Below are 288,358 nucleotides of genomic sequence, written 5' to 3'. Positions count from 1 at the left end.
GACTCTGTTTTCACTCAATAGAAGCAGTCATTAGGAAAATAAATTTCCACTAAACCACTTCATGGTATTGTGCCCTTTTATAATAGACACATCAGACTGACACTCCAAGACAAAACAGGGAAACTACACTGGCTCAGTGGTCAAGAAATCTGCCTGCAATACAGGAGACTCAAGTTCAGCCCCTGAGTTGGGAAGACCCCATGGAGAAGGGAATGGCTACCCACTCTAGTATTCTTGCTTGGAGAAATACATAGAGGAGCCTGTTGATTACATGTTAATGGATGGTTCTGGGCATGTAAGAAGGAATTCAATTCCATAAATACATACATGATTGAATTATAAAGTACCTCCTAAGCCTTTCTCTTATATATGCTAAATCCATTGTCCATAAGTTGATTATACTATTTGTATAACCTGTGAAGATAATCTCCAAGGCACTTTTTCACAATTGTAATGCAAATTAAAATATTATTGCTTTAAAAGGAAGTAAGTATGTTGTGTGAATCTGTAACACAGTATGAAATCTTACTATCATGTAGAAATGAACCATCTAAGTAAAATGAATCCAGAATTAAGGAGTAATTCTAGATGAATATTTACTAAAACACTTTCCTTATAATTATAGAATTTTGAAATGCATGTTTCATTATTTTGACTTTTACAGGTAGAAAAAGACATGTTAACGCATTACTATTAGACTTGGGTAAATACCATTTCTTTTGCAATTCTTAATATTCCACTTCAATTAAAATTCCAAGATAAATTAGATTGCATTAAATGGGGCACAAAGGTATTTAGCAACATATTGACAGTGGAGGTGCCTTTCCCCCTCCCAGATCTTTTGCCATAAAAAATATTGATATTAAATGTAATACATCTTTAATTACTTCCATCTCTAGAGTCTCACATACCTGAAAGTGAAGGATGATATAATTAAGTACACAATTCTCTTTATCTTGCTACTGCAAATGGAAGTAAAAATAAGATTTCAGAGCTTATCTGAAATTATTTTTCAGGAAATTATTTTTCAAGTGTATCAGTTTCTCCTAACATGTAGTATGAATTTAACCAAAAAAGGCCTTTATATTAACAAATATAATCTTTAAAGTACCTAGAAATTGCCCAACAAAATGCTTGTTAATAACTATGGCCTTCCCTGGGGGCTCAGTGGCAGAGAACCTGCCTGCCAGTGCAGGAGACTCGGGTTCAATCCCTGGGTCGGGAAGATCCTCTGGAGAAGGAAATGGCAACTCACTCCAGTATTCTTGCCTGGGAAATCCCATGGATAGAGGAGTCTGGTGGGGCTACCATCCATGGGGTTGCAAAGAATCAGACACAACTAAAAATGTTTCCTGATTTTTTCTTTTACTTTCCTATATAGAATATATGTGAATAAAACACTAAACTTTGAATGTTTAGCAACACTTCTCTTGACTATAAAGCTCTAACCCCAACTTTACGGTAAGATTAAGCCTGGGGTCATCAACTAAAGCAACATCGCATGGAAACAGAAGGGAATGGTATAAGCTCAGCCTCCCATGAGCGAGCTGTGGGATCCTGCGCAAGTCATCAAACCATGGCCAGACCTGTTCTGTAGCAATAGAATAAGGGACTTCAGGGAAGCTCTCCTCTTGTAATATTTATTTCTTGAAACAAGCCACCCCATGAATATGACAGTTAAACACTAATGAGACTCACATTGGGGGTGGCAAGTGCACTATGGGGGTAAGGAATTTTAATAAGATGCACTTCAAAGGAGAAACACCCTAGAGGCCAGGCTCCTTCTGTTAGTAGGAGAAGGAGACAGTTCTACAGCACCAGCAATTAGGCTTCATTTTACCATATGGCAGCAGACAAGGTAGCCATCAGGGAACAATTTCTTGCCCTGCTAAAGCCTCCCACATGAGAGCCCAATTCCACCCCCAGTGGGATTTGATCCCAAAGCAGTGCTCACAGTCTGTGCCCAAGACCAGAGAAGGGAGAGGATGGAGGCTGCACAGAACTGGGGCACTGGCAAAATGGGCCACAGATGGATGCTCTGAGGCTAAGCTGAGTGGTAAGATCTCCCCATTCCCTCTAATTTCTCCCTTCTCCATCAGCACTCATCTCCCCTACCCAGGCTTGGGGAGCAAAGGTTGATGTCATCTGAGACAACAAAATCAGAAAAGCGGAGGAGGAAAAGATGGAACTTAGGTTTTTAAAAAATGTTTTGGTTCTCTGTAAATTACATCATAATGTGTGAAGTGTGCTGAACTCAAAAGACTGGAAAAAGCAAATAAAACAGATTCTGGAAAGACTCAAAGTAAAGAATATAATAGAGATGGATTTGAAAGTCACTGAACAAGATATAAATTTTTTTCAATAAAGGGTCCATTCATTCAACCAAACTCAGTGAGTGCCTACTACGCGCCATGGCAGCGTTGAAAGCACTGGAGATACAGCAGTTAAAATGGACAAGATTTTCTTCCATCAGGATGTTTGCATTCTGTCTTGTGCAGACCATAATATAATAAATATATTCATGATATGTCACTAAGTAATAAGATTATTTCTAAAACAATGTAAGTGTGATACTATACCCATAAACAAAAAATTTATAAGTCTGAAGAAACTTGAAGGGCATCTATTAAAAATTAAGAATGCCTATTTATTGCTTGTCTATATTTTCTGATTTTCCTAATAATTAAATTTTGCTGTTTGATTTTTGGTTTTTAGTGTAAAATGTATTTATGGTGCTTTAGCGTTTTAAAAGCACTTACATATTATTCTATTTTTATTTTTATAAGGTGATAATTGCAATAAGGATCATTAAATTAGGGCAAGGACAATGGAGGGAGGTACAGTTTTGATGCTGAGATAATGAAGTACTCACTTGGGAGAAAAACAGATTCTTACATTTTATACTTTAATAGAAAAGAAATTCTGGGCAGATGTTTTACTTTAATGTAGAAAATAAATTCAAAACAAATGAAATTTTGGAGACTATATTAGAATCATAGGTAGAGAAAGACTTTCTGATGCTTAAAGCATAAATAATAAAGAAAGGTATAGATATATTTGACTGTGTGATTATAAACTTCTATAGAGTGAAAATCTAGACAAAATGGGAAAAGCTACTTGCCCTTTTTGTGATATAAAAATGATATATTTAACTTTTCTATCCAATGGCAGTGATAAACACCCCAATTTTAATTGGGCAAAGGCAGATTGAAGACAATGAAATAAAAGTTCTATGAAAATAAATATAAACAAAAACAATGTCAAATGAGCATTAGAACAAACATTCCCTGACACTGAAGAGATCACTGGGCTAGTGTGGGAAGGGAGAAAAAGGGTACACTGCATCTTCGTGTGGAAAGGCACGTTGAAATCAATAGCCTCACAAACATTTCCCTTGACATAGAATTTCCATTGAGGAGGATTTTTATTTTAAAGAAATAAAATATACAGAGATTTGGTCTCAAAATTAGTCATTTTTTGTAATAGTAAATGTCCTAAACAGCTTAAATGTCCAGAAATATCTGACAATTTAAATAACAATTTAAACGTTTACCATGAATTATTACACAGCTGTCAAAAGGAAGGTTGCAAGTTCAGAAATCAATAAATATATAATGGTGTAAACGCAAATGCATGGAAATATACTCATGATATATCACTAAGTAACAAGGTTATTTTTAAACAATGTATATCCATAAATAAATGATTCGTAAGCCTAAAGAATCTTGAAGAGCGTCTATTAAAAAATAAGAATGCCTATTTATGGAGGATTTATTGCTTGTCTGTATTTTCTGATTTTCCTAAAAATTGACCTTTGTTGCTTTTTTAGTTTTTAGTATAAAATTTATTTATGGTGCTTCAGAGTTTTAAGAGCATTTACATTTTATTCTACTTTTATTTTTAGTTTTATTGTATAACACTCAGTAGATATTGTAGATAACATTACTAGTTTACAGATAAATGATCTAAAATTTAAAGTGGCTTAATATTTCACCAAGTGTCCAGTGTATATGAAATGCCAAAGTGTGTGTGTGTTAGTTGCTCAGTCGTGTCTGACTCTTTGCAACCCCATTGACTGTAGCCCACCAGGTTCCTCTGTCCATGGGATTCTCCAAGCAAGAACACTGGAGTGGGTTGTCTGTCTCTTCTCCAGGAGATCTTTCCAACTCAGATATCGAACCTGGGTTCGATATACAGACAGATTCTTTACCAACTGAGCCACCAGGGAAGCCCACTTAGATACCATAGCCAAGCACCAATTCCAAGTCTTACTCCAAAATCTAGTACCATCCCCCTAGTCTGAAACACCAGTGTCTCTCACACAGGGACTATTGCAAATGCCACACAAATCTATAAAGAAACATTTGTCACTTAAAAACCAAACTAACACTTTCTGTTTGTAAGAAGAAGGAAATGCTTGTCTTACTCAATCTTCTCAAATTTTGCCCCAGTCCTAGGCAGCCTCATTGCAGAAAATATAGTTAATATGCAGACACATCATTTAATTAAGTAGCAGAGTGAACTCTTCATTGATGGCCCATGATGAAAAGACACAGAAAAAGGAAATTCATGGGTAAGTTGAAGAACTATTTGTATTCATGAGTCACCCCTATATTTTTCATTTTATCTTTGTCTAGACACCAACTGATTGCACCAGTAACCAGTTAATTTCTTCCTTAGCGCTACACACTTCCCACCATAAATTCAAGTTGGTGAGTGGTTAAATAACTGGCCAAGAGAGAAGAAAAATCTCAATGAATAATTCTGAAGTCCAGACATATAGGATTTTTTAATTGAAGTATAATTGATTTACAACATTATATTACTTTCAGGTGTATAGCACAGTGATTAATAATTTTATAGACTGTATTCTATTTAAAGTCCCTGCAAAATACTGGCTATATTTCCTTGTGCTATACAATATACCCTTGTTGCTTATTTTATACATAGTAGCTTGGGGGAAAGGTCGAGTCAGACACATGAGATTTTAAAAACATGTCCTTGCAGTTGAGTACAGATGAAAAAGTGCCTTCAGATGAGTGCAACAAGAAGTACTCTCATGAGATTACTCAGACACAAGACAAAATTAATAAAATCCCAGTGGACATTAAGAGGGCCTTAATCAGCAAACACATTTGCTTTTGCTGTTAGTCCTATTTACTCTTAGACAAAAGTCAATAAAACTAGGAATTAGAACATAGCCAACAAAAAAGAGAAAGGAACACAACTGAAGAGTAAGTAGCATTCTGCAATCCTTGATTAAGAAATTTTGTAGGACAATTCAAATCTACTAAGAATACGTTCACATTTTAAAACTAGAAGAATATTCCACTTATGAATATGTAGAAATATTTTTTCAAGCATGGTACTTATATGCAACTTCAAATACTCTATACCCTTCCTCCCAAACATCTTGCTATCTTTCCACAGTTTTCCTTTTCACCTCAGCATAAGCCCCATCTTCCAAAAGGTAAGAAATGCATCAACAGCTCCCTCCCTCCGAACTTCAAACGGACTTACTATTGTGGGTTGAGAAAGTCAATGTCTTCATCGACATCACTAATCTTGGACAGCTGTTCTATTATACTTCAACCACCAACAAATGCAAAAATACATCATTAGAGACTTGCTGCATGGAACAGTGATGTGAAAAATTTACTTGAACAAAAAGAATTCCTTAAATCTAAAGGGTAGTCAACATGACTTAGCTCTCTGGAAGACCCAGTCTTACAGAAAGAAATGTCGAAGTATTGTCTAGAAAATTCTGTATTACTACGAATCCTTCCAAGACTGAATTTTGCAAATCTGTATTTCTCCCTCTGTCACTATAAGTCTGTATAAATCTCTGCCTTTCTCACTTTTTCTATATAGACTGAGAGATTAATACTCTCTAGATAGCACTGACCCAGGTAAATGATCTGAACAGTCTTGGATGGCAGTGTCATTGAAAGAGAAGCTATATCAAACTAGTCAAAGACCTTTGATGTCAATTTATTCAGGTCAATATAAAAGGTTAAAAATGAACCTAGCATCAAATGATTTAACTTTTTTGTCTGAAATTGGATACACTTGCTCTAGAACTTAAAAACTGGTTAAGCTCTAATATATATATATATATATATATGTTAATTAGTTATTTGGAACCTGGGTCCCTGCACCACCTACTTTTCACATATTATGGATATCTTGTTTTCTCCTGGAATCAGGAGGCTGCCTGAGATGGGGACTCTGACTAATTGGATTTCATGCATTCCAACGTCCTCCTTCCCCTTTCCCCCATTTGTATCTCACCTTTCATCGATGCTTCTCATGTTACACAAGTCAGAGCTGAAGGATTAAAATGTACAAAGTAAGACTCCATACGTTTTATAGATTTTTAAATACAACTTAGCTATAATTACTCTGCAATTGATAGTCTAATTATCTGAAAAATAGCATTTTAATCAGTTATTTAAAACCTGGTATTTCGTTTTTCTGTAGAAATGAACATTATATATCAGTAATGAAAAATCCTAGTCATGTGGAAAAACTTAATACATCAAATGTTATGTACTTTACTCCTGAACCCAGTCCCCAGGTGTAACACCATTTTGTGATGAAATTTGCTTCAAAATTCACCTTCAGTTTGTAGGTACTCATCTCACTGGTTCTGTAATTTTCTGCCTTCTCAAGTCCCTACACCGTCCAGTAACCTCTCATGAATCACAGATGTCTTTCCTGCCCTTGAGAGATACGGTCAAGACAAGGCAGGGGTCCCTCCAATGTAATGGTGGGTTTGGGTTACCAGCCTCACATAGAGGCAGAGCTGTGGAAGGTGAGCGACATATTCAGGACCTATGAGATACATATTTTTCCTGCTAAGGGCTCCCCTCTGCTCTCTGTCCACCAAGACCTTCTCCTGTCCTCTTCTGGCCCATGCATGGGCAATCTGATACTTTCCTCAGGGCTGTGGCTGCTCCTAACTAAGGGTAATAAAACAGACTAGCAGTAAGCAGACTCCTTTTATGACCTGTTTATTTTCCCCCAAATAGATCCAAAAAAGAAAGTAGCATGTTGAGGCTGGAAAAACAAAAATCTTAGCTAAAGTGTCCTGTTAACTCTGTATTGCCAGTAGCCACTTCTCAGAATAAATTTCACAAATCTCAATACCCCCCCACCCCCACTTACTCTTATCTATATATATCTCACCTTTCATTGCAGGATTCAGCATAAGTTACTTTTTTCACCTTGCTCTGGTCACAGCTAAAAGATCATAAATGCACACAGTAAGACTTTACATGTCTCCCTAGACTTATTTTTAAATGCAAATTAACTACAGAAATAATAGTAGACTTAGTCACTCAGTTTTGTCTGACTCTTTGCACCAATCCCATGGACTATAGACCACCAGGCTCCTCCGCCCATGGCATTCTCCAGATAAGAATACTGGAGTGGATTGCCATTTCTTTCTCCAGGGGATCTTCCCAACCCAGGGATCTGCAGATTACCTACAATTACTCTAAAATTTGGGCTTCCCAGGTGGCCCAGTGGTAAAGAATCTGCCTGCCAACGCAGAAGACATGGGTTCAATCCCTGGGTCAGAAAAATCCCCTGGAGAAGGAAATGGCAACCCACTCTAGTATTCTTGTCTGGAGAACCCCAGGGACAGTGTAGCCTGACGGGCTATACTCCATGTGGTTGCAAAGAGTCATACACATCTGAGCTCACACACACACACACACACATGTACTCTACAATTTAAAACCTAGTTGTCCCCCAAATAACATTCTAATCAGTCATTTGAAACCTGTAAACCAGGCTTTATATGATTATAATGAAAATCTTGGTCCTATGGGGCGAATAGATCAAGTTTATGGACATTTCTTGACACCTGAGCCCCTTCAGGAGTACAACCTTCTCCTTGCTTCAAAATAAGTTTCTCTCCTTTCTTAGCCCACTTTAGTAAAGCTTCAAACACAGGCATTTGGATAGCTGCCTAGGGGGTTTGACTGCTCCTAAGAGAGAGAAGGGGCTTCCCTGGTGGCTCAGTGGTAAAGAATCCACCCTCCAAAGCAGGAGATAAAGCTTCAATCTCCAATCCTTGGAGAAGGGAGAGGCTACCCACTCCAGTATTCTTGGCTGGAAAATCCCATGGACAGAGGAGCCTGGCAGGCGATAGTCCATGGGGTCGCAAAAGAGGCACAACTTAGCGACAAAACAATGAGAGAGAAACAGATGATTAAGAAGCATCTCTGTTATGACCTGTTTCTCTTTTATCCAACAAGATTTAAAAAAAAAAGATAAGATACTTACACAGGCTACAGCAAAAAGATTTAGAAATAATGTCAAAGACGCTGTTATATCATGAATACTCCTACAAATGAACCTCTCAAATAGCAACCTCTCTCCCCTTTCCTCTGCTTCCCTCTCTCCTGGGTGCTCGCTCTCTGCATTTATGCGTTTTTTAAAACACTTTTGTTTAAGTCTATCTTTGTTTCTATCTCACATTTCAGTGGTAGGTTCATCAGCGGTAGGTTTTCCTGCTGCCAGTTCAGTCAAGGTAGTGCTGAAGGATTAAAAAGGCACATAGTCAGATACCAAATAATTTTCCAGATTAAACTTTTTGGTTCAAATGTTTAAATTATGCTTTAATTTATAAGCTAGATAACCCTTTAAAAACCAGTGTGTAAATCTATTATTTGAGACCTGGTATGTCATTTTCCCCAGAAATGAGGCTTTATGAAAAGTCATATATATTTAACAGGGCTTCCCTGATGGCTCAGCCGTAAAGAATCTGTGTGCAACTCAATCCCTGAGTCGGGAAGATCCCCTAGGGAAGGAATTGGCAACCAACTCCAGTACTCTTGCCTGGGAAATTCCATGGGCAGAGGAGTCGGGCAGATTAAGTCCACGGGGTTGCAAAAGAGCTGGACTCAGCAACTATACAACAACGAATATCTTAAACCTCTTAAAAAGGTAACGACTCAAGATTTAACTTCAGTTCTTTACTACTGAACCTAACCCAATGTATAACAGCCTTTGGGGGTGGAATTTATTTCAAATTCCTTTTGTAAGTACCCATCTTTCTTGACCAACCTAACTTCCTGACTATGTCTGTGTTCTGTAGGAAACATACTGGTTTTTCCTGCCCCGAGATACGGTCAAGCAACCACAGGTCTGAGTCAGAGCCTCCATCCAAAGTGATCATCTCATGGGCTTGGATTTGCATTATCAGCCTCACCTGTGGCTGAATCTGGAGGCTAAGGGACAGATCTGGGTCTATTAGCTCCATTCTTTTCTGTTGAGGCCACCTCTGCTTCCTGTCCACGCTATTACGCTCTTACTTACTATTTATAATTTACTATTATTTTCCTTGCTCCAGACAAGGTTTTCTCTTCCCCTGACCCACTCCAGCAGAGTTTCAGACATTGGCAATCTGATAGTTTCCCAAAACTTTGGCTGCTAGTAACTGAGATGTTAAGATTGGAAGTACGAAGACTCCATGTCTTGTATCTCTTTTTCTACTTAATTTCAAAAGAGAAAGAATAGGGATTTCCCCAGTGGTGCAGTGGATAAGAGTCTGCCTGCCAGCGCAGGGGACATGGGTTCTACCCCTGGTCCAGGAACATCGCACATGTCTTGGAGCAGCTAAGCCCGTGCGTCACAACTACTGAGCCCAAGTGCTGCAACCCCTGAAGCCCGCATGCCCTGGAATCTGTGCTCTGCAATAAAAGAAGCCACTGCAGTGAGAAGCCTGCAACCACAAGGAGTAGCAGCTCCTGCTGGCAGCAATGAGAGAAAGCCCGCAAGCAGCAAAGAAGACCCAGCACAGTCAAAAAATAAATACTTTTTTTTATAAAAGACAAAGAATATTCCACATAGAATCTCATCATGAGAGCACGTTAGAAACAGTATCAAGGGAACTCTGTACCCCCATGGGCGCTTCTAAGGGTGAGCATCGCAAATCTTAATCTCTCTGTGTTAAGAGAGATATATTATAATTAAGATATATTATGCATGTATGTACACACATGTGTACATATTATATATGTATTATTGTATCTCACTTTGCCATTTGGAATCTTGCAGATGATGCTGCTGTCAATTCAGTCAGGGCAGTGCTAGAGGATGAAAAACAGGGATAGCAAGATATCATATGACTTCCACACTTTTACTTTTTTAGCTCAAATCTGCCACAGTTACTCCTGAACTTATAAACTAGCTGGCTCATAGGAAATATGCATATAAATCAGTTCTTTGGAATCTGATATCTCATTTTCCCTAGAAATGATTCTGTATAGTTGGTAATAAATATTTTTGACCTATCAAAACAGTTAATGACTCAAGAATAAGTGCATTTCTTTACTACTGAATCTAATCCAGCATACAGCAACCTTTTGGGGTGGCACTTATTTCAAGTTCAACTTCAATTTGCAAGTACACATCCCTCGTCCTCCACATCATTTCCTGTTTCTCAAGTCCCTTCGTCACCCTCTAACCCCCCTATCACGGTTGTCTTTCCTGGCCCTCAGACACTGTAGATTAACTGCAGGCCTAAATCAGGGCCCCTTCCATGTGATGTGGGTTTGGCTTTGGGGTACCAGCTTCACATGGTGAAAAGCTCTGGAGGGTCATGGACAATCTGGGTTCTATTAGCTCCATTCTTTTGCTGGAGATTCCTCTGCTCCCTGTCCACAACTAATTCCTCCTTACTTGAAAATGTTTCTCTCCTCCCTTAACCCAGTCTCATAAGAGTGTCACTCATGGTAATCAAAGGTGACAAATATTAGAATTAAAAAGACCCCCTCTGGGACTTGCCTGGTGGTCCAATGGTTAAGAATACGCCTGCCAATGCAGGGGACACGGGTTCAATCCCTGATCTGGGACAATTCCACACACTGCCGGGCAACTAAAGCCGTGCACCACAAGTACTGAACCCATGCACGCTAGAGCCTGTGCTCACAATGAGAGAAGCCACTGCAGTGAGAAGCCTGCTCGCTGAAGTGAAGAGCAGCCCCTGCTCACCACAACTAGAGAGAAACCCTTGCACAGCAACGAAGACCCAGTGCAGCCAAAAATAAAAATAAAAATTTTTAAAAGACCCCCTTTATGACCTGTCCATCTTTTTTCTACTTCAATTCAAAAGACAGGTGGGAGGGAGGTTTAAGAGCGAGGGGACATTTGTATATCTATGGCTGATTCATGTTGATGTATGGCAGAAACCAACACAATATTGTAAAGTAATTATTCTCCAATTAAAATTAAAAAACAAATTTTTTTTAAAGACAAAGAATGTTAGATATAGAATCTTACATGAGAGAACTTCAGAAACAGTATCAAGGGAACTCTGCGTTCCCGTGCATGTTCCTAAAGGTGAACATCAAATCTCAACCTCTCTGTATATGTGTATTATGAATGTATGTATGTGTGCATATTACATACACATTTATTCATCATGGCTCACTTTGCATTGGAGAGGACTTCAGAGGATGCTGTTGTCCATGTACTCGGGGAAATGCTAAAGGATTAAAAACAGACAAAATAAGATGCCACAAGACTTGTAGACTGCAACTTCTTTAGTTCAGTTTGGCTATAATTGCCCTTGAACTTATACACTGGATAACTCTTAGAAATTTAGAAAATTCACATGTAAATAAGTTATTTGGAATCTGACATCTCATTTTTCCTAGACATGATTTCATATACATTTGTAATAAATATATTTGACCTGTCAAAAAAGTTAATGACTCAAGAATTGGCTGGTAGTTACTAGGAAGAAGGATTCCTTTTATGACCTGCTCCTCTCTTATTCAACTAGATTCAAGAAAGAAAGTTACCAATAGGTGTTACAGTGAGAAGATTTAATAACAATGTCAAAAATACCTTGTCATAGATACTCCTAAGAATGAATTTGAAAATTTCACCTCTTTTTCTTCCATATTTGTGTTTATATATTTGTGTTTGTATTGGTATGAGTATATAAATATGTGTATACATGTACATACAAAATGTATTGATCTTTCAAATTCATTTATATTTCATGTTTCATTGGTGGCATCCTCCTAGGTTTCTGATGTCCATTCATTCAGGGCATGCTAAAGGATTAAAGAGATGCATGGTTCATAGTATTTGCAGGGCAGCAATGGAGATGCAGACATACAGAACAGACTTGTGACACAAGAGGGAAGGAGAGGATGGGACGAGTGGAGAGAATGGCATGGAAACATATGCACAACCATATGTAAAATAGATAGCCAGCGGGAACTTGCTGTATGACTCAGGAGCTCAAACCCGGTGCTGTGTGACAGCCTAGAGGGTTGGAATGGGGTGGTTCAAGAGGGAGGGGAAATATATATACGTATGACTGATTCATGTTGATGTATGACAGAAACCAACACAATATTGTAAAGCAATCTTCAGTTAAAAAATAAATTTAAAAAAACTAAAAAAAAAAAAAAAATACATGATTCACATACCACATGTAATTCTGGACTTCCTTTAACCATCATCATACTGTCTTGATTATCATAGCTTTATACTAAGTTAAGTTGGTATTGTCAGTCCTCTGACTTTACTCTTCAATGTGTGGGTGCTATTCTGGGTCTTTTGCCTTCCCATATAAACTTTAGAATCAGTTTACCAATACCCCAAAAATAACTTTCTGGGATTTTGATTCAGATTGCATTGAATCTACAATTTGGAAGAATCAACATCTTTACAATATTGAGACTTCCTTTATTGAAGATAAAGTCTCTGCCATTTATTTAGTTCTTTAATTTCATTCATAAGAACTTAGTTTCCTCATATACATCTTGTACATTTTACTGGGTAAATATATATTTAGGTATAAATCTATGGGGGGGGGGTCCTAATTTAAATGGTTCTCTGCTTTTAATTGCAAATTCCACTTGTTACTTGTATATGGGAAAGTAATCAGTTTTTGTATCAATATATTAAAGCAATTAGACAAGATTACAGGACACAAGCTTATTAGACCCAGTTTTTTTTTTAATCTATTCTTTTGGATTTTTCTTCATAGACAATCATGTCATCTGTGAACAAAGACATTTGTTTCCATTCCGTCGTGCATACTTTGATTTCCTTCTTATTGCTCATTACTATAATCCTCCTTGGAATTTTGAGTATGATGTTAAAAAGGAGTAATGGGGCAGAGAGCATCCTTGCCTTGTAACTCTCTGCAGAAAAGTTTCAAGTTTCTCACCATCACATATGATGCTACCTGTAGGGGTTTCGGAGGAGGCAATGGCACCCCACTCCAGTACTCTTGCCTGGAACATCCCATGGATGGAGGAGCCTGGTAGGCTGCAGTCCATGAGGTCGCTGTGGGTTGGACATGACTGAGCGACTTCATTTTCACTTTTCACTTTCATGCATTGGAGAAGGAAATGGCAACCCACTCCAGTGTTCTTGCCTGGAGAATCCCAGGGACGGGGGAGCCTGGTGGGCTGCCATCTATGGGGTCGCACAGAGTCGGACACGACTGAAGTGACTTAGCAGCAGCAGCAGGGGTTTTATGGCTGTGTTTTTTGTTTTTTTTTTTTAAATCAAGTTGAGAACATTCCTCTCTATTCCTAGTTTGCTGAGTTTTTTTTTTTTTTTTAATCATGAGTGTTAGATTTTGTCAAATGATTTTTCTGCATCAATCATTTTTTTCTTTTTAGCCTGTTGATGTGATGGATTACATTGATTGACTTTCAAATGTTGAACCAGCCTTGTCCATCCAAGTCCCACTTGGTCTAGGTATAAAATTTTTTATTTACATTGTAGGATTCAACTTGGCAACATTTTGTTTAGGATTTTTGCCTCTTATGTCCTATGCTTTTATTTTTTTGTAATGTTCTTATCTGGTTTTGGTAATGCTGACTTTAGACAATGAGTTAAATTTTTTCTCTGTGCTTTCTCTTCCTGGAACAGTTTAGAAAACTGACATCATTTTTTCCTTGAATGTTTGGTGGAATTGACCAGTGAAGCCATCTAGGCCTAGGGTCTGTTATGGAAGGTTTAGTCACTGATTCAATTTCTTTAACAGATTCAGGCCTGTTCAGGATGATCTTTGTATGAGCTTTGGTAGTATCTTTTAAAGCATTACTCCATTTCATGTAAGTTATCAACTTCGTGGGCTTGGAGTTGTTCATAATATTCCTTTATTATCCTTTCAATGTCCTGTGATCAGACATGATGATCTTCATTTCTGACAACAGCAATTTGTGTCTTCTGTCTCTTGTTTCTGTTAGTCTGGCCAAAGAGATACAAACTTTATTGCTTTTCAAAGAACCGGCTTTTGGCTTTGTCGATATTCTCTATTGATTTTTTGATTCCAGTTTCATTGATTTCTGCTCTTTTATTATCTCCAGCTTTTTTTAGGTTTATACTGGTCTTGTTTCCTATGCTGGAAGCTTATTGATTTTAGATCTTTCTTCTTTTTTAATATATGAATTCAGACTATAAATTTCCCCCTAATTACTGGCTTTGCTGCATTTCACAAATTTTGATAGCTCATGTTTTCATTTAGTTCAAAATATTTTAAAATTTCTCATGAGACTTCTGCTTTGACCCATGTGTTACTGAGAAGTATGCTGTTTAACCTCCAAGAATTTGGGGACTTGCAAACTATCTTTGTTACGGACTTCTAACTTCACTGTGGTCTGACAGCAAATTTTGTGTGATTCCTCTTCTTTTAAATTTGCTAAGGTGGGTTTCATGTCCCAGAATGTGATCTATATTGGTGAATGTTTCATGTGAGCTTAAGAAGAATATATTGAGTTGGCAAAAAAAATTGTTCAGGCTTTTCCATAGGCTGTTATGGAAAAATCTGAATGAACTTCTGGGCCAACCCAACATTCTCTGCTCTTGTTAAATGACCTATTCTATAAATGTCAATTAGATGCAGTTGACTGAAGGTGCTGTTCAGTGCCACTATCTTTATTGTCCGTAGTTATCCCTTTTCTTCTTGCCTCAGCATAAACCCTATCTCCCCAGTGATGATATCCACCAACAGTTCCCACCCTTCAAAACGTCACACTGACTTATTCCTATGGATTACCAAAGTTATGGGCTTCCCTGATGGCTCAGATGGGAAGGACTCTGCCCACAATGTGGGAGACCAAGGTTTGATGGTTGAGTTGAGAAGATCCCTTGGAGAAGGGAATGGCGAGCCACACCAGTATTCTTGCCTGGAGAGTTCCATGGACAGGGGAGACTGGCAAGTCCACAGGGTCACAAAGGGTTGGACACAAGTGACTAACACTTTCACGGAAGTTAACATCTTCATTCCCACCATCAAGAAGAACTGTTCTATTTTACTTTAAATACCAATAGATAGAGAAACATCTCATTAATGATAGTCTATATGGAATAGTGATATAATGAATTTACCTGAATAAAGATTCCTCGAATCTAAAATACATAGTAAACATAACTTACTGAAATTCCTATCTTTATAGAAAGAATTCTAGATCATTGTCCAGAAAATTCTTCATTGCCATGGATAATCCCAAGACTAAATGTCTCCACCCCATCCTCCTGGACCCCTCACCCCTCAATAAATACCTCACCTTTCATAGATGGTATCATCATAGGCTCCTGATGTCAGTTCAACTGAGTTATCTCTAAGGAATTAAAAGCATACCATCAAACTCAAAATGACTTCATAGAGTTAACTAGTTACAAATAGTCTTCAATTTGTAAACTGATTTTTAACTCTAAAGATCTGTTTGAAATTTAGTTATCTGGCAATCAGTATTTCAATTTTCACTACAAACAGGGCTTTATTATAGTTGTAATGAGACCTTAGGGCTGTCTAAGCAGCCTGGCAAAGTACAATTCTTTACCTCTAAACCTAACTCTATGTCTAACTGCATCAAGGTTGCGTTTACTTAAAATTCAACTTCAGTGTGCAGGTCTACTATCTTCCAGCCCCTTCTAAGTTCCTGATTATCAAGTCCCTCCCCTGCATCCTTACTTTTCTCGTATCCTGTAGTCCTTTCCTCAGTTTGGTTTAAAGAGCTACAAGCCTGGGGTAGGGACTCTCCAACATGACGGTGGGTTTACAGTTGGGACACCAGCTTTAGATGGGAGCAGAGCCCTGGAGGGTAAGGGCTAGAGACGAGATCTATTAGGGTTTGCTCCTTTCTGCCTCTTTCTTCCTCCTCTCCTGGCACTCTGTAGCAGAGTCTCTCACACACATTCTTATAGTTTCCCAAGAGTTTTGGCTACTAGTTAATCAGGGTCACAAACAGGCTATTAGTAAGGATTCTCCCACGTATGATCTCTTTTTTCCCATCTAGACCCCTAAATAAAGTTACTTATAAGAACATCCAGTCTTTTATGAAAAGAAACCTTCCTTGGCCATCAACACTCCCAATACCTTTTCACCACCCACATCACGCACCTCTTGTCAGCGTTGTCAGAGGAGCCTAAAGAGGCATCCATAACTCTGCCAAAGAGTGAAAAAAACAAACAAAAATATAAAGTCAGACAGTACGGAAGGCAATTAGTTGCTTCTTTCCAATAGAATTTCAGGACATGAAATGTAAACTCATGAATATGGAAAAAATTGAAGAAAGAGTTTCAGGGTATAACACTGGACTTCTTGAGACCACATCTGGGCTATGTGTGTTTGTGAATATGCTAGAGAGAGAAGGAAAGAAGGGATGTGTAGCATTAATTATTAAACCTTTCTTTCACATTTCACAAACCATGCACACACTTGGAATCAATCTGGGAAACCAGAAAGAGCTGAGAGTGTACGAATGGGGAGATGGATCCAGTTGATAACTAGTAAAGGGATACAGGAAAAAAGAAAAGAAAATGCCAGAATGACAAATATTCCAATTCCAAGGACTTGTCCCTGGTCACCATTTGGTAGAGAAGAAACAGGTAAGTAGGTCAAGGATGGCCTATATAAAACTTTAATTTTTTTTTTTTTTCTGACCTGGAAGTAGAGCATATTTATAATGATTCCTTTTTATTCTTCTCTGAATTATTCCAAAAAGATACCTGGTTATATTATCCAAAATCAAGACTTCCCACCACCGAATCACTGGCTTTATTAATTTAACCTCTCTACAACTCAGTTTCCTCATGTGTAAAATAAGACACATGAAAATGCACTTTGCATCCGTCAACTTCAGAAAATCATACTGAATAGCCACTATTTCACAAACATTGGTTTTTAGGCAGCTTACCTTCTTCAAATGTCATGTCCCCAAAACTCAGTATATATTTTAAATTTCAAAAACACCTCAAGATTCTAAAGTAATAACACTTCCATAATCCCCTGGGAAATGGTGGGTTTCTATCCAAGATGAGAAACAGCCGAAAACTACTGATACCAAAGTCAAATGAAAGTATGGATTCCAAGAAATAACAAACCCTGGAAGGCTAAGGAGTACCTTAGCTGGTGGACAGACAGGGGCAGACTGGAGTAGCCCAGTGGGAGGGGAAATTTTAAGTTCAGTTCATACGTTTCCCTTGAGTTGCTTGGAGACAATAAATGAGTTCTTAGAAACCAGTAGCAATTACCCAGATGTTGTTAATATAAAACGAGGGTAGCAGGGGTTTCCTGGTGGTCTAGTGGTTAAGAATCCATCTGCCAATGCAGGGGACACAGGAAGATCCTACATGCCTCGGGGCAACTAAGCCTGTGCACCACAACCACTGATCCTGCACTCTGCAGCGTAAGAAGCCACTGCAGTGAGATACCTGCACTCAACTATGGAAAAACTACCCCCCCCCCACTCACTCCAACTACAGAAAGCTGGAGTGCAGCAACGAGACCCAGCGCAGCCATAGATAAATAGGCAAAAGTGTTGGAAAGAAAAATCAAAAGAGGGTAACATTAGGTTAGCTGATGAAAACAGAGAGGGACCGAAGAGCAATACTTCATCCTCCCCCTCCCCCCCATCTCCAAAGCTCCAAATGACAACCTAGGGTGACTGCCTTCTCCAAAGTTTCCTTGCCCAGAGCTTAAAGGTGACGGTATGAATTGATGCTTTCGAATTGTGGTGCTGGAGAAGACTCTTGAGAATTTCTTGGACAGCAAGGAGATCCAACCAGTCAATCCTAAAGGAAATCAACCCTGAATATTCATTGGAAGGACTGAGGCTGAAGCTGAAGCCCCAATACTTGGGCTACATGGTGCGAAGAGCTGACTCATTGGAGAAGACCCTGAGGCTGGGAAAGATTGAAGGCAAAAGGAGAAGGGGAAGCAGAGGATGAGATGGTTAGATAGCATCCTTGACTCGATGGACATGAATCTGAGCAAACTCCAGGAAGATTCCACATGCCACGGAGCAAGTAAGCCCACGTGCCACAACTACTGAGCCTGCGCCTTAGAGCCTGCGCTCTGCAACAAGAGAAGCCACCGCAATGAGAAGCCCACGCACTGCAAGTAGAGGGTAGCCCCTGCTCACAATAACTAGAGAAAGCCCGAGAAGCAACAAAGACCCAGTGCAGTCACACATAAATAAAATTATTAAATAAAAGAAAGAAAAAACCCCAGAGGAAACGTTACGTGTCAAAGTAGAATTGTTGGATATAAAGAATCCATTCACGGGATATTAACTAGTTTGGGTACGTGTGAAAAGCAAAATAGAGTTGGAAAGTGAGATTGAGAAACTCCCAGAAAATAGTAGAAAAGAATAAAGTCAATGGATATGTTCTTATCCTCCATTTCTAACATCTGGAATACAGACATCTGAGAATGAGAAAACATGGAACAGAAAAGGCTGAGAAAAAATAAAGATAAATTTCCCCAAATTATGCCAAGAAATTGTCTTTCACCTTACATTTTTTTTTTCAAATGTACAATCCCGGGATTTAATCAATTATAGAACATTTTCATCCCCACAATGAGATCCCTTCTGTTCATTTATAATTAATCCTGTTCCCACCCCTAGCCAACTGTGAATCTACTTTGTCTCCATAGATTTGTCTTTCCTAGACATTTCATATAAGTGGAATCACACAATTTACTGTCTCTTGTATCTGACTTCATTTCACATCACAAAATGTTTGAGGCTCACCCATGACATAACATGGATGCAGTCTACTCCTTGTAATTGCTGAATTGTAATTCCAATGTTCACTTTACAAATATTTAAATGGTATTTACTAAAAAGTGCCAGGCATTATGCTGATACTTTCCAAATACTATTGCAATTGGTCCTCAACACATCTCTTGAGATAGTTACTATTTTTCATGGATAGTTACAATTCATGGATCTCAAAAATGTGTATATTTCCAACATCCATTAAGCTGATTTGAAAATCTCACTAATAAAAATGCATTTGCAGGAATTAGCAATGTTTCAGGTTTTAATGGAGATGGAACAACTGAAGCCCTTGTGGCCGTCCCTGGAAATGTTCACCACCTTAGACAGAACTTCCTCCAGTAAAGCAACCAGTCACCCCTAGAGGAGAAGTTTACAGGGACTATGACTGTCACGTGTATATTATTACTGGTACACTGCTTCAGCTGTGGTATTTTTTAAGGAAAACACAGGCATACAACAAGGTCTTTAAATTTTGAATTTGCCAATTCATTTGCATACAGTTTACATTTATTATAAAAGAAGGTACAGGTATATTCCCTATTCTATTAAGGGCTGAGAATTATGCTTAAAATTCAGCAAATTTGAACCTTATCACTTACTTATTTTTTGGATGCATGAGCCAGGCACTTAAAGAATTCTTCTTTAATCCCTGCATGGTTTGTTTCGTGGTTGAATTTAATCTACAGTTAATCTAAGAAAAGCAAAAGCACACATCCATTATATATTTGATATGTTTAAAACACATATGATATCCCCCCAACTGGGAAGAAAGTCACACATATGGACTTACTAGGTAAGGATCAGCATTTCTGAAGTCTTGAATCCACAAATACAAAATCTGCAATACTGTGCAATTTTATATATCCTGTGAAACACGCATTGTGCATTTGCCCTTAGAATTTTAGCTCAAAAAATAGGGGAAAACATTTTGTGTGTGTGTTCAATAAAATTTAAGTTTAGCTCAAGCACAGTTCAGTTCAGTTGCTCAGTCATGTTCGAATTTTTGCGACACCATGGACTGCAGCATGTCAGGCTTCCCTGTCTATCACAAACTGCCAGAGCTTTCTCGAATTCATGTCCATCCAGTCAGTTATGCCATCCAACCATCTCATCCTCTGTCGTCCCCTTCTTCTCCTGCCTTCAATCATTCCCAGCATCAGGATTTTTTCCAATGAGTCAGTTCTTTGCATCAGGTGGCCAAAGGACTGGAGCTCAAGCACAGGACTCTTTAAAAAAATTACCCACTTGCTACCAGAAAGTGAAACAAAACCATTTCAAACCAATTTTACATCAGAGTGACTTATATTTCCATCCTAGAATATTCTCTGTAGAATAAATCACAGGAATGAGAAAGCAAAAAAATGTGAACCTCAGCATTTCACAGGGCAGATTTCATGCACAAAAACTGTAAGTCACAGAATAAAAGCCACTGCCAAGTATTAATACATCGCCAAGTTAACAAGTAGTAATATTATGTCCACCTGAGGCAAGCAGAAATGTGCCACAAGCCCCTCAATTCTGGGCAAGGAGAGAAAAATAAACAAATAGAACAAAATCTTTCCCCTACAACAGACCAGTTTGTGCATCAATGTTGATTTTGAGGCTTGGGGTCCAGCCATCTGTGAACTCCAAACCTTTAAGGGACACTAGCTCATGCGCAGTGGGAGTATGAAGCCCAAAGTTTGGACGCTGTGGCCCCAAGAGCCCGGATGGCCATGGGAGAGCCAGCCTGGTTCTGGGGGGCCGCCCCCTCCTTGCTGGTGCGGCATCCGCTTACCTGCAGGCAAGGCTGCTGTAGTGGAGGTGCTGCGTCCTGGACGGAGCTGGGGCTGTGGGGCGGTGGGGCGCATTTTGTGACTTGGGTACTTTTCCTAAGCAGGAGCGAACTTTACTCAAGATCCTGGTAGCAATTTCTCTCCTACTGCCTTTCAGGATAATGCCTCCCCCTGCCACATCCTTCTTCCCATGCTTTCTTATTTTTTAATGTCCCCAGATCAAGTGCGGTAAATCCAATCTCAGCCCAATTCCTGCCAGCCTACAGAAGCCTAGTGCCCCCACTCCCTCCACCCTCATGACCCCTGAGGGTGAGATAGGGGGCTCCGCAAATGCCCTGGGAGGGGAGAGGAATGTTAATTAGGGTTCCTCACAGCTAAGCACAAGGCAAGCCTTCCTGTCAGCGGGCCCAAAGACCCCTAACCTGACCCTTCTCCTGATCCTTCCTCCTCCCCGCACCCTCCATCTGTCCCTGTAAATGTTCTGCTCCTCTTACTCTGTGAGGGTGGAAGGGCAACATTAGCTACATAAAGGGCAGAGGGTGTGATGGGACGTCCTCAGACAGAGGCCCCCACCCTAGGTCTTTACCTGCTGCTGCTAACAAGGCAGTACTAGAATAAGAACCCTGTGTCCATGGCAACCCTAGACAACAGATTCCAGGTGGTCCTGAGATGTAGTAGAGTGAGGAATACAATGAACTTGGTTCCAGGCAGCAGGGACTTAAAAAGAGACTTTCCCTTAAAGACGGGTGTAGGGGTACCAAGATCAAAGATCCCAGGATAAGCATCTCAGAGCAGATCTTCTCTGCTGTTACTTTCCCTTTTGCATCTAACGAAGGGGCTCTTCTTCCATATTCTGATTCTGAAGATTAGATTGAGGTTTTGGCTTCCCCATAGGTTGGCAAGAATGACCAGCAAGCTGAATATTTTCTGGCTAATATTAACTTTAAGTAAAATAGATTGATATAGGAATGAGGAGCACAAAAATTCATTTTACTCAAGCTATCAATTCGTAAGATTGAAAAGAAGCAGTCAAATATTAGTTGTAAATTAAAACTATACCCATTTTCCTGGTAGAGTAAATCTGAAAGGTGTAAACAAATACCAAACGAATGAAAACAAATATGGAAAAAAAGCTTTTACACTTCAGGGTTTTTTTTTTTTTTTTTTGGTGGGATCTTAGTTCCCTGACCAGGGATTGAACCCAGGCCATGGAAGAGAAAGCACCAAGTCCTAACTGGTGGATTCCCAGCGAATTTCTGGAAAAAAAAAAAAAAAAGTTTTTAAAACCTTAGTGAAACATTAGCAATTTTATATGAAACTACAATATAAAATTTACCCCCAAAAGAAGAATAAAGATCAGTTTGACAGTCTGTATTGGTACATGTTATGAAGCTGTAAGTGGTCAGTTGAAGAGATAGAAAAGAGATTAAAGTCATATTAATTTAGTAGTATATCTATAAAGCACTTTGCAAGTTACAAAAATTAATAAAACATGGTCACTGACTTCAGTGTCAGATTGACGACCTTAAGGCCAGACCATTTTGAAATATGCCAAGCATCCTACTTTCTGTGAGAAAGACCTGCCCTTGACCAGAGCCTCATCTGACCTTGAAGAAGGACAGTAACACAACCTCAGCCCCTCCAGCTTTTCTGTCTCACACGAGAATTAAAAAAGACTAAGAAACTCTTCCGAAGATCACAGCCCTTGTTTATGTTTTAATTTTTTGTTGCTGAAAACTAGACTTTTAAAGTAAATGTAATAACTAAAAATCAGATTTTCCCTTTTCTCTAGGGTTTATTGCTGTTGTTTGTTGTTAAGTGATTTTTCTGAACTCTGTTCTTCGTACAGTATGACCACTAAAGTCAGCTTGGTCAGCTAGTAATTAGAGATTACCTCAGGTGCCCAGAACCGGTAAGTCTCTCAGTGGTTACCATTCCAGAAAGAGAAAATGGCTCCAGGCACCATCTTGTCTCTGTCTCAGCTCCTTGTGCTTAGATCTCTGGGGCAGTCTTCTCCCTTCTGTGCTGCCTGCTCCTCCTCTCTACCCTCACTTCCCCACACTAATTCTTGCTTAACTTTGCTTTTTCTCTTAAACTCTTCCCCCCCTCTCCCTTTTCCTCTGAACTTTTCAGAACCCATCCCTTTAAAATTAGGCCTACTGAGGATCCAGAGACCAAACCCTTAATTTCTTCTACTCTCTGAACGAAAGCTGAACTTTGAGCTATAGTCGTAGATTTTTTTCCCCCCACAGTAATCCAAAGAACCTCACAGACTTGCAGAGGAATTTTATGTTACTCAAATTTAGCAACCTGGTATCTCTGACTTTTACCAGCCAGTTCATAGGCTTCTTGGCTAAGGATAGGCCCAGCATTGAATTAAAACTGCTAACTGGGAAAATGCTGAAAGGTACCTAGAAATACAACTGGTAAAGCGTTACTGAACCAAGGTTGTTTGCCCAGCATGCAGCAAGCCAAATGCTGAGACACCGAAGTTTGCAGCAAAGAAAGGGTTTACTTACAAGGTGGCCGAGCGAGAAGATGAAGTCTCAAATCCACTTCCTCAAAGGCGAGGGGCTGGAGGTATTCTTTGGGATAAAACTGAAGCTAATTGGAGACAATAAAATATGAGGTGACCTTCATTCTGGCCTAGACAGAACTAAGCTACAGGCTTCTTCACAATAGGTATACTCAGAACATGCTCTGCGGATGGAGTGTTCAGCCCTCTGAAGTCAAAAGGTCACGGAGCATGCCCAGTTGAAGGGTCAGGGGGTCTTAACTAGTTAGAGCTCAAATTGGGCTCAGCTGATTTCAAGTTTTGGAAAACAACTCAGGCAAACCTCTTATTGTTTAGGCTACTTGACTCTTGGAGGATCTGCACATTTTTATAAAAACAATTAAAAGGAACTTAATCAGTGGAAGCAGGTTTCAGGTGTAACAGATCTGATGACTACCTTCTGTTTCAAAACTAGCCTGCTAAGTCATACGCTCAGGCTCAAAAATCACTAGATGGCTTCCTGGAGCAATTCCTAGCATTTTCCCAAAGTCTGTTGAACAAATTTCAGGCTTGCAGACAAAAATCTGATGAGCCTGTTCATGACTATTACGATCGATTTCAGATAGTTTTAAATGATAATTCTGACCTTCCTTCAGATGCTAATTCTAATCAGGTAGATTTTCACTCTATTTATTTACAGGCTAAACCAGGACATTTCCCTGCTAGTAAAAAGGACCAAGAGAAATCGGAAACTATGTCCACTCCAAATTTAATTAATCTGGCAAACCAGCTCTCTTGAGCACTACAGGAGTCACCTAAGTGGAAGGCCACCAAAAGTCTTAATCTTCAACTCCAGCAAATGAAAAGCAAGACCCTCCTAATTTCTGCTAGGATTGCAGAGAGCCGGGACTTTGGGAAAGAGACACTTAAACTCTTCGGGCACTTGTAACCCTCTCAGGGGCCTTTCCAGCTAGCTCTCAGTTCTCAATGATGGAGCCCTGAGGAGTAACACAGGCTCTTCCCAATCTTCCCTCCAAGTGGTTTACAGACACATTTCTCTAAATTGGGGCTGAATCTCCTCCAGTCCTAACTGACATCCGAGTTAAGCTCGTGGTGTACAAGCCCACTACTATAAAGCAGCCCCTGCCCTGGAGTAGTAGAACAGTTCAAACAGTGGAGACCTCCAGTGAACCTCAAGATGCCTTTGTCTCTGAGCCTACTTGCTTCTGTTTAGGACCTTTGAGAGACACAGACCCTTTTCTCCTTAGTTCTTCCACTGCTATCCATGTATAAGCCTGAGACTTCTTAAAGAAGTATCATGCCAGAATTTCCTTCTCTCAAAAGGAGGGGGTGGGGAGATAATTCTATAATTTGACAGTACTTATCAAAGCAGCCAATCAGATGAGTTAAATGATGCTGTGACATCTTTTATTTGCTCTATCTAGAGCTGATCCTGGGAACACTGATTATTTGTCCCTATTGAATCAGCCATCACCCTCCTTACAGACAAAATCTCCACTGGTATTGGCAAAATTCACAGTGTACCTCCCATCAAGATTCAGAGAGATCCCTGAAAAACTCCCCAGAATTAATCAATAGCCTATGAGAAAAGAAGCCCTGGGAGAAGGCAATGGCACCCCACTCCAGTACTCTTGCCTGGAAAATCCCATGGACGGACGGGCCTGGTGCACTGCAGTCCACGGGGTCGCAAAGAGTCGGACAGGACTGAGTGACTTCACTTTCACTTTTCACTTTCATGCATTGGAGAAGGAAATGGCAACCCACTCCAGTGTTCTTGCCTGGAGAATCCCAGGGACAGGGGAGCCTGGTGGGCTGCCGTCTATGGGGTCGCACGGAGTCGGACACGACTGAAGTGACTTAGCAGCAGCAGCAGCAAAGCCCTTCAAGGCACAAAACCCATAATAGAAGATTACAGATTTCAGAGTCTCTCTCTCTCTTTTACTAATCCCTGTAATATTCTTATTTCACCTGTGGGGAAACCTAAGGGTGAGGGTAGAAGTTTGTCTAGGACTTCTGAACAAGAAATAACATTGTTCTACCTAGACACCATATTGTTCTTAACTCTCATATATCACTATCATCCATTTCCACTGGAAGCAAATTCTTTACATAACAGTTTTTTTTAAGGTTTTATATATCTTTATTTTTATTGACATTTAGTTGATTTACAACATTTTGAGTTTGGGGTGTACAACATAGTGATTGAATTTTTAAAGGTTATACTCCATTTATAGCTACTCTAAAATATTGGCTATATTTCCTATTTTGCCATTTTTACTGAAACTACTTCCAGAAGTACTTTTAAATACATTACTAAATTCACAAGAAAGTAAGCAAAGTACTAAATAATCACACGGACATATTCACACTTACTTATACTTGAAAGTCGCTCAGTCGTGTCAGAATTCTCTAGGCCAGAATACTGGAGTGGGTAGCCTTCCCCTTCTCCAGGGGATCTTCCCCACCCAGGTCTCCTACATTGCGGGCAGATTCTTTACCAGCTGAGCCACAAGGAAAGCCCAAGAATACTGGAGTGGGTAGCCTATCCCTTCTCCAGCAGCTCTTCCCGACCCAGGAATCGAACCAGGGTCTCCTGCATTGCAGGTGAATGCTTTACCAATTGAACTATCAGGGAAGCTCTACTTATACTTACTCAAGTGGTAAATCAACACAGAAACCAGGAATGTCCTGGAAGTGTTCTAAAACCCCAAATCTAGAGCTCTGTGGTTTAATATTGTGGTTGCCTGAATGCCTGTAAACATAATGCTTACAAAAAACAAAAGATGTGAAATGAGATGTAAAGAGAGGACTTTGACATATTCCTGGAAATATAGAGTTCTGTTGGTTAACCAAGTAACAGGATTTGAACCTGACAAAGTGGGCAGCTGAATCCAACACCTTCACATAGATCCAGGCACCCAAATTGGCTACATATGTTAATTTCTTCAGTATATTTTCTTGGAGCCTGGAAGCCCAAGGTCAAAGTGTCAGCAAGGGTGGTTTCTCCAACACCTCTCTCCTTGGCTTGCAGACACCTTCTTTCTGGTTCTCAAAGTGCATGGCTTTTCCTCTGTGCATACTTTTCTAATGGCGTGTTTTATTGTTGTTTGATTGGGCTAAATGGCTATATTAGAGAAAGCCAGGATTACAAAGGATTTGGGAGTTGACATCTGGGCCTTTCTTTTTCCCAAAGGTGGGCACAATATTGACAAAGCTCCGGTTGTACTGCATATGCCTCTTGGCCCGGCCCATCTTTTTCTCCTGTTTGGCCACCTTGGGAGTCTGATGTCTTACTTACCCAGCACCAGCCAGGTGCCACCAGGATATGGTGGCAAAGTGAACCAACAAACAAATCAGTTTCTCTCTGCTGACAGTGGATTTAAAAGTATTAATAAATTTATAATCTTCCCCAATGTTTTGTAACTAGCTTTACTCTCATGCTGGGATTTGAGTGTACTCCACCTTCAAAAATAGAACTACCATATGATCCAGAAATTCCACTCCTGGGTGTATATTCAAAGAAGAAAAAAAACACTAATTTAAAAAAAATTCATCGCAGTGTTCACAGCAGCATTATTTACAATAGTCATGGAAGCAATCTAAGTGTCCATTGACAGATGAATGGATAAAGAAGATGTGGTGTGTGTGTATATATATATATATATATATATATATATAAGATTGAATACTACTCAGCCATAAAATAAAAAAAAATGGAATTTTGCCTTTTGCACAACACAGATGGACTTGGAGGATGTGCTTAGTGAAACGAGTCAGAGCAAGACAAATACTGTATGACACTGCTTATATGTAGAATCCAAAACATAAAGCAAACTAGTGAATATAACATAAAAGAAACAAGACACAGATATAGAGAATGATGTAGGGACTTAAAGAAATGAAAGTGTTAGTTGCTTAGTCGTGTTTGACTCCTTGCTACCCCCATGGACTGTAGCCAACCAGGCTCTTCTGTCCATGGAATTCTCCAGGCAAGAATGCTGGAGTGGGTAGCCATTCCCTTCTCCAGGAGATCTTCCTGACCCTGGGATCAAACCCAGATCTCCTGCATTGCAAACCTGGGTCTCCTGCATGGGCAGGCAGATTCTTTACCATCTGAGCCACTAGGGAAAATCACATAGTGATTACTAGCAGGATCATGCATTGGAAAAGGAAATGGCGACCCACTCCAGTGTTCTTGCCTGGAGAATCCCAGGGACGGGAAGCCTGGTGGGCTGCCAACTATGGGGTCGCACAGAGTCGGACACGACTGAAGCGACTTAGCAGCAGCAGCAGCAGCAGCTGGGCAGGGGGAGGGGGATGTGGGGTTTAATGGGGTTAGAAAATTAAGAGCTACAAATTACTATGTACAGAATGAATACGTTACAAGGACGTATGGTACAGTACACCAGCAGAGTGGCGCAGCGGAAGCGTGCTGGGCCCATAACCCAGAGGTCGATGGATCGAAACCATCCTCTGCTAAGGTGGGGTTCTTTTCCTCCTGAAGAGATCTTTAGGAGTAGAGAAGAGAGTTTATTAGGAAATTTGCCAGTATATATCTTCTTTAGTCAAGTGTTTAGGTCACTTTTTTGGGGTTCCCCTGGTGGCTCAGATGGTAAAGAATCTGCCTGCAATGCAGGAGACCAGGGTTTGATCCCTGGGTTGGGAAGATCTCCCGGAGAAGGGAATGGCTACCCACTCCAATATTCTTGCCTGGAGAATCCCATGGACAGAGGAGCCTGGCAGGCTACAGTCCATGGGATCGCAAAGAGTCAGACACAACTGAGTGACTAACACTTTCACTTCACTTTTCACAGGGAATATAGCCAATATTTTGTAATAACTATAAATGAAGTATGTAACTTTACAATTGAACCACTATGTTGAAACTCATATAATATTGCAAATCAACTACACATCAATAATGATAAATAAAAATATATAAAAACCTTAAAAACATTTAAAAAGAAATAAAATATTGTTGATGGAACAACTACCAAAATATACTAAAATTTTGGACTGAAGAAAATCCTATGGAACATTCTGTTCTTAACATTCTTAAAGTGCGGTATGAAAGAACTGTATTTGCCTCTTTTTTCTCTAGTAGCATAAAAAAAGAGGCAAATACAATTCTCGGACATGACTGAGCGACTTCACTTTCACTTTTCACTTTCACGCATTGGAGAAGGAAATGGCAACCCACTCCAGTGTTCTTGCCTGGAGAATCCCAGGGACGGGGAGCCTGATGGGCTGCCGTCTATGGGGTCGCACAGAGTCGGACACGACTGAAGTGACTTAGCAGCAGCAGACTTTCTCCACTTTGTCATATTCAGTGTTCTTTTATTAGCATAATATACCTTATTATAAGTATGCGTATGTATCTTTTTATACCAAACAATGTTTGTTAAAATATCACTTAAAGTTTTTTTTTGTTTTAAAACATAGTTTTTATTGAAGCATAGCATAGGGTAATGCTCATAATATTTATCATCAAGTTTTGCATTTATGAAAAACCAATATGTATCACACTTAGCTGAGTCCCAAAGTAGAATATATATGGAGCTTACATAGTAACTATTTATTTCTTTTGCTTAATTTTTCTTTCTTTCTTTTTTGTGCATATCCTTGTATATTGGTCTTTCATTTCTGCAAGAAGATTTCTCAAAAGTGGAATTACTGGATCAAAAAATATGTACATTGACGTTTTGAAGCATAACAATAAAATAAAAATCCACATGCCCATGACCTCACACAGAATGAAAACTTTCTAATCCTGTGGAAGCCGCTGGAGGTTTTACTCTGATCCATTCCTCTTGTCTCTCCACAGAGGAGACCATTCTTCCGAAGGTTTGTTTTTTGGTTGTTTCTAATTTTTTGGCAACGCTATGTACCATAAAGGATCTTAGTTCCCTGACCAAGGATCGAACCTGAGTCCCCTGCAGTGGAAGCGTGGAGTCCTAACCAGTGGACCACGAGGTAAGTCACTCTTCTGAAGTATTCTATGTTCATGACTCCCTTGCTTTGCTTTATAATCTAAGTAGACAGGTATTTAAACAATACACCATTTTGCTATAATATTTATTCTGAAGTTTTACAATAATGGGTATCATGATGCGATGATATTTATCCTGAAGCACATTTTGATCACTAAAAACCACTTGATAAATATTAATTAAATTGGGGACTTCCCTGGTGGTCCGGTGGTTAAGACTTTGCCTTCCAATGCAGGAGGTGTGGGTTTGATCCCTGGTTGGGGAGCTAAGATCCCACATGCCTTGTGGCCAAAAAAAACAAAATATAAAACAGAAATGATATTATAACAAATTCAATAAAGACTTTAAAAATGGTCCACATTAAAAAAAAAAAACTCTTAAATTGCTGGGGTTGTTTGCATTGTTTACAAAAATGTTATTCCATAAAATATCTAAATAGTATTTTGTGTTAATAAATATCAGTGGCTCTTTGATTTAAAGGTAGTAAAATATAAGCTAATTGTAAAAGTTTTCCATATATTCACATTATTTTCCAGTGACATGATACTGCCCATATATTTAGAAATAGATTCTTTTGGCAAGAAAAAGATTGGTGAATTCTAGAAAGTACAAAGTAGACACAAATGAAGGTTTTTGAACCTAGAAAGGGAAGGGTCATTTTCTGTAAATGATTTTTTCACTGTTTCTCATATTCATGCAGTAATCTTAATTACTGTATTACCAGTTGGCTTCACTAGATGGAGCTATGGCTGTGCTGTGCGTAGTAGCTCAGTCATGTCCGACTCTTGGCTACCCTATGGACTGCATGTAGCCAGCCAGGCTGCTTGGTTCATGGGCTTCTCCAGGCAAAAATACTGGAGTGGGTTGCTGTGCCTTCCTTCAGGGGATCTTCCCAACCCAGGAATCAAACCCAGGTCTCCCGCATTGCAGGCAGATTCTCTACCATCTGAGCCACCAGGGAAGCCCAGATGGAACCACGAGGTATAATAATTACAAATGCCTTCAGAAAGTAAAAATAACTCAATATCCTGAGAAGATAATTATTTGTAGAAGAGAAACTATCACTTGTAGATATCATTTTAAAGGATATAATCTTCTATCACATGGTTTGTCATGAATTGTCCGCTCCAGGGAGAAACATCTGCTTTGGGGTTGACAATGAGGAGTTTACCAGCTAGTAACAGTTCATTAATGAACTGAGCGGACTCCTTCATTTATTCACCTGGGCATTTATTTTTTCATTCACTGACCAAGCATTTATCAAGCACCGAGTGTGCCCAGCCCTGCTAGGCACTGGGGATATAGAAATAAACCCTACTGGGATTGTAGACACAATCCCAGTCTTCAGGAACCTCACAGCCTAAGTCAAGTAGGGGAGGTGAGTACACAAAGCCATCAATTACAGTACATTTGGGAGAGAATGAGAGAATCAGTTAACACAAGATTCAGTGGTGGCATCAAGAAAGAAATGGCTAGCTCTGACCAAGTAGGAAGACATGCCTAGAACAGTCAAAGATGGAAAGAAAACTTGGTGAATGCTGAACCAACTGAGTACTCATGGGGACAGAAAGGAGATGATGAGAAGGAGATAGGTTATGTTGGACATAATGGCTAAATGATTGTGGGGATCAGAGGGGAGGAAGAAACTTCGTAAATCCTTCCTAAATCCTTTAAGACAAGTGCTGAGGGTGTCAGGATAAAAATTCAACATGACTCTGAGAAATTGAAAATGAGTTTAAGAAAGCACCTCTTTCATATCTTAAATTGTAGACAGCCTCCCCACCCTTCCCCTATTCTTGAGATCTCACCCCATTCTCTGTTTACTGTGGCGTGTGAATTTGTTCTTTCTGCCAAATGAGTCAGTGTCAGATTTGTGCTGACATGTATTAAATTTCCTGTAAGAAACTAGTGTGTCATATCTCTTTCACTGCTCTCTCTCTCTGTCCTCTCTCTCTTTGAATCTCTTTCTCTCTCACACACACACAGGGGCAAGTATGTAGAAAAAAGTGCAGAGTCATTTGTAGACAGTTAAAAAGATATAGAAGCACTGTTCCTATAACAGCAAAATAATCCCTCACTAAACCCCCAGAAGTACTGTATTTGATATCCTTAAGTGTTTCTGAATCTTGGAATGGAATGTGGGCTTTACTGCATATATTCACATTATGATATATATTTATCTATTTGAAGTTTTCTAAGTTGTTTTTAAGTTACATTATTTATGAAAAAGATTAGAAAACTAGAAGTTTCATTTCTGTTTCCAGTCTTCCTTTTAATTTCCACTGTGAACGTAGCTCTGTTTTCAATTAACATCGCTATGTATAACTTTATCCATCCCCTAACACAGGGAGTGTAATAACACATCCTCAATGAGCATGTGAGACTTAGCCCGAAACCAACTCGCCACGACCCCATAAATCAGTCCGAACAGCTGCTGGAGGCAAGAGAGAGAATGGGAGATAAGGAAAAGAAGCCAAACTCACAACGAGCAACTTCCCTTCAGGCAGAGTGGATTAAGTGCCAGAAAAATTAAGGACTTCGCTGGTGGTCCAGCGGTTGGGATTCCATGCGTCCACTACAGGGGCACAGGTTCGATCCCTGATCAGGGAAGATCCTTCATGCCACTCAGCGTGGCCCTCCCCTCGCCACCCCAAGAAAAACCAAACCAATAGAATGGCATGATCAAGTTTGTTAATTATAGCCACGGAGTCAAGAATACATTGAAAATCACTGAGGAAAGTACATCAACTATACTTCAATTTAAACAAACAAAAACCTTGGACTGAAAAACAAAACAAAACAAAAACTTAAAACTTCAAAAATTCTAACTTCCTTTTGAAATGTTTGTAGGTTTTCGGATTTGCCTAGTCGTGTAGCAGAAAGAACTCAGATGTGCCTATTTGAGTCCCGTCCAGCGTCTCCCAGCCTCCCTCTCCATTCTTCATCAATATCCACTCCATCCCCTTTTCTGCCCTCCAGTCCACTTCTCTGTCTTCCCACCCTCCTGCTACCTCCTGCCTGGATCATCCCTGTGGGACAATTAACGTGGACAGAGGAGCATCAGGAGTAACCACAAGCCGATGCTGAATGACAAGTATAAACTCCACCTATCTGTACAGTGTGTTTCTGAGAAAAGTGTACTAAACAGTCAAGTCAAATGTGTTTAAGACATAACATGAGCTGATGGAAGGGGCATGAGACGCTTATGACAAAGTCTTGGCTCAGAGGGTTCTTCAGAGAAGCAGTTGATTCTAGGGCTGGGGTAGGCAGAATGTAATTGAGCCTGGAAAATTGTGTGTCAGAAAATAAAGAAGTACTCGGGCTTCCCTGGTGTTCCAGTGACTAAGACTCTGTCCTCCCAATGCAGGGGGCTGGATTCAATCCCTGGTCGGGGAACTAGGTCCCCCATGCTGCAACTGAGACCCAGCACAGCCAAATAAAGAAATTAAAATTTTAAAAACATAGTCTTTAAAAAAAATGAAGAAAAGAATGAAGTACTCAAACCAGCAACATAGTCCCACAAGCAACATAACCCCACAATGATGAGGTACGACAAAAGGATATGTGAGCCAACCTAAAGGAGTCCCCAGTGGCCAAAGTTGGAACAATTTGAGCAACAAAGTATATAATGATAACATTGGGTTATGATCCACAGAACAAAATAAATATCCATCCAGCTATTAGTACAAAGATATCTCTATTTCCATCTATCTATAACAAAATCACTATTAGGTAAACATTATCATAATAATTGTTGCAGGTAAAATCCACTGCTGCCGCTGCTGCTAAGTCGCTTCAGTCGTGTCCGACTCTGTGCGACCCCATAGACAGCAGCCCACCAGGCTCCCCCATCCCTGGGATTCTCCAGGCAAGAACACTGGAGTGGGTTGCCATTTCCTTCTCCAATGCATGCATGCATGCTAAGTCACTTCAGTCATGTCCAACTCTGTGCGACCCTATGTACAGCAGCCCTTGAGACTCCTCTGTCCACAGGATTCTCTAGGCAAGAATACTGGAGTGGGTTTCCATTTCCTTCTCCAACTGATAAATACTAAAATCTACAGGTGAAAGTTTGAGGAAAATTAGGATATTAGCATCATCTCAATGTAGCTCCGCTAAGATATCCATCAATTACAAAGGGGAAAATAATAAGAGTAGAGAAACCTGACAGATACCACCTTAACCAAGTGACCAAGGATAATATCACCAGTAACAGGACATACCAACGTTGTGTATTTTCTAATATAATGCACTGAGAAGGACACTTTGCCTCAAACATAAACTCAGTCTAATGGTGAAGAAACATTAGACGAACCCCAAATGAATGACATTCTACAAGATATCTGGCCAGTACTCTTCAAGAGTGTCAAGGTCATGGAAGACAAAGATTGAGGAGTTCTCCCAAACTGGAAGAAACTAAGAAGGCATAATAATTCAATGCACTGTGAGATTCTGAATTGGATCCCAGAATGACAGACAAAGAGATGCTAGAAGGAAAAATGATGAAATGTGAAGGTCTGTAGTTTAATTAATAGTACTATAACAATGTTTTCTGATTTTGATCATTGAACTATGGTTGTCTGTTAACATTAAGAGGGGGCTAGAGGAAGGTAGCAGAGAAGGCAATGGCACCCCACTCCAGTACTCTTGCCTGGAAAATCCCATGGACGGAGGAGCCTGGTGGGCTGCAGTCTATGGGGTCGATAGGAGTCGGACACGACTGAGCGACTTCACTTTCACTCCTCACTTTCATGCACTGGAGAAGGAAATGGCAACCCACTCCAGTGTTCTTGCCTGGAGAATCCCAGGGACAGGGGAGCCTAGTGGGCTGCCGTCTATGGGGTCACACAGAGTCGGACACGACTGAAGTGACTTAGCAGCAGCAGCAAAGGAAGGTAGATTTGAACTTTTTTCTAAAAATCTAAAATTATTTAAAATTAAAATATTTTAACACTTTGTGTCAAATCTCAACTACAGAATTTATTAGTTCTGACCTTTCTGGACCTCATTTTTCTTATAAACAGGGAGTTAGGAAGGATGATCCCTAAGCCCATTCTGGAAAGTGAAGTGAAAATGAAAGTCATGTCAGGCTCTTTGTGACCCTGTGGACTATACAGTCCATGGAATTTTCTAGGCCAGAATACTGGAGTGGGTAGCTATTCTCTTCTCCAGGGGATATTATCAACCCAGGGATTGAACCCAGGTCTCCCACATTGCAGGCAGATTCTTTACCAGCTGAGCCACAAGGAAAGCCCAAGAATACTAGAGTGGGTAGCCTATCCCTTCTCCAATGGATCTTCCCAGCCCAGGAATCAAACTGGGGTATCCGGCATTGCAGGTGGATCTTTACCAACTGAGCTATCAGGGAAGCTCATTCTGAAGAACAACAGAATTGCCTTCTTGCCCACGGGGTTTGACTTGCTTTACTTCCACAGACCACATGCTGATGTTGAAAGTGGAGAATCTTGAAAATAGTCGTGAAATGATAATTGCAGATAATTTCTCTCTGCAGTTCAAATGTCCAATTTAAGGCAGAATGATACAGGACTGGAGAATTGTTCCCAGCTCATTAGGGTTTAGAAGCTGCTTCAATAGAGTTCATGCCAAGAGGAAACTTACTCGCCCAAAAGTACTGCTAAAGAAAGAGTTTTAGTTTTAGTCCAGAAGAAAACATAGAAAAATAGAATATTAGCTGTAGAAGAGTAAAGGAATATTATTGAATATAAGGAATATAAGGATACACTTATATACTGAATATTCCTTATATACTGAATATAAGGAATATTACTGAAGAGTAAAGGAATATTAGCTGTTGAAGAGTAAAGAGAAGTCACTTTGTTTCAAAGTTTCCTTAATGTCACCATTGTCTTTTTAGAATTATAGATACATCTGCCAAAATTTTTTTCTTAGTGCTTGTACTTGTAATGGATAAACACACTGTTGAAACTTGCCATTGCTCTAATCCCAGCATCTTGGAAGAATGTCCTAGGAATGCCTTGGTAGTTAAAATACAAATCAACTTGGCAGTGTTCATTTCCCCTGATACCCTCCCACACACCCACACATGCATTTCTCCTGACCACTAGGACATTCCAAGCTCTCTCCTTCCAACGGCCTCTGCCTCCCCACTCTCATTCTCCTGTGGGCCCTTCATCCCTGAGAACACACGGCATTCTATCCAAGTGTGAAGCTGAACTCAAGATGTTGTTTAGTTGCTCAGTTCAGTCACTCAGTTGTGTCCAACTCTTTGCGACCCCATAGACTGCAACACGCCAGGCTCCTCGGTCCATGGGATTTCCCACCCAAGAATAGTTCTTCTCCAGGGATCTTCCTGAAACAGGGATTGAATCCACATCTCCTGCATTGCCAGGCAAATTCTTTACCACTGAGCCACCAGGGAAGCCCAAGGATACGTACGACACCTCAAACTAGGCAAGATCCCTCTTTTCTTACACTTTCCAAATTCAGCAAGGTTTTCTTTAGTCACTGACAGTCAGAAATTTCCGTTTTATTTATCTACCTGTTTCTTTCAAAATTTCAAAGTTCTACTCCTCCGGGGTCTTCCTCAATCAAACAAAAGCCAATTGTTTTTGTACACTTTCTAAGTGTTATAGGAAGTTGAGTTTTAAGTTTACTGGAAATTTTCTGCAATCAAATCTCTGTAGAGTATGAATTACCCAGAAAACTCTCCAGGAGCCCATTTAGAATTATTTACTTTCAGAAAAACTAGCAAGACCTTCTCATGAGTCTTACCCTATGGGGTTTTCATAACCAGATGGCCCAGAAAGTGGATGTTTGCAGCATTACTCAGCATCCTTATAGGGTAAGAAATCTCCATGTTGGTGATAAGGGTGTTAAATCAGAGCTTATTGGGATTACGTGACCCTTTCAGTTGCCTGGGACTCCGCCTGGTTGTGTAATAATAGCCATCTACCCAAAGGCAGCTCCTTTGCCACCAGTCCTGGTTCTACCGGGGACTGGCTTTCATCCCAGACTGGATTAATCTGGCTATTTGAAGATTTATCCCTTCATGCACCAAAACAAAAATATGATTTAAATTGTTCTCTATGAAATGTTCATGTATTTACCCTTCTTTGCTTTTAAAATAGAAGATCAGTTCAGTTCACTTCAGTTGCTCAGTCGTGTCTGACTCTTTGCCACCCCATGGACTGCAGCACACCAGGCCTCCCTGTCCATCACCAATTCCTGGAGTTTACTCAAACTCATGTCCATTGAGTCGGTGATGCCATCCAACCATCTCATCCTCTGTTGTCCCCTTCTCCTCCTGCCTTCAATCTTTCCCAGCATCAGGGTCTTTTCCAATGAGTCAGTTCTTTGCATCAGGTGGCCAAAGTATTGGAGTTTCAGCTTCAACATCAGTCCTTCCAATGAACACCCAGGACTGATCTCCTTTAGGATGGACTAGTTGGATCCCCTTGCTGTCCAAGAGACTCTCAAGAGTCTTCTCCAACACCACAGTTCAATTCTTTGGCGCTCAACTTTCTTTATAGTCCAACTCTCACATCCATACATGACCACTGGAAAAACCATAGCTTTGAATATACTGCATATGATTTAACTAGGTTTAAATAGAATATAAATCATATATACTGCATATGATTTAACATTTCTGGATGAACCCTACTACAAAACATGATGCCCTGTGACTACGGAAATGTATAACATGGTCTGATTTTGTTTCAGCTTTTCCAGGCTCACACTCTTTTGGATTCTTAGGTCACACTTTTAGTTTTCCTCCTTCACTGCCAAGGTGTCACTGTGACCAGGGTGCCTTCCAGTGTACACTACAGCTACTTCTTATCCCCTGTGGGTGAGGGATGAGACGTCTGTTATCACAACGCCACATGTATTAATAAAATAAGTCTATAGATCCAGAGGGAGGCCTGGTAACCACTCACATTATTAACATACATGAGATTTGAGTATGATTCAAAAGGAGTGACGGAAGCTAGAAAGGAAATAAAATGATGCGTTGGACTTGATTATGGAAAAATCCCTTTGAGTAGCCAAATTACAAAAACATAAGACTGCATTGTTCTTTAATTAAGGTGTATTTCATACACAATACAATGCATACATCTTCAGTATATAGTTTAATGTTTTGACAAATGTATACACCTGTGCGTGCCTGCTAAGTCACTTCAGTCGTGTGCGACTCTTTGCAACCCCATGGACCATAGCCCACCAGGCTCCTCTGTCCATGAGATTCTCGAGCAAGAATACTGGAGTGGGTTGCCATGCCCTCCTCCAGGGGATCTTCCTGACGCAGGGGTCGAACCCCCATCTCTTATGTCTCCTGCACGAGCAGGTGGGTTCTTTACCACTAGTGCCGCCTGGGAAGTCCAGTATATACTTATGTAACCCCATTATTCAAAGCAAGGTTCAGACCATTTCCAACACGCAGAAGTTCCTTTGTGCCCTTTCAAGCCAATGCCCTTCCCCCTGCCATCACACATCCCCAAAGACAACAGTTGTTCTGATTTCTGGTGCTATAGTATTTATTTCCCTGTCCTTGGACTTCACATAAATGGAATCATGCAATATACTCTCTTCTATGTCTGGCTTCTTTTGTTTAATATAATGTTTTGGAGGTTCAAGCTGCTGCATGTATTGGTGGCTTATTCTTTTTTCTTGTTGAGTAGTAGTGAATTACGGGGCTTCCCAGGTGACACAGTGGTAAAGAATCTGCCTGCAATACAGGAAACATGTGTTAGGTCCCTAGGTCGGGAAGATCTCCTGGGGAAGGAAATGGCAACCCACCCCAGTATTCCTGCCTGAGAAATCCCATGGACAGAGCAGACTGGTTGGCTACAGTCCATGGGATTGCAAAGAACTGGACATGACTGAGTGACTGAGCATACACAGTAGGGCATTATACATACACAGCTCAATCTGTTTATCCATCCTTCTGTTGATGGAATTCGGTTTATTTCTAGTTTGGTGCTATTATGACGAGAGCCCTATAAATATTTAAATATAGGTCATTTGTGGACATATGTTTTTATCTCTCTTGGGTAAATACCTAGGAGTGGCATTTTTTTAAATAGGCCAATCTTACTACTTGTATTTATAATGCCTTCATATACATACTCATTTCTTAAATGTTATTGATTGGCTTTTAATTTTTAGTTCATCGATAACAAAGCCAGTGAAATGTAACTAGAGTTACAGGAGACAGAAAACAGCAGAGAAAAGAGTATAGTAAGTAGAAGGAACAACACTTGCAAAGGCCCCAAGGAAGAAAATACTTGATGTATTTAAGGAGTTGCGTGAAAGCTTTGTGGCTGGAGCAAATAACGTCTGAAGGAAATGGCAGTAGGAATCGAAGCTGATGGGATGGTAGGGGTCAGACTACATAGGGTTTAGTAGGTTGCATTAAGCATGCTAGATTTGGGAATTCTCTGACGGTCCAGGGGTTAAGACTGCATTTTCACTGCCAAAGGCTCAGGGAACTAAGCTGCAAGGCCAAAAAAAAAAAAAGCTAGATTTTTATCTTAAGATAAGTGCATGCAACCAGTGATTTCAGGAGGTCAAATAATATTTCAGGGGAGGAGATGGAAGTATATAAAGGAAGAAGCAGACAAAGCTCCTTAGTAAAGCTTTGGAGAGACGGGCAGGGCCATAGTTGGGCTAGAGATGAAGAAATATGGGCTTATTGGAGACATTTTGGAAAAAGAACTTGGGTCCATGGCATCTACCAAGTAAATTTCGATGTTAAAAAAAAATAGAGCAAAATTTCAAGAAAATTTCCAAGCACTATTTTTAAAATCTTAAATTCACCATCATTTTTGGTGTGGGCTGATTTTCTGTGAGACATTAAAGGTATTGCCAGGACAGCTAAAACAAATGAGACTAAGGAGAAAAAGTAAATAAAAGAGCAAAGAGTGAGAGAGAGCAAGAGATTACTCATTTAATTTCAAGTATTAGGAAGCTAGTACTAAAACAGAGAAGTGGGATGACAATGAATGATACCCTATTGTAGCCCAGGCTCATTAGGTTTTCTAAATGGACAGGCTCAGAGACCTATTTCTTCTTTTGGTTTCACATCTGCATCTTCAGTGAGATAGGGAAACATCCAAGCCCTTTACCACACAGTGGTGCAGAAGTGATGATGTTCCCAAAATACATTTATAGCATGTGCATCTGAAATCACTCTAAAACACTTTTTTTTTTTTACAGTGAAATAGGTCAGACAAAGAAAAACAAATACTATATTGTATCACTTGTATGTCAAATCTAAAAAAGCTGCACTCACAGAAACAGACTAGAATGGTGATCACCAGGAGCTGAGTGGTGGGGGAAAAGGAGGCGTTGGTCAAATAGCATTAATAACCTCCCAGTTACAGGATGAGTAAGTTCTGGGGATGTAAGGTACAGCTTGGTGATTATAGTTAATAATAATGTAGTATATACTTGGTAGTTGATAAAAAGTAGATCATAAATGTTCTCACCGCAAAACAAAAAAGAAAATGGCATCACATAAAAGAAATGATAATTATGTGACAGGATGCAAGTATTAACTAATGCTATGGTGGCAATCGCTTTGCAATAAGTGTTTCCAATCAAAATCCATGGGATTTTCCAGGCAAGAGTACTGGAGTGGGGTGCCATTGCCTTCTCCAAGGAAGCTTTCGTCTCCCCCATAATCTTCATTACCCCTATCAAAGCTCCCCCCAAAATATACAATCTAAAGAATCACAAACATGCTCTACAAATGAACTTCCTCTGTCCAGCAGTGACCATAAAAACACTTAACCCCTGGGAGGGCATGAGCACTGCATGGACACTGCCTATAGATAACCAATGGGGTCATACAGAGAAGGCAATGGCACCCCACTCCAGTACTTTTGCCTAGAAAATCCCATGGATGGAGGAGCCTGGTAGGCTGCAGTCCATGGGGTCACTAAAGTCGGACACGACTGAGCAACTTCACTTTCATTTTTCACTTTCATGCATTGGAGAAGGAAATGGCAACCCACTCCAGTGTTCTTGCCTGGAGAATCCCAGGGACGGGGAGCCTGGTGGGCTGCCGTCTCTGGGGTCGCACAGAGTCGGACACGACTGAAGCGGCTTAGCAGCAGTAGCAGCAGCAGCATGGACTGTGGGTACCACTATACATCTGCCCTCCTCCATCCACTTATTTTCCTCTGAACTCTGATAACATTTCTTGTTTACCACTGTCCCCTTTCCATTCTCCTTGACCCTGATGCTGGGAAAGATAGAAGGCAGAAGGAGAAGGGGACGACAGGGGATGAGATGATTGGATGTCATCACTGTCTCAATCGACATGAGTGTGAGTAAACTCTGGGAGTTGGTGATGGACAGAAGGCCTGGAGTGCTGCAGTCCATGAGGTCACAAAGAGTCGGACACGACTGAGTGACTGAACTGAACTGAACATAAGGAAACCAAGGTACAAGCATGGTTACAATTCCTACTCAAGGTGGGATAGATATTAATAATTATATTGGAACAATATTCAAATTAGTCAATCTGGTGACAAAGTCTATGCTCTCTCCTCCCAAAGAAGAAGCATCTCCCAACGTGTGTGGATGTAATTGCTATACTTCTCTCTATATATTAATATGCTTTCCCCAACCTTCTGCTAGTATCATGTTTTTCAAAAGTGGATCAACTGCCCACTTGTATCAGAAGCATTTGGATGTGATTATTTTAAATATGAATTCTGAGTTCCACCCTAGGGCTAATGAACCTCGGCCTCAAGGAGGCTGGGGGTGGGGATTTGCATTTTAAGCTATTCTCCAGAAGATGATAATTCCCAGACAATGTTGAGAAGCGTTGCTCTAATTAATGCACGCCTCTGCAAAGCAGTAACACCCACCATTCCTTTCTGGCCTGAATTCCTTTTGCTGTTGGGGTAATGTATTTATATCTTGATGAATCCAAGCTGTTTCACAGCAATATTAGAGAAGAGCATGTCAGATAATTGAGGGGAAATATCGAGGAATAAACATTCAGTCACTTTTTCCAGTATAGAGTATCTAAAAATGCTGCTACCAAAAACTGTAAATATGCTACAACAGAAAACATAATTTTAAAAGCTAGATGGCTAGATGGGCTCCAAAATCACCGCAGATGGTGACTGCAGCCATGAAATTAAGACACTTGTTCCTTGGAAGAAAAGCTATGACCAACCTAGACAGCATATTAAAAAGCAGAGACATTACTTTGCCAACAAAGGTCCGTCTAGTCAAAGCTATGGTTTTTCCAGTGGTCATGTATGGATGTGAGATTTGGACTATAAAGAAAGTTGAGCGCTGAAGAATTGATGCTTTTGAATTGAGAAGACTCTTGAGAGTCCCTTGAACTGCAAGGAGATCCAACCAGTCCATCCTAAAGTCCATCCAATCAGTCTTGATATATTCATTGGAAGGACTGATGCTAAAACTGAAATTCCAATACTGTGGCCACCTGATGTGAAGAACCAACTCATTGGAAAAGACCCTGATGCCAGGAAAGATTGAAGGCAGGAGGAGAAGGGGACGACAGAGGATGAGATGGTTGGATGGCATCACTAACTCCATGGACACAAGTCTGAGCAAACTCCGGGAGTTGGTGATAGACAGTGAGGCCTGGTGAGCTGAAGTCCATGGGGTCGAAAAGAGTTGGACATGACCAAATGACTGAACTAAATTGAGACTGGTATAAAATTAGTAAGAGGACCAGAAAGGACTAGAAAACAAATCCAATGGATATGCTAATGTTCACACTAATCCTGCTGGCTGGAACATCCCAGGGAGCCAGCAGACACAGTCGAGGATTGAGCGGGTGGGAATCAGACTGTACTCCACACAGTCAGGCTGAAGAAGGCATCTCAGTGAACGAACCAGGTCACGCACCACGCTAATGTTGGTCGTAAATCTGTTAGGAGAGAATGTGTGTGTGTGCTAAGTCACTTCAGTTGTGTCCAACTCCGCCAGGCTCCTCTGTGCATGGGATTCTCCAGGCAAGAACTGAAGTGGGTTGCCATGCCCTCCTCCAGGGGATCGTCCCAACCCAGGGATCAAACCCGCGTCTCTTATGTCTCCTGCAGTCAGGCAGGTTCTTTATGACTAGTGCCACCGGGGAAGCCCCTAGGAAGGGATATTGTGAATAAATTTGCTGCGAATCCTTTTAGGGGTAAGCATCCCTGATTCACCACTCTAAAAGCCATGTATCAGAGAGGCAGCTCTAACCCTGGTTAATAGTGAGAGCTCTGGAGGAAATGGCTGGAGTACTAGCTTGCTTCCATCATTTTCCCAGCGTGAACGTGGATGAGCTCTTGACCCTCCCTGAGTCTCAGTGTCCTTGTCTGAAAACATGTACCTCACAAGGTTGATGTAAAGATTAAATTATTTAACACATGTAAGAGCCTTTACCAATGTCTCATAAGTAGCAAGCTCCCAACAGATATCAACTGTGTTAGATTCAAACACTGGTCCCTGCAACAAACCCCAAGCAGACAAGCCTCTTTGGACTTAACCTTTAAATGTCCAAGTTACACCCATTGAGCTCTAACATTTAGATATAAAAACAGTGGTATTGATCTCTGGTACAAACACTGGCAGGTTATTTCTTTAACATTCTGGAAATCCAAGTATTATAGTATATCGCCTTGCAGCTACTTTTTCATAGAACTGTAACTCTACGTTCTAATTTCAAAGCCCCATTTATTCCAACTTGGCCTAGAGCCTCCTTCCTGTCCTCCATTCTTATCTCTAGCCACTGGCCCATCCCTGCCAGACACTACCTCCGGAAGGTTTCCAGCCCCTTCCAAACTCAAACGTTGCCTAGTACTGCTGCTGCTACTGGGTTTTTTTTTCTTCCCAGCTTTGTTGTTGGTCAGTTGCTCAGTCATGTCTGACTCTTTGCCACCCCATGAACTGCAGCATGCCAAGCTTCCCTGTCCATCACCATCTCCTGGAATTTGGTCAAACTCATGTCCATTGAGTCAGTATTGCCATCCAGCCATCTCATCCTCTAGTGCCCTCTTCTCCTCCTGCCCTCAGTCTTTCCCAGCATCAGGGTCTTTTCCAGTGAGCTGGCTCTTCACATCAGGTGGCCAAAGTACTGGAGCTTCAGCTTCAGCATCAGTCCTTCCAGTGAATATTCAGGGTTGATTTCCTTTAGAATTAACTGCTTTGGTCTCCTTGCAGTCCAACGGACTCTCAAGAGTCTTCTCCAGCACCACAATTCAAAACCGACAATTCTTCGGTGTTCACGTTCTTTATGGTCCAGCTCTCACATCTGTACATGACTACTTGCTTAGCTTTTTAAAAAATACTCTCAGAATTTCTGCTTTTGCCAAGCTTGTATAACTTCTGCCTACAGTTAATAAGCAGCTGTTTTTATAGTCACCACACCCTTTTAAACTCCAGAAAACAGTCAAATTCCATGATAGTAAATTTTGTGCTTTAAAATTGTTTTTAAATGGGGGAAAGCCTCCTCTTTCACTTAAGTTGTTTCTTATGGGATGGGTCATAAAACTTAAACTAGATAATAGAGCTCTGGATAGGTCACCCTAGCACCAAAAGTATATCCTGTATTCCATCCACTAATCACTTCCTGATGTTATTAGAGGCTGGAAAGGAACACCCCAAAATGAAAAGCAGTTAGGGGTCTGGGATATCTTTTCTCTTCTTCAAAAGCTTCTTTGAGTCTTAAACCAGATTTTAAATATATGGAAATTAAGTTAAAATTACTCATAATGACTTTTCTCTTTTGATCCATGTAAATTTCAAACATTCATTATTCATGACTCTCACCTCTTTAAACATCAGAATCAACTGGTTTTTTTTAAAGGTAGGTCAAACAAACATCCTTGTCATAACATTTTTTTTTTTTTTTACGACAGTGAGCAAGGAACCCATAGTAAGTTCCTGCTACCCCTTCTGTTTTAGAAGATGTCTTTCCTGCAATAGCTCAGACTAGAAATTTAAATTTTTTTCCTGGGACTTCCCTGGTGGTCCAGTGTTTGGGACTTCGCCTTCCAACGCAGGGGGTGCAGATTCCATCCCTTGTCGGGGAGCTAAGATTCCATACGCCTCTCAGCCAAAACAACAAAACAGGAACAATATTGTAACACGTTGAATAAAGACTTCAAAAACGATCCACATCAAAAAAAAGAAAATCTTTAAAAAATAATAATAATAAAATAATATTTTTTTCTGTCATGCTAAAACCCAAAGTTTAATATAATGAATGAAGGGTCACATGACTGATTGAGAACACAGCACAAATGCCTCAGATGAATTGTGTTTTAATAAAGCATGGCTCAAAATAGCCAAAGTCCAACCTCCATAAAATACTGCTCTGCCTGGATGTTCTTGAACAAAGAAATTTCAATTGGAAAACATTCACTGCAGGGCTTGTGCTCGGAGGTTTGGAGCATCTGGACTCAGCGATGGTTGGACAGAAACAGCTGGTCACCTTCTGGGAGCAGCGCTGGGGCTCTTGCACTGCTGACCACATATAGATTATAAAATTACTATTCTGCTCTTCAGTCAGTTCAGCCACTCAGTGGTGTCTTTGTGACCCCATGGACTGCAGCACGCCAGGCTCCCCTGTCCATCACCAACTTCTACTTTTCAGTGTCCCCCAGAATGATGGGAAATCATGTGCTGCCTTAGGGACCTGTGGAAAGGACACGGTATTTGGTCCAGGAGATAGTTCCTGGCCTGGATGATGGTTGTGTACCCTTGAGCAAGTTCTTGTTCTCTGAGCCTTCCACGGTCACAAAATTCAATAAGACAGCATACACCTGTGCAGCTAATAAGTGCTTCTTCATTACTGGAAAAAAAAAAACACGTCTCTGTAGGGTCTTCTGGGAAATCACTCATAACAAGCCCTTCTTTTGTTGTAGCAGTCAACAAAGCTCTTAAGAGAAATCAGATAAAGACACAACGCCCATAAGTTCTGAAATCTCGGCTAAACCAATGTTGAAGACTAAATTCTAACTTTAGGCCAGTTAAATGCCCAGGGGTCCCTCTCTGGTTTCTGCTTGCTGTAAGCTTGGGTTTCCTGCCTTCAGGGGTCTCGTGCAAATCTGTAAACGAGTGAAGCAAGATCACAGGGAGTGTTAGGAACTGTGGAAATCTGGACTGTATTGGCCCCATCAAAAAAACCAAAAGATTCTAATTCAAATATTTTGTCCAAAACTCACCTGTAGGCTAAAGCCAAATCTCAGGCAAGCAGACATTAGCTTTTCAAAAAATTTTTTATTTACTTACGGCTGTACTGGGTCATTGTTGCTGCACTCAGGCTTTCTCTAGTTGTGGCGAGCAGGGGCTACTCTAGTTGCGATTCACAGGCTTCTCACTGCGGTGGCTCCTCTTGTCGAGGAGCACGGGCCTCTAGGGCACATGGGCTCGGTAGTTGTGGCACACAGACTGAGTTGTCTTGTGACACATGGGATGTTCTCGGGCCAGGGACTGAACCCGCATGCAATGCGTTGGCAGAATTCTTAGCCGCTGGACCAGCAGGGAAGGCCCGCTTTTGTTCTTTACTGGGTACATCTTAACAGAACAAAGTGGGCAGTAGCTGACATTCAGTCTTGCAGTCATACGCAGTGCTTTGCTAAACTTTGAGTGCTACATTCCTAGATGCTTACTCAGGTTTGGCCTTTCTCCTCCTCCATCATCTAGCCAGTATGCTAACACATCTTGCAGCTGTCAGCAGGAAGACATTATTAAAGGATGTGTGGCCAGCTGCTCCTGGGAGCTCATTCAAGCCGTATCCGGCAGAGTAACTGGACTCATTCAACAGGAATTTGTAGAGCACCTACCCTGAGAAGAACCACACACCACACATGCAGGTTTTCCTACTTTTCAGCCCCTATTTTACTCCAAGGGTTTGGATTTAGCAAGATTTAGCAAGTCATGTCATCAGTTTCTTATTCCTTTAAATAAACAGGCACCTTCCAGTTATCAGCAGCAAAATGTTTTACTGTTGTTATTTGTAAGTAGAATCATAGCAAATCTGCTTTTAATCTTGTCATTCTTTTGTTTTTTAAATATTTCTTTTATTTATCTAGCTGCATCAGGTCTTAGCTGCGGTAGATGAACTTCAGCTGCGGCAGAAGAATGCTTAGTTGGGGCATGTAGGATCTGGCTCCCTGGCCAGGGATCGAACCCTGGCCCCCTGCATTGGCAGCGCAGTCTTAGCCACTGTACCACCAGAGAAATTCCTAATCTTGCCCTTTCTGAGCTTGCTTGAAAGTTGTTCTGAACTCTGCTTAAGTCACCCCAGCCAGTAGAAACGATGCACCCGGCACTCTGCTCAAGCATTGCAAGGCTTTATGCCCTTCTGGAGTTTGTGATCTAACATGACCACCTGTGACTCTGGTGAACACAAAATGGATAAAAGGAATTATAAATGCCCTACAAAAGCCTACAAAATACAGAGATTTTAGAATGGTAAAATGTATACACTGGTTGTCACAATAGACTTCTTGGGATGCAATGTAAAATAATGATTATAAAGTTCCAGTGAGCAAGGGCAAAGATCTTGAAATTAGAGTGATTTTTTACTGGAGTCAGTTTCAGTCTACTGGAGGCAAGAGCTAGATGCAATAAACGGAAGAGGGAGTGGGGTGGAGAGAGAAGAAAAGAGCTGGTAAAAGGGAAGAAAATAGCAGAGATAACTCCTCCAAGAAGCCCAGTGGGATCAGAGAAGGCATGCGCTCCTTAGCACAGGTGGAAGGCACAGCAGAAATGTAGACTGAGAAGGGTTTGGAAGCAGATAGATTGTAGTTGGAGACCAGGAAGCAGGGCTTCAATGTTGCACAGCTCCTGAGGACTTGGTTCACGGTGTAGACAGTGGGCATGTTGCGCCCTGGCGTTGTGAAATTGGGTGTTTCCATCTCACTCTCTCCATTAAATCCATTTTAGTTCTGAATTATGGAGAAGGCAATGGCACCCCACTCCAGTACTCTTGCCTGGAAAATCCCATGGATGGAGGAGCCTGGTGGGCTGCAGTCCATGGGGTCGAGAAGAGTCAGACACAACTGAATGACTTCACTTTCACTTTTCACTTTCCTGCATTGGAGAAGGAAATGGCAACTCACTCCAGTATTCTTGCCTGGAGAATCCCAGGGACAGAGGAGCCTGTTGGGCTGCCGTCTATGGGGTCGCACAGAGTCGGACACGACTGACGTGACTTAGCAACAGCAGCGGCAGCTCTGAATTAAGAAGCAAGAACACCTATTTCCAACAGAGAGAACACAGGGACAATCATGATGGGAGTTGCCTGGTTGGGACAAGGTAATAACGAAATATGATCTCTTCCATGCTTCCCTGGTGGCTCATATGATAAAGAATCCTCCTGCCAATGTAGGAGACCTGAGTTTTGATCCCTGGGTCAGGAAGATCCCCTGGAGAAGGGAATGCCTACCCACTCCAGTATTCTTGCTTGGAGAATTCTACAGACAGAGGAACCTGGTGGGCTATAGTCCATGGGGTCGCAAAGAGTCAGACACAACTAAGCAATTAAAACTACACTTTCAAATATGTCAAATCTATCAAAAGAGTTGATGTCATGGGAGGACATGGGGAGTTGAATCTTGGGACAAGTCAAATGGTGGCCAAGGAACACCAGGAGCTTCGAAAATGGCTGGACCACATGCCGGGGTCCTTCACTCATAACATCTCACTCAATACCATCAACAGTCTAGCAAGAAGAGATGATTCTTCCTTTATGGATAAGAAACCTGTAAGAAACCTGAAGTCCATAATGGTGAAGTCCACACACAAGCTCACACAGTGCGGAACGTGGAAGAGCCCAGACTCCAGAGACAATGAACCTTCCCCTTTTGAGTGCTTCAAGTGCTGCTTGAGACACAGAGGAATAGTGTATCTGATCCCTGCTCCCAGCTCTCACATGCTGTTGGGAACAACAGCATATGAATAAGCATAAAGCAATGAGATGAATGCAAAACTGGTTTATGAGCAAAGTACTGTGGGAACACAGGTTTGGAAATTCTCCCAGGCAGCTGTATATTTATGGTTGGCAGGGAGGGAGAGTGAGAAAGGGATAAATGATTATAAAATATTGAATTTTTAAAACTCCATGAGTTTATGGAGAGGGAAGGTGGCCATCACCACTTTCATCAAGTGTTTAAGCATTGCTAATTATGGGACACCTGTGCCTCTTGCTGTGATGTGACAGAGAATACCCAAACTCCCTGCTGCTGCTGCTGCTGCTGCTAAGTCGCTTCAGTCGTATCCGACTCTGTGCGACCCCATAGACGGCAGCCCACCAAGCTCCCCGTCCCTGGGATTCTCCAGGCAAGAACACTGGAGTGGGTTGCCATTTCCTTCTCCAGTGCAGAAAAGTGAAAAGTGAAAGTGAAGTCGCTCAGTCGTGTCCGACTCTTAGCGACCCCACGGACTGCGGCCTACCAGGCTCCTCAGTCCATGGGATTTTCCAGGCAAGAGTACTGGAGTGGCATGCCATTGCCTTCTCTGACCCAAACTCCTTAGGAGTCTTCAAATGAATCCAAGCAGGGCTTTAGATACGACTTTCTGGTTACAAGAAATATACAGAAAGAGGAACACATTACCACTGTCAGCAGGCAATCGGATAAATCTACATTTGACAAGACAATTGGCAAAGTCAGTGTCATTTTTTACGTATGTGGAGGAACAATCCAGGCCACAAGAAAATATAATCAAATGCAAAGCAAGAATCTCAACTAGATTCTGAGTCAGAAAAAGACATTTAGGGGACAACTGGGGAAAATCTGACACGGACTGGATATTATTTGGGGGAATTGTTTTGTTGTTCAGTTGCTCAGTGTCCAACTCTTAGCAACCCCATGGACTGCAGCACACCAGGCTTCTCTGTCCTTCACCATCTCCCAGAATTTGCTCAAACCCATGTCCATTGAGTCAGTGATGCCATCCAACCATCTCATCCTCTGTTGTCCCCTTCTCCTCCTGCCTTCAATCTTTCCCAGCATCAGGGTCTTGTTTTCTTAGGTGTGATAATAATATGGGTTTTGTAGAAGAATGTCTTTATTGTTAGAAGATACATTTTAAAGGGTCATGTGTATCTGCAACATATTATTTTTCCTTTTCTTTTTCTTTCTTGGTCACACCTTAGAGTTTGTGGGAACTTAGTTTCCCAAGATCAGGGATCGAACCCCTGTCCCCTGCAGTGGAAGTGTGGAGTCCTAACCACTGGACTTTCAGGGAATTCCCTGTAACGTATTTTTAAATTGTTCAGCAACACACACACACACACGATTGAACTATAGGAAATTATTTATATTCAACCATTTTCTATTACAATTTCATATGGTCCAACCTAATAAATAGAAGAAATTTCCCAATTGGAGCAAAAATATGTACAATATGAAAGTATGAAATAGACATATACACAAGATCACTCCAGAGGGGGTCCAATAAGAGAAATAACAATTCCAGGAAGAATAGAGAAGACTGAGGGGAGAAAGACACCAAAGATACACCACAAAGAAAATTTTCAGAACTAAAGAGACATGCTTTCCATTAACAAGGGCCTCCTGAGTTTTAATTAGGGGAATGGAAAAAGCCACATTTCATTTGGAAGATATTAAGGAGGTTATACAGGAGAGGTCTTAAGAGTTTTCCTGGGAATGGGAAAAATCAACTTCTACAAGAAAGAAGGGGCTTCCCCAGTGGTTCAGTGGTAAATAATCTGCCTGCCAATGCAGAAGACTCAAATTCAATCCATGGGTCAGGAAGATTCCCTGGAGTAGGAAATGACAACCCACTCCAGTATTCTTGCCTGGGAAATCCCATGGACAGAGGAGCCTGGCAAGTTACAGTCCAGGGAGTTGCAAGAATTGGACAGAATTTAACGACTGGACAACAAGAGACAAGGTTAATAGTGGCATTTGATTTCTCACTAGCTCCACTAGAAGCACAGGGGTAATAGCTTCAGAATTCAGGGGCAAAACTGGTTTTCAATCTGGAAAACCCATACCTAGTCAAATTACTTGCGAAAGCAAAATGAAGATTTTTTTTAGTCGTGCAAATACTCAGAAAGCTTCCTTGCCACAAACCTTTTCTTAAGAAGTTATTTGAGCACGTACGCCATCAGCAAAACAATGTGACCAAGATCGTCTGCTGTTTGAATGGATGAGCCACCAGTTTATATCTGAGCCAAGAGAAGGGCTCCAGGAAAGAAAGGGATTTCATAAGACAAAGAATCAAAAGAACTTACAGATGCACTACAAGCAGAGGATGCCTGGAAAGAAGAAAAGCAACTAGAAATTTTTTTTAAAGACTCTAGACAAAAGTTCCAGTACAAATATGAATCAAGTTAGAAGAAATCAATGGACTTCAAAAAGGAAAAAAAAATTATTCCAAGCAATAGATAGAATGGGGAGAAGGCACAGATGTCCTCTTTCAACAAGAAAATACTAGGAAAAGAAAAAAAAATTTAACCTTGATTTTGAGCAATTGAGAAGCATAGGTTTGTGATACGTTACAGAGCAGGAAACATACTTCTTGTCTCTGTGATGAATTTATATCATAAACAAATTAGCCTTCATGCTGTTTATTGGTTACTGTCAGACTAGACCTCTGACAGTAGAGGTTACTAGACTCTCACCTGAGGACAAATTTTATAAGACTTAACTATGCTTACAGACTAGAATGCAAATATCCTCAGCCACAGAAATCTAAGAGTTGGAGAACATCTTGATGAAAAGTTTGGAAGTGGAAGCACAGGTGGAGAGCCTAGGAGAAGTCAGGAGCTCAAATACCCTCTTCTCATGAAATGGAAAGCCAAGACATGTTGTTTATATTTAGGAGAACTAAAAACAAAAGTTTAAGGAAATTAAAGTTGCAAAAGTGAACAACAGAGCTAAAAATAGTGATGTAACAATCACGTGTACAGGGGTGATATGAAGTTAAGATGAATCTTTAGCAACAAGAGTCAGTAAGCAATGTCATGAAATAGCAGCTCCATCATTTTAACACAGTTGGAAAGCTTCAGCAGTGGTTGCCCTTGCAAAGTGGAACCGAGGCTATGGAATTAAAAGGAACCATTGCTTCCTGTTGTAAATCTTCCTGTACTATTTGTCTTTTTAAAAGCTCTGACCAGACCAAACCAAACATAACAATCATATCCTACAGGGTTACGGTGACAGTCAGGGGTAACCTATTATGAAAGCCTGGAAATTTAATCAGTGAGCCCTCTTGTAACTGTTACGAGTGGGATTTTCTCCTAGTGTTATTATTAGACGTCCCACCTCCCTCTTCCTAGATCTGTTCCTTCCCTGGGGATCCCAGGTGGCTCCACTGCCCAGCTGCCCTGTCAAGCCTACTGTTTCTGCAGCACTCCAGCTTCAAGAATGGTTTCTCACTGCCCACCTCTACTCCGGATGCCACCTCCGCTGCTGGGGCGAGTTCCCATCCTGTGCTTACAGCTCCTGTCACTTTTCTCCCTCCTAACACACATCAAGCTGTGTCTTATTATTACACATCGACTGATATAAATTTATCATTTCAAATGCAGGCACTTGAAAATTTAACTTTAGCGCACAAACATTTTGTTTAGTTGCTAAGTCATGTCCGACTCTTTGCGATCCTATGTATGGTAGCCCTCCAGTCTCCTCCGTCCATGGGATCTTCCCAGCCAGAATACTGGAATGGACTGCCATTTCCTCCTCCACACCATCATATAAATATTCAATTAAAAATATAGCTCATAATATACAACACTTCATAGCAGTTTTTGCTGTTTCTGAACTTTACCCCAAAGGACTGCTTTAAAAGAATCTCTCTTTACAAATAAAGCAATATAAGCTCACTATCAAACATTTGAAAAAGAAACATAATTGCTTCATTCCTCTCCATCAGCTTGGGATACAAGCAGAAATCCTGTTTTGTTAAAATTAGATGACTTGGAGTCCCTACACCACTTTTACAGAAGAGGTCATTCTTTCCTCTTTGAGCCCTGTGTCCTGAAATAATTCCCAGCCCGCTTTGGATGCTTACACCTTCTCTTCCTGAGATGTCATGCTGGCCAGAAATCTAGAAGCCATCCTTTCCTCTTCACTCTTCAGATTTGCTCAACACTAGGTCCATGGATTGGAGGAGCCTGGTGGGCTGCAGTCCATGGGGTCGCTGAGGGTCTGACACGACTGAGCGACTTCACTTTCACTTTTCACTTCCATGCATTGGAGAAGGAAATGGCAACCCACTCCACTGTTCTTGCCTGGAGAATCCCAGGGATCGGGGAGCCTGGTGGGCTGCGGTCTCTGGGGTCACATAGAGTCAGACACGACTGAAGCGACTTAGCAGCAGCAGCAGCAGCAGGTCCATGGATACATTAAGTACTTCACCCAGGTGACACAGATTTTGGTGGGTGGGCTTTAGGAGCCAAAATCTAGTGTTTAGGAGGTTTATTCCAAAACATGCTGTCCTTATGCTTCTGGGGAGGCATCATGGGGGCTCCATGGAGGATCTGGGTAGAATCAAGCGTCCCCCAGTTCCCCTTCCCTCCCCAAGAATCTTCTTCCCTTGGCATCACTGCTGTCATATAGCTGTGTGTGTGTATGCTCAGTTGTGTCCACTCTTTGCTACCCACCAAACTCTTGTCCGTGGAAATTTTCCAAGCAAGAATACTGGAGCGACTTACCATTTCCTCCTCCAGGGGATTTTCCTGACCTAGGGAATTGAACCTGTGTCTCCTGTATTGGTAGGCATACTGTTTACCACTGAGCCACCTGGGAAGTCCTGTCATACAGCTGCTAAGTGTCAAAAGCAAGAGAGTGCATTTTTATGTGAAACTATTACTTTTTAAATTTTGCTACTTCAAAATGTTATAAGTGAAATTGCCACGTATCCAGAAAAGCTGGAAAAAAATAATACAGTAACACATATATCCACGAGACTTCAACAACTGTTAACAAGTATTTGCTATACTTGTTTCATTCATCTACTGATCTAGCTGTTGAGCTAGATTTCCTTTTCCAAGGGTTCCTTCTCATTTTCTGACTCTTCCTTTTCGTAACATGATGTTTTTGTTTAACAGATGCAATATCATTTCACATCTCGGGCAGTTCAGTCGCTCAGTCATGTCCGACTCTTTGCGACCCCATGAATCGCAGCATGCCAGGCCTCCCTGTCCATCATTAACTCCCAAAGTTCACTGAAACTCACGTCCATCGAGTTGGTGATGCCATCCAGCCATCTCATCCTCTGTCATCCCCTTCTCCTCCTGCCCCCAATCCCTCCCAGCATCAGTCTTTTCTAATGAGTCCACTCTTCGCATGAGGTGGCCAAAGTATTGGAGTTTCAGCTTTAGCATCAGTCCTTCCAAAGAACACCCAGGACTGATCTCCTTCAGAATGGACTGGTTGGATCTCCTTGCAGTCCAAGGGACTCTCAAGAGTCTTCTCCAATACCACAGTTCAGAAGCATCAATTCTTCGGCGCTCAGCTTTCTTCACAGTCCAACTCTCACATCCATACATGACCACTGGAAAAACCATAGCCTTGACTAGACGGACCTTTGTTGGCAAAGTAATGCCTCTGCTTTTGAATATGCTATCTAGGTTGGTCATAACTTTCCTTCCAAGGAGTAAGTGTCTTTTAATTTCATGGCTGCAATCACCATCTGCAGTGATTTTGGAGCCCAAAAAATAAAGTCTGGCACTGTTTCCACTGTTTCTCCATCTATTTCCCATGAAGTGATGGGACCAGATGCCATGATCTTCGTTTTCTGAATGTTGAGTCAGTTTAAGTCAACTTTTTCACTCTCCTCTTTCACTTTCATCAAGAGGCTTTTGAGTTCCTCTTCACTTTCTACCATAAGGGTGGTGTCATCTGCATATCTGAGGTTATTGATATTTCTACTGGCAATCTTGATTCCAACTTGTGCTTCTTCCAGCCCAGCGTTTCTCATGATGTACTCTGCATATAAGTTAAATAAGCAGGGTGACAATATACTGCCTTGACATACTCCTTTTCCTATTTGGAACCAGTCTGTTCCATGTCCAGTTCTAACAGTTGCTTCCTGATCTGCATACAGATTTCTCAAGAGGCAGGTCAGGTGGTCTGGTATGCCCATCTCTTTCAGAATTTTCCACAGTTTATTGTGATCCATACAGTCAAAGGCTTTGGTATAGTCAAGAAAGCAGAAATAGATGTTTTTCTGGAACTGTCTTGCTTTTCTGATGTTGGCAATTAGATCTCTGGTTCCTCTGCCTTTTCTAAAACCAGCTTGAACATCTGGAAGCTCATGGTTCATGTATTGCTAAAGCCTGGCTTGGAGAATTTTGAGCATTACTTTACTAGCGTGTGAGATGAGTGCAATTGTGTGGTACTTGGAGCATTCTTTGGCATTGTCGTTCTTTGGGATTGGAATGAAAACTGACCTTTTCCAGTCCTGTGGCCACTGCTGAGTTTTCCATATTTGCTGGCATATTGAGTGCAGCACTTTCACAGCATCATCTTTCAGGATTTGAAATAGCTCAACTGGAATTCCATCACCTCCACTAGCTTTGTTCATAGTGATGCTTTCTAAGGCCCACTTGACTTCACATTCCAGGATGTCTGGCTCTAGGTCAGTGATCACACCATCGTGATTATCTGGGTCGTGAAGCTCTTTTTTGTACAGTTCTGTGTATTCTTGCCACCTCTTCTTAATATCTTCTGCTTCTGTTAGGTCCATACCATTTCTGTCCTTTATCGAGCCCATCTTTGCATGAAATGTTCCCTTGGTATCTCTCATTTTCTTGAAGAGATCTCTGGTCTATCCCATTCTGTTGTTTTCCTCTATTTCTTTGCATTGATCGCTGAAGAAGGCTTTCTTATCTCTTCTTGCTATTCTTTGGAACTCTGCATTCAGATGCTTATATCTTTCCTTTCCTCCTTTGCTTTTTGCTTCTCTTCTTTTCACAGCTATTTGTAAGGCCTCCTCAGACAGCCATTTTGCTTTTTTGCATTTCTTTTCCATGGGGATGGTCTTGATCCCTGTCTCCTGTACAATGTCACAAACCTCTGTCCATAGTTCAGTAGGAACTCTATCAGATCTAGTCCCTTAAATCTATTTCTCACTTCCACTGTATAATCATAAGGGATTTGATTTAGGTCATCCCTGAATGGTCTAGTGGTTTCCCCTACTTTCTTCAATTTAAGTCTGAATTTGGCAATAAGGAGTTCATGATCTGAGCCACAATCAGCTCCCAGTCTTGTTTTTGCTGACTGTATAGAGCTTCTCCATCTTTGGCTGCAAAGAATATAATCAATCTGATTTCGGTGTTGAGCATCTGGTGATGTCCATGTGTAGAGTCTTCTCTTGTGTTGTTGGAAGAGGGTGTTTGCTATGACCAGTGCGTTGTCTTGGCAAAACTCTATTAGCCTTTGCCCTGCTTCATTCTGTATTCCAAGGCCAAATTTGCCTGTTACTCCAGATGTTTCTTGACTTCCTACTTTTGCATTCCAGTCCCCTATAATGAAAAGGACATCTTTTTTGGGTGTTCTAAAAGGTCTTGTAGGTCTTCATAGAACCGTTCAACTTCAGTTTCTTCAGCGTTACTGGTTGGGGCATAGACTTGGATTACTGTGATACTGAATGGTTTGCCTTGGAAACAAACAGAGATCATTCTGTCGTTTTTGAGATTGCATCCAAGTACTGCATTTTGGACTCTTTTTGTTGACCATGATGGTTACTCCATTTCTTCTGAGGGATTCCTGCCCACAGTAGTAGATATAATGGTGATCTGAGTTAAATTCACCCATTCCAGTACATTTTAGTTCACTGATTCCTAGAATGTCGACATTCACTCTTGCCATCTCTTGTTTGACGACTTCCAATTTGCCTTGATTCATGGACCTGACATTCCAGGTTCCTATGCAATATTGCTCTTTACAGCATCAGCCCTTGCTTCTATCACCAGTCACATCCACAACTGGGTATTGTTTTTGCTTTGGCTCCATCCCTTCACTCTTTCTGGAGTTATTTCTCCACTGATCTCCAGTAGCATATTGGGCACCTACCGACCTGGGGAGTTTCTCTTTCAGTATCCTATCATTTTGCCTTTTCATACTGTTCATGGGGTTCTCAAGGCAAGAATTCTGAAGTGGTTTGTCATTCCCTTCTCCAGTGGACCACATTCTGTCAGACCTCTCCACCATGACCCTCCCGTCTTGGGTGGCCCCACATGACATGGCTTAGTTTCACTGAGTTAGACAAGGCTGTGGTCCGTGCGATTAGATTGACTAGTTTTCTGTGATTATGGTTTCTGTGTGTCTGCCCTCTGATGCCCTCTCGCAATACTACTGTACTTTAGTGATAAGTAATTCATTTTGTAGGGTTTTTATTTGATTTTTCTCATATTCCCTGAATTATACATTTCTTCTGGGGTCAGTTTTTCTCTTTTTACTTTTGTCATACTGTTCTCAAATGTTTCATGAATCCAGTTGTCAGGCTCTTCTTATGACTGAGAGAGGAGAAAGGACACAGTGCATGCGCAGGACGTGCTGAGCGGCAGGCTTCAGTTGAGGGTGAATAGTCCAAGATCTGAGTGCTGAGACTTCTCAAGTGCTGGAATGAGATGGCTTTGTGCCAGGTTACCAACGACAACTACTGCTGTTCAAGTTTCCTTGGAAACAGGCTTCGCTGTCTTTATAAAAGTCCCCTCTGGTCATTGGTTGGTTGGTTGGTTTTGGTTTGGTCTGTGGTTGAACATCCAGTTGCTGGGAGTTCTTGGCACCAGCGCTGAAGAGTAGGAATGGAGGATGACCGTTTCATATAGAGATCTTCACTATTCTTCTGTCTTCTCTTCACTCCAGTGACTTTTCTGAGTCCCCAACCTCAGTGAGGGGCTGGCACAGAGGCAGGGCCCCCATGTTCTGCAAGGCCCTCTAAACATATCCTGGGCTAAAGCTTCTTCCATTCCATGTTCTTCCATGTACTTTGTCCTCTAGAAATCCATGTAAATCACTTCATCTCTTATTCTCTCAACTGCTTTTGGTATTGTATGTTTTATATTCGAATCCTAGGAGGGCGAGGAAATAAATATATATACTCAAGTCCCCATCTTGAACCAGGGATGAACATTTCCATTTTACACTGGGAAAAAAAAGAGGTTCGTGTGATTAAGTGACTTACCTAAGATCACACAGCTAGAAAGGGAAGGGCCAGAATTAAACCTGTGTGCTTTTGATTGTGCCAAATACTTCTTTTTGTACAAATCATGACTCAGCTGGTATGACCTGGAGAAACAAGCCCTTACATAATACAATATGTTTAAAATACACTGTCATCTGTGTATAAAAATGACTCATAAACTTCCCGGACTAAAAATTGTACAATTTTTACAAGTTATGTATCTAGAGTAAAATGAAAAAAAATCATAAAAGTAGTAAAACAGCAGTTTGATATTTTGTGGGTCAGTCTGGAGTGGAACAGACCTCGAGGAGAGAAAATTGGGAGGAAGCCTAGTCATCGTTTGGGCGGTAGTGGCAAGGGCTTGGCACACTGAGTGCTCTCAGGTCTATGAAATAAATCCACTTTAGAAGTCACATCTGGGCAGCAATTGACCAAATGAGATGGTGCGGACTCCAGGCAGTGGGGTGAAAAGAAGACTTGCTAGGAAGACAGGGCACCCTGTCCATGTGGAAGCCACTCTCTCCTATACACTCAATACTTACTTACTTGCACAGACACTGCAAAAGGCTCTACAGATGCCTTCATCTTTTGCCAAAGCATTATCCTGAAAAGTTAAGGATTTCTTCATTTTGGAATGCTTCCAGAAATTAAAAACCCCACAGTATCTCACAGGAACCCATCCCATTCGTAATGGTTTAAGATTTAAAGTGTCATAAGAATTGTCCCAATTCAACCACAAATATAGTTTGAGGGCTTTTGAATTGCTGTCATTTATTCAACAAATCTTTATGGAGCTTCTACTCTATGGTAGCCACTGGGGCTAGGACCTAGGGACATTGTGGTGAGGAATAGGAGATTATTTCTAAGGAAGTTAAACACTTCTCCATCAAAGACAGTGCTGAAACATCCACTTTTCTCTTTCTCAGAGACAGAGGCCAAATTAGCTTAATTCTGAAATGTAGAGACTGACCCACAGAAAACTGGGCTAGGTGGTTGGTGAACATATTACATGTGGTTATTAATTCACTGTGACATTAATTTAGATGCGTGATATACAAGGGAAAGATATAAGTTAACAGAAAATCTTTCCATTCACAGTGTTTTCCTCTAATTTTCACCTTCCCCATAGCTGTTTTTATCTCATTCAGATGAAAACAATTTTTTGGAAATCCATCATGAAGTCCAGAACAAGCAAGCACACCCTCTGTTAAAGGCTGGCACATAATCCTGTGAACTCGGAAAGAGAACAGAGCTTTCCAGTAGGACAAACAAAGAAAAGGGAGATTAAGAAGTCTGATTTCCTCTTCTTCCCATCAGTTGTCAGACACCATTGAATAATCAATTTCTCCTGTTCCTGAAAAGTAGATAGCTATTATTAAAGCATTTCCAAAAGGAAATATATTTTGGTTTTCATTAATAATGGAACAAATGAAGTGGTACTGCGACAAAATAAACTTTTTAAGGTACAGTAATTGCATTTGTGATTTTTACTTTTCCCCATCTAATTGCACTCTCTCCAGTGGTCCCTGAAACCTCGCCAGCAGGCTGACAGCCTGATAAACTCTAAAAGGAAGAAGGAAAACAGAGTCTAAGAGGCAGGGTAGGTGCGGCAGCTAACAAAGGTCAAGATGAACAAAGAAGAAAGTGCAATTACTCAAGTGTATGCAGATAAGGCGTCAAGTTCAAGGTCTGAGAGGAAGTACACCAGATTGCAGTGTCCACATGGTACCTGATGACAGTCCAGTGACGGAGCCCAACCTCTAGGTTCTTCTCAAACAGGAGGGAAGGGGGCAAAGCACAACATTTAAAAGAATGACATACTCCGAGGACTGGACACAAACTGATTAGAACCAAATAGGTCCAAGATGGCAGATGAGTCCAGTTCCACTAGACTTTGAGCCTCAGTGTATGCTCACTGTAACACATCAGCATGCTAATGACACACTCACAGGCATGACAGTTCCAAGGCTGATCATAAAGATCAAAATGTGGGTGGTGGCCCAATTTCTGGAAATCCCCGCCTCTTTCCCAAAATAGCTGGAAAACTCCTTCCACTTCTTAGCTTATGAAATGACCCACCCCTATAAAAACTGAGTATCTTTCCAGGTGGCATTAGTGGTAAAGAACCTGTCTGCCAGTGCAAGAGACACAAGAGACATGGGTTCGATCCCTGGGTTGGGAAGATCCCCTGGAGTAGGAGAAGGCAACCCACTCCAGCCTTTTTGCCTGCTAATTTCTATGGACAGAGGAGCCTGGCGGCTACAGTCTATGGGGTGACAAAGAGTCAGACGTGACTGAGTGACAACATGTGTGTTAAGTTGCTTGGTTGTGTCAAACTCTGCAACCCTATGGACTGTAGCCTGCCAGGCTCCGCTGTCCATGGGATTCTCCAGGCAAGAATACTGGAGTGGGTAGTCATTTCCTTCTCCAGGGGATCTTCCCAATGCAGGGATTGAACCCAGGTCTCCTGAATTGCAGGCAGATTCTTTACCGTCTGAGCCACCAGGGAGGCTCAGACATCACCCAATTCTCGCCTGAAAACTATTCTGGAATATCTATGGTATCATTATTTCTAGGTAGCCTAGAAATAGCCATCATTGACAATCAGCCACATATGAAACCTATTTAATTCCGCCTGTGCAGGAATCAAATTCTGAATTATCTATAACTTAATAAATTACAATTCACAGTTGTGTTAGTGAGCTTACTTTGTTCCAGCACTTCTTACATTGAAACACTCAGATGTGTTTCCAGTTCGAAGCTGCCAATGAAGTGTTCATACCATTTCACACTCACATGCTATATCTTGTCATTTTTGATACTCACATGAGAGACCAAGCCCTGTTTTGCTCTTGTTTAAATTTTATTATCATAGTTAGTAGTGATAAGCTGACATAAACAGGCTAAGGAAGGGGAAACGTTTGAGATAAATAACTTCTTATGAACTGAAACACACGTGCACACTTGTGAGTTACCACCTCGCCCACATCCTGCCCTGCTGTACTGAAGAGTCCACAGAACACTGTAAGCAGCCGATCCCTGGATCTGGGCCCAGGACCCCGCTGTGGGAAGTCTCCGGGGTGATGTCAGGCTAGATAACCAGCTTCTCCACACTCAGCGTACTTGTGGTTTCATCCTCTTCATTTGACCCAAAGTATCCCGGGAGATCCAGCATCCGCTGCTCTGCCTCGGTGAGGCCGAAGGACGTATTGTCGTAGAAGGCGAACTCCGGGTGGGCGGGGAAGCTCTGACACTTGTCTTTTCTGCCCTGAGAAGGACTCAGAGGGCTGACCCTCTGGTAACCATCTTTGGGCGCCGGCGGGGAAGGCTGCTTCCTTGAGACACTCCTGTGACTGGGGGACGGCCCCCTCCGAGCCCGGGGAGGCTCCGGTCTCTCACCTGCCCCCACGAATCCGGCCTGGCGATCCCCCAGGTCCGGTTTTCTTGGGGGCGGTCCCAGGGAGTGGGGTTTGGGGAGAGGGCTTAAGGGACCACTGGCCCCCGCTGCCCCTGGGCCATGGTCCCGTTTCTCCGGGAACAGGGCAGTGCCTCGACTCGGAGGCCGGCCTCGTTCTCCGGCCTGGTCCCAGGTCCGGGCCCTGGGGCCATGGGCGGGGGTCGGCCGAGGGGTCAGTGTGGACAGGCTCCTCTCCCGGAACGGCCGGGCCTGCCTGGCCTCATGGAAGCTCGCCGTCCTGCGGAAGTGGGATCCCCGGGAGTGGCTCCTCACCTGCGACTTGCGGAGGAGGGTCTGGCTGGGGCTGACGGCGCAGCTGGCCGCCGAGAATGGATGGTCCAGCCGGGAGGGGGGCCTGTCTCCAGCACCCACGGTGGGGGGGTGCTCCAGGAACGGGGATTTGATCCGAAACTTGCCAGCCGCAGCTTCCTCGGGGCTCTCGGACCCTCCGGGGGATGCTGTTGCTGCTGCTGCGGCGGTGGCGGCGGCATCGATGGCCGTGTCCGTCAGGGGGCTCTGGGACACGTGGTACACCTTGGTGGTCTCCGTCAGGCCTTTCTTCTTCATCTCCTTCAGCTGCTGCTGGGCCAGGCGGTAGCTGAACAGGGGTGGGATGATCTTCTGGGCGTTGGCCTGGAAGCTCTCGCTCCCCGAGGCCTCGTCATCGGGGGGTGCTGGCACGCTCCGCCGGTAGGTCAGCGGGATGCCTGGGTCCCCGGGGCTCCCCGCCGGCCCATCACCCGCATCCGAGAAGCTGCCGCGCGGCTCGCTCAGCTCACAGATGTTCTCCTCGTCGGAGTTCTTCCGGCAGCCCGGCCCGTGCAGCGAGTTGTGGCGGGCGGGCGTGCTGCACTTGGGGGCGCGGCCCAGCTTCCGCCAGAGCGTGATGAGCACGGTGGCCACGATGATGAACAGGCACAGGGATATGCCAGTGACCGTCACGACGTTGTTGGACTTCACGGGAGCCTGGGGCTGGAGAGGAGATGGGCTGGATGGTTGGAAAGCTACCAAAAAAAAAAAAAAAAGAACAAATGCATCCTCTGGTATGGTTCTCTCTGCATGGGTCTAAGGTCTCTGGGTGGCTTGCTCTAATTATCTAGCAGTTAAAGTGAAATAAACAAGGACTAGGACTTCTGGTCGTGCATATTTCTACAGACAACTTAAGTCAAACGGAAAAAGAGAGACTGGTAGAAAGAAGTGCGGTGACCAGATGGGCCACATCAGGGTGACTCCTGGGCACATTCAGTGTCTGCTGACACTTGAACCCAAATTTCTACATAGAAGCCTCAGGAGGAGCGTTTCAAGGTAAAAAAATCAAGGTTTTTCACTTAAGGTAAGGTAAATAAGGGCTTCCCCGATGGCTCAGTGGTAAAGAATCTGTGTGCAGTGCAAGAGACTTAGGAGATGTGGGTTCAATCCCTAAGTGAGGAAGATCCCCTGGAGGAGGAAACGGCAACCCACTCCAGTATTCTTGCCTGAAAAACTCCTTGGACAGAGGAGCCTGGTGGGCTATAGTCCAAAGGGTTGCAGAGAGTTGGACACAACTGAGCACTGGGCTGCGGCTGCGGCTGTTAAGTTGCTTCAGTTGTGTCCGACTCTGTGCAACCCCATAGATGGCAGCCCACTAGGCTCCCCCATCCCTGGGATTCTCCAGGCAAGACCACTGGAGTGGGTTGCCATTTCCTTCTCCAATGCATGAAAGTAAAAAGTGAAAGTGAAGTCGCTCAGTCGTGTCTGACTCTTTGCGACCCCATGGACTGCAGCCTACCAGGCTCCTCCGTCCATGGGATTTTCCAGGCAAGAGTACTGGAGTGGGGTGCCATCGCCTTCTCCGCAACTGAGCACTAGAGAGAGGTGAACATGGGATATCGACAGTTAAATGTACCTTTGAGATGAATGTTGGAAAATTTTCAGTAACACTTGAAGTGCAAAGTAATTTAGGCAGGTTGCAGCTACATGTGCACATCTCAAGAGAAATTAGTAGGTGAAAATAGGTCTTTTGGCAATATATTACAACTCAATTTTTCTCTCCCGTGTCCGGGAACTGCCTTTCCTAGGTACTGGAGCCTCTGTTTTCCCACTTCTGCTTTCTTAGCTCTCTTATCTCCTCCCTCCCTTCCATGTGGTGCTGATTTTCCTCCTTCTTCCCTGGTCTCTCAGTCTGGTGTGTCCCACGGTCATCAGAATGTTTCACCAAGACTCAGACGCCACTTGGGACCTCAGCCTGTACTGCCGCTAAAGTACCCAGGAACCTGAGACCACCCAGTTCCACCCGGCAGGACCTCTCTTTCAACTCTTAGGCCACTGTCCATCATTTAAGCCCTTCCAGTCACCTGTTCCCTCTTTTTTTTTAAACTAATTAATGTGGCGTGCTGTGATTCATGGGGTCGCAAAGAGTCGGATACGACTGAGCGACTGAACTGAACTGGACTGAGTTAATGTATGTATCAGGAGCAATCAGGGTCTTGCAAGTCGTGATCATGCAGAGCCATTAATCATGAATCATGCGAGCTCCAATCACCACATTCTATTCTGCCCTCCAAAAGGGGGAACAGGTAAGGATTAGCCTACCAGATGATTTTTTAAATTTATTTTTAATTGGAGGGTAATTGCTTCACCACAACGCTGTGCTGGTTTTGTCCGGTGTCTCTCTTCCCCAGTCTTACCCCCAGCTCCGTGAGTCATCTCCTGGACCCATCCCCAATGCTCCCCTCCCCTTTCCACTGCACCCTATGAGACACCTATAGCCAAAGACCTCACCATCCAGAAACTTTCCACAAAACACTGTTTGTCTCCTTGTCTGACCTGAGGATGGGCCCTCCCGCAGGGCACAGCCTCCTCCACCCACTCTTGGGTGGGAGCTTTGTTAGCAGAGCCAGCAGCAGGGCGTGTCCCTCAGCCTCCTCATCCCTGGCTGACATCTCAACCAACTCTTTCACCTCCGTGTACAAGTTCTACTCTTCTGATGCCCATGTCCATCCACCCAGACACCCCGCTACCTCTCCTCAACTCTTGTCATCTCCCCACTTCCAGGCAGTCATCAGTCAGCGGTACCCAGGTCCAGTCTCCCTCACCATCCCAGAGCTGGGACCCATCCATGCAGTTGGCAGCAACAGAATCCTAAGTTTCATCGGGATGCTCCCCTCTCCACGCTTGCCACATCCAGACTTGGTAAATCCTCTCCTCTGCATCCCACTGCCTTGGGTCACTGACAAACTCTTTTAACAGGCCTCCCTGCAGCCATTCCTGCCCCTTCTGATTTCTACTCCACACTGCAGCAGAAAGAGCCCTCTACAGCACAGGTCCAATCTTTCAAGGGCCCTCAGGATCTGGCTTGTCCAGCCTCAGTGTGTATGTGTGTGTGTGTGTGTGTGTTTTGCAACACTATGCGGCTTACAACATCTTAGTTCCCTGACCAGGGATTGAACCCAGGCCCTTGGCAGTGAAAGCACTGAGTCCTAACCACTGGACTGCCAGGGAATCCCCCTGTCCAGCCTCATTTTTATCCCTCCTTCCTGACACTGTCCTCCAGCCACATCAAACTGTTGTCAGTTCTCTGGGTTTCTTAAGGTGCCCATCATTTGCCGAGCTTTCATCATTGCTCCCTTTGCTAAAACTCCCCTTCTCACCTAGTTCACCAGGTGACACTTATTCAGCTTTCAAACTTCAGCTCCCGTATCACTTCTTCCATGAACAGAGGTGTTCCTAGCCTGGATTGTCGCCAAGTATCCATAGCAAGCTGTGGATATCTTCTATTGTACTGGACGCTACACCTGCTTAGCACACCCGTGTCTGCTAAGTTACTATATCATACGCCCCTTCCAGACAGAGAGACATGGCTTACCTATATATTTCCAACTCCAGTCAATAACTGGCACAGAGCTGGTACTCAATCAATGTTATATTCAGTAATTGATTCATTATTTTAAAGGTAGTAACAAAATGTTCAACATCCCATCTGATGGAATGTGGGTACATGGCAACTGGATCCACCCACTGCTGCGGCGAACAAGAAGGGCCAAATTAATGTAGAACCTCACTTAGACCTTGGCATAAAAACATCCTTTCAAAACCAAACAGAACTCTAGACTTTCAAACAAGTGAAAACAGTTGCATGATGAAAGACGTGTTTCCTGGATGATCAGGTCTTCGTCTGCAGACATGATCGGCTGCCCCGTCAGTGGCAAACGTACATGACAGACCTCTTAGCTGTCACCTTGGACTCTGGTTGGAATCCTTTAAAACCACAGCTGGAGAAAAGCCCCAGAGGTGCTGACCTCACCCATCTCTGCCTCATCTCGTCTTTCCCTGAAGTGAAGGAGAGCTTCCTGATGCTAAGCAGCCTGCAAACAGGTCTTTACACTTTGAAGGAGTGGAAAACAGCCTAAACCGCAAACAGAAACACTTGGGAGAAATGATCATTTTTATCCACATGAGCATTTATCTGAGGACCACTGACAGTAGAAGCAGGGGTGTCTGTAACACTTACCCTTTTTGCTAATTTATAATGCACAAATTTCTAGTTCCCACCCAGGATTAAAGAGATTAAGATGCCAAAACATGAAATAATACCACAGCCGCAAAAACGGACTGCTAATTCCAGGATGCTTTTAGAAAGCTAGACTGACCTGTAATATATAGACGCAAAGTATTCAAGTTAGGGAGCTTAGGGTGAGGCCAGATCTAGTCCCTTGCTTTCTAGCTCTATGGTCTTGGGCAGGTGGCTTATCCTTTCTCTGCTACAAAGTTCATACCGGTATATGGAGATAACGATGGACCGACTTTATACATGCAAGGCACTTTAAAAAAATGCCTGGCAGCACCAAGCTCTCAAAATCTGAGCCCAGCATAAGAATCCTTGTCTTGTAGAATTTTTATGAGTTTTGAGTGAGACATGTAGTAAATGGTTGATATTGCTGTCATTGCTAAAGGTGCAGTAGAAGTCAGGGGCAGTTGATTTTTACTTCATTTGAGTATCATGGAACTCTAGATGGAATAGCTTAACACAGCATGCCCTCCCAGAATGAAAAGCAAGAAGTTACACACAAGGAAGGAGCTATGGAGAGTAAGGGGACTTATAAAGCAAAGGATAGATGCAGAAGAAAGCCTTAGAAGACAGTATGAAACACAACTGGAGAAACAGATTTGGGGTGGGGCCCAGAGCTGATGAAAGAGGAGGGGAAAGCTGGGGCCTGGGAGGAGAGCCTGTGTCTGAAGCTGTAATAGGAAAATCACAGAAGAGAGAATGGCCTTAGGATGCTGGAATAAAGGGAACAAGGCCTACAGCACGGGCTGCAAAGACCAGACAGCAGGATTTTGGAAGGTCACAGGTGGGGACACTGGTCAAGGTACTGCCAGATGCTGGTGGTTTGCTCAACAAGGTGCTCTGAGATCAAACACAGAAAACATCGAACTCCTCCAGGTCCCAAAGGGACAGGAACCGGGGGATGGTTTTCAACCTGGAGTTGGAGAATGGAAGAAGTCAGGACTGGAGAGGGGCCTCACCTAAGGGTCAGGACCAGAGCAAAGGCTGGTCAACTAAATGGAGAGCTGGCTGTGTCTCAGATGGGGGATAGTGTGTGCAAAGAGCAAAGATTCCCTTTTACTGTAACCTGTGGGAAATGAATGGGATTCAGCTCCATAAGCTGCGGCAAACCCAGCTGAGTGACCTGAGCACCCCACCACAGACCATCTACATCAAGTCCTCACTGAGCACCTGCTGGTGTGGGCCTTCGAGATGCTCAGGAGGATGAAGGACGGGCTAGTCTCCAGGTGATGGTAACGTGAAATGCCCCACCTTCTCTTCCTGGGCAGGGGAGTAAAGAATAAATATAGGGCCCTTCAGGGGATAAGGCAGGGCGTCTTGCCCCATTTTGGACAATTGATCTATATGGTTCCCTGGGACTTCTTGGAGATGAGGAGGAGAAAAACAATTTTTTAATGTTTCCCCACAGTTTTGATGGAGAGAAGTTAAAGGAGAGAGAAACAGCAAGAAATCTTGGAAAGAAATGATCATCCCTCCCATTTTTTGCATTTTTAAAAATGATTTTGTATGTCTGAACCTTTCATTTAGACCAATGTCCTTGTCATGTTCCCATTTTTGACAGTGTTAAGTCCCCGGTCATCTTGCTGGCAAGCCAGCCCCAGTGTAGACACACTGAGGGGCACAGAGTCCGTACAGTCAGCAGCAGCAACAATGCAGTTAAGTCCACTCCTGAACTCAGACTGGCGACTGCCAGGCAGGCCTGAGTGCAGCAGCCCCTCCAGGAGAGGCTCGGGCGGGAGGATGGATACCTACCAGCACAGTCCTCCAGGGAACACGGGGAGGTCTCCGAGGACATTCCGGGGCAGCCAGGTCGGGAGGGGGAGGAGGTCAGGCACACGCGGCGACGCTCTCTGACACCGTCCCCGCACGAGGCGCTACACTGACTCCACGGCTGCCACAGCCCCCAAGTTTCTGCAAGGACACCGGCCAGGCTTTTAATACTAACTCACTTGGAGAATCAGAATGTCAGCACACCCAAAGGAAGCGGCAAAACTCAAATCTCAGGCCACGAAAAGTCAGTAACGTGGAACATTCCTAAAGATGGGCAAAGCTGGAATACTGCTGCTACCCTTACGAAAAGGAAAGTGACAATGTGAGTAGCTCACTTGTGTCTGACTCTGTGCGACCCCATGTGCCCACCAGGCTCCTCTGTCCCTGGGATCCTCCAGGCAAGAACACTGGAGTGGGTGGCCATTCCCTTCTCCAGAGGATCTTCCCGACCCAGAGATCAAACCCAAGTTCTCCTGCATTGCAGGCGGATTCTTTACCATCTGAGTCACCAAGGAAGCCTGTATAATTTATAAAATAGCAACCATTCTAGAACCCATCAGACAGCAAAGGTCACAGGACAACCAAATGGCCTGAATTACAAGTAAAGACAGACTCCTCCAAGGAAAGTCAGGATGCAAACATTATTTCCTGGGGCAGACGCCAGGCCTCACACAAGCTGGTGAAAAGAAGTCATCTAAAAATGTAATGAAGGGGCTTCCCAGTTGGCTCAGTGGTGAAGAATCCACCTGCCAATGCAGGGTACATGGGTTTGATCCCTGGTCTGGGAAGATCCCACACTAGGCCTGTGAGCCACGACTACTGAGCCCACGTGCTGTAACTACTGAAGCCCGCACGCCCGAGAACCCGTGCTCCACAAGAGAAACCACTACAGTGAGAAGCCCAAGCAGAGCTTACCGCCATTGGAGAAGGTCCACACGCAGCAACGAAGACCCAGCAGGGCCGTAAATTAATTAATTAAATTAAAAAAAAAAAAGTAACAAACTATCAGAGGCCTGGTGAAGGCTAATACGGAACCCCTGGGAGCCACACTACCCACGGGAGATTTATACCCACTGGCAGGCTCTTTGCCACCGAGCTCATCAGACGTTCACAAGGAGGTCTGAGGGTAGGTTCAAGACCTGAGAGAGCCTCCCTGAGGTGGAGGCCAAGGAGGGGAGGAGCAGCTTGTGGGAAAGACACAGACAGACCTCATCCAGATCCTCCTCTCCATCTGTCATCAAGAGCCCCAACCAGTAGGGACAGGCCGGGAAACCCCGTCACTCTAAGAGCACCAGCTGAGACCTAGTGCTGCCAAGGAATGGAAGAAGAAGAGAAAGCTTCACCCTTAGAGAGGAGACCCAGGGCCGAGACTAATACGGAGCATCTACCACTGGTGAGGGGCGGCATCATCACAAAGACCCCACGTGGTGATAACATTAAACACAAATAATCTAAAGACCAACTAAAAGACAAAGACTGTGAGGTTGGATAAAAAAGCATAACCCAGGGACTTCCTGGTGGTCCAGTGGTTAAGATTCCACGCTTTCACTGCAGGGGGCACGAGTTCAATCCCTGATCAGAGAACTAAGACACCTGCATGCTGCCCAGCGTGGCCAAAAAAAAAATGACACAACTATATGCTGTTTAAAAGAAACACACTTGAAGTATAAATACAGAAACAGGTTCAAAGTAAGAGGATAGAAGTTATACTTCATAAACATTAATGAAAAGAAAACTCAGTGGCTACATTAATATCAGACAAAGTAGACTGCAGAACAAGGAGTATTAGAAAGAAAGTGAAGTTGCTCAGTCGTGTCCAACTCTTTGCAACCCCATGGACTGTAGCCTACCAGGCTTCTCCGTCCATGGGATTTTCCAGGCAAGAGTACCGGAGTGGGATGCCATTTCCTTCTCCAGGGGCTCTTCCCAACCCAGGGATCAAACCTGGGTGTTCCGCATTGGAGGCAGATGCTTTTTACCCTCTGAGCCACCAGGGAAGCCTAGACTGCAGAACAAGGAGTATTACCAGGGACGAAGAGAGATGTTTACATAATGATAAAAGGGTCAATTCAGCAAGGAGACCTAACAACCCTAAATAGGGATACACCGAACACCAGAGGGCTTGCAAAAAGTCAAGATATCTGAGTGATTGAGCACGCATGCACTAACTTCAGAGCTTCAAAATACATACAGAACACATCCAATGCAGTCATTATTGATTGGCAAATGCAACCTTCTTCCCCAAGCATATATGTAATCACTGCCAGATAGAATAATTGAATAACCCCCTATAAATAATTATCCTACGTCCCTTCTCTATCAACACCCATCCAATCCCAAGATCTATCAGGTCATGCCCACACTAGGCACCAAAACATCCTGTGCATAAAAGTCTCTCTTCATCATTACAGACAAAAACTCATCATGCAGTCAAGGGTCTACAAAGCACTACAAAAACATAAGGAGAACATGCAGGGCAGATACATTCTCAGGAGAGCCAAGTGGTGCAATCCTTGGATGAGTCATGGAATATGAGTTCTTTACGGCAATTAAAAGTCTTGGATTTTCACAAGAGTGGGAGCATTACAAACCAGTATCCTGGACCAATGTCAAGTGAGGTGTGGTAATTATGTTCCATCCAGAGTTCCAACTGAACACAATATTGGTTCTGTGTCTCCCAGATTCACACTGCAGCTCCTCAAATGGCTGAACAACAAGCCAGCTTTGTCCTCGAGCTTCAGAGCTGTTCAGACACTAAGCTTCCAGTGCTTATAAAGCTTTGGGAAGCTCCTAGTAAGTCTCTCTGAGCTAAAGTACTGTGATTTATTTCTGAAAAATCTGGGAATTCCACTATTGTGACCTCTAAATGGCAAATTAAGTCAATGTATAGTTTATCCTTCTCTTGTGCTTGTATTTAAGACTACAAAAGGTAGACTACAAAAGCCAAGAATCCTTTTGTTATTCTTTCTTAACTCTTCTACTTTATATGCGCTGTTTTCATTTTTAATCTCTAAGTCCCCTCCGACTCTTTTGGGACGCTATGGACTTGTAGCCTGCCAGGATCCTCTGTCCACGGGATTTCCAGTCAAGGACACTGGAGTAGGTTGCCATTCCCTTCTCCAGGGTATCTTCCCAAACCAGGAATCAAACCCAAATCTCTTGTACTGGCAGGCAGATTCTTTACCATTAAGCCACCAGGGAAGCCAACCCTTTATATTACATAGATATTATTTAAATATATAGTCATATGTCAAACCAAAAACAAAAATTCCATTAGTAGGAACCAGAAAAAAAAAATCAAAGTTCTGGTAAAAGCATGAATCTTAATGTCAAAAATCTCATTATGAAATGTGCTTTTTTCCTTTGAAAGTAAAATCATGACCGGTAGGATCATTAGCCATTAGAAAAAAATAAACATTTAAACTAAGTTTTAGTTCTTAAACTTCTAAACCAAATTAATCGAACAGAAAATAAGAGAAATCACTCAAAGCAATAAACAAATTTAATCAGGCAAAATTTTTAATGCCTTAAATAACTCTATCTGTTCCCTAAAGATTTCTGTTAACACTGAAGAAAATACTTAGCAAAATGGGGACTGACTGGATAGCTATAATAAACGTGGTAGAAATGAAGAGTAAGATGACCAATTTTCTAAATAGTCTTCCTTCATGAATGACAGGCTGTTTGTTTTGTCCTGTTTAGATGTCCGTACATCATACTACATAGCAAACCTGTTTGGCCAGGATAAATGCTTTACAGGCCACTCTATAGGATATTAAATCTGAATGAGCAAAATGTGTTCAGAATAGGAAAAGGGAGATTTGTTTCCACTTCAAGCATATTTGAAGAGTAGGAAATCTTCACATTTGCAAGACATTTTGTCGAGTCTAATGTAACGAAACAAAACATGCTTATAAGAAAATTCAAGAGACTTTAGTGAGTAGCTAAGAGCAGCCGTGGGAGAAAAGACTCTTGGGTCAGCAGTTCAGATTTTCTGAGCCTGACACAGGCTCATTCACATGAGACCACGCATGCTCATACCTGGGCCAGTGGGTTCCCAAGTGGGTAAGATGTCTTCAAGAGGGGGAGGGCAGCACAAGATGAACCAATGAAGTGAGGAGGAAAATACTGGAACTTTTTTTCAAAGAGTTTCCTATTACTTAATATCCAGATTGATAGATGACTGTATGGTAGGCAGCATGTAATATCGGTAATATAGCAAATGCTGGACTGCCCTGGTGGTCCAGTGGTTAAGAATCTACCTGCCAATACAGGGGTCATGGGTTCGATCCTTGGTCCAGGAAGATTCCACATGCCACAGGGCAACTAAGCCTGTGTCACACAATTACTGAGGCTGCACCCTAGAGCCTGTGCTCCGCAAGAGGGAAGCCGCTGCAGTGAGAAGCCTGTGCACTGCAACTAGAGAGCAGCCCCTACGTGCCACAACTAGAGAAAGTCTGCACGTAGCAATGAAGACCCAGCACAGCCAAAAAGAAAGTGCTCAAGCCAGTCTAATCACCAGCAGTTTTTAAGCCATCAACCTAACCTTTCTATGCCTCCCTTTCTTTACCTATACAGTTGACAATAAAATAAACCTAACTCATACAATTATTGTAAGGATTAAATGGGCTAATATTCATAAAGCACCCAAAACAGCTCTTGGTGCCAAGTAATCACTGTATAAATGTGATTATGCCAAATGGTCAAATAGGGCATGTCAGCTATTCTTAAAAAATCCCAAAGGAAGAGCAGGAGTTCCGCCAAGTGGAAGGGTTTACTGGTTCCTTCATTGTCAGAGAACTGCAGAGTATTTAAGCATCTAAGGGCCTGCTTATATTAAATCATATTTTCCAGTTTTAGGTAAACTAACTGGATGAGTAGTTTAAAAAGATTCTGGCAAAGAATTAAAGATGAAACAGTAATTAAGCACCTGCAAATAAACAACAATAACAGGAGGACAGTACTCCTGTTCTTGACAAAAGCTCTTGTCCAGTCACCCTGGGAATGAAAAATAAGACCAACTAACCAATCAGAGAAAGAAGAAGATAGGCAACAGACTTAAATTATCAAGAAAACTATGTGCTGAATATTTACAATTTTTACTTGTCAAAAACACTGTGTGACTCTGAATTTATACCCTCTATCAGTAATTCTCAATTTAGCCCTAAATATATGTATTACATATATATTTGCCTTGAGAAACAGGATCCATTATCCCTTATCTGACACCATTGGGGCAGATGAGCACAGAATTCAGAATTTCTCAATTTAGATTTTTGCATATTACTGCAGCACCTGTGCCTGATATTACTAACACTCCTCTCACAGCATCTCATAACCACACATATAACATTTCTACAGAGAAACTCATAAACGTTCACACTAAGTAGGATAAATGAAGATCGCAAATAATCATTTTTGACATTATCCTGTTCCTGTAAATTAGTATGTACATGTTTAAGGTCCTAAGACATATTTGGAAAAACAGACAAACATATCAAACACATTTTCCCTTTTCAAAAGGAACTAATGGGAAATTCATTGTGCATCAGTGAGTCACAGCTCACGGTGGGTTCAGTGAGGGGCGGGGAGGGTTCCTGAATGATGCCATTTGGCAACAAGGACAGTCTTTACTTGTCAGAGCCAGCAATTTAAAAGGAAAGGGAAAAGAACTTGATTTATTCATTAACTTTTATACTAGAAACACAAAGGCACCGAGTTTCCGTCACTAGCATAAATTTCATCGACCAGCCAAGCAAAGCCCTGCTGGGTGGCCACACACAAGAGAGAGAATCTGAGGTTTCCAGGATCGTTTAGCCCCTCAAGGTTCTCCTTCCAGCCCTAATGCCTGATTGTGTCTAGTGGCTGCAGCCCCAGAGGGAACCCTGAGCACCCTCAGCCTGGACACAGAGCTCTACTCCCTGTTCTGCCCACCCCCGACCCCAGGGTCTTCCCTCTGCTGCTGGGAGGGACTCAGTCTTTAGACACCAGTGGAGGAGTCAGCGGGAAGCCCCACAGCTGGGAGAACGAACCAACACGGAGACCTCCTGCTCCCAAGGTCTTTCATCAAGTGGCCTGAACTCCTCTGCCTGGCCATGGTTTGTTTCCATTGTGTGTGTGCTCAGTCGCTCAGTCGTGTCCAACTCTTTGCAACCCCATGGACTGCAGCCCAGCCTCCTCTGTCTGTGGGATTTCCCAAGCAAGAATACTGGAATGGGTTGCCGTTTCCTTCTCCCCTGACCCAGGGATTGAACCCGAGTCTCTTATGTTTCCTGCAATGGCAGGCAGGTTCTTTACCACTAGGGCCACCTGGGAAGCCCTTGCTTCCATTAAATTCAGTCAATTAAAATTTTTTTTCCTCTCTTAGCAACTTCTTTTGAAATGGCAACCACATCTTGAATGATTAAATTAATGTAATTGTTTTTCCACTGACACCTAGCTGAGACCTGTCATATCAGAGTACAACTTTCCCTTTACTAAATATGTACTGAGCACCTGTTAATGTGCCAGGTATATGAAGTGGGCCAAACAAAGATCATAAATAGCTTCATGGCAGCACAAGTCGGCTTTTGTCGCCAAATGAGCTTATGTAATCTGGAGTTCAGGGAGGTGTAGAAATGTGGGATAAAGACTGAACAAGCAGTGACCGAGGGATAAATGCCATGAAGGAGGGTCTAAGAATGCTGCGCCAGTTTATACCAGGGAGTTTACCGAGCCTGGGATCGAGGAAGAGTAACCAGGAGGAGACTTGGGGGATGGGTTAATGTAACCAAGTGAAGGTGGGCAGAGAGGTACCCAGTCTCCAGCCCATGGATGGGGACTGTAGGGGGTGGGGGGCAGCTGGCCACGGAGGGAGCATGGATGCTCATCCTCATAGGCGAGGTGTTAAGTGAGGTGACTGACAAGTTTTAAGCAAGAGAATAGCCCTCAGTCGACCTGAATTTTCAATAATCCCTGGCTGCCTTGAGAGAATGAAGGGGACGAGGGAAAAACAATTAGGGATCTATTAAAAGAGCCCAAGTGGGGGGCTTCCCAGATGGTGCTAGTGGTAAAGAACCCGCCTCCCAGTGCAGGAGATGAGATGTGGGTTCGATCCCGGGGTGGGGAAAATCCCCTGGAGGAGGGCATGGCAACCCACTCCAGCATTCTTGCCTGGAGAATCCCATGGACAGAGGAGCCTGGCGGGCTACAGCCCATGGGGTCACAGGGTTGGACAGGATGGAAGCACCTGAGCACACACACACTGGGAACTAAGATCCCACAAGCCGCACAGCACAGCCAAAAACAGAGTCCAGCGGGGAGATGATGGAGGCTTAAAGCAAGGGGTGTCGGTGGAAATGAAGAGACACGGAGAGATTCAGGGATTCTTTGAAGAGACAAAATCCATAGGACCTAGTGATTAGTTCATAGGAGGTGAAGAAGAGGAAGGCTCCTGAGTTTGGGGTTCAAATAATGAAATGGTGGAGTCTCGTACTGAGGAGCAGTGTTGGGGGGTAAGCTGATGAGTCCAATTCCTCGCTGCTTTTGAGGGGCCTGGAAGACATCTGGGGACAACAGCTGTTCAGCTCTTGGATGCAGGTGAGAGACGCTAGCCTGGAGCCATCAGCAACAGGACAGCAATCACCTAGCAACTGTGAGAAGAATGAAAAAACGCAGAGGTTCCAATAGAAGATGCAGAAGGCCAAACAGAAGACTCAGAAGTCCAAGGCTTAAGGGATGCGATGGGTGTAGAACAGGCTGGCAAAGGAAGGAAAGCCAGGGAGGTAGGAGGCAAACAAGGCGAGTGTGATGTCACAGAATCAAGGTCAACGAAGACACCGACGAGAAGCATCCCAGGTTTGGGAACCTAGAAGTCATTCACTGGCTGCTTTAATGAGAGCATTTGCAGGGCAGGCGTGAGAGACAGGAGTGGGCTGCAAAGTGAACGGGGGTGAGGAAGTAAACCCCAAAGTACAGGTGCCTTTTTCAAGACCCAGGGCTACACAAGGAAGACGAGAGAAAGACGGTGTGTTCTGGGGAGAATGCAGAGGCGAGGGGCAAGTTTGTTTTGTTCTCAGATGAGACGACTAAGGACATCTCAAAGTGGATGCGGATGAGCCAGTAAAGAAGGGACAGTTAGAGACAGAGGAGAGGAGGGTAATCATGATTAACAGAAGGTTCCGGAGACAGCAGAGGGGCTGGGATCCCCAGGGCAGGGGAGGGCTGACCTCGCACTGGAGGAATGACGCTGCTTCTCTGGGGACAGCAAAGGAGAGGACAGGACGGCTGCCTGCAGGCTTATGGGGATCTCGGTAGGTGAGTGAGAAGGCACACCCCTGATGGCTTCCAGCTGCTCTGTGTGTCTGCGTGAGCTCCGGGTGTGAGGCAGGGGTGGGCGTGAGGACAGGGGAGGGCCAACAGAGCAGAGCAGAACAGCAGGGGCGTGAGCAGGAGGGGCTGGTACGCTGGGTCCAGCAGGAGAGGAGGCACGTGCACCCCTAGTGGCCCTGCTCCGCCTGGGTGCAGAGGGCAGCGGCAGGGGCATCAGGACAACGAGGCAGGGGCGTTTGGGGTATTGGTAGAGGAGTTGTCAAAGGAACAGGCTGCAGAACGTAAGCTAGAGAGGTAACCACAAGCAGGGACGCGCCAGTGGTAGGGACGGAGTCACAAGCATCCCTCAGGAGAAGTAAGCACAACTGGAGCAAGAAACACGTGGGGCACCGAAGATCCTCAGAGGCCTGGGCCATCAGGGGGCACAGGGCCTAGTGGGAAAGTAGATAAGGGAATGTGTATGTATCAGGAACATTTCTGCTGGATTAACCTCTTGCCAAGACCAGGCCTGCACCCAGGAAAAGGGAAAGAAATGCAAAGAGGAGCCTGGGGCCTGGGTGGAACCATAATAACCCTACTTCTTTGTGCAAAGAATTAAGAATCTGAAGACGTTTCTAGAAATCTGGCTGTGAACTCTCACTAAAGAAGCATCATTCTTATAACAAGGGACTCATGACAGCAAAGAGACAACCTTGAAGACACTTTCTAGAAGAAACACATTACTCACTACAATTTGGGATTTAGCTGTGAATCCTGACTTGCCATATGATGTAGTAACATAATATTTAAATACATACAAAAGGATGAAACTAGAACATTCTCTAAAACCATACACAAAAACAAACTCAAAATGGATTAAAGACCTAAATGTAAGACAGGCTACTGTAAAATGCTTAGAGGAAAATACAGGCAGAACACTCTTTGATATAAATTTCAGTAATATCTTTTTGGATCCAGCTCCTAGTGTAGTGAAAATATAAACAAAAATAAACAAATGGGACCCAATTAAGCTTAAAAGCTTTTTCACAGCAAAGGAAACCATAAACAAAATGAAAAACAACCCACAGAATGGGAGAAAATATTTGCAAATGAAGCAACTGACTCCAAAATATACAAATCACTCATGTAGCTCAATATTAAACAAACAACCCAATCAAAAAAGTGGGCAGAAGATCAAAATAGACATTTCTCCGAGGAAGACATAGAGATAACCAATAAACACATGAAAAGATGCTCAATATCACTAATTATTAGAGAAACGCATACCTAAACTTCAATGAGGTTATCACTTCACACCTGTCAGAATGGTTATCATCAAAAAATCTACAAATAATAAATGCTGGAGAGGGTGCAGGGAAATCCTCCTACACTGTTGGTGGAAACATAAATTAGTACAACCACTAGGGAGAACTGTATGGAGATTCCTTAAAAAACTAAAACTAGAACTACCATGTGACCCAGCAATCACACCCCAGGGCATGTATCTGGAGCAAACTATAATTCAAAAGATATATGCACCCCTAAGTTCATGCAGTACTATTCACAACAGCCAAGACATGAAAGCAACCTAAATGTCCATCAACAGAGAGATGAATAAAAAGATGTGCTCATGTAAACCAGCCAGTTCTAAAGAAAATAAACCCTGAATACTCATTGGAAGGACTGATGCTGAAGTTGAAGCTCGGATACTTTGGCCACCTGATGCAAAGAGCCAACTCACTAGAAAAGACCCTGATTCTGGGAATGACTGAAGGTAAAAGGAGAAGGCAGCAGAGGTTGAGATGGTTGGATAGCATCACCAATTCAACGGACATGAACTCGGGCAATCTCTGGGAAATAAGTGAGAGACAGAGAGCCCTGGTGTGCTGCAGTCCATGGGGTCACAAAGAGTTGGACATGACTTAGTGACTGAACAACAGCAACAGTATATATACAATGGAATACTACTCAGCCGCAAAAAAAGAATGACATAATGCCATTTGCAGCAACATGGACGGACCTAGAAATTATCATCCTAAGCAAACTAAATCCAGAGAAAGACAAGCATCATATAATCTCACTTATATGTGGAATCTAAAAAAAATGATACAAATAAACTTACTTACAAAGCAGAAAACAGACCTACCAACTTTTAAAACAAACTTATGGTTACTAAAGTGGAAAGGTGGCAGGAGGATAAATTAGAAGGTTGGGATTAACATGTACACACTATATATAAAAAAGATGATCAATAAGAACCTACTGCATAGCACAGGGAACTCAGTATTCTTTAATAACCTGTATGGGAAAAGAATCTGAAAAAGAATAGAGATAAACATACATACATAGCTGATTTATTTTGCTGTACACCTGAACCTAACACAATATTGTAAATCAGCTATCCAATATAAAATAAAAGGACAAACATACCTAAAAAATAAAATACAGTGTAGTAATAGCTGAAGTTTATCAGTGCTTCCTACATGCCAGGCACCATGCTAAGAAATGTACACACTGATTTTCCTTAATTCTCACAACTCTCCGAGGCAGATACTCTTATTATCCCCATTTTATTGATGGGGAAGCTGAGACCTACAGCAGTTAGCAGTGAGCTGGGTATGCTTTCCAATATTTTTCATTTTTCAGATAAGGATGTTAACATCATTTGGAACATTACGAGGAGTGAACCATAAAAATGATGGCAGTTGATAGAACATTCAGGTATGACCTAAATTAAATCCCTTATGACTATACAGTGGAAGTGAGAAATAGATTTAAGGGACTAGATCTGATAGATAAAGTGCCTGATGAACTATGGACGGAGGTTTGTGACACTGTACAGGAGACAGGGATCAAGACCATCCCCAAGAAAAAGAAATGAAAAAAAGCAAAATGGCTGTCTGAGGAGGCCTTACAAATAGAGAAGAAAAGCAAAAAAAGCAAAAAAAAAAAAAAAGAAGCAAAAAGCAAAGGAGAAAAGGAAAGATATACCCATTTGAATGCAGAGTTCCAAAGAACAGCATGGAGAGATAAGAAAGCCTTCCTCAGCGATCAATACAAAGAAATAGAGGAAAACAACAGAATGGGAAAGACTAGAGATCTCTTCAAGAAAATTAGAGATACTAAGGGAACATTTCATGAAAAGATGGGCGCAATAAAGGACAGAAATGGTATGGACCTAACAGAAGCAGAAGATATTAAGAGGTGGCAAGAATACACAGAAGAACTGTACAAAAAAGATCTTCAAGACGTAGATAATCACGAAGGTGTGATCACTTGCACTCACCTAGAGCCAGACATCCTGGAATGTGAAGTCAAGTGGGCCTTAGGAAGCATCACTATGAACAAAGCTAGTGGAGGTGATGGAATTCCAGTTGACTTATTTCAAATCTTAAAAGATGATGCCGTGAAACTACTGCACTCAATATGTATGTCAGCAAATTTGGAAAACTCAGCAGTGATCACAGGACTGGAAAAGGTCAGTTTTCATTCCAACCCCAAAGAAAGGCAATGCCAAAGAATGCTCAAACTACCACACAATTGCACTCATCTCACACACTAGTAAAGTAATGCTCAAAATTCTCTAAGCCAGGCTTCAGCAATACTCGTGAACCGTGAACTTCCAGATGTTCAAGCTGGTTTTAGAAAAGGCAGAGGAACCAGAGATCAAATTGCCAACATCCGTTGGATCATCGAAAAAGCAAGAGTTCCAGAAAAACATCTATTTTTGTTTTATTGACTATGCCAAAGCCTTTGGCTGTGTGGATTACAATAAACTGTGGAAAATTCTGATAGAGATGGGAATACCAGACCACCTGACCTGCATCTTGAGAAACCTGTATGTAGGTCAGGAAGCAACAGTTAGACCTCGACATGGAACAAGAGACTGGTTCCAAATCAGAAAAGGAGCACGTCAAGCCTGTATATTGTCACCCTGCTTATTTAACTTCTATGCAGAGTACATCATGAGAAACGCTGGACTGGAAGAAGCACAAGCTGGAATCAAGATTGCCGGGAGAAATATCAATAACCTCAGATATGCAGATGACACCATCCTTATGGCAGAAAGTGAAGAAGAACTAAAGAGCCTCTTGATGAAAGTGAAAGAGGAGAGTGAAAGAGCTAGCTTAAAGCTCAGCATTCAGAAAACGAAGATCATGGCATCCGGTCCCATCACTTCACGGCAAATAGATGGGGAAACAGTGGAAACAGTGGCTGACTTTATTTTTCTGGGCTCCAAAATCACTGCAGATGGTGACTGCAGCCATGAAATTAGAAGACACTTACTCCTTGGAAGGAAAGTTATGACCAACCTAGATAGCATATTAAAAAGCAGAGACATTACTTTGCCAACAAAGGTCCGTCTAGTCAAGGCTATGGTTTTTCCAGTAGTCATGTATGGATGTGAGAGTTGGACTATAAAGAAAGCTGAGTGCAGAAGAATTGATGCTTTTGAACTGTGGTGTTGGAGAAGACTCTTGTAAGTCCCTTGGACTGCAAGGAGATCCAACTAGTCCATCCTAAAGGAGATCAGTCCTGAGTGTTCATTGGAAGCACTGATGTTGAAGCTGAAACTCCAATACTTTGGCCACCTGATGTGAAGAGCTGACTCATTTGAAAAGACCATGATGCTAGGAAAGATTGAGGGCAGGAGGAGAAGGGGATGACGGAGGATGAGATGGTTGGATGCCATCACTGACACAATGGACATGGGTTTGCGTGGACTCTGGGAATTGGTGGTGATGGACAGAGAGGCCTGGAGTGCTATGGTTCATGGGGTTGCAGAGTCGGACATGACTGAGCACCTGTACTGAAGTTCATAGAAAATCAAGTTCATCTAATTTCAAAAGAATAATTTTGATTGCATGAAGATACCAATTTCATTAAAAGAAAAAAACGGTTTTAAAATCGCAATACCAACCTATACTTCTCCGAATTAGCATGCACTCCTTCTCCTTTGCAGAAAACTGGCTTTGGCTTGAAACGCCGAAGTCAAAGCAGTATTTATTCCTCCCCATGTCAAACAAAGTGCAGTTGAATACTGTTCTCCTCTCTCCCAAGGCCAGGCTGTTTTCAGCCAGCCGATTGGTCCTCTCCCCGGGGAGTCTGGGGGCTTCCTTGAAGACGGCGATCACCCCTTGGACGAAGATGCAAGGTGGAGGCAGCACCGTGACCTCCACCCCGGCCTCGCAGGTGAGCTCCGGCTCCATCACCAGTTTGTACCCAAATTTCTGGGCCAGGTCAATGGGGCCTGTGGACATAATGACGGAGTCTCGGCCCAGCAGCTTCAGCACCACGGTGACCGTGACATAGGCTTCCGGCCCCACAGGGGGGCAATCGAACTCAACCCACTGGCCTTGAGCGAGCTCCACCCTCTTGCTGGCCCTAATCTCCAGCGGCAGGGCCTGACCCGCCCTCGCCTCCGGGAGGCTGTTGGTGAAGGTGACCTCCAACAAGATGTCGGGCTTGTCCCCGGGGAACGGGCACAGTGGTTGACTGGTGAAAAGGCCCACCTGGAAGGTGCCTTCGGCCGCCATGGACGTCCTGCTCAGGTCAACGTGGAAGACGGGCCATTCCACCTTGAGAAAGGCGCTCCTCTCCCTCGGGGGGACCGGGAGGCTGCTGTTTGTCGCTTCCCGGGTCATCACGAACCAGTAGTCGCCTGCCTCCTTGAAGTAGAAGCACTCAAACTCGAGGGTCCCCTGGGACTGGTTGGTCAGGAGGTATTTGGTGGTAAGAGTCTGGTTGGAGCTGGCCTCCACCAGCAGGACAGAGACATTCCTCAGCGTCCCGTTGGCACCATGGAAATCCACCGTCACTGTGCTGTTGCTTAGTGCTACATGGCCCGGCTCCCCCAGCACGAGATGCTCAGCCTCTCCAAGAACTGAAAGGAAATGGTCATAGTGAGTTTTAAAAAGGGACATCTGAGCGGCAGTACTGATGACATCGATGAAAACAGCATTTTAGACACAGGAGAAGTTTGAACTGAGCAAAGGATGACATAAAATGATGTTGAGTGCTAACCCTGGGAGCTGAGCCCTGAGCCTCTTCCATTCTAAAATGGCTCAGGTCCTTCATCTCCATCTTTCATGATTCTCATTCAAAATAACGAATGGATACTCTGAATTCTCAGCAGTCAACAATGGAATCTATCCGTGAAGAAAACCTAATAAGGCAAGAGTAACAGTTGACAATTCTCATGATAAAAATCCAACACTTCACTTTGCTCACTTTAGTCATACTGTAGTATTTAGGTATTTGCAGGAAATAGGTTTACAGTGAGGGCTTCCCCAGTGGTAAAGAATCCATCTGCAATGCTGGAGACACAGGAGGTGCAGGTTTGATTCCTGGGTCAGGAAGATCCCCTGGAGGAGGGCATGGCTACCCACTCCAGCACTCTTGACTGGAGAATCACATGGACAGAGGAGCCTGGCGGGCTACAGTCCATAGGGTTGCCAAGAGTCGGACATGACTGAAGTGACTTAGCATGTGCATGCACACACACACACACACATCCACAAATTTACGGTGAAGTGAAAGAAAGCCTGATTTAAATGGCAGAATATGAAGTACTCTAGATTACTTAACATGGACGATTCTAAATATACAGTTGATGCTTGAACAACACGGGTTTGAACTGCAAGGGTCCACTTACGCCCAGATTTGTTCCAACAATAAATAGTAACTAGATGATCTGCGGTTGGCTGAATCTGCAAATGCAAACAGCAGTTATGGAGGGCCAACTATTAGTTATATCAGGATTTTCCACTGTGCAGAGGATCAGACTCCTTAAACCCCACGTTGTCCAATGATCAGCTGTACCTGTAAGTTACTGCTTTCTGACATTCAAGACAAGTGTGTGAGTATTTTTACCAATAAAGAAACTGCCTTTCATTTGTATAAGGCAGAAATTTTTAGATGAATAAGAAATGTTGACATTCTATCCTACATGGATTAATCCAGGGGACAGAGTGAATATTCATGGAATAGCTAAGCATGTCCTTGGTGATTTTAATGACATTATAGTAACAGGCCTAGACAAGATAGATGACTACTAGCCCAAAAGTATCACTTAGTTTAGGATAATCATATCTTTTTTTAAAAAAGAGACCCACTGGAGCAGCTGAAGTAAAAAGCAGAAAGAACACAGACACACAAGAATCCTTGTTTCTATTTTGAACCCTATCCAAATACATACCAAAAGAGACGGAATTTGGCAATACAACAATCAACTGGCCTGTGGCTAGGGTAAGAAGCATTCTAGATTTAAGAAAGTGCAGTGCCCTTTGGTTTGAAAAACAACATGTGTAAGTAGGAATTTGTAAGTCTTCTTATATATACATGATAATAAAATATATTAATATAATAACAATAATTACATATGTCATATATGCCCAAAGGACCTCACTGTGTTGTCTGGGCTGGTAGTCCTTAAATACATTCAATCTATAGCAGAGACTGACATAGTATTGTAAATCAACTATACATCAATACAAAATAAATTAAATTCACTTGGCTATACAGCAGAAAACAATCAACACTGTAAATCAACAATACGCCAATAAAATTTTTTTAAAAAAAGAAAAAGTAGACTATTCAAGGATATTAAAAAATGAAGTTATTTTTATTAGAATCAGCACATGAAATACTGTCACATGTGGGTTTGTTTTGATCGCCTCAGCACTTCACTCATTTCTTATTTAAGATAAGGGGAAATAAAATGTATAAAACTCGGATAGATCTGGACACTTGAAAGACCATAATAGTTTTTTTTTTCATCAACATACAAATTGAGGAATACTCCCTGTTGGATGAAGGTGACTCAGGGTTAAGGAAGGCGGTCACTTTTGATGCAGCTTCTGTGCGGGTTCAGAGCTGACCTCCAGTGCTCACTGCAGCCCAAGGAAGGAGTAAGGACTGAGAACAAAGCTTGTATTCATTTGCATCCGATGGGGCAGAATGGTTCTGTGATGCATTTTTAGACTGAGAAGCACACCACACTTAGTTAATTAATGAAAACCTATTGTCAAGGATACGGTTACCACAGAGGCAGATCAGATTCTAATTTGCTGGGCAGCTAGTCAATGAAAGAGACACACATGTCCCTTTGGAAATGGACAGGAAAGAGACAACTGATGAATCTCAACAGCAGCAGAAAGAAGGTGTGTACTGAACAGGGAACTTGGCTGCTTTACACTTGAACTCTAGTTTCTACAGGCAAGAATATATTCTCATTTAGAAAACTACAATTGGTCATACCATAAACTGACTACTACAGTTCAGTTTTCTCCATTCATTCATTTCCTCTCTCCCATTCCTTTAAAGGAACTGGTGTCTCAATATAAACATATGGATTTCAAAAGAAATCTAACTGGTAATGGTCTGTTTTGATCAATTTCAAATGGAGAAGGGGATAAAACCCCACATATATGAAAATACCTCCATTTTTAGTAGCAGCCTTTGCACTCAACTTTTATGCTTTATTTTCTGCTCAATCAACTTTTTTATGTGCCGGTAAAATATTCTGTTCTCAACAATAACAAACATCCTTGCAGACTATTTAAAGAGAAATTTTTGATGTCTTTATCTTTATGAAACAAAGTACCCTTTTATAGTTTTTTGTATAAGGCTGTTAGATGCAGAGCAATGTTTTCCCCAGTGGCTCAGTGGTAAAGAATCTACCTGCAATGCAGGAGACGCAAATTCGATCCCTGGGTTGGGAAGATCCCCTGGAGAAGGAAATAGCAACCCACTCCAGAATTCTTGCCTGGAGAATCCCATGGACAGAGGAGTCTGGTAGGCTACAGTCCATGGGGTTGCACAGAGTCAGATACAACTGAAGCAACTGAGCATACACGAGTATGCACAAAAGACTTTAAAAGAAATGAATCCCAGGGACCTCCCTGGCGGTCAAGCAGTTAAGACTCAGTGTTTCCACTGCAGGGGGTGTGGGTTCAATCCGTGGTTGGGGAACTAAGATCCCACATGCTTTGAGACACAGTGAAAACAAAACAATAAACAAAAATAAAACTAAAAAACAGTACACACACAAATGTATAATACCGAAACACTAGGAAATCAAAGTGAGGGCAACATGTTTGTCTCCAACTTGTGAAATGTGAGTTTAAAAAAAAAAAAAACTTTAAAATATATTTTAAATGAAATTTGATTTAATAATGCAGAACCTTAAGAGAACCTAGGGTTGCAAGAATCATGGTTTAAAAGGCACTGAACTGGAGTCCCTGCCCTGCCTCCTTCATAGAGAGGCATCAACATTCATGCATTTAAAAACCTCCCATTTCTGTTTCTTCACTGAGCCCCACAGCATAAGTACACTCAACACTTACCATAGTCACAGAGCACCACCAGCAATAGATTTGAAAAGTCTTTCAACGTTTGTTTCATTCTGATCAGCAAAATCCCAGGTCTTTGGTCTCCTCATGTCCTTTCTCACATCCGAATTGTGGAGTCTTCTTTCAAAAACACCTGCAAGGAGAACCGCAAAGAAATACTGGCTCTGTTCAATGTGATTCATAAAATAGTAACCCTGAGATGACAAGACTATTCTAAGAAGTCAGACTTCCTAGTTAATACTGAGAAGAAAACAGGAAGGACATTACTATTGCCCCCAGGGAAATGATCGGTCATTATACACGTTCCTTTCCTTTCATTATAGCTCACCTGCTAAGAACATTTAGGTCTGCCCACAGCAAGACTTTCTCTGCAAAACTCCATGTCTTTTACCTTTATAGCAGACCCTTACGTGGACAGTTGGTTGCTCTCTGCTTAATTTTATTGAAGCTCATAGCCAACCTTGATAATATATCTTCGCACATTTATATGCATGGCATAGAAGGCTAACCAACTGACTAACATTTTGCCAAATTTTTGCATCTGTTGTGTAGACCCTCCCTGCTTCCACAAATGGACTTATATTAACATTGTCTGTCTTACACAATTGGTGTGTTATCTGGATTGCTCCATTTCTTAATGCCTAGGAGCTATATCAAAATTATTAAGCCTTAAAAAAAAAAGGTACTCAGATTATTGCAATTAAATGTGAACTTCATGTGGCCCTGACTTCCCTTGGTTAGGGCATTCTAAAGACAAAACAGCTATCATCTTTGGCAGCCTTCCAATACTTGTTGCTGCTGGCTGGCATGCATCAGGAGATGTATGATTTCAGGCAGCAATCTTCCCAGACCACCTAGGAGGGCAGGGAAGACCTTGATGGCCCGTGGTTCAGAATGATTTGTGAGAAGTGGCACTTTGATATAAACACACTATTACACAACAGAATGAAATGCAGGGCATTTAAGAGCCAGTTTTTTTCATACTTGAGTCTAGGAAACTATTGGATACTAAACATTACCAAATAGATATTTTTCTTAATGTCTACATTCCCCCCTATTGTGCACAGTTAATCTAGTTTTAGTAAGTTTTTAAAAAGCATATTATATTCAAAATATATGTATGTCACATCCCTTCAGATAAGGCAGGAATTAAGGGAATTAAGAAGACTGATTGAAATAATCAGAAATTTGGTGGAAAGGAAACAGGTCTGTCTCTATTATCTTTCTCTCTGTAGGAGCTGGTTGAGCAAAAGGAAATGCTGAACTTCCTCAAGAAGCAGAGATATAAAGTGTAATTATGCAGACAATTAGGGCTCTCGCCCTCTCCAAAAACAACCAAAAAAGAAAATTCAGTTTTGTTGGAATAAGGCATAGATTTGACCCAATCCTTTCCTTTAACATGAATTGGGAAACCTGGCCAAAGACAGCAGATGAGCATCACCGCATCTCTGGGGCAAGCGTGGGCACACAGGGCAATTAAAATGCTTCCTTTAAGTCACTGATACTCAGTAACCCAGGTAAGAAGAAACAAGCAATCTCTGGCCCCCAAAAGTGGAACTGACTCCTCCCAAATTGCTTGTTTCCACATGACAAACAGGCTTCCTTGGTGGCTCAGATGGTAAAGAATCCACTGGCAATGCAAGAGACCTGGGTTTGATTCCTGGGTTGGCAAGATCCCCTGGAGAAAGGAATGGCTACCCACTACAGTCTTCTTGCCTGGGAAATCCTATGGACAGAGGAGCCTGGCGGGCTAGTTCACTGGGTCCCAAAGAATCGGCCGGCAACTGAGCAACTAACACTTCACTTCACCATGCCATGACAAACATTTTCAAAGAAGTTCTTAACCACAACTGATTTTCTGATTATAACACATTTTCTTTCTTATGAAAAAGATCAGTAAAACGGGATAGTGATAATCAATATTTAGAGCTATATGGAAATGGAATTATAAAATAATCCAGGCTATCTGAAACCAGGCTGTTTTATTTTATAAAACATAATATGGTTTGCATACTATGGATTTTTAAAAAATACTCTCAAGCTTTTGAAAATAAATCCCGATTTTTTCATTAATATGAAGATGTTAACAGAGCACCCCAGAATATCATGGAATGATGGGTTTAAAAAAGCATTACTTTTTTTTTTTTTTTTTAAAGAAAACAGCGAGCTTCTTTAATTTGTTTTAAACCTTGCTTATTTTCTTTCAACAGGTGTTCCCAATACCATGACTGGCTACTTACAGTGTTTGGCTTGATAATCGTTTTTTGAGAAAATAAGAACGTGTGCATCCTTTATACAGATTTAAAGAAAAAAAACTTATGTAGAGCATTCACATACAGAAATGTTTAGAGACATTCTAAACATAGCAGCTACAGGGTAGGGGCATATTCTCAGTGGCTAATGACATGACGCAGAACTCCGATCCCAGTACTTTGCTGAAATCTGCTAAGATAAACGCTTATCTGCCCCCCTAGGGCGTCTTCAGAACTCAGAAAAAGACACTGAATTACGCTGAGGTTCATGAGACCAATGACTTAGGAAAGAATAAAAGGAAAAGTGATTCTATCCCTTCTGACAAACGTGCACACGCTCGTGTGTACGTCTAATGATATTTATTAAAAGGAAATCCCTAAACTCCAGCAGGGTGCATTTATGTATTCGTCCGAGTCGGCGGTGCCTGGTCGCCGCGTCCACCCAGCTTTTCCCAGGCCCGCAAGTCAAGGTCACGCTTGGAAATCTAAGGCGGCCGGTGTCCTCAGCCCAAAGTCCTCCTAAAACCGCACGTATCTCATACTGCTTGTATCCCAGAAAGGATTTCTTTCTGGAAAGACGCAAGCCAGTTCTGAAACGCAGAATATCCCAGACGCTGATTTTCAAGGGTCCCAAACTGTCCGGACTTAACGCCCATCTATCTGCGGTCAGCCTGGGTTCCTCGGCCACGCCTGCGCCAGGTGCAGGTTGAAGTCGGGACTCGGAGAGGCGGAGACGACACTTTTTATCGCGCGTCCCCGGGGCTCAGCCCCGGGGAGCCAGGGTCGCGGACTGGGTGCATGGAGGGGGCAGTACCGTCCACCTGCGCGTTCCGGCGGCGGGGAGTTGGGCAGCAAGGTGCCAGGAGCCTCCGGGAACCCCGCGGCGAGGGCGCACCCCAGGTCGCTACCGGAAGGTCCCGCTTACCTCTGGGATGGCCGGCGGGACGGCGAGGCGGGCGGAGGGCGAGCGACTTCACGGGCGGCGAGGTAGCTGGCGGAGCATCCCGCGTCCCGGGACTGTGCCCGGGGCAGCCGCGCCGCTCCCGCAGCCCCGCCCGGGACCGCCCCCGACGGCGCGGGGAGGGCGGCACCCGGCGGGCGGGGACCTCCGGGAGCCCGCCAGAGCCGCCCCGCCCGCTCTGGGCCGCGCATCCTTTCCTGCCCGCGCCCGGCTGGCCCGCGGCTGGACAGGAAACCCTGCAGGAAACGCGCGGCCAGCCGGGGCCTGCGGGGAGGAGCCGCGGACCCCTACCCCGCTACCCGGAGCCGGGTTTCAGGGCGAGCCGCCTTGTCTCCCCGCATTTGCGACCCAGTCTCTTCTCCTCCGACCCCTCCACCGCCCCCTTGTCATTATCTTCTGGGGGATCACGAGGCAGTCATTGAAGTTGGCTGTAAGCTTGGTTTCCCAGACGTCATTGAAGAGCTTCAAAAGAGAAGAGCTCACGAAGGTGCCTCTTCATTTTTCTCCGGAGCCAGAATTGGTTATTTACATTAAAAATAACGTTTTAAAAACTCGAATCCGGAAGTGTTCAAGTTGTGTTTTTAAAACAATAGGAGAGGATAGAGTTCCACCTTAACAGCCGGGCTTGTTTTTGAATAGAGTGAAATGTGCAAGACAGTTTACCATTAGCATACCAATGTGGTAAGGAAATCGGAGCCCAGATTTGGTGGTCCCTGGGGAGCAGGTGATTGGAACGAGGCTCCAGGAATCTGTGCGGGGAAGGGGGCGGTGGTGTGTGCGGAGTGGGGATAGATACATTCTGTTGGTTGAGGTGTGAATTACACGGATTCATTATGTATTTGTCAAAACATCCAACTTAATATCCGTTCATTTCACTGTTTGTAAATTTTATCTCCATTTTTAACTCAGAAATGTACCATTTGCAGGTCCTTGAATCTATCACTTAATCTTTTAAAAGGTAGCCCAATTATTCGGTTATTAGAGCTATCAGAGCTTATCAGAGGTACCAAATTTGCAAAGCACTGTACTGATTCAATCCAGCCAAAGATTCAAAAAAGGCTTTAATGTGTGGAATGAAAAAAATATTCAATGTGAGAGTTGAGAGTTGTTTTTATTTGGAGCAAAATGAAGACTAAAGCCCAGGATTCACCTCTCAGATAGCTCCGAGGAAATGCTCCCAAGAGGTAGGGTGGGAGGTCTGTATATATACGTGGTTTGTGCTAGTCACCAGGCACAGATGTCTCTGTTGATAATTTTACTGTTATTCTAGATATAAGAGGCAAGAAACTGAGCTCATAAAATCTGTAAAATACCTGTCTGAAGGCCTGTTCTGGCATTGTTTCCCAACGCACATGCATGCATGCATGCTCAGTCATGTCCGACACTTTGTGACCCCATGGACTGTAGCCCATCAGGCTCCTCTGTCCATGGGATTCTCCAGGCCAGAATACTGGAGTTGGTTGCCATGCCCTCCTCCAGGGGATCTTCCCAGCCCAGGGATCGAACCCCCATCTCCTGCGTCTAAGCTTCCTGCATTGGCAGGCTGATTCTTTACTGCTTTGCCACCCAGGTAGCCTTCCAGGGCAGTGTCATTCTTGATCTCCACCCTAAACTCCTTTCAAGGGTATGTTAGGGTCAGTGATTGCAGGGACAGGTTACCAAATGCTTACAGAGGCAGGTAGCAGGGGACAATTTTTAGTTGGCAAAGGTCACCATCCAATTTCACGGTCAGAATGATCTAATCCAACATCTATTCATTAACCAAGTGAGAACTCCTTTTAAATACATGCCACAAGCCCTGCCATTTTTGGTTTTGAAAGCAAGAGCTCATTTTAAGAGTGGGAGTTAGATGCAGCAGAAATAAAGTCCAGCCTGCCTCCATCAGTCAGTTCAGTTCAGTTCAGTCACTCAGTCATGTCCGACTCTTTGTGACCCCATGAATCGGAGCACACCAGGCTTCCCTGTCCATCACCAACTCCCAGAGTTTACTCAAACTCATGTCCATCAAGTCGCTGATGCCATCCAGCCATCTCATCCTCTGTCGTCCCCTTCTCCTCCTGCCCCCAATCCCTCCCAGCATCAGGGTCTTTTCCAATGAGTCAACTCTTCACATGAGGTGGCCAAAGGATTGGAGTTTCAGCTTTAGCATCATTCCCTACAAAGAAATCCCGGGCTGATCTCCTTCAGAATGGACTGGTTGGATCTCCTTGCAGTCCAAGGGACTCTCAAGAGTCTTCTCCAACACCACAGTTCAAAAGCATCAATTCTTCGGCGCTCAGCCTTCTTCACAGTCCAACTCTCACATCCATACATGACCACAGGAAAAACCATAGCCTTGACTAGACGGACCTTTGTTGGCAAAGTAATGTCTCTGCTTTTGAATATGCTATCTAGGTTGGTCATAACTTTCCTTCCAAAGAGTAAGCGTCTTTTAATTTCATGGCTGCAGTCACCATCTGCAGTGATTTTGGAGCCCCCCAAAATAAAGTCTGACACTGTTTCCACTGTTTCCCCATCTATTGCTATGAAGTGATGGGACCAGATGCCATGATCTTTGTTTTCTGAATGTTGAGCTTTAAGCCAACTTTTTCACTCTCCTCTTTCACTTTCATCAAGAGGCTCTTAAGTTCCTCTTTACTTTGTCTCCATAACCTCGGGCAAATACTTAACCCCTCCTTTCCTCCACTGCAAGACATCTAATGTAGTCATACTGAAGTTTTGTGGTGAATGAGTGAAATGTATAGAAAGCAATTTGCTCAGTGTTGATCTCTCAGACACACACTCTCCCTAGAAACCCACTCTGCCTCAATCGAAGTTGCAAGGGCCTGGGGTCAGTGTGCTTGGTCAATTTTTAAATAAGAGCATTATTGAGATGTTTGGTCATTTTTGCTTTAATTTGAATTCTTGCCAAACTGTTTACTATATAGTTAAGACAGTTTAATCCTTTCTAAAAAGAAGCCAACAGAAATTTAAAGGAAAAAACTTTCAAAAGAACCGTGGTATGGTCTTAGCTGTATTAAACTAAAACAAGCTGGCTGACAAAGATATCTTGAGTAAGTGACTGGTCAAGGGATCTTTTGCAAATTGTGTAAAATGTGTTCACTATCTCAATAATACCCTTTATATAAATAGGGAGATTTTTTTCCCCCTAGATAACACTCTGAGAGACAAGCTTTAACTGACTTGTGATTATTAGAGCACAAGAAAGAAAATGATTGACCCAATTGTCACATTGTGAAAATAAGACCTTATGTGTGTGTTAATCTAACTTTTCTGGAACGCTTCCCACATCATGGACCTGGCCCATGTTATGGAATTTGAATAAGACAGCGTATCTCAGACAGGCTGAGGCTGGACAAGTGTGGATAAGAAGCCTCTTGGAAAGAGAGTAAAGGACACAGACTAAAGTTTCAGACTCAAGACACACTATAATTGAAAAGCCACTCAACTGAGTGAATACTTAACTAGGAATTTACCTTGTACAATTATTGATGTAGGTCACTGGGAATTCCAAAGAGGTGTTGTGTGATATTCCTTATAACTTAAAGAAATCTAATTTCTCTATTTTCTTGTGGCATCGAGATAACAGAGAACAAGATAAAAGACAGTCAAGTGTTGGGCTGGCCAAAAAGTTCGTAAGAGCTTATGGAAAAACCCAAATGAACTTTTTGACCAACCCAATATATGGTTAATTGGGTTTCGGAATAGTAGTTGTGTCCTGGAAACAGATTTTTCTAGAGCAGGTGGGAATGAGCAAAGTATGGTTTTGCTTATTAGGATAGGGGTGGGTGGATGGGAGGAAATAACAAAGGGACGTCTGAACAAGGGCAATGTGGCCCAGGAAGAGGAAGGGCCTGATCAATGCCTTCCCCTGACCATCTCTTGGTTCTCTTGAGCCTAGTGGATCAGCTCCTCCTCTCCCACCAGACCTTCTCAGACTGTCCTCCATCAGAACAGAAGCCTCCCTCCTCTGTCCTCCAAGCATGGCACCCGTGCCCCTGCCATGGCACAGACTTCATTCCCATCTTCAGTTAAGGCTGCTCACATGTCTATGTCCCAGTGAGGCTACCCTCTTAAAAGCAGGGCCTGCATCTTATTCGCTTCTGTATCCCCCAGTGGCCCAGTTCCTCACACAAAGTCAACAGGTATTCAAAAATGTTTCTTTTTATTGAATTCAATGAGAGATGAAAGTAGGGTGAAGTGAAGCCCATTTATAAGCAGGCACACACACGGGCGGTCGCTCATTTGGTTGTCATTTCGTTGGACGCTTACTGTGTGCCAGGCCTCACTCTAGGCTGAGGGCACATCCGTGAACAAAGCAGAGAAAAATCTCCGCCCCCGTGGAGCTGACACTTAAGATCTATCATAAGGAGTAGGATCAGCGATACATTTACATAAATTCAGCCATACCTATCAGCATAGTGAAGAAAAAGGAAAACAAAAAAGACACACTTAAGTACTTTAATTATTGGTACTACAAAAGTCTACTGTTGATATATAGTCTTTTATTATATATTTTACTTGCTATAGTCATAAAATATTCATAGCCATGTATCACTTTACAGCCATTCTACTTGTAAGATTATATAGAGAACTTTATTGGCAATTTCAGAGATTTTCACGGATCATTTTGAGCATGCTTGATTCCATCCTTAAGCATAGTCCTTAAAACCTACCCATCATAGAAGTTGTGACTCTACTGTATCAGATGGAAACTCGGAGGTTGTTGGGCAAGGAAGAACCATTCTAAGTATCTGAACATGAGAATAATGACATGATAAATCCATGTCTGGTTGGCTTAGTCTGGTAACAGGGAACAAGAGATAGTACCTTCACATATATACACATGGTCAATCAACAGTGGAATTCACATCAAGAATTAAAAAAAATAAAAAAGAACAGTTCATGAGTCATTTCCCATTTTTTAAGACAACTAAAATAGTAAGACCTTGAGGTCAAAAATATTTATAATCAACTTGATTATAAAATCTAAAAGAAAAAATCTTAATATATGGGTTTATTCTGACTAAACCTTTATCATTTTCATACATTTTCAAAGAGTATTTAAAAAGAACACCAAGTCAAGAAAAATCATTTTTAAATTTTGCAATAATTTTACTCTGTATACATTAATACCAATCATTTAACCCTAAAAACATTCTTCACTTGTACAATGTAAAAAATTGGACAGTATGTGACTAGAAATACTCCATTATCATAAAGCTACAGATTTGTGCTTTGAAGAGCAAAGTTAGAAAGCAAAAATAATAATCTAACAGTGATAAGCACCAAGAAGACGGAACTTTTTTGCACTTAGGGCCTGACTGGTTGTATTCAAACATAACCTCTACCAACAAAGGAATGAAAATGACACCTTATTTGGCAAAAACAAAACACAAAGAACAAAAATATACATATAGAGGTCTGGAAACAGTGAAGAATGCCCACTTTAAAACAATAAAATCAATCATACCTGTTTTTTAATTAATGTGACATTTGCAAAACTAGATTCATGTCACTTTAGTTCACTTTATATAATTCAGACTGCTCCATTTTTGTTAATGTGTTGTCACACTAGTATAAATGAATATGCTGACTCATGAGTCTGCTGTAATGAATCAACACCATTAGAGCTAGAAGACCCAGTAGCTCTAACGATCTTAGTTGCAACTCATTCCAACTGGTGAAACAGATTATTCATCGGTGTAATTTTTAAAAACTTTGGCCAGATGAGATATGGAGTGAATGAGATGAGTGTGTGTGTGTGTGTGTGTGAGACAGAGTGCTTCCCAGAGAGGAGTGACATGCCAAAAACCATACACAATGGCTCCAAAGACTTGGGCAGCCAGACACTGAATTTCCCCCCAGACAAATGAGAGGGGATGTTAAGGGGTGTGTCATCACCACGTGCAATCAGCGACAGATTTGGAACTAAGTCAGGATGCTTCAGCCACGACGTTCCCGTGACACTGGAGGACGTGAAGCAGCAACAGGGATCAGGCAGGGGTCAGGGATCGACTCTGGCTGCACGTGGAGGGTTTCCCTGGGTCTGCAGCTGAGGGTGCCCGGACCTGGCCCATAGGGCATCTGCAGCAGCCCGGCAGTGGTCCTCCACTTCTTAGTGAGGATGTCTCAGGGAGCCCAGAGGCTCAGCCTGAGGGTTCCTGCCTCCTGGTCTCAAAGGTTCTCTCAGTACAGATACCACCCGTTTTAGAGGCTTGGCCAAAACCTATCAGTGACCTTCCACTGCCAACTCAGCCTTGAAAGGGGCTCTCCCTGTGGTGTCCCTGAGTTTGAGGTAATGCCATCGGACTGTACGCCGTGTTGCAGTAATGAAGTCAGGCGGTCACTACAAAACTCAAGCGATCTGGATTCAATATTTGCCAGTCATCTCAGTAATACTTCCTAGTGAGAGTTTCTCCACACAAATTATAATGTGTGGAGCAAAGGAAAAAAATATTGCTAGAGGATGATAGAAAGAGTTTTTAAAGTTCAGCAGTAAAACTCCTTAAGGGAAGGAAAAGGAGACATATTAACATTTCCACTTTCTATTTGTCCATCCTTGGCTTTGAGGTAAAAGAGCACCAAGGTTCATGTAAAGCTAGTTAAAGGTTCTTCCAGGCTCCTCCACCCACACAACAATCTGAGGGAAATCCTGAACAGTCTACTTCCCAAATTTGTCACCTTATCTCCGGGCATGTCCATACAGCTCTTTAATTCACTAGCAAAATCCACAGCAGTTTTTAAAACAGAATGACATAGTTGCATTCTTTAAATGCCAGCCATGAAATCATCACTTAAAAAAAAAGAAAAAGAAACTAGTCAGACTATATATATGGAAGTCAAGAAAACTTCTCTTTTTTTTAAGCTGCTTTATTTGGTCTGCTGAAGACATGCCTATGGCTGCTTCTAAAAAGCCCTTAGGAAGAGCCTCACGTGACATCCTGCAGTTGGATGTTGTCAGGTTCTTAAACTACACTGTAGGTCTAAACTTCTTCATGAAAACCCCTCAAAGGTGCACACTAAATGCAAAGAAAACTTCTTTTATAATTCAGTGAATTTCAGTCAAACCAAAATAACGATCTAAACTGTCCAAACACGCAACTTCTCCTTCTCCCCCAATGAACTAAATTCTTTTCTTTAAAAAATGGTCAGATTTGAAGATCGAGTTAAAATCCACCAAATTTCCAGTTAAACTCTGAGGGTTTCTATACAACGGTAGCATGATTTTGAATTCATTTTGGCATTCAGCTTTCTGTATTTTTCCTATATATATCCTAGAGAAGCTTCCTGGATCATAATATTTGGGGAGAAATTAAAAGGGTCTTGTATGATACTACAAAGTTCCAGTAATTCTGTTTATCAGGGTTTACCCTTAGCTCAATGGCATTCAACCTCTCCATGATGCAAGTATATGGATAACAAGTTATTTCAGATACAAAACTCTTAGCTCTGTGTCATAAATAAATTTGGGTAAAACCGCAAGCCTTCCACTGAATCATCTCGGCAAAGATGGCCCATCTTCTCAGCAAGAAGCAACCTAGGAGTCAAGGGGAAAAAAAACACCATCATCCATCCATTCATTCAGAAACACAAATGATAGCTACAAGTGAGCAGCAGAGACCTTGCTTACCTCTCTTTAGCCAGAAGGACAGACATTCCCACGAGCTTAGCAAACTCTTCTGATGTTAACGATCCCTTCTCTGAAACCTAACAGAAACACAGAGCAGGAAAAAAAATGTGATCATTTAGGCCACCTCGGTACTAACCTGAGAATATCTATGTGTATACTCAGGAAATAATTGACTGAATTTTCTACTAAAATCACTCCAGAACTAAAGCTTTTTCACTAATGCTTAAGTCTACAAAAGTGGAAGGACCCAAAACAAACACTGTAGACTGAAACATTGTGTAATAGGGAGTGTGTGCGTGTGTGCGCGAGGTCCCTTAAGTGCTGTCCAACTCTTTGCGAACCCACGGACTATAGCCCGACAGGCTCCTCTGTCCATTGAATTTTCCAGGCAAGGATGCTGGAGTGGGTTGCCATGCCCTCCTCGAGGGGATCCTCCGGACCCAGGGATTGAACTCGTGTCTCTTAAGTACCCTGCATCCACAGGCGGGTTCTTTACCACTAGCGCCACCTGGGAAGCCCAATAAGGGCAATGTACTTCATAGTCTGAAAAGGAACATACAACAAATTCTAACTGAGTGCATAGTACATGCTCCAGCGAAGGACCCTTATACACAGGACTGGTTTTAAGTATGTGATCGGAATATGTATAGTCTTGAAACTTTCATCAAATTTAAAATAAGAATATTTCAAGGTCCTAACAAATAATCAGTTTGGCCAGCAAAATCCACCTAAACTACAGTTGCTTTCCATATTTTTTGAAGCAATTATTTTACAAAACAATTTGCAATGTTTACAATGCAGCTTACGTGGGTATGACTAAAAGAAAAAGTTCAATCATGGGTAACACTCTGACAAAGTTAAAAACTTACTCTCAAGGCTGAGTTTCAAACAGAAAGGGAGTAAGCACCTCCCTCATTCTAGCTCCCCTTACTTACAAAATGTTATGAGTGTTGGCAAGTTTCAAGGAGCTTTCAAAGTATAAATGTGATGAATAGTCACTCATTGTTAATGATCAACCGTTTTCAATTGGGTCTGTGAACATTACTTTTTAGCAAAGTTAAATTCAAAAGGAAATCCTGTTTCTCAAGTTGCTAAGCACTGGGGTCTTCGGGGGGCAAGCTCTAACGAGGGAGGGAGGAAACGGGGTCCCCGTACCGTCTCCAAGGCTGAGGCCACCATTTCCTCCTCCTTGTGGGACTGAAGTTCAATGACCATGACGCCGCTGTCAAACACGCGGAGTCTAAAAGTCGCAGAAGGGAGAACAAAGCCGTGAACATCTGGGATCTTGGACCCTCGGGGAGGCGAAAATATTTTTTTACTTTCATTTATGCCCAGGTCTGAGGGCAATATTAACACAAAACAGCATTTCAGATATAACGACCATGGGTGACTAAAGCATAACCAAAAAAGCTCATAAACAGTGAATGAAATTCTGAACTGTAATCCACATGCTAAGTAAAATATGCCTGGCTACTTTTTTTAAAACCTGAGGATAAGGAAAACACAATTCACAGCTGACTGTACTTCCAGGTCTCCAGAGACTAAGACAAAAAAAATTGTGTAAGGACAGAAAGACTGGTCACGGTGACCTCATGGGAGGAGCCCACATTGGCAAGAGTCTGACCACCTGCCCCTGAGGCCTTGCACAGCCCTGAGAAGGATGGAAGCTGGGATGACAGATGCCCATGGTACCAGGTGATTCCTGCCCACGTGAGAAACAAACTTCCAGAAGAGTGATGTATATGCTGGCTCACCACGCAAGAGGACAGACCTACAGGGCTGTTCTGTCTACTCAGGGTGGAATTGTGACAACCGACGGCAAACTTCCCACAAGGTTCTTTTACCTGAGAGGTAGTTTCAGCGCTTCCAGCATCTTGCATGCATTCACTAAATCTTCTGGTGAAAGCAACTAGAGAAGGGGGGGAAAAATACAAGTTTACCATTTACACTGCAAATTTAATAGAGTGATGCTATGTAATTATGATGACCACTCAAACAGAAGAGATAAGTGTAAAATGATCATGCATCAAGGATTTTAGGTGGCTTACTCACTTACAAGGCAAAAAGGATTAACAAAGAAGCAAAGACATCTATTCATTAGAGCAGTGCTATCCAAAGAAATATAACACAAGTCATATAGGTAATTTAAAACCTTCTAGTAGCCACGTTAAAAAATACACAGATTAAATTAATTTTAATGTATATATTTTATTCAACCCAAAAGAGCCAAAAATTTGCCCTGTAATTGATATAAAAATCATTAATAAGATAGTTAACACTTCTCTATTCTATACAAAGTCTTCTAAATCCAGGGTGTAATTCACACTTACAGCACACTTCAATTTGGACTACCTGCATTTCAAGTTCACGATCGTCACCTGTAGCTACGTAGTGGCTACCCTTCTGGCTCACGTGGCCTTGAAGAATCAGCTCAGTACAGTGGTGACCAGCAGCTGTGAGTCACACGGAATAGCTCCGGAGCCAGTCCAGCCTGAGTCCCAATCTCTGTCACAAGACTGTCTCCTGGTAGAGCCGTGGTCAAGCTTTTGAATCTTCCTGAGCCTCAGTGTCCTCATCCCCTAATTGTCCCCCAGATGGGGAGAGTAAAAGTAGCTACCACACTGAGTGATGGGGAGGATAAGCAGAGAACACGTGCAGAGCGCCTGGTGGATAATAAGTACCCACCGGGATGATTACTATGACTGTTCAAATTAAAACACAGAGCAGAGGGACCTCCCTGGTGGTCCAGTGGTCACTTCCAATGCAGGGGGATGTGGGTTCAATTCCTGGTTGAGGAGCTACGATCCCACATGCCGTGTGGCACAGTCAAAAATTTCAAAAAAACAAAAAAATACAGAGCAGAGCTTTGACTTGGGGAACCTGGGTGAGCACTGGAGACACATGTGTGAGCTATCTGCGTGGAGGGCAGAGAGACTGCACAGACAGACCCTTGGAGGCCAAGGACATGTGAGTGGAAAGGACAGCGAGAGCTGAGGTGTAGCTGGGGCTGATTCTAAGCCAAAGGAACAGGGCTTCCCCACTGTGTTATCAACAGGCAATCTGAGTCCAGCCAGGTTCATTCAAAACAGTTAACAATCACAGAGTAAGGTCACCAGGCATAGTCTTGCTCATCACGACACAAACACAGGCTATTAGAACGCTGAGGTATCACTCAATCTAAACCCTATCTTAAAGGTAAAAACCTGAGTTCCAGAGAGGTTAAGGAAGCTACTCAAAGTCACTGAGCAAAACCAGGAACAGAATCTACCCTCTGGATCCCAGGGCAGTGTTCTTTTTCACTGCACCACACTGCTTTTCAAAATATCAATACTTTTGATATTCACAGCCCTTCCTCAGATTGTATTCATTGTAGGAGAATTTGTATTCTATCAAGAAAGTCTATATTTAGCCAAAAGCATATCTAAAAATTCTTACTTCCATTCCTCGAGCTCGGTTTACTAAACAGTACACCTCTGTAAGTGACATTATTCCCCCTCGTTCCTGTTAAAATATTAAATAAAAAGAAACATTATAATTAGCACTAGTTAGCACTTCCTAATAGAAATCATAATCAGAGCAAAATCATAAATTATAAAATTTCTTAAGAAGCTTTTGAAAACTATATTTACACACCAGGAACCTATTCAGATACCAGGAGGCACTTCAAATTCCCTATTTGGACTTTAATACTATAATTACTGTTTTAACATTTACTTAAATAAAAAGAGGGGTTGGACACTATGTTTCAAAAAGTGTATTTAAATGTTTTAAGTTATTCCAGCTAATAACTAAATAAATGATGGAATTAAATATCACCATTTTGCAACCCCTAATGAAGTAACAGATATAGATAATGACTGTCAGTAGCTGTTAATATCACACAAAAAAGATAATCATATATAACATACCTTCTGATGGAAACGCACAAAACCCTCTATGGAATATTTTTATTAGGACAAAAAAAAAGAACTTCTAGATATAACTACCAATTTACAGGGAACACACAAGATGGTGAAGCATGGTAACTTACAGTTAGCAAAATCCAACTCTGAAACACTGTAAGATAAACTACTAGCTTCTTCAGTAAATAAATTGTATGATGGGAAAAAAGAGATGGGAGAAGGAAAAACCCATAGAATTAAAAAAAAAAAAAAAAACAAACCTTGAAAGAAATCAAACATTTGCAATGTATCTTGGCTTGAACAAATCAACTGCAGCAGAAAATGTGAATACTAACTGGGTATCCGATAATACTAAAAAATTATTTTTTAATTTTTAGGTGTGAAATGGGATTATAATCACATTTAAAGGCATCTTTATCACTATAATTACATAGTTAAATGTTTACAGGTAAAGGGATATGATGTCTGGGATTCACTTTAAAATAATTTTGAGTGGAGCTGGATGATGGGGACATAAGGATTCATTATGCTATCCTACTCTGTCATCTGTTTGAAATATTTCTTAATACAGGTGCTTTAATAAAGTTTTGATTCCCTGAATAATGTTAAACTAGAATATGAAACTTTATTATGAAGTTATTAATAGCACACGGTATATGAAAAAAATGTGTCTAAAATATATACAGATTATATATTTCCTTTTGAAAATAAGAGATAAGAAAGACTTTTTGTATCAAACAGATTTAGATATCTGAAATGGAAATTAAAAACAATTTAGAAAATTATTGACAAAGAATCACTGCTAAGTGCTAAGTCACTTCAGTCGTGTCCGACTCTGTGCGATCCCATAGAAGGCAGTCCACCAAGCTCCCCCGTCCCTGGGATTCTCCAGGCAAGAACACTGGAGTGGGTTGCCATTTCCTTCTCCAATGCAGGAAAGTGAAAAGTGAAAGTGAAGTCGCTCAGTCATGTCCGACCCTTAGCATGGACTGCAGCCTACCAGGCTCCTCCATCCATGGGACTTTCCATGCAAGAGTACTGGAGTGGGGTGCCATTGCCTTCTCCAAAGAATCACTGAACTAGTTTAGTTTATTACTGCAAGGAAAAATAACATGTTGGTTGAATAGAAGCCACATCATGAAAGGAGTTAAGCTCTTAAGACCTCTGATGACACAAAAATAATTTAACACAATTTAAAGAGACCATTAAGATTTTGTTTTTACCTCCAAAGGTGCCTGCAGTATTCCAGCCAGCTGTTTGGCCAGCTGCATGTGGTACTGTGTGCCGGAGCCGTAGGTCTCCCTGGTAACCGGGTTAGCTATCCCCATGCTCAGCAAATAGGATTTAAACCTGATGGTCTATAAGGAGAGGGAAAGATACACAAAAAGACTATGCAGATTTAGTCTCTCTACCCAGCATCGGAAATCCATCAGACATTCAGTTCCACTCGATTATTTCTATATCTACCCATCTCTTCTACTGTGTTTCTATGCTGTGAAATATATGAGTGAATTCCTAGTATTTCCTGGCATAAATCGGATCATTACTCTCCTCCTGCCTTAGTATCTCAGTTTCTATTTACCCCACAGGTTTGGTGGCAGATGAGACTCAGGTAACAACCATCCTTCTGCTTAATGTCAACCAAATGATAAAACCAAAAACCTAGGAAAACAGCTGTGACCAGATTGTAGACAAATTTAATGAAACATATCAAACTTAAGGTATGTCAAGAACAAACTTCCACATTTCAGTATCTCTTATTTTCTACATTCCAGGAAAAGTACTGAAATATCCTTTAATTCTGCTAGAGCTAACAAAGTTTTTATGGCTGACTTTTTCTTCCACATTGTCATATATCCTCAAGTCCTACAAGAAATCAAACACTATTTTAAGAAACAGCATGCTGGTAAACCACCAGAATGCCCTTGTGTTATCTCTGTAATCTAGTTCTCAAAGCCTTAAAGAGGCCACCCATTTACCTCATCTTCTGTGATGTCACCTTGCTTGTCTTTGATCTTATTAGCAATGGACTTTGATAACTCCACCATTTCCTTAGCCTGTCAAGAGAACAGAAAAAGAGCAAAAAGAAATAATGTCCCTAAATGTCTGCTAACAAAATAAATTTTCAAAAGTGTATCATAACTGGCATGAATTTAATACATGTAAATGACATATACCTTGACCATTAGCTTGCTGAGGTCTTCGAAGGCCTGAAATGAGAAATGAGATTTTGTTGGAATTTGTCTAAAGAACTGAGACGTTTTAAAGCAATGAAGCACTCTATTTTCTTCCCTATGATAGAAATTTATGAAATTTTCTGACAAATATCAACTTATTTATAGGAATAGTTATATAGTCATAAATCTACCTTATCCTAAAGAATTCAGTTTAGCTTAGAAGCTGTCAAATTTCCAAAACCAACTACAAAAAACAAATTTTCAGAAAGAAAACAGTTACTGATTAAACAAACAAAAGGTGACACAATAGTTTAGAAAATATTATCTCTTTGACACAAGTAAGAAAATTTGTCACCAGTTTTTCCCAGATAAGAGGTCAGGAATCACAGGTGTCGTACAGTTTTCCTGGCCGAAAATGGCAACATGCAGCTGCAGGAATACTTCTTTGGGTCCAACAATTTCGGCTTTAATAGCAGGTGTGATTAACCAAAACCATAAACCTCAGCCTTGAATATTACACAGATTATACTTGTAGCCTTGGCTAAACTGGATATCACAAGAGAACATTTAAATACCACCAAAGCATATCTAAATAAAACCCATCAACTGTTTGATGTACTACAATGAACATCCATCCCCTCCAAAGGCCTCTTCAAACTTGATCAGATATATTTATAATTCAAGTATTTGTGGTTCAATGATAAAGAAGTTGCCTGCCAATGAAGGAGATGGAGGTTCGATCCCTGGATCAGGAAGATCCCCTGGAGGAAGGCATGGCAACCCACTCCAGTATTCTTGCCTGGAGAATCCCATGGACAGAGGAGCCTGGCGGGCTACAGTCCATGGGGTCACAAAGAGTCGGACACAAATGAGCACACACTCACACACTTCCAGTGCAGAATAGCATCTAACTCATGTGCACAGATGTTACTTTTTAAAACCAATTAAGCAGCTTATCATTAATTGAAAACTCTTTCAATCCACCGAGAACAGCGGTCCACGGGTTCAGCCTGGCTGATGCCCGTCTTAATGACATGCAGGAACGTATCCCCCATCTGCAGAAAGACTTTGCTGAAAGAATAGAGTGCTGTGTACAATTCTTATGGTCAACTCACTGGGCTGCTACCGAAAACAAAGGGGAACGAATGTGCACACACCTAACAGGAATTTCCTCAGATAAACAAAAGGCTTAAACACTGGATTCTTATCAGCAGCGGCCAGCAGATGCAGGAAACCTTTTGTGGGAAACTTTGGGCAACGGCCCTGAAACTAAGGCTATTCAAATGTTTAAATGGAGGGCAAATCGCATACCAACCTCATTTTCAAATAAAATTAAAATGCAGACACTTTACACACTTAGATTTTTACTTTGCATATACAGTTACTAGATTTCTTTTACCTAAGTGAAAAGAAAAGACAACATTTCTAAATTTTTATATGGTAAGTCATTGTATTTACTGTATTATATTTTCATAGAAAAAGTCTGCTGAAAATAATGGTAAGTCTATGTAGAATACACAAATTAACCCTTAATGTGCATAGTCCATAAAAAATAAATACAAATATTTTAGTATTTTGGAAGAAGTACCTATAAAAAAATTCTAGGTAATTATAAAGCATAATTAAAAGCGTCCTCACTTCTATTTCTATTATTATTCTAAAATTTGGTATTAGCATTGAACATGTTAGTTGCTCAGTTGTGTCTGACTTTTTGTGACCCCATGGACTGTAGCCCACCAGCTCCTTTGTCCATGGAATTTGCCAGGCAAGAATACTAGAGTGGTTTGCCACTTCCTACTCCAGGGGATCTTCTCAATCCAGGGATCAAACCCACATCCCCTTGTGTCTCCTGCATTGGCAGGTGGGTTCTTTACCACTGCGCCACCTGGGACCATCTGGTGAAGAAATCAATGACCTGCATAAGAGCCCGATGCTTGTGTGGACTCCCCTGACTATGCAACTCTGAAAACCACACTGAAGTGGAATAAGAGTTCATAAGCTAAGAAAAACGCTATTCTGAATACCACGTTAGTATGGCAGCCTTTGGAAAAGGGAATACTGATAATGCAAAATTGGTTCATTGCTCCATGCCACCTCCAAGCGTCACACAGAAGGGTGACTACAAAAACCACCGCAAGAGGACAGCGACAGCACCTTCTGGGTGGCAGAGAGTGCTTGGGACATAGCAGACCACACTCGTCCGCAAATCAGGAAACCCAAGTCCTCATAACCCTTGTTCCAAGTCTCGTCACCAGCCCTGAGATGATCCCTTCTCTGGATAGTAAGAAGCCCTCTCATGAGAAAATGCTGGAATTTTATGGGACTAGAGGATTCAGGGAAGATGGGGGCTGTGGCAGCATCGTTTTTGAATCTCTCCAAATCCCACCATGAACATGGGCCAACAAGATCTCAAAACCTCTAAGACCCACAGGCAGCATATACAAAGAAGCTGAGTGACGAGATCTCCACAAGAACCCCAAGACACAAGCTAGTGGAGACAAGCCACCGAGAGCCCCAAGAGCTCCTCATCTTAACAGTGAGGCAGAGAGAGAAAAGGGAGGCAACAGAGCAACTGACAGACCTGAGGAGAGGAGACCCCGACCCAGCCAGCAGGCATCACTAGAGAGCAGACGGGCAAACCTGAGGTCAGGGACTGAAACGGAGAGAGCTTTGCCCACTTCAGCAGTGGATGCGGGCAAGGGGTCCTCAGGCAGGGCTGAAGCAGCCTGTAAACTCTGGAAAGGGCCCCCCACCCCCAGGCTTCCCGGCCAGGACAGGAGCCCACATTGGGGAGAAACTACTGAGACAGGAATCAAAACCTGAGTGAGGCAGTAGTAACATAGGAAGCGGGGAAAGGGTCAGCTAAAGACAGGGGTGGGCATGGGGCCAGGAAACCACGGACGGCAAGTCACCTCCCTCGTGTGCCCCACATGAACAGCACAAGAGTGAGCACTGTGGAGTAAGAGACGCCGCCCTGAGCTAGGCCTTCCTCTAAAAATTCAGGAAAACTAATTTCACATGAAAATTAGCAACAGCAAAGTATCAAGGTCAAATCCCACACAAGGTTACTACAAGAAAAAAGGAAAATCAGGAGCCGAGTAACATTACAGATAATGAAAGAAAGCCAGAAAGACATGTTCACAGATCGGATCGAAAATTAACCTTCGGTTTCAAAATGAGCTGATAGATGTTGATAAAATGATAGAAGTTGTGAAAGAACACCATAAATCAGGAATGAATTTTTTAAATCATTTTTTAAATAAAGCCTATACTAGGAACTTGCCTGGTGGTCCAGTGGTTAAAACTCTGTGCTTCCAACGCAAGGGGACCAAGTTCCACCCCTGGTCAGGGAACTAAGATCCCACATCTAGCAGGCCATGCGGTGTGGCCAAAAATAAATACATACAATGAAAAGTTAAAGAAAAAAAAAAGACTATACTACTAGATGAACACAGGAGGAATAAACACAACAGATAATATCTTAAGAGAAAAAAGAGTGAAAAAGAGGACATTTTTCTAAAATAAAAAAGCCAAAAAGGGTTGGGAAGAAAGTCACAAAGAGGGAAGACTGGCAATAAAGCTGCAACATACAGTCTCAGAAGAAAAAGATACCAAAGCGATTATTGAAAATAATAGAAAAACATCTCTGAAATGAAAAGAAAACATGTCTGAAACCAAATACTGAAAGCATACTGTGTCCCTGAGAATAACAATCCAGAATGACTAACACTTAACATTCTAGTAAAATGACAAAAGATAAAAAAAAAAAAAAAATCTGTTGAGCATCTAGAAAAAACAGCAAGTGACTTTAAAGAACGGAGAATATGAGGTTTTCACTACTCTGGCGGCAACACTTCATGTCAGACGAAAAAGTGAAAGTCACACATTGAAGGCACTCAGGAAAGAAAATGTGAGCCAAGGACTATAAATCCAGCAAAACTGACCTTCGTGTACAAGGAACACGGAGATGCCAGAATTCAGGGAGTATTATTCCCATGAGCACTTTCTCAAACATCTATGAGAGGATGAGCGTCAGACAACAGAAATGAACAGAGGGAAGTGAATGTAGGGACCAGGCGCATCACACACAGTTATTTTCACGAATGAGACTGAATGACAGGGGAAATGGAAGAGGGTACATGGTGGCTGAATGCACAGACAGTGTATTAATAGATACAGCACACCTATGTTTTACATTTGGGAAGAAAGGGAAGAACATATACAAAAAAAAACATATATATATATATATATATACTTTTTAACTGTTTTAGTAATTCTTCACTAGTGTAGTCCTGAATTTGAATAAGAAGCATTAGTGTGACCTCTTGACACACTTTTACTAAAAAAAAAACCCTAGCTTTTTCCAGTGGAAAGGGTTACAAATAAACATCAACTCAATAGAGATGCAAATTTCTAGCAGGCAGATTATGGTTTTGAAATACTGCTGCTGCTGCTGCGTCGCTTCAGTCGTGTCTGACTCTGTGTGACCCCATAGACGGAAGCCCACCAGGCTGCCCTGTCCCTGGGATTCTCCAGGCAAGAACACTGGAGTGGGGTGCCATTGCCCTCTCCGTTTGAAATACTACTTCTCCTTAAAAGAAACCTTGACTAACACAAGTATCTGGTAACTATTTGCAGTTTGGACTTTATTTGATTGAGGTAAATCTTTGAAATTCCATAAACAGCACTCATCAATGGAATTTTACTTACAAACTATTATAAAAAATTATAAAAATTACTTCATAAAATCATTTCATAAAAATGCAAGACCATTTTCATATAAACATGGGAAAACTGATGATGTTGTAAATGTATTAACTGACTGCCCAAATCTAATGCACTGCTCATTTTTTAAACTAGAGTTCCTTCCCCTTTACTTGCTGCTGCTGCTGCTGCTGCTGCTGCTAGGTCGCTTCAGTCGTGTCTGACTCTGTGTGACCCCATAGACGGCAGCCCACCAGGCTCCCCCGTCCCTGGGATTCTCCAGGCAAGAACACTGGAGTGGGTTGCCATTTCCTTCTCCAATGCATGAAAGTGAAAAGTGAAAGTGAAGTCACTCAGTCGTGTCCGACTCCTAGCGACCCCATGGACTGTAGCCTACCAGGCTCCTCCGTCCATGGGATTTTCCAGGTAAGAGTACTGGAGTGGGGTGCCATTGCCTTCTCCTCCCCTTTACTTGAATTTCCTCAAATATGATGAGGTTTCAGAAACACCAAAGTGCAAGCTGTGCTCCTAGAAGACGTAATGTGCTGGTCTGAACCACTCTTACTATCTCCGTGCCTGGTCCCTGAGTGGTCCTCAGTGCTCAAGTGGGGGTGCCCAATCAGACTCAAGGGCCGCAGAACAGCATTTGCCCCTTAACTAAGTTAATCAAACATTCAAAATAATTATACAGGGGACCTTGAATTCCTTATGAGTACCATCCAGTCAATGCCACCTAGACTTTAAAATATATGGACAATAATTCATGACATTTTCTAACATCACAAAATCAATCTGTATTTCTTTTTTATTCCTTTCTGGAAAACCTTTTTAAAACACATTTGGGCTTAATTATGCCAACCTGAAGTAGATGCATTCAATGGGAACTGTGGCTTCAGGAATGCTATATTCCAATACACAGAATGGAGGCAGCCACAGCTGTATCCCAAAGAATAAGCAAGATGGCTGAAAAAGACAGCTGACAGGAACTCGTGTAAGAATTACCTCAGAAATGTTTTTGTCAGTTTCTTTTCTTTTTTCTTCCAGTTTCCTTTCAATACCTACGATTCCTACAGCCCGTATTCTTCCTGGCTAAAAAACAAAAGTAGAAAATAAAATGTCCCAAATAGGAAGAACACACTCTTTTGTAACCCCACCATACTGTGTGTTCAATGGCGAGAGAGGACACGCAAAGAACCCAAGAAAAACAGCACATAATTACATCCAGTTTCCTTTCAAAACGTTTGTCGGTTTATGGCCACACATAATGACCTTCAAATCATTATAAATAAAGACTGAACACAAAAATAGATGGCATATTTTTACTCTGTATTTCAGGTATAAATTAAATTTCCTCTTCAATTTTGTTTTCTGGCAAGTCATCATGCATGTATCAGATATTTAATAGGGCCTCAAATGTGCAAAAAATTAAGAGTTAAAATTCTGGTACTTGAAAGTTATTATACAAGCTACTTTTACACATTTGAGTGCCTGTCCAGAGTTGGTGGTGAATGAGACTGGCCTGGAAAATGTCACCCCGTGGTACTGCTGTCTGTTCTGTCAGATGCCATGCTAATTATGAAAAACATAATGCCAGAAGATGGACTCTAACTCCTGCCACCCTGAAATTACGTTAGTAAGTAGTTAATCATGTGTTATTTCCAAGTGTCTACTGTCTAGAGAGTACTAAGTCAGGTTCTGTGAAAATAAGGTTCTAATTAGAACATCATCATTTTGCTTCTGGCGAGCTCTATAATCAGAGAACTCTTTTTCCTTTAATGAAGATGCAAAGACAGAGCTGAAAACACTGGATTAGGAAACAGTTAAAAAAATACCTGGGGTCCTCGATTTGTTTGTAATGACTGGGGAACTGGCATATTCTCCCATCTTCGCTGTGTCATCTCCTCTGATAGACGCCTGTAAAACTGTTATGCACATACAAACACTTTATTTTTTTTTAATTTGTTTAATTCTTTTTAATTGAAGGACAATTGCCTTACAACACCGTGCTGGATTCTGCCATACATCAACAGGTATCAGCCATAGGTATACATATGTCCCCTCCCTCTCGAACCCTCCCACCTCCCAACCATCCCACCCCTCTAGGTTGCCGCAGAGCACTGAGCTGAGCTCCCTGCGTCACACAGCAAATTTCCACGGCCGATCTAATTTTACTTATGGGAGCGCATATGTTTCAATGCTACTCTCAGTTTGTCCCAGCCCTCCTTCCCCATCTGTGTCCACAAGTCTGCGTTTCCACTGCTGCCCTGCAAATGCGTTCATCAGTACCGCCTTTCAAGATTCCATATATATGTGTTAATACACGATACTGAATCAGGCAGGCTGCACCATCCTCATACACATCATTACTTAACATTTGTTTAGTTGAGAGGTCTGTTCGGTCATTTGTGACAAGCCTAGAATTCTCAGAGACATCAAAGGAAATCAAAGGAAGTTCTTTTCTTGGATCAACTTCAGAAAACACAAAGAAAAAAAAAAAGAAGGAACTGACCTTCTACATAAAGTGAACTATTCTCAACAAAGAGATGAGTGACAATGAAATAAATAGACTGACTTTAAACAATCCTGCATGTGTGGATTGTTTTCGATCCATACTGAAACTGACCCAGTGCCAAGAAAAATACACAACCATTATCCACGAAGGAAGCAGAGAATAATTTGTCTAGTTAAAATATGAGGCCAGATATTAGGGCCAAAACATGCCTATGCTCGTAAAAAAAAAAACAACAACTGTATCTTTCAACTACAGTGAGAATGACTTGAGTTAGTCACTTCAATTTGCTCAGAGCCTGCGGATCGAGAACACTGAGTCAGATGCTATAAAGAAAAAGAACATACATACTTTATGATCCTGGTGGGGAGATAAACACAGGCTTATCAATGTCTAAAGAATATTTACATACCAACTTATTAGCCAGAACGTATAAACCATGATACTGTGGAATAAGAACTTACAACAGTTAGATTGGTATGGAGTTAATAAAGGTAGACTGCCTGGTGTAAGGCTGGTGAACTGTCAGGCACAGAGGAAGTTACACATTTCACTGCATCATCCTCTGTCCCTTCATCCAAACAAATTACAGCACCGAATCCTCACTAGTCACCTAGTGCCACGACTTAGCTCATTTCCAGCCTCCGATCTTTCCTGTTCCCACATCCTCCTGCTTCCTGTTCCCACTGAAACCTAACTTCATATTCTTCACTGATCAGGTTTAAGAGATGATGAAAAGTTCATTGGAAAGTTATGGTGAAAACGGGTATGTTGAGCAATACTGCCTTCCATCCTATAAACAAACAACAACCAGAATTTATACAAAGCCACTTTTCTAGTTCAGTTTTATTCATAAGGAGACTTACCTCAATCTGGCCATGTTCCTTGAAGGAGAGCTTGATGTAGGAGTTCTTACTGCTCTGGAATGGGCCGGGTTCTTTGTTAGAAGCAGCTGGGTGAAGATGAACCACTATTTTGGCACTGAAGAAAAAGCAGATGGAATGTATTGAATTGCCTTTTAAGAATCACTAATTTGGCAGCTTCTTTGGTGGCCCAGTGGCTAAGAATCCACCATGCAACTAAGGGGATACGGGTTTGATCCCTGGTCCGGGAAGACCCCACGTGCCACAGAGCAACTAAGCCCGTGCACCACAACTACTGAGCCTGTGCTCGAGAGCCTGGGAGCACCAACTTCTGAAGCCCACGTGCCCTAGAGCCTGTACTCTGCAACAAGAGAAGCCATCGCAATGAGAAGCCCCCACTCACCCCAGCTAGAGAAAGCCCACATGCAGAAATGGAGACCCAGCGCAGCCAAAAAAAAAAAAAGCCACTAATTCTATTTTTGTAACTTTTAACGTATTTCAGATCACTTAAAAAATTCATGTAGAAACAAAGAACATCCTGAAAGGAATCCTTTTAAAGTCTGTATCAATTCAGTATTAATGAATCTCTCAAAAATTTCTCTACTTAACACGTATATGCTGTGCACCAAAAAAATTAAAGTTACCAGCTCTATAGATTAAATAAAAATGTGGTTTTAGGAAATCAGTTCAAAATAAACTTGCAGAATGTGGGGTGGTTTATGATGCTGGTTGACAATCAGGTTTTCCACCCACAGAGTCATCTCCAAAGGTGACTAGGGGCCGATCATCTCTGCCAAGGCATACGACCATACTCATTTGAAAACAAAATGTGAAAACTTATCTGCGTAAAACTGGCCAGCTGACATTTTATTAAAACTCCATCCAAAACTAACATTCCACAGTGTCATTTTTGGAAAATGCCACTCAGTCAATGACATGATTTAGAGAGATATCCTGCAGCAAAAACAATTCTCAAAACGCTGCTACCCCAGGATCACAAACTGCCATGATCTTTATGACAACTGCTATCTTCTATGCCATTAAAAACACCACTGTATTTGTTCAGTTCTGTGTCTTTTTCCCCCCCACCAGCTCAATAAACAATCTCCTATCAACATGAGCAAAACGAAAAACTCAAAGTATCTTGCGTACCTAGCTTAGACCTTTTTCTCTATGACCACATTATATTGGCTTGGCCACAACGTTCGTTCGAGTTTTCCTATAACATCTTCTAGAAAAACCCAAACAAACTTTTGGGCCAACACAAGGAATATACCGATTACGCAGTATTACTTTGTTTAGACCCATAGAGCTGCCTAAATATCATCCTAAAATTGAACAACCACATGTGGGGCCTCCTTGACGTCACAAACGCTTTGGTTAGTGAACTGGGGCTAGGCGTGGATGGACTCTCCATGGGTTCCTTCTTGGGGACTATCTTTAAGTGAAGTGAGCAAATAAAACCGTGTAAGCAGAATCCCAAGACTGTTTGAAATGAACTGTCAGGGAAACAAACAAACTATGACAATTAGGATCAGTTAGGAGTGAGCATACGCACCATACAACCTTTAAAACTGAAAAAAACCTGGAGCCCTATCAGGACTTTTCAAAGGAAACTCAATGAAAAGCTAAAAGATGATACAAAATGAAGTGTAAACAAAGTAAGCATAAGAGTCATGCTGGAAATTCCCTGCCAGTCTCGAGGTTAGGACCCTGTGCTCTCACTGCTGAGGGACCCAGTTCTTTGATTGCAGGATCTGACTACATGAAAGCTAAAGATAAGCCCAGGTAGGGGAAAAACTCCTTACCAGCAATATTTGTTTGCAAATTGTCCTCAATTACATGTGCGCAACTATATATAAGCCAAAATGTCTTATATACTTGAATAAACAGAAACATTTCAACCTCTGGCTTTAAAATAGGGTGACTACATCTCCTGGTTTGCTTGGGGACAGTCCTGTTTTTTATACTCGCCTGGTCTAATGATAAGTAGGGTCCCCTATTATTCTAATAAATGTCCCAGTTTGGACACTAACTCTTGTGACACTCTATTCAACACTGATGCCTGAAAAGTTGAAGCTGAGAAACTTATGGTCAACTAGAATTAGGAGTAAAGTCAGGCATTTTTCTCAGATGGGTCATTTCTGATCTTAAGTACTGAATGAGAAATGTTATTGTTGTTCGGTCATTAAGTCATGCCAGACTCTTTGTGCCTCCATGGTCTGCACCATGCCAGGCTCCTCTGTCCTCCACCATCTCCCAGAGTTCGCTCAAACTCATGTCCATTGAGTCGGTGATGCTATCTAACCATCTCATCTTGTCCCCTTCTCCTCCTGCCTTCAATCTTTTCCAGCATCAGGGTCTTTTCCAAGGAGTCAGCTCTTCGCATCAGGTGACCATGAGAGATACACAGATGCATAAAAGCAAATGTCGGGGGAGTTCCCTGGTGGTCCAGTGGTTGGGACTCTGTACTTTCACTGCCAGGGGCCTGGGTTCAATCCCTGGTCGAGGAACTAAGATCCTGCAAGCCATGTGTCAGGGCAAAAAAAAGATTCAACTGTCTGAAAATATATTCAGTGACAGCTGACCCACACTTATTTATTATGACCCGAGGATACTACAACAACCTTAGTACTTGATTCATGCTTTAAGAATGACTTCCATTTATCAATGAGTTTAAAGTAGGATAACATCTCTTTGTAAACATAGATATTTTCCCCCACTTTTGAGATATAACTGACATACAATACTAGAAGTTTAAGGTGTGGAGCATAATGATTTGACTTACACACATCATGAAACAATTACCAGAGTAAATTCAGTGAACATCCAATACAAAATTGAAGAAATAGAAAAACAAAAATTTTTTTTCCCTTGTGAGGTGAACTCTTAGGATTTACTCTCGACAACTCTCATATATAGTGCACAGCAGTGGTAATTACATTCATCATGTCGTACATCACACCCCTATTGCTTATTTATCTTATCACTGGAAGTCTGTGCCTTTTGACCACTTTCATCCAGTTTTCCCTTCCCTCCCCGCCCCACCTCTGGCAACCACAAATCTGATCTCTTTTTCCATGAATTTAGTTGTTTTTGAAGTATAACGGACCTCCAACACTATGTTAGTTTGTTACACAACAGACAGGTTTGATGTTTCTATACATTTCAAAACCATCCCATGATAAGTCTAGTTATTATATGAAAGTAGAACTTGCTCAGTGTCCAACTCTTGGCCACCCCATAGACTGTAGTCTGCCAGGTTCTGTCCATGGAATTCTCCAGCAAGAATACTGGAGTGGTTACCATGCCCTTTTCCAGGGATCTTTCCGATCCAAGGATCGAACCCAGGTCTCCCACACTGTAAGCAAACTCCTGAGTAGGAGTCTGCCTATTATATGACACCATACAAAGATATGACCTAATTTTGTACTATATTCCCCACACCGTCCCTTTTATACCCATGACTCAATTATTTTGTTACTGGAAGTTTATGCCTCTTAACCTTCCTCACCCATTTCTCTATTCCCCCAGGACAATACTTTCTCAAGGTAAACACAACCAACAGATTCGCTCACACATAGGCTGTCATGGCCATGACTGACTGGGCAATGACACAACCAAGTTAATGAGGATGGCTTGATGGGAAACGCTTTTGTGCATAAAGACTGTCATATACAGACCTTACCTTTTTCCAATTCCAGCTGCTTGTTCTTCAATGAACACGATTTGGGAAAGAGGAATGGCCATGCAGCATTCCTGGGAGGGAATCAGGAGAAAACAGGATCCATAAGATTCCTCAAAAATCCTTGTTTTATAAATTTATGGGGTGTGTGGCAAGTTGAGAAACTTATGATCAACTAGAAATAGGAATAAAGTTCTATAATGAGTTTTTGTTTCATTATGAATGATTGGCATTGAATAGGTCTAATGATAGCCATATTAGCTTCCTTCCATGATAATAAAAAAAAATTATACCAAGAATAATTTATAAATATATGGCTTGAGGACAGCTATCCCTCCAAAAAAAGATGTCTTTCTTGAATGCTTATTTCTTTAAAAAGAAAGGATTAGGCAAATTACCAGTTCTGAGGTATGCGTTATCAGTAAGGGCAATATTACCACCAAGGGGGAAAAACTGGTTCTTGCAGGGCAAAAAGAGACAGAATTTGCAGTGGTTAGTGACCTTTCCAAGAGCCTCAGTACAATGCGTAGTTTACCTGTAGAACTAAAAGTTCATGGGGTTAGGGGCCATGCTATGTTGCTTCTTTTACAAGACAGAAACTTACACACAGATACACACACACACACTTTCAAGTTAAAGCTCTTTGAGATAAAGATGTCAGGTCTATACATATAACTGAGTCCTCTCCCCCTAGAAATGCAAAAACGGGGCGGGAGGGGGTCTCTCCTCTTGCTGAGTGACCCAGAGGCAGCTCCCCTCAGCATCTAGGTGGAAGCATGTCCTTGGCAGCAGGCGTCCTCCTCCTATTTCTCAACAACAATCAGGGAGACTGGGTTGCTTGAAGGACTGCTGACTGATGGGGACACTCAAATGTGGGGGAGGATCTGATTTGGGCTTAAAATCCAGGAGTCACCACGACTCTCTGTACAGTAATTACCGTCTGTTTCAGGGTTGAATGCTAGACCTTAATTCCTCTATCTGCACCCCATCGATAGAGACTATGGGACACATTCTTCTGACATCTGAAAGCAATAATTTATCGCATCTACTTATAGCTTTGCCAGAAAGAAAAAAATGAAAGAAAAGAAATTAGTGACTTAAAACCTGCTGCTGCTGCTGCTGCTGCTAAGTCACTTCAGTCGTGTCCAACTCTGTGCGACCCGATAGACGGCAACCCACCAGGCTCCCTCGTCCCTGGGATTCTCCAGGCAAGAACACTAGAGTGGGTTGCCATTTCCTTCTCCAATGCAGGAAAGTGAAAAGTGAAAGTGAAGTCGCTCAGTCGTGTCCGACTCTTAGCGACCTCGTGGACTGCAGCCTACCGGGCTCCTCTGTCCATGGGACTTTCCAGGCAAGAGTACTGGAGTGGGGTGCCATTGCCTTCTCCTACTTAAAACCTAGAACTGATGCAAATAATTCAAACTTACATGATTCTTCTGATCTCTCCAAATTAAACGGTGCGTACTAAGAAGGAGGGTCCCAGGATCAAATTTTATCTGGAAAAACAAGATCATCACAAAATGTTAATAACATGTCACACAACATGGTCCAGATTTTATTCCCCATGAACTGCACGATAGTAAGTCAATCACATAAACATTTTAGAATTAAGTTTGTCATAAGTCAAAGAGAAGCAATGCTACACACTTCATAAACCTTGCTAAAATTAGGAAAAAAAATTGCAAACCACCTAGCTATGTAACAGTAGGGGAGTGGCTAAATCAGGAGTGATATATTCATACTATGAAATCCAGGCAGAGATGAAAAAGAATGATGAGGTGGAGCTATATAAACTATCATGAAACTCTAAGACATAGGATGAGTGGGGAAGAAAGCAATCAAAGGATACTGCATACAATGTAATTAGACAAATAGACAGACAGATATAGATATCAATAAACTCCATATTTCTCAAACTACATGTGAGATATATCTATAAATAGACAGATAGATGTGTATATGTACTATGAACACAGATAAATAGTAGAAAAAGGTCTAAATGGGATCCATACTCAATGATCTGTTAATATTATCTTAGAAAAAGTATGAAGGAATGGAAGAAAGAGAAGCAAAGGGCTCTTTTCCAAAACCATATATCTCACTATTGATTGAATTTTTACCATGAGACTGAAGGTGCATAACACTCATATAAATTTTTAAAATGGTTTTTAAATAACAAGAAAATCCAGAAAAAGACACAAACACATGCAAAATGAGTGTGGATGGAGATTCAGTAAATGGTACCAAGACACTTGCATTGCTCAGCAGGGACAAAAAAAAAAAAAAACCAAAGTAGGATTTACACCTAACACAACGTGCCAAAATAAATTCTGGACAGAGTTAAAAAATTGAAAATTTATTACAAAAAAGTATAAAATTATTTGAGTTAAAAATTATAAAAGCACTAGAAAAATCAGAATTTTTAAAATCACATCGGAGGGGAGAAAATCTTTCTAAGAAAAATAGTAAACCCATAAGCATTAGAGGAAAAGATGGAACAATTCACCTACACACACACACACACACACACACACACTCTTCATGGCAAAAATCATCAAGAGCAAAGACGGCAGACTGGAAGAAATAGTTGCAATTCACATCAGAGACAAACATGTACATCTCCTTAATATATAAAATACTCTTACAAATCAGTAAGAAAATATTCTATAATCCATTAGACAAATGGGCAAAGACTATTAACAGAAAGTTCACAGAAAAGGAACTACACGTGCCTCCTAAACACATTAACTGATGGTTAACCTCATTGATGATAAGAAAAAGGCAAATTGAGAGAACACCAGGCTACCCTTTTCACCCATGAGATTGGCAGAGGTTCACAAGTTCGGTAACACTGAGCGGCTGACACGTTGGGAAAATAAGCATTTGCACATATCACTGGAGGGCAGTGTACTGTCATCTGTCAAAAATACAAATACACCAACCCTTTGACTCAATCAATGTCTTTCTAGAAAGGTATCCCACTGATGAATTTGCACATGTGTATATAAGGTTACTCATTGCTGTTTTTTAAAAGCAAAAGATAGGAAACAAATTAAATTCCATCACCAAGGAAATGCACACCCACACAAGGAATGACAACTTAGTCATTAAAAAAGAATGAGGAGACTCTTCATGTATTTGTTGTATCTGATAAAATCTAAGATGCCATTAATTATAAGATACATCTGGCTTCTAGAGTTGTTAAAATGTGTGTGGGGGAGGAGGGGGTTGAGGGGAAATGTACATTTAGAATGAATGAAATACGATAAATTCTCTACATAGATAAGTGAAAAAAGCAAAGTGTCAGAGCTTTGTATGCATAGTATGAATTGACACTTTAAAAGGCAAGAGACTGTATTCTACGTGAACACCTGTGTATAACACAAATGCATAACTCTAGAGTGAAGCGCTGGTGACTTCTGAGCGGGCACTGGGGACAAAGTCTCCTCCTAGAATGGGAGGGACACTTTTAGCTTTTTATTTTTTATCATGGAATCGTGTCATTTATGCAAAACACAAATGTTAAAATGTTTTTAAAAACTAAAATACAATCACAAAAAAAGCCAGCTAGGTCTTTAGGACCAAACCTGTAATCCTCATAATTTGTTACTATGCACTGGAAGTATTTTGCAAAGTCAGACACGACTAAGTGACTAACGAACACATACAAGGTGGGTTCTTGATATACACTGTAAATTATTTAAATAAGCAAATTTTGGAGTTGGAACCCCAAAAGACTGGAAAGCCAAACCTCTCCATTTTTGTTGAAAGCAAGAAATACATTGGAAGCTTCTATTCACTCTAATTGCTAGAGAGTAGAATTGGCCATAGGTAGGACGTGCTCATACCCTTTTGAGGAGCAGTTATTTCAAAAGATACAAGCTTGATCCTATGTATAAAATAGAAACTTAAAGGATTTTAGTAAGGGTCCAGATTATTACCAATAATAATTCTTTTGAGTTTAAAATAATGTGGTTAAAAAATGTATATCAAGTAAATAACCAATTAGAACATTATTATGTATCATTCTTAAGTGAAAATATACATAAATGTACTTATATAGGCACTTGACAATATATTACAAGATACTCTGGATATTAATAAAGTGAAGTCGCTCAGTCGTGTCCGACTCTTTGCAACCCCATGGAGTGTAGCCTACCAGGCTCCTCTGTCCATGGGATTTTCCAACAAGATACTCTTGATATTAATAAAGAAGGAAGCAACACACATAGCTTACACACACACGTGCACAATCACACAGACAGAATGTGCCAAAAGGAAAGGAATACTGATTATCTCAAGCTACTTCTTTCAGCTTACCCATCTTTAACAACTTTATTATTCATCTAATAAGAAAAGACAAAGGAATTTGTTACAGGTATATATGACTTCATGCAACTCTGAAATGTATATAAATTATTTTTTATTAAATCAAACATAAGCAGAAACACTCTTTGTCAGAAGTCCTTTTCTAATACATGGAATTCTCCAGGCAAGAATACTGGAGTAAGGTGCCATTGCCTTCTCCAGGGGATCTTTCCAACCCAGGGATCAAACCTGGGTCTTCTGCATTGCAGGCAGATTCTTGACCATCTGAACCACCAGGGGCTTCTCCTAATACATAACATGAATTTTAAAAAATGATTTTCTAAGAGTAACACTGACTGTATCGCTGCTGCTGCTGCTAAGTCACTTCAGTCGTGTCTGACTCTGTGCCACCCCATAGGCGGCAGCCCACCAGGCTCCCCCGTCCCCGGGATTCTCCAGGCAAGAACACTGGAGTGGGTTGCCATTTCCTTCTCCAATGCAGGAAAGTGAAAAGTGAAAGTGAAGTCGCTCAGTCGTGTCCAACTCTTAGCGACCCCATGGACTGCAGCCCACCAGGCTCCTCCATCCATGCGATTTTCCAGGCAAGAGTCCTGGAGTGGGGTGCCATTGCCTTCTCTGACTGACTATATTACTAATATCTTAACATTAGTGACTTTAAATAATACGGTTAACAAGCATGCGCAGGAAGAAACCTGCACTGCCTGGCTGAAGACACTCTGAGAGAGATTACTCCACCAAGCACTTCAGCACCTCAGAGAAGTAACATCTGAAGTAACACAGACTCATTCCTGGCACTTATTTTGGTCTGGCGATGAATGTTTTGGCTAATGTGGCATACACAAAACCAAACGATTGAGTTCAAGCTATTTTTAAAAAATCTCTTTTTTGCCAATGAGTAAGACTGCCCTTTCCCAGGAGCAAATATTTTGTCAGCTTGAGAGTACCTGATGCCACATTACACAGCATAACTACCTAATAGTCCTGATTAAGAAACTGCACCTCATCTGTCTGAAATCCAAGCATAAGGCTGCGAGTTTTAAGCTGAAGCCAGAGGACGTTTCATTTCTATGGGGTGAACAATGCGCACACGTAATGTGTAAAGCGTTGCTGCCCTCAGTGAAGACATTGTGTAATAATCGTTGGCTTCAGGGATTGCAAGGGATTACGAGCTCAAGCCCACAGACAAGTTTAGGCTGGTTTGTGCTTACCACTCAGAGCTAGAATAATTTCAACTACTTAAAAGTTAGTAGTTAAAATAACTTAGGCATTCACTGAATAAGCTCTTACTGTTTTAACATTTGTCTGTCATAAAAGTAATATGCTGTTGAAAAAAAATTTTTTAAGTCTGAAAACAAAAATGAAATCATTCATAATTAGACAGCCAGGATGTGTGGATATAAACTTAAAATGAGGCCATGATATTTATAATTTTATAACTTGCTTTTTTCACTTAGCAGCCTATTGTTAGTCATTCCTCAAGCTGGTTAGGGCATGTCATACTTAATTAACCAAGCCCCATAGTGGACATTCAGATTGCTTCCAATTTTTCCCTATATTGCAGAATAATCAGATCAGATCAGTCGCTCAGTCGTGTCCGACTCTTTGCGACCCCATGAATTGCAGCACGCCAGGCCTCCCTGTCCATCACCAACTCCCAGAGTTCACTCAGACTCACGTCCATCGAGTCTGTGATGCCATCCAGCCATCTCATCCTCTGTCGTCCCCTTCTCCTCCTGCCCCCAATCCCTCCCAGCATATATACGCTATGTGCTGTGTAAGTTGCTTCAGTCGAGTCTGACTCTTTGTGACCCCGTGGACTGTAGCCCATCAGGCTCCTCTGTCCATGGGATTCTCCAGGCAAGAATACTGGAGTGGATTGCCATGCCCTCCTCCAGGGGAACTTCCCAACCCAGGGATTGAACTCTTGTCTCTTATGTCTCCTGCATTGGCAGGTGGGTTCTTAACCACTAGCACCACCTGGGAAGCCTATGTATATCTATACATAGAGAGAGATATGTCTCTATATACATATAATATTGCTGACATGCACATATGCATTCATTATAGTTTTTATAGTTTTATGTGTCCCTGACTATTTCCCAAGGGTAAATTCCTAAAATTTAGGAAGATCAAACCAGTCAATCCTGAAGGAAACCAGTTCTGAATATTCACTGGAAGGACTGATGCTGAAGCTGAAACTCCAATACTTTGGCCACCTGATGCAAAGAACTGACTCATTGGAAAAGACCCTGATGCTGGGAAAGACTGAACGCAGGAGGACAAGAGGATGACAGAGGATGAGATGGTTGGCATCACTGACTTGAAGGACATGAGTTTGAGCAAATTTCAGGAGTTGGTGATGGACAGAGAAGCCTGGCATGCTGTAGCCCATGGGGTAGCAAAGAGTCGGACACAACTGAGCAACTGAACTAACCTGAAATTCCTAAAAAGTGAAACAGCCAACTTAAGAAAATACATTTTCTAAATCTTCTAGTATAAGCTAGCAACTTGACACTTTACACACCACTAACCTTCTTACATTACTTTTTAAATTAGCTGAGGCTAACAGACGCTTCTGTGAATTGAAACAAATGACCTGTCTACAATGCTTACGAAAACACATTATCCGGTCATAAGGGGCCCATGAAAACTGTGCCTGTATAAACAAGCAAAAGGCACCTGGGCGGTGGAAAGAGCACTGGTCTGGCTCCACCATTACCAACTGTGTGACCCTGCACAGGTTGCAGTTTTCTCAACCACCCACTGAAGGTCTCGGCGTCCTCATTTTCAGAGGATACGCTGTTTCATAAACAAATTGCATGTGGAAGATACACATTACACGACAGAAAGGGGCTGGCACTGGTGACTGCTGTGTTTCTCAAGCACTCCAGCACTGGGAACAAAGCACAGGCTCTGGGAATCTGATCAGCAGAGATTTAACCCCTGGCTCTGTGGTAACCCAGGTTCAATCCCTGGGCCGGGAAGATCCCCTGGAGAAGGAAATGGCAACCCACTCCAGTATTCTTGCCTGGGAAATCCCATGGACAGAAGAGCCTGGCCACTTATAGTCCATAGGGTCTCAAAGAGCTGGACTCAACTGAGCACACACGCTTCTGGTAATCTACTTCAGTGGATCTTAGGCAAATTATGTTACCTCTGAGAGTTCTCTTCTCATTCAGTAAAATAGTCACCTCATATGCCCATTGAGATGATTAAATTATGAAAAGCTTCTGGCACATAGTAGGTACTATGTCTATTCAAGGTGTGCTTGCTTTAATGTATTTCACACTCACAAAGAGCCAGAAGACACAAGGTTGAAGAGAGAGCACCCACTGGTCTTAGCCCTGCGCCCACTGGCTGGAGGAATGGGTTGAGTGCAAAGCTGAGAAGGCTGGGAGGTCTGCACTGCGGTGCTGAGACGAGGGGGCAAGTGAGAGATTCTGAAAGGGCTCCTGCTCACATATGGAAGCTGATGTGCAGCTTCCTGGAGGCCTCATACCACGGGCCATGTGGACACCTTCCAGCAGAGCGAGGAAGCCAGGACACAAGACTGCCCCTGGGACTCAGTTTGGCCTCAGGTGACACTCGAGAAGGCTCAGCCAGTGACTGAGTAGATCTGGCCTGGGGACCACAGTGCCTTAGAGCTCAGCCCTCCCGCAGCACCCTCAACTTGCAGAACAGTCAAGAATTCTTGACTAACAACAAGGACCTACTGTATAGCACAGAGAACTATGTATCTCGTAATAACTTCATTGGAAAAGACCCTGATGCTGGGAAAGATTGAGGGCAGGAGGAGAAGAGGGCGACAGAGGATGAGATGGGTGGATGGCATCATCAACTCAATGGATATGAATTTGAGCAAACTCTGGGAGATGGTGAAGGACAGGGAGGCCTTGAAGGCTGCAGTCCATGGGGTCACAAAGAGTCTGACATGACTGAGCAACTGAACAACAACAAATAACCTGTAGTATAACAACTGAATCACTTTGCAGCACACCTGAAACTGACACAGAATTGTAAATTAACTATACTTCAGTAAGAAGAATTGGTTATTTAAAATAATAATAATAATAATTGACTTAAAAGGCTCAACTAAATTTTTCCCATAACTTTTTTCTTAATCCTGATACCTGTATCTACTTGTCCCAAAAACAAGCAGAAATATAAAAAAAGGAAAAACTAAAACTTGCTGATTCAGCAATGGTTTTTTTTTATATCCAACTACTAATAGTTTTGATTTTTTATTGTTTTAAAGATATTATAGTTATATTGTGTGTTAGCCAAGATGTCTCTAATTTGCATATTGGAATTACAGTAGAACAACACTGTGGTGATCTGCAAAAGCAAGACTGCTATCAGAGGGTGACTTTGGAGCTGTGTTTGAAGACCAGTTGTTTGGGGAAGTTCCAATCCCCTGAGGAAAGGGACGTTGATTAAGCTTCCCAGTCACCACAGTTCTATACTGTGGTGGTACCTCCGTTTACAAAAACAAAGACATTTAGCTAATCATGCCAAGCAAAAGATGCAAACCCAATTTGTAATCAAGTTCATAAAAATACTGAAGCAGTAAAAAGAGCTGTTGTTTAGTTCCATACCCCGTGTCCGCCTCTTCGACCCCAGGGACTGTAGCCTGCCAGGCTCCTCTGTCCATGGGATCCTCCAGGCAAGAATACTGAAGAGGGTAGGCATTCCCTTCTCTGGAGGAATCTTCCTGACCCAGGAATTGAACCCGTGTTTCCTGCCTTGGCAGGCGGATTCTTAACCAGCTGAGCCACGGAGGAAAGCCAGGAAACAGAGTTTCTGCTGCTGCTAAGTCGCTTCAGTCGTGTCCGACTCTGTGCGACCCCATAGACGGCAGCCCACCAGGCTCCCCCGTCCCTGGGATTCTCCAGGCAAGAACACTGGAGTGGGTTGCCATTTCCTTCTCCAATGCATGAAAGTGAAAAGTGAAAGTGAAGTCGCTTAGTCATGTCCGACTCTTAACGACCCCATGGACGGCAGCCCACTAGGCTCCTCCGTCCATGGGATTTTCCAGGCAAGAGTACTGGAGTGGGGTGCCATTGCCTTCTCCGAAACAGAGTTTCTAAGTCCAAACAAAAAAAAAGGGAATCTCGACCCAATAATAAAAACATGCAAAAATGCCCTCGAGGAGGCAGGGCACCGGGGTCCCCAGGCGTATCAGCGGTGCCTCGGGTGGCTGAGTTAAGCCCCGCCCTGGAAGGAAGGAGGCCTCAAGCTACTCTCTCCAGTACAGACAGGAAAAGCTCTGGGTCAGGCAACGAGTTCCAAAGTACAGGAGGAAGTTTCTCTCTAAGGAAACTACAAGGAAGGAGAAGGTAGCAAGAGAAAAGTTCTGGAAACTAAAAATGCTGATAAGCAATTTCCGCTCCCCCCCCCCCCCCAATTCCAGCTCATACATTTCATTCAGAACAGAATGATCGTTCGTAGTATGACGGTAGTCTCCAGTGAACGTTAACGTGTCCGTGAAACACAGGTAGTATTTCTCCCTGCCATCTGCAACACACCTCTTTATGGTTTACGCTTGGATTACCAGGCACGGCCTGTTCCATCACTCGACAAACAATCAAACCTCCTTTCCAACGTCTCTCCCGGACCAAGAGCAATCAACAACACACACACAGCCTCTGGCCGAGGCGTCCCAGGAGATGCGGGCTTTTCTCTTCGGAAATCCTTTCGGTTCGCCCCGCTCCCGCTCCGGCCAGGACCGCCCTGTCCCCCGGGCTCCCCCAGGTCCCGGCGCCCGAAGCCACGCCCGGTTCGGGAGCTCAGGACCCGGCGGCCTCGGGACAAAGGCGGAACCGGCCTGCCCGGCGCGATCGGGGGCGAGGACTCGGGGTTCCCTGCCCGCGTCCGTGCCGCCCGCAGCGGGGGTCTCTGCCCGGGCTGGGAGCGGGGCGCCGTCCGCGCGCTCCCCGCGGGAGCCGTTCCCGAGTCGGGCCAGAGCCCGGCGCCGGGCGGGCGTGGACAGCGGGGGCGGCGCCTGTTGGCGAGGCCAGCTGGGGAGCTGGGGTCGCGGAGCGAGGCCCGGCCGGCCGCCGCCCTACCTTCTCCTCGCCGTCGTAGATGCGCACCCCCCGCTGCTGGATCACCAGCGTCTCGTTAATCTCCAGGAGGCCGCTGGTCCACACGAAGCGGTCCATGGCCGCCGCCTGGCCGGCCTCCGCCGCTTGCCCGCGCTGGCGCTCCGGGACGGCGAGCCGAGCCGCCGGGCAGCCTGCGGCGCCCCCTGGCGGCGGGCGGGGCGGAGGCCGGCAGGGAGGGAGATGTCTGACCTCGGAGCCCTGCGGAGCGCGCGCGGCCCCGGGGCGCCCGGGGACGTGGAGATGTGCTTGATGCGCCCTCTAGCGGTCCATCGGACACAGTCCCGATGAGGACGTCCACCCCATCCTTTGTCCTTGTTGTTCAGTCGCTCAGTCATGTCGGACTCTTTGCGACCCCATGGACTGCAGCACACCAGGCTTCCCTGTCCTTCACCATCTCCCGGAGCTTACTCAAACTCGTGTCCATCGAGTCGGTGATGCCATCCAACCATCTCGTCCTCTGTCGTCCCCTTCTCCTCCTGCCTTCAATGTCTCCCAGCATCAGGGTCTTTTCTAATGAGTCAGCTCTTCGGCTCTTCGCAGCCAGTGGCCAAGGTATTGGAGCTTCAGCTTCAGTCCTTCCAATGAATATTCAGGATTGATTTCCTTTAGGATTGATTGGTTTGATCTCCTTGCAGTCCGGAGGACTCTCAAGAGTCTTTGTCCTCAGCTGCAAACCCAGAGATTGCAAGAGACTTTTAGGGAGCCCAGAACGCAGCTTGGACTTCCCGATTGTACACTATTCCTGCATATTTGTGCCCTTTTCTTGTCACTTCCCAGCATGCTGCCCTGTTCATTAAAGCCTGTCATTGATAACTTTTTTCCCAGATGAATATTTATGATCTGATTTGTTTTCACACAGCTTCAATCAATCAGATCAGTCGCTCAGTCGTGTCCGACTCCCTGCGACCCCATGTATCGCAGCACGCCAGGCCTCCCTGTCCATCACCAACTCCCGGAGTTCACCCAGACTCACGTCCATCGAGTCAGTGATGCCATCCAGCCATCTCATCCTCTGTCGTCCCCTTCTCCTCCTGCCCCCAATCCCTCCCAGCATCAGTCTTTTCCAATGAGTCAACTCTTCGCATGAGGTGGCCAAAGTACTGGAGTTTCAGCTTTAGCATCGTTCCCTACAAAGAAATCCCAGGGCTGATCTCCTTCAGAATGGACTGGCTGGATCTCCTTGCAGTCCAAGGGACTCAAGAGTCCTCTCCAACCCCACAGTTCAAAAGCATCAATTCTTCGGTGCTCAGCCTTCTTCACAGTCCAACTCTCACATGCATACATGACCAAAGAAAAACCATAGCCTTGACTAGATGAACCTTTGTTGGCAAAATAATGTCTCTGCTTTTCAATATGCTATCTAGGTTGGTCATAACTTTCCTTCCAAGGAGTAAGCGTCTTTTAATTTCATGGCTGCAGTCACCATCTGCAGTGATTTTGGAGCCCAAAAAGATAAAGTCTGACACTGTTTCCACTGTTTCCCCATCTATTTCCCATGAAGTGGTGGGACCAGATGCCATGATCTTTGTTTTCTGAATGTTGAGCTTTAAGCCAACTTTTTCACTCTCCACTTTCACTTTCATCAAGAAGCTTTTGAGTTCCTCTTCACTTTCTGCCATAAGGGTGGTATCATCTGCATATCTGAGGTTATTGATATTTCTCCCAGCAATCTTGATTCCAGCTTGTGTTTCTTCCAGTCCAGCGTTTCTCATGATGTACTCTGCATAGAAGTTAAATAAGCAGGGTGACAATATACAGCCTTGACATACTCCTTTTCCTGTTTGGAACCAGTCTGTTGTTTCATGTCCAGTTCTAACTGTTGCTTCCTGACCTGCATACAAATTTCTCAAGAGGCAGGTCAGGTGGTCTGGTATTCCCATCTCTTTCAGAATTTTCCACAGTTTATTGTGATCCACACAGTCAAAGGCTTTGGCATAGTCAATAAGGCAGAAATAGATGTTTTTCTGGAACTCTCTTGCTTTTTCCATGATCCAGTGGATGTTGGCAATTTGATCTCTGGTTCCTCTGCCTTTTCTAAAACCAGCTTGAACATCAGGAAGTTCACGGTTCACATACTGCTGAAGCCTGGCTTGGAGAATTTTGAGCATTACTTTACTAGCGTGTGAGATGAGTGCAATTGTGAGGTAGTTTGAGCATTCTTTGGCATTGCCTTTCTTTGGGATTGGAATGAAAACTGACCTTTTCCAGTTCAATCAATATGTAAGTACTATTTTGTAAAAAAAAAAAAAAAAGGTACTATTTTGTGCCCCACTTTTTTTCCAATTAAAATCCTTTTCATTTAAACATTTCCAGTATTGACACAGACTTCACAAATTTACTCTAGACAGTATTTCAGGATTATATCGATCTATGATAATTTACCTGTGGGTGGGTCTCTGCAAACCAGTCCCTGACTGCCACTCCCACCTGCTGGGCCTTGGCTGCTGTCCTTTTCATTTCTCTATCTTGCATTAAAAATGAAGCACCTGCATTTCTACTTCTACAACTGATATGTATTTCCCCCTTTAGGATTATTTTCTTAGAGTGTCTTCCCAAAGTAGGAGGACTGCTTTTAAGAGTTTGAACCCATGTTTCGCAAAGCTGCTACATATTGGGAACTTATTGAGGCAGGCCGTAGTGCCACCAGCAAATTGTTCTTCATCCAAGCCAAGTTACCCTGGCTACATTAGATGTTTTTGTTATTTTTTTGCCACTTGACCATTATTATTTTAATTAATTTACTTTAATTGGAGGATAATTACAATATTGTGTTGGTTTTAGCCATATATCAACATGAATTGGCCAAAGGTATAGATGGGTCCCCGACATCCTGAACCCGCCTCCCACCTTCCTCCCCTCTATTCTTTTTTCTTGTTTTCACTTACCAATGAGACAATTTCTCAATACCTTTTAATCAAAAGAAGATCTTTGTCCTGAAGAGTGGCTAACACTGTGGACAACTCCTGCTCAAGAGCTGGGGAATATTCATTTACAGCGAAGCATACAGGTCAGGGGAGGAAGGGGTGTGGAGAAAGAGATGGAGAAGGAGCTGCTTGCTGGTGAGGTAGGGAGACAACCAGGAGGGTGTGGGGTTCTGGAAGCCAAGAGAAGAGGGGGTACTGTGAGGAGGAAAGCTGGGCTGTGACAATTCTGCTGATGGGGCAGGTGCTGGGGGACTGATCCCTGCTTTTCTCATGTGGACATTTTGGTGGCCTTGGCAGGAGTGGTCCAATGGGGTGGTGGAAGAAAAAATCTTCATGATCTGATTTTAAAAGAGAAAAAGAGCAGTGGACTTATAGACAGGGAGCATAGATGTTCCTTTTGAGGAATTTTGCTGCCAAGGAAAGCAAAGAAATGGGTTGGTTTCTTTGCTCAAAAACAGAAGAGGAAGTGAGATTGTGTGAGAGTTGGGCTGGTTTTTGTTGTTGTTGTTATTCTTTTGGCCTGGCCTTGCGCCATGTGGGATCTTAGGTCCCTAATGGGGAATCGAACCTCTGCCCCTGCAGTGCCGCACAGAGTCCTAACCACTGGACTGCCAGGGAATTCCCAGAGTCCAGATCATTTCTTGATGCCCTTCCCAGTGATAAATTCTATGATCTGAGTTTCTGGAAGATACAGTTTGGATCACTACAACAAAATGCTTTATCCTACTTGGAAATTTCAACATGGGAAAGGACTGCCTCTGAAATCATCGATTTCTTTTCCAGGCTGTACGTGAGCATCGGCTACTGGAGACCCTAAGAGTGACACAAACTCAGATTGAACATCTGCGAGTCTCATAAAAGATGATTTTCAGAGCCCTATGCAAATGAATGTGAAAACTTGATTGCAGTGGGTGCTGGGACACCGTGAACATTCAAATTAACCCCAGAAAAGGATTTTTAAAGCCTAAAATTGAGAAAGTTATCAAAGAAAGTTATCAAAGAGTTACCAAAAAAGAAAACCAGAAAACACTTCAGGTCCAAACAGATTCACAGGTGAATTCTTTAAAACCTTGACAGAAAAAAATAAATCTTTTAGCAGTTAAAGTTTTCCAGAGCATAAAAAAGGAAAGTTTTCAAATTCTGTTTGTGAAGCCAGAGAAACACTAATCCCAAAACTCAACAAAAATACCACATTAAAAAACAGTCACATTAGTATGAATGCAAAAGTATATATTAAAATATTAATAGCAAAAATAAGTAAACAGAATAATAAAAGAGTGACAGTGCAATTCAAGTGCGGTTTATCCAAGGAGTAACAAATACAGTTCAGTATTAGGAAACCTATTATCAAAATTTAACCCATTGAATATGTGTATATATATGGCTGGGGCTTCCCACGTGGCGGTAGTGGTAAAGAACCTGCCTCCCAGTGCAGGAGACACAGAGACTCGGGTTCGATCCCTGGGTTGGGAAGATCCGCTGGAGTAGGAAGTGGCAACCCACTCCAGTATTCTTGCCTGGAGAATCCCATGGACAGAGGAGCCTGGTGGGCTATAGCCCAGGGGCCCCAAAGAATCAGACACAACCGAGTGACTGAGCACACACAGCACATATATATGGCTGAGTCCCTTCACCTGAAACTATCACAAAATTGTTAAATGTCTATACTTCAAAATAAAAAGTTCTTAAAGAAGAGTTAACAGACAAAAAATTTAACCCACTGATAGATCACAGAAGAAAATCAAATGATCACCAAAGAATCATAAAAGACATTTGATGCAATTCAACATTGAGATGCTTGTCCAAAAATGCAGTTGAGCACAATTTCCTTCCTTTCTTCCTCTCTTTTGGGTTCTTGTATTTATTTAGGTATAATTTATATGCAATAAAACTTACCAGTTTTTAAATATGCAATCTGATGAGTTTTAACTACCAATACATATATATGTATGTGTGTGTGTGTAGACATTATGTAGAGAATATTACCATCACAACAGAAAGTTTCCTTGGATCCCTTTGTATTCGGATCCCCCCACACATACTTCCTGACATCTAAGAATCACTGATCTGCTTTTTATCACTATTGTCTTACCTTTTCTAGCATTTCATATAAATAAAATTATAAGGTCTGTAGTCCTTTGTATCTGACTTCTTAAACATAATGTCATGTTTTTGAGATGCATCCATTGTCAGATAGAAAATACATATTGGTCTCTGCCCCAGGTACCTGGCATAGAACTGAAACCCTAGTAAATTCCATAGTGATGACAGCAGTAGGAGTATATCTTGTTCTAATGAGATGACTCCAGGTGGGCTCCTGGATGGTTCCTGAATGAGGGCTGATCACCAGAAAGACTGAGCCATGAATAAAAGCTTGAAAATTTCAGCCCTTCTACTTAGTCTCAAAACGTTTCCATGACTTCAAAGTAAAGCCCCTAACCTGTTGTCTGTCCTAACTTTCCTCTGACCCCAGTTTTTGGCAGCCCCCAGTCTGGGTTATGTCTCTTTGCGACCCCCTGGACAGTAGCCCGCCAGGCTTCTCTATCCATGAAATTCTCCAGGCAAGAATACTGGAGTGGGTAGCCATTTCCTTCTTCAGGGGATCTGCCCAACCCAGGGATCAAACCCTGGTTTCCTGCATTGCAGGCAGATTCTTTACCATCTGAGCCACCAGGGAAGCCCTATGGCTCTATGGATTTATCTGTTCCGGATATTTTATGTAAATGGAATCATACCAAGTATGTGACCTTTTGTGGCTAGCTTCTTTCATTTACCATAATGCTTTGGAAGGTCAAGTCACTTTTTAACTGTTCTATTTTGTTAAACTGTTTTATGTCACTTAATGGGAATCCCTGGTGACCCAACCTCTCTGGTGAAACTTTAGTAAATAATCAGCAATACTCACAGTAATATCTAAACAGCAGTGATGTCTTTGGGCTGGTGATGGTGCTGTTTGACTGTTGGTACTCCCAAAGATGGCCTTAAGTGTAGGCAAATTTACACTAAAAATGGGATATTTCATCGAGAAAAATTAAAACTACACAATATCCCAAACTAACTAAGGACAGAAATGGTATGGACCTAAAAGAAGCAGAAGATATTAAGAAGAGGTGGCAAGAATATACAGAAGAACTGTACAAAAAAGATCTTCACGACCCAGATAATAACGATGATGTGATCACTGACCTAGAGTCAGACATCCTGGAATGTGAAGTCAAGTGGGCCTTAGAAAGCATCACTATGAACAAAGCTAGTGGAGGTGATGGGATTCCAGTTGAGCTTTTTCAAATTCTGAAAGACGATGCTGTGAAAGTGCTGCACTCAATATGCCAGCACATTTGGAAAACTCAGCAGTGGCCACAGGACTGGAAAAGGTCAGTTTTCATTCCAATCCCAAAGAAAGGCAATGCCAAAGAATGCTCCAAGTACCGCACAATTGCACTCATCTCACACGCTAGTAAAGTAATGCTCAAAATTCTCCAAGCCAGGCTTCGGCAACACGTGAATCGTGAACTTCCAGATGTTCAAGCTGGTTTTAGAAAAGGCAGAGGAACCAGAGATCAAATTGCCAAAATCCGCTGGATCATGGAAAAAGCAAGAGAGTTCCAGAAAAACATCTACTTCTGCTTTATTGACTATGCCAAAGCCTTTGACTGTGTGGATCACAATAAACTGTGGAAAATTCTGAAAGAGATGGGCACACCAGACCACCTGACCTGCCTCTTGAGAAACCTATATGCAGGTCAGGAAGCAACAGTTAGAACTGGACATGAAACAACAGACTGGTTCCAAATAGGAAAAGGAGTACGTCAAGGCAGTATATTGTCACCCTGCTTATTTAACTTCTATTCAGAGTCCATCATGAGAAACGCTAGGCTGGAAGAAACACAAGCTGGAATCAAGATTGCCAGGAAAAATATCTATAACCTCAGATATGCAAATGACACCACCCTTATGGCAGAAAGTGAAGAGGAACTCAAAAGCCTCTTGATGAAAGTGAAAGTGGAGAGTGAAAAAGTTGGCTTAAAGCTCAACATTCAGAAAACAAAGATCATGGCATGTCGTCCCATCACTTCATGGGAAATAGATGGGGAAACAGTGGAAACAGTGTCAGACTTTATTTTTCTGGGCTCCAAAATCGCTGCAGATGGTGATTGCAGCCATGAAATTAAAAGACGCTTACTCCTTGGAAGGAAAGTTATGACCAACCTAGATAGCATATTGAAAAGCAGAGACATTACTTTGCCAACAAAGGTTCGTCTAGTCAACGCTATGGTTTTTCCTGTGGTCATGTATGGATATGAGAGTTGGACTGTGAAGAAGGCTGAGCGCCGAAGTATTGATGCTTTTGAAGTGTGGTGTTGGAGAAGACTCTTGAGAGTCCCTTGGACTGCAAGGAGATCCAGCCAGTCCATTCTGAAGGAGATCAGCCCTGGGATTTCTTTGTAGGGAATGATGCTAAAGCTGAAACTCCAATACTTTGGCCACCTCATGCGAAGAGTTGACTCATTGGAAAAGACTCTGATGCTGGGAGGGATTGGGGAGACGAGAAGGGGACGACAGAGGATGAGATGGCTGGATGGCATCACTGACTTGATGGACGTGAGTCTGAGTGAACTCCGGGAGTTGGTGATGGACAGGGAGGCCTGGCGTGCTGCGATTCATGGGGTCGCAAAGAATCGGACAAGACTGAGCGACTGAACTGAACGACTAACACTTTTCTTTCATTTTTTCCTCTGTACTACACAATTATCAGATGCGAAAAAGAGGAGAGGAAGAGAAAAGTTTAAAATGAGGATCAGATCAGATCAGATCAGTCGCTCAGTCGTGTCCGACTCTTTGCGACCCCATGAATCACAGCACGCCAGGCCTCCCTGTCCATCACCAACTCCCGGAGTTCTCTCAGACTCACGTCCATCAAGTCAGCCATCTCATCCTCTGTCGTCCCCTTCTCCTCCTGCCCCCAATCCCTCCCAGCATCAGAGTCTTTTCCAATGAGTCAACTCTTCGCATGAGGTGGCCAAAGTACTGGAGTTTCAGCTTTAGCATCATTCCTTCCAAAGAAATCCCAGTGCTGCAGTTCATGGGGTCGCAAAGAGGACACGACTGAGCGACTGAACTGAACTGAACTGAAACACACCAGACAACACTTTTCTCCTCTGCCTTCGTCAATGCAGTGTGAGAGTCTAAAGAAGAGATCTATCTGCTACTGAGCAGAGACGTAGCAGGCCGACTCCTCTCACATGACCAAGTCCAAGTCCAAGCCCAAGCCCAAGCACGCTGTTTAAGTTTGAAAACCCACGGACTCAGTCCAGAGCGGTCCTAACCGAAGTCAGGAGTCGCAAGCCCCGCCTCTGCAACCGTAGCTCAGGCCCCGCCCCTCTATGCCCATTGGCTCGTTCAATTCACGCCGAGCACCAATGGGCGGCCGCGCTGTCTAAGGCAGAGCCCGCGCGCCCAGAGGCAGAGAAGAGCAGCGGCGTCCGGAGGAAGTTTACGCCAGAGACGCGTACCCTGCTTCCCCGAGCTGTGATGAGCACCCCAGCCATCCCCCAGGACCTGCAGCTGAACCCGAGTCAGAGGACCCAGTCCGCATTCAGAGGTGAGGCCCGCGGTGGCGGGAGTGGCGCGAGCCGGACGGTGGATCGTTTGCCTGAGGGGCCGGGGCGCCCGCGGGCGCGGGATGGCTCGGGCAAGGCCGTCAGGGCCGCGGGGCCGCAGACCGGCTTCCCCCGCCCCCAACCCCGGTACGGTTGTGTGAGAAGCCCGCACGGGGCGCTTGGCCTCTCGCGGCCGCGTTCTCGGCGTTTATGAACGGGACAATCGGAGTGGTGCCCGCTGTGTGGTGTTAGTGTACGGATTGAACGCCTTGCGTGCGGTCGAGACACGCTGGCGGGGGGAGACGCGCCTCAGGTGAGAGAATCCGTTTAGCCGGGGGCGAGGTAGGAGCGAGTGTGCAGGGCTCCGGGCCCGCGGGGGCGGGGCCGCGCCCGCCCGGGTGAGCTGCGCCTGCGCAGGCCCCTCCCACCTCCGGAGTCGGGAGTTCTTTTCTGCAGAGAAGGGTGTGCGCGTTTGATGCTTCAGATTGAACGCATGTTCCCTTCGAGTTCAGAGAAATCTGTTGTCCGGGTTGTCCGGATCTTCAGAAATAATAGCTGTTTCTTGGCCTATGGATGGGAAAACAAATTCTCACCCACTTCTGGTAAATTAGAACTTAGAGTCAGGTGTCTCATCTCTACCATTTAGCTCTTGAAACTTGGCTTTCGGGAACTGTATGTCGACAGTGATGCTCTCCAGACTTCACTTTCGGACAGTAGGGAATGTTATTCTTGTACAGAGTGGTTATGGGGACCAGGTATAGTAACAGTCATTTAAAAATATTATTATTTCTCAAAGGCAGTATTGAAATGGGAAATTTTCGGTTATAGACAGTATGTGATCTCAAGTAGAATATTTTTCGAAGTTAAATCAGTATTTTATTTGGTGTTATTGTAGCTGATGCTGACCTGTAGCTCTTTTGTTATTTAGAGCAAAGAAGACAAAAACTCAAGGAGCATCTGTTAAAAAGAAAAACTTCCTTTGCATGCAAACAGGAAAATCAGATGTTACTCAGGTGAGGTCAAATTTTTTTCAATTCACATTTGTCAAATTAGAGCTGTCCAGTAAAGATGTAATGTGAGCCACATGTGTAATTTAAAATTTTCTAGTGGCCACATTTTTTAAAGGAAATGAATTTTAATAACATTTTATTTAATCCAGTATTTTAATTTGCATTTCTTTATAATAGGTACTGTATTTATTGATATAGTTTGTCTTGATGAATGCTTCATACCCTTCTCCAGGGTGGAAACTTCTGCTTATATTTAGGAGATAGAGCTGGCAGGACTTGGTGATGGATTAGCTGTGGGATATAAAAGAAAAAATAGAGTCAGAGATGATCCTGAATATCCAGGTTAAAGGAGGCTAAAGAGATATGACAGCTAAGTTCAATACCTGACCCTTATACTGTGTTTGATAGTGGAAAAGGAAATACTGTGAAGGACATTATTAGCTCAGTTTTCAACTGTGAACAATAAGGTGGTAAATCAAAGTAAACTTATGAATTTGATAACTGTTCTGTGAGTATATAAAATTCCTGTTTTTAGGAAATAAACATCAAATCATTTAGTGGTAAAGAGCCATCATGTATATAACTTAACTTGAAAGGTTCAGGTAAAAAGTTGTATATATTCTACACATAGATACGTTCAGAAAGAGTGCAAATGATATTGCAAATGAGATAAAATGTTAACAGGCAAATCTGGGTAAAGAATATATGCATATTCTTTAAATTATTTATAATTTTGCAACTTTATATAAGTTTGGCATTGTTCCCAAATAAAAATTAAAAAATATATATTTTTTACATTAATTAGTTTCTTTCAGTTCAGTTGCTCAGTCGTGTCCGACTTTTTGTGACCCCATGAATCACAGCACGCCAGGCCTCCCTGTCTATCACCAACTCCCGGAGTTCACTCAAACTCACGTCCGTCGAGTCAGTGACGCCATCTAGCCATCTCATCCTCTGTCATCCCCTTCTACTTCTGCCCCCAATCCCTCCCAGCATCAGAGTCTTTTCCAATGAGTCAACTCTTCGCATGAGGTGGCCAAAGTATTGGAGTTTCAGCTTCAGCATCAGTCCTTCCAATGAACACCCAGGACTGATCTCCTTTAGAATGGACTGATTGGATCTCCTTGCAGTTCAAGGGACTCTCAAGAGTCTTCTCCAACACCACAGTTCAAAAGTATCAATTCTTCGGCGCTTAGCTTTCTTCACAGTCCAACTCTCACATCCATACATGACCACTGGAAAAACCATAGCCTTGACTAGACGGACCTTTGTTGGCAAAGTAATGTCTCTGCTTTTCAATATGCTATCTAGGTTGGTCATAACTTTCCTTCCAAAGCGTAAGTGTCTTTTAATTTCATGGCTGCAATCACCATCTGCAGTGATTTTGGAGCCCAGAAAAATAGTCTGACACTGTTTCCACTGTTTCCCCATCTATTTCCCATGAAGTGATGGGACCAGATGCCATGATCTTAGTTTTCAGAATGTTGAGCTTTAAGCCAACTTTTTCACTCTCCTCTTTCACTTTCATCAAGAGGCTTTTTAGTTCCTCTTCACTTTCTGCCATAAGAGTGGTGTCATCTGCATATCTGAGGTTATTGATATTTTTCCTGGCAATCTTGATTCCAGCTTGTGTTTCTTCCAGCCTAGCGTTTCTCATGATGGACTCTGCATAGAAGTTAAATAAGCAGGGTGACAATATACTGCCTTGACGTACTCCTTTTCCTATTTGGAACCAGTCTGTGGTTCCATGTCCAGTTCTGTTTCTTCCTGACTTGCATATATAGTTTCTTTACTTTAGAATAAACATTTTCTTTACAAATCCCAATTTTTTTGTTCAAGACAAAAAGATGATCCTAGACTTTTGATTTGAATAACTGGGTGGATGGTGATCCTGTATATTGAGATGGGAAGCGTGAGGGAAGAGTGGGAGAATCCAGAGCTCTGTTTGACCATGATAAGTTTGAGGTAGCAAGAAGACATCTAAGTGGAGATGCCAAACAGTGATGTGTCTGAAGTTCCGGGGGTGAGAATTGGACTAGAGATAAAAACTTGCAAGTTGTCAGTGTGTAGATGGTATTTATTTAAGACTTTGAGGTGGAATGAAATTAATAGAGGGAAAGCAGAGAAAGAACATTAATTCAAATGTGACTGTGACTCTCAAGTACTTATTTAAATAAGGGATCCAACTGGGTTATGGGGTTTAGAGTACTCTTATACACAACGGGAAGAACATTCTAAACTATAGAGCTCTCAAACTCTGTTGACCCTAAAATATACATTTTGTTCACATTTTTGTATCTATGAAGTTGAAATCTGACTTAGAATCAAAGGCATGTCCAACTGACCCTTTTTTCCCCACTTTGTTCACAGAATACGAAATCACTTGCTAAGAGGGTCTCATGGCCTGTACTAACTAACCTATCTCTGTAAAAAGAAGTTTGGGTTTAATTCTTCTTCTTTTTTTTTTTTAAATTGAAGAGTAATTGCTTTATAGAATTTTGTTGTTTTCTGTCAGACCTCAACATGAATCAGCCATAGGTACACATATATCCCTTACCTTTTGAAACCTCCCTCCCGTCTCCCTCTGCATCCCACCCCTCTAGGTTGATACAGAGCCCCTGTTCGAGTTTCCTGAGCCATACAGCAAATTTCCATTGGCTGTTTACATATGCTAATATAAGTTTCCATGTTATTCTTTCCATACATCTAACCCTCTCTTCTCCTCTCCTCTCCCCGTGTCCATAAGTCTTTTCTCTATGTCTCCGTTAGTGAAGTCGGTCAGTTGTGTCCTACTCTTTGCGACCCCGTGGACTATAGCCCACCAGGATCCTCCGTCCATGGGATTCTCCAGGCAAGAATACTGGAGTGGGTTGCCATTTCCTTCTCCAGGGGCTCTTCCCAACCCAGGGATTGAACCCGGGTCTCCCGCATTGCAGGCAGACGTTTTAGCCTCTGAGCCACTAGGGAAGTCCCGTTGCTGCCCTGTAAATAAATTCTTCAGTACCATTTTTCTAGATTCTGTATACATGCATTGGAATATGATACTTATCTTTCTCTTTCTGACTCACTTCACTCTGTATAATAGGTTCTAGGTTCATCCACCTTATCAGAACTGACTCAAATGCGTTCCATTTTATGGCTAAGTAATGATGGGGAAACAGTGGAAACAGTGTCAGACTTTATTTTGGGGGGCTCCAAAATCACTGCAGATGGTGACTGCAGCCATGAAATTAAAAAATGCTTACTCCTTGGAAGGAAAGTTAAAACCAACCTAGATAGCATTTTGAAAAGTAGAGACATTACTTTGCCAACAAAGGTCCGTCTAGTCAACGCTATGGTTTTTCCAGTAGTCATGTATGGATGTGAGAGTTGGACTGTGAAAAAGGCTGAGCGCCGAAGAATTGATGCTTTTGAACTGTGGTGTTGGAGAAGACTCTTGAGAGTCCCTTGGACTGCAAGGAGATCCAACCGATCCATTCTGAAGGAGATCAGTCCTGGGTGTTCATTGGAAGGACTGATGCTGAAGCTGAAACTCCAATACTTTGGCCACCTCATGCGAAGAGTTGACTCATTGGAAAACTCTGATTCTGGGAGGGATTGGGGGCAGGAGGAGAAGGGGACGACAGAGGATGAGATGGCTGGATGGCATCACTGAGTCGATGGACGTGAGTCTGAGTGAACTCCGGGAGTTGGTGATGGACAGGGAGGCCTGGCGTGCTGCGATTCGTGGGATCGCAAAGAGTTGGACACGACTGAGCGACTGAACTGAACTTTGAATATTCCATTGTGTATATGTACCACAACTTCTTTATCCATTCATCTGTTGATAGACATCTAGGTTGCCACCATGTTCTAGCTATTGTATATAGTGCTGCAGTGAACAGTGGGATACATGTGTCTTTTTCAATTTTGGTTGCCTCAGGGTGTATGCCAGGAGTGGGATTGCTGGGTCATATAGTGGTTTTATTCATAGTTTTTTAAGGAGTCTCCATACTGTCTTCCATAGTGGCTATATCAATTTACATTCCCACCAACAGTGCAAGAGCATTCCCTTTTCTCCACACCCTTTCCAGTATTTATTGTTTGTAGACTTTTTGATGATGGCCATTCTGACTGGTCTGAGGTTGTGGTTTTGATTTGCATTTCTCTAATAATGAGCGATGTTGAGCATCTTTTCATGTGTCTGTTAGCCATCTGTATGTCTTCTTTGGAGAAATGTCTGTTTAGGTCTTTTCCCCACTTTTTGATTGAGTTGTTTGTTTTTCTGGTATTGAGTTATATGAGCTGCTTGTATATTTTGGAAATTAATCCTTTGTCAGTTGTTTCATTTACTTTTATTTTCTCCCATTCTGAGGGTTGTCTTTTCACCTTGCTTATAGTTTCCTTTGCTGTGCAAAAGCTTTTAAGTTTAATGAGGTCCCACTTGTTTACTTTTGTTTTTATTTCCTTTACCCTAGGAGGTAGGTTATAGAGGATCTTGCTTTGATTTATGTCATCAAGTATTCTACATTTTCCTCTAAAAGTTTTATAGTTTCTGGTCTTGGATTTAGGTCTTTAATCCATTTTGAGTTTATCTTTGTGTATGGTGTTAGGAAGTGTTCTAATTTTATTCTTTGACGTGTAGCTGTCCAGTTTTCCCAGCACCATTTACTGAAGAGGTTGTCTTTCCCCACTGTGTATTCTTGCCTCCTTTGTCAAAAATAAGGTACCCATAGGTGCATGGGTTTATTTCTGGGCTTTCTATCTTGTTCCATTTTGTCTATATTTCTGTTTTTGTGCCAGTCCCATACAGTCTTGATGACTGTAGCTTTGTAGTATAATCTGAAGTCAGGAAGGTTGATTCCTCCAGCTTCATTCTTCTTTCTCAAGACTACTTCAGCTATTCAGGGTCTTTTGTGTTTCCATATGAATTGTGAAATGTTTTGTTCTAGTTCTGTGGAAAATGCCATTGGTAATTTGATAGGAATCACACTGAATCTGTAGATTGCATTTGGTAGTATAGTCATTTTCACAATATTTATTCTTCCTACCCAGGAACATGGAGTATCTCTCCATCTGCTTATGTCATCTTGGATTTCTTTCATCAGTGTCTTATAATTTTCTGTGTACAGTTCTTTTGTCTCCTTATGTAAGTTTGTTCCTAGATATTTAATTCTTTTTGTTGCAATGGTGATTGGGATTGATTCCTTAATTTCTCTGTCTGATTTTTCACTGTTAGTATATAGAAATGCAAGTCACTTCTTTGTATCGATTTTGTATCCTGCAACTTTGCTAAATTCACTGATTAGCTCTAGTAATTTTCTGATACTATCTTTAGGGTTTTCTATGTATAGTATCATGTCTTCTGTAAACAGTGAGAGCTTTACTTCTTCTTATCTGATCTGGATTCCTTTTATTTCTTTTTCTTCTCTGATTGCTGTAGCTAGGACTTCCAAACTATGTTCAATAATAGTGGTGAAAGTGGACACCCTTGTCTTGTTCCTGATCTTAGGGGCAATGCTTTCAGTTTTTCATCATTGAGAATAATGCTTGCTGTAGGCTAATCATGTATGGCCTTTACTATGTTGAGGTAGGTTCCTTCTATGCCCATTTTTTTGAAGAGTTTTAACCATAAATGGGTGCTGAATTTTTTCAAAGGCTTTTTCTGCATCTATTGAGATTATCATATGGTTTTTATCTTTCAGTTTGTTAATATGGTATATCACATTGTTTGATTTGCGTATATTGAAGAATCCTTGCATTCCTGGAATAAACCCAACTTGATCATGGGGTATGAGCTTTTTGATGTGTTGCTGAATTCTGTTTGCTGAAGTTTTGCTGAGGATTTGTGCATCTGTGTTCATCAGTGATATTGGCCTGTAGTTTTCTTTTTTTGCGTTGTCTTTGTCTGGTTTTGGTTTTCAGGGTGATGGTGGCCTCATAGAATTGAGTTTGGAAGTGTTCCTTCCTCTGCAATGTTTTGAAAGCGTTTGGAAGGATAGGCATTAGCTCGTCTCAAAATGTTTGATAGAATTCTGTGAAGCCATCTGATCCTGGGCTTTTGTTTTTGGAAGATTTTTTATCACAGCCTCAATTTCAGTGCTTGTAATTGGGTTGTTCATAATTTCTATTTCTTCCTGGTTCAGTCCTGAAGATTGAACTTTTCTAAGAATCTGTCCATTTCTTCCAGGTTATCCATTTTATTGCCATATTGTTGTTCATAATAGTCTCTTATAATCCTTTGTATTTCTGCATTGTCTGTTTTAACCTCTCCTTTTTCATTTCTAATGTGTTGATTTGATTCTTCTCTTTTTTTCTTGATGAGTCTGGCTAAAGGTTTGTCAATTTTGTTTATTTTCTCAAAGAACCAGCTTTTAGTTTTATTAATCTTTACTATTGTTTCTTTCATTTCTTTTTCATTTATTTCTGCTCAGATCTTTATGTTTCTTTCCTTCTACTAATTTTTGGGGGTTTTTGTTCTTATTTTTCCAGTTGTTTTAGGTGTAAAGTTAGGTTGTCTATTCAATGTTTTTCTTGTTTCTTGAGGTAGGATTGTATTGCTATAAACTTCCCTCTTAGAACTTCAGCAAAAGCTGCTCCCATAGGTTTTGATTTGTGTTTTCATTGTCATTTGTTTCTAGAAATTTTTTGATTTCTTCAGGAACCTGTTGGTTATTTAGAAACGTGTTGTTTAGTCTCCATGTGTTTGTGTTTCTTACAGTTTTTTTCTTGTAATTGATATCTAGTCTCATAGCATTGTGATTGGAGAAGATGCTTGCTACGACTTCAGTTTTCTTAAATTTATTGAGGTTTGATTTGTGACCCAAAACGTGGTCTATTCTGGAGAATGTTGCATGTGCACTTGAGAAGAAGGTGTATTCTTCTGCATTTGGATGGAATGTCCTGAAGATATTAATGAGATCCATCTCATCTTATGTATCATTTAAGACTTCTGTTTTCTTATTAATTTTCTGTTTTGATGATCTCTCCATTGGTGTGAGTGGGAAGTCTCCTACTATTATTGTGTTACTGTCCATTTCTCCTTTTGTGTCTATTAGTGTTTGTCTTATGTACTGACGTGCTCCTATGTTGGGTGCATAGATATTTACAATTGTTATGTCTTCCTTTTGGATTGATCCTTTGATCATTATGCAGTGTCCTTCCTTATTTCTTGTAATCTTCTTTATTTTAAAGTCTGTTTTGTCTGATATGAGGATTGCTACTCCAGCTTTCTTTTGCTTCCCATTTGCATGGAATATATTTTCCCATCCTCTCACTTTCAGTCTATATGTGTCTTTAGGTCTGAAGTGGGTTTCTTGTAGACAGCATTTGTATGGGTCTTGTTTTTGTATCCATTCAGCCAGTCTGTGTCTTTTGGTTGGAGCATTTAATCCATTTACATTTAAAGTAATTATTGATACATATGTCCCTATTGCCATTTGCTTAATTGTTTGGGGTTGATTTTGTAGATCTTTTTCTTTTTCTTGTATTTCTTGACTACATAAGCCCCTTTAACATTTGTTGTAAAGCTGGTTTGGTGGTACTGAATTCTCTTAACTTTTGCTTGTCTGAGAAACTTTTTATTTCTCCATCAATTTTGAATGAGATCTTTGCCAGATACAGTAATCTTGGTTGTAGATTTTTCTTTTTCCCTTTCAGTACTTTAAATATATCCTGCCATTCCCTTCTGGCCTGCACAGTTTCTGCTGAAAGATCAGCTGTTAAATGTATGGGGTTTCCCTTGTATGTTACTTGTTGCTTCTCTCTTGCTGCTTTTAATATTCTTTCTTTGTGTTTAGTCTTTGTTAGTTTAATTAGTGTGTGTCTTGGCATATTCCTCCTTGGGTTTATCCTGTATGAGACTCTTTATGCCTCTTGGACTTGATTAACTATTTCTTTTTCCATGTTGGGGAAATTTTCAACTATAATCTCTTCAAAAATTTTCTCATACCCTTTCTTTTTCTCTTCTTCTGGGACCCATATAATTCTTTGAATTGTTGGTACGTTTGATATTGTCCCAGATGTCTCTGAGAATATCAGTTCTTTTCAGAAGTTATTTCCACCATTTTATCTTCTAGCTCACTGATTCGTTCTTCTGCTATTATTCCTTCTAGAGTATTTTAAATTTCATTAATTGTGTTGTTTGTATGTTTATTCTTTAATTCTTCTAGGTCTTTGTTAATTGATTTTTGCATTTTCTCCATTTTGTTTTTTGATCATCTTTATTATCATTATTCTGAATTCTTTTTCAGGTAGCTTGCCTATCTCCTCTTAATTTATTTGGACTAATGTGTTTCTAGTTTGTTCTTTTATTTGTGTAGTATTTCTCTGCCTTTTCATTATTTTTTTTTAACTTATTGTGTTTGAGGTCTCCTTTTCCCAGGCTTCAGGGTTGAATTCTTTCTTCCTTTTGGTTTCTGCTCTCCTAAGGTTGGTCCAGTGGTTTGTGTAAGCTTCTTATAGGGTGAGATTTGTGCTGAGTCTTTGTTTTTCCTCTGATGGGCAAGGCTGAGTGAGGTGGTAATCCTGTCTGCTGATGATTGGGTTTGTATTTTTGTTTTGTTTGTTGTTTAGATGAGGCCTCCTGCACAGTGTGCTACTGTTGGTTGGGTGATGCCGGGAATTGTATTCAAGTGGTTTCCTTTGTGTGAGTTCTCACTGTCTGATACTAGAGTTGGACACGACTGAGCGACTGAACTGAACTGAACTGAAGAAAGGAGATCAGCCCTGGGTGTTCTTTGGAAGGAATGATGCTAAAGCTGAAACTCCAGTACTTTCGCCACCTCGTGTGAAAAGTTGACTCATTGGAAAAGACTCTGATGCTGGGAGGGATTGGGGGTAGGAGGAGAAGGGTACGACAGAGGATGAGATGGCTGGATGGCATCACCAACTCGATGGACATGAGTCTGAGTGAACTCCAGGAGTTGGTGATGGACAGGGAGGCCTGGTGTGCTGTGATTCATGGGGTCGCAAAGAGTCAGACACGACTGAGCGACTGAACTGAACTGAAGGTTAGTTCTCTGGTAGTCTAGGGTCTGGGGGTCAGTGTTCCCACTCTAAAGGCTCAAGGCTTGATCTCTGGTCAGGATCAAAGCTTCTACAAATGGTTTGTTATGGCATTAAGTGAGATTAAAACAAATATCCAAAAACGAGGGACCAAAGATGAACTCCAGACAAATGGCAGTTACAAAATCAGTCAAATAATAATTAAAATAATGGAATATACATGTACACCCATGAGCAAAGTCAAAATAGTCCAACAAAAGTAAAGTACAATAGATTGACCCAGAGAACAAAGGAAATAAAAAATTATATTTACCAGTTAAGAATAAAACTAAGTAAAGCACAAACTGGAAACCAAAACTAAAGCAAGGTGTCAAGTGGGTAATAAAGCAATGAAAACAAAACTAACAAATATGTTGAGAGGAAAGAAAAGAAAGAATAGGTATGCAAAGTTAAATAGAGGTATATGCGGAAGATTTATATGTATTAAAGATTAATTGCAACAGGAAAGAACAGTAGGAAAGGCAAACAAAGGAATAAATGTAGAAAAAAATAATAGGTTTAAAAAATTTAAGTTAAAATTATAAAAAAAAAAAGAAGAAAGAAAAAAAGCATAACTCAACAGAATTGCAAAAGTCCAATGCAAAGACAGAGGTTTATAACAATAATAAAAATAAAAAGTGTGGCTGAATATACACATAAACACCCATAAGCAAAATGAAAACAGTCCAACAAAAAGTACAACAGATTGACCCTGCAGACAAAGGAAACCAAAAATTATCTCTACCAGAACAAAACTAACTATCTAAAGAACAAACTGGAAAACAAAACTAAAGCAAGGTGCCAATTGGGGAATAAAGCAATGAAAATAAAACTAACAAATATGTTGAGAGGAAAAGAAAGAATAGATATGCAAGGCTAAACAGAGGTAGATAAAGAAGATTTATATACATTAAAGATTAACTGCAAGAAGAAAAAACAATAGGAAAAGCCAATAAAGGAATAAATGTAGGAAAAATAATAATAGGTTTAAAAAGTTTTAAAAAGAGAAAAGAAAAAAAAAAGGAAACTCCCCAGAACTGCAAAAGCCCAATGTAGAGGCAGAGGTTTACACAGCAATAAAAAATGTGACTGAGAAGAAAAAGAAAAAAAAAGCTCAAAAGCTTAATTAGATTTCATAGTGCCAATAAAATCGACAACTATAACACAGGGGGAAGAAAAGAAAAAAGAAATACAAAAGAATCTACAGAACAAGTCAAAACATAAGAATAATAAATGTTTTCCTTGAGTCACTGCTGTCAGAGTCCTTTCTCTCGCTGGGAGTCACAGTCCGCCTCGCCTCCCTAGGGTGCCCTCCAACACTGCGCTGATCCCTGCACCTGCTGTGGGCTCAGACTCTAACCTGGTCTTACTCCTCTGTGTTTTTGCCTCCAATGCCCACAGCTATCAGAACTAGTACGTTTTCTTTTGTGGGAGCTCTTAATGACCTTTTATATATTCCGTAGATAGAGTCTACATAGTTGATCCTGTGGATTTAATCTGCCACTTGTACAGCTGGTGGGAGGTTTTGGGCCTTCTTCCTTAGCCGCATTGCCCCTGGGTTTTAATTGTGGTTTTATTTCCACCTCTGCATGTGGGTCGTCCACTGGGGTTTGCTCCTGAGGCTGCCCTGGAGGACTTGGGTTTGCCCCTGTGAGGGCCAGGTGTGGAGGTAGTGCATGGGTCACAGGGGTTCTGGCAGCACCAGGTACTCGGGAGTTGGCAGCGAGGGCAGCAGGGAATATCGTGCTCTAGAAGGGTATGGCCACCCACACTGGCCAATACACTCCAGTATTCTTGCCTGGAGAACCCCTCCGTGACAGAGAAGCCTGGAAGGCCACAGTCTACAGAGTCGCAGAGTTGGACACTACTAAAGCAACCCTGTGCACAAAGACGCAAGGCTTTTTTTGCCTGTGGCAGCTCTGCCCCCGTAAGAGTTGAGCGTGAAGGTGGCGCAGCTGCTTGACTTGTGGGGACCCTGGTGGTGCCAAGTGTGCAGCGACATGGACTACCTCTGTTGCAGGAGTTATGGCCCTATCAGAGTCTTTTCTCAAGCCTCTTGTAGCTGGCAATCAGAAGGCCTCTTTGGCCAGTCTTTCTCTATAGCTCTGCTCCTTCAGGCACTTAGAGGGCTCCCTTGCCTGGGGTCCTTCTCTGTTGTTTGGTGCATCAGGCACATAGAGGGGCCCCCCTGGCTGGGGCCCTACTCTATAGACCGGTACGCCAGGCACTTAAAGGGGCACCCTGGGTGGGGTCCTAGTCTGTAGTTCAGTGCCTCCGGTGTTTGATGGGCCAGCCTCTCTGTTCTGCTGTGGATTCTGGTGTGTGGGGGGAGAGAGGCTATGGTGATGGCTCCACCCCCTACATGTGACTCAGCAGTGTCGCCCTGCTTCCATGGCTGCCTGGCTTTCCTCCACAGACATTTCCGACCATAGTCTCCTCCCTCATATCCCCTCAACCCATCTCTCTACAGTCAACAGCAACCCTCACCCTGGGATTGCTCCACAATCCCTAAACTCCAGCTCCCAGCCGCTGTGCCTTCCAGGGCATCTACGGCCCTGTCTGGGGTATGTATGGCTGCAGCAAGGACTGTCTGAGTCTCATTCCATTTAGACTGCCACAGATCAGCTGTTTCACTCTCAGCCTTAAATGTTTCTCCTCTGACTCAGACAGTTGCCCCAGTGTGGGGATCAGACCCCTGCTTCAGTTCCCCCACCCGCCTAGGTCAGGCTCAGTCCTAACTAACACTCCTGTTTTTCCCTCTAGTTCCTTCATTCTACTGAGTTTTGCATGGGTCTGTATATTCTTTTACGCTGGTCAGGTCCTCCTGTCTGCTCTCAGCTGGTGTTCTGCATGCACTTCTGTGTCTGAAGGTGTATTCCTGATGTATCCATGGAGAGAGATAGACTCCACGTCCACCTACTCATCCGCCATCTTGTTCCTAGGTTTAATTCTTGAAGAACCTTTTGCTTGGGATGTATAGTCTAAATGCAATGCCATCTAGAAACTAAAATCCACATTAATTAATAAATTGTATGTTTGAAAATTTTTGGTTTTCTTTTGGGAGAGCTGTTTCAAAATAATTTTTTTCAAGGAAAGTCTGGTACCAGATACTTAAAACTAACCAAAGAAACTGTTGCTTAACAAAGATTTTTGAAGACTCGTTTGAACAACTAGAGAATGGTTTAGAATGAGATTATGGCAGGGTTTAAGATCTTATAAGAAAATATCTTTACTTTCCCTAGCCATGTTGTTTACGCTTTAAATCACCCTACAATAAAGAAAAGTTTTGCTTAGAACAAGTCAATCTCAGCTCAGTTCTTGTCTCAGTTTAGAACTACCAAGTCTGAGAGTGGTTACATGATCTTATACCTCCCCCCAAAAAGGAAGCATTATCTAAAAGCATGTGGATTTTCTTTTTTTTTTTTTTAAGTGATGGAGATCAGAGAGTCAGGACATCTGAAGGCCAGATCCAAGAAGGGAAAAAAGTTCTGAAAATAAAGACAGAAATGGTAAGATATGGAGTAGCTCTCCATCCCTTTTTCCTCATCCCTAAAGAAGGTATTTTTTCCCTAAACTCTTTCTGAAAGAAAGGAATTCTAAAATACTGATTTGTCTTAAATAACTCTTTTAGGCTGATAAAGAGAATGTTGGTAGACCTACCGGGATCAAAAATAATTTAACAGTGGAAAAAAACTGTATTCCTTTAAAACCTTCTAATGAATTAACCAATTCAACTCTAGCCACGGATCCACCTAATTCTGAGGATAATAATCAAACTCTGCCATTGTTACCAGTTAAAGATGACCCCCAAAGTCAACATAGAACATTAAGCCAAACATTTCACCTCAAAAACAACAGTAAAAAAAAACCAGTGATTACAGAAAAACCAAAGCATGATGCTAACGTGCCCAAGAAACCTGTGCTTGGAGCGTATCGTGGCCAAATTGTTCAGTCTAAGATTAATTCCTTTAGAAAACCACTGCAAGTCAAAGATGAGAGTTCTGCAACAACCAAGAAACTTCCAGCGACTGTCTCTAAAGCCACAAAGCCTCAGCCTGGAGACGTCAGCAGCATAACAGTGAAAAGTGATAGAGCCTCACATATGACGTCTACCACTAAATTTGCGAGCACTACATCTCAGATCCGACACCTTGTGCGACCTCCTATTAGAAGTCAGCACAATAAAGCCCAGGACGCCATGAAACCCGGCAACAGCAGGATGTCTGCCAATGTCACAGTTCAGAAAGGGCCTCGAGAGAAAGAGTTAAATACAGTTTTGTCTGGCATCAAGACCAGTTCTTCGCAGGACATAAAAGGAGATAAGACACTATCAAAAAGCATGGCAGCTGGAATGGTAGCCAGGCCTGCTTCATCTTCTAACACTAAACTGATAGAAAAGTCAAAAAGCGCTGGCCAGCGCAGCCACACTACGGTGAAAGCAGCTGTTGACAGTAGATGGACTCAGCCCAAAGAAACTGCGGAGGAGAGAAAGTAAGTAGATGTAATTTTATTAGCTCAATTTTCAGTAGAGTCTCATTTGTGAATTCAGCTTATCATTTCCTTGATATTAGAGTATTCAAGTTTTTTGTACATGGATTCTCTTCATGTGTAGATCAGTCTAAGCCTATTTATATTGTGGAACAGTATATCCTAAGTATACATATGCTTGAGTATGTTTAATTGGGCTTCCCTGGTGGCTCAGTGGTAAAGAATCCACCTGCAATGCAGAAGACACAGGTTTGATCCCTGGGTCGGGAAGAAACCCTGCAGAAGGAAATGGCAACCCACTCCAATATTCTTGCCCAGATAATCCCATGGACAGAGGAGCCCAGTGGGCTACAGTCCATGGGGTCGCAAAACAGTCAGATATGACTTAGCGACTAAAACCAAACCAAAACATGTTTAATTAGGTTGTTTTATGTAATCAGAGTTAAAATGGTTAATGAAATTGGGAAATGTTTTATAACCTCTCCATTTAAAAATGCATTCTTGAGGTCTTTGTGCATATAGTTAACATTGATATGTTCCCTGTTTATCTTCAAACAGGTGAACCATATATGTGCCACTAGTGTAGAATTAAAGACTGGAAGTGTTGTTCAGCTTTCGCTGTGTTTGACAGAATTCTGTCCTCAGTGTCACAGTAATGTTTATATGCTGCTTCTGACTGTAGAGCTCGTCTGAGTGAGTGGAAAGCTGGCAAAGGAAGAATTCTGAAACGGCCTCCGAGCTCAGCAGTTACCCGGCCTGAGCCCGAAACACAAAATGAACAACCTGTTGGATCCTTCTGGACTACCATGGCAGAAGAAGATGAGCAACGACTGTTTACTGAAAAAGTAAACAAGACATTTTCTGAATGCCTGAACCTGATTAATGAGGTAGAGTCTTTATCTTATATTTGTTTACAGCTTTATAGCTTATAACTTAATAGCTTACAAATTAAGTTTATAGCTTACAATTACCTTCATCAGTGTTATCTCATTAAATTATATCATCAGTCTTTTATGACCAATTAATGTGTCAGCGGTGTTATGGAGACTTAATTGTGAGATTGTTTCTCTTTAGCCTTTAATGGGCTACATTCTAATTGAGTTCCTATAAATGAATCAAAGGGATACTTAGATTTTTTTTCCATTGAGTTTATAAATATTGTATTTCTCTAAGATATTATTATAGAGTAGGCTGGGGCTGGGTATTTGCTCTGATACTTCTGTTTTTTACATTCAATCAATGTATTTACAAATTATTTTTTCTACTCATTCTACACTGTACCAAAGACTAGCAACACAAATTATTATCACAGATTAAATTTAACTAAAATATTTGCAAACCAAATCCCATTAATCTAAACCAACATGGTCTTGAACTGTAGAATTTAATGATTTGGACCAGAATCCTATGGGTATGATAATCAACTTTGGAGTGTGTGTGTGTGTATTTTTTTCTCCTGATGTCTCCTTAATCTTGCTTTGGTCACTCACTAGTGTCTAAACACAGCAAGACTGATGAATACAGAGTGTGATTTAAAACCTTTTCTCTAGTCTTTATGAATATCTTTAAACTTTTGTAGTTCTGACAGCCAGTGAAAATTATGGTCAGGGAAACTGATTCTATTCCTATCTACTCTACTGGGGTTTTTTATTGATACTGTGGAATTTTCTGCCCTACTACTTACTTGTATATAGCTGTTAATTACATAAGCCATTACAGATTCATTTTTTTAATCTTACTATTAAAACCTGACAAAGATAATTAGGGGAAAAAAAAAACTAGTGAGCTGGTTCCATAAGCATTTGGTAGGTTAAAAAATTATAAGTAAAGTAATAACAAATAGGGACTCCCCTGGTGGTCCAGTGGCTAGGACTCTGCGCTCCCAATGGCAGAGAACCTGGGTTCCATCTCTGGTCAGGGAACTGGATCCCACTTGCTGCAATGAGAAGAGCCTGCAAGCCACAACTGTGACCAGGCAGAGGCGGGAAAAGTGTATATGCGTGCACACACCAACAGATGTACTCCATTACACGCACGAGGGCAAACGTGAAGACTGAGCAGCGTGTTAGCCGTTTTGTTTACTAATTTTTTCTCAACTAGGGTTTCATTTTTCTGACTCTTGACTGATCTACTTCTTGCTAACTATTCAGAATAAGTTTGGAGTAAGGAAAACAATGGTGACTATTTTATGAATAATTTTCTACCACCCTTTTTTCTCTTTACCACTGATCCTGATTGTAGTAGGCTTACTTAATTGTTCATAGTTTGTAGACTAAACAGCATCACTCACTTTATTTCTTGCTGTTTTAGGGGTGTCCAAAAGAAGAAGTATTAGTTACATTAAATGACCTGATTAAAAATATTCCAGATGCCAAAAAGCTTGTTAAATATTGGATATGCCTTGCACATATTGAATCACTCACAAGTCCTATTGAAAGTATTATCGCAATCTATGAGAAGGCCATTCTGTCAGGAGCTCAGGTGAGATGATAACTTACGGGCCATTATTATTTCAGTGTAAATAATTCAGAATTATTTTGGAACACATCACATATAACTTGATACAATTTTGCTTATTTATGTGGCAATAATGAATGTTTAAAGACCACAGAATTACATATTATAGAGGCTGTTTCTCACCCTTCTAAAGCTTGCTCATGTACTAGGGATAGTCAGACCTTAGAAAATGGATATAAGCTGAAATATGTGTTTCCTAAAATGTGATATGAGAAATAGTTTACCACAACATGTCATTTTGGACATCCTCTAGTGGAGAAATCTACTGAAAGACTGAATTTTCAGTATTAAAAAGTATTTATTTAACAGAAAGCAAATGGAATTAAATTAACTTTTAAAATGTTAGCAAGCTCTCTGACCAGAGAACTCTCACTTTACAAGTCTATCTTTATGGACTCACATTTACATGCCATATGTTTGGTCCAGTCACATATAGAAAATGGCAATAAACTAATTTGTCTGACATTATTAGCAGTGGTTTAATATTGTATCTGTTACCTTTTCCCATTGTGCTGGTACAAAAAAGCCCTGGGCTATAGAATAAGTCGTATCTTGAGTTTTTATTTAGTTGTTTTTTTTGTTTTTATGGGCAGATATTCCTAAATGTATTTCCTTCTGGCTAAGTTTCTCAGAAGTGCATTCTTGGAAATTGTTTACAAAGAGAGTTTTTAAAAACTTTTCTTTTTCAGCCTTTCCTTAAGAAAGGTCTATATCCTTTAGTATCAGCAAAGCCAACAAATACTATCTGATCTTTCACCTGAATTAAAATATCATATATTCAGCAGGTATTCTCTCTAAATATGTAAGGCACTTTGCTGAAGGATAATTATATTCCACCGAACTTTACCTGGAAGAGAATGTTAGGTCCCTACTACATTGAGTCAGAAGGGACGTTGCTTAATGGTGCTTATGACAGTATAGCTAAGATGCAAAACTAGAGCCAGGCATTCATAGAGAAAGCAGTAAAGAGATGTGAGACCAGAGCAGAAGTTGGGGAACAGGGATCAAAACTGGACAAGAAAACTGAACACCTGATGGGTGAGTCCTTTAGGACCAAATTCAAGAATTAAGACTGTGACCCTGAGCTTCCCTTTTGTACCATACTTTGAATATACTCCATTAGCAGGCACTGTGCTTCAAGGGAATGTAGTAAGTACTTACACTATATGACGTTTAATGCATGGTTACTGAGCTGCTGAATTTTTGAATAAATGAAATGTTAGACTAATCTACCTTGAACTCTTCAAAGATGCATTTAATAGCATGTGAAACAAAAATATAACCATGGGCTGGAATGTAGGAGAAAAGGAATAAAGTAATACAAATTTAGAGTAAAAAATATAATCAGCTCTTTGATAGATATTAATAGTCTTAATTTGCTACTTGTTCATTCATTTTGTTTCTGTCAAGCAAGCAGTAATAGTTACCATAGGCTTAAGAAAAATTAACAGAAATTTTTTAAACTGATAAAATTCTATCCCTTAACCCTGGTGGCTCAGAGGGTAAAGCATCTGCCTGCAATGTGGGAGACCTGGGTTCAATCCCTGGGTCCGGAAGATCCCCTGGAGAAGGAAATGGCAACCCACTCCAGTGTTCTTGCCTGGAGAATCCCATGGACAGAGAAGCCTGGTGGGCTACAGTCCATGGGGTCGCAAAGAGTCGGACACGACTGAGCAACTTCACTTTCTTCCTTTTCTTTAAGTTCATTTTTATTTGGAAAAGACAGTTATGTTTTTCAACTTGAGTAGCAAGAATTCTGAGAAAAATGGTCTAAGAACCATTGCTTTCTTTTAAAATATGTAATCACTGGTTTTAATATTTTCAACTTGGATAACCTAGTTAATGTCTGAGAATATAAAACTTATATGGGTCTGCTTTCTTGATTAAAATAAAATTAAGCCCATCGAAGAGATGCGACATACAATTGTTGACATTCTGACAAGGAAGAGTCAAGAAAAACTTAAATTTGGTAAGTTAGTTTCTTTTGTTTCCTTCAGGTAAATTGTGATTTAATTTTAAATTTCTTTGCTGAATTATTTTTATCTTTTTAAACTTTTTTTAATATTTAAGTTGGTTCTTTCCTCATACTTCTGTTGACTTACCTCTGAAATTCATTGACTCTACGTAGTATAAATAATTCTTAACTAGGAGATCTTGTTCAATCGTTACCATGTATCTGTGAAAGTTACCTTACCTCTCTAAGCCTTTTCCTTTTCCTGTCTTGGTCAGGAAGGTCTCCTGGAGTTGGGAATGGCAACCCACTCCAGTATTCTTGCCTGGAGAATCCCATGGACAGAAGCCTGGCAGGTTACAGTCCATGGGGTTGCAAAGAGTTGGACATGACTTTCACTTTTTTGACTAAATGAGCTCTATAAAGATTTTTTAGTTCAACAGAGAATATTTCTATTTATGATTGCTGTTAATAAGTACCAGTGGGACATACAGGAAATGAATATGATCTGATCTTAAAGGCTGTATTTAATGAAGGAGCTTAAGAGGGAATGGGCTTCCCTGGTGGCTCAGATGGTAAAGAATCTGCCTGCCGTGCAGAGACCTGGGTTTGATCCTTGGGTCAGGAAGATCCCCTGGAGAAGGAATGACAACCCACTCCAGTATTCTTGTCTGGAGAATCCCATGGACAGAGGAGTCTGACAAGCTACAGTCTGTGGGGTCGCAAAGAATCAGACATGACTGAGCAACTAATACAACCACACGTAAGAGGGAATGATCAGGGTGACAGAAGGAAAAACCAGGAAAGACTCAGTTCAGTTCAGTCGCTCAGTTGTGTCCAACTCTTTGCAACCCCATGAATCTCAGCATGCCAGGCCTCCCTGTCCATCACCAACTCCTGGAGTTCACCCAGACTCACATCCATCGAGTCAGTGATGCCATCCAGCCATCTCATCCTCTGTTGTCCCCTTCTCCTCCTACCCCCAATCCCTCCCAGCATCAGAGTCTTTTCCAATGAGTCAACTCTTCCCATGAGGTGGCCAAAGTACTGGAGTTTCAGCTTTAGCATCAGTCCTTCCAAAGAAATCCTAGGGTTGATCTCCTTCAGAATGGACTGGTTGGATCTCCTTGCAGTCCAAGGGACTCTCAAGAGTCTTCTCCAACCCCACAGTTCAAAAGCATCAATTCTTCGGCTCTCAGCCTTCTTTACAATCCAACTCTTACATCCATACATGACCACAGGAAAAACCATAGCCTTGACTAGACAAACCTTTGTTGGCAAGGTAATGTCTCTGCTTTTGAATATGCTATCTAGGTTGGTCATAACTTTGCTTCCAAGGAGTAAGCGTCTTTTAATTTCATGGCTGCAGTCACCATCTGCAGTGATTTTGGAGCCCAAAAAAATAAAGTCTGACACCGTTTCCACTGTTTCCCCATCTATTTCCCATGAAGTGATGGGACCGGATGCCATGATCTTCATTTTCTGAACGTTGAGCTTTAAGCCAACTTTTTCACTCTCCTCTTTCACTTTCATCAAGAGGCTTTTGAGTTCCTCTTCACTTTCTGCCATAAGGGTGGTGTCATCTGCATATCTGAGGTTATTGATATTTCTCCCGGCAATCTTGATTCCAGCTTGTGCTTCTTCCAGTCCAGCGTTTCTCATGATGTACTCTGCATAGAAGTTAAATAAGCAGGGTGACAATATACAGCCTTGACGTATCCTTTTCCTATTTGGAACCAGTCTGTTGTTCCATGTCCAGTTCTAACTGTTGCTTCCTGACCTGCATATAGGTTTCTCAAGAGGTAGATCAGGTGGTCTGGTATTCCCATCTCTTTCAGAATTTCCCACAGTTTATTGTGATCCACACAGTCAAAGGCTTTGGCATAGTCAATAAAGCAGAAATAGATGTTTTTCTGGAACTCTCTTGCTTTTTCCATGATCCGGTGGATGTTGGCAATTTGATCTCTGGTTCCTCTGCCTTTTCTAAAACCAGCTTGAACATCAGGAAGTTCACGGTTCACGTATTGCTAAAGCCTGGCTTGGAGAATTTTGAGCATTACTTTACTAGCGTGTGAGATGACTGCAATTGTGCGGTAGTTTGAGCATTCTTTGGCATTGCCTTTCTTTGGGATTGGAATGAAAACTGACCTTTTCCAGTCCTGTGGCCACTGCTGAGTTTTCCAGATTTGCTGGCATATTGAGTGCAGCACTTTCACAGCATCTTTCAGGATTTGGAATAGCTCAACTGGAATTCCATCACCTCCACTAGCTTTGTTCCTAGTGATGCTTTCTAAGGCCCACTTGACTTCACATTCCAGGATGTCTGGCTCTAGGTCAGTGATCACACAATCGTGATTATCTGGGTCATGAAGCTCTTTTTTGTACAGTTCTGTGTATTCTTGCCACCTCTTCTTAATATCTTCTGCTTCTGTTAGGTCCATACCATTTCTGTCCTTTATCGAGCCCATCTTTGCATGAAATGTTCCCTTGGTATCTCTAATTTTCTTGAAGAGATCTCTAGTCTTTCCCATTCTGTTGTTTTCCTCTATTTCTTTGCATTGATTGCTGAAGAAGGCTTTCTTATTTCTTCTTGCTATTCTTTGGAACTCTGCATTCAGATGCTTGTATCTTTCCTTTTCTCCTTTGCTTTTTGCTTCTCTTCTTTTCACAGCTATTTGTAAGGCCTCCCTAGACAGCCATTTTGCTTTTTTGCATTTCTTTTCCGTGGGGATGGTCTTGATCCCCGTCTCCTGTACAATGTCACGAACCTCATTCCATAGCTCATCAGGCACTCTATGTATCAAATCTAGGCCCTTAAATCTATTTTTCACTTCTACTGTATAATCATAAGCGATTTGATTTAGGTCATACCTGAATGATCTAGTGGTTTTCCCTACTTTCTTCAATTTAAGTCTGAATTTGGCAATAAGGAGTTCATTGTCTGTGCCACAGTCAGCTCCTGGTCTTGTTTTTGCTGACTGTATAGAGCTTCTCCATCTTTGGCTGCAAAGAATATAATCAATCTGATTTCGGTGTTGACCATCTGGTGATGTCCATGTATAGAGTCTTCTCTTGTGTTGTTGGAAGAGGGTGTTTGTTATGACCAGTGCATTTTCTTGGCAAAACTCTATTAGTCTTTGCCCTGCTTCATTCCGTATTCCAAGGCCAAATTTGCCTGTTACTCCAGGTGTTTCTTGACTTCTTACTTTTGCATTCCAGTCCCCTATAATGAAAAGGACATCTTTTTTGGGTGTTAGTTCTAAAAGGTCTTGTAGGTCTTCATGGAACCGTTCAACTTCAGCTTCTTCAGCGTTACTGGTTGGGGCATAGACTTGGATTACTGTGATACTGAATAGTTTGCCTTGGAAACGGACAGAGATCATTCTGTCGTTTTTGAGATTGCATCCAGGTACTGCATTTTGGACTCTTTTGTTGACCATGATGGCTACTCCATTTCTTCTGAGGGATTCCGGCCCGCAGTAGTAGATATAATGGTCATCTGAGTTAAATTCACCCATTCCAGTCCATTTTAGTTTGCTGATTCCTAGAATGTCGACATTCACTCTTGCCATCTCTTGTTTGACAACTTCCAATTTGCCTTGATTCATGGACCTGACATTCCAGGTTCCTATGCAATATTGCTCTTTACAGTATTGGACCTTGCTTCTATCACCAGTCACATCCACAGCTGGGTATTGTTTTTGCTTTGGCTCCATCCCTTCATTCTTTCTGGAGTTATTTCTCCACTGATCTCCAGTAGCATAATGGGCACCTACTGACCTGGGGAGTTCCTCTTTCAGTATCCTATCATTTTGCCTTTTCATACTGTTCATGGGGTTCTCAAGGCAAGAATACTGAAGTGGTCTGCCATTCCCTTCTCCAGTGGACCACATCCTGTCAGACCTCTCCACCATGACCGTATCACAAACCAAAGGCAGAGGAAGGTCTAAGAACAGCCTAACCCACTGAAATGGGTGAAGGGAGGTCAAAAGATATAAACTACCAGTTATAAAATAAGTAAGTCCTGGGGATGCAAAGTACAGTGTGGTATCTGAAGTAATAACACTGTATTGCATATTTGAAAGTTGTTGAGAGAGTAAACTTTAGAAGTCCTCATCACAAGAAAAAAAGATTTGTAACTCTGTATGGGGACAGATGTTATCATTTCACAATGTATTGTCGTCATTTCACGATATATACAAATATCAAATCATTATGTTGTATACTTGAAACAAATATTATATGTCAATTATCCCGCAATTTTTTAAAATTTATATATTCTAAGCACACTGGCCCTTTAATTTTGTCTTAGTAGATCATTTTTAAGCTTCATACCAAGATTGTCTTCCTTCTGTCTTGTACTCATTTTTCAAGACCCCATGTAAATGTCATTTGTGAAGCCTTCCTTTGCCATCTCCCTGTCCTCAAGCAAATTCAGTTATTTCTTTGTATGGGTTCTCGTGACCCTTTGTTTTTTTAACCTCCTGTATAGCATTTTTCACCTAATTATTTTAAAGCATGTCTCTTCCACAGAATGTGAACTTCTTAAAGGGTGTGGATGATTTCCTTTTGGTATTCATTTCTGTAATCCCTGACACATAGGAAATATTAGGTATTTGGTAAATAATTGTTAGTATCTGCTTAGAAAAAGTAAATGGTTACAAGATGGCAGTGTGGTTCTTTGATTTTGCAAATTCAGCTAACTGTAAATAAACTTGTCTTCTAAATTTATTCTTTATATTCAAACAAAAGCTTCATCTATAAATCTCTCTGTAGGAGAAAATATTGAGGAGACTAGTGCAGCCGAAGAAAAAATCCAAGAAGCCCATACTGATGATACAGGTGTTGATCTAGAATCAGGAAAACTGGAAATGGAAAACAACCCTCCTAGAAATGTGTTTCAAGACTGTGAAAAAGAGCAAGATGACAAAGTAAAAGACCCAACCAGTGATGTTAAAACCCCAAGTACAAACACTAGGGCAGGTTGCTTAATTAAATATAATGTGTCTACTACACCATACTTGCAAAGGTAAACTTTTAAAATGTAATGTGCTCTTGTTTTTATGCTTAGGGATCATGCATGTGGTATTTTGAAATCTTTAAGCTCCCGATTAGAACTATTTGTTAATAGAAAGATTTCAAACAAAATGGGATTGGAACATTTCACCTGTACTTGCTTTGCTTTTTCCTAAATATTACCATTTTAAAAAAGAAAAACTTTAATTTCTGGGTATTACTAATAACAGTGGGTTTTGGAATTGAGCAATTAGCCAATTCTATAGGTATTCAAGTATCTAGTATTCAAGTATCTAGTGTGTACAAGTTGTAACAAACAACAAAGGGAGAAATGAAAAAGTTCCTGACTTCAGAGAGCTGGCAGGCCCTCTTTCTGTAGGACAAGTCACATGGATAAATATTTAGTATAAAAATATGAAGTGAAAATGGGAATAATTTTGTGGGTCTTTCTTTTTTAGTGTAAAAAAGAAGATGCAGTTTGATGAAACAAATTCAGCATATAAAGAGCTAAAGTTTCTAACACCAGTTAGACGTTCTCGACGTCTTCAAGAGAAGACCTCTAAATTGCCAGATATGTTAAAAGACCATTATCCTTGCGTGTCTTCACTGGAACAGTTAACAGAGTTGGGCTGTGAAACTGATGCTTTTGTGTGCCGCCCCAACACAGCCCTGTGCGGAATGTTCTCTGAACCTGACCCAACAGAAGAGGAGTGAAGTTCTAATAAGGAATGGAGTTATATTATATTCCAAGAGTGGTTGGCTGGTTGGTTGGTTGTGGTTTTGCATGTCCTTTAGGTCAGGAGTTGCCAAGTACCTAAGTATTCACGGCAGAAAGTTAATCCTGCCTTGTTGATCTCAACAGACCAAGTTTTTCTCTGAGATAGGTGATTTGTTAAGACCGAGTTAGCTCACTCTGTCGCCCAGTTCTGCGGTCTCCTGTGTCCCTACCTGCTCACTGCCGCTCTCCATCAGTGCCGGTGGCTGCATCTGTGGTCTCTTAACCGCTTTCTTTTTATTATAGCCAAGGTCATAAGAAGGATAGTTAACTACTCCATTTCTAAGGGAAAATGATTTGTGGTAAGAAAGAAAACGTGCCAAAGCTGATGGGTCTTTGGAACTTTAAATCTGAGTTCCTTTCTTAAGTTCCTTTTTTAACTTGACTATCTAAAATACTAAAAAAATTTTAACCCCATCGCTTCGTTTGATAACAGTTTATATAGACCATTAAAATGGAATTAGAGAAGGAATATATACTATTTCATAAATGTCATTCTAGTTTAGTATTTCTAAAATAACTAATAACTTAAAACTGATTTCTTCCTTGTAATGTTAATATAAAAACTTCACCATTAAATCATGTCTCCTAAAACATGATAATCATACACAGTAGTAGGACTCCTCTCACACATAAATACCACCAGTAAAACTGTTTTGTAAGTCTCCAAACTAATACTTAAGTGGCATATATCCTTTATCAACTCTACAGTTTCAAGTAAGGATTTGGTCATTGTAAAAGATTAGATAGTTTTAAAACTGCATAATATAAATATAGTTAAAAATCACTACTTATTTATGTTCATGGATTCCATTTTATATAATAGTGCCAATCTTTGTTCTATTTACTGTCTCATGTTCTAGAGAGTAGGATTTTTATTCTTTTTAAATCTAATATGTATCTAATATGTATCTAATATGTATACAATAAAGTAAAACATCTATATAACAATATTGGAATGATATTTCTTTCAACAAATATAAAATGCAGTTTAAGCACAGTGAGTGTTTGAACCCTTGCCTTTGAAATACATTACAGTCAGACTGGACTTTAGGCTTTTGAACACTTATAAAAAAAGTGTGTGTTTAATGGTGTGTTTCCTTTTGAAAAATTAATCTGTTTATCAAAACTTTTACCTTATTCTTTTTTCATATTTTATATAAATGGTGCAAAACATGCCATTTTGAAAGAAATTTTCAAAATGTTGCTGGCCTATACTGTCACCTTTATACAATCCATACCGTATGGTTCGTTAGGCCATGTAACATAGCTTATAATATCTCAGTGAAAGAGAGCTAAACTGTTCTCTGTTTGAACAGGTTTCGTAGAGTGGGTTTTTTCCTTCAACTGAGGGGAAATCTATCTAAATAGTCATAATTCTAACACTTAAGAGATATAACTTCTTTTCATATGCTTAAGAAGTTGGGGCTTCCCTGGTGGCTCAGAGGTTAAAGCATCTGCTCACAATGCGGGAGACCTGGGTTTGATCCCTGGGTCAGGAAGATCCCCTGGAGAAGGAAATGGCACCCCACTCCAGTATTCTTGCCTGGACAATCCCATGGACGGAGGAGCCTGGTGGGCTACCGTCCACGGGGTCGCGTAGAGTCAGACATGACTAAGTGACTTCACTTTCACTTTCTTTCAGTTTAAGAACAGTTAACACCTATCTGATCTGGGTTTGTTCCAAGCTAAATATCTCCCAAGAATATGATGGATGGTGTATGAACCTTGGAGCCCAACAGACCTACATTCAAAATCTCTCCTCTGGAGTCTGAAGCTAGAATGCTATGCCCAAGTTATTCAAGTTTGAGGGCATTTTCAAACATTCGAAGATTCAGTTGACCACTCATGATCTTACCTGAAAGTCTCCTTAAAGGTTTTCCTCCCGTGAAATTTAAAAAAATCATTAAGTACACCAAATCAAAAAAAATGAAGTCTATCTAACTGTAGACTATAAAACATTATGAAAATACTCCAATGATTTCAACAGGAGAGGTGTGGAAGAAGAAATGAAAGAATTGAAACTATCTTGCCAACAAGCTTGTCATGTTCAGGTGCAGGATACAGAAATTCAAGTTTACTCTCACCATCTAGTAGCGATTTAATGTGTTATAAAATGAAAGGGTAAGACCCCTCAGTTCCATCCCCAAGTATCTGGAGAAATGAAAACATGCCCTCACAAAGGCTGTACACAAAGCTGTTCATAATTGTTTTATATTAGCCCAAACTGGAAAAAAACAAAAGCCCATCAACTGGTGCTTGAGAAAACAGAAAACATTGTATGCTATATCCATTTGATGGAAATTAAAAGAAAACGGACATTAAGAAAAAGAAGCTACTGAACACAGCAATATAGGTGAATCTCAAAAACATAGTAAAAGAAGTGAGAAAAATTACATACTATGTGATTTCATTTATGTGAAATTCTAGAAAAGATAGAATAAAGCATGTTGATAAAGCAGATAAGTTACCTGATGCCAGAGGCTGAGACAGGAGACTGACTGCAAAAGGACAAGGTGAAAGTTGTGTGAAAATAGAAGTGTTCTATACCTTAATGGTAGTTACACAGTTATGCTTTTGTCAAAACTCACTGAAGTCTACACTTAAGATGGGAGTATTTTTTATTATATGTAAAATACACCGCAAAAGGGACTTCCCAGGTGGCATAGTGGTAAAGAATCCACCTGTTTTCCAGTGTGAAGAACTAACTCATTGGAAAAGCCCTGATGCTGGGGAAGACTGAAGGTGGGAGGAGAAGGGGATGACAGAAGATGAGATGGTTGGATGGCATCACCGACTCAATGGACATGAGTGAGTAAACTCCAGGAGTTGGTGATGGACAGGGAAGCCTGGTGTGCTGCAGTCCATGGGGTCGCAAAGAGTTGGATGACTGAGCGACTGAACTGACTGAAAGAATCCACCTGCAATGCTGGAGATGTGGGTTAGATCCTTAGGTCAGGAAGATCTGGAGAAGCAAACGGCAACCCACTCCGATATTCTTGCCTGGGAAATCCCATGGACAGAGGAGCCTGGTGGGCTACAGTCCATGGGGTTGCAAAGAGGACATGACTTAGTGACTAAAACAACAATACCTCTAAAGAGTATACCCTTATATTTAAAAATACAAGGATCCCAACCGAAAAATAAAAATGTAACTCCAGGCACTACGGAACAGCAGGTATTATGGGTGATGGGATTTTCAACTCCAGAGTTAAGCACACAGAGCCAGAAGGCTTAGTGCCAGCCACTCTAGCCCCCTGGCCCAAGTGCCAGACATGGGTGAGCAAGCACTCAGATGGCTGTAACTCCCAGCCTTCAAGCTACCCCAGCTGACACCAAGTGGAGCTGATCCTCAAGTCTGAACAATTCTCTTCCTTTTTGTCAGTGTTTCAGAAGTACAGAAGTTTCATGCTTGCTTGAAACTGCCCTTCTAACCTTCCTCATTTCTGAATACATGGCTTCCAGTGAAACTATGCTATCACCTAACTCACCTGATACACAGGGTGGAGCTTATAAAATTAAGACAATCTTTTTTTTTCAATAAGTCCTGGAGTTTGAAACTATTATCTCATGAGGAACTCAGGAAAATTAACTTTGAGATTCAAAGGTCATTAGACATCATATCAGTTTAATATTTTGAAAATGTTGTAACTGCATGGCTTATCAGGACAGAAACTAGACTGTAATTGGTTCCTACTTGCTCATTGTATACCCATTTGCTGCAAAGCTGAAGGTGGTGCCTGCAACTGCCTGAGTGCATGCTCAGTCACTCAGTCGTGTCTGACTTTGCAACTCCATGGACTGTAGCCCACAAGGCTCCTCTGTCCATGGGATTCTCCAGGCAAGAATACTGGAGTGGGGTGCCATTCCCTTCTCCAGGGGACCTTTCTGACCCAGAGATCGAACCCAGGTGTCCTGCATGGCAGGCAGACTCTTTACCACCTCAGCCACCAGGGAAGTCCTAGAGATACTGTAAACAACCTAAAAAGCACAAGGCAACCACCCCTCCCCCACCCCCGTAACAAAGAATCCAGTCCAAACTGTCAACAAGACTGACAGAAACCCCAAACCAGCTCGTCTCTCCCCGGTAATGCCCTCCGATGAACCTCACCTCTCTCTTCAATGAACTGCACCTCCCATTTCAGCAGTTCCTACACAGATTCCTACATGGATTTTGGGTCCCAAAGAATGGCACCACCTCTGAAATCTTAAGACTATGGTCCCTTTCTCTTCATGACTCCTCTCCTGCCAGCTGTCTCCCTTGCTCCCTCCATGGTGGTTCTGTGACTTCATTCAAACCTTCTAGTTCATCATCGAGACCATTTAGGCCGATTTCTATTTTCATTTATTTTTTGTTTGTACCAAGTAGCTTGTGGGATCTTAGTTTACCAACCAGAGATTAAATCTGAGCCCTTGGCAGTGAGAGCACAGAGCCCTAACCACTGTACCATCAGGAATTCCCTCTAGTATTTTTTACAAGATAAACAAAAAAACCCAGATACAATTAAATTTGATCATGTTTTATTCAAAATATCAGTTCAGTATTAATCAATATGAAGTGAAGTTGCTCAGTCATGTTCAACTCTTTGTGATCCCACGGGCTGTAGCCCACCAGGGTCTTCTATCCATGGGATTCTCCAGGCAAGAATACTGGAGTGGGTAGCTGTTCCCTTCTCCAGGGGATCTTCCCAACCTAGGGATTGAACCTAGGTCTCCTGCATTGCAGGAAGATTCTTTACAGTCTGAGCCACCAGGGAAGCTCACTAATCAATACACAAAATGATCGATGGAATATTTTACTCTTTTTTTTTTTAAATTTTGGGCCCAGATGGCTCAGATGTTAAAGAATCTGCTTGCAATTCAGGAGACCCAGGTTCGATCCCTGCGTTTAGAAGATCCCCTTGGAGAAGGAAATGGCAACCCACTTCAGTATTCTTGCCTGGAGAATTCTATGGACAGAGGAGCCTGGCAGGCTACAGGCGATGCGGTCACAAAGAGTCAGGCACAACTGAGCAACTGACGCTTTCACTTTGGTATTTTACTTTTTTCTAAACTGGCATAAATAAATGCAATAATATTTTGAGCATTATCTTTCATCTACTAATCTCGCCAAATTCATTTAGTAACTAATGTTTGTAGGTTATTTTTCACACATATAATCTTATCATTTGTGAGCAATGATAATATTATTTCTTTCATTCTAATATTTATGCCTTTTCTTTCTTTCTCTTATGAGCAAGTTAAAATCCCCCCAGTAGAACGCTGACAGGAATGGGCTGGCAACAACTCTTGCCTTAAAAAAAAAAAAAGAACTCTTGCCTTGTTCCCAACCAGCGGGGAGGAATTCTGTGGCCAGCCATCACCACCTGACTTTATTTTCTTAAGTGCTGGGGCACTCTGAAATCCTGTGTGTATTTTACACTTTCAGCACACTTCTATTTGCACCAGCAGTACTTTTCATGTGCTCAGGAGCCATGCATGTCTAGAGCCTACAGACTGGATGATGCCGTTCTCCACTTCACTTCCTTCACAGGGATATTCGGTCTAGACCCCGAGGTGTGTCACGCCAGTCACCCTAATATCAGCACCCTTAGCTCCCTAGTCCTAATATGCTTATGCTCGGTAGCTTCAGTCGTGTCCAAGTCTTTGCGACCCCATGGGCTGTAGCCTGCCAGGCTCCTCTGTCCATGGGATTCTCCAGGCGACAATACTGGAGTGGGTCGCCATGCCCTTCTCCAGGGGAATCTTCCTGACCCAAGGATTGAAAACCTGCGTCTCCTGGGTCTCCTGTATTGCAAACGGTTTCTTTACCGCTGAGCCACTGGGGAAGCCCAGTCCTAATCTGTTAACTGCATAATCCCAGGTTCAGGTTGATTCAAAATGCTCACTCCTGGAAACAACTACATAACTGTGGACTGGAACCAGCTCTTAGCTGCTCCATCACCTTTGCCCACAATAGCTTCACCTTGTGTTCTGAAAACAATACTCAAAACTTCACCACTCAGAATTTTACTGAATAAAATAAGAACTAATAAATAAGTTAAAAAAAAAACACAAACCTGACTTAAAAAAATCTTCTGCTTCAAGATTTCCATAGTCTATAGATGACAATTTTCTATTTCATAGAGAAAATGATTCCTTCTCCTTCTTTTTCTCTAATATTATGTACCTCCATCCACATTTTCACTTCCTCTGCTGGTCTCCAAAGCAAACGTGTTTGTTCCTCATCTAGTCCAATGCTAATCCTCTACCTGGGCTCTGGAAGCCACCTCTTCATCTCAGCTAGACCTTGCTGGTTCCCCTGCCTCTAGCGTTTTCAGCCTGTCTTTCCTTTCCATTGGTTTATATTATCCGTCAACACATAACTACGATTTCCCCATTAACAGAATACTTGTATATAAGCTTGTGGTTTCCCCTACCCCATGGTTATCCCCTTTTCTCCTTCTCTTTATGGTTAAGTATCTTTTTGTTTGTTTGTTTGTTTGTTTTTTGGTCGCTCCAGGTCTTAGTGGCGCCAAGTGGAATCTATTCCTCTGACAAGGGATCAAATCCCGGCTCCCTGCTTTGGGAGCTCAGAGTCCTAACCACTGGACCACATAGACAATCCCTATGGCCAAGTATCTTGAAAATATCCTACGCTCCTTGATTCCTCCGAGAGTCCCACTTCAACCATTGTAATCTTCTCCCTCATCACATCCAGACTGCTTTCTTCAAGATCACCTATGACGTTCTGTTGCTGAACACAACAGGCTCTCTTCAGACTTTGTAACTCGGCCAACTTTTGAGACTATCATTGCAATGTCTCTGACACACAACTGGTGAACTTGAGTGCTGCGCCCATGAAACTTACCCACATGCACTGTTGGCTTAAACTGGAGACAGAACTTGGGTTATGAGAAGGACACTTCTGCTCAATATTACTGGCATTGTTCTGGAACGACGTGGAACACCTCTTTGAACACGCACCCTTCGTGGGCCCGGCTGCGCTGAGAACAGCGCCGCCCGCCCGACCGACCCGGGACTCTTCCTTCGCCGGCAACCCGAGAGACTACCCGCTGGCCCGCCCTCCGGAAGCGCTCCCGGCTCGGGACCCAGGAGCCGACCCGGGTCGCTGGGGAAGCGGGTGAGCGGTCCGGCCGGATCAACCCCCTCCGCCGGCGCGAGAGCGGCGGGCGGGCGTGGGGCTGGGAGAGGGCGGTGCACACGCGGGGAGGGGGCAAGCGGGACAATCCCCTTCGGGGACTGCGGACCCAGGCCCGGGGGTCGCGGGGGAAGCGCGGGCCGGGCTCCGAGGCGGAGCGGCTTCTAAGGCAGTGAGAATCGGACCGCGCACACCTTCTATACTGCATCTTATGTTTGCATTTGCAAATCACTGTATTAGCTTTTGATCGGTGTAGTCTTGGGAAGGAACGCTGTTTGTCACATTCAGAGCATATACTGTACAGTTTGTTTGTTTGTTTTTTAAATAAGTTTGTTGTTTAGTCGCTAAGTCGTGTGGGACTCTGCGACCCCGTGGACTGTGTAGCCCGCCAGGCCCCTCTGTCCATGGGATTCTCCAGGCAGGAACACTGGAGTGGGTTGCCATTTCCTCCTTTAGGGGATCTTCCCGACCCAGGGATCGAACCCCGCTCCCCTGCATTGCAGGCGGATTCTTTACCGCTGGCTGCGCCACTGGGGAAGCCCTTAATGAGTTTAGGGGTGTATCACTGAGTAACAGGGGCAAATGTGGGTAGCAAGGACCAAATGTAATGTTCAACTAAGAAAAGTCAGAGGCTGCTCTTGCTTATTTATTGTCTTTTAATGGAATAAAGACCCAAAGTTAACAACAACAACAACAAAATATATGGGAAAACTAAATCTCCTTGTCAAAGCGTGTAATGCCAGGGGTCTCTTAGAAGAGCGGCAAAGAACTTTTTCCCTTCAGGTCGTATGCTGAGAGACCTAACTGTCTTAGAAAGGAATTGTTTTTGAAGACCGTGCACTTGATTTCGTTATATGGAGAAAATACTTCTAGAATTTCCTAGTGAGAACTGTAGGTTTTGGTTTGTGGTTTTGCTTTACCGGCCTGTGCTCTCTGGACCTCATAAATCTTTGTGGTATGATTTTTATGAAAATAAAACACTCCAAGTAAGTTTTGTGACAATTGAGTAAGTTCATTCCAGTGTGTTTTGGTAATGAAAAAAAAGCATCACCTTTCTAAGGTTTAAAACTGATAATGTGTGCTTAGTCGTGTCTGACTCTTTGTGACCCCAGGGACTGTAGCCCACCAGATTCCTCTGTCTATGGGATTTTCCAGAATTCTGGAGTAGGTTGCCATTTCCTTCTCCAGGGGCCCTTCCCGACCCAGGGATGGAACCTGCGTCTCCTGTGACCTTTATTGACAGTGATTCTTTATCACTAGGTGCCGGCTGGGAAGCCCCCAAATACTAACAATAGCTGCCATTTATTCAGGGCCCGCTATGTACCAGGTAGGAGAAGGCAATGGCACCCCACTCCACTACTCTTGCCTGGAAACTCCCATGGATGGAGGAGCCTGGTGGGCTGCAGTCCATGGGGTCGCTAGAGTCGGACATGACTGAGCGACTTCACTTTCACGTCTCACTTTCATGCATTGGAGAAGGAAATGGCAACCCACTCCAGTGTTCTTGCCTGGAGAATCCCAGGGACGGGGGAGCCTGGTGGCTGCCGTCTCTGGGGTCGCCCAGAGTCGGACACGACTGAAGCGATTTAGCAGCGTGTACCAGGTAAAGTGTTAGGAACTTTATATTCATCTTCTCTAATGTACTAGGAGATCTAGAAGCTGCTTCACCCAGGAAATATAAAGGAAGACTGAGGCTCAAGGACTCTGTTTAACATGTCTTCTTTGTCCCAGGCACCTCCAACTCAGCATATCCCCAAAGAAGCACGTCTCCTCCACATCTTTCCCCACTACACCCTACCAGACTCCCACGGTCAGAAAAATCAAACCAAAAAAACAGGCATGCAACCATCATGGCTTTCCTTTTTCTTAGAGAATGGTATCAATACTTGCCTGGTTTACACCAGAAACCAGAGTCTCCTTAGTCCCCTTCCCCCTACTTGTCTCCCAGAAATCCGTTACCCAAAACCTTGCCAGTTCTTTCACATGTTTCTTTCCTATTGTCTTCATCCCCATTTCGTGTGTGTGTGTGCTCAGTCGTGCCAGACTCTGCAACCCCATGGACTGTAGCCCACCAGCTTCCTCTGTCCATGGGATTTCCCAAGCAAGAATACTGGAGTGGGTTGCCATTCCCTTCTTTGGGGGATCTTCCTGACCCAGGGATCGAACCCAGGTCTCTTGCATTGGTAGGCAGATTCTTTACCACTGAGCCACCAGGAAAGCCCCCTTCATCCCCATTGTCACCACCGTATTCCGTTCCGTCATCATCTTCCTGCCTTTTCTATGGTAGGAGTCCTGCTCTGGCCCTCCTCCCCTCTCCCCTGTCTGGTCCATTGCTCTGCAGCCAACATGAGTAATTTTTCTAAGATGTAAATCTGCTCTCTCAGTTTAAACCCTTCAGAGAGCCCGTTCATCACTACAGGATAAAAATCCACCAAGCTGAGCTTGGCTTACTAGGCCCAGTCTGCCTTACCTGCCTTACTGCCCTCTTTCAGTTCCTTGAATTGAAACAATCTCTTTTGCTCTTAAATAGGCTATTCCCTCCTGCCTCCATCACTCTTCCTCTTTGCCTAGATATCTTCCATTCAGGCTTCAGCCTGAGTATCATCTTCCTAATTCCCCAGCATACCTCTACCAGAGGCCAGCATGGCTCTTCGTGTAAGACCCACTATCCTGCATTTTTGAGGTTCGTGGTCTCACTTGTAACGTGAGTGATGCTGGGGCCGTGAGAGATTTGTTCAGGATTATAAAACCTGGCATGGATACTCCATGTCCACCTGTTGAATGCATAAAGGGAACAGGCTGTTCTGTCCTGGGGATAGAGCTACTTTGACTTCATTCTGCCTTTTGAAAATAAATTTAATTCCCCGTTGTTTCTGACTTTGAATGCAGGTTGGGAGAGCCAGCGGTGACTGTGGGAGCAGACCCAGCTGTGCAGTGCCCAGCATGGACGGCTACAGGGTCCTGAGAGTCATCGGGGAGGGCTCCTTCGGCAGAGCCCTTTTGGTTCAGCAGGAGAGCAGTAATCGGATGTTTGCCATGAAGGAAATAAGGCTTCCCAAGGTCACTGCTAAAGTAGTTAGCTCATGTCGAAAGTACATGTTGTTTGTATCGGAAAGCAAGTTCTTGAGATGTAACATGGGATCGTTCTTTTGTGCAAAAGATTTAACAGGTTTATTCACTAGCTTTACAAGGTCTTGATCTATCTTCTGTGCTTCTGCTCATGTTCAGTCGCTTCAGTTGTGTCTGATTCTGTGGTCCTATGGACCGTAGCCCACCAGGCTTCTCTGTCCATGGGATTCTCCAGGCAAGAATACTGGAGTGGGTTACCATGCCCTCCTCCAGGGAATTGCCCACCCAGGAAGCTCCTATGGTTGATGGCATACTGCCCCTAAGCATAAGTCAGCTTATGCTTCAGTTCAGTTCAGTCGCTCAGTCGTGTCCGACTCTTTGCGACCCCAGGAATCGCAGCACGCCAGGCCTCCCTGTCCGTCACCAACTCCTGGAGTTCACTCAAACTCATGTCCATTGAGTCGATGATGCCATCCAGCCATCTCATCCTCTGTCGTCCCCTTCTCCTCCTGCCCCCAATCCCTCTATGCTTAGGTTAATGTTAAAACTAGTTTACATTCTATACTTGTAAAGATACAAGAGGTCAGCTTAAGCAGGCGAAATACGTATAGCCATAGTTGAAAAATTCCCACATGTTTCCTCGTGGGGTTTGATAAACTTAAGTTGGATCCAAGTACAGTGCTCGCAAAGAGTCGGACATGACTGAGCGACTGAACCGATCTGAACAGTGCTATAAAATTACGTCTGATTGAAAGAGACACACTTTCAATTGTGTCACATTAAAATATCATACAAACTACTATAATACTGTTTTACTGTCAGTTTTTAAATGAAGTACTGCATTTACACTTCTTTAAACCTTCTTCTAGTCTTTGTCTGACACACGGATTTCTAGGAAAGAGGCAGTTCTGTTAGCCAAAATGAAACACCCCAATATTGTTGCCTTTAAAGAATCATTTGAAGGTAAATATGAATTTCCCCCGATACATGTATTTCTGAATTTCATTCAGAATTCACGGCCGCTGAGACTTTCCTAAGAGTCTTTAATTTGTTGCAGCTGAAGGACATCTGTACATTGTAATGGAATATTGTGATGGAGGGGACCTAATGCAGAAGATTAAACATCAGAAAGGGAAGTTGTTTCCTGAAGATACGGTAAGAGACTAACTTACGTAAGTTTCCCTCAAAGTTTTGTTTTAATTTTTTTTTTGGCCATACCAGGCAGCATGAAAATGAAAGTGAAAGTTGCTCAGTTGTGTCCAACTCTTTTCAACCCCATGGACTACACAGTCCATGGAATTCTCCAGGCCAGAATACTGGAATGGGCAGCCGTTCCCTTCTCCAGGGGAATCTTCCCAACCCAGGGATTGAACCCAGGTTTCCCACATTGCAGGTGGATTCTTTACCAGCTTAGCCACCAGGGAAGCCCACCAGGCAGCATACAGGATCTTAGTTCAGTGGGAGCAGAGTCTTAACCACTGAACCGCCAGGGAAGTCCCCAAGTTTCCCTCAAGCAACTTTTCTCGTAAAATTTGAATAAGTTAAAAACATTGCTGTCTGTGGTTGCCTAGCACATTAGTTAGTAATGACTTTGTGTATCCATGATGTTCTTTAGTGTGTTGTCAGGATGTGACTGCCTGGGATGTTTTTAAGAGGTAAAGTAGGTATAGGCTTATGCAATATCAAAGAATAACCACTTCCATGTTTAGAATTTCACAGTTGTGTTACCCATCATATTGTGTACTAGATACTTAAAATTTTTACTTTTTGTATTGAAATTTTAGAAGGCACATGGATTTCTTTTGTAATTGTCCATCATCTGAAGGATGAAACCTGCATTTCTGTTTTTCAAGAGTCTCTATTCTTCTTCTCTTTTCTTTTACAGTTTAGCATATTCTCTTTAAATGCTTAGTGCCTTTTTAGTGGAAAGTTGCATATTAAATATTATTGGAATGAATTGACCAAGGAAAATATTTAAATAAACAGCTTTGCTGAGGCTAAGTTTGATATAGGGTATAACATGTTTTAAGAGTATATTAGTATAAATATTTTTTATTTCGAAGTTGTGTTGCTAAGAATATGGGTTCCATTGTAGGAGGCCAGCCTTGGCTTCCAAAGATTGTTGGAAATATAACGAAATATTTTAATGTTAATATCTGCATATTCTGAAAAAGTGAATGAAATCTGATGTTATGATTACACTATAAAAAGTTATAGCATATTCATTTTAAGTGGTGAACTATTTTTATATGTGTATTTAAGAAATATTTTTATTTGGTTAAATACAAGAAAAATATAGTGGGAGTTTTATTAAAATAAAGTCTTGGAAATTCCCTGGCTGTCTGATGGTTAGTACTCCACCCTTTCACTGCCGAGGACCCTGGTTCAATCCCTGGTCAGAGAACTAAGATCCTGCAAGCTGCATGGCAGGGCCAAATAAATAAATAAATAGTTATTTGGATCATTCATGAGATGATGATACACTGGGATTGATTCATAGCTTTTCTCAATTTCTCAAGACAGCAATGAATCTTAGTTGAATTATGTAATTTTTAGTTCTGTATTTACATTATGTAAAACCCAGGTCAGCTAAGGCCTAAAGATGATTCTTAGGAATTTGGGGTTACCGTGCCCCAGTTATTGCATTCTTGCATGCTTTTTTTTCTTTACAGATACTTCATTGGTTTACACAGATGTGTCTTGGAGTAAATCACATTCACAAGAAACGTGTGTTACACAGAGACATCAAGTCCAAGGTAAATGGAATACATTTGGGGCCTAAAAAAAATTGAAAACTATTTCTTTCAATCCTTTTTCTGTTTTATTCTATTTTCTTTTGGGTGCATTTTAATCTTTAGAAATATTTCTTTTTTTGCCTGCACCCCAAGGCACATGGTATCTTAGCTCCCCGACCATGGAGTGAGCCCATGCGCCCTGCATTAGAAGCACCAATTCTTAACCCCTGGACTGCCAAGGAACTCCAGAAATTTCTTAATATAATATTCATGCTAGCACAGTAAGGTACGACCTGAAAATGGGTAAATCTCTTTAGTAGTGTATGTTAATATGTTCCAGCTCTCTTAGAGACTGCTTCCTAAGACCATGTATTCTCAGATGGAAAATGATTGAGACTGGAGCCTGCCATCTGGAGTTACCTGAACAGGCTCCCTGCTCGGTTGATCAGGGTCTGCTGGTACGGTGTGACGCTCACCTGTTAGATTTCTAAGCAGTCATCCTGAATTCCCAAGCAGGGGAGTGTCGCTGTCCAGAGGATATCTCGTCGTTTTGTGTTCCATTTGGGGACCCGGTTGTCAGCATTTCTACATATAATCTCTACCATCAGCAGGCTTTGAAAGACAGCTTCTCTTGGAGCTCTCTGCCTTATGTTTGAAATATGGCAGATGTGATCTGAGCTCTTCTTTTTCAATGCAGAATATCTTCCTCACCCAAGACGGAAAAGTAAAACTGGGTGATTTTGGATCTGCCCGTCTTCTCTCGAGGTATGTATGTCTCTCTTGTGTAGTAGTGACTGTTGCCAAAACATCATTATTCAGAAATGCTCTGTAATCGTTCTGTACCTTTTTATGGTTTTAGCCCCATGGCGTTTGCTTGTACATACGTGGGAACACCTTATTATGTGCCCCCAGAAATTTGGGAAAACATGCCTTATAACAATAAAAGGTAAGTGACGTATGTAGTTGGTGAAGGGGTGACCGTTTGTTGATAGTATCGTAGCCTACAGATGAAGTTTAGTTGTTAAAAGAAAGCAGTGTAGAATTGAAGTTCCCAGGCCTCTAGGTGAAAGTCATAAATTTTCCAGCTGTTTTCATCAGAGCTGAGAGGAGCTACATGTAAATGCTGAAAGAAAAGTGAATCATTTCTGGGGATAGTATGAATTATATTACTGCTTCTCTTACTTTGCTGCTATTAACTTTAAAAATCCCGAAGCTCAGGCCGTAGCCATACCAGTTAAATATGAATGGCTGGGAGTGGGAACCAGGTTGCAAACATTTTCCAGGGTCACCAAATAATTCCTACATGCAGCAAAATTTGGGAACCAAATGTCATTGAGTTGACATGTAAAGGGCTAGATAATAAGCACTTGACTGATAGGTTCATTGATCATGGGAAGATAGTATGAAGTCCTTATAATTTAAAATGTAATATTTTTTCTGAATGTAAGTAAAATGTGCTCATTGATGGAATGGATGGGCAGTGGGTGGGTTGGAAATGTAGAGATATACAAGAAGGGACATGGCGATCACCCAGTTTTACAGAAACTACTAGTAACATTTTGGGTTTTTTTCCCATCCATTCTCTTTTTTCCCTAAACTTAGTTTATATACTCCATATAATTTAGTATCCTATTTTTTTCACCTTGCATTATATCATATTCATTTTACCCTGTATTTATACTCTTCATGATTATTGTTAATGATTGCAAAATATTTTAATATATGGCTCTTCCAAAACTTATTTCACATTCCTCTGTTGTTGGCTTCTTGATATGGTTCTAGTTTTCAGTGTCCTAAATTGCTACTGACTCTGCATTACTATGCCTTTTAATACATAAAAGTGTCACATTCTTGGCATGACTGCCTCAAGGTAGAAACACCTAAAGGCTTTTGTTACCTCCTGCCAAGTTGCTTTCTAAAAAGGGTATGGCAGTCCATACTATGGGCTTTCCCAGGTGGCTCAGTGGTAAAGAATCCACCTGCCAATATAGGAAATATGGGTTTGATCCCCGGGTTGTAAAGATCCCCTGGAGAAGGAAATGGCAGCTTGCCTGGAGAATCCCATGGATAGAGGAGCCTGGCCGGCTACAGTCCATGAGGTTGCAGAAGAGTCAGATACACCTTAGCAACTAAAAACGACAACAATGCCCCGAAGGGTTGACTCATTGGAAAAGACTCTGATGCTGGGAGGGATTGAGGGCAGGAGGAGAAGGGGACGACAGAGGATGAGATGGCTGGATGGCATCACTGACTCGATGGATGTGAGTTTGAGTGAACTTCGGGAGTTGGTGACGGACAGGGAGGCCTGGCGTGCTGCGATTCATGCGGTCACAGAGTCGGACACCATTGAGCAACTGAACTGAACTGAAGGTGAAGTTGACTGAATTGGAGACAGAACAGCTATGAAGGAACTTCCTGGGATAATTGGGGAAACCTGAGTTTGAACAAAATACTAGATAATAGTATTGAATTAAGGTTCGATTTCTTGGATGTGATAATGGTGCTGTATTCATGCAGAAGAGTGTCCTTGCTTTTAGGCTGTATGTGCTGACACGTTTAGGGGTGAAGTGTTTGACGTCTGAAACCTTTCTTTCAAGAGGTTCAGATGTAGACAGAAGAGGTGCCAGCAGGCAGATACTAATGACTGGGGATATTAGGAAGGAGCGTTTGGGCCTTTACAAATTTTCTGTAGGTTTCAAGCTTTGAAAAATTAAAAGTTGGGGGAAATAATTGGTTTAAAAAAAACCTTGTTAAAGTGAAAAGACAATCATCTAGAAAAAGTCTGGAGGATGACAACTAGGTGGTGAGAATGATGAGGAAAGAGGAGGTGTTTAGTTTGAATAAGGGTGGGTGCATAGGGCAAAGTATAGAACTCTGCTGAGGTCTGAAGAGCTTTCGTGGAAGAATAAGAATACGCCCCCTAGAGGCAGCCAGGGAGAATACTGAGCTGTCAATCAGGAGGTGAGCCCAAAGGCCTGGTGAGCCCAGATGGTCTGGAGGCTGTACAGGATGACTTCTAAAGCCCTTCTTCCAACTATGGTAATCTGAGTCCGCAGATATTCCTCTTACCCCAAGTCCTACTGAAGTGATACCTGAACCACTGGATTTGGTGGGGCAGGGTTTAGGGAGCAGGGAGTTTTTCTGTGAATATCACTGTGAGTAAGTGGTCTAAGTGTTCGATCAAACTTGCCACATATTTTATTTCAGTAACTAAGAAGTCCTTATGATATCTGTTCTTATTCAAGGTAGAGTAATTTTTCATTTTGGGGTATTGGAAAATACACATATTTTTGTGTGATAACTCATAACCCACTCATCATTACATTGCTTCTTTTGCTTCCAGTGACATCTGGTCCTTGGGATGCATTCTCTATGAACTCTGTACCCTTAAGCATCCAGTAAGTATGGCATGCAGCATGGAAAAGGCAGCATTTGGTCTAAGTCCTTTTTCGTATCTTCACTTGTATGTATTAGTAGAGTGATACACCCCCAAGGCTGGAGAAGGCAATGGCACCCCACTCCAGTACTCTTGCCTGAAAAATCCCATGGACGGAGGAGCCTGGTGGCCTGCAGTCCATGGGGTCGCTAAGAGTTGGACACGACTGAGCGACTTCACTTTCACTTTTCACTTTCATGCATTGGAGAAGGAAATGGCAATCCACTTCAGTATTCTTGCCTAGAGAATCCCAGGGATGGGGGAGCCTGGTGGGCTGCCATCTATGGGGTTGCACAGAGTCAGACATGACTGAAGCGACTTAGCAGCAGCACACCCCCAAGGCAGAATGCCATCATGTTCTTACATAAGTGTTGCTAAGGCTGAAACCTGATGTTAATTGTAGTATGTTTATTATACAGTGAAAACTTTTAAAATGTTATTCTGGTGTGTCATTTTATATCCCGCTCTATTACTTGTCAAACCATAATAACTACCCTGGTGACGTGCAAGGTAAAAAGGATTTTGCAGCAGAAGTTTAAAATGGGAAAAGTCTAAAGTGCATTTTGTCAGGGAGCAGACCTGGGGATTTTTGAGGAGGAGGGAAGTGAAGAAACGTTGCAGTTACTGTCAGCCCTAGGGTTATTTGAATTTTTAAAAGCCCATATATATGTATTATTGATGCTTTGATTTTTAAAATATATTAAAAATGTGTATCTGCAAAAACATTGATTTGAGTAATAAAGTACCCACGCGGGGACTGATGGTAAGATTTCCTCAAGATGGGAGCATCTTTAACTATTTATGTTTACCTTTTTCCTGAGCAACCATAAGATTTTAGAATAGTACAGGGGTAGGGGTGGGGGAGTTTGGGACTAGCAGATGCAAACTATTACATTTGCATTAAACAACAAGGTCCTACTATATAGCATGGGGAACTATATTCAGTATCCTGTGATAAAACCACAATGGTGCTGGTGTTAAGTTCGACTTCAGTCACGTCCAACTCTGTGCATCCCCGTTGACTGCAGCCCACCAGGCTCCTCTGTCCATGGGATTCTCCAGGAAAGAATACTGGAATGGCTTGCCATAATGGAAAATAGAATAAAAAGGAATATATACACATGTATAACTGAATTACTTTGCTATATAGCAGCAGTTAACACCATGTAAATCAACTATACTTCAATAAAATACAATTTTTAAAGTACTAAGAAAAGTATGATGAGCAAAAAAAAAAAAAAATTAGAATTGTACCTTAACAACACCTCTAGAAAGAAAATTTTTTTTAATTAAAATAATTCATATGAATTCAGTTCAGCTGTTATTTTCTTATTTCCATTCTCTTTCCCTGTATTTGCTTTTACAGTTCAATTTTGCTTTTTAGTTTCAGGCAAATAGTTGGAAAAGTCTTATCCTTAAAATATGTCAGGGGTCCATGAACCCACTGCCATCCCATTATTCCTATGAGCTGCAGCATCTGATCAAGCAGATGTTTAAAAAGAATCCCTCACATCGTCCTTCAGCTACCACGCTTCTCTCTAGAGGCTCTTTAGCTCGGCTTATCCAGAAGTGCCTGCCCCCAGAGGTACAGTGTGTGTGGAACTGACTGTGAACAGTTTTCAAGCGTTTGTTTTCTTTTAAACACAATTACATGTTATACATGCTCATAACAATTCAAGTAATGCAGATGTGTATTAAAAAAAACTAAAAGCTTGAAGCTTCCTTTCCCTCTTCTTTTCACAATGCTATTCCTCAAATATAATCATGGATATAATTTGCATTATCCCTCCAGATCTTCCTGGACATATATGAATGTCTGTTTATCTGTCTATCTAAATTACTTGGATTTTTTAAATGGCATTTTTCCTTTTCAACTTTATTACCGTGGGGAAGAACATTGATAATTGAATGACATTATGTTGGTATCTAAAGAAAAGCATCTTTTGTGTCTTTAAATTCTCTGCTTTAAATTTTCAGATCATCACAGAATACGGTGAACAGGTGTTAGAAGAAACCAAAAAATCTATGCATAGTACACCAAGAAAAAAGGGTAAGAATTTCGAAAAGCTTATTTTAAGTGTTCATTTAAAATATAGTATAACAAAAAGAAAAAAATATAATTTTCAAGTTATTAGAGATGATTTTCAGAGATACTCCTCAAATCAAAATTTTCTACTTGTTCCTTCAGACATAAATCTATACTGAATCTTACACATTTAGTTTGCCAGGGATCAAAAAAGAAGCCTAGTTTGAAGATTGTAGTGATGTAAAGGTTGTTCTATGCTTCATTATTAGACCTGTATTTAGTTTGTTTTGGGTCAGATAGGTTTCTGTGGGCTCACCTAGGAATCTAACCATGAAAATATAACAGGAAATGTTGTCCCTAAAGTTGAGCTATTTCAAATCCTGAATGATGATGCTGTGAAAGTGCTGCACTCAATATGCCAGCAAATTTGGAAAACTCAGCAGTGGCCACAGGACTGGAAAAGGTCAGTTTTCATTCCAATCCCAAAGAAAGGCAATGCCAAAGAATGCTCCAAGTACCGCACAATTGCACTCATCTCACACGCTAGTAAAGTAATGCTCAAAATTCTTCAAGCCAGGCTTCAGCAAAACGTGAACTGTGAATTTCCAAATATTCAAGCTGGATTTAGAAAAGGCAGAGGAACCAGAGATCAAATTGCCAACATCCGCTGGATCATAGAAAAAGCAAGAGAGTTCCAGAAAAACATCTATTTCTGCTTTATTGACTATGCCAAAGCCTTTGACTGTGTGGATCACAATAAACTGTGGAAAATTCTGAAAGAGATGGGCATACCAGACCACCTGAGAAACCTTGAGAAACCTATATGCAGGTCAGGAAGCAACAGTTAGAACTGGACATGGAACAACAGACTGGTTCCAAATAGGAAAAGGAGTACATCAAGGCTGTATATTGTCACCCTGTTTATTTAACTTCTATGCAGAGTACATCATGAGAAACGCTGGGCTGGAAGAAGCAGAAGCTGGAATCAGGATTGCTGGGAGAAATATCAATAACCTCAGATATGCAGATGACGCCACCCTTATGGCAGAAAGTGAAGAGGAACTCAAAAGCCTCTTGATGAAAGTGAAAGAGAAGAGTGAAAAAGTTGGCTTGAATTTCAACATTCAGAAAACAAAGATCATGGCATGTCGTCCCATCACTTCATGGGAAATAGATGGGGAAACAGTGTCAGACTTTATCTTTTTGGGCTCCAAAATCACTGCAGATGGTGACTGCAGCCATGAAATTAAAAGACGCTTACTCCTTGGAAGAAGAGTTATGACCAACCTAGATAGCATATTGAAAAGCAGAGACATTACTTTGCCAACAAAGGTCTGTCTAGTCAAGGCTATGGTTTTTCCAGTGGTCATGTATGAATGTGAGAGTTGGACTGTGAAGAAAGCTGAGTGCCAAAGAATTGATGCTTTTGAACTGTGGGGTTGGAGAAGACTCTTGAGAGTCCCTTGGACTGCAAGGAGATCCAACCTGTCCATTCTGAAGGAGATCAGCCCTGGCATTTCTTTGGAAGGAATGATGCTAAAGCTGAAACTCCAGTACTTTGGCCACCTCATGGGAAGAGTTGACTCATTGGAAAAGACCCTGATGCTGGGAGGGATTGGGGGCAGGAGGAGAAGAGGACGACAGAGGATGAGATGGCTGGATGGCATCACTGACTCAATGGGTGTGAGTCTCGGTGAACTCCAGGAGTTGGTGATGGACAGGGAGGCCTGGCGTGCTGCGATTCATGGGGTCTCAAAGAGTTGGACATGCCTGATCGACTGAACTGAACTGAGCTGATAGTCAATCCTGAGCAAATTTCAGATGTAATTTATTATGTCTTGGAAATTGTCATCTCTTTTTTCAAAGTTATTTTTGTTCCTTTTCCTTTGACATCAGTGACTCAGATCTTCCATCTGAAGAAATCTAACAATGACCAGAATAAGAAAGAAGAATTAAGATGAGTAAAAGGTCACCCACTGTAGGGAGGTGTTTTAAAACCTCCATTATTAGTGCCTGTTCAGTACTCTTGCCTGGAAAATCCCATGGATGGAGGAGCCTGGTAGGCTGCAGTCCATAGGGTCTCTAAGAGTCAGACATGACTGAGCGACTTCACTTTCACTTTTCACTTTCATGCATTGGAGAAGGAAATGGCAACCCACTCCAGTGTTCTTGCCTGGAGAGTCCCAGGGACGGGGAAGCCTAGTGGGCTGCCGTCTCTGGGGTTGCACAGAGTCAGACACGACTGAAGTGACTTAGCAGCATCTTAGTGTTCTATACCACAAAAGAAACATTTTTATTTATTTTTTAAGTTTTTTTTTTTTTAATTTAAGTGTAGTTGATTTACCGTGTCCTGTTGGTTTCAACAGAAACTTTTCTAAACTATACTATTTTCTTAAAGTTAAATTTTAAATGTTCCTTTTGTAAGAACTTTTCTCCTTTATGTAAGAGGTAGCCACTTACCTTTGCTTCAGCAGTTTGTTTTAGTGTTTATTTTATTTTATGTACCATTTCATAACTTTGGTTCACATCCCAGGAGAGTGGGAAATTAGTTTTAAAATACTGGGCAACAGAAACACCAAAAACAATCTAAGGAAAGTTTCAAGATAGGAAAGTGTAGTCTTACAATTTCTAAAAAAAGAGTAAGCCAGTGGGGAGGGCCACCATGTCCAGAGCACGTGTCGGGTGGCATCTCCATCGAGAATGTAGACAGACATCAGAACAATGAAGGCTGGGTGAGGGTAGGGAGCGTGTCAAGGTGCTCCCTGTTGTAGCCTCAGTACCATCATCATAGATGCTCAGTAGCAATTGCTTAAAATGCTGAATAAATGGGGAAACACGGACCCCAGGCTCTGGCAGCAGAAAATCAGGCAAGAGCCCTCCTCACCCAAGGGGTGCGTTGCAGGGGTTTTCCCTGACTGCTGCTGGCTCCTCGTCAGGGAATAAGCAGCTGGCTTTGGGAGGGTTAGCTATTCCACCTGCTATAATAGCTGTCAGGAAAATCACAGACAGGTAGCTCTTGTGCTAAAGATGATAAGGACCTTTCGAGTATGTAGAGTGTCTTACCTCCTGATGCCTAAATGGGTCGGCATAAATGAATTAGAGATGTCTTAACTTTCAGATGTTCACAGTCAGAATAAAACGGCAGAAATAATCTCTTTAACAGCTGAGGTGTGTTACTAGGTGATTAAAGCTTGATATCACTATACAGGCTCATGCTTCGGTTCTTTGACTTTAAAAACTTCCTTTTGTCTCTCAAGCTTTATGCAAATCACATTAGAAGCCTTTTTTGTGTTTTCTTTTTACCTTCTGTTTTCTCTTTGAGCAGATCCCAGCAGAACCAGAATAACTTTGGAAAATGAAGCAAGCACAGTGGTAAGTGCTTTAAAGGTAAATTTCCTGGTACTTTCCTGGCAGTCCAGGGCCTTCTAATGCAAGGGATGTGGGTTTAATCCCTGGCCTGGGAACAAAGATCCCACATGCCTGTGGCCAAAAAACTAAAACAGAAAACAAAAGCAAAATTGTAATAAACTCAATAAAGACTAAAAACGGTCCACATCAAAAAAAAAATCTTTAAAAAAAAGTTAAATTTCTGAAACTGTCTACTGGGATACCTGGCATCATTGGGTGCTATGAGATATTGGAAGTCTGTTGCCTGGTCCCTGGGTTCAGAGGTTTTTTGTCTTTGGGCCTGTGAAATAATTGACGGCTGTTTTCTGTGTTGCCAACCAAGCCACTTTAGACCAGCATTTATTTTATTTTGTTTTTTCGTTTCTAATCATTGATGATAAGTGGTTTCAATCTAGATGTTGAAAAGTTGTTGCTGAATGAAAAGACACCAGGATTCTTGGTCTCTGGAGGAGAAGAATTCAACCCAGGGCCAGAGATGAGGCTTGATCACTCAGAGCTTTTGTGTAATAAAGTTTTATTAAAGTATAAAGGAGAGAGAGAAAGCTTCTGACATGGGCATCAGAAGGGGGCGGACAGAGTATCCCCCTGCTAGTCTTCAGCTGGATGTTATATAGTCACTAACAGTCTGTTAATGAAAGAAAGGAATGTCTTAAAACTCAGAATGGCACCAGGCCCCTCACCCATAAGATGCATTTTGGGATAATCTTGGCACCAAATGGTTCATCCTGGGCCATAAAATGATTAACTTGAATCTTGTAGAAGAACAGATTACCATACAAATAGTTAAGTTTACATAGATTAGGGGAACAATATCTGAGTATAACATGCTGGTTTGTTAAGTAGGTTCTGAGCCTTGAGGTGGAACTGACTTGAAGACAGAGTCTGGGGTAAATGCAAAGCACATTAGCATAGCTTAAGACAAGCATTTCCATAAGGAAAAGGCATTGGTTAACTCAAGGTTTGAGAATCGTTAACTTCAGGTGAAACCAGGTATCATTATGGCAACACAATATTTTAAGAGAAACCTCCTTTTAAGTTTGTATAGAGAAGAAAAAAATATGGGATAGTTTGTTTCCTCCTGCCCTTAAGGGAGATAAAAATGTCTGACACTTGCAGGCTGTTTCCTCTGTTTGGAGACCCCTGGCCTTCCTGCCTGTTACCCTCTCAATGTGAACCAACTTAGCCCTGCTTACAGTCATGAAAGTCTTGTTTAAGCCTTGGTTGGTTGGTTTCCTTGTGGTAATATATATATAACATACAATTTATCATTTCAGCCATTTTAAGCATAGAATTTAATGACATTAATTACATTCACAATACTTTTTCATTATCCCAAACAGCAACCCATTGAACAGTAACTGTCCATTCCTCCCTACCCTGACTCCCACCTCAGGCCCTGATAACCTCTTTTCTGCTTTCTGTCTCTGTGAAAGAAACATTATTTGCTTATTCTAGATATTTCAGATAAGTGGAATCACACAATATTTGTCCTTTTGTGTCTGGCCTCTTTTGCTTAGCTTAATATTTTTAAGGTTCATGCGTGTTACGGCCTGTATCAGAATTTCCTTCCTTTTTATGACTAAATAATATGTAGATCGCTAATGTGATCTGGGAAGGATTGAAGGCAGAAAGAGAAGAAGGCAACAGGATGAGATGGTTGGATGGCATCACCCATGCAATGGACATAAACTTGGGCAAACTGGGAGATGGTGAGGGCCAGGGAAGCCTGGCCAGCTTCGGTGCATGTGGTCACGTAGAGTTGTACATGACTTGGTGACTGAACAACAACAATGTGGTCTTGACATTTTTCTGTTCAAAACCTTTTAGTGCCTCCCCATTCTCCCTGATAACTCAGTTAGTAAAGAATCTGCCTGCAGTGCAGGAGACCCCAGTCGATTCCTGAGTTGGGAAGATCCGCTGGAGAAGGGATAGGCTACCTACTCCAGTATTCTTGGGCTTCCTTTGTGACTCAGCTGGTAAAGAATCCGCCTGCAATGCAGGAGACCTGGGTTTAATCCCTGGGTTGGGTAGATCCCTGGAGAAGGGAACAGTTACCCACTCCAGTATTCTGGCCTGGAGAATTCCATGGACTGTATAGTCCATGGGGTCGCAAAGAGTCCAACATGACTGAGTGACTTTCACTTCACTCACTATTATCCCATGAATTGAGTGGACAATTTTTTAGCCTGGTTTTTACAATCCTGTTAATCTTGTTTGGCCTTAAGCATCTGTGCCCTTTTACATGTTAGCTGCAGTTAAGTCATGAATAGTAACAGCCAATCCACTTCTAGTTGCCACACCTACCCCAGTAACTCATGTCCTATTGATAATTTTTTCTTTCTTCATCATTTTGACCCACCTTTTTTAACTCCCAAAGGAAAAGATGTAGTAACAACAAGCAATTCTGTTTATGGAATATACTAGTAATTAAACTTGTAAATTTTTGAATGAACCTTTAGGTTGTAAATAAATAACACCATACCCCATTATGTTGCTACAAATGGACTATATTCTGCCCCTGTGTTTTTTTTATTTGTGTAATATCTGTTTATTTCCAGCTTTACTGAGGCCTAATTTATATGCAATAAAAGTTACTCATTTTTAGCATGCAATTTGATGAATTTTGGAGATTGTATGTGGTCATATAACTAGCACCACAATCAAGATGTAGAAATCCCATCCCCTGGTTGAAAATGCATTTAATGCACCTAACCTACCAAACTTCCTAACTTAGCTTAATATACCTTACATGTGCTCAGAACACTTCCATTAGCCTCTAGTTGGGCAAAATCGTCTAACACAAAGCCTATTTTATAATAAAGTGCTGACTATGTCGTGTCAACATGAGATAGTCATGTTGAATTTTGAATTCAGCATGAACTGAATTGAATGATGAACTGAAAGTGGAAACCAGAGGCTGTCTGGGTGCAGAACGGCTGTAAGTGTATTGTTTACTGTTTACTCTGTGATCACATGGCTGAGTGGGAGCTTCAGCTCTCTGCCAGCACCCAGCATCACAAGAGAGTATCATATGGCGTATTGCTAACCTGGGGAAAGATCAACATTCGTTATTGGACATACAGCTTCTGCTGAGTGTTTATCATTTTCACACCATCATAAAGTGAAAAAAATCATAAATTAGACCATCATAAGTCAAGGACCATCTGTAAAGTAATTTTATGTGTACATACATGCTCAGTCGCTCTGTCATGTCCAACTCTTTGCAATCCTGTGGACTGTAGCCTGCCAAACTCCTCTGTCCTTGGGATTCTCCAGGCAAGAATACTGGAGTGGGTTGGTTGCCATGCCCTCCTCCAGGGGATTTTCCTGATCCATCGATTAGGGGATCTTCCTGATCCAGGGATTGAACCCGCATCTCCTGCATTGCAGGCAGATTCTTTACTGCTGAGCCAAATCCCCAAAGTAACTTTATAAAATATTTCATTTTGGTATTTCCATCCTGAGAAGCCCACTGTAGCAAATCATACTGAAATTTTTCAGTGCTTGTTTTCTCTATAAACACCTCTCAAATATTTGTCATTTTTATATATCTTCTTCATATTTGCAATGACTGGTATTAATGGCTATTAAAGTATATGACTTACTATACATATATGTATACCTATGTATGTACACATATATGGTTTTTAATATACACACAGATAATGTATGATGTTATAGCTCTTAATGTACATATGTGTATGAAGTTCTGTGGTTGTTAATGTTTAATTCATTTGTCTTTATTTAAAGTTTAAGCAGTTGTTTATCTCTACTTGTTTACCTTTTTTTTGGTAGCAATTCAAGAATATCTTAATCTTTATTTTAAATTTCTTTTAAAGCAAAGGGAGGAACCAGGTGGAAAGTGTAGCCACACTGACTTAGAAAGCATTAATAAAAATTTGGTTGAAAGTGCACTGAGGAGAGTAAACAGAGAGGAGAAAGGTAAGTTATTCAAATTCTAATCATTGTATAGGTGGGAAACTGGGGATATAGAAGGAATACCAGTTTCTGCCTTACTAGGTCAAAGATATCATAAGCAAGTAGACATTTATATTTGCTTATCCAGTAATTTATTTAATGTTACAGAGATATTTTATTTACCTATTAAAAGATAAAATTGTATTTATTAATAAGAGCCTTCAGAAAAAAGCATTAATAATGTTTGTCGTGCTCTTTACCATAAAAAGCACAGCGTACAGGGACTTACCTGGTGGTCCAGTGGTTAAGACTTCTAAGGCAGGTGACACAGGTTCTATCCCTGGTCAGGGAATGGAGGTCCCACATGCTGTGGGGCACAGCCAAGTGTTTTAAAAAGTGCAGCATACAGTGTGTGCCTGTAAGCCCTCTTGGGCCTTTATTCTTATATATTGTGTAATATGTGAGTATATACATAATATTTGTTTAAATTCACTTTAATGATTAGCTTTACCTTTCCATTTGGATTTTTTCATTCCCTTTACTACTTAAGAGTCAGACACGACTGAGCGACTGAACTGAACTTAGCCTTGGAAGGGTGTTAGATCCGAATTTGAAAGAGAAAAGAAGTGCTTCTGTAGTGTTGTTAGAACAATTGTGTGTGGATATAGATGAATAAGTAGAAGTACATGCTCAGCAGTTCTTCTTTACACTTTAAAAGCCAGGTCACCAGGTCCTCTCAGGCGGCAGTGGGAGAAACACGTACCCGGTACAGCTCTTAGAGCTTTGGAAAACGCATCCATACTCACCTCCAGTTCAACGGCAGAAGACGACAGAGGTGAGTAGTCAGATTGAATCCTATTATGTTATCATAGAACATTCTCTAATCGCTGTTTATTGAGCTAGAGTTATGTTTTTTTAATGTCACCCTTTGAAGGGTATTTGGCGTCACACATGAGAGTGCGTGTATTTCACTTATACAGGCAAGTGAAACAGATTTATGTAGAGAGTTAATTAGTTTCGCTTGAAATATGGGCTTTAATATAATCTAGAAGATATTATATGCTGGAAATCTTTTTTACTTGACACGAATTTTTTTGTCTTTTCTCAACTAGGTGGTTCTGTAATAAAGTACAGTGAAAACAATACCCGTAAGCAGTGGCTCAAGGAGACCTCTGAAACCCTGTTGAACATCCTTAAGAATGCTGACCTCAGCTTGGCCTTTCAAACATACACAATATATAGACCAGGTGATTCATGTCTGTTACATAATTGTGTAAACCCTTTGATTTAAAAAAAAAATTATATATGTAACATAGAAGTTTCCATCTTAGCCGTTTTTAAGTGTACAGTTCGGGAGCACAGAGTACATTCACACTGTGCAGCCATCACCACGGTCCATCTCCAGAACTTTTCCAAAACGAAGACTCTGTACCCATTAGATGATTCCCTGTTCCCCGCTCCCAGAAACCCTTCGATCTTAAAGTTATAAAATATTTCAGAGCATTGTCTTTTCTGATTTCCTTGACTCTTTTCTAGCCAGTTTGATGCATAATTAAAATTTCCTATAGTGCTTCATTCCTTCTGTTTGCTCATTTGTTTGCTTGTTTTAATATTTCTATTTATTTTCTTTGGCTGTGCCAAGTCTTAGTTGTGGCACGTGGGATCTAGTTCTCCCATCAGGGATCGAACCCAGGCCCCCTGCATTGGAAACATGGATTCTTAGCCACTGGACCGCAGGGAAGTCCCTGTTTGCTTATTTTAATAATCACGTAGCCACTTTGAGGGTGGTCCATTTTTATCATGCAAATACACCCTGCTTTCTTGGCTCTGCAGTTCAGACTCCATCCTGGTAAACTGAGGAACTTCAAGATTTCTTTGGTTCTGTACTTGAATTGTTATATTGAATAGAACACAGAAAAAGGTGAACAATTAGGATTTAATTTTTTTTTATTGTTTCAACAGACATTTTCACTACAGTTATACAGCGTAACATTTTATGATACTACCCTTAGGAATCTAGGCCAAAGGACTATATTAAGGGTGTGTACGTTGGGGGTACATGTGTGTGTAATTTTCACAATGCAGTTACTAAAGCCATCTTGCTTGGTTTAAGATCTAAGATAAATTGTGCCAAGTAGAGCATGTCATGGTGTGGCAAGTCTCAACTCTACGTATTATAACAGATTCACTTTATTGTTTACGTGGTCAGTGTTTATTGAGAGCCTAACACATACTACGGAGAAGGCAATGGCACCCCACTCCAGTACTCTTGCCTGGAGAATCCCATGGATGGAGGAGCCTGGTGGGCTGCAGACCATGGGGTCGCTAAGAGTTGGACACGACTGAGCAACTTCACTTTCACTTTTCACTTTCATGCATTGGAGAAGGAAATGGCAACCCACTCCAGTGTTCTTGCCTGGAGAATCCCAGGGACAGGGGAGCCTGGTGGGCTGCCATCTATGGGGTCGCACAGAGTCGGACACGACTGAAGCGACTTAGCAGCAGCAGCAGCAACATATACTAAGTTAAGATTTAAGATTTTTTTTAAAAAAGAATATAATTCCTTCCCTGAGAGCATTTGTAATTTGGGGGACCAGCAAACAAGCAGAGCATTGTAAAGCTGTGTGTCACATGTTCTGATAGAGCTGTGTGAAGACAGTTATGGGCCCCAAGGACAGGTGGGTGCCTGGGAGGCAGGTGTTAAGCAAGGCTAATGATTGCACTTTTATTTTATTTTGTTGGCATTCGGACTCTCAGTTCCCTGACTAGGGATTGGACCCTGGAAAGTCCTAAGCACTGAATGTTTAGGGAATTCCCAATGATTGACTTTCATTTTAGCAGTATAGGTCCCAGATTTTGTCTCTGGTCCAATGATAAAGTTTTTGTCATTTCAGGAAAGTTACTATATAAAAAAGGCATTACAGCTCTATTGTGAAAGGATTTTTATAGAGACTGAACCCACATTTAGGTTATTGTTTTATAAGCAAAAACCTGAAAGTAATTATAATACCATCTGGAAAAACTTTTTTATAGTGTGCATATGCCCTTAACTCCCTAATTTTATTTCCCTCCATTAGGAAAACTTGAGGGAGAGGGAAGAGCTCAAAGGAAAAACAGTCAACTGTTATCCAGCTGTCCAAAGACAACTTTTAATGCTTTAATATGGGTTCATAAACTGGCTTCCATGGTGACTCAGTGGTAAAGAACCCACCCATCAATGCAGGAGACTTGGGTTCGATCCCTGGGTTGGGAAAATCCCGTGGAGGAGGAAATGGCAACCCACTTCAGTATTCTTGCCTGGAAAATCCTATGGACTGAGGAGCCTGGCAGGCTACACTCCATGGGGTCACCAAGTCAGATGAGACTGAACACACATGCATAGAAAACCTCAGAGCATGGCAGTGCTCTCAATTACCCAACAAACCTTTGGAGGAATTTAATGCAAAAATATGCATGAAATAAATAAAGACAGCTTAACTTGGCATAATTTCTGTTAATATTCCTCTGAAGGCGCAGAAGGATTCTTGAAAGGCCCCCTGTCTGAGGAAACAGAAGCATCGGACGATGTTGATGGAGGTTGGGATTCTGTCATTTTGGATCCAGAGAGACTTGAACATGGGCTGGATGAGGAGGATACGTACGTGAAGTACCCAGACAGTTGGCAGTGTGTGCGCGTGTTCATTTAAGTTGTACCTTAATAATTCCTGGTTTAGTAGGAGCTGGTTATGTTACTTTACATCATAAATGAATGTTTATATCTTGATCGTCTATCTGGCACAGGTAATGTGCTACGGTATTTTCATAGAATTCTTGACTGAGCTGTGTGTTTATAATCAGCTTGGACTTATTTTTTAGTAGACAAGATTTTATATTGAAACATTTAGAGAAACAATGATAGAAGTGAACCTTTGGAAGGCTAACCATTTTTTTTTTCCTCTGTTCAGTTTCATTATGAAGTTCATTTTTCAAAAATGTCAGTATTGGTATGGTGGTATTCTGTTTTGATCCCATCAACAAATACTTACTGTGCTTCTTAAATGGAAGCTTAATATCCAAATTGTTTTTTCACAGGGACTTTGAGGAAGACGACAGTGCTGACTGGGTGTCAGAACTGAAGCAGCGAACTGGCTGGCAAGGAGTATCTGATGGATAACGCCCAACGGAATATTCATTAGTCACCTGGAGGGGATGTTTAACAGGAGGAATTGATATTTGAATAATACTTAACTCATGGAATACGTATTTTCCTTGGAAACAGAGTGAACAGAGGGAAACTGAATATTTAAAATGATTCCTGGTTAGTAAGATAGGGTATAACAAAATCTAGGTTTTTGAATTCAGAGGAGAATGCATAGCACAATGGGTCTGAGGTTTAGGCTTTGCAGTCAGAACAGATGTTGAATGCTATCACCTACTGCTTGCGTGGTTTTGAGAAATTACTTAACCTCTTTGAGACTGAATTTCCTCAACTACAAAATGATGATAACAATGCCTACCTCATATGGGTGCTGACCTTAGACCATCACGACAGCCCATAACATTATTTGCGTTGTTATGATTTCTGCTTTATTACCTTGTTATGATTTATTACTATGTAGCTCTTTTTATATCTTCTAAAATTTTTGAGGATCTAAATATATTTAATTATAACATCATAAATGTGTGTTTTTCTATAAGACCTATTTCTGGGTAGTCATCAATCATCTTCAGTGATCACCCGCTGTCATTAAATACAGCTTCTCACAGGATGTACGAAAGAGCCCAGATCGGAGGATTAGCCATGGGAAGAGTGGGGTAAGGTACAGATCTGGCCAGTAGTTGGTGGTCCTGTATACAAGAAAGGAATGGGGCCAAAGGTAAGGGGTCCATACAGGAAGTAGCAGGAAGCCAGAGTGTTGTGGAACTCATGGAGGGGGCAGGACCCCAACATGCATGGGTCACCGTGACACATGTATTCTGGGGCGTGTCATTTCATGCTGTGATGCTTTAGTGAGGGGAGAAGACTTTACTAAAGAAACTGACTCTTTCCAGGGGCCCACATAGGCAATTATGAGAATAGCATCAGCCTGGCCTGGTGTACAGAACAGTGCTCAAGTCAACATAGTGGGAGAGAGTTGTGAGACTACAGTAGGATCATTAATAAAGATCTGCTGAAATATGGGATACATCTATCTTTTAAAGAGTTAAATATATTTTTTTAATCTTAATGTACAAAAACTGGTATAGACCTCACCCCCACCCCCATCCATTATTTGTACTCAGACATTTAGCTGTCCTTGGTCTACCAGGGTCTCCAGTGTCAGTTACTAATGTTCCATTTCCATGTTCTGGTCACTCTGAGTGAGTCACTAAGTTCAGCCTATATTCAAGCGCTGCTAAGTCGCTTCAGTCGTGTCCGACTATGTGTGACCCCATAGACGGCAGCCCACTAGGCTCCCCCGTCCCTGGGATACTCCAGGCAAGAACACTGGAGTGGGTTGCCATTTCCTTCTCCAATGCATGAAAGTGAAAAGTCAAAGTGAAGTTGCTCAGTCGTGTCCGACTCTTAGCGACCCCATGGACTGCAGCCCACCAGGCTCCTCTGTCCATGGGATTTTCCAGGCAAGAGTACTGGAGTGGGGTGTCATTGACAGGAATTAAGCCCCACCTCCTGAAGAGGGTGGATAATCCAATACTAAGTCATTTGCTTTGTGGCTTGATTTGTTCTAACTTTGGCCATTAGGAATTATTTCAGGTTGACGCCTATGTCCCTTTGACATGCCCTCATCCTTTTTGTGTTTTGAGCAACTCCTTACTTTCTGGCACTACAAGAAGATGGTCATCTAGTACCTTCTCTGCCTCAGCCCCAGAATCAGCCATTTCTCTGAGGAGCGCTGGTTCCTTTCATGGGTTTAGAAACCAGGATCTGGGTTCTGGGTGTGATGTCACTGCTTATAGTCCCTCTAAGCAGACAGAGCTAGGAAATACATGTATATACATCCCTGTACGTGACAGTCTCTGGTGGTCTAGTGGTTAGGATTCGGAACTCTTATCGCCGAAGCCTGGGTTCATTTCCCTGTCTTGAGGCTTCCCTGGTGCCTCAGAAGGTAAACAATCCACCTGCAATGCAGGAGACCTAGGGTCAATCCCTGGGTTAGAAAGATCCACTGGAGAAGGGAATGGCAACCCACTCCAGTATTCTGGTCTGGAGAATCCCATGGACAGAGGAGCCTGGTGGGCTACAGTCCTTGAGGTCGCAAAGAGCTGGACACAGCAGCTAACACTTTTCATGCATATCCAGAGGTGATTTCTGTATCTCTCAATCTGTATTTTTTTTTTTTAAGCTCAATATGGGTTTGTTCTTACTGATGTCTTGGATTCTGATTCAATACCACTGGGGTCATTCTAATCTTTCCCTTCCCTTCCCCACTCCCCTTTCTGTATCTTCTCTTTGACAGTGAGAAACTTGGCTTGTACCATCCACCATCCACTTACTTAGTTGTTCAACTCCAGTATGCATATAAAGCAGTTTCCAAATTGTTAACCCTTACCCCTGGAAAGAACAATTTACCAACTAAAATACAAAGTTTATGTCTTGCTCCTATTGTCTTTAGCCTTACACTTTCTAGTCAAAACACCATTTCCCAGAATGACTTATGTTAGCTCTTGTTAGCTCTTTTTTTTTTAATCACTATCTTGAAGACTATCAGCCAGACTTGCCTGTGAGTTTCCAGGAGATTCCAGTGGAAGCTTGGGTCAACAGTGACCTGCTGCAGGGCCAAGGGGACTGAATACAATAGACCTGGGAGCTGCTGGCATGAGTCCTTTTGAAGGAGGTCACCATTAACCCTAACTGGGGGTAAGGAGGCCAAACTACAGGGAGGGAATACAGCCCCACCCATCAATAGAAAATTGGATTAAAGATTTACTGAGCAAGGCCCTGCCCATCAGACCAAGACCCAGATTGCCCCTCAGCCAGTCCCTCCCTTCAAGAAGCTTCCACAAGCCTCTTATCCAGGGGCAGACAGAATGAAAATCACAATCATAGAAAACTAACCAAACTAATTACATGGATCACAGCCTTGACTAACTCAGTGAAACTATGAGCCATGCCATGTGGAACACTCAAGACGGACAGGTCATGGTGGAGAGTTCTGAAAAAAACATGGTCCACTGGAGAAAGGAATGGCAAACCATTTCAGTATTCTTGGCTTGAGAACCCTATGAACAGTATGAAAAGGCAAAAAGATGTGACACTGAAAGATGAACTCCCCAGGTCATCCAGTGCCCAATATGGTACTGGAGAAGACTGGAGAAATAGCTCCAGAAAGAATGAAGAGCCTGAGCCAAAGCAAAAACCATGCCCACTTGTGGATATGACTGGTAATGGAAGTAAAGTCTGATGCTATAAAGAACAGTATTGCATAGGAACCTGGAATGTTAGGTCCATAAATCAAGGTAAATTCAGTTCAGTTCAGTTCAGTTGCTTAGTCGTGTCTGACTCTTTGCCACCCTATGGACTACAGCACGCCAGGCTTCTGTGTCCATAAACAACTCCCAGAGCTTGCTCAAAATCATGTCCATGATGATGCCATGATGCCATCCAACCATCTCATCCTCTGTCATCCCCTTCTCCTCCCACATTCAATCCTTCCCAGCATCAGGGTCTTTTCCATTGACTCAGTTCTTCTTATCAGGTGGCGAAAGTATTGGATTTTCAGTGTCAGCATCATCCTTTCCAATGAATATTCAGGACTGATTTCCTTTAGGATGGACTGGTTGGATCTTCTTGCAGTCCAAGGGACTCTCAAGAGTCTTCGTCAACACCACAGTTCAAAAGCATCAATTTTTCAGTGCTCAGCTTTCTTTATAGTCCAACTCTCACATCCATACATGACTACTGGAAAAACTATAGCCTTGGCTAGACGGACCTTTGTTGGCAAAGTAATGTCTCTGCTTTTTAATATGCTGTCTAGGTTGGTCATAACTTTCCTTCCAAGGAGTAAGTGTCTTTAAATTTCATGGCTGCAGTCACCATCTGCAATGATTTTGGAGCCCCCCAAAATAAAGTCTGTCACTGTTTCCACTGTTTCCCCATCTATTTGCCATGAAGTGATGGGACGACATGCCATGATCTTTGTTTTCTGAATATTGAGCTTTAAGTCAACTTTTTCACTCTCCTCTTTCACTTTCATCAAGAGGCTTTTTAGTTCCTCTTCACTTTCTGCCATAAGGGTGGTGTCATCTGCATATCTGAAGTTATTGATAATTCTTCCGGCAATCTTGATTCCAGCTTGTGCTTCATCCAGCCCAGCATTTTGCATGATGTACTCTGCATATGAGTTAAATAAGTAGGGTGACAATATACAGGCTTGACGTACTCCTTTCCTGATTTGGAACCAGTCTGTTGTTCCATGTCGAGTTCTAACTGTTGCTTCCTGACCTGCATACAGATTTCTCAGGAGGCAGGTCAGGTGGTCTGGTATTCCCATCTCTTTCAGAATTTCCCACAGTTTGCTGTGACTCACACAGTCAAAGGCTTTAGCATAGTCAATGAAGCATAAGTAGATGTTTTTCTGGAATTCTCTTGCTTTTTCAATGATCCAATGGATGTTGGCAATTTGATCTCTGGTTCCTCTGCTTTTCTAAATCCACCTTGAACATCTGGAAGTTCTCCGTTCACATACTATTGAAGCTTCACTTGGAGAATTTTGAGCATTACTTTGCTAGCGTGTGAGATGAGTGCAATTGTGCGGTACTTGGAGCATTCTTTGGCATTGCCTTTCTTTGGGATTGGAATGAAAACTGACCTTTTCCAGTCCTGTGGCCACTGCTGAGTTTTCCAAATCCCGCTCAATTCTAAAACTGGGGAAAATTCAATTGTAAAACTACCTTCCTTGCTCGGTTGTTGCAAAGTATAGAGATAATATATGCAAAGCATCTGGTACACCTTCAGCGAGCGGGAGCCGAATGCTTGCGGAGTGTTTGCAGAGGAGTCCGGACCTAAAGCAACCGAGCAAATTCCCCGGCCCCCAGCCCTCTTCCGGGTGGACCTTGTAGGCGCTCCCGCCCCGCGCCCCGCCCGTCCCGCGCGCAGCTCCGCCCCTGCAGCCCTCCCGGAGGCGCCTCGGCCCGGGGAGCCCTGCTCCACGCAGGACGCTTATCTCGCTCCGCGAAGCAGGTAAGCAACAGGCGGCGCCCTCAGTCTGGACCCGGAGCTGCCCCCCAGGGCTCCGGGAGCCCGGGGAAGGGTGGAGCCCCCGCCTGGGAAGGCGCGCTCTTTGGGGAAGCTGCCTCGGTCCCGAGCCGCGTCGGTCTCCATGGCAACGCGCGGCGCTCCGGGCTCCTGGCTCCTGGCTCCTCGGAGGTCTGCAGCCCTCCAGCCCGCCGCCACCCGGAGTGTTCCTAACGGAGCGAGATTTTCCCATCACCCCGAAACTTACGGGTTTCCACCCGCTGGTGCCTCCTGGGCGGGCGCCTCTCGGTCGCTCAGTTCCCACGCTGGTGGCTTTAAGTTCCCATTCCGCGTTCGCCTTCGTCAACACTGGGCCCTCAGGTGTCCCCAGCGTCCCCTGGCTGCGGAGCTGGCTGCCACTCTATATCCCTAATCGTCCCCTCTTCCTACACTGACACAGATTACTCAGAAACATAACCTGTCTGCTCACTCAGTTTTTGAAAATCAGCATGATGCCCTAACTGTAGTCGTGTGTGTGTGTGTGTGTGTGTGAGTCCCCACGGACTATAACTCTCCAGGCTCCTTGCCATTCCCTTCTCCAGGGGATCTTCCCAATCAGGGATCAACCCAGGTTTCTGGCATTGCGGGCAGAATCTTTGCCTTCTGAGACACAAAGAAAGTAGTGGCTGCTGCTGCTGCTGCTAAGTCGCTTCAGTCGTGTCGGACTCTGTGCGACCCCATAGACGGCAGCCCACCAGGCTCCATCGTCCCTGGGATTCTCCAGGCAAGAACACTGGAGTGGGTTGCCATTTCCTTCTCCAGTGCGTGAAAGTGAAAAGTGAAAGCAAAGTCGCTCAGTCGTGTCAGACTCTTCCGGACCCCATGGACCACAGCCTACCAGGCTCCTCCATCCATGGGATTCTCCAGGCAAGAGTACTGGAGTGGGTTGCCATTGCCTTCTCCTAAGTAGTGGCTACCATAGTCTAATGGGAAAAAGGAACAGTTCACCCAAAGCCCCCAAGGCTGGAGGCTGGCAGAGGGGTGCCAGACCAGGCAGCTTTCAGAGAGGTGGGAGGTGATCAGAGCCAAGTCCTGGGCCTCCAGGACCTGCCAAAGACAGTTCAGAAACAACCCTATGGGGCTCCCCTGTGGCTCAGTGGCCTGCCAACGCAGGAGAGGGATTGGTCCGTCTGAAACAGGAGAGAAAGGAGCAGGGCACAACTTTTGAAAGAATGACATAGCCCAAGGATACAACATAAACCATTTAGAATCGAATGGAACCAAGATGGCAGACAAGACTAGACCTTGATCCTCAATCAGCAAGTGAAATGATACACCCAGAGGTGCCATGACAGTTCCAAGGCACCGTCAAAAGACCAAGGAGTGGGTGATGTCCCCAGTCCTGGAAATCTCTGCCCCTTCCCCAAAATAGTTGGAATAATCCTCCCACTTATTAGCATATGAAATTACCCAACCTGTAAAAGCTAACCATGCCACACTTCACAGCCACATTGTCCTCTGTGATGGCCCACACTCTGTCTGTGGAGTGTGCTTCTCTCTGAATCTGAATAAATCCACTTCTTACCTATTACTTTGTCTCTCACTGAGTTCTTTCAGCGATAAGGCATCAAGAACCTGAGCTACATTAAGTCCTGAAACCAGGTACTGTGGGTTTTGGCTGGGTTTGAGTCCCAGCCACATGGGTTTGAGTCTTAATTGGAGGTAAACGATTTCACCTCCTTGGCCCTGGAGGATCCCACATGCTGGGGAGCAGTCAAAACCCATCAGTCAGAACCTCTGAGCCTGTGCTCTAGAGCCCCGGGACCTGCAAGTGCTGACGCTCAGATGCCCTGGAGCCTGTGCTCTGCAATGAGAGAGGCCACTGTAATGAGAGGCTTGTGCACTGCCCCTGTAGAGTGGCCACTGCTCTCTGCAACTAGGGAAAAGCCCACGCAGCACCAAAGACCCAGCACAGCCACAATAAATAAAATTTTTTAAAAAAGAAAAGAAACCGGAAGGGAATCACTGGCCCATCTTTTTGCCCACGGGCTATTGAGGGTGTGTCTGTGTTATAAGCACAGTGTTTCCCAAGAGATTAGTGGAGGAGAAGGGATCACCCCACTTACTACCCAGGGGGAATTCACCTTCCCCTCTCAAGAAGCCAGGATCCTGGGCTGAGGATGACAAACCGAAACCAAAGGAGCTTAAGTGCAAAAGGAATTTCAGGCCTTATATTAAAAACTGAAGATAACTGACCCAGCAGGCGTGGATGGGGCTTTTGGGTCCTCTTGCCATCCTGAATCTTATCAGATTAATCTAAATGCCATAGTGCCTGTCTTTATTATCAAGTCTATATTTCAGTCTGTCACTGCTTGGTACTACTACACTAGAAGAAGTAGTGAGGCAGCAGGGAGTCACCTGACAAGGACAGCCCAAACTTTTAGATCTCTGCTCCCAGGAGCAGTCTGGCCAATGGAGGAATGATTTTTCCAAAAAGATGAACAGTTCTTGGTAAATATCTGAGCAAAACAAGGTCCAATCAAGCCTCAATTGACACGTAGTTGCATTCCCTGAAAATCCAGTATTAATTAAAATTGCACTAAACGTATTTTGCATTTAGATGTAAAATAGTTTGGTAGTAGCCACAGACAATTATAAACCGATTTCCACGCACACGAATGTGTTCGGAGACGTTCTAAAGTGATGAGGCTGCTGGATAATCCTTTACTATGCAGGGCCATCCCTTGCATTACAGAATCTTTGTATCTCAGACCTTGTGTGTGTGTGCTCAGTCGTGTCCGACTCTTTGCGACCCTGTGGACTGTATCCCGCTATCCTCCTCTGTCCCTGGAATTTTCCAGGCAAGATTACTGGAATGTGTTGCCATTTCCTACTCCAGGGGATCCTCCCGACCCAGGAATTGAACCCACATCTTCTGTGTCTCCTGCATTGGTAGGTGGATTCTTTATCACTGAGCCACCTGGGAAGTCCTATCTCAGACCTTGCTGTGCTTTGCTTAGCCATTCAGTTGGGTCTGACTCTTTGCGACCCCATGGACTGTAGCTCGCCAGGCTCCTCTGTCCATGGAATTCTCCAGGCCAGAATTCTGGAGTGGGTAGCCTTTCCCTTCTCCAGGGGCTCTTCCCAACCCAGGGATCAAACCCAGGTCTCCTGCATTGCAGGCGGGTTCTTTACTGTCTAAGCCACCAGGGAAGCCAATGGCTTCAAAATGAGGTAGTATCTGCCTCTCCCATCTCTGGGAACAGGAAAAACTCTGGAAGTTTCCAAAATGTCCCGTAGGGGACAGTGCTTCCCCTTTGAGAACTGCTGCTGCTGCTGCTAAGTCGCTTCAGTCGTGTCCGACTCTGTGCGACCCCATAGACGGCAGCCCACCAGGCTCCACCGTCCCTGGGATTCTCCAGGCAAGAACACTGGAGTGGGTTGCCATTTCCTTCTCCAATGCATGAAAGTGAAAAGTGAAATTGAAGTCGCTCAGTCATATCTGACCCCAAGGACTGCAGCCTACCAGGCTCCTCCGTCCATAGGATTTTTCAGACAAGAATACTGGAGTGGGGTGCCATTGCCCCTTTGAGAAAGGCAACTGTAAAACCACACAAGCAGAAGCTCTGTGCTTCCTAGAGGTGCCAAGATCAGGATATTATGTTTTCTTTCTCAGAATAAACTTGAAAAACAGGAATTGTTATTTCCATTTTAGAAATTAGGAAAGTGAGGTTTTATGAAGTTAAGTAACTTGCCCAAGATCACCACACTAGGTTGTATCAAAGGAGAGCTGTAGCCCAAGTCTGACCTCCGGGCCTGCTAAGAGGCTCCGTCGCACTTTGGTCGTTTTACCTGTAGCCACAAGGAAAGTTAGATGAGTTAGTCTTGGCAAAATTAGAATCAAAGTTTTAGCAAAACAAGTTCTGTTACATTGTAGTGGTCACTTTTCTGACTTCATGTGCAATAAAGCTCCATTGCCCTCATTTCAGGTGACTCCACGTATTGGAGACCATGGATCAATATGACATGATTAAAGCCATTGGCGAAGGTGCCTTTGGGAAAGCATACTTGGCCCAAAGGAAATCGGACAGCGAGCACTGTGTTATAAAAGAGATCAATTTTGAAAAGGTAAAGTTAACAAGTTACAATTCCTGTTCATTTTCAGTGCTATATTCAGCTGGCTTTTAATCCAATTTGTCAAGGAAACACATCTTTTTCTTTTTTTAACAAGTATGAGTGAATTGACTTTTGTTTGTTCCGTCTTCTAAATCCATTGTCCAGACAGCAACCAGTGATCTTGTTTTTATTTTAAAATTTTATTTTTTGGCTGCAACTGTCATCATGAGGGATCATGATGGATAATTTCCCCCACCGGGAATTGAACCCATGCCTCCTGCAGTGTAAGCAGGGAGTCTTAACCACTGGACCAACAGGGAAGTTTGAAATGTTTTTTTTTTTTTCAAAAGAAAAGAAAAAACAATGTTATCACCCTGTCTGCTATAGTACTCCTTACAGTGATAACATCTTTTAATATCCTATGGCATGGGAGGCCCCACCTCCCTCGCTCTGACTTCTCTATTTTGCATAAGGGTGGCGCATCTCCTCTGTCACTCCTAATATAGGTCACCTCCACAAGGAGACCTTCCCCAAACATCCTATCTAAGACAACTCCCTGACTTTAATCACTCCTTATTACAGCAGCCTGGTTTATTTTCTCAGTAGCATTTACAATGATCTGGGATTACTCTGTTCATTTATTTCTTATCTGTCTCCTCCAGCATGCAGAACCGTGCCGGCACATAATATTGCTCAAGAATATTGCTCAAAAATATATATGAAATGCATTGAAGGAATGGAAGGAAACCATATATTATTATTAATCTGGTATTTTTGGAGAATAATTAAATATATTTAATTTAAGAGGAATTATTTTGGCTAAATTCCCTAGAAACTTTTGCTAATTAAGAAAATAGTATGTGTAGAATGGCCACCTGATGTGAACAGTGGATCACTGGAAAAGAGGGCGTCTGCCTTCATTCTCTCCCTGATGCTGGGAAAGATAGAGGGTAGAAGGAGAAGAGGGCATCAGAGGACGAGATGAATGGATGGCATCACCGATGCAACGGACGTGAACTTGTGCAAACTTTGGGAGATGGTGAGGGACAGGGAGGCCTAGTGTGCTGCAGTCCATGGGGTCACAAAGAGTCGGACATGACTGGGCAACTGAACAACATGTGTAGAATGATGCAATTTTTGTAAAAATATATGCATTCTCTCTGTATATAGGTATGTATATTCCCACAGATATATTCCCATAGGTATAAGAAACATACTAGATAGTTTTATCTAGGTGGAATGTGGGGTTATGAGTAATTTTTGCCTTGTGCTTTTGTATCAATTCACTCTGCAGATTAGTTTTGACAGTCCTCTCTGATTTGTTCGCAAATTCCATTTCAACCTCCTCTTCACATCCTCTTCTTTTTTCCTACGTACAGATCCCTCCCACTCCAGCCTCTGTGCTTGTCCAAGGGGCTCTTTCTTCCAAGAAGGTTTTTGCCCGCCCAACAAGACTTGACTTGTTCAGAGCTGAGCCCTAGGAGAGTTTCCAGGACTTTCCCACTCTAAGTAATCTCTCTTTGTCAACTCCATAGATTTTATTCATAATGCTGTTATGATACTGAATGTGTTCTACTTTGCTGTGCTTTAGCTGTTTATTTTGTACCTTCTCCTCCAAACTTTATGCTCTTTGCAGGCAGAATCCGTGTCTTTTTCATCTTGATATTCCAAACAGCAGCTAAGAATGCTTCGCACCAGCAGCGGTTCCGTAAATCCTTATTGGGTTGATAATTCAATGCATAGACACTTGCAGGCCTTCTAGCTCTGTTGTTAAGCTGGTACATACTTTGTCGTTGCTGTTCAGTTGCTCAGTTGTGTCTGACTCTTTGCGACCCAATGAACTGCAGCACGCCAGGCTTCTCTGTCCTTCACTATATCCTGGAGTTTGCTCAAACTCATATTCAGTAAGTCGATGATGCCATCCAACCATCTCATCCTCTGTTGCCCCCTTCTCTTCTTGCCTTCAGTGGATCTTTTCCAATGAGTTGGCTTTTCAGGTGGCCAAAGTATTGGAGCTTCAGGTTTAGCATCAGTCCTTCCAATGAATATTCAGGGTTTTTTCTTTTAGGATTGACTAATTTGATCTCCTTGCAGTCCAAGGGACTCTCAAGAGTCTTTTCCAGCACTCCAGTTCGAAAGCATCAATTCTTTGACCCTCAGCCTTCTGTATGGTCCAACTCTCACATCCATACATGACTACTGAAAAAACCATAGCTTTGACTATACATTCTTTTGTCAGCAAAATCGCTGCTTTTTAATATGCTGTCTAGATTTGTCATAGTTTTTCTTCCAAGGAGCAAGCGTCTTAGAAATTATCAGTTCAGTTCAGTTGCTCAGTCGTGTCCGACTCTTTGTGACCTCATGGACTGTGATGCCATCCAACCATTTCATCCTCTGTTGTCCCCTTCTCCTCCCACCTTCAATCTTTCCCAGCATCAGGGTCTTTTCAAATGAGTCGGCTCTTTACATCAGGTGGCCAGAGTATTGGAGTTTCAGTGTCAGCGTCAGTCCTTCCAAGGAATATTCAGGACTGATTTCCTTTAAGATTGACTGTTTGGATCTCCTTGCAGTGCAAGGGACTCTCAAGAATCTTCTCCAACACCACAGTTGAAAAGCATCAATTCTTCGGTGTCAAAAGCACCAGTGTTAAAAATTATAAAACCATTTAAATTCTAAGTAAAGAAAAAGCCATGTGGGAGGTGAATCCGCTATAGAAATATATATTAATGCGTTTTTAACATCTCTCTCATTCTTTAGTATATAATTAAACAAACTGACTTTATATATTTCTAATAGAGCACTGAATTTTTTCACTCATGAAGACCCTAGTCTCCATGCTGTAAATAAGTAGAATTTATATGAGGGAGGCTGTTGTTATCATTGTTTTCCTGTATCTCTTTGTGTTATCAAATTTGCCTGGCAACATCTGTGTCAGAGAATTAATATTTCTTACTTCTTCCTTTCTACCCTATTGTAGTTTTTCATTCTTATCTAGAAAAATTTACATGTCTTCTCAGCTCTCCAGCACCTCTCCATGAAACGAACTCATTTTCTCTTATCATCCTACCATTATCAAGCATATTCTTTTATATCTTGCCTTCAAAAACGTATCCTTTTTATTGTGAATATTAAAATATTCATTGAAGAAATTTTGAAAAAACTGTAGGGAAAAATAAGACTATTTAGAGGAAAATAAAAAATCACAACCACTGTCTTTATCACTGTTAACATTATGGTGAACTTCTCTCTAGGCTACTTTTAATGCATAAACGTACCTTATAAGTTACTAGACTATATTAGAATGATTGATGTCATGTTGGATACACTCTTTTATATCACCTTTTACCCTTAGTATATTGTAAACATTTTCTCATTTCAATGTTTTCATGTAATAAAGTGTTCTCACGCAGTAACATCAAATGTGTACAGTAGTAGTGGACACCTAGCGCAAGCCATGTTATCGCAGGTGTTTCACTTGTACTAATCTATTTAATCCTCACAACAACCCTAAAAGGTGGATCTCACTGTCCTCATTGTTCAGGTGAAAGGGGTGGGGCTCAGTGAGGCTAAGTGATTTGCTTACTGACCAACGCACACACAGACACGTCGCTCAGTCGTGTCCAACTCTTGGCGACCCCATGGATTGTAGCCCACCATGGGATTTTCCAGGCATGGATACTGGAGTGGGTTGCCGTTTCCTTCAGACCCTTCTAACTCTTCCCCTGCTCTTTCTGCTGTAACACTGTTCTTCCCTGGATTGTTGATGACTGCATAGTGTGACATTAGGTTCAAAATATTGTACCATAATTTATCTAACTCTTTTTCTATTTTCAGATAATTATATTGCTTGATTTTTTGCTATGATTAAATAGCATTTAATATATAGAAGAAGTTACTTTTCTTAAGCAAACTGTGTATTCATGTTTATCTACATGTACATTAAATAAAAAGGTCTAACAATTTACAGCAATTACTTTTAAGGAATCAATACGAAGGAGAGAGGGAAGTTTTAACTTTCATCTTATTCACTTCTATCTGACTTAAAATGTTTTTTCAAATCATAAGTATATATTGTTAATTGAAAACTAATAATAAAAAACCTAATAGTAAAGCACTGTAATGAAGGCTTTTGTATGAGAACACTTGGGCACATACGTTTCTGATTATTTTCTTTGGATAAATTTCTAGAAGCATTAATAAGTTAAAGATAGGAGCATTTTAAAGTCTCTTTTAGACATTAAAAAGTTGTTTTCCTGGAAAGATTTTTACCATCTTATATAAATATTTACCCGAGAAATATATAAGTGCCATTTTCTGCTTTCTGGTTAACTATGGGTATTAACATGCTTTTGTCTTCACCAATTTCACAGATGAAACATTATATTAAATTTTGTTTTAGTCTTTTTTCTTCTGATTACTGAGTGAGGTTGAATCTTTCTATTTCTGAGCCATTTTTAACTTTTATTTTTTGAGAGTTGTCTAGTCATGTATTTTCCCATATTCTATTGGCATACATAGTTGCTTTTTTTTTTATTTGCCAGAACTCCTTAAATGTTATAAATACAAAAATCTGTCATACATATTGCCAATATTTTTACCTAACTATAAAAATGCAGTTCTATGCCTATCTTTTCCTTTCAATTTTGTTTATAATATTCTTTTGAAAAAATAGTAGTTATAAATTAACGTAGTTAAGTAGCTAAATCTGTTCATCCAATAGGCATAATCAAGTTATTTTTATTTTGAAATTCATATGTACTAATTATGCAATTTAAATTGGGGAGAAAGATACCGAAGCTCAGAAGACTTAAGTAATTTACTGAAGGATACATAGCTGCCGCTGCTGCTGCTAAGTCGCTTCAGTCGTGTCCGACTCTGTGCAACCCCACAGACGGCAGCCCACTAGGCTCCTCTGTACCTGGGATTCTCCAAGCAAGAATACAGGAGTGGGTTGCCATTTCCTTCTCCAATGCATGAAAGTGAAAAGTGAAAGTGAAGTCGCTCAGTCGTTCTAGACTCTTAGCGACCCCATGGACTGCAGGCCACCAGGCTCCTCCGTCCATGGGATTTTCCAGGCAAGAGTTCTGGAGTGGGGTGCCACTGCCCTCTCCAGGATACATAGCTAGGAGACAGTAAAGCTTGGATTAAGAATGTTAATTTTTTTAAAAAATTGTTAAATCTAAATGAGGATGAGAAATCGGGGAGCTCGACATTATGTGTGAGCCAAATGTTGAAGGTCGTTACAGAGGGAACAGTGGAGAGGACCAGTGACTCGGAAGGTGGGACAGCCGGACCAGGAGTCAGTGTAGAAATGATGAGGCATCAAGAATGAGGAAGAAAAGATAGAAATGAGATGTGGCCACTGGCACTGGCACCAAAACATTTGAAAAATATTGTCCATAGATGATTAATAGAATAAGAATATACATCAGGGAGTGAGGGCAGGAGAGAAATAGGTGAGGGAGATTAAGAGGTGCAAACCTCCAGTTGCAAAATAAAGGAGTTATGTGTATGAAATGTCCAGCATGGGGAACGTCATGAGGAACTATGCAATATCTTCATATAGTGACAGATGGTAACTAATGAAGATCACTTTGAAATGCATAGAAGTTTTAAATCACTATGTTATGTGATGAAAACTGACATAGTGTTTTAGGTCAATTAGATCAAAATTGTGGTATGGGGAGGGAGAATTGGATGAAGGTGGTCAGCAGGTACAAACTTCCAGTTATAAGATAAATAAGAACTACAGATGTAATGTACGACATGGTAAATATAATTAACACTGCTGTTTGTTATATATGAAAGTTGTTAAGAGTAAATCCTGCACTATCATCACAAGGTAAAAAAAATTGTTTTTCTATTTCTTTAATTTTGTATGTATATGCAATGATGGATGTTTGCTAAACTTATTGTTCTAATTATTTCATGGTGTGTGTAAGTCAAATCATTATGCTATATACCTTAAAAGTATACAGTGCTATATATCATTATATCAATAAAACTGGAAGGAAAGGTAACAATAAAAGCAAATTAATTAGTTTTTTAATAAAGAAAAGGAAATATATCAAATCTAAAATGAAGTCACAAGAGACAAATTTTATTTGAAAACGAAAAATGTAGTAATCTTAATAGAACTTTACTGGTCTGATTTATGTAATGTGTGACATTTAATTTTTTTAGATTTCATTTGTTTCTTCTCAGCTGTGATTGCTGCTGGAACATTGCATTTTTTTTAAACCAATTCTTTTGCTGCTGAAAGATAAATATTAAAAGAACTTTCCTTGAGATGACTAAATAATTGACACAGTACACCAATTCAAGTGAGCTTATAACGCAGCAGAACTTTACCAGAATTATTTTCTTGTTACTGATTGTCATTGGCAAACCGTTGACCAGATACAGGACACTCTTAATTCTAGAAAGGTCATTTCCTGCCATTGAGAGATCAGTTTCAGAAATGCCATTAAAGTCAGTGAAATCCTGGAGAATTTTCGATGACGGTGAGCAGAAAGCCTATTCATGAAAGCAATTATCTTTATAGACTACTTTGTCTCTTAATATAATTTAGATGCCCATCCAAGAAAAAGAAGCTTCCAAGAAAGAAGTCATTCTTCTGGCAAAGATGAAACATCCCAACATTGTAACCTTCTTCAATTCATTTCAAGGTTTGACTTCTTATATTCTTAAAGTATTTTAATCAGGTGTCGGCATGTAGATATCCATATAAGATAGGATCCTGAGAACTGTGTATAAATTAATTTCTGTGACTGGATTCATTGTCCCATTTACTTAAATTTATTTTTCATCATCTTGATTTATACTCTGCTGAGTTTTTGTAGACAATTTTCCTAAATTTCCTTAAGTTTTCCCACCTGTCTTTAATTTTTACTCCCTCAAATAGTTAATAATGGTTGTCTTAGCTTTGCTCCAGTAAGAACTTCCAGAGGCCTACAAGAATACCATCTGTGTCTCACTCATGTTACATGTTGGCTGTGGTTGAGGGGGGTCTTTTTTATGTTTTAATTAAAAAATTAAGAACTTTTTTTGTCCATACCATGTAGCTTATGGGACACCTCAGTGAAAGCACCAAGTTCTAACCACTGGTCTCGCCAGGGAATTCCCTGATGGGGAATTTAAAGCTGGGGCCCCAGCTGAAGGAGCAGCTCAGATAGGAAGCAGGCTGTTCTGAACAAAAGGGCAGGACACAGAGCCCGCCGCGTCCTCCCTCTCAGAGCCCTGCTAGCATGTGGCATGTTTCTTACCTCCCCCATATGCTCAAATTCTGGGTGCAAAGCAGACGCTCAGCCAACCCTGAGAACGGGGTGGTGCTGGCAGAGGCTGCGCTGACTCTGAGAGTCCTTGTGTGCCCAGGGCCAGTAAATGGGGCAGTGCAGTCCTCTTTCAGAGAGGCAGCCAAGCTGCTGGCCGGAATAGAGGGGAACCTTGAAGGAAGCAAGCCTTCCTCTCAGTGCACCTGAGCACATTTCTTCTGCCTTCATCCATTATTCGACTCCAGAGGTTAAAAAAAAAACAAAGAAAGCAATGGTCAGAGACCATTCATTCACTTAACAAAAATTTACTGAGTGCTTACTGTATGCATTTTTCTAGGTACCAGGAATACATCCGTGAATAAAGAAAACAAACAAAATTCCTGTCCTTTGTGACTCTTACATTGTAGTGGGAAGAGACAGACCATAAACACACAGGCAGCATGTCAGGTGTTTCGAGGCTGCGTCGGGGCTGTATATGCCCACAGTTCGGCCAGCACCCAGCACGGGGTGGGGTAAGGGGTGGGGCAGTGTGTACTTGAATTCAGAGGTTGGAAGTAGTTCATGGAGCAGGAATATTACCTAGTATCTTCAAGCACCATCAGGGGTGTGTTCATAAAAATCAGTAAGTTTGTTTTTGGCTTCATTGTGGCATGTGGGGCCTTAGTTCCCTGACCAGGGATTGAACCCACACCCTTGCAGTGAAAACGCAGTGTCTTAATCACTGGAGCTTCAGGGAAGCCCCAGTCAACAAAATTTAAAAGCTATTTTTTGAGCATTTGCGCTCTGCTGGGCACTGTGTTTCTTACAAATTAAACCACTGCATGCAAAATAGCTTTCTGTGTTTCTTACAAATGAAAACTGGGTACAGCCTCTAAAAGACTGCTCAGGACGTTCCTGAGGTCTTTGGGAGTTGGCAGTACACATGAACGGGGAGCCGAGTTGTATCGAGTAACTTTAAGGGGCAGCCGCAGAGTACGGTGCCCTCTATTCCTGTTCATTGGTTCCTACAAAGACACCAGACGACAGCCTTCCTTTCCCTCACTCTGTGGGTTTTTGTTGGCTCTCTCCGTCTGGTAAGTCTCCACTCATTGTCAGGCCTTCTCTGAGAGCACAGTCCAAGCTGCAGTCCCCTCTGCGGGATCTCGCCAGCACTTCGGTACCGTGAGTGTGTCCATTAGGAAGTGGTCTAATATTTGTCTCCCTTTGAGACAGGAAACAGAATGGACTCTTTTGCTCACCACTTGCCCCTCAGCATCTGGCACGTAGTAGGTGCTCAGGCACATTAGTGGAATGAATACTGGGGCTGCCTGGACCATTTAGGAGAGTGGAGTCTGACCTTACACCATGCGACTTGGACATTTGAGGCTGGTTTATGCTGGATACCCTTATCAAATGAGAGGTCATTTTTTACAGCATCAGTAATCTTCGCCGACTTTGTTTATGTTGTAAACCTAAACTTTCTTATGACCCCCTCTTCCTTTTCATAACTAGAGCACCTCTGTGTTTAGGAAAACCAGAGCTATTGTGATGCCTTTGTGCTTTGCCTGGCAGATTGTTGGAACTCGAAACACTGAGCTTGTCTGAAAGCCTCAGACGTCTTTGTAACACCTGGCTGTAGAGAGTATGGGGAAAGCCTTTGTTCATCCTCCAACAGCTCATCTCTAAACAAAAGAGCCACGGCTCTAGTGCGTTACGTGTTTGTCAATGGAAAGTAGAAGTTTTTATAAGTTTGAAACAGCATGAGGAAAATAAGGAGAATGCAGTAAGATTTTCTTAAGGCTAAGTTAAAAAAAATACTTAAATATGTATTTATCTGGCTGTGCTAGGTCTTAGTTGCGGCATGTGAACTCTTAGTTGAAGCATGTGGGTTCTAGCTCCCTGACCAGGAATTGAACCTGGGCCCCCTTCATTGGGAGCACAGAGTCGTAAGCCTCTGGACCACCAGAGAAGTCCCCATCAGGCTCAGTTAATTCCACTAAAATTCCTTCAGTAAATATTTATCAAGTACCTCTAATAGGCTGAACACAGCCTGGGTCTTGGGGGTAAATCAGTGAGCAAAATGGGTCCACATCCCCGCACTGCTCTTTTCTGTTGCTGTATAACCAGCGAACAGGAATTTAGTGGCTTAAATAGGTACCTCCCAATTTCTCTAGCTCTTCCAGAAGCCTGGGCCTGGTTTAGCTGGATTCTCTGCACAGGGTCCCACATAGTTGAAATCAAGATGGTGACTCTGTCTGCAACCTCCCTCACCCGAGGCCCAGAGTACTCTTCCAGGCTTATGTAGGTTGTTGCGAGATTTCATTTACTGCACTTGTAGGACTGAGACGTCTGCTTTCTTGCAGACTGTTAACTGGGGGTGGTCGTCTTCTGCTAGAGACCAGCCTCCCTCCCTGTCACGTGGCCCCTGCAACAGGCCCTCTCCAGCATGGCATCTCTCTGTTTCTGACTTCTAGATCCAGATTTAAGTGGCTCTTGTGATTAGGTCAAGCCCAGGTGTATAATCTCCTTTTCCTATTAACTCAAAGTCAGCTGCTTAGTAACTTTAATTATATCAGCAAATCCCCTTTGCTATGCAATGTGACATAATGATGGAGTGATATCCCACATTTACAGGTTCCATTCTCACTCAAGGGGAGAGAGTTCACAGGGTGTGTGCATTAGGGTCATCTGAGAGTTCTACCCGCTCTTCAGCTGTGGTGTTCACATTTCCAGGGGTAAAATGAGGGGTGCTGTGTGCTAAGTTGCTTCAGTCGTGTCTGACTCTTTGTGACCTTATGGACTGTAGCCTGCCAGGCTCCTCTGTCTGTGGGATTCTCCCACAAGAATACTGGAGTGGGTTGCCACTTCCTCCTCCAGGGGATCTTCCCCACCCAGGGATTGACCCTGTGTCTCTTATGTCTCCTGCATTGGCAGGCAGATTCTTTACCACTAGCGCTAGACAGGCAATAAATGTAAATACAACTATAAGTACATTATGTAGTTTGTTTTTAAAATTTTTTTTTAAAGAATATATTTTACTGATATGGCCTCATGGGGCCTTAGTTGTAGCCTGCAGGATCTTTGATCTTCATCGCAGTATGTGAGCTTTTAGTTGCAGCGTTTGGGCGCTAGTTTCCTGACCAGGGATTGAACTCTGGCCCCTTGCATTGAAAGCTCAGAGTCTTTACCACTGGATCATCCAGGAAGTCCCTGATAACCCCTTTAAAGTTGATTTAAGCTACTTGAAAGAAAGAGGTAGCAAATGATAGAATTTGGCAAGAAGAGTCTGACATTTAGTGGATACTCAAATAACTACAGAGCAAAATGCTAGAAAGATTAACAATTGGTAGCAAGTCTGATTTTGTGTGATTCCTTTATTAAGCTCCTTCCATGTGCCAGGTACAGGGAATGCAAAAGATCCCAGTGTGGAGTCTCTCCTCAGGGAACAAACTAGTGGGAGAAACAAGCAAGTTAATAGAAGTCCTTAACCTAATAAGAACCCATCTAATAGTTGTTTGGTAAAGAAAAAAGCTGATGAAGCAGAAAACCATACAAACTTATTTTAATCTGTAAATGCACGATCATTTGCCAGACTTTTGATGTAAGATCAAAGCCTTGTCTTTGATTATGAATCCACTTACTGGAGTTCTGAGTATCCTTTCTTTTATAGGTGCCCGTCATCTGCAATTTATAATTTCCAGTTTCTGGTCTTTAGAGTGGAGTAAGAATTCACAGATACTCTCTCTGTGTACATTCCTTTGAAAGCTTCCCAGTTATTTTCCATTTGTCCCACCCAGCATTTAGCTTAATGACTTTTTCTTTTTAAAGCTACTCACATTTTTAAAGCTACTCACATTTACTTCATGGCATTCAATGTAGTTCTTGTGGAAACAATCACATCTTTTTCCATTCATCTCTCATCACTTTATATAAAAATTATAATAACAAGTATCAGTTCAGTTCAGTTCAGTTGCTCAGTCATGTCCGATTCTTTGCGACCCCACGGACTGCAGCACACCAGGATTCCCTGTCCCATCACCAACTCCCAGAGTTCACTCAAACTCATATCCATTGAGTCGGTGATGCCATCCAACCATCTCATCCTCTGTCGTCCCCTTCGCCTCCTACCTTCAATCTTTCCCAGCATCAGGATCTTTTCAGATAGATTTGGGAATGCATGCAATGATCTTGGTAAGAATCAGTGAGGACAGAGGGAGCATAGTTGAGTCTAGTTGCCACCAGGGTAACCTTGAGCAGCAACAGTCATGGATGGTGCCCAGCAATCTAGTGTGTAGGTCAGGCAGAGGTCAGTTAAAAGAAATTTGACTGGGACTTCCCTGGTGGTCCAGTGGTTAAGAATCCACATTGTGATGCAGAGGATGTAGGTTTGATTCCTGGTTGGGGAATTAAGATCCCACGTGCTGTGGAGCAACTAAGCCCGTGCACCGCGACTGCTAGGGTTGAGTGCTTATGTGCCCCAACTAGAGCGCCCATGGGCCACAGTGAAATTCCGAGTGCTGCAGTAAGACCTGACTCAGCCAAATACATAAATACAATATTAAAAAAAGAGTGAGTGTCACCAGTACTCAACAGTATAAATAGAAGTTTATACTTCAATTTAAGGGTCTGATCATTCTTTTAGTGGTGTTGAAAAAGATTCACAGCTGTTGTGTTACAGCCCATTTCTGGTCTCCTGCAGGGACATATTAAAAATAGTTGCTCACATTTATTGAACTCTCATTATGTGCAGATATTATTCTAAATATGTGACATGGATTAACTCATTTAAAAGTTGAAGTAAACAAAGATGAGGTGATCCCAAGAGGAGTGTCTACATTATTATCGCCATCTGACAGATGAGATAATGAAGCCCATAAAAATTAAAATAACTTGCCCAGAGTCACAGAGCTAAGAAATTTAAGTGGCGAAGTGGGATTAGAGCCCAGTCCATCTTGATTCTACAGCCAGTTTTTAGCTATTATATTCTGCATTTTTCTGTTGCATTCTCCACCTTCTAGAACTTGAAAGGCAAGTAATTAGTAAATATTTGAAACCTATACAGCATCAAATGATGCCCTTTTTACAGAGAACAACAGACTGTTTATTGTGATGGAGTATTGTGATGGCGGGGATCTCATGAAAAGGATCAGAAGACAACGGGGAGTGTTATTTAGTGAAGATCAGGTAGAAACTCTTCCAATTTCCCTGTTCATTTATATTGGGGATTAAATTTATAATTTCATAAGTAATAGACTGTGTTTATATGAAGCATGATTGGTGGAAGAGAAATTTGAACTATAAAAATAATGGCTTGGTATTTTTTTTTTACAATGTCAATATTCATTTATTTTTTCTTTTTCTTCTTATCTTTTAAATTATGAAAAGTATGATAAAACATTTATAGGAGACTTGGAAAATACAGGGCAAAGTTACATATGGTCCTTCTATATATTATTAATACAATTATTTTTTTAAACAGATACATTAAGATTTTTAGTGGGAGTTTCAGTATCAAACTCTCAAAAATTTATAGAATGAATATACATAAAAGTGGAAGAATACGGTAGACCTGAAAAGCACGAAGAACCAATTCAACATAATTAAGATTTATACAATTTTCACACAATAGTAGGATACAAATTCTATTCAAGTTACCATAGACCATAAACAGGGAGACCACTGGAATAGATCCAGGGACATAAAACAGAGTGAAGAAATTTCATGGTCTAAAGGTATTAAAATCATACAGAGTCTGTTATCACTGTGGAATCATGTTAGAAATCAATATCAAAAGATATTTGAAAATAACCCACATACTTTAGAGTGCAGTCTGACATTTACCAAGAGAGATCTTCAACTTAGCCATTGAAGGCCTCAGTAAAGTTAGAAGACTGAAAAACCAGAGGGCGACTGCAGAGAAGAAAACATTTAAATGAGAAATTAACCTAGCCTAATGACATTGTACAGGAGACAGGGATCAAGACCATCCCCATGGAAAAGAAATGCAAAAAAGCAAAATGACTGTCTGAGGAGGCATTACAAATAACTGTGAAAAGAAGAAAGGGAAAAGCAAAGGAGAAAAGGAAAGATATAAGCATCTGAATGCAGAGTTCCAAAGAATAGCAAGGAGAGATAAGAAAGCCTTCCTCAGCGATCAATGCAAAGAAATAGAGGAAAACAACAGAATGGGAAAGACTAGAGATCTCTTCAAGAAAATTAGAGATACCAAGGGGACATTTCATGCAAAGATGGGCTCGATAAAGGACAGAAATGGTATGGACCTAACAGAAGCAGAAGATATCAAGAAGAGGTGGCAAGAATACACAGAAGAAGTGTACAAAAAAGATCTTCACGACCCAGATAATTACTATGGTGTGATCACTCACCTAGAGCCAGCCATCCTGGAATGTGAAGTCAAGTGGGCCTTAGGAAGCATCACTAGGAACAAAGCTAGTGGAGGTGATGGAATTCCAGTTGAGCTAGCTATTTCAAATCCTGAAAGATGATGCTGTGAAAGTGCTGCACTCAATATGCCAGCAAATTTGGAAAACTCAGCAGTGGCCACAGGACTGGAAAAGGTCAGTTTTCATTCCAATCCCAAAGAAAGGCAATACCAAAGAATGCTCCAAGTACCGTACAATTGCACCCATCTCACACGCTAGTAAAGTAATGCTCAAAATTCTCCAAGCCAGGCTTCAGCAATACATGAACCGTGAACTTTCAGATGTTCAAGCTGGATTTAGAAAAGGCAGAGGAACCAGAGATCAAATTGCCAACATCCGCTGGATCATGGAAAAAGCAGAGAGTTCCAGAAAAACATCTACTTCTGCTTTATTGACTATGCCAAAGCCTTTGACTGTGTGGATCACAATAAACTGTGGAAAATTCTGAAAGAGATGGGAATACCAGACCACCTGACCTGCCTCTTGAGAAACCTATATGCAGATCAGGAAGCAACAATTAGAACTGGACATGGAACAACAGACTGGTTCCAAATAGGAAAAGGAGTACTTCAAGGCTGTATATTGTCACCCTGTTTATTTAACTTCTATGCAGAGTGCATCATGAGAATCGCTGGGCTGGAGCAAGCACAAGCTGGAATCAAGACTGCTGGGAGAAATATCAATAACCTCAGATATTCAGAAGACACCACCCTTATGGCAGAAAGTGAAGAGGAACTAAAAAGCCTCTTGATGAAAGTGAAAGAGGAGAGTGAAAAAGTTGGCTTAAAGCTCAACATTCAGAAAACTAAGATCATGGCATCTGGTCCCATCACTTCATGGCAAATAGATGGGGAAACAGTGGAAACAGTGTCAGACTTTATCTTTTTGGACTCCAAAATCACTGCAGATGGTGATTGCAGCCATGAAATTAAAAGATGTTTACTCCTTGGAAGGAAAGTTATGACCAACCTAGATAGCATATTCAAAAGCAGAGGCATTACTTTGCCAACAAAGGTCCATCTAGTCAAGGCTATGGTTTTTCCTGTGGTCATGTATGGATGTGAGAGTTGGACTGTGAAGAAAGCTGAGCTCCGAAGAATTGATGCTTTTAAACTGTGGTGTTGGAAAAGACTTTTGAGAGTCCCTTGGACTGCAAGGAGATCCAACCAGTCCATCCTAAAGGAGATCAGTCCTGGTGTTCATTGGAAGGACTGATGCTGAAGCTGAAACTCCAATACTTTGGCCACCTCATGCGAAGAGTTGACTCATTGGAAAAGACTCTGATGCTGGGAGGGATTGGGGGCAGGAGGAGAAGGGGACGACAGAGGATGAGATGGCTGGATGGCATCATCGACTCAATGGACATGAGTTTGAGTGAACTCCAGGAGTTGGTGATGGACAGGGAGGCCTGGCGTGCTGCAGTTCATGGCGTTGCAAAGAGTTGGACATGACTGAGCAACTGAACTGAACTGAGAACATGTTTGAATTTGAACTTAAATTGAATCTCTGTTTGAGAGTGAACTTTGCTTGAGAAAGGACAGTATCTTATTTTTGGAAAATCTCATGTAGGATGCCCCTAAGATGGATCTTAATGGCTGAGAAAAAAGTGAATGAGAATGTTCCTTAGCCACTTAAAATGTGATGTATTTATAGCTTCACTCTTCTTCCTTTTACCAGTGAGTATGCTGTTTTAAAATAGATTTCCCACTTTGCTGGGGAGGATAGAAGCTCTTTTTAGCAATGGCTATTTAGTCTCATTGGTTATTAAGAGAGAGAAGAGAAAAGGTGAAGAGTAATGGCCTCAATTCCGATTTTGTCTGAGCACAAACACATTTTTCTTCTGTACATTTAGCATCCTTTGATACCCTCTTGGAACTTTTATTCATGAAGGAGACAGATGTTTGTAGCGGGGAAGAAATGGACTCCCGGCCTGTGTGATTGAAGGGAAAGGCCTCGGCCACAAGCAGGACACAAGAGTGGCCCGCCAGCTTTCTTCAAGCCCTTTGTTTCGTTGTTCTCTTTTAGCATTTAACAGCCCAGATACTCTCCTCTTTGATTTAAAGTTCAATGTCGTGAATGTATGAATGATTAAAGAATCAATATCCCTAACCTCTGTAAATTTAATCAAGCATTCTCCCTATGCTCATTGACATTATATATTAAATTCTATAGTTGTAGAAACCCTCCTTTCTTCTTATCTGGGTATTATTTTGCCACATTTAATAAAAATACTTTTCTCTACATAAGTTTGAATTACATTTCCCGTTGTTGAGAAAGAACTAAAATTACAACTGATAGAGTTTCCTGGTGGTCCAGTGGTTAAGACTCTGCACTTCCAGTGCAGGGGACAAGGGTTTGATCCCTGGTCGGCGAACTAAGGGCTTCCCTTGTGGCTCAGACAGTAAAGAATCTGCCTGCAGTGTGGGAGACCAGGATTCGATCCCTGGGTTAGGAAGATCCCTGGAGAAAGGAATGGTTGCCCACTCCAGTATTTTTGCCTGAAGAATCCCCCAGGACAAGGATCCTGGCATGGGATCCAGTCCATGGGATCGCAAAGAGTCGGACACGACTAAAGCGACTTAACACACATGCCCTGGGCACTCAGATTCCACATGCTGCACAGCACAGCCAAAAAAAAAAAAAATTACAAGTGAATCTTCATATCTGGAATATAGCTTTTTCCCTCAATTGTTTTCCTCTCTCTGTTTTGGTGGACAAGGAACCATTGAAAGTTTAGAATTGTTTAAATAAATCTCTGTAGGTGTCTGAGTGCAAGCATGTATGCCTAATTGTGTTTTCCTACTCCAGGGGACCTTCCAGACCCAGGGATCGAACCTGCATCTCTTGCGTCTCCTGAATGGGCAGGCAAATTCTTTACCACGGCACCACTTGGGAATCTGTCTACAGTGGCTCAGTGGTGAAGAATCTACCTTCTCGGTTCAATCCCTGGGTCAGGAAGATCCCCTGGAGAAGGGCATGGTGACTCACTCTAGTATTCTTTCCTTGAGAAGCCCATGGACAGAGGAGCCTGCAGGGCTACAGTCCATGGGGTGGCAAAGAGTTAGACATGACTGAAGTGACTTGAACCGTGAACTTCCTGATGTTCAAGCTGGTTTTAGAAAAGGCAGAGGAACCAGAGATCAAATTGCCAACATCCGCTGGATCATGGAAAAAGCAAGAGAGTTCCAGAAAAACATCTATTTCTGCTTTATTGGCTATGGCAAAGCCTTTGACTGTGTGGATCACAATAAACTGTGGAAAATTCTGAGAGAGATGGGAATACCAGACCACCTGACCTACCTCTTGAGAAATTTGTATGCAGGTCAGGAAGCAACAGTTAGAACTGGACATGGAACAACAGACTGGTTCCAAATAGGAAAAGGAGTTCGTCAAGGCTGTATATTGTCACCCTGCTTATTTAACTTATATGCAGAGTACATCATGAGAAACGCTGGACTGGAAGAAGCACAAGCTGGAATCAAGATTGCCGGGAGAATTATCAATAACCTCAGATATGCAGAAGACACTACCCTTATGGCAGAAAGTGAAGAGGAACTCAAAAGCCTCCTGATGAAAGTGAAAGTGGAGAGTGAAAAAGTTGGCTTATAGCTCAACATTCAGAAAAGGAAGATCATGGCATCCAGTCCCATCACTTCATGGGAAATAGATAGGGAAACAGTGGAAACAGTGTCAGACTTTATTTTTCTGGGCTCCAAAATCACTGCAGATGGTGACTGCAGCCATGAAATTAAAAGACGCTTACTCCTTGGAAGGAAAGTTATGACCAACCTAGATAGCATATTCAAAAGCAGACATTACTTTGCCAGCAAAGGTTCATCTAGTCAAAGCTATGTTTTTTTCCTGTGGTCATGTATGCATGTGAGAGTTGGACTGTGAAGAAAGCTGAGCTCCGAAGAATTGATGCTTTTGAACTGTGGTGTTGGAGAAGACTCTTGAGAGTCCCTTGGACTGCAAGGAGATCCAACCAGTCCATTCTGAAGGAGATCAGTCCTGGGATTTCTTTGGAAGAAATGATGCTAAAACTGAAACTCCAATACTTTGGCCACCTCATGCGAAGAGTTGACTCATTGGAAAAGACTCTGATGCTGGGAGGGATTGGGGGCAGGAGGAGAAGGGGACGACAGAGGATGAGATGGCTGGATGGCATCACGGACTCTATGGACGTGAGTCTGAGTGAACTCCGGGAGTTGGTATTGGACAGGGAGGCCTGGCGTGCTGAGATTCATGGGGTCGCAAAGAGTCGGACACGACTGAGCCACTGATCTGATCTGATCTGATCTGAAGCGACTTAGCAGCAGCAGATCAGTTTAATAAAAAGGCTCATGGTCAGCTAAGATAAAATAAAATTATAACTAAGAAATAAACCATAACTAAGAAATAAAACTCAGCCCCCTGCATTCTGGGAGTGCGGTCTTAGCCCCTGGACTACCAGGGAAGTCCCCTGTTTATCTTTTTCTGTATGCAGTGTTCCTTTTCATACCAACATGTTTGGATTGCCTTTTCACACTTCCGTTTTTCCAGCTGTAAGGAGAACATAGGATGGTATGATGGTATATCTGTTCACTTCATTCGTGTAACCACACACAAATATATTATTTCTCTCTTTGTGCATGCTATCACTGAAGATAGTTCAGTGATCAGCAGACTGCTCACTAGTTTTGTTTTATGTTCCCTCTACAGATTCTGAGTTGGTTTGTACAGATTTCTCTAGGACTGAAACATATTCACGACAGGAAGGTTTTACACAGGGACATAAAAACACAGGTAACGGCTCAGAGACAGAATCAAGAAGAATAGATCTTTTATTTTCTTGAAATATCTCCAACAACATAGCCTTTTCTGCACTTACAGAACATTTTTCTTAGCAAGAACGGAATGGTTGCAAAGCTTGGGGACTTTGGTATTGCAAGGGTCTTGAACAAGTAAGTACTTTTAAAAATCATTTTTCCTTCTGTTCATAACAGCCAAAATACGTATTTTTAGGTATCAAGAATTAAGAAGGTATTAAGAGCTTGGTTTCTCAATAATTTTGGATAATTGTTTATATAAGTATATTAAAGTATTCAGATGGTACGTTGAGATTAAAATTTGCGAGACATATCTTGGCATAGTAGAAGTGTTGGCAATGCTGTATAGTGTGATATAAGCTGATCAAATGAGATGTGACTGAAATGTATGTAAAGTCAGTGAGCATTTTGTGAAACAGGAAAATTAACACGTGCTTAGGAGTGTATATTGATGCAAATGTTTCAAAAGACAGTTTGTTGATAATAAATGCCAAGAGATTTTAAATGTTCTATTTCTGAGAATTTGTTCTAAGGGAATAATTTGAAATTTGGAATAGTTTAAATGCCTAAAAATTGGGAAATAGTTAAATTTTATAAAACTTGGCACAGTCATGTACCTGAATATTGTTTAGCCACTGACATTTATGATTTTGAAGACTTTTTGATAATGTGAGAACAAAGTTTGTTGTATTAAATTTAAAATTTTAAAAACAAGAATTCTGTATTTCAAATACACTATAATCACAGCTATGTGGAAAATATGCATGGAAAAAAGACAAGAAGGAAATACATCAGAATTTTAGCACTAGTTGTTTGAAGGTAGTAAGATTCTTGGTAATTTTTTTCTTCTTTATTCCCTTTTCTGTTTTCCAAATTTTAAATCATGAGATTGCATTACTTTCGTCATTGGAATGAGGGAAATTTTTACATGTGAGAGTTTGCAAAATAACAATGGTACCTTTTCGTGCAGTCTTTAAACCATAAGTTTTTTTTATTGTGTAGATTTTGGGGAAATGAATTATAAGCTTAAAATCAATTAATTTTATTACTACATTATTAATATACTATATTTTAATAATATTTTATTTTAATATATGAATACATCAAATTTTGTGTTACTTTTTATACATTTTTCTTACATGTATGTGTATGTCTTAAGCCTTTTCTTACTTCAGTAATACACTATGTTATTTTATTGTTTAATATAACTTTGCTAGTACCATGGAACTTGCTAGAACTTGCGTTGGAACACCATACTACCTGTCCCCAGAGATCTGTCAGAATAAACCCTACAACAATAAAACGTGAGTTGCTGGCTTTTGGTTTGAAAGTCTCAGTAAAATCTTATGGATTCTTTCTTATGGTGCTTCATAATTTCCTTTTCCTCACCTGTGAAACGAGAATCTCTGTGACTGCCTCTGACCACTTCAGTGTTTCCTAAAGCTTTCAAATTTATTTAGAAAAGAGATATGTCTCTTCATCTGATGATAGAAGTGATAGAATAACATTGAAAGTTGAGGTCACTGTGATGTCCATCTTTGTGTTCAATTATCAGGCTTTCTAAGCACTGCTGGGCCTATTGCGGGAAAGTGTTGTAGATGGGTCAGGCGGAAGGTCTGGTGACCTTCCAGGTCACCAGCACAGGTTTAGGAGCCAGAAATCCTAACCTTGACTCCGTCAGCAACTCGACCAAGTCAGTCAGTCTCTGTGGGTCTCAGTTCCCCTTTCTTCAACAAAGGTGGTGTTGGCCAGGTAATTGTTAAGGCATCTTCCAGCTTTAAAAACCAACAAGCTTTGACATTTGTGGTAGTAGAGCCTACTGTTTAGGAGTAATATTAATATAGTTTGTGAAAGTGTTTGTCGCTCAGTCATGTTCAACTCTTTGTGACCCCCTGGGCTGTAGACTGCCAGGCTCCTCTGTCCATGAAATTCTCCAGGCAAGAACGCTGGAGTGGGTTGCCATTCCCTTCTCCAGGGGATCTTCCTGGAGAAGGGATTGAACCCACATCTCTTGCATTTGCAGGTGGGTTCTTTACCACTAGCTTCACAAGCAGCCTTAATGTTAATATACACAGTGGTAAAAGATAAAGCCAAGATAGTTTTTACTTCCATGGAAGGAGAAGGAAAACATTTCACTTTTCAAGGCTGTCTTCCAGTTGAACTAGTTGGCTTTGCAGGAAGACCAAGTTCCTTTGTGGTGTTCATTGTCTATTTATTTAGAAAAGTACCCAAGAGATATTTGACTGACTTTGAAAGAGATAATTGAAAAGCAAAGCCCTAAAGAAGAGTGGTGAACATTTCTCCACATAGTAGAAGAATGGGCATTTTTGAAAGATATCCTCTGACCTAGAGAAGGGGGTTGGCCTCAAGCTGACCTGGAATGCAGTTAGTGTCGCCAGGGTGGAAGGGCAGGCTTTCGAGAGCAGAGCGCAGCAGCATTGTTTTGTTGCCTTGCACGACTTTTTAAGCATCTAAGTCAACATTTAAATATGTTGATTTGATGCTTTGAATAATTGGAAGCTCCTAGTAATAAATCATTACCAAACTGGGTTAATTCACGTAATGCACAGCAAGCCAAATGCTGAGACACTGAGGTTTGCAGCAGAGGAAGAAAGGCAGCCAGATGAGACTGGAGAACAAGTCTCAGATCTGCCTCCCCGAAGGCGAGGGATTTGAGATATTTACGGGATGAAGAAGCATCGTGGTCTTAGGCAGGCTTCCCTGGTGGCTCAGTGGTGAAGAATCCGCCTGCAATGCAGCATGGTCTTAGGCATGAGGAAAGGGGATTAGGGGTGAGGTAACTGGTGTTCTGTGCAGACATAGGTGTTTCGTGAATCTTCATAGGATGCATGTTCAAAAATGGAAGTGTTTAGCATGATCTGAGGAGGGGTTATTTTTGGCCCTCTGAGGTCAAAGGTCATTTATTGGACACCTGCACAGGCCCAGTTTTAACACATTTTAAGTTCATTGAGTACCAGATACTCTGTTTATCACTTAATCTAACTTTGGTTCTGTCTATAGCCTCGAGTAGAACGTTCCTTTCTAAATCAACCAAATGTTACCTGTTGAATCAAGTAATCCACATTTGAGTTCTTCCTCCCTCCTCCAAATTGCTCAAAATTCCATACGCGCACACATTTTCTTTGAGCTCATCACATGAAGTTAAAGTAAGTATTGAGCCATCAGATTGTAGCGAAGCTTGTGTACCTTTTCTCTGCTGGGACTCTGACAAGCTACAATTTTTTCTCTAGTCTTAGTAAGAGTAAGAATTGATAATGTACTGAAAGCATTTGTGAAAACTGGTCACCCTATATAAAATTGTAAAGATACACAAATATAGTTGACTGTAAGGATAAAAGTTTAAATTGAGAATTATCGATATTTCTTGGCATATAAACTCTTATCTTTCCCAGGGATATTTGGTCTCTTGGCTGTGTCTTATATGAGCTCTGCACACTCAGACATCCTGTAAGTATATTAATCATCAGATTATCTTGAATTATTGAAAAGTATATAAATTAAAATAACCTCTGAAAGAAAAGGTTGTTTGGTTTCATTAGATTGTTAAAAATTATATGAACAAGATATTAACAAGAATGATAGCTCCATGTATACCAACATGGGATGATATCCAAGCTATATTATTAAGTACAAAATCCAAGTTGGAGAATAGTACGTAGAGCGTGAAAAAAGTGTTAGTCACTCAGTCGTGTCCGACTCTTTGCGACCCCAGGCTCCTCTGTCATTTAAAAAAGCAAGATATAAAATTTCATATCGTATGATCTCAACTTTGTAAAATAAGTAGTATTTTTTAAACGGCTAGAAGAAAATATATCTCTGGGTGGTGGAATTGTATATATTTTCCCTGTTTATAATTTCGTATACCTTCTAGTTTTGGGAAACGAGTAAACATTTTGATAATAAACTAAAAAACCCCTTGTTTTAAGTAATATGATGTCTCATTGAATAACTGGCTACATGTTGATGGAAACAATTCAGGGTGGACCATGGTACTCTTAATGAAACCTTTTAACACTGTTTTGTTTCTCAAAGTTATTTTACTTTTTAAAAATTAAAAAGATTTTAAATGCCTTGTCTTATAGCTCAGTTGGTAAAAAAAATTTCCCCTGCAGTACAGGAGACCCCAGTTTGATTCCTGGGTCAGAAAGATCTGCTAGAGAAGGGGTAGGCTACCCACGCCAGTATTCTTGGGCTTCTCTTGTGGCTCAGCTGGTAAAGAATCTGCCCGCAATGCAGGAGACCTGGGTTCAGTCCCTGGGTTGGGAAGATCCCCTAGAGAAGGGAAAGGCTACCCACTCCAGTATTCTTGCCTGGAGAGTTCCATGGACAGAGGAGCCTGGTGGGCTACAGTCCATGGGGTTGCAGAGAGTCAGACACAGACTGAGCGACTTTCACTTCACTCCCTCCTCTTTTTTAACATTTATTTATTTTCAGTGTTTATTTATTTACTTATTTGATGGTGTCCAGTCTTAAGTTGTGGCTTGCAGGATCTTCAATTGCACAGACTCTCTAGTTGTGGCAGGAGGGCTCAGTAGCTGCCCCAGGCAGGCTCGGTCCCTCCGTGGCACGTGGAATCTTAGTGCCCCGGCCAGGGAGCAAACCCATGTTCCCTGCATTGCAGGACAGGTTCTTAACCATTGGACCACCAGGGAAGTCCCTCTTGGTATTCCTTTAAATATTCGCATTGAATTTTTCTCTGATTTAGTATCACCATTGCTTATCCTTTCAGTTTGAGGGTAACAACTTACAGCAGCTGGTTCTGAAGATTTGTCAAGCTCATGTTCCTCCGATATCACCAAGGTTTTCCCGTGACCTACAGTTCTTACTATCCCAGCTCTTTGAAGTATCTCCCCGAGATCGTCCATCTATCAATTCCATTTTGAAAAGGCCCTTTTTAGAGAATTTTATTGCCAAATACCTGACTCCCGAGGTGAGTTTGGAGGTGATTCTGTTTGGATTTTGACAGAGATTTGTGGCTAGTGAGTCCTGATACACTGTTATATTTTAGGTCATTCACGAAGAATTCAGTCACCTACTCTTACATAAAGCAAGACCATCTGCTTCTCGACCTGCTGGGAAGGTGGCCCCTGGTAAGAAGGACTTAACTGTGCAACCAAAAGATACTTATTGTGTGTGTCTCACGCAGTGATTTATAGTATATGTTGACAACATTAGCAGGGAAATTCCTCCAGATTTATTGAATGTGAACATTTTAAAAATATGAGCACTATAAGCAGGACTTCCCAAGTGGTGTTCATGGTAAAGAACCCGTCTGTCAATGCAGGAGACATGAGATGAATTTATTATAGCAATAGCATGATTTCTTATTAATCTCAATGCCTGAGACCTACAACACATCTTTATATTAAACCCAGACAATTCTAGTCTACCTTTATGAGGCCTTGTACTAGCTGCAACTGGAAAATCTGCCCAAATCGGCCTATGAAGTTTCGATCTCTGGGTCAGGGAGATCCCTTGGAGGAGGGCAGGGCAACCCACTCCAGTATTCTTGCCTGGAGAATCCCATGGACTGAGGAGCCTGATGGGCTACAGTTCATAGGGTCGCAGAGTCAGACACGACTGAAGCTACTTAGCATGCACGAGCATTATAAACAGGAGAAAAATTTTTGTTGAGTGGTGACCTGTGGGCGTGCCTGTACATCTAGCTCATTCATGACCTGGAAAATTCATCTCCTCTCTTCTCATCAGTCAGGAAAACTTGATGAAGCAGTGGATTTGCTGATAAAGAGATGCTCAAAGAGGCAGGATCCAAGCTTAACTTTTGTGTAGGGAAGGGGTAGAGAGTCAGAATCATGAGATGAAGCTTGTGTTATTGAACTAGAGAGAATGGACTGGAGATTAAGAGTTCTCTTGCAGAGGCTGGTTTGAGCTGAAGTTAGGATCTTGGACCTAATTGGTAACAGTAGGAGAATTGTTACTATGCGATCCCCAAAGAAAGCAGGTGATACCTTATGGTAATGAGAAATAGGGGAGCTGCTTTAGTGACAGTGTGAGGAATCAGCTGATGAAATACTGTATGTGTTTGTGTGTATGTGTAAGAGAGACAGACATTAAAGAGAAAAATTACTAATGCAATTAACATTGTGAAATAAGAACAGCAGGATTTTTCAATTCCATTCAATTCAGTTGCTCAGTCGTGTCCGACTCTGCAAGTCCATGGGCTGCAGCACTCCAGGCCTCCCTGTCCATCACCAACTCCTGGCGTTTACTCAGACTCATGTCCATTGAGTTGGTGATGCCATTCAACCATCTCATCCTCTGTCATCCCCTTGTACGACATCCTCCTGCCTTCAGTCTTTTCCAGCATCAGGGTCTTTTCAAATGAGTCAGTTCTTTGCATCAGGTGGCCAAAGTATTGGATTTTCAGCTTCAGCATCAGTCCTTCCAATGAATATTCAGGACTGATTTCCTTTAGGATGGACTGGTTGAATCTCCTTGCAGTCCACGGGACTCTCAAGAGTCTTCTCCAACACCTCAGTTCAAAAGCATCAATTCTTTGGCACTCAGCTTTCTTTATAGTCCAACTCTCACATCCATACATGACTACTGGAAAAGCCATAGCTTTAACTAGACAGATCTTTGTTGGCAAAGTAATGTCTCTGCTGTCTAGGTTGGCTATAACTTTTCTTCTAAGGAGCAAGCGTCTTTTAATTTCATGGCTGCAGTCACCATCTGCGATGATTTTGGAGCCCCCCAAAATAAAGTCTGTCACTGTTTCCACTGTTTCTCCATCTACTTGCCATGAAGTGATGGGACCAGATTGCCATGATCTTAGTTATCTGAATGTTGAACTTTAAGCCAACTTTTTCACTCTCTTCTTTCACTTTCATCAAGAGGCTCTTTAGTTCTTCTTCACTTTCTGCCATAAGGGTGGTGTCATCTGAATATCTGAGGTTATTGATATTTCTCCAGGCAGTCTTGATTCCAGGTTGTGCTTCTTCCAGCCCAGCGTTTCTCATAATGTACTCTGCAAAGAAGTTAAATAAGCAGGGTGACAATATACAGCCTTGACGTGCTCCTTTTCTGATTTGGAACCAGTCTCTTGTTCCATGTCGAGTTCTAACTGTTGCTTCCTGACCTGCATACAGATTTCTCAGGAGGCAGGTCAAGTGGTCTGGTATGCCCATCTCTTTCAGCATTTTCCACAGTTTGTTGTGATCCACACAGTCAAAGGCTTTGGCATAGTCGATAAAGCAGAAGTAGATGTTTTTCTGGAACTCTTGTTCTTTTGATGATCCAATGGATGTTGGCAATTTGATCTCTGGTTCCTCTGCCTTTTCTAAATCCAGCTTGAACATCTGGAAGTTCTTGGTTCATGTACTGTTGAAGCCTGGCTTGGAGAATTTTGAGCATTACTTTGCTAGCGTGTGAGATGAGTGCAATTGTGTGGTATTTTGAGCATTCTTTGGCATTGCCTTTCTTTGGGAATGGGATGAAAACTGACCTTTTCCAGTCCTGTGGCCACTGCTGAGTTTTCCAAATTTGCTGGCATATTGAGTGCAGCACTTTCACAGCATCATCTTTCAGGATTTGAAATAGCTCAACTGGAATCCCATCACCTCCACTAGCTTTGTTCCTAGTGATGCTTCCTAAGGCCCACTTGACTTCACATTCCAGGATGTCTGGCTCTAGGTGAGTGATCACACCATTGTGATTATTGGGGTTGTGAAGATCTTTTTTGTACAGTTCTTCTGTGTATTCTTGCCACCTCTTCTTAATATCTTCTGCTTCTGTTAGGTTCATACCATTTCTGTCCTTTATCGAGCCCATCTTTGCATGAAATATTCCCTTGGTATCTCTAATTTTCTTGAAGAGACCTCTAGTCTTTCCCATTCTATTGTTTTCCTCTATTTTGCACTGATCTCTGAGGAAGGCTTTCTTATCTCTCCTTGCTATTCTTTGGAACTCTGCATTCAGATGGGTGTATCTTTCCTTTTCTCCTTTGCCTTTTGCTTCTCTTCTCAGCTATTTGTAAGGCTTCCTCAGAAAACCATTTTTCCTTTTTGCATTTCTTTTTCTTGTGGACGGTCTTGATCACTGCCTCCTGTACAATGTCATGAACCTCCATCCATAGTTCTTCAGGCAGTCTATCTATCAGGTCTAATCCCTTGAATCTATTTGTCACTTCCACTGTAAAATCGTAAGGGATTTGATTCAGGTCATACCTGAATGGTCTAGTGGTTTTCTGTACTTTCTTCAATTTAAGTTATTCAATTTAATGGCAGGATTTTTAGCCATAACCAAATATCTCAGCTTCAAGAATGAGGAGGAACCAGTGAGAGGGAAATATTACTCACTGTGATGGAGAAATGATTATAAACTTAGGAAAGTTATAAAGGGAAAGTGAATGGATAATTCTGCTATGTTTAATTTGATTTGACATCATTATGTATTGGTCTAGATTGAGAATGTTTGGAAAGTAGAGAAGTAGAGCATGAGAGAAAGTGTATTGTCTACATTTCTAGTATAGGACAGATGCGAAAACAGGAACACATGGGTGAATGTGATAAATACCAACATGTTAGAAGACCCACTCATCCATTTCCAATAACAATGGGCCCTGAGCGCTGCGGCCTGATAACCCAAGCTCTGATGACTACGTTTAATTACTTGTAATTAATTTAGTTAATGATTGAACTACTAAACATGTTATGCGTATTGTTTCTGTAAATGTTAATATTCACTCCTAAATTGTTAAATAGTAGACTATTAAATAATTAAATATTACTAGAACTATGTTTGGAGAAGGAAATGGCAACCCACTCCAGTATTCTTGTCTGGAGAATCCCATGGACAGAGGGGCCTAGCGGGCTGCAGTCCATGGGGTCGCAAGAGTCGGACATGACTGAGCGACTAAAGAGAGAGAGAGAGAGGGAGAGAGAGAGAACTATGTAAAGGAACCCTGGCAAGAATGATTTCCTCCGTCCAAAGAAAATGCGTAGTCATTTTCCGTCAGCCCTTCTCTTTGTGAGTATAAATGTTTCTGGTTTAAGTGAACATGTTTCAAGTGAACATAAATGTTTCTGGTTAAAGTGTGTTATGAAATGCTCCATATGCTTATACTCTCACAAGTATAAAAAAATTTTTTTTAATGAAGTTGTTTTCTTTTGGTTAAATAAGATTCTAAAATACAGAATGTGAGATTCCAGGGAAAGTGCCTACCACGATCAAGGATAACAGTGCCAAATAAGAGGAAGGACGTATTATGTAGAAATGAATGGAGATCACCAGCTGGAGCCCAGACACCCATATCTGTAAGTCATGCTAAAGCATTCCTGTTGTTTTAGCAGATGGTCCGTTGTACAGAACTACTTCCACATGTTCATGAGGTATGAGGTCATGATGTGGGCGTTCACTAGTTTTGTACTTATAATAAAATTCTGTAATTAGCATTACAGTGGTAGTTCATGGGACAACTTCTAGTTGTTATATATATATATTTAACAATGCTGTATTTTCTTATAGGTATGGTATGTATTAGTTTTTTTTGTAATTCAATTCCTTTTAACTTCTTTAAATAAATAGGATTTTTCTATATAGGACAGGTGAGTAGAACAGCAGCAGAAAACTTTCTGCATTCATACTCCTAATTCTGATGTTGTATGTAATTGAGGAATTTTTATTATAAAATCATTGATTTTTTCCCTGAGTTTCTTTATGCCAGTTATTTGAATCCATTTCATCAGAATGTTGAATCTTTTAGTTTTTGCTAGTGAAATGCTTCTGGCACATAAAAATGGCTGTTGTATTTTAACTGAAGAATTATATTCTTAAAGAAGGCTCATGGTATAATTACAGGACCATTTGAAGTACATTTCCTAAGTGTTTACTTGCTATCTAGACACTTTAGCAAATATGTTGGTGTACAGATAGATTTTTGAAACTATTTAATTATTGCCCTTTATTTGATAGAATGTGGCTTAACTTTATTAAAGAATTTTGAAAGTATGTTGTAATTTAGAATACTCTAGCAAACCTGCAGGAGGCAAAAAAAAAAAAACAAGAAAAAACATCTGAAAGTTTTATGGGTGGATGATATTAGGAGAACATATTGCTGGTTCTTCAATCCTCTGAAAGCTTCTGCTAATGCAGTGAAATGGGAGGTCTCCACAGGAACCATCTTGGATGTTGTTATTACCGTTTGAGATTTTAGAGAAAATCCTAAAGAAGCTGTTTTTGCCTTCCAATACTTTTCTGTATTTCTAGCCATTTTTCAACTAACTAGTAGTACATTCTTTTGGGTTGTACATAGGTAAATATTGTAAAACTAAGAAAATGACTTGACACTTTAAAATTAAAATAAATGTTTAATTTGTATTTAGACCGATAAGCCAGATTTTACACATTTACTTTAATATTTGAATAGGATTATGTGAATGTGCCATTTTTGTAAGTTCAGTTCAGTTCAGTCGCTCAGTCGTGTCCAACTCTTTGTGACCCCATGAATCGCAGCACGCCAGGCCTCTCTGTCCATCACCAACTCCTAGAGTTTACCCAAACTCATGTCCATCGAGTCGGTGATGCCATCCAGCCATCTCATCCTCTGTCGTCCCCTTCTCCTCCTGCCCCCAATCCCTCCCAGCATCAGAGTCTTTTCCAGTGAGTCAGCTCTTCGCATGAGGTGGCCAAAGGATTGGAGTTTCAGCTTTAGCATCATTCCTTCCAAAGAACACCCAGGACTGATCTCCTTTAGAATGGACTGGTTGGATCTCCTTGCAGTCCAAGGGACTCTCAAGAGTCTTCTCCAACACCACAGTTCAAAAGCATCAATTCTTCGGCGCTCAGCCTTCTTCACAGTCCAACTCTCACATCCATACATGACCACAGGAAAAACCATAGCCTTGACTAGACGGACCTTTGTTGGCAAAGTAATGTCTCTGCTTTTGAATATGCTATCTAGGTTGGTCATAACTTTCCTTCCAAGGAGTAAGTGTCTTTTAATTTCATGGCTGTAATCACCATCTGCAGTGATTTTGGAGCCCCCCAAAATAAAGTCTGACACTGTTTCCACTGTTTCCCCATCTATTTCCCATGAAGTGATGGGATCAGATGCCATGATCTTCGTTTTCTGAATGTTGAGCTTTAAGCCAACTTTTTCACTCTCCTCTTTCACTTTGTAAGTTAAAGATGGTCAAATATCTATAATTTCATATTTAATCTAACATATATATTGTGTGTGTGCTCAGTCGTGTCCAACTCTTTGCAACCCACGGACTGTAGCCTGCCAGGCTCCTCCGTCCATGGGATTCTCCAGACAAGAATACTGGAGTGAGTTGCCATTTCCCCCTCCAGGGGCTCTTCCTGTGTATATGAACAACAACAAATAAGTTTATGAAAAATAGGAAATAATAACACAGTTTAGTTTCATATCTTGGGTTGGATAGATGCTCGCTAAGTATTTTTGATACACTAGCCATAAAGTATACGTGACTCATATTCACACCTGAGCAAAATTATTAACTGTGGTGCTGCAGGACTTTGGCTTCTAAAACATTTTTCAGTTCTAGGATTTGGATATTGTAAGATTACTGAAAAACGAGTCTAGAGCAAGAACAACAAGATAATTTCTATACCTTGTTTTAGCTATGGTCACTATCAAGCAATCAGTTATTATAGATTTTAATCCTGTATTTTAAAAAAAAAATCTCTCTTCATTTTAATCCCTCAGGTAAAAATGGTAGAAAGGCCCAAACTTGCTGCAATGTGTGGACATTATGATCATTTTTATGCTCAACTTGACTTGTTGAGGAAGAGAGTGCATGGACCAAATTACCACCATGTTCCTCAAAAAGATACCAGAGATGAGGAGAGTTATGATCAGGAAGAAAGCCACAGTCCACCTCCAGGTCAATGGTAATGTCATAGTCTAACTTAAACTTTCGTCCTCTGAATAATATCTTGCTCTATCAGCATTTATTTTGAAGTCTGTCCAAATTCTCCTAAAACATCCAGGAAGAATCTCCAGACTCTACATTTAAAATACTTAATTCACTGTTCCCTTGACACTTTTTCATCTCAAGTTTGATGTAACTAATCTTACTCATGTTGCCATTTGACTGTGGCCACAGATTCATACTCTTGAATTTTTCATATTGTTTTCTTCTTTCTGGTAATGCCGGAGACCTGGGTTCGATCCCTGGGTTGGGAAGATCCCCTGGAGAAGGGAACAGCTACCCACTCCAGTATTCTGGCCTGGAGAATCCCATGGCTGTATAGTCCATGGGGTCGGAAAGTGTTGGACATGACTGAGCAACTCTCACTTTTCACTTTGAACTCAGAATGTCACAGGCGATTTGTGAATCTCATTATGAAGCTGAAAATCTACTTGTCAAATTGCTGCCTACAACAAGTTAAAATTTCTACTCAAGCTAAACGTTTCTGTTTCCTAAGGCTTGCTGAATACCTTCAGAGGAAATGTGAAGCTCAACAATATAAGCTGAAAGTGGAAAAGCAATTGGTAAGTAAAAACCAAATATAAGAGGCCATCAGACATTTCTAACGCTTTCTCTGTTCACAAATATTCATGGTTCCTTAAGTCAAAGTTCATTCCACATAGAAGATTAAGACTAGTTTTTAACAGCTAAAGAAGAATATTGGGAATAGGCTTCAGCCAGGGTCTGAGAAGCCTCGTCCCTTCCCTGGCTCCATCACTTGCTATGACGTTAGGCAGAACATGCAGCCTCTCTGAACTTCAGTATCTTTCTCTATAAAAGCTGTAGATAGGCTTCGAGGTCCCCTTGAGTGCTGCTTTTCTTTGGTTCTAGTTTATTAGAATTCTACACATTTTAAAAAAGGGATTATCATATTTTATTTGAAATGAAAGTTAAACTTTACCCTTAAGTATAGTGTCAAAATTCTGGGGCTGAGTGAAACTGGATATACATCCTATTTGTATTGGTCTTATTTTGAGCTGCTCAAAAGCTTTAGTTCTCTTCCCCTACCTAATCTCAAGCTCCAAGGGTTGCTGAACTTTTGTAGATATTTGATTCCACAGTTGCAGTTTACCAGTTCAGAAAACAAACCTAGGCATCTTACATGCTAGCATAAAATATTGATTGCTTAGAATAAACAATACCAATGGTTTTATTCATTTACTTTTTTAAAAGTTTCATGCTTAATCTAAGAAAATTCTGCTCACTATAAAAAAAAAGTCAATATAATTATTATCAAATAGTGAGATTGATAATATAATTATTGCTTAAAGGAGGAAGTGCAGGTCAAGTCATAAGGTGTTTCCAGAATGCAAATACACTTGATAAACTACTTTATTCCAATAACAGGGTCTTCGTCCATCTTCTGCTGAGCCAAATGACAACCAGAGACAAAAGCTAAGAAGCGATGCGGAAGGACCTAGATTCTGGAGGCTGCAGTTCAGGAGAAATGAAATGAAGGAACAGGTTAGAAACTGCTTCCAAGGGCTACCGCTGGATTTCTCTCGTTGTCTTGTGTACTGTAATACCATGTTGCTTTGAGGAGGGCACAGCAACCCACTCTGGTATTAATATTCTTGCTTGGAAAATCCCATGGACAGAGGAGCCTGGGGGGCTACAGTCCATAGGGTCGCATGACTGAAGCATCTTAGCACACACACACGCAGGGTATTATTGTTTTTAGCATCTATGGTGCACCCGAGAGAGCTCACTACACAAACCCTTGCTGGGTACACGGTGTGATGCACCACAATGAGGGCTCAGGGGAGACAAAGACATGCATTCCACCTTCTCAGAGAATGCAGCGTAGCTGAGTTCATAGGGCTTTTTACCTCGGATTGATCAAGTAACTGTCCATCCTGAACATTTTTGAAATTTGTGTTAGTTCCCTCGGGCTGCCTTACAACACACTGGGCAGTTTGAAGCGACAGAAATTTACTGTCTCACAGTTCTGGAGGCTTGAAGTCCAAAGTCAAGATGTCAGCAGGGCCATGCTCCCTCTGAACTCTGGAGGGGAGTCCGTCTCTGCCTTTCGCTGGCTTCTGGGAGTTGGTCCGTGGTGCTCAGATATCCTCACTTGCAGTGACACAACTCAGTCTCTGCCACTGGACGTGGCATCCTCCTCGTGTGACCATCTTCGTCTTCCTTTTTTTAAAAGGAGTCTGCTTATTTTTTAAAATATTATTTATTATTATTATTATTTGGCCACACCATGTGGTGTGGGGCCCTTAGTTCCCTGGCCAGGGGTGAAACCCGAGTCCTCGGCATTAGAAGTGCAGAGAGTTAACTACTAGACTGCCAGAGAAGTCCCTGGCCATCTTCTTAACAGGACAGCAGGACCCACTCTGCATTAGGGACCCACTCTGCCCCAGTTGTGACCACATCTTAGCTTAACTATTCACCCCTGCAATGACACCATCTCCAAATATGATCACTTTACCACAGGCAAAGTATAAGGCAGATTATCATTTTGGGGAGCACTGACTTTTCCCTTACTACATATCACACATTTCTAAAATCATAGGCTGTCTTGGAGATTTCCCTGGCTGTCCAGTGGTTAACACGCCATGCTTCCAATGCAGGGGGTGTGGGTTCGATCCCTGGTCGGGGAACTAAGATCCCACGTGCCGTGAGGCATGGCCAAAAATAAAAAATAAAATAAAAATAAAATCATAGGCTCTCTAGAGAGTATTCTGTCAAGTTGTCTGCAAACATTTAACATTTCGGAATTGGGATTGCTTTCCAGGAATATTGGAAGCAGTTAGAGGAAATACGCCAACAGTATCACCATGACATGAAGGAAATTAGAAAGAAGATGGGGTGTGAACTGGAGGTAGGTAAATTCATTCTCCTAAAGGAAATGTTGAGGGACTGCCCTGGCAGTCCAGTGGTTAAGACTTCTCTTTCCAATGCAGGGGGTGTGGGTTCGATCCCTGGTCAGGGAACTTAGATCCCACATGCCTCATGGCCAAAAATCCAAAGCATAAAACAGAAACAATATTGTAACGAATTCAATAAAGACTTTAAAAATGGCCCATGTCAAAATAAATGTTTAAAAAACGGAAACAAAATGTTGTTCTATTGATTCAGAGCTAACTAAACTGAGCAGATATTAACAGTAATGATCTTTTAAAAAATAATTTTAGATATTTAACTATTTTTGACCATGCTGGGTCTTTGTTGCTGTGTGGGTTTTTCCTAGTTGTGGCGGGCCGGGGCTCCTCTTCATTACATGCTTGGGCTTCTCTGCAGACCTCAGGCTCTAGGGCGTGTGGGCTTCAGTAACTGTGTGTGTGGACTTAGTAATTGCAGTTCCCAGACTCTAGAGTACAGGCTGATTAATTGTGGCCCATGGGAGTAATGATCTTCTCATCAAAAAGATAAACTTTATCAGGCAAACTTTTTTTTTAAATAGGAAAACTGCCAGATGTAATGGAAGCCCCACTGAATTATGGTTTACCTGAGGCTGCACAAGGTGATGGGGCTGAGAGTCTCAGTGGAGAGAGCCTGCTATTAAATATGGTTGATCGTGTTCCCTGTGAGTCAGTCAATAAGTATTGACCAAGCAGGTATTTTATTCCAGAACTGGATTCGAGACAGGAAGTGAGTTCATGCCTGTGAGGTAGGAAAAACAACGAGCATTTACTGAATTTAGCTACATCGGAATCCCAGGTGGCTCAGTGGTAAAGAATCCACCTGCCAATTCAGGAGACGCAGGAGACGTGGATTTGATTCCTGGGTCGGGAAGATCCTTTGGAGAAGGAAATGGCCATCCACTCCAGTATTCTTGCCTGGAGAATCCCATGGACAGAGGAGCCTGACAGGCTACAGTTCACGGGGTTGCAGAGTCAGACATGACTGAGCACGCGCGCATGCACACACACACACACACACACACACACACACACACACACACTGGAATAGTCTCATATGCTGGGGTAGTCTATATAAGGCAACATTTGAGTACCGTTGAGATGATTCTTGAAATATCCTTTGAAGGAGCCACACTGGAGATTCATTCTTCTATTTCTTAGGTGGTTGTTTTTTCAGTAGAACTCCAGATGAGATGGCTGGCTTGTGTCTGGAGACCACATTGCATGAAAAACATATGCATTTTTAAACACTAGAAACATCGTCGGGACCCTGGAATGCTCCTCCAATGAGAGGCCAGGGGGTACCGAGTCCCATTGAGGACACAGCCTGTCTCACACATACTTGAACTACACACTTATTGTGTAGAACTGCCCACACTGCTGAAATTGATCTTTCCCTCTCCCCCATCTCTGAGGGCATATATATATAAATGAATATAGGTGAAATGAGCAGAGGTACAATTCGGTTGTATGTACTGGGCTCTGAACTAGAGCTTTGATATCCACATCTTCTTTACTTCCCATGACAGAGAAGTTCAAGTCACTTAGATATTACAAGGCAGACTGTGTAACGCCCCCTGATGGCTCAGACGGTAAAGAATCCGCCTGCAATGCAGGACACGACTGAATGACTAACACACACAAAACACAAATAAGCAACTGATTCTAAAACCTGTACCCTTTCCAGCATAGACACTTCTACCCATAAACAGCTGGAAAGATAAGACACGCATGTGTGAAGCAGTGCTGGAATAACTGAATCTGGTTAAGCCCTGTGAGTGAACATGAGTGGGATGAGCTAGTGGAAGAATTTTCTGGAAGAAGAGAGATGGGGCTCAGAAGATGGGTCTGAGAAGCAGAGTGGAGTTTGGAGAGGCAGAGCTAAGGAGGAGGGCATCTGAAAGAACCACACAAAGCTTCAGGCCAGGGTGCCGTGGGAGGGGCAGGCTGGACATGCTTATCACCAGAGCAGTGCATGCGTGCAAAGTCGCTCAGTCATGTCTGATTCTTTGCAATCCTATGGATTGTAACCCTCCAGGTTCTTGTCCATGGGATTCTCCAGGCAAGAATACTGGAGTGGGTTGCCATGCCCTCCTCCAGGGGATCTTCCCAACCCCAGGGATCGAACCCCCATCTCTCACCTCTACCTGCAGTGGCAGGTGGGTTCTTTACCACTCGCACCACCTGGGAAGCCCAGAGCAGTAGTTTGGTTAATGGTGGAGAGCCTCGTGTTATCCTCAGCCCTGTTTTTTAAGGCGGGTCTGGGATGGGAAGCCTGCATGCAGGAAAGATGGACGCAGACTTTTCTAGAGAGGCCAGGAAAGAAGCCCTTGGGGGAAACGGAAGGTGGCCATAGAGAACAGAGGCCATGAGGGCGTTCTCTCCAGCCACACCCCCGGATCCTCCCTGGGCCAGTGTCCTCACGAGACCCTATTCAGGTCTAGCAGCTGAGGGGCAGCAAGTGGCCTTCAGAACCAACGCAGAACCAACCTTGTGGATTGTGTATAATTTATGTTGAAGGAGGACTCAAAAATGAGCTGGAAAACCTACTTGGTGAAGAAGAGCGACCTGCCCATCCCCCATGAAGCACCTGAGGAAGAAGCATCTGTGCAGGTGATGGTTATTGTTAGACGATGCTGTGTTTCCCAGTGAGTCTGCTCCAGCCCTGTGTTCCCATCCCTCCTTGTGCAGTAGAACCACAGGGGAGAGTTTAAAAAACTCAATCAGGACCCTCTCTGGTGGTCCAGTTGTTAAGACTCCTGCAGGAGCGCGGGTTCCATCCCTGGTTGGGGAACTAAGATCTGGCACATTGTGTGGGGTGCTGCTCCACACACAAAAAAAACAAAAAACAGAGCAATCAAAAAAAAAAAAAAATTAAAATGCCTGGACTCCATCCCAAATGGTCTGGGGTGGGACCCAGGCATCTTGTCATCAAGAGCTAGCTGGTGAGTTCGTGCAGCTGTTTGAGAACTGCTTCCGGGGTGGAAGAAATTTCTATTGTCTGATGGTGTTTGAATCTGAATCTCAAACACACCCCTTAATAAATCTCACAGTTAGTTTATCTTCAAACTTACCTTTTGGTAAGGGAACTGTGCAGAGCTGAATGATCAAATGGCTCACAAAGGACTTTTCTTTTTTCCTCTGGGAGGTCTTTCCCTTCATCTTCAATGAAGTGCCCCAAGGGCCTGATTGAGGGAAGGTGAGAGGAAGCCATGTTGAGTGAAGTGAAGGCTGAACAGCCTCCCTGAGTGTTTCGTTTTGTGAAAACCCGGGGACTTCCACAAGGGGTGGTGCTCAGAGCTCTAAAGTGGACTAAGGTTGAATTTTCTACCCAGTGGGGTGAATGGGGCTTCAGGGTCTAATATGTTTGACATGAGTTTGACCCCTGGGTCGGGAAGATCCCTTGGAGGCGGGCATAGCAACCCACTGCAGTATGCTTGCCTGGAGAATCCCATGGACAGAGGAGCCTGGTGGGCTACAGTCCATAGGGTCGCAAAGAGTTGGACACAACTGAAGTGACTTAGCATGCACACACAAAGGGAAATAAAGCAATATGACACTTCTCATGCAATTGAGACAATCAGACTACACAGTCAGATCAGACAACCAGCCTCACAAATACAAGTAAGATAACAGAAGTCAGAGTCTTGTTTCAGAGTGTGTAACATTGCAAGGCAGGAAAACACCCTTCCCAGAGTTCTGGGGCAACCAATAACAATTCAAACTGATAGATGTGAAGTACATGCAAAGGGTGTGGTCCACAGACGAGGCAGTAATTAACATCTATGTGTAGGTATGTGTTAGTCGTTTAGTTGTGTCCAACTCTTTGCAACCCTATGGACTATAGCCCGCCAGGCTCCTCTGTCCATGAGGATCCTCCAGGCAGGAATGCTGGAGTGGGTTGCTATTCCTTTCTCCAGGGGAATATATATATATATATATAAACACACATGGAGACTCATAAATTTCTGGCTTGAAAGGAATAGTACATTTTACCAAGATGTGGAAGAGTAAGGAGCAAGCTTGTATGTCGGGGGGTGGACCCTCAGGAGCTCCGCTTTGGCTGTGTTGAGTCAGGAAGATCTGAGAGACCACATCCCTGCTTCAGGTCTCTGCCCCGCTGTTCCCTCCACCTGGAACATGCTTTCCACAGACCTTCCTTAGCCAGGGCCCAACACCATTCCAGGGCTCCCATCAAATGCCAGGTAGGCTTTTCCTACGTTACTGTCCTCCTCTACTCATTTTCTGGGCTATTACTGTAACCTTCTTTACTTTATGGCACTTAACACATTCTGAAATGACATCATTGCTTTGCTGACTCATTTACCTATTTTACTCCAGTAAAATGTAAGCTGTGTGTCAGTAGGGACATTCACGTTCTGCACCATCCCATTGTGCAGGGCAGTGTCTGGTCCGCGGTGGGCGCTCCATATGAGATTGTGGGGTGAATGTTAAGGCGATGATGGTACCAAGTAGGCAGCTGAATTACAAGACAACTCTTAAAGACATGTTTAAGAGTCATTGCATAAAGATCACATTTAAATCCCTGGAAATAAATGAGACCCCTGGGTATTGTGGAGAAGGAAATGGCAACCCACTCCGGTATTCTTGGCTGGAGAATCCCATGGACAGAGGAGCCTGGTGGGCTACCGACCATGGGGTCGCAAGAGTCAGACACAACTGAATGACTAAACCACCACCATCCATGTACTGAGGAAGAGAACGGCAGAGGGCCCAGGACTGAACCCCAAGAAAGCTCAGGGTCTAAAGTTCACCTCTTGACCATTCTTTGGAAATTCTTGTCAGTACTTTTACAGTCTTCTCTTCCTCCTCTAAATTACCCATCAATTTTTAGACCCTCCCCTCCTTCCTTTGTAGTATCACGAGCTGTGCACTTTTTTGTTTTCCTGATTAAGATCATAAGCTTCTTAAGGAAAGGATCTTATGGTCAAAATTACACTCTTCTTAAAATTTTTATTTATTTATTTTTAGTTGCATTGAGTCTTCACTGCTGCTTGCATGCTTTCTCGAGTGGCAGCAAGCGGGAGCTAGTCTTCATTGAGGTGGGTGGGCTTCTCATTGAGGTGGCTTCTCTTGTTGCAGAGCGCAGGCTCTGGGCCACGGGTCTCAGAAGTTGTGGCCCTTTGGCTTAGTTGCTGCAAAGCATGGGAATCTTTCCAGACCAGGGATCGAACCCATGGCCCCTACATTGGCAGGCGGATTCTTATCCACTGTATCACCAGGGAAGTCCCCAAATTACATTCTTGAGTTAGATTAGGTTGTATGGGACTGAAGCGATAAATATTGTCACCCCGTAGAGTTGCAATGCTGGTGTTAAATGCATTAATATTTCAAGTTAATGGACCTTGTGGCCAAGCTTTTAGTAGACTATCATTAACTTTCCTTTGCAAAATGCATGCTTTTATTCTCAAAACAACCATCAGATTCATTCAAGAAATCAAATAATGTAAATAGACCCTGCTGTGAATTCGGCAATGGTGAAAATGTAATTGTTTGATCAATAGTAAATGCTAGATTTTATTTTTTCTCTAAGTTTCAGGATATTGAGAGAGACTTAAAACAAATTAAACCTCAGAACATAAAGGAAAGTAAAAGTTCGGAACAAAAACATAAAGCTCAGGTAATAAACATTTTGTCTTAAATTTTTGTATTAAAAGTCTGGCTGGGTCTCTGCACCTTGTAATCCAGTTGCCTACAGGATTTCACCCCCTACTATTTTATGGAATTGCCTTATTTTGTGATGTTAGACTAATGGTTTTAAGTATCTGTAGTGTCAAATTGGGAGTTGTAATTTTAAGATTTTCATTAGATTATAAAACTAAGATTTTTTTCTTGCTTTCTTCTAGAGAGGGCTAAAATTTGAAATTAATTTAAATGAATGTATTTCTGATGAAAACACCCTCCAAGAGGAAGAGGTATGCCATTAAGTTAAATTTCTATTAGTAGAGATGAGAGAATAAGTGTCTTAGTAGCACATTTCATGAAATTTTCCCATAGAGGGTAGGGAAAATTTACTAAAAGCTTCCTAGAAGGATCTGTAGTGTTCAGACAAGTCTTCCAAAATACTTAACCTTCTGTTCTTTTTAAAATTGAGATTATTCATATAAATGGATTATTCCATTTTACTTTGCTATTATAAAAAAGGTATTTTCCTTCTAACAGTAACTTTTAAATTATAGCCAGATTAAAATAGAAGACATAATATTAATATATAGTCAAAAACTAATAAACTCACCTAAAATAAATGAGCATGTATATTTAAGTTGAATAACCAACAAGAGCCTGCTGTATAGCATAGGGAACCCTGCTCAATATTCTGTAAGAACCTAGTTAGAAATTGAAAAAGAATAGATACATTTATATGTATAACTGAATCACTTTGCTATGCATTTGAAACTAACAGAACATTGTTAATCAACTATACTCTAATATGAAATAAAAAGTTTTAAAAACAAAATACAAATACATAATTTATTTTATTTTAGAATAAAATTATAGAATCATACAGAGTATTTAGAATCATACAGAGTATTTTCACTGCCCTAAAAATCTTCTGTGCTCCAGTAAGTTTTGAGATTTTACCAGCATTTTGCTACATAAAGACTTCAGTGGATACTGGGGTCCAGCCCCGGTTGGACCAGGGATTCCCTCGGGAGGACGGCGTTGGCAATTAAAGGATAGATAAAAGGAGAAAGAGACAGAGGCTTGACCTGACTGGTTTATGTGGGAGACTAATAAAGTTCACGGCACCGAACTTGCTCTGACTATGGAGGCTGCAGGCGCCCTCTCGAATAGCTGAAGGTGCCCCACCTTGGGCGCCTGCTAGAGTGGGTCTTAGAAGCCCAGGCAAATAAGTAGTCTCAGAGGACCCCCGTGCTCCAATTACTTTGGCCTGAAAAAATAGAGAAGAAAAGGAGAGAAAAGGAAGCAAGAAAGAACGACACGGGGAGACCAAGCCTGATGAGCAAGGCCCACACTTTATTTTCCAAAATAGTTTTTATACCTTAAGTTGTGCATAGAGGATAATGGGTGGGGGTAGAGTCATGCAAGGTCAGCAGTCCTTGATCCTTATCGAAGCCAGGCTTTCTTTCTGCAAACTTATCATATGCAAAAGCTTTAGGTGATTTACATCATCTTCTGGCCAGGAGACCTGTTAACATTTTATGACCCTTATTTCAGAAAACTTATTTTTCTCTACAGGTGATTATTCTAAAGTCTGGCGCCACTCTCCGAAAGCATTAGATAAAGTTGCATTCCTATAGGGCAAAAGTGTGGTAGGCTATAACAAGAAAAGAATTAACTCAAGGGTCCAAGGTTACAAACATTAAAGCTACTACTTACATTTCTATATACCAACTATATTGATCAATACACTCCCAGGGACATAGTAGGTAAGGGATATGGAAACTTGGCAGCAAGCATTAGCTCAACAAAGAAATCCTCTACTAGTTCTATTCGAACAATTTTAACTCTCTGAGAAGCTCTGCATTGTTAGAATATCTTAAGCTTCCCGTGCCTCTCGTGGTTGGGGGGCTGTGAACAATCACATGCGTAGCTGCAGGAATCTGAACAAACCTGTCAGGCAAGCTAGAAAGTCATCAGAGGGGTTTGAATTGAAACATTCCCATTATGCCCAGGAGACTTATTAACTAGAGCTCGAAGTTGATTTTCTTCAGAGAAAGGTGGTCGGGGATAGCCCCCTGTTAATGTCAGGGGAGTTGGTAAAGTCATAAAATAGTAAAACAGACAGATTCTGGTTTTGGGGTACACGCTCAGGCAGATCCAGGGGGGCACCCCTCGAGCTCTGACTCGCCTTGCCCATCAGAGCTCTCCTGCATGACCTTGTCATAGGTGGGGACTCCTGTGCTGGCTCCCGGCAAGTGGAGTATTGGTAGTTAGCACTCATCTCTAACCGCTAGGCTCTAAGTATCCCAGAGCTGTGAGTACCAGAGGGGTTAGCTCTGGGGACCCAGGGTCTGAGTTGGAAGCTGAGGACTGGTCCCTCCAGTGCTTCTGTGAAATGAGGTGCTAAAGTTGGCTTCCCTGATGGCTCAGACGGTAAAGAACCCACTTGAAATGCAGGAAACCAGGGTTCGATCCCTGGGTCGGGAAGATCGCCTGGAGGAGATGTGGCAACCCAGTCCAGTATTCTTGCCTGGAGAATCCCATGGTCAGAGGAGCCTCGCAGGCTATTGTCCATGGGATTGCAAAGAGTCAGACATGACTGAGTGACTAACATTTTCAAAGTTGGCCTTCTAGAAAAAAGAATGGAGTCCCAGAAGTTTTATGTACCAATTTGTTCATCCTGTGTTCTTCTTTGCTTTGATATGCTTGAAACAGAGTGATCATTTTAATATTAATAATGGAATGTTAGGAGCAGTTTTAGGGACCTGACTGGCAATGTTAAAGCTTAAAGCAGGACGTGGATGAACTCATCTTTAGAGTCCCGTAGCATGGCACCCCACTCCAGTACTCTTGCCTGGAAAATCCCATGGATGGAGGAGCCCGGTAGGCTGCAGTCCATGGGGTCGCTAAGAGTCGGACACGACTGAGCAACTTCACTTTCACTTTTCACTTTCATGCATTGGAGAAGGAAATGGCAACCCACTCCAGTATTCTTGCCTGGAGAACCCCAGGGATGGGGGAGCCTGGTGGGCTGCCGTCTATGGGGTCGCACAGAGTTGGACACGACTGAAGCGACTTAGCAGCAGCAGCAGCAGCATGGAACAGTAGGGGGATAAGATAGAAGGCAGGACGTCTGCATCAAATTAGTTGCCACATGATCAGTGCTCGTCACGGTTGACAAAGAGAAGAAATGGACAGACACATTCCTGTTTCTGCCTTGTTCCAACATAGTTCCAGCTTTCAAAGCCTATTGATTCATGTGATAAACATATACTGAATACTCATTGCATGTCTTGGTAAATGCTACTCCTGGGAATACAGAATAATTTTTAAACTTTTCCTCCCAAAATGTGGCTTATTTCTCATGAAACACTGTGGAATTGCTTTAGGCAGTGGATATACTGAATGAAACTTTGACCTCTGAGGATGGCATGAAGTTCATGGAATATAAATGTATGAAGGGGCAGGAAGATTATACAGACCAAGCATTTGAAACACTCTGTTGCCCAGAAGCAGGTATGTGTCCCTTGAAGGCTGCAGATGAGAAGGTACTGTTTTATTGACAACCCATCTCGTATGCTCTCCTCACTCATCTCCAGTGACCTGACTGTCCCCTGCCCCCCACCCCTCCCTGAGCTGGGGGGAATCTGGCCTGACTCCACCCGCCACAGAGATCACAGCCCCAGAAACCCGCCTCCTCTCTGCTCCGCACTGCTCCCGGGGCAGTTTCAGCTGCTCCCTCAGCTTCCACTCCTCCACCAGCAGCTCCACACTCATCTGCCTTTCTCAGGATCTCCTGGATGGCTCCATGGACGAGTCCTATTGTCATCTCAAACTCAGTGCGTGTACGATCAATCTTCTGAGTGCTTTCTTCCCAGGGAGTCTTTATTTTGGGTGACGCCCTCACCAGGCTGACGGTCCTGCTGTCGTGCCTGGGGTGGTTTCTACTCTGAGATGTCCTGAGTCTCCCTCCTCCTTCATTCTCTCTGCCCTGTCCTGTCTCAGCCGTGTATGTTGTAGGAAGTGCATGGGCTTTGGAGACAGAGTTCCAATCCCAGCTAGTATTGCTGCTTTTTGATTGTGCAGCCTTTCACATGTTACTTCAAATCTCTGAATCTCAGGCACTTCCTTGGTAGGCTAGTGGTTAAGACTCCACACTCCCAATGCAGGGGTTACAGGGTTCTATCCCTAGTAGGGGAACTAAGATCTCATTATGCTGTGTGGCAAAAAAAAAATCTCTGAACCTCAGTTTCCCCTTAGGAATGAGGATACTAATGCTTGCCACACAGACTTATTGCAAAGACTAATGTGAAAATGGACATATTAGGTGCTTAGTTTAATAGATGCTCTTTCCCTAATTTTCCCTTTCCCTTCCCCTCACTCATAGGAGAGCTGCCTTATTCTCCTATGCATCCTCTTTTCTCTAGTCTTTCCCTTTCATTCTGTAAATATTGCTATAGTCATCTTGTCATATTATTATCCTACTCAAATTTTTAAAATTAATTTTTGTTGGAGTATTGTTGCATTACAATGGTGTGTTCGTTTCTACTGTGCAGCAAGGCGAATCAGCTCTATCTACACGTATATCCCCTCTTTTTTGGATTTCCTTACCATTTAAGTCACCACAGAGCACTGAGCAGAGTTCCCTGTGCTGAATCGAATAAAGATTTTTTTTTTCCAGGTGGAAATGAGGCATTATCAAAATGAAATATGAGTAGAGTTCCCTGCTCAAATTTTGTTTTGATAATGCTCATAGGATACAGTTCATGGCACAAAGTAACACATGTTATGCTGCATGGCCTGATCCTGCTCGATCACCCCCCTTCTCTTTTTGCACTGATGATGGATCCACACAGCCTGTTGGAACCGCATCTTCTCTTGCAGCTATGTGAGCATTTACACAGCCTGACTCAGCTCAGTTTCCTCTTCCTAGAATAATACACTTTGCCTCTCTTCCACCTGGAAAAATCTGTATTCAATTCAGCAGGCTTCTTACAGAGAATCCCCAGGTTGTGCCAGACTGTGCTAGGTGGAAGGGACCTCAGAGATGAGTGACACCTGGTCTGCCTTCACAATCATAGAACTGTCATGAACCAGTGAAAGGAGGCACAGAACCTGCTTTTTGAACCCCAGTACTAATCATTAGTTTGATACTGAAAATGGTCTCAATTTAAACTGGGTTGCTGTGATTATTATGCAGGCTGAACAATTTCCCATATGTTTATTGACCTCTGTCTTTCTCTTGTGAATTATGTGCTCATATCCTTTATCTATTTTTCTACTGAATATGTCATTTTTTAAATTTATAAGACTCATTTAAATAGAACCTTTGCCTGAAATACCTATTGCAAATATATTCCCCAGTTGGTCTTTAGATCTCATTGACAGTATCAATAGCAAATATGTGTGTGAGTGTATATGTGTGTGTACTTATAACTTGGGAATAAGCTCCACAAGAATCATGCAGAGCAAATGAAGGAAACTATAAAACTTTACTGAGGTAGTTAAAGACTGAATGAATGTAGAGAAGAGTTGGACACAACTGGACAACTGAACAACACCACCAATACTGTTATATATTAGAAATATTCATTCCAAATAAATATGTGGATTTTTGGTAATTTCAGTCAAAAGCACAGTAGGAGTTTTTTCTGGTGTAAAGAGATCTTGGCAGATTGCAGAATCTTGGAGATCCTTTAAAAAAATATTTATTTATTTATGGCTGTGTCGGATCTTAGATGTAGTGCCTGAGCTGAGTAGTTGCAGCTTGAGGGCTTAGTTGCCTCATGGCATATGGGATCTTAATTCCTCGAACAGGGCTCATACCCCTGTCCCTTGCATTGGAAGGCAGATTCTTAACCACTGAACCACCAGGGAAGTCCCTTGGAGATTCTTAACTAGCCAAAAAAATCTAGAAAAGAAGAGCAGTGAGTGGTACTTGTCTTCCAAATATCAAACTATATTATATAAATTACAGTGATTAAAACAATATGATACTAGCAGCAAAATTTTAAAAAAATTAGTGAAAAAAGACAAAGTTTAGAAACAAACTCTAGTATGTATCATAATTTAGCATATGCTAAAAGTCACATCATGTCAATGGGAATTAAATAAAAAGAATTAAATAAATGCTCTAGAACTAATTGGTTAACAATTTGGGAAAATTGTGAAATCAGACTCTAGATAATGATACAAGCTAAAATCAAAGGGTTTATATGTGACAAGTGAAGCTGTATGTTAGAAAATAAAGTGAAAGAAAATGTGAGTATCTTTCAAATAGGGAAGAATTTGCTCTTCAAAATACATAGGAAAAAAAATCACAGAATAAATTAGTAATAGATTCAACTTTAACAATGAAAGGCTTTGGTAAAGCAAATATTACTAGCCCCTAGAATTGTAATTTTCAATATTTTACCTAGGGAAAATAGTCATAAATGTAAAAAATGAGTTCATTATAGTGTTGTTTATCATAGTAAAAAATTCTAGCAATCTAAAAATCCACCAAAAAAGAATTAAGTTAAAATGTATTCATAAATCAGGATACCCAGTTTGCTTTAAAATAGTGGTATAGAGCAATATTTAATAATTCAGATAGGATATGTTACTAATTAGAAAGAATAAATTATAAAAGGGTATAGTATTTGGCCTATTTTTTTTGTTTCAAAACGAAGCAAAAACAAAATGCAGGAAGGAAAATTTGCAACTGTAATCGTCTTCTGGACAGTGGGATTGTGGAAATTTTGGTTTTCTTCTTTATCTGATCTCCAAATTTCCTATAATGAAACATAGCAACAAGTTTTCTAAAAACCATGTTACTTTTGAAATTAAGGTAGGGGACTTGGCTGCTGGTCCAGTGGTTAAGAATATGGGCTTCTACTGCAGGGAGCACAGGTTCAACCCCTAGTTGGGGAACTAAGGTCCCGAATGCCACAGTGTGGCCAAAAAATAAAGTAAGGTAATGGAATAGTTGCATTTCCATGGACACTACTAAGGTTCACATAATGCCTCAAGAATTTGTTCATTCAGTGCTGTTAATATTTCTTTAGCATTAATCAAATGTTAATAATAAAAATGAAACAATTTTAAACCTGTTTATAACTTCAGAACTTAAAAGTTCAGTGGCCTGAAGTAACAAATACCATAAACTTGATGGCTTATTAACAATATTTGTTCAATATTTCACACATTTCTGGAGGCTGGAAAGTCCAAGATCATGATGCTGGTAGATTCAGGGTCTGGTGAGGGCCTAATTCCATCTTTTTGCTGTGTCCTCACAAACCAGTCAATCCTAAAGGAAATCAGTCCTGAATATTCATTGGAAGGACTGACGCAGAAGCTGAAGCTCCTATACTTTGACCACCTGATGCGAAGAGCTGATTCATTGGAAAAGACCCTGATGCTGGGAAAGATTGAAGGCGGGAAGAGAAGGGGATGACAGAGGATGAGATGGTTGGATGGCATCACCAACTCAGTGGGCATGAATTTGAGCAAACTCCAGGAGATAGTGAAGGACAGGGAAGCCTGGTTTGCTGCAGTCCATGGGGTTGCTGACAGGACTCACCAACTGAACAACAACCCTTAATGGAAAAGATGAGGGAGCTCTCTGGGGTGTCTTTCATAAGAGCGTTACTCATATTCATGAGGCTTCACCCTCATGACCTAATCACCTCCCCGCAGTCCCTCCTCCTAGTATCATCACCTTGGGCATGAGGTTTGGAGATTTGAATTGGTGGGGGGGTGGGGAGGGGAGAGAGGGAGGGCGTGTAAACATTCAGTCCATAATAATCTGTATTAGAAGGATGGTGGTGACTTCTGTTTTTGAATGTGCCAGCTGATGGATTCCAGGTTTCCTAAGAACCATTTGGTGCTATTAGTCACACTTTGCTGCTTTGAGATGAACGAGTTATTTCCTTATGCCCAGAGTTGTGCATTCCGGATGCCACTGCTGCACAGTACAGGAGACAGTGGGCCCCAGGAGCTCCTCAGACTCTGCTGCAAATGATGGCCTTGGCCGACGTCACCTCCACCTGCTCCACCTGCTCCACCATGCCTGAGGGTGAGGCTGACATCAGTGGCTTAAATCATCAGCAAGAGGAGAGAGAGGCCCCAGACACAGCTGTGTTCACCCCAAATGCCAGTGCTCACTCTGACCTGATAGTTCTCACTTTTCAGTATAGTCCCTATAAGAATGAAAGAAAGAAAAGTTGCTCAGTTGTGTCCAACTCTTTGCAACCCCATGGACTTGTAGCCTACCAGGGTCCTCTGTCCATGCGATTCTCCAGGCAAGAATACTGGAGTGGGTTGCCATTTCCTTCTCCAGGGGATCTTCCCAACCCAGGGATTGAACCCGGGTCTCCCGCTTTGCGGGCAGACGCTTTACCATCTGAGCCACCAGGGAAGCCCTACAGTCTCTGTGCTGCTGCTGCTGCTGCTAAGTTGCTTCAGTCGTGTCTGACTCTGCGACCCCACAGACAGCAGCCCACCAGGCTCCCCTGTCCCTGGGATTCTCCAGGCAAGAACACTGGAGTAGGTTGCCATTTCCTTTTCCAATGCAGGAAAGTGAAAAGTGAAAGTGAAGTTGCTCAGTCGTGTCCGACCCTCAGCCCCTATAGATTTGTATCAAATACTTGTCAAAAGATACTGTTTTAGATTAGGCTTGTGGCTCAGATGGTAAAGAATCTGCCTGCAATGCAGGAGACCCAGGTCTAATCCTGGGGTCGGGAAGATCCCCTGGAGAAGGAAATAGCAACCCACTCCAGTATTCTTGCCTGGAGAATCCCACAGACAGAGGAGCCTGGCGGGCTACAGTCCATGGGACTGCAAAGAGCCAGACACGACTAAGCAACCAACGCTTCCACTTCCTACCCCTGCAGAGACTTGCCTACTAATTATTCTAGACAATTGACCACTGTAGCTGTGAGAATGTAAGGGAGGAAAGATCCAGGCTCCCACCTCTCTCGCAAGGAGGGGCAGGTGGCTTCATTTGCTTTCCTGTGCTAGCCCAATAACTCTCTTGCAATGTCTTGGAGGGTCATTTTTTTCATCAGTAACATCAAAATTGAAATATTAGCTATCCCACAAGATTTAGAGAGTTAGTGCAAAGATACGCATTAAATTGCTTTGTAAGCCAATGTACTATTTCAGTGTTGGGACTGTTTAGAATATGATGGTATTTTCAACCTAAATTCTTTTGTTTACATCTGAGCTTCTGGCATAGTCTTTCCTCATCAGAGAGTCCCTGCAATACCTGGGTGTGATCTTACAGGTGGTGGAGATTTTTATTGCTAATTTCGTATGTTCTTGATAACGTGGGGCCGTGTGTCCTAAGTCACTTCAGTGGTGTCTGACTCTTTGTGATCCTATGGACTGTAGCCTGCCAGGCTCCTCTATCTATGGGATTCTCTAGGCAAGAATACTGGAGTGGATTGCCTTTGTCTCCTCCAGGGGATCTTCCTGACCCAGGAATCAAGCTTGCTTACATCTCCTACATTGCAGGCAGGTTCTTTATCTCTAGCATCACCTGGGAAGCCCTCGTGGGGCTGAGGGAGAGCTAAAATTTATGTCCATCTTATAAGTTGAAGTCTGTAAGTATATTACTGAAGTTAGTAATTAAAAGTGTTTGAATGGACCCATATTTATACTCTTACAAAATATATCATTAAATTTACAGAAAAGGGCTTGCAAACATAATACAATTTAATCCATCCTAAACCAGTGGAACAATAAGAAGGGAAACTGAATTTAAAATAAACGATAGAAGAGAAATGTCAACATACCAAAATAGCCAGTTTCCAAAGCAAAAAAAGACTCTCCTGCCCAATAGCTCTGTGACAATCATATTGTCACTGAACTTTTCTTAGCTTCTTTACTCATAAAATGGGTGGGATTAGGTTATCTCCAAGGTTCTTGCATTCTGTGATTTTAAAAGCTCCACTGAAGAAGCATTTTTATTGTCACTAATCCAGTCTCCTTTTCAGATGGCCGAGTGATTGAGATTGAAGGCAGACCAGAAAATAGGAGACGGTGGCAGCGAGAAGCACCGGGAACTTTGCTGAGTGTTTTGGCAGCAGCACAGCTAACCAGCAGCTCGCTTTCTGCCAACGATGGACAATGTGGTATGTAGCTTACTTTTAAGTACATCCCCAACCCCCTGCAGAATTTTGTCAGACATGTAAATGCAGGACGGGGATAAGAATAGCCTGGAGAGAGAATTGAAAGGGTGTCAAAGCCTTTTCAGAAGCTGATTTACTTTGTCCAAGCCTGTTCCAGATGCATTAATGAAAGACTTGAACTTCTGAAAAAAGTGGAATCATTTTCTGTAACGGGATCAGTTGATGAGTGATGAAAATTAGGTAGGAAGGGCAGGTGGCTTTGTAGATGATGAGCTAGGGCTTAGCTCTACTTGACAGAGTCCATTTAATCTGACAGCTATTCAGCAGACTCAAATTACCATGCAGTGGGCAATAAAATACATCTTAATATAGTTTTTTTGGCTTTGGGGATTTTTTTTCTGCCTCTAACTTTTAGCAAGATTGTGCTTGTGTTGGCTTCAGAAGTTGTTGTTTTCTAAAGGTTGAGGGAATTTGCATCCCAGTGAGGATCTGGTGTGAACTGCCAGGAGAAAAGCCATCTGGGACAGGCAGGTATCAAACAAAGAACACCTGCCCAGGCGGGGCTTTGGGGCTTCAGAGATGCGAGGCTGAGGGGGCAGGGGAGCCTGGGTACCAACCTGAGAGTAATGGAGGCTGATGAGTACTTAAAAAGTGAAAGAACAACAGGAAAGTATATTGAGAATAATGCAAGAGGCATAGCTGGCTGTTTCTGAAGAGTGAGTCTGCCAGTGTGTGAAGTGCAGGAAAAGGGGAATCTCTGTGAAAGGTGAGTCTTAAAGAATGGACGTCATTTTATTGTCGAAGGAACATTTCAGGTGGGAAGGATTTGCAGATCCACCCACCTGAGAGGCTGAGAAAGACAATATAACTAAAATCTAGGAGCAGTAGAAGGGGCCAGGGTCCATGAGTAGTTGGAGTCCTTCGATATTATGACTTATCTCAGCTGCCACACTTAAAACTCAAGGCTTGGGTGGAGGGGGTGGGGAGAGAGAAAAAAATGGTTCTCTGTCTTCCTTTCTTTCTAGTAACTTCAAATCACAGGCTGCAGTCTGATTGCTGGTCAGCTTCCTCCCCTTCTATCCTGGGATAAAGGGATTGTCTGTAAGATGGGGCTGGAGGCTGGGGGGTTGGGAGGAAGCTTTGGGCTGGCCTGGATTAGACTGGAGGCCAAAAGCTGGGGTCCCAGACCAGGGAGGATGGAGGTGCCCATCTTTCAGGACACTGTGATGGCGACATGCTGGTGGCGATGATTTGTCTTGCATTTGCTCCTGCGATTCTTTGAAAGAATCATAGAAAACTCTTCATATGATCTTGCATGCCACATGAATTTATTCGTGAACTTACTGTATTTTTGCATGGACAGCTTTACATTAGGCACATATGAGTAATTGATCCAACAAGTGGGACGCAAGATAGGAACTTGCCTCTCAGGGTGGCGTTCAAAGCAAAGCGTGGATATTTTCTTTTGTAACTTGTTAAGGGTGTAGGCGCCCCCTCCCACTCCAACCGTGCTTTTTCTTTTAATATTTGTTTTTTTATTTGGCTGCACCAGGTCTTGATTTTGCCATGCAGGATCTTTAGCTACAGCATGCAAGCTCTTAGTTGCAGCACGTGGGATTTAGTTCCCTGAGCTGGGATCAAACCTGGGCCACCTGCATTGGGACCACAGAAGGCTTAGCCACTGGGCCACCAGGGAAGTCCCTGGCTGGACTTCTCATTGGTCTTTCAGCCTCTAACTCTGTGGTTGGCCTCACCTCATCTTTCCTGTCCCAGTAGCAAGCTTGACTTCCTATCTCTGGTCATATTTCTGTAGCTATCCCTCTGCACCTGGGATTTCTCTGGTGACTTAGCAGTAAAGGATTCTCCTGCAATGCAGGAGACGCAGCAGACATGAGTTGTATCCCTGGGTCAGGAAGATCCCCTGGAGAAGGAAATGGCAACTCACTCCAGTTTTCTTGCCTGAAAAAATCTCATGGACAGAGGAGCCTGGTGGACTATGATTCATGCATGGGGTCATAAAGAGTCCACCACAACTGAGTGACTAAGCATGCACATGCACACTGCACCCCTTCCAGATAATATTGATACTAAAAAGGACCAAGTCTTTTCTCTGCTTTAAATCCTGCAAAAGATTCTCCCTCACTCTCCAGATAAAACCCAGATTCTGCAGACTCTAAGCGCCTTTAAGACCAAATGGCCCCTCCCAACGAACGTCAGAGCCCCTGGCACTTCTCTTCAACTATTCTTCCGTTTAGAATGCAAGCCTTCCTCCCTTTGCCAAAGTAATTCTCCCTTAAGATTCCTCTATGATGGAACTCCTGCTCACTTCTGTAGCGATGTTTTATCAGCAGTTACCCTTTCCTCCATACTTTTCCCTGTACTGCCAGACTTTTGCCAGAGCTGGCAAAAGTGTCTGGAATATAGAAGATTCTTAATAAGTTAATAATTTGGATAAATGAGTTCAAGAGCCTGTAACTTGATTGACATGCTTCCCTATAATCCAAAAAATTCTACTAAGCTTTCTGTAACTCCTCAAATTTGTCTACTGTCTGACTTCTCTGTTAGCTACCTCTGACAGTTTCACATTCATTCGGTGTCACACTGAAATTCATGCACACTCAAATATTGGTTAAGTGCATGAAATACTTTTCCTTATTATATTTATTATGTAAATTCAGGCCATAAGAAGATGTAGTAGTGATTTTATTTGAATTTTTATTGATTGCTGGATCTCAGCTAAACTACTGCCTGTGCACCACTGACAGGCAACCACTGTTTTATTTTTTTTAATAGTTTAAAATCTTTTTTTTTTTTTTCTTTTGTCTGGCTGGGTTTTAGTTCCATCTTGCAGGATCTAGTTCCCTGACGAGGGATTGGATCCGGGTTCCCTGCATTGGGAGCACAGAGTCTTAACCACTGGACCACCAGGGAAGTCTTAGGTAACTACTGGTTTAAGTGCTTGAGAAAACATCGGGGCATGTCTCCTTTGTATTCATCTGAGTTTGGGTTCCCTGCTTCGTATCCCACAAGACACTAATTCTCTGATCATAAAAATCAAGTTAACGTTAATTTTCTGTTTAATAGCTTTCTTCCTTGCTAGGCTGTAAGCTTCTGAGGGCTTTGTCTTGATCACCACCCCACTCCGACTCTCTATCCGTGGTGCCTGCTACCATGTCCAGAACATAGTAGGTGACCATGTCTCTGTGAATGAGAATACAGCCACAGCATAGTTTTTACTATCACTTTATGTAAAGGCATGGGTTTGCCAATGGCCGTATTGCTATCAAGCTGGATAAGGAAATTACAACATTAAAAATTATTCTTACGGTTCTGTAGACTCTTTATGAAGACTGTCTGCATGTGTAAATTCTAATAACTTTGATTACATGTGTAATAGACACAATTTATAAAGGCATTTAAGGATACGTTGTCATACATTTAACTGCGATTCATATATCCTCTGTCATATCTTTAGCTTAAACATCCAGTTTCTTGAAAATAAACTCCTTTGATGCATCTTGTTCTAAATTCCATTTAAAAGTGAAAGATTATCAAGTACATGTTTAATTAGTCCTAATTTACTTAATTTGTTTTTAATTGGAGGATAATTACTTTACAAGGTTGTGTTGATTTCTGCTGTACCACAACATAAAAGGATACATATATCCCCTCCTTCTTGAACCTCCCTGCCACCCCCCAACCCATCCCACCCGTCTAGGTTGACCCCGAGCACCAGGTTGAGCTCCCTGTGCTAAGCAGCAACTTCCCATTAGCTGTTGTACATATGATAATATATATGTTTCAGTGCTTCTCTCTCAATTTATCCCTCCCTCTCCTTCCCCCACTGGGACCACAAGTCTGTTCTCTATGTCTCCATGTCCTAATTTTGAAAATTTAAAATAGTTAAGACTTTATAAAATTCTTTTAAATGAATCTTACTAGTAAAAACTACACTGTTTTAAGGAGGATAAGCATTTTTTTTTAACATGTGCATAATTAATTCAGGTCAGTAATTTTGTGTATAGTTTAGCCACTCCAAGGGCATCCTTGGTGGGAAGGTAACCTCTGTTTTTCTTGCAGTTGCCTTGGTAACATTATAGTTGCACATCTTGATAACAGCTGATTTACATTTCTGTAGTTAGCCTTTCATTCTTTCTTCTATCCTGTTAAACAAAAATAAGAGCCTCCTAAAACTGCCTTCTTGAGACAGGAAAGTAAAAATAAAACTATCAGATTCCCATACCAAGAAGAATATTCTGTTTTAGTAGCCAGACTAACTCATAAATGAGATATATGAATCTACTTCATTTATTTAATGCACTTTAGGAAGTGATACGAGCTATGATTTGGGATGAACTGTGTTCATTAAACGGAGAAGGCAATGGTAACCCACTCCAGTACTCTTGCCTGGAAAATCCATGGACGGAGGAGCCTGGTAGGCTGCAGTCCATGGGGTCGCTAAGAGTCAGACATGACTGAGTGACTTCACTTTCACTTTTCACTTTCATGCATTGGAGAAGGAAATGGCAACCCACTCCAGTGTTCTTGCCTGGAGAATCTCAGGGACGGGGGAGCCTGGTGGGCTGCCGTCTATGGGGTTGAACAGAGTCGGACACGACTGGGGTGACTTAGCAGCAGTGTTCATTAAAAATAGGTAAATATTTAATTACTGTGTGGTGAAATTTCAACTTGTGAGCGTATACATGGGTTGTCATGTAAAAGTTTACAAAAATATCTCTGCTTTTAATTCCACCTTATATTTTCATTTTTATGAATATACCAGAGTGACATAAGGTTAAAAGTGTGTGTTTATATAGTAGTAGTATAGTGTTAGTTGCTCACTCATGTCCGACTCTTTGTCGCCCCCAAGGACTATAGCCTGCCAGGCTCCTCTGTGCGTGGGATTCTCCAGGCAAGAATACTGGAGTGGGTTGCCATTCTCTTCTCCAGATGTGTGCTTAAGAAAGACTAAAAGACTAAAATTACTTATAGTAATTTATATTTATAAAATATAAATTTTAAGGGCTAAGAAAACATTGTGCCATTTTATTGGGAACATTTTCTTTGTTGTTGGTGTATAAAATAAGTGTACCTTATAATCATTGAAATCTTAGAGCTGTTGAGGGGATGCTTGTTCCTGTAAAGAAATGAAATATTTTACTATCTTCAGTCTGATCTTTTCCCCAAGAGGAACAAAAGTACACTTTAAATAACAACAATGAATTCACCCCCTCACCTCCACCCTCGCCAAAAAAAAGATAAAGTTGTGGGTATGTGCTTTGGGTTTTCCCTGCAGACATCAGTGATTTACTGTAACAATAAGCTGAATACTGTGTATACAACTAATCTCAAAAATATACAAGCAACTCCTGCAGCTCAATTCCAGAAAAATAAACAACCCAATCAAAAAATGGGCCAAAGAACTAAATAGACATTTCTCCAAAGAAGATATACAGATGGCTAACAAACACATGAAAAGATGTTCAACATCACTCATTATCAGAGAAATGCAAATCAAAACCACAATGAGGTATCATTTCACGCCAGTCAGAATGGCTGCAATCCAAAAGTCTACAAGCAATAAATGCTGGACAGGGTGTGGAGAAAAGGGAACCTTCTTACACTGTTGGTGGGAATGCAAACTAGTATAGCCACTATGGAGAACAGTGTGGAGATTCCTTAAAAAACTGGAAATAGAACTGCCTTATGACCCAGCAATCCCACTGCTGGGCATACACACCGAGGAAACCAGAAGGGAAAGAGACACGTGTACCCCAATGTTCATGGCAGCACTGTTTATAATAGCCAGGACATGGAAGCAACCTAGATGTCCATCAGCATTTGAATGGATAAGAAAGCTGTGGTACATATACACAATGGAGTATTACTCAGCCATTAAAAAGAATACATTTGAATCAGTTCTAATGAGGTGGATGAAACTGGAGCCTATTATACAGAGTGAAGTAAGCCAGAAGGAAAAACACCAATACAGTATACTAACGCATATATATGGAATTTAGAAAGATGGTAACGATAACCCTGTATACGAGACAGCAAAAGAGACACTGATGTATAGAACAGTCTTTTGGACTCTGTGGGAGAGGGAGAGGGTGGGAAGATTTGGGAGAATGGCATTGAAACATGTGAAATGTCATGTATGAAACGAGATGCCAGTCCAGGTTCAAAAAAAAAAAAAAAAAGATCCAGGAGGTTTACATGCTTCAGAAGCAGCTTGTCAGAACACAGAAAAAAAAAAAAAAAGAGGAAGAGAGGGAGAAAACACACATGATACTCAATTTAAGTATAGTACGTTTGTCTAAACCATGCATTTCTTAAAAGACCAATGGAATGAGAGGAAATGGTAGAAAAGAAGTGGACTCTGAAACCAGGAAACCTGTGTTCAGAGTTTCCCTGTTCTAGACAGTGTGGGCTCAGTGCAGACCACTTCTTGTCTGCAGTAAATTTATTAATGTCCAAAGGTTTATTGCCTGTTGTGGGGGTTGGAAGCTAGGGGTATGGCATTTACTATCCTATAGTATCTTGAAACATTCCTCCAGTCTAATAGTTTATGCTTCTAGGTATTTTTATGCACTAACTGTTCTCCCATCTCTTTGCCTGGTATTGTGATAGATGTAGTAAAAACCCAACATCAGTGAGATTCTATCCCCTACTAAAAAGAAAAAAAAAAGAGTTCCAACTTTGTTCACAAACCATATGCTCTCATTTCTTATTACTGCATGTAGTTGGGCTCCTTGTAAAGATGCCGTTTATATAGGAAATTTAAGCAAGACAACAGAATTCTGAAAAATCTGAAAACTACCATAAAACCTATGAAAAAATATAGTCACGATGCTTATTTTTCCCCCCTGTTCTTTGACCAGAAGGTTGACTTGTAATTATTTCTTCTCACCTTTGTTATGTCATCATACTCTTTATTTATGTTTTTCCCACTCCCTCTTTTATCCCTCACAAACAACCGAGGATTGAACTTATCTAACTGTATAAACATGTGCACCCGCGTCCCCGAGGCTGTGTGTAAAAAAAAAAAAAAAAACTGGAAATAGAACTGCCTTATGACCCAGCAATCCCACTGCTGGGCATACACACCGAGGAAACCAGAAGGGAAAGAGACACGTGTACCCCAATGTTCATTGCAGCACTGTTTATAATAGCCAGGACATGGAAGCAACCTAGATGCCCATCAGCAGACAAATGGATAAGAAAGCTGTGGTACATATACACAATGGAGTATTACTCAGCCATTAAAAAGAATACATTTGAATCAGTTCTAATGAGGTGGATGAAACTGGAGCCTATTATACAGAGTGAAGTAAGCCAGAAAGAAAAACACCAATACAGTATACTAACGCATATATATGGAATTTAGAAAGACGGTAACGACAACCCTGTAATGAGACAGCAAAAGAGACACAGATGTATAGAACAGTCTTTTGGACTCTGTGGGAGAGGGAGAGGGTGGGATGATCTGGGAGAATGGCATTGAAACATGTATAATATCATATATGAAACGAATCGCCAGTCCAGGTTCGATGCAGGATACAGGATCCTTGGGGCTGGTGCAGTGGGATGAACCAGAGGGATGGTATGGGGAGGGAGGAGGGAGGGGGGTTCAGGATGGGAACACGTGTATACCTGTGGCAGATTCATGTTGATGTATGGCAAAACCAATACAAAGTAAAACAAAACAAAACAAAACAAAAAAACAGTGAAGCGTGGTCCAATAATGTTAGCAGGCTTCCCAGGTGGCGCTCGTGGTGAAGAATCTGCCTGCCCATGCAGGAGATGCAGTAGACAGGGGTTTGATCCCTGGGTCGGAGAGATGCCCTGGAGCAGGCAATGGCAACCCACTCCAGTATTCTTGCCTGGAAAATTCTGTGGGCAGAGGAGCTGGATGGGCTACAGTCCATGGGGCTGCAAAGACATGACTGAGCATAAATGTTGGCAAGTCTTACATTTTTACAAGATCTCCTTAAATTTTCTATACAAAGCTTCTACCCCGAAAGTGGGGTTAGTTTGTCTCTTCATCTCTGATCATTATTCCATTCACTTCCTTTTTCTTCTCTTGTTGTGTTGCCTACTACTTTCAGTACAACGTGGAATAGTTGCTGTCCATTGTTATCTTATTCTCTGCTTTAATGGAATTATTCAAAGGTTTTACCATTGTGGCTGATTTCAATATAGAACTCTAGGTGCATGCCCCTCACGAGGTGTACAGCCTGGGATGCTTTAATCTCTGTCATTTATTTAACAGTCGGACCACTGAAAGAAGATAAGGGGAAGGTGGAAGTGGCCTCTGACATTGAAATAGATGCAGAACCACCAGATCCAAGATCTGATGACGATGATACGTAAGTAGATCATTCACAGAGGCCTACATGAAGCACAGAATATAGTAAAAATGGTAAAAAGTTAAAATGCTGCTGTCGAGGCATCAAAGACGGCCTCAAAGACCCAGCTGAGACCAGTGTGTGTGTGTGTGTGTGTGTGTGTGTGTGTGTGTGAAGCACAGAATATAGTAAAAATGGTAAAAAGTTAAAATGCTGCTGTCGAGGCATCAAAGACGGCCTCAAAGACCCAGCTGAGACCAGTGTGTGTGTGTGTGTGTGTGTGTGTGTGTGTGTGTGTGAAGCACAGAATATAGTAAAAATGGTAAAAAGTTAAAATGCTGCTGTCGAGGCATCAAAGACGGCCTCAAAGACCCAGCTGAGACCAGTGTGTGTGTGTGTGTGTGTGTGTGTGTGTGTGTGTGTGTGTGTGTGTGAAGCACAGAATATAGTAAAAATGGTAAAAAGTTAAAATGCTGCTGTCGAGGCATCAAAGACGGCCTCAAAGACCCAGCTGAGACCAGTGTGTGTGTGTGTGTGTGTGTGTGTGTGTGTGTGTGAAGCACAGAATATAGTAAAAATGGTAAAAAGTTAAAATGCTGCTGTCGAGGCATCAAAGACGGCCTCAAAGACCCAGCTGAGACCTGTGTGTGTGTGTGTGTGTGTGTGTGTGTGTGTGCGCGTGTGCGCGCGCGCGCGCACGCGCACGCATGTGAGTTGCTCAGTCGTGTCCAATTTCTACCCTTTCAGAATGGGTGGGTCTCTGGGTAGTAGCTGTGAGACCCTGGGCACCTTTTCAAAATCTCTTTGAGCCCAGCTTCTTTGTAAATTGATGATGATAATGTCTACCTCAAGTATTATTATTAGATGAAACACAGTACATGTGAAGTGCTTTAGGGCAGTGACTGGCATATAGGAAGTGCTCAATATATGGCAGACATTTCGTTATCTTTTTTCTCTTCCTGCCTCTTCTTTTAAACGTAAGAGTTTAATAGATATTAATAAATATCATAAAGGTTGTAGAACACAGTTCCAGCTTAACAAAATATTGATTCTCCCAACACTGGATGTTAATCATCCTAAGAAAAACCAAACTGATAAACAGTTTATTACCTGGGTGAAAAAGCAACTTTAATATTGCTCAGTTGGGGAGTGGGGCTTAAGAAGAGACACGTTTTAACGTCTTCATCAGTGTTTTGATACCACAAGGTATATTTTTACTGTTTATTTTTTCAGAAATTTTGAAGAATCTGAAGATGAATTGAGAAATGAAGTAGTAGAATCTCTGGAAAAACTAGCTACTTTCAATGAGGCAGAAAAAAGAGAAGAGGTTTCTAGTTCTTCTAAAGATGCTGGAAACTTAGAAGAAACAGAGGGGATAGGTATGCAGAAATATTCAGAATTAAATGAAGGTTTGGAGAGTATTTTTATTCCATCGGATGACAAAATTTGTATTGGTGATGAAGATCAAGGAATATCAACCAACAGTCAAAATATTCAACTGTGATCGTTGAACTTTTTCTTAAATGATGTTTGTATGTGTTATAGTGTCTCTTTGGGAACAAGTCATAAATATTCATTTATTGTAAGGGTTTTCAGTAATCCCAAGGCTTTATTAGTTTTTCTCTCATTTAGACAGTGGGACTAACTTTTGAATGTAGAAATTCTTATTTTTACTTTAACATTCCTATTAAGAAATCTTTCAGATTATGTATGTGGTCGGCATAGTAACGTGACTCTCCCCACCCCAAGCACACCCAAAGATGTGAATATATTTTTACCTGGCAAAGGGAAATTAACATTGCAGGTGGAATTAAGATTCCTAACCAGCTAACCTTAAATAGGGAGGTTATCTTGGATTATTCTGATGGGCTCAGTGTCAGCACAAGAGTCTCTGAAGGTGGAAGAGAAAGCGAACCAGAGGTGGCAGCTGAGAGGGTTCAGCTCTATCCTGCCAGCTTTGAAGATGGAGGAAGGGGCCTCATGCCAAGGAATGCAGGCAGCCTCTCTAGACGCTGGAAAAGCTTTCACCCCAAAAGCCTGCCAAAGGAATGCAGCCCTGCCAACACCTTGATTTTAGCCTCATTAAATTTTGAACTGTGGTGTTGGAGAAGACTCTTGAGAGTCCCTTGGACTGCAAGGAGATCCAACCAGTCCATTCTAAAGGAGATCAGCCCTGGGTGTGCTTTGGAAGGAATGATGCTAAAGCTGAAACTCCAGTACTTTGGCCACCTCATGCCAAGAGTTGACTCATTGGAAAAGACTCTGATGCTGGGAGGGATTGGGGGCAGGAAGAAAAGGGGACGACAGAGGATGAGGTGGCTGGATGGCATCACCAACTCGATGGACGTGATTTTTGAGTGAACTCTGGGAGTTGGTGATAGACAGGGAGGCCTGGCATGCTGCAGTTCATGGGGTCGCAAAGAGTCGGACACGACTGAGAGACTGAACTGAACTGAAATCCATTTTAGACTTCTGACTGATGGAACTATAATACATTTTTGTTGTTTTAACTAAGTTTGTGGTCATTTGTTGTTAGTGATAGAAAACTAATATACAGACTCATTTAAAATAAACTGTTATTTTATAAAACCATGATTTCTGACATTTCTTAGGGTATACTGAATATGCTTTTTTGAAGCTGATGTTGACACTGATGGAATTAAGTAACTGAGCAAGGAGAGGAATTGTGTACCAAATAATCATTTTAGTGTCTCATTGAATTATTTTCTAATAGTTTCAAATGTATAAACTTCTGGAAAGCAGGAACTATGTCTGGTCTTTATTTCTCATGATGGTATTTTTTATATATAGTGGTTAGCCCAGTGCCAGAAATGTTTAATTGAAAAAACTAATACAATTTCTTATTAAGACTGTAAGCTCTTTGAGACAGGAACCTAGACTTCAACTTTTTTTTTGTATTAATTATAACAATCCCAGTGTTGAACATATGTCTGGAGCTTAGTAGATAGTCTGATTTATTGTATCTGCTGTTATGAAGAACAGAGTGGTTATAGCTAAGTGGTAGACTCCTGACCGTAATATCTGGTCTTTAATGAAAGTAAAACTAAAATGGCACATCGATACCTTGCTGAACCAAGAAAACAGAGAAACTATTGATCAGACCTGCATGTCTTCAGAACTGTTAGAAAATTCATGTGTCTCAGTAACTATGTATGAATCTATCAACTTGATCATTCTTTACATGATACCAAGTATATCAACCCTTAACTTCCCTTCTAAGTGTCTTGTAATAGTCATGTGTGATCCAAGTGAGCACACAGCAGTAGACTACTGGAACTGATGCTTCTCTAAAGCCAAGGGCGGCCTTAATTAGGGTGGGTAATTAGGGTTAGAAAGAGGGTAAGAATCAGCAGATGAATGGTAAATCATAAGGGCATAATTTGACTCTAGAAATATGCACAGCTTCTTGCTGTGGTTTAATGGATGTAACTTAAAAATTTTTTTTTACTATAGTTGTTTTACAATGTTGTTTACTATACTTGTTTTACAATGTTTTCTGCTGTCCAGCAAAGTCAATCAGCTATACCTATACATAAATCCACTCTTTTTAAGATTTTTTTCCCATATAGGTCATTGTAGAGTACTGAGTAGAGTTCCCTGTGCTATACGGTAGGTTCTCATTAGTTATCTGTATTTCATATACAGTGGTGTGGAAAGTAACTTTTTCATTGTACCCATTGACAGATTTAGCAGACACACTTTCACTTATTCATATCATAGTTCTGGAGTCTAGGGTACATTGTGGAGTCTATACACATTGTGTATAATTAAATACACAAATATTCTGAAAGCACTGATCATCACACTGGCCCCTATCACGTAATTTTGTCTAGAATATGACTTTGGAAATCATCCTGGAAATTATTAAAGTGTGTGAAGCTCTGCAGTATTTTACAGGTCTGAAATATTCATTAAAAAAATCTATTAAACCTACAACCTACTTTTCTTGTGGGTACATGAGACAAGACAGTTTTTGTTTTGCCTTTAAAAACTTTTTTTCTTTAAAAAATATTCTTGGCATGGGTAGCTGGAAATAGTGGTGGTGGTTTATTCGCTAAGTTGTGTCTGACTCTTGCAACCCCATGGACTGTAGCCTGCCAGGTTCCTCTCCATCCATGGGATTCTCCAGGCAAGAATACTGGAGTGGGCTGCCATTTCAGTAGGTAATAAAGAATTCACAACTGAGAGACTATGTGAGGGGTGGGAGACTATGTGAACTGGGAGACTATAAAGGTGCCATACTGGGAAAAGAAAGTAATAAAACCACTTCTTTCAATCATATTTAGATACAGATAGATTTTGTATCTATTAAATCTATATCATATTTAAGATACAACTAGATTACTATACAAAGAATATGTTAATATGGTTTATTATGCACAACTAGAAATGTGAATCACCAGTGCTGTGGGTTCAAAACAGCATGTTTGGACCACTGAAAAGCAACATCATATAGGAATTAAAAGTCACTCCGTTTCCCCACACAGACAGTAGCTGATATACTGCTTTGTCATTCTTCATATCAGGTATTCAGAAACAAACGTTTAATACTGCGCTAGGAACACTGAGAGAGAACCTACTAACATATGCACATTATAGTTTCAGTGATATGTTTGTGATAAATGAAAATCATTTTGAAGAAATGAGTTTAAATAATATTTTGTGAAATTTCAGAATCCTTTCTTCCTTTACTATATCCTCTACTTTTGCTCTGTCCATTTTCTCTTTAGTCCCATGGTTTTCCTTGGGTAGATGGGTAGGCTGAGTGGACAATGGTCATGGATGTTATCTCAAAGAAGAGCTATAAGGGAAGAAAAAGCACTGAGCTTTTTGCATCCAAGTGATAATCCTGATTTTGTCGTTAACCAGCTCTGGGATGCGGACGGAACTGAAGTTCTTCACCTTGCTCCTGTCTGTAAATTTGAAAATAAGAGAAACGAGACTAGAGAATTTGTAGGGCTCCTTCCAGCTCCAGTTCCAGCACAAGGCCACTCTGGTACGTCACCATCCCTGGGCTCTGTTTTGGTGCTTTTTGGTCTGATGACAGAAGACGGCCAGCAGACAACACATCAACGATGTAACTGGGAGGAGATAATGAAGCTGGCTGGTTCCATGAATGGACAAGAGGCGACTGGAAACGAAAAGTTTACCTCTTTCACATGCCTCTAAGACAAAGATGTGTCAGACTGTGAAGGAGGTCAATTCACTGAACCAGAAGGAACTGACTGTGTGTGGGGCAAATGCTGAAAGTTGTAGCTCTCAATAACCATATCTGCACACACATATATTCATTTTTCCATGCTAGTTATCAGTTATTCAGGATAGAAGTCCTGTTAAATTATACTGATTCCTAGTTACTGGCTTAGTAACAAGAATTTACCTAGGGTCATAATGCACTGATAAAGATAGGAGTACAGAAGACATTTACCACATATTGTTACCTTTAATTCAAGTAACTTTGTAATTTTTAAAGTACTTTCACATACCTTCTGTGTTTTGTGTTTTCATTACAATTATGAAAGGCAGGAGGACAGCCAATACATCTCCAGGTTACAGGGAAAGAAGCTGAGACTCAGAAAAATTAGGAAGCAGCTTTTGCGGCAAAAGGTCAGATGTTTGTAGATGATGAAGCTGAGGTCAGGTCCAGCTACTCTCCCTGCTAGTCCAGTACTCTATGCAAACTGCCACCTAGTCACCTTACAATGCATGATGCTGATTACAGAGACTGTGGGGATGGCTCCCCATCTTACATCATCACCATCTGAAAAACAACTTATTGAGATGTTCTGACTCAGACCTCTTAAATGACTTTAAAAAGCTGACTTCTAGCCTCTGGGATGTGAAAATGGTAAGGGATAATGAGAGGGCTGTAAAAACACACTGACAGCACTAAAGAGAAAATTATTTTCACAAGTACCTAGTGATGGAAAGGGTTACTTACACACCCAGGCACAGCCACAGAGCAACCACAGTCAGCCTGTCTTTTGACTATCTGCTTTTAGAACATGATTAAGCCTGCTGAAAATTTTTGTTCTTTTAAGAGGATCATTAGAGGTATTCAAAAGTTTATCCACAATATTGTTTGAATTTAAATGTACCAGAACTTTTTTATGTTCCCAACATATCAGAACAATTCTAAAGTACTAATCAATTATTAGTCATCCATTGTTTTTTTCAACATTTCTGTTTTTTCTAAAGGGAAATCTTCTTTCCCGGTTTCTAAAGTAACCTGACAAATAGAATTTTTAAAATAATGGATTATACCAAAATTAAAACTGTTTATTTTCTTTCAGAATTTGAGCCCAAACCCTAATCTAAAATTTTTACATTTAAACTATATAAGGTTACCTTTCCCATTTAGGTAACTTTGCCTTTTTCCATTGAAATAAATACCTTGGCTATATGTACATACTGCTGAGGGCCTTGCTTATGGATAAGCAAGGGCCTTGCATAAGGATCAATTCAGTTCAGTTGCTCAGTTGTGTCCGACTCTTTGCGACCCCATGGACTGCAGCACGCCAGGCCTCCCTGTCCATCACCAGCTCCCAGAGTTTACTCAAACTCATGTTCATTGAGTCGGTGATGCCATCCAACCATCTCATCCTCTGTCGTCCCCTTCTCCTCCTGCCCTCAATCTTTCCCAGCATCAGGGTCTTTTCAAAAGAGTCAGGATAAGACTAACCTTATCACAACAAGGAATGAGTTTAGAAAAGTATTAACATATGAAAGTATCTAACCATTTTATACAAAACATCTTTAATTTGTACAGGTGTGGCATTTTTGGAATAATCGTTCCACAGACGATAGGAATGCCACTTCAAACTCCTGATCGGAGAATCTGCTTACGGATGCACGGGCACTGTTTCTGATTTGGAGCCTCTGTTCTGCAGACATGGAAAGAATATGGGCCATAGTCTCAGCATAGCCCTCTTCACTTTCAGCCAGGAACCCTGTCCTCTCGCCGTGGTGAGGAACAACGATGTCAAGCTTCGGGCCCCCCGAATTGTGTGCGAGGACAATCATGCCAGCTGCCATACACTCAACAATTCCTGAGGAACAGAAATCAAGTCTTTTAAGTCTCTGAATGTGCTCATAATAACAAGGACGAGCAGAATCCTTTACAATTTCAAGACTCGAGCAATTTAATTAAATGTCTGTGTCTTTCCAAATTTACTCATTTAACTTCTCTGGTGCAAAATAAAATCTAAGTTTTTCAGTTTTCAAGGCTTCACAATAATGCTGCTTTGTTCTTTATTAAAACCGACAAGTAGACACAGGAATTGTCTAAAAAAAAAAACTACTGCAGATAATAAAACAAAGAAGACTGGAGAACGTTATTAGCAAGATGGTAGATAATAGATATTAAAAGATAAAAGGGGTTAAAAAAAGATTAAAAAAAACCCCCAGTATGTTAAGAGTTCAAATTACAGCACTAGGAGAAAAAAAGGAAAAAAGTAAGCCATCTTAGTGACACATTCTAAGTAAGGCTGGGGTTTATGTTACTGCTTGGATTTCTGGCAAATCTGAGAGAACTGTGCGCCCAAAAGCAGCACTGAACTACATCAAAGTTTTGGTTAGTCTCTGCCAATGACATAGCTGAGGACATAAACCTGGCCTGCCTTTCTTACCCGTTTCTAGAGAGAACTAAGCCCTTCAGCAAATGATTGAGGTGATTGCTTTCTTACTTCAAAGGAGGGTACAGAGCTGCTATCATCCCAGCCACATGGGAGAGAAATGGAACCACCATAACTCTCTTCAACACTGGTGAATCTCTACAGAACAGAATCTTCTGCTAATGATTTGATCTGAACTCTCATTTGAAAAATATGAATTACACCATTCTCTGTTCAAAGCTGGGTACCATTCCTCTGTACTTAGACAAAGTCTTAGAGACTTTGACCTAATCAGTTTTACTCTCTCCAGAAACTTCCACTGCTCCCTCTCTACTGGCCCTCCCTATCAGCACTTAAGCTAGTTCAAACTCGTAAAAGCACAGTCCCCTGTGAGCAAGTGCACACACACCCACCCCTCTCTCCAGGTCACACGTCCTCCCCTGGCACTCTCTCTCCTTCCATCTCTGTTTTGCAGACAGCTTGGGGCCAGCGTGGTCTGAGCTCACCAGCTCTGCCGGCTTGCCAGCACTCAGGGCTCCCTCACCGCCCCCTGGCCTCTGCCCACTGCTGCACTGACACCGCTCTCACCCATGGTGAAGCCCACCATGTCTTCATCTCGCCCAGCATCTCAGCAGCACTGAACCCTTCGCTGTTCTCCTTCTCCCCTCAACCCTCTCCTCCTGTGGTTTCTGCCTGGCTTTCCCCTCCTTGTCCTTCGCTGGCCGCTCTTCTGCCAACTTGTGACCTGTCGCTGTAACACTACGGGCAGCCTCTCACTCTCCAGACTCTCCTATGCCATCCCGGCCACAGCCACAGGGCTGCGGTCACTCACTGGACAGCTCCTCACTCTGCGTTCCCAGGTCAGGCCCCTGTCCTTCCCTCAGACTCACACAGGCTACAGCTGCCGGACACACACTCACACGCCCCACAGCCAACTCCCACTCCACGCGCTGGAGACTCAGCGCCTCACGGGCCTCTGCTCTCAGCTGCCTCTCTGGGTGAAAGTCTCCACCCATCACACGGCTGTCCAAACCCAACACCTGAGGCCGTTCCAATGATAGCATCAAAGAATAAAAGAACCAAAAGAATAAAAGAACCACCAGAATCAACAAAAGAATCCAAAGTGACTGGGAGAGCCCACCTGGGGACAGGGGTTCTCGGCTCCTGGAGCACAACAGGATCACCTGAGGGGCTTTACCAAATCTCCACCTGCGCCCACCCAGGGATCCTGATGTGGGCCCTGGGTGGGGGGCTAGGATGAGGTCCAGGGATCTGAACCAGCACACAGATGGGGTGAAGTGTGGAGAGAAATGCGGGAGTTAAGAGCAGGCGCTGTCTGGATTAGAATCTGCCCTCTTCTTTTACTGTGGGACTGGGCAAGTTCTAAACCCTCTCTGTGCCATTGATAAGATGGAAATAACCATAATACCTATCCAGTAAAGTTCTAGAGAGGATTAAATCTGATAATACTTTTAAGACCTTGAAAGTAACCACCATAGAGTGAGTGGTCAAAAAATATTATCATTGGTTAAATGTTTTGTGTTAGTCGCTCAGTCACGTGACTCTTTGTGACCCCATGGACTGTAGCCCACAAGGCTCCTCGGTCCAAGGAATTCTCCAGGCAAGAATACTGGAGTGGGTTGCCATGCCCTTCTCCAGGAGATCTTTCTGACCCAGGGATCAAACCCAGGTCTCCCGCACTGTGGGCAGATTCTTTAACGTCTGAGCCACCAGGGAATATGTTTTACAGGGTCTCAAATGAGGAAAACAAACTTGGTGGACTCCGGGAAGAGACTGAGGACTGGATGAAATCAGAGTACTATTATTTTTTCAAAACCACCGAAAATGTGTTATCTCATCACACCATCACAAATTGTTTAGAGCACAAACTCACCAATCCCAAAATGCTCGTTCCACATAGTATGCAGACCAACTGTTGCTTCAGACAAGTAATTCTTTAACTCATCAAACGGAATGTTTATTTTAAATTCCACATCTTCTTGAACTCCAAGGTCCTCAGCAAGCCTTCTCAGTTGGTTTACCCTGAGTTCATCATCTTGGTTACGACAACCTCCAATGAGCACAAGTTTAAGTGGAGGAAGAGATTCACTCTCCTTCTTATTCAACAACTTAGCAAAGGCTCTGATCTGCAAAGGATGGTTCTTTTCAGGCCTGAACTGGCCAATCGAAACCAGTAAGTGTTCTGAGGTTGCCTTCTCTTCATGTAAGGGAAGATCCAAGAATGTCTGCACATCACAAGGTGGATAAACAATATTAGTGCAGTTCCCAACCTTCCACAGTGACAGAATATGGTTCAGTGTCCAAGAAGAATTGACCATGACGATGTCACTGCAAGAACCAACAAGCCCATACATAAAAGCAAATAAATAGTAGTAGATGAGCTTTACTTTGCTGAGAAAAGGATTCCTGGTAATGAAGGCTGCGTTGTTAAATCCCACATTCTGATTCTTCACGACGGAGAGCATGTCAGTGCTGATGGTGGGGTAATGAACATAGCTTCCAACTCGGCAACCACCTAGATACTTAAACAGAGGAAGTGTGAAAGCGTAGCCCATTGAATCAATGTAAACATCGGGAACACACTGCATCAGAGCTTCCCAGCCCAGGAAAATGGATCCCAGACTTTGGCCCAGCAGTGTGAAATGAGGATAGAGTGAATCTTCCACAAGGTAGCGCTTCCTTAAGAAAACAAACTTCACTGGGCGAGTTAACCTGATGTTAAATCTTCTGAACGCGCCTTCCAGTATCTGTTGGCCACTGACGTCGGCATCGCCAGTGTAAACAACATAAAGTGCTTCTGGATACCTAAAATAAGGTAAGAATTTCAGTCGTTTAGGTGCAAACAAGCAAAGCACTGTAGATCATCATTTTTCTCATGATTGTAAAGACTCTTATTTTCAGACTAAAAAAAATGTTTTCCACTGATTTTATGACTCCACTCTACCTGGGTCTTTCACTGCCCTATAATTAAAACATTAGTCTTCCAAAGGAAACTTCTAGTTCTTTGCTATTCCCTCTACTAAGAGTTTTGCATATAGCAGACATCAACAAAATAGCTGATTTATGAATGAGGCATTTTCATTCTTAAGAAATGTTCAAAAATGTTATTTTGACAACTTTCTCAGTATTAAAATGGTGATTTAGCCTGTGCTCAGTCACGTTCAACTCTTTGCGACCTCAAGGACTATAGCCTGCCAGGCTCCCCTGTCCATGAAATTTTCCAAGCAAGAATACTGGAGTAGGTTGCCATTTCCTTCTCCAGGGGATCTTCCTGAACCAGGAATAGAACCCACATCTCCTGCATTGTCAAGAGGATTCTTTACCACTGAGCCGGTAATGAAATATTAATAAAATATTCATAAACAAGAGTTAACATTCACGAAAGGTAGTTAACATTCACTAAAAGCATCTTTGAGGAGGGCATGGCAACCCACTGCAGTATTCTTGCCTAGAGAATCCCCACTGATAGAAGAGCCTACAGTCCATGAGGCTGCAAAGTCAGACAGGACTGAGCAACTGGGCACTGCACAGCACAAAGGTATCTTTAGATAGGATCATAAACGCTAAAGCATTACTCAGGGATTTTTTTTTTTTTTTGGTCTCATCATTTCTTTATTTTTAACTTTTTATTTTGTACTTGGGTACAGCTAATTAACAATGCTGTGACAGTTCCAAATGAACAGTGAAGGGACTCAGCCATACAAACACATATATCCATTCTCCCCCAAACTCTGCTCCCATCCAGGCCGCCATGTAACATTTACTCAGGGTTTTAATCTGAGAAATGCACAAAGGTTTTAAAAGCTGGGCCTTGAGCCTGCATCACAATTATATATAATGAAAATATAGAAAAATACCTTCTTGTGATTTTAACACTTTGGCCACACTCTGGTTGTGTTTACAATTATTCTGAGTCATACAGAGAATGGGGAGACTGAATGAAAATCCAGTGTCCTGGATCTCGTGTCAAGTCAGGAAAGATTTGTAGGAATTAACCAAGGAGAAACAGGTTGTTTCGGGAAAAAAAGGAACACTAGATGAAAAGGCAAGGAATCTTATAAAGGTATGTGCCCCGAGTTCAGTAGGCTGGAGCAAAGTATATGTGAGGGGGCTGGGGAGGGATGAGAGACAAAAAGTGGCAAGAGAAAGATGAAAAAGCATCTTCCATGTCGTACTCATTATTTGGACTTGTTTGTGTGTTAGTGAGTTGGAGGAGTAATAGGGGTCCTGGGGAGTACGCATACAAATCTCATGACACTGGACCACTGCTCTCATGAGTTCAGCAATCCAGAGACAAGGCTAATGCACACTGTCCTGAGAGGAAAGAAGAGCATGGGCCAGAGCAGGGAAGGCTTCAAGGAGGTGGGAATTAATACAGGATTTAAGAAAATTATCTGCATTTAGGGAGTTATGGGAGATGGCAGAGGACACACAGAAATGGTGGCAAGAAGCCAAGATGGGGCTTAGCATTTGAGAAACAGAGAGCTGAGGGCATTACTCATGAGGACTTTGAAACTGAATGAAGGGCGTGTGCCAGGAAGTAGGGTCACCATGGAGAGATAACAGTCTTCCTTGTACGATGAAACAATAATGGAACCTGTGTTTTGCTATGTTTTTTCTTGTGGGACTGGAGTGGGGACAAGGAAGCCTAAAAAATTAAAAGATGTGTAAAACCAAATTCTTTCTATTAAATAACATGGTACCTTACTTAAGACTATCCAACTGGTAATGATATGAAAATCAGAATAGATGCTTTCATAGAGAATATTTGCTGTGTATCACAATTGACTAAAAGTATTCAGATTTAAAGTATTAAACACTTCATAGTATTTGGTCAATTTCTCTTTATTATTCAATCTCCTCCACATACTCTCCCAAGGTGACCAGTTATCCCCACTAAATTACGCCATAAAAGTGCAGATACTTTGTTTCTTTATCGTATCAATGGTAAAGATAAAATTCAATGGGATATTAAAAAAAGATTTATTTATTCATTTATTTTTGGTTCCACTGGGTCTTAGTTGCTGCACACGGGCTTCCTCTAGTTGTGGCTAGTTGGGGGGGGCTATTCTTCCTTGTGGTGAGTGGGCTTCTTATAGCAGCGGCTTCTCTTGTTGGAGAACACAGGCTGTAGGCACGTGGGCTTCAGTAATTGCGGTGTGGGGGCTCTACAGCACTGGCTCAGTAAGTTGTGGCACACAGGGCTTAGTTGCTCCACAGCATGTGAGAACTTCCCAGACCATGGGTTGAACCTGTGACCCCTGCACTGGCAGGCAGATTCTCAACCTCTAGACCACCTTCAATAGGATCTTTAAGATAGGTCGGCATATGAAAGAAGTGTTTCCTTGCTAAAGAACAATTTAAAAAAGGAATCCCTGGCTAGGAATGAGGTACTAGAAAAGAACACATTCTGGGTAATGATTTTTTAAAAATAATAATTTTTTAAAAGCCAGTAATAATATACCAAATTAGCTAAGGAAGATGCATACCTACTTTTTCTGTAGAGCCCTTAAGGCACACCATAACACTCTTTCTCCTCCTCCGCCAGCATTGCAGTATGGATGGAAAAATGCAATCACCGTTTGATTTTTCCCAGTTTTGCTAGATGACACTGACTTTTTCTTTCTCTGTAGCAGCAGTCGGATTCCCCAAAGGATAATAAGTAAACACACACACAAAGTTCCACATACAAATAGCCCGGGGAAGAGTAATGAATAAAAAAACCTGAAACGAGAGGGGAATGGTGAAAATGGATATCATGTCATTAAAAAATGGTCCTGATGAACCTATTTGCAGGGCAGCAATAGAGACAAAGACATACAGAACAGACTTGTGGACATAGCACAGGAAGGAGAGGGTGGGACAAATTGAGACAACAGTGAAACATATACTGGAGACGGAAATGGCAACCCACTCCAGTGTTCTTGCCTGGAGAATCCCAGGGATGGGGGAGCCTGGTGGGCTGCCGTCTATGGGGTTGCACAGAGTTGGACACGACTGATGCGACTTAGTGGCAGCAGCAGCAGTGAAACATATATGTTACCTATGTAAAACCGACAGCCAGTGGGAATTTGCTGTATGATCCAGGGAGCTCAACCTGGTGCTCTGTGACAACCTAGGAGGTGCGATGGGGTGGGAAGTAGAAGGGAGGTTCAAGCGGGAGAGGACATATGTATATGGATGGCTGATTCATGTATGGCAGAAACCAATACAACATTGTAAAGCAACTATCCTTCAATTAAAAATAAATAAATCAAGAAATAATAGGAAAAAATGAGAGGCTACAAATTGAAGTCTAGTTTCACATAACTGTTTTATATATTAATAGCAAAGTTTTATAGCTTGTGAGTCTAACAAAATACTCAGCTATTAAAATTCTAATGCTACAGAATATCTAATGTCAAAGGTGCAAGTCCCCTTTAATTCCACAGAGTGCTGGCAAGTCAATGCACTTTTTTTTTTAATTAGCAGTAAAAATCAATGTTGATCCACCTTTCTCCTAATTATTAAAGGATTAAAATAAATTTAATTATTAACCTAAACAAGATATGACTGGGAATGGCATCTGACTCCAAGATGACAACATGTAATCCAAAGAAATATGTCTTCCAAATGGTGAATATTCCACAGTTCAAAGTTTGGTGAGATACTAAATCATTTTTCTTCTCTCACTTCACCTCAAGTAGAACAATTTTTGAGGGAAGAGGAAATTTAGATGTCTCCAATTCTATTCTTTGGAAGGAATGATGTTAAAGCTGAAACTCCAGTACTTTGGCCACCTCATGCAAAGAGTTGCCTCATTGGAAAAGACTCTGATGCTGGGAGGGATTGGGGGCAGAAGGAGAAGGGGACGACAGAGGATGAGATGGCTGGATGGCATCACTGACTCGATGGACGTTGAGTCTGAGTGAACTCCGGGAGTTGGTGAAGGACAGGGAGGCCTGGCATGCTGCGATTCATGGGGTCGCAAAGAGTTGGACACGACTGAGCAACTGAACTGAACTGAACTGAATTCTATTCTCAGTGATATGTCTGATCTGTTTACACGACCCTGAAACCACTGCTTCCCTACATGTTTCTGAACCTGTTACTTTTTTTTTTTTCTTAGCTGCCATGCAGCTTGGGGGATCCCTGAACACTTCCACAAAGTGGAAGTGCGGAGTCCTAACCACTGGACTGCCATGAAGTCCCAGTCACTTGTTTTCTTTGAAGCAAGAGTCAATTCCTTCATTTTCCAGAAAATACCTACTAAATACTGAGTCAAAGGAATCATGGTTTGTCTGTCAGTTGTTCTTCCAAATAAAAACTGTGTCCTCTAAAAAGAATGTCTACATCTAAAAAGAATGTCAACGTAGACAGTCATACAGGAGGTTATCCTTAAGACAACTATTTTACTCTGGTATGGAGAAGTGCTTTATGTGTTCAATCCATTTTGTCATATAGAATATTAGAAAGATATGTACTCAAGGGTTTAGATTTAACAAAATTAATAATTTTTACTGCTTCATCAAGGACATTTTAAAGAAAAACTGGCTTTATCAAGTGCATGGAGATGAAAAACACAATGACTAGTAGTACAGTTTGAGAACACTGCCTTGATTTGTGCTAAGTAGTGGTTTTATCCACCAAGACTTGTGCACTATCAGTGCAAATGTCAACAAAACAAAAACTGTGTCCTCTAAACATTATATCTTAACATTATATGAAAATAATTTTTACCTAGAGGAGTCGCTCAAAGGGTCTTAGGAACTCTCAGGTGCCTACAAACCACAATGAACCACAATTTAAGAATCACTGCTGGGAAGAATGGACAAAAGTTTGACAAAAGTGGTAAGACTGGCCACTTAACGTTTGGAATATCAGTTCATGAAAGCAATGTTATCTTAAATAGTTAGCTTTCCTTTCCCAGGACAAGACAAGAAGCTGTTTAATTTAAAATGTTGCTGACTCACAGAATCCAAAGATTTCCATGACATTTTCTTCAAATGATTTAAGTGGGAAAATAAATGTGATAGGATTTTCAAACCGAACTATTCAACTTACAATCAGAAAAAAATCATATTAATCACTAAAGTTAATCCAGTTCTTATGTTTTCAATCTGTTAGTTTCAAAGATACACATACAGGTTCTATTAAGAAATTTATCAAACATCCTACCGTATTTGTACATCAAAACTACCCACTTAGAATTTGCTTAAATATAACTAAAATGTGTCATTAAATATTTATTCATATTTAAGCACAAGACTTTAAAAAGGTAAGTGTAAAGGGCAAACTAAGACAACAGAAGATCCGGTTTCTTCACCAAAAAGAGCATGATAGAATGGAGAATGAATTCGTGGCTCAATCATAAAGGAAAATGAGGAACGAATATGAATAATTTATGACGGACTAATTGGAGCGAACACAAAAGAAAGGAAAAGCTAAAGCAAAGAGGGAAAGGGAGCTCTCAGAGAGCAGTGAGGCAGTGAAAGTAAACGCGGTAAACTGGGTCTTCAACTCAACCTCGTGTATCCACCAAGACCCCAAAGGGAATGCACACTGGCCTTGAGACAATAGCTTAAATTCATGACAAGGAAAGCCCCTGCCCGCACACATGAGTCGCACTGGGCAGACACGTAGCACTTCGGTACCGAAAACGCCTGCGAGCCTACACCACCCGCTCCTCACCTCAATAACTCACACAAGCACCAACCCCTTTCAGCAGTCGCCATCTTCCGCCGACCCTCGAACTCAGGAAGCGTTTCGTCGTTCCTCTTCTCTATTGGCTCCTGAGGAACCTTGCGGCATTCCCCCCGCCCACACGGGGCCGACTGTGCACCTCAATTGGTTGCCGGTAGGAGCTTCCCACGACCCTCCAGCCAACAGAATCTCCAGGGGAGTGGACAAGTTTTCCGCGTGGCGTCCTGGGTCCCGGCCCCCTCGTGGGTGGAGCCGTAGGGGGAATTGGGCATGGGGAGGGCGTGGCCTGTGATGGACAGTCGGTGCACCCGCCCTCGGCCCCCTCCCCCACCGAAGCCCCCGCTCAGGCGCCTCTGCCCCTATTCTAGAGCCCCGCCGCCGGTCGGAAACCAATGGGAGGCTCTTGCGCGTCTGGGATCGATTTTCCAGGTGCGGAGTTCACAACCGCAGCAGCTGCAGCGTTTCTGATCCGCGGCGCCCTGGAGTCAGGCGCAGAGCCCCAGAGGGAGCTGCGCAGAGCGGACCGGACGGTGACCCCCGCCACGCCGCACCTTCCAGGCCGGCAGTGGGCGAGCCTGGGGATCTGCATCTCCGGCCCGGTCTACGCGGCTTGCCCTGGCTCCTTCTCTCCCTTGGCACACGCCCAAGGCTGAAGACAGACCGAGGCCAGAGCGCACCGGTCAGGAGGTAGCGGAGATCGGTGAGGGGGGACGGGCTCGCCCCGCCTGGGTTCAGCTCGGCGGAGTACACTCGGGCACCGACAGACAGGCCCGTCTCCGGGTGTGGGTGAGGGTCTCCGGCCCACCCTCCCCTCAGGCTCTCATCCCTGCGCCCCCCAGGGCCAGGGACAGAGTGGCGCGCAAGTTTGAATTAGCCGGTGGGGGTCGAGCTGCAGATTGCTCCTCTGAAATGCAGGTGCCGGATTGGGTTAGAACCGAACCACGAGGATGCCACCCACGGCGCGCTCCTCCTCTCCCTGGGTTTTAACACCGCGCTTCTCGTCCCCTGACCAGGTGACCTTGGGCTCCGGGCTGAATCACAGAAGAAATTAGTTCCTCCGCGAGATGAAGCCAGAGGAGGAGAGACCGATTACAGATCGCGAAAAGGCCAGCCGGAGAGTGAGTTACTTTCCCGGGGTGCTGTGTGCGCACACCTGCCTGGAGGACCTTCGGCGCTCACCTACCACCCTTGCTGCGCTCGGCGCGTGGTGTGCGCGGGGGAGGCTCCTCGGCGCGTGGTTTGTTAGAGAACACCCTTTAGAAAGGGCGTGCTATTAACTGGTTTTCAGTAACAGTTTAAAACCCAACACTTTTCTGTTCGTCGGATGTTGAGGAGTTTGATGCTGGAGAGGTAAAGTGAGAGTTGACTTGTTTTGTAAGATCCCTAATTGCCCAGTTCGAGTAAATTAGCTGTCCTGAAAAGTTCTTCAAGAATTGGTGCATCGACCCCTTCATGGTCGTCCTGTGGTGGTGTTTTGTTGTTATTGTTTGTTTTTGAAGAACTATTTTGAGTTCATTAAAATTATGCAAGTAATTTAGTGTAGTCTCTTAAAAACAGGACACAAATATTTAGCACGAAAAGCAAATCTATTTTCCAGTGTTTTTCTGCTCATGTTCATAGGTCTTCATTCATTCAGCAAATACTTACTGAAAACTTAACATTTCTCAGGCACAGTTTTGGAAAAGGAAATGCAGTGGTGTTCACATATCTGTTATGTTAATGCATATCTATATCTCCAGAGAAATCTTTAGGTTCTTGTGTATGTGGTTTTAGAATATTTGTTAGTATTAATCGCTTAGTTGTGTCCAGTTCTTTGCGACCCCATGGACTGACTGTAGACTGCCAGGCTCCTCTGTCCATGGAATTTTCCAGGAGAGAATACTGGAGTAGGTGGCCATTCCCTTCTCCAGGGGGTCTTCCCCACCCGTGGATCTGAACCTGGGTCTCAGGCATTGCAGGAGGATTCTTCACCATCTGAGCCACCAGGGAAGGTTTTACCTAAAGGAGATCATATAGTGTGTGTGTGTGTGTGTGTGTGTGTGTGTGTGTGTGTGTGTGTTTTACCTAAAGGAGATCATGTAGTGTGTGTGTGTGTGTGTGTGTGTGTGTGTGTTTTACCTAAAGGAGATCATGTAGTGTGTGTGTGTGTGTGTTCCAGTTTCACAGTATATTTTGGAGATTGTTTCATGTTAGTACATAAGTGTCCATGTAACTTAGTTTTGAGAGAGTCATTTCCTAGGCAGGTTGATAAGGAGCCTAGGGGTCCCCAAGGAGAAGGGGGTCTGGAATTCTCAAGGAGGAAGAAAGGACAATATCCTGCCTGAGGACAGTCTCTGAATTAAACCTGGCTAATTCTGTTATCTTAAAATGTAAATTATGGGAGTAGGTCTGGTGAGGTCTTTATAACCTCCAGACATTCTTTGGATTCATTGGAGAGTATATAACTTCATTGCTAACACTAGCAAGGGGGTACTCTTTCTGCCCCCTTATGATGCCTATGTCAGAAGCTTTCTCTATCTCCTTTATACTTTAATAAAACTTTATTATACAAAAGCTCTGAGCGATCAAGCCTCGTCTCTGGCCCTGGATTGAATTCTCGTCCGAGGGCCAAGGATCCCAGTGTCTTCGTGTGATTCAGTAGCAACCTTTCAGTTTCACCTCTGCGCAGTATGGATGCTCCATAGTGTATTTCTTCTTTTCCCATGGGTAGACATTCTGATTGCTTCTATTTTTTCTCTCTCACAAATCATGCTGTAGTGGACATTGTTGTAGGTGATTTTTCATGCTGACCTTTGAGTATTTCTCTAGGATAGATACCTGTGCTTAGTCACTTCAGTCGTTTCCAACTCTCTACAACCCTATGGACTGTAGCCCCACACTAGGCTCCCTTGTCCAAGAGATTCTCTAGGCAGGAATACTGGAGTGGGTTGCCATTTCCTCCTCCAGGGGATCTTCCTGACCCAGGGATTGAACTCAAGTCTCCTGCATCTCCTGCATTGCAGGCAGATTCTTTACTGTTGAGCCACCGGGGAAGCCCAGGATAGACGCCTAGGCCAGGGTTGCTGATCTGAAGAGTAGACTGTGCCTTTCCTACAGATGGCTGAAATTCATTAGACAGCATTATTGCACTCCCTTTTGGGGTGAAATTCATCTAGGCCCTGGTTGTGTAGAAAGGAAGGAAAAATGCACTATGGATGGGCAGAGAGAGGCTGCTCAATAGTTTATTCTTACTGGGATGACTCTGCATTTAATGGAGGAGCAGGGAGAGCACCTGTGGGGGAGGGCCAACTTGTAGAGAAGAAGAGACTTAAAACTCTTAGGGTGCCCTCACCGCTCTGTCCAGTAAAAAAAAATCCTTATCTTTCCAGGTCAAGCTCGAGACCTGCCTCTTCTTGAAACTCTGTAACTGTCTCTGTTCATGTCACGCCTCACCCTCTTCTGGATTCCACTGATAATGCTGCCAGCCAACATTATTGAGCTTCCTATGTGCTGAGCATTGTGTTGAAGCACTTTCTATTCCTCTGTGTACACGCTCATTTAATCCTCACAAAACCTTGTGATGTAGGCATTTTCTCATCTTCACCATTTATTTGACAGTTTGTTTCAGTACAAGCATACCTTAGAGATACTGTGGCTTCGGTTCCAGACCACCACAGTAAAGCAAACAGGCTTTGTTTGGTTTCCCAGTACATATAAAAGTTATGTTTATACCATGCTGTCATCTGTAAAGAAGGCTGAACGCCGAAGAATTGATGCTTTTGAACTGTGGTGTTGGAGAAGACTCTTGAGAATTCCTTGGACTGCAAGGAGATCAAACCAATCCATCCTAAAGAAAATCAGTGCTGAATATTCTTTGGAAGAACTGATGCTGAAGCACCAGTCCTTTGGCCACCTGATGCAAAGAGCTGACTCATTGGAAAAGACCCTGATGCTGGGAAAGATTGAAGGCAGGAGGAAATGGGGATGGCAGAGAATGAGATGGTTGGATGGCATCACCGGCTCAATGGACATGAGTTTGAGCAAGCTCTGGGAGATGGTGAGGGACAGGGAGGCCTGGCGTGCTGCCGTTCATGGGGTCACAAAGAGTCGGACACGACTGAGCTACTGAACAACAACAAAGTGTACAATAACATTATGTTTTAAAAAATGTTCACATCCTAATTTAAAAATAACTTGATTGCTAAAAAATGCTAACCATCATCTGAACCTTCAATGAGTCATAACCTTTTTGCCAGTGGAGGGTCTTGCCACTACCAGCTGAGAATTGTCACTCGCCACATGATTCTACAAGTATGAAATCACCGGCCCCTGCAACCATTGCCCTTCAGCACACTCTGCAAAGAGTTCAGGGCAGAGATCAGGAATGAGGTACTCTGTGCTCTCAGAAAACTAGCAGAACAGGCCTTCAGATAGTTAGATACTTTCAGGAGATTTTATGAGCCCAGTTTCTTGGATCTTCTCATACCTAGGAAAACACTCAAATCATTAGTGGAGACCTCTGCTCCATGTGACTGGCAGCAAGCAACCGTCTCAAAAGATGTATGCTTAACTGCATGTATCCCCCTTCCCTAAAATCATATATATATGCTGACTCCCCCCACTGTGCAGCAGTTCCTCAGAGCTATCTCATTGTAGGCCCACATGAAACTTAACTCACAACTCTCAGTCTGAGCTTTTTTTTTTTTTTGGTCAATACCTCATCGTTAATGGATGCTGACCCATCAGGGTGGTGTTTGCTGAAGGTTGAGGGTGGCTGTGGCAATTTCTTAAAATAAGACAACAGTGAAGTTTGCCATACTGATTGACTTTTCCTTTATGAACGATTTCTCTGTTTGATAGCATTTTACCCACAGGAGAACTTCTTTCAAAACTGGAGTCAGTCCTCTCAAACCCTGCCACGACTTGATCAACTAATTTGATAAAGCTTATGTAACGTTCTAAGTCCTTTTTTGTCATTTCAGCAGGTCTTCACAGCATCTATACTGGGAGTAGATTGCATCTATGAGCAAACCACAGTCTTTGTTCATCCATAGAAGCAGCTGCTCTTCCATGAAAGTTTATCATAAGATTGCAGCAATTTAGTCACTTCTTCAGGCTCCCCTTTAATTCTCCTTCGCTTGTTTTTCCCTGCTAGCTCACCTGGTAAAGAATCCGCCTGCAATGCAGGAGACCCTGGTCTGATTCCTGGGTCAGGAAGATCCGCTGGAGAAGGGATAGGCTACCCACTCCAGTATTCTTGGGCTTCCCTTGTGGCTCAGCTGGTAAAGAATCCACCTGCAATGCGGGAGACCTGGGTTCAATCCCTGTGTTGGGAGGATTCCCTAGAGAAGGGAAAGGCTACACACTCCAGTCTTCTGGCCTGGAGAATTCCATGGCTGTATAGTCCATGGGGTCGCAAAGAGTCAGACACTACTGAGCGACGGGTTCAATCCCTGTGTTGGGAAGATTCCCTAGAGAAGGGAAAGGCTACACACTCCAGTCTTCTGGCCTGGAGAATTCCATGGCTGTATAGTCCATGGGGTCTCAAAGAGTCGGACATGACTGAGCGACTTTCACTCACTCACTCACGCTTGCTTTTCCACCACATCTGCAGTTACTTTCCTCATTAAAGTCTTGAACCCCTCAAAGTCATCCTTGAGGGTTGAAATCAATTTCTTCCAAATTCCTGATAACACTGGTATGTTGACCTGTTCCCATGAGTCGTGTGTGTGTGTAGTTGCTCAGTCGTGTCTGACTGCGACCCCATGGACTGTAGCTCACCAGGCTCCTCTGCCCATTGAATTCTCCAGGCAAGAATACTGGAATGGGTTGCCATTTCCTTCTCCAGGGGATTGAACCCAGTCTCCCCACATTGTAGGCAGATTCTTTGTTGTCTGAACCACCAGGGAAACCCATGAGTCATGAATGTTCCTAAGAAGAGTAAACAAATAATGTTATTCTGATGCTGAGAAGTGTGGTGAAGTACATGAATCTTGGGAGAGGCATTAGGATGACATGGAAGTGGAGGGCCTCTTTTAAGCAGGTGATCGGGGAGTTCTTCCTGGAGGAGATGGCATTTGCGCGGAGACCCAAGTGATTCAGATTTGGGGGAAAGTGTTCTAGGTTGAAGAACCAGGGGGTGTCAAGCTTCTAAGTTAGGAGTGACCTGAATTGTCTGAGGAGCGATAAGAAAGCCAGAGTGGCTGGAGCAGAGGGAGGTGGGGGAAAAGGTAGAACACGAGGTCAGTGTTCATCATCTTTACAGAGAGAAGTTAGGTAGCTTTCTGGAAGTCCTGCAGCTGGTAAGGGGCAGATCTGGGATTGAGTCCCAGCTTGGCCTTTCTTGCTTTCCCAGATATGTATTTTCTTCCAAACTTACTTGGCAATTGGTCATATACCAATTGCCTTTGATCAAACTTTTCTTTGCAATATAGTTTTGAACAGAGCTTTCCTTTGCAACTCTGCGCTTCTTGAAAGTAGATGCCAGGTTAGAACCATTTAAAAACTACTCTGTGGAGAAGGAAATGGCAACCCACTCCAGTATTCTTGCCTGAAGGATCCCATGTACAGAGGAGCCTGGCAGGATACAGTCTGTGGGGTCACAAGAGACAGATACGACTTGGTGACTAACCCACCACCACCTTAAGTGGGCTTCCCTGGTGGCTCAGACTGCAAAGAATCTGCCTGCAATGTGGGAGACCCAGGTTCGATCCCTGGGTCAGGAAGATCGCCTGGCGAAGGGAATGGCTACCCACTCCAGTATTCTTGCCTGGAGAATTCCATGAACAGAGGAGCCTTGAGGGCTATAGTCCATGGGGTTGCAAAGAATCAGACACGACTGAGTGACTAACACACATAAAATGCCTACTAATCAGAGATAAAATTCACCAGCCAAGAGTTTAGAGCCGGTTACCACTGCCTTAAGGAGCTCCCCTGACTCATTAGAGAATGAAGTGTCTAAATGACATTCCAGTGCCTGTAGAAGACAAATGTTTGTGTAAAAGAGTTGATATAGTTTATAAAGTTTGTAATAATTTATATGGTTTATAATATATCACTTCTGTACTCACTGAGTGTCAGGTGCTGTGCTGAGCTCTTTATGTGATTAATAGCTTTTTATTCCCCTATCAACCCTGTGGGATAAGACTACATTTAACTGATGAGAAAGTGAGCCCAGAGAGGCATGGTCCTTTGTTGATCATCACACTGCCAGGGAGTGACAGAAATGAGACCAATCCCAGGTCTGGCTGTGGCCAAAGTCCACAGTGTAACTAACAAGTTCTGCTTGTCATTTTTAAGAAAGGGGCCAAGGAATCCCTTGAGGAAATATGGACAGGAAAATGCCAAAATTTTAGGCTAATTGTGCTTTTACAATACTTTCTGTATAAATCTTGAAAATGAAGTAATTCTAGAGCAGGAAGGACTTTGATAACATCTAAGCCCCAGCCCCCTCCTTTTATTGATGAGGGCCCGAGACTCAAGAACTCTCGCAAAGTCACAGAGATACAAAGCCAGAACCACTGCCAACTGAAGTTTTGTTCCAGAACTCCATGGCACTTTTTGGTAGCAGTGCAACCCAAGTCATATAGCAATTTGGATTATAAGTGAAAACATCTATATCTAATTCCAAACTATAAATTTTGTTATCTGTGTGGAGCTCAATAAACCTTCCTTTGCTGAAATTATCCTTTTGGACTGTATTACGATAGCTTAAAGGTCATTTATTCATGCTTGCTGAAACATTTTCAATGACTGGATGAAAATATTTATGTTTACACTGGTTCCTGATTTTTAATGTATCCTTTGGGTTTAAAAAAATTCACTTGTCATCCTGTTTGTCTTTAAAGATACTGTTTTATTGAAGGGAAAAAAAGAGATGTACTTCTTAAAAGCCAAAAAAAAAAAAAAAAACCTACTCTGCACAGCATATAGTAGGTGCACCACAGTGGCTCTTGAAGAAAGAATTAGACCATGATCCCCTCCTCTGGTCTTCTCTTCAGAGGCCTCCCCGTGGGGCGGCAGTGACCCTTCCTGAATAGGAGGTGGCCGGTGACCTGGCCATTGGCCTTCAGTCCACGAACACTGGAGCACCTTCTGTTCACTTGTGGGGGCCGAGCAGAGGGATGCAGAGATGAACAGAGGTCCGCCCCATGCTCTTGGAGCCGGCGGTCATAGGTGCTGGAGCAGAGTTGTCCTTACAGGGTAGGTCGCACAGACAAGGGTGACCGGCCTCTCCTGGGAGGGGGGGTGCAGAAAGCACTCCAGAGGCAGTGGTGAGGTCCTGGAGAAGGAGTGGGCGTTGGCCGGACTCACAGTGGGCTGGAAGGAAGGATGCTGCCGGTGGAGACTAGCATGTACAAAGGCCCAAGGACAGGACTGGAAGGATGCATTTGGGAGGCTGTGAGTGGCTTGGAAAGTGATCATGGAAGGCCCGGTTTTTCAGATCAGGAGTTTGGACTTTACGCCCAAGATTGGAGAGTTTGAGCATAGGACAACAGTCTTGAGACACTCAAGGGAGTCGAGCTGTTGGAACCTCGCTAGAGGCCTTGGACAATGACCTGCACCATCCAGACTGCAGGTGGCTGAAGAGCCTAAAGAGGAACTGGGAGACGGCTGTTTTGTCCCTTTTTTTGTGGAGTCTACACTCCTGAGGGTCCTAATGTCAGAGGCCGGTGGTTATCTTGACAGCCCCAACACAGAGCACATTTGGTACTGTAGTAACTGGGGAATACATTACAGGGGTGTGAGCGTGCTGGCTTTATAAATGTGTTTTTATCTGACATGCATCCTCTTCTCCATTGCAAGCATGGGGATGGGTCAGTGACATGAGCACTGTTCACTGATAGCATAGCACAGATAGCGAGGACATATCCGAGATCAAGTATGTGCAGTGTTATTTCTATCTGTAGAGTTGGAATCACTGCCAAGTGGAATTCTGGAATGTTTGTGACTTTTTTTTTTCTTAATTAGGTTAAAGGAGAAAATCTGAGCAGATCAAAGGTTGATGAGATAAAAGTAGAGGGCAGAGCAGAGAGTGACTCTTATTGTGATGTAACTAATCCTGCAAATAAGAGTTTTAAAACACCAGTAATTGTGAAATCCATGGTGCTTGAATCTTGTAGCAGCTTTGTTGAAAGCCCGGTTCCTCCCCAAACTAAAAGCCACCCCCAACATCGGGCATTAGAAACATTTAAAATTCATTGGGAAATTGCTATTATAAAAGTAATTTACCTCTGTAACAAAAATCTGGAAAATAAAGACCAAAAGGGGCAACTTACTTCTTTTCCTGCCACTCTCAGGATTGTTAAAAAAAAAAAATTCAACTGAGTAAAGATCTAATTGGTGGGGAATTCCCTGGTGTTCCAGTGGTTAAGATTCTGGGCTTCTAGTACAGAGGGCCCGGGTTCCATCCCTTGTCAGGGAACTAGACCCCACATGCTGCAAATAGGAGTTCACGTGCTGCAACCAAAACTCGGTGCAGCCGAACAAATAAATTAATTACAAAAAAGATCTAATTGGCTTTATTTAATTATTCACGAATCAGTCAGCCTCCTATCTTCACAGAAAGAAAGGGGCTCCAAGGAGCTGTACAAAGTGGAGGATGTATAGGCATAGGAGAGACAGGGCAAGTTATTCTAGCAAAGAGACGATTGTTTCAGGTCAGGTCGCCTTCCTATTGGGGAAAGCAGGGGTCTGTCAGGCAGATTACTCGACTAGTGCTGCCCAGCTGGTTGCAGACGTGACTGGTTGAAGGTCATGCTGTTCCCGGAAGAGACTGAAGGTGCAGTTAGGTTACATATTATGTCTTGTTTGCTGATGTGGGGTTGAGCGTAGGTGACTCCCTAAGGGGTGTGTTGTTTCTTTTTTAACAGGATGACTGTCATAAGTCTGTTCGTAAACTTCCTTTGTTTGCTTTTGTTGCACTAGCTGTTGGTTTTTAGAATTAAAACATACCTTCTTGCAATTCGAAGAGAATTGGCATTTAACATCTTTGTCGTATTTTATCCCAATGTCTTCTTCATTTTTTTCCCCTCTAAACCCAGTGGTGCCAACATTATAGATATACTTTTTAAAAACTATTTTAAAAGCTATCTATCAATGGGTTTGTTGTTGTTATTATTACCATTATCGAGTCTCTGGCCTCTCTTTCTCTGTCCCAACGGACTCTTGGTTTCATTTGAATAATTCTTTCACTGGCATGCTGGACTTTCTTGTCCCTCCATCCTATTGCTCCAGCATCAGCATACAAACCGCCCTCTCTTCTCCTCACCGGAGCCACAGAATTGCCACGGAAATTCAGGCAACCGCGTGGCCGTTGCCCCTGACAATTTGTTTCTAATCTCGGTGGTGCCTGCAAATGCCTTCGTCTCATTAGTCAACCTGTGAGTCAGTCTTTCAAGCCTTCGCCACCGGCAGCAAGCCCTCTGCTTAGTCTCTGTCTTCCCTTCTCAACAAATGGCCTCACTTCTTACCTGGAGAAAATGGACACCACCGCGTGTGATTTTCTTCGACTTCCTGCCTGTCTCTCTGCACCTTCTCTCCACATTTTGTGTAGCTCTCCAGTCCGTTTTCACTGCCCATCCCTTGTCTCAGGAAGCCCGCCTTCCTTTCAAGGTCCTCCCATCTCCCTTCCTCTCTGCTGGTTCTGGAGCCTTTGTTGGCCTGATCGGGTCTTGCTTTGTCTTCTCTTCGCCTCTAGTCTTTCCCTCTCTCTGCAGGCTTTTCTCCTTCAGCCTTATAAAGCCGTCCATCTGCCTTCACCCTGAAGTCTCCTGGCCTCGTGTCTCCCGCTGGCTGTTGTACTACTTCTGTCTCTCCTCTTCCTCAGCCTTTGAGGAAGAATCCTCTGTACTTGCTTGTCTCCACGCCTCCACTCACTTTAACACTTTCCCTTTATTATTATTAGTTTATTGAATATAAAAGACGTTGATATATAAACATGCACACATACATAGATAGTTATAAAGCATAATAAACCAGAGAACACCTGACCCAAGAACAGGAGAATTATCAATGTCATGGCTTCTTGGCATTGAGGGAACTCAGCTGTATCCTCCTTGTCTTCTTGTGTCACCCGGAGAAATACCCACTACAGAGGTAACTACCAGCCTCAATTTTGTGCTTGTTGTAACCCAACTTTTGGGGGGGGGGGTGTGTGTGTGTCTTATCACATATATGAATGCCTGAATTATATATTATTTAGTTTTTTGGTTGTTTCTGAGCTTTGCGAAAATGATATTAAAGTGTGCTTAGTTTTCTGGGGCTAGGTCGTCTCAGAGGAGCACTGTGTTTCTAAGATCCACAGCGGTGCAGTGTGCTGTTGGGAAGGTAGCACATTTTATCCATTCTCCTTGAAAGACTTGGTGAGCTTTGTAGGTTTTTGCAGTCTGTCCACTTCTGTTGCCTCATCACGCTCCCAAAATCTTTTTTGTTTGGGCTTCCATGAATGTCAAAGGCATATCCTCTCTAATTCTTATTTTAATGGTCTCTCTACTACATTAAAAAAAAAAGCTTGATTGAGATATGATTCACATACCATGAAAATCCCAGGTATGTGCAAACATCTTCACAATCAATTTGGGGACATTTTCATCACCTGAGAAAGAAATCCTGCCTACGCTAGCTATCACCGCCCCCCGCCCCCCACAATCTTCCCACGACCCCTGTGCCTGAGTAACCTCTACTTTCTGTCTCTATAGATTTTCCTATTGTGAACATTTTGTATAGCTGGAGTCTTTGTCTTCTTCCTGATCTTAGGGGGAAAGCTTTCAGCCTTTCACCATGAAATAGGATGTTAGCTGTGGGTTTTTCACACTCTTTATCAGGTTGAGGAAATTCCCTCCACCTCCTAATTTCTCGAGTGTTTTTATATGAAAAGATTTTGGATTTGGTCAGATGTTTTCTCAGTGTCTATTGAGGTAACCATGTGTCTTTTACTTTTTATTCTGTTGATATGATGTATTGTTGTTTGGTCACTAAGTAGTGTCTGACTATGCAACCCCATGGACTGTAGCCCGCCAGGCTCCTTGGTGCATGGAACTTCCTAGGCAAGAATACTGGAGCGGGTTGCCATTTCCTGCTCCAAATGGTGTATTACATTAATTCATTTTTGGATGTTAAGCCAAACTTGGATTCCTGGGACAAATCCTACTTGGTCATGGCATGTAGCCCTTTTTTACGTGTTGCTGGATTTGGTTACCTACTGTTTCGTACAGGAATTTTGTGTCCATATTCATGAAAGATACTAGATTGTTTTTCTCGTTTCTCTTGTTTTCTTGTCATGTCTTTTCTGGTTTTGATATCAGGGTAATACTGGTCTCAGAATGAGTTGAGAAGTGCTCCCTTCTTACAAATGTTTGATAGAATTCAATGTTGAAGCTGTCTGAGCTTGAGCTTTCTTTTGGAGGAAATTTTTTATTATTACTAATTGAGTATCTTGTTACAGGTCGGTTCAGAGTATCTATTTCTTGAGTCAGTTTTGGTAGTTTGTGTATTCTAAGAAATTTGTCTGTTTCATTTAAGGTATATAATTTGTTGGTATATAGTTAGTTGTTCTTGGTGAAAAAGCTGGCTTGAAACTCAGTATTAAAAAGACTAAGATCATGGCATCTGGTCTTATCACTCCATGGCAAGTACAAGGGGAAAAAGTAGAAGCAGTGACAGATTTTCATTTCTTGGGCTCCAAAATCACTGTGGATGGTGACTGCAGCCATGAAATTAAAAGATGCTTGCTTCTTGGAAGGAAAGCTATGACAAACCTAGACAGTGTATTGAAAAGTAGAGACAGCACTTTGCCGACGATATAGTCAATGGTTTTTCCAGTAGTTATGTATGGTTGTGAGAGTTGAACCACAAAGAAGGCTGAGTGCCAAAGAATTGATGCTTTTGAACTGTGGTGTTGGAGAAGACTCTTGAGAATCCCTTGGACTGCAAGGGATCCAACCAGTCATTGGAAGGACTGATGCTGAAGCTCCCATCCTTTGGCCACCTGATGCAAAGAGCTGACTCATTTGAAAAGACCCTGATGCTGGGAAAGATTGAGGGCAAAAGAAGGGGACAACAGAGAGATGGTTACATAGCATCACTGACTCAATGGACATGAGTTTGAGCAAACTCTGGGAGATAGTGAAGGACAGAGGAGCCTCATGTGCCACAGTCCATGGGATTGCAAAGAGTTGAACACAACTTAGTGACTGAACAACAAAAAGTTGTTTCTTGGTGCTCCTTTAAAATCTTTATTTCTGTAAGATAAGTAATAATCATCTTTCGTTTCTAATTCTAATAATTTTCGTCTTCTGCCTTTTTTTCACAGATCATTCTAGCTAAAGGTTTGTCAATTTTGTTGGTCTTTTCAAAGAGTCAGCTTTTGGTTTTGACAGTTTCCTCTATTTCTCTCTTCTGTCTTTTGCTATTCCACTCTAATCTTTTTTATTTTCTTTTGAGTGTGTTGAATTGTGTTCTCTAATAGATATGTTGAAGTCTTGAGTCCTGGTACCTGTGAATGTGATATTACGTGGAAATAGGATCTTCTGCAGATCTAATCAGTTAAATTAAAATGAGGTGCTACTGCATTATGTGTGTGTGTGCTTAGTCACTCAGTCGTGTCTGACTCTTTATGACTCTCATAGACTGTAGCCCTCCAGGTTCCTCTATCTATGGGATTCTCCAGGCAAAACTACTGCAGTGGGTTTCCATTTCCTTTTCCAGGATATCTTCCCAACCTGGGATCGAACCCATGTCTCCTGCATTGCAGGCAGATTCTTTACCATCCGAGCCACCAGGGAGGCCCCCTTACTGCATTATAACGGGCCCTGAGTCCAGTCACTGATGTTGGTATAAGGACACCATGTGAACACACAGAGAAGAGGAGGCCATGTGGTTACAGAGACAGATTGGAGGGATGCTTCCATAAACCAAGAAATGCTAAAGCTTGCCAGCATCCACCAGGAGGTAGGAGAGGGATGTGGAAGAGATTCTTCTTCAGGGTCCCCAAAAAGGAAAATCTTGACTTCTAGCCTCAAGAGCTGTGAGAGATTAAATTTCTAATACTCAGTGTATGGTATTCTGTTACCTCATAGGACACTGATACACCTCCCTTCTGCTTGCTTTAGGTTTCGTCTTTCTTTTCCAGTATCTTAGGCAGAAATTTGGATTATTGATTTGAGATCCTTTTTTCTTAATGGAGAAATTCACAGCTGTAAGTTTCTCTCTAAGCACTGCCTTACCTGCATCCCATAAGTTTTGTCTTATCGTGTGTTGTGTCTTCATTTTCATTTATCTCAAAGTATTTCCTAAACTCCTGTTGATTTCTTCTGTGACCCTTTGGTTATTTCGGAGTGTGTTGTTTGATTTCCATGTATTTGTAAATGTCCCCAAATTCTTTCTGTTACTGATTTCTGATTCCATTGTTGTCAGAGATCATACTTTGTGTTGCTTCTGTTATTTTAAGTGAACTGAGGTTTGTTTTATGGCCTAGCATGTGGTGAAGCCTAGAGAACGCTCATGTGTACCTGAAAAGAATGAATATTATACAGTTGTTGGGAGGAGGGTTCTGTAGATATGTTAGTTGTTCATATTTTCTCTCTTGTGAGTCTGATACCAATTTCAGTGTGTGTTTTTTTCCTCCTACACCAAACAATTCTCGGGCACCAGTGGGTGTCCTACAATTTAATGCATTTGTGATAGTGTGTATCTGGAGAGAGCATCAGCTGCCATGGGTTAAGGACTCAGTCCTGCAAGACGGGCCCCTTTGTCCTTCCGCTTCAGACACCAGTCACAAGTCCAGGTTGTCACCTGTGCTTCTTTGGGTTTCATTTGCTAAGGGGGCCCACAGCTCAGACACATTTATCTACTAGATTAGCGGTGTGTTACAAAAGGGTACAACTCAGGAACTGCAGGAAGACAAAGATGCATTCGGCAAGTTATATGGGAAGGGCCACAGAGCTTCCATGGTCTCTGGTCACGCCATTCTCCCCAAGTCTTCACGTGGTCATCAGCCTGGAAAGTCTAGAAAACCAGTCCTCTGGGGTTGTTATGGAGGCATGAATGATTAAATCATTGGCTGTCAGTGGTTGAACTTGATCTCCAGACACTCTATCCTCCCCAGAGTGTTCGGTGGGACTAAATGTTTGAACCCTGGAATCACCTCTTGGTTCCCCTGGCCACCAGCCCCTATCCTTGGGTCTTTTAGAAGTCACTTCTCTAGCTGTGACAAAAGACACCTTTATCATTTTTTCTAGCACTCTGGAAATTCCAAGAGTTTTAGGACCTCTGTGCCAGAAAGGGAATGGAGACCAAATACGTATGTCTTATTATAAGACAACAGTATCACATATTTTCTGCTTGACCTTCTGCCTAGTTTTTTTGTCTGTTATTAACAGTGGAATTGAAGTATCCAGCTGATACTGTTGAATTATCTTTCTTTCCATTTCTGTCAGTTCTTGGTTCATCTGTATTTGTATTCTGTTATCAGAGAGCATATGTTTATGACTTTTCTATCTTTCTGGCAGATTGACTTTTATCATTATAAAAGGTCCCTTTGTTTCTGATAACAGTCTCTGCTTTAAAGTCCATCTTGCTTGGCACTGGGCTTCCTAGGCGGTGCAGTGGTAAAGAACCCACCTGCCCATGCAGGAGACACAAGACACTCGGGTGTGATCCCTGGGTTGGGAAGATCCCCTGGAGAAGGAAATGGCAACCCACTCCAGTATTCTTGCCTGGAGAATCCCATGGACAGAGGAGCCTGGCGCGACTATAGTCCATGGGGTCGCAGAGAGTCAGCTGCAGCTGAGCAGGAGCACGAGGGTTAGGCGGCCTCTCACCCAGCACTGGCAGCACACTCCAAGGAGCAGACAAATAAATGGAAGGCTCTTACAGGTGGACGGGTGGGCAGTGAAGGTATCAGCACAAAAAAGGGGAGATTATTTGGGGCTAGGACATCTTTGAGAAAGCAATGGCACCCCACTCTAGTACTCTTGCCTGGAAAATCCCATGGATGGAGGAACCTGGAAGGCTGCAGTCCATGGGGTTGCTGAGGGTCAGAAACGACTGAGCGACTTCACTTTCACGTATTGGAGAAGGAAATGGCAACCCACTCCAGTGTTCTTGCCTGGAGAATCCCAGGGACGGGGGAGCCTGGTGGGCTGCCGTCTATGGGGTCGCACAGAGTTGGACACGACTGAAGTGACTTAGCAGCAGCAGGACATCTTTTGAGGGGCAGGGATCTTTTAACTGTAAGAATATTTGCTCTAAAATGAGAAGTCTTTTTTTTTTCAACTAGAGTATAATTGTTTTAAAATGTTGTATTAGTTTCTGCTGTACAACAGTGTGAATCAGCTATATGTATACATATATCCCTTCCCTCTTGAGCCTTCTTCCCAGCTCCCATGCCCACCCGCTCTGGGTTGTCACAGAGCACCGAGCTGAGCTCCCTGTGCTATACGGCATCTTCCTACTACCTACCTATTTTACACATGGTCGTATATATCTGTTGGTCCCAGTCTCCCATTCATTCCACCCTCCCCTTCTCCCCCCAGCTTCATCCGCAGGGACATCAGTTCTCTTACTTCACTATCTCTTTGTCTCTGTTCCTGTGCAGGGAACCCCTTCTTGCAGGTGACCTCACTAATTTTGATTAGGAAATTTCAGATTGGCTCTTTTATAGGTCACCTTTTTGAGAGGGGTTGAAGCTACAATTAAGCCTTGATTTGCAGGAGTCGGGGGCAAATGACTGCATTGGGCACTTGTTATTTCTTTCTAACAGTAGCATATGAGCTTAGACTGCTGGCTTGGAGGGAAAAGGAATGTGTGAGTGAGAGAGAGAGCCAGCTTTGCATGGGGCACTTTCTGAATGTTGACTGTCTGAAAGTTAGCAGTCGGTGTTTGGTAGCAAGCAAATAAAGTAAGCTGTTTTTAGTACTCTCTGTAATTCATTCAACAAATAGTTACTAAGAAACTTTAAAATAGACGCACTGTTTTTGTGCTGGGAATACAGTGCTGAGTGAATAAAACAGACAATTCCCACCCTTGTGAAACTTATATCCTAACTAGGGAGACAAGTAAACAAGTCAGTAAAATACATGTTGTTATATCAGGCAGTAGTTGAGTCCTCTGGAGAAAAATAAGTAGGAAAGGACCATAGGAAGAGGGAATGTTTGAAATTGTTCCCAAGGGAACTGGGGAAGCCCCTGAGAAGGTGACCTTTGAGCAGGGACATTAGAAGGTGAGGACATGAGTCATCTGGATGCAGACTGTTGGGGTTGGGCTTCCCTGGTAGCTGAGCTGGTAAAGAATCCACCTGCAGTGCAGGAGACCGTGGTTCAATTCCTGGGTCGGGAAGATCCGCTAGAGAAGAGATAAGCTACCCACTCCAGTATTCTTGGGCTTCCCTGGTGGCTCAGCTGGTAAAGAATCAGCCTGCAATGTGGGAGATGTGAGTTCGATCCCTGGGTCGGGAACATCCCCTGGAGGAGGGCATGGCAACCCACTCCAGTATTCTTCCCTGGAGAATCTCATGGACAGAGAAGCCTGGCAGGCCATAGTCCATGGGGTTGCAAAGAGGCGGACACGACTGCGCGACTAAGCACAGCACAGCACGTTTGTAAGCCGGGAGCAGCAGTCAGGGACAAAGGCCCTGGGCAGGAGCCGGCCTTGCTTTGTTCCAGGACCAGCCACATCTCAAGCCACTCTGGTCTTGGCTGAGGGGAGAGGGGTGTGAGGATAGGCTGACGATAAGGATTTTAGGTTTCTCCTTTCTTGTGGGATGCGTGGAAATGCATGGAAACCCCATGCAGGGCTTTTAGGGGTACCTCAAAAGAATGGCAACCCACTCTGTTATTCTTGCCTGGAGAATCCCGTGGACAGAAGAGTCTGGCGGGCTACAGTGTCGCAAAGAGTTGGACATGACTGAAGTAACATAGCATCCTCTGATGTCCCCTTTAAGAAGATTCCTCTGGCGTTTGTTTTGCGAATAGACTTCAGGAGGTAAGAGGAGAGACCAAGAAGGTCCCTACGATTATATTAATAATGCAGGTGAGATGTGCTAGTGGCCTGGACCGTGTTGTCATGGGAGTGTTGAGAAGTGGCTGGATGCTGGATGTATTTGAGATAGAATCAACAGGATATGTGAGTTTGAAAGGAAGAGATGATTCTCAGCAAGGATGAATCCAAGATTGTTTTTCCTGGGTGAGTGGAAGGAAGAGTTGCCTTTTACTAAGGTGGAAAGGACTGGAAGAAGCAGGGAGGGGGCATGAGAACGAAAAAAAATGTGACCCACAAGAGCAGCAA

At 42.1% G+C, this 288,358-nt stretch overlaps 6 protein-coding genes, 1 long non-coding RNA gene and 2 other non-coding genes across 22 annotated transcripts; 4 read left to right on the top strand and 5 right to left on the bottom strand.

Annotated features, from left to right (window-relative positions):
• Nucleotides 1-27,752: 27,752 nt before the first annotated feature.
• TRNAM-CAU lies at nt 27,753-27,824 on the top strand. Its single transcript has one exon. It is a non-coding gene; the product is annotated as a tRNA-Met (tRNA).
• Nucleotides 27,825-60,302: 32,478 nt separating this feature from the next.
• THSD1 (thrombospondin type 1 domain containing 1) lies at nt 60,303-88,189 on the bottom strand. Of its 2 annotated transcripts, XM_027557339.1 has the most exons (5): nt 88,053-88,185; nt 84,870-85,008; nt 80,444-81,406; nt 67,216-67,374; nt 60,303-61,921 (listed from the first exon to the last, which is right to left on the bottom strand). In XM_027557339.1, exons 2-5 carry the CDS (start codon nt 84,925-84,927, stop codon nt 60,552-60,554), a joined length of 2,550 nt encoding a protein of 849 aa, XP_027413140.1. In that variant the 5' UTR covers nt 84,928-85,008; nt 88,053-88,185; the 3' UTR covers nt 60,303-60,551. The 2 variants fall into 2 exon arrangements, with proteins under 2 accessions (XP_027413140.1, XP_027413141.1); XM_027557340.1 differs by lacking the exon at nt 67,216-67,374 and having other exon boundaries at nt 88,053-88,189.
• LOC113902628 lies at nt 63,364-63,495 on the bottom strand. The gene has a single exon (XR_003513889.1). It is a non-coding gene; the product is annotated as a U8 small nucleolar RNA (small nucleolar RNA).
• Nucleotides 88,190-92,236: 4,047 nt separating the features above from the next.
• VPS36 (vacuolar protein sorting 36 homolog) lies at nt 92,237-124,208 on the bottom strand. Of its 3 annotated transcripts, none has more exons than XM_027557336.1 (14): nt 123,956-124,208; nt 114,989-115,057; nt 113,565-113,635; nt 109,880-109,994; nt 108,337-108,426; nt 107,507-107,593; nt 101,801-101,833; nt 101,603-101,680; nt 100,847-100,981; nt 99,157-99,222; nt 97,566-97,630; nt 96,877-96,961; nt 95,722-95,798; nt 92,237-95,628 (listed from the first exon to the last, which is right to left on the bottom strand). In XM_027557336.1, the coding sequence occupies exons 1-14, from the start codon at nt 124,049-124,051 to the stop codon at nt 95,535-95,537; spliced, it is 1,161 nt and encodes a 386-aa protein (XP_027413137.1). In that variant the 5' UTR covers nt 124,052-124,208; the 3' UTR covers nt 92,237-95,534. The 3 variants fall into 3 exon arrangements, with proteins under 3 accessions (XP_027413137.1, XP_027413138.1, XP_027413139.1); XM_027557337.1 differs by lacking the exon at nt 123,956-124,208 and adding an exon at nt 123,416-123,862 and having other exon boundaries at nt 92,554-95,628; XM_027557338.1 differs by lacking the exon at nt 123,956-124,208 and adding an exon at nt 123,529-123,788 and having other exon boundaries at nt 92,554-95,628.
• An 8,154-nt stretch (nt 124,209-132,362) lies between these two features.
• Nucleotides 132,363-158,250, top strand: CKAP2 (cytoskeleton associated protein 2). 4 transcript variants are annotated; one of them, XM_027557328.1, is made up of 9 exons: nt 132,363-132,520; nt 133,447-133,531; nt 145,983-146,061; nt 146,184-147,043; nt 147,723-147,927; nt 149,351-149,521; nt 151,457-151,526; nt 156,285-156,537; nt 156,983-158,250. In XM_027557328.1, exons 1-9 carry the CDS (start codon nt 132,451-132,453, stop codon nt 157,236-157,238), a joined length of 2,049 nt encoding a protein of 682 aa, XP_027413129.1. In that variant the 5' UTR covers nt 132,363-132,450; the 3' UTR covers nt 157,239-158,250. The 4 variants fall into 4 exon arrangements, with proteins under 4 accessions (XP_027413129.1, XP_027413131.1, XP_027413130.1 ...); XM_027557329.1 differs by lacking the exon at nt 132,363-132,520 and adding an exon at nt 132,956-133,273; XM_027557327.1 differs by lacking the exon at nt 132,363-132,520 and adding an exon at nt 132,976-133,120.
• On the bottom strand, nt 133,663-164,211 carry LOC113902274. The gene is made up of 2 exons (XR_003513741.1): nt 164,150-164,211; nt 133,663-133,819 (listed from the first exon to the last, which is right to left on the bottom strand). It is a non-coding gene; the product is annotated as an uncharacterized LOC113902274 (long non-coding RNA).
• A 133-nt stretch (nt 164,212-164,344) lies between these two features.
• Nucleotides 164,345-187,691, top strand: NEK3 (NIMA related kinase 3). 5 transcript variants are annotated; one of them, XM_027557331.1, is made up of 16 exons: nt 164,345-164,422; nt 167,330-167,500; nt 168,379-168,472; nt 168,567-168,664; nt 170,182-170,265; nt 170,942-171,009; nt 171,104-171,190; nt 173,588-173,642; nt 175,065-175,265; nt 175,658-175,730; nt 179,032-179,078; nt 182,954-183,056; nt 183,751-183,867; nt 184,145-184,279; nt 186,543-186,669; nt 187,104-187,691. In XM_027557331.1, the coding sequence occupies exons 2-16, from the start codon at nt 167,384-167,386 to the stop codon at nt 187,183-187,185; spliced, it is 1,488 nt and encodes a 495-aa protein (XP_027413132.1). In that variant the 5' UTR covers nt 164,345-164,422; nt 167,330-167,383; the 3' UTR covers nt 187,186-187,691. The 5 variants fall into 5 exon arrangements, with proteins under 5 accessions (XP_027413132.1, XP_027413133.1, XP_027413134.1 ...); XM_027557332.1 differs by lacking the exon at nt 171,104-171,190; XM_027557333.1 differs by lacking the exon at nt 175,065-175,265.
• A 4,417-nt stretch (nt 187,692-192,108) lies between these two features.
• Nucleotides 192,109-255,609, top strand: LOC113902270 (serine/threonine-protein kinase Nek5-like). Of its 4 annotated transcripts, none has more exons than XM_027557324.1 (23): nt 192,109-192,192; nt 196,176-196,314; nt 202,874-202,970; nt 208,642-208,739; nt 214,700-214,783; nt 214,871-214,941; nt 216,024-216,110; nt 218,220-218,274; nt 219,557-219,757; nt 219,836-219,917; nt 223,969-224,102; nt 226,517-226,701; nt 227,239-227,305; nt 228,129-228,245; nt 229,525-229,611; nt 232,172-232,264; nt 235,212-235,292; nt 235,519-235,587; nt 238,687-238,813; nt 243,219-243,353; nt 245,275-245,412; nt 253,682-253,778; nt 254,991-255,609. In XM_027557324.1, exons 2-23 carry the CDS (start codon nt 196,198-196,200, stop codon nt 255,259-255,261), a joined length of 2,493 nt encoding a protein of 830 aa, XP_027413125.1. In that variant the 5' UTR covers nt 192,109-192,192; nt 196,176-196,197; the 3' UTR covers nt 255,262-255,609. The 4 variants fall into 4 exon arrangements, with proteins under 4 accessions (XP_027413125.1, XP_027413124.1, XP_027413126.1 ...); XM_027557323.1 differs by having other exon boundaries at nt 235,206-235,292; XM_027557325.1 differs by lacking the exon at nt 235,519-235,587 and having other exon boundaries at nt 235,206-235,292.
• A 2,525-nt stretch (nt 255,610-258,134) lies between these two features.
• Nucleotides 258,135-270,184, bottom strand: ALG11 (ALG11, alpha-1,2-mannosyltransferase). The gene is made up of 4 exons (XM_027557322.1): nt 270,083-270,184; nt 266,906-267,136; nt 263,286-264,217; nt 258,135-260,827 (listed from the first exon to the last, which is right to left on the bottom strand). Exons 1-4 carry the CDS (start codon nt 270,124-270,126, stop codon nt 260,535-260,537), a joined length of 1,500 nt encoding a protein of 499 aa, XP_027413123.1. The 5' UTR covers nt 270,127-270,184; the 3' UTR covers nt 258,135-260,534.
• Between the last annotated feature and the right edge of the window lie 18,174 nt (nt 270,185-288,358).

The sequence above is a fragment of the Bos indicus x Bos taurus genome, chromosome 12, assembly GCF_003369695.1.
Source record: "Bos indicus x Bos taurus breed Angus x Brahman F1 hybrid chromosome 12, Bos_hybrid_MaternalHap_v2.0, whole genome shotgun sequence".
NCBI classification, from domain to species: Eukaryota; Metazoa; Chordata; class Mammalia; order Artiodactyla; family Bovidae; genus Bos; species Bos indicus x Bos taurus.
This window is presented reverse-complemented; position numbering and strand designations above follow the sequence as displayed.

What these genes read in the sequence shown, in the direction of transcription:
- THSD1 (XM_027557339.1), bottom strand. Translation starts at nt 84,927, where the DNA reads ATGAAACAAACGTTGAAAGACTTTTCAAATCTATTGCTGGTGGTGCTC. An exon ending in GCTAATTCGGAGAAGTATAG is followed by an intron (nt 67,375 to 80,443) that starts GTTGGTATTGCG and finishes GTGTCCTTGCAG; the next exon opens with AAACTTGGGGGCTGTGGCAG. An exon ending in TTCCCTGGAGGACTGTGCTG is followed by an intron (nt 61,922 to 67,215) that starts GTAGGTATCCAT and finishes TTTTTTTGGTAG; the next exon opens with CTTTCCAACCATCCAGCCCA.
- VPS36 (XM_027557336.1), bottom strand. Translation starts at nt 124,051, where the DNA reads ATGGACCGCTTCGTGTGGACCAGCGGCCTCCTGGAGATTAACGAGACG. An exon ending in AGGAACATGGCCAGATTGAG is followed by an intron (nt 108,427 to 109,879) that starts GTAAGTCTCCTT and finishes TGTGCATAACAG; the next exon opens with TTTTACAGGCGTCTATCAGA. An exon ending in TCAGCAAGCTAATGGTCAAG is followed by an intron (nt 101,681 to 101,800) that starts GTATATGTCATT and finishes TTCTCTTGACAG; the next exon opens with GCTAAGGAAATGGTGGAGTT.
- CKAP2 (XM_027557327.1), top strand. Translation starts at nt 132,994, where the DNA reads ATGCTTCAGATTGAACGCATGTTCCCTTCGAGTTCAGAGAAATCTGTT. An exon ending in GAAAATCAGATGTTACTCAG is followed by an intron (nt 133,532 to 145,982) that starts GTGAGGTCAAAT and finishes TTTTTTTTTAAG; the next exon opens with TGATGGAGATCAGAGAGTCA. An exon ending in ACTACACCATACTTGCAAAG is followed by an intron (nt 156,538 to 156,982) that starts GTAAACTTTTAA and finishes TTTCTTTTTTAG; the next exon opens with TGTAAAAAAGAAGATGCAGT.
- NEK3 (XM_027557331.1), top strand. Translation starts at nt 167,384, where the DNA reads ATGGACGGCTACAGGGTCCTGAGAGTCATCGGGGAGGGCTCCTTCGGC. An exon ending in TAGTACACCAAGAAAAAAGG is followed by an intron (nt 175,731 to 179,031) that starts GTAAGAATTTCG and finishes CTCTTTGAGCAG; the next exon opens with ATCCCAGCAGAACCAGAATA. An exon ending in AAAATGAAGCAAGCACAGTG is followed by an intron (nt 179,079 to 182,953) that starts GTAAGTGCTTTA and finishes TTTCTTTTAAAG; the next exon opens with CAAAGGGAGGAACCAGGTGG.
- LOC113902270 (XM_027557323.1), top strand. Translation starts at nt 196,198, where the DNA reads ATGGATCAATATGACATGATTAAAGCCATTGGCGAAGGTGCCTTTGGG. An exon ending in TGAAAGTGGAAAAGCAATTG is followed by an intron (nt 227,306 to 228,128) that starts GTAAGTAAAAAC and finishes TTCCAATAACAG; the next exon opens with GGTCTTCGTCCATCTTCTGC. An exon ending in AGATGGGGTGTGAACTGGAG is followed by an intron (nt 229,612 to 232,171) that starts GTAGGTAAATTC and finishes TTTATGTTGAAG; the next exon opens with GAGGACTCAAAAATGAGCTG.
- ALG11 (XM_027557322.1), bottom strand. Translation starts at nt 270,126, where the DNA reads ATGGCGACTGCTGAAAGGGGTTGGTGCTTGTGTGAGTTATTGAG. An exon ending in TGCTTGTGTGAGTTATTGAG is followed by an intron (nt 267,137 to 270,082) that starts GTGAGGAGCGGG and finishes CTCTCGTTTCAG; the next exon opens with GTTTTTTTATTCATTACTCT. An exon ending in GAACGAGCATTTTGGGATTG is followed by an intron (nt 260,828 to 263,285) that starts GTGAGTTTGTGC and finishes TCTGTTCCTCAG; the next exon opens with GAATTGTTGAGTGTATGGCA.